The sequence below is a fragment of the Neopsephotus bourkii genome, unplaced genomic scaffold, assembly GCF_033783945.1.
Source record: "Neopsephotus bourkii isolate Nb327-2 ecotype Australia unplaced genomic scaffold, CSIRO-AGI_Nbou_v1 NB_234, whole genome shotgun sequence".
Classification (NCBI taxonomy): Eukaryota; Metazoa; Chordata; class Aves; order Psittaciformes; family Psittacidae; genus Neopsephotus; species Neopsephotus bourkii.
The window spans coordinates 1,810,785-2,099,142 of NW_026900744.1; the positions used below are offsets into that span (position 1 = coordinate 1,810,785).

A 288,358-nucleotide genomic window follows, 5' to 3' on the forward strand; every position below is an offset into this window, starting at 1 on the left:
CCCAACAGCTGCAACTGCTCTGAGTTCTGTAGAACATAAGGAAGCCATTTGAGAAGAGAACAAATGCCATTTTATTTCCTTTTCCCACTTTGCAAATGGGCTGGTGCTTTCATTCTGCATTTCTTGTCCTATCAGGTCACTGTGTCAACCACTGACAACACAATCATTATAATTAAGAAATGATCTTTTAACCTCATGATGGATGATTCTTTTTCTGCTTGTTGGGAGGAAGTAATATCTTTTATTTGTACCTTCAGTAAAAAATTCCCTCCATTTTATTTTCTTTTTTTTTTACAGGTAACAAATGCACTAATAAATTGCAGTCAAGTAGAAGATGAAGCCCTCTCTGTCAGCTTCAGTCTCATGCTACTGTCCTTTAAAGGTATTTCCTAGTCCCTCTAATGCATATACTGACTTTACTAAGAACAGGAACAATGTTTATAGCTCCATGAAACACTGTCATTCTTTAATCTTGGTAGGTCTCCGCAAACTGGGCTTCCACAAAGGTGATCCCCTGGCAGTGTTCAAGGCCAGGTTGGATGGAGTTTTGGGTGACATGGTTTAGTGTGAGGTGTCCCTACCCATGGCAGAGGGTTGGAACTAGATGATCTTAAGGTCCTTTCCAATCCTAATTATTCTATGATTCTATAATGTCAGAGCCTAAACATTTTATTTCTTCAGAATTATGTTTGGTTTAGGGGTTACAGAATGGAAGATAGGAGAGAATCACATTTACCCTACAAGCAGTTGCTCTTAGAAGAGGATAATTAAGTATCCCAGTAAGTGCCATGGTAAGTAGATTTTTTTAATAGATATATTATATATATATATATATATTGCTGGTTTTAATAAAAATGTTGATGAAAAAAATCAGCAATATAGTGGAATGAAGACAGTAGTTGATTCTCCGTCATTCTGAGGCAAACAATTATATCTTGGGCCTTTCGAAACTTTCCCGATCCTGTCCATTTTTATCTATTTTTTCTCTGATTTTAATCAATTTTCATAGTCTTCCAGGTCAGGGGATGAGGAACTTTGTGGAGAGGCAGAGACCTTTCTGAGTCTTCTAAATGACTCCATATTAGCACATACCAGAAAAAAATCAAATTAGCACAGGTGGTGTGGAATTCAAGTCCTCAGGCCTCAGAGTCCCTGTTCTGTTTCTACGTACAGCTTATGGTTGTGTTTGGAAAAGGTTTCACTAGATTCTTTCATGGAATGTTTAGAGCTGTATTGAAAGCATTACAATATTGGAGCCATTTCCCAAAAACATATGGATTGTGTTCAGGCAAAATGTGTTACCATTTAAGAAAGGGCTGAAGAATCTCTCTTGCTTTTGAAAGATAGAGATCATCCCCAAACTAAGATTTATTATGTCTATAGTTATTTATTCCTCTCTAGTATTGCTGTATGTCTGGGGGATGATGCAGCAAAGAGGCAGCTGACTCACTGAACTGGCACCGATACATTACAGGACTTGGAAAAGTTCGTCAGATGTTGCAGTGTGTGTTAAAAACAGGGTGTGATAGTATTCAGTTATGCAATTAAAGTGACTCACTCACTGACCAAATCCCGTGACAAGGTCTACAGAGAAACACATTTTAAGGACATTATAGGTTTGAGTAGCCTTGTGACAATATTCTAACTTGTATTTTGGTATGGTCTCGTAAAAGAGGTTACAATTTTGCAGGACCGTTTGACATAATGACATTATGTGGGAGTTGCAAGAGATCTGAAGTGACCTTTTAAGACTCCGCATCTTCAAAAGAAATACGTGTCTGAACTTATCTACATTTCGTAATGGCAAGTTAGTATCTTCTGTACTCCCTTTACACAGAGATCAGAGAATTCCTCCCACCTGAACTGGTCACATGTGAGATCTTTCAGTGTTCAGAGATGAAGGCATTAACAGCAATACAAATTTAATAGTGAAATCACCTTCTAACAGTATCTGTAACTTAAATATATATCTAGTCCAAAAGAATTTAAAGATTTGTCTAGCCTTTATACTGAAGAAACAATTATATGAACGATTTGCCATTTGCACATAGATTGAGCTCTGGTAATCTGGAAATCAATCTAGCAACTATAAAAATGCTGGAATGCATTTTGCAGGGTAAATGATTCACTATAACCTTAGTACTATTTTATTATAAACCTGACAGCATCATAATTCAGTCTTGAGAACAGCAGCCCTGATGTCTTTGCTGAGTGCAAGAGTGAAAGGTTCATAGCACAGAATCATAGAATAGTTAGGAAAGGACCTTAAGATCATAAAGTTCCAACTAATGCATTGCTTAGATGGGTAACATCTCATCATTTGATTTAAGCATTTTATCATCCTGTGGGCAGAATTCATTTAATATTTAATGCAGAAGTCCCTGCTATTTTCTTAACCACAAATAAGTGATTTTTTTTCTACTTTAGTCTCCACAGAGACTTTGAAAAGACATAGAGGAATGTTGCTGAACTGGAATGTTTACTTCATTGCAGCCTTGATATACAGCCCACTAGTACAAAAAGGCAAATAAGCACAACCTCTTTTCCCAAAGGTTTCCAGACATTACCTCTTTTCATACTGCTTGGCCTATCAGTATGTTTCAAATAAGGTTACTTGCTCTTTGCAGTCAGTTTGTTTTGCAAGAATGCAATAGATATGCTGTCTTCTCACAAAATTTAGACTATTTACAGTAGAGTTTGATGTGTAGCAAATTTAGCAAAGGAAAAGGTAAGAACTGATTTAGTATTTTAAACAGTATTGTCTGTAATCATAAGGATTATGGGCTAGGTTTAATTTTTATTTGTACACCATATTTATCTTACTGATACAGCAATATCAAAGTTAGTATATATACACACACTAGTAGATTCCAAAATATATGCATATTATAAGGCTGTTATAAACAGTATCCTTGCTGTCTAGTACAAAGTCTGATTAAAATCTGTGTGTTGTTCCCTCCCCCCGCAGTAAGTAGGAAAAATAACATATTAGACTGACTACGGTAATTTTTAGGGTACTAGGTGGGAAATCTATGGAGACGAAAGGGAAGATAAAAGTGAAATCATGGAGACATAGACTTGAGCAATTAAGTATATAGAATGAGCACTATCCCACTGAGTGCTCCTATTACTCATTTTATTTGCATAGCTAGAAGTATTAAACGGGTATCTGTTAAAACTAAGTTTCAATTGTGTCAATTTAGAATCAGTTTCTGTCTCCTGCATTACATTCTGGGATTGGTATCTGTTAAAACTAAGTTTCAATTGTGTCAATTTAGAATCAGTTTCTGGCTCCTTCTGCATTTCATTCTGGGATTTCAGGTCAAATATTTTTTTCTTTAGACCTAGAATCACTCCCAGTGATTTGTGCATAGAAGAAGCCCTGTAGATAGCATAGTCACTCATCTAATACTGCCCTGATTTGGGGATGCCAAAAAGATCTTTCTTTAGTTACTGTTTCTTGTGTAAGGATGGGAGATAAAGATAGCAAAGTTTATCCTACCAAATTGGAGAAGTATTTTTCTTCTTATCTGAGAATTAAAATAATCTGGTTTTGTGCCTACTTTAAGCAGGATTTGCTTCCTCCTTGTTCTGATGGAAGTAGAAATGCCCAAATTATTTTTTCATCTTACTGATTCTCTCTTTTTCATGATAAATGATAAAGAAGCAGAGAATTGATTTAGTAGAAGAATAATAAGTAGCCACCAGAACTGGCAGAGTAAACTCAAATTGCTCCCCAAAATTCACAATCTGCACTTGGACCTCAATTTAGAGAGCAGATGGATGTTTTGCAACTTTGACAGCTCTCAGGAGCTGTCAGAAGTCTATTCTGGCTATGTGCGAGTTAGCAGATTCATGCAGAATGCAGCAACATCTGGTTTCCAGCTAAAGTGAGACTTCGGTTCACAGCAGCACTTCCTGCCACTTCATCAGTTTGCCTTCAGCAAGAAGAAAACCCAGGTTTAACAATCAGAAGAAAGCCACAGTCCACCCTGGTTAGGTTTGCAACCTTAGTAGTATGAAGACAAAAGCCTGGGATGTGTTGTAGGACACATTCATCAGCTGTCTAGGCTAAAGCAACCACTCGCACCAATTAAACAACTCCAGCTCAGGTGACTTCCGAGCTGTAAATTATTGGAGGTTTGGGAAGTATACCAGGCCTGTCTCTCTACGTGCTTATGTACTCCTACTGCCTTCCATAGCTACTAGCTATTGCTACTGCTGGAGACAGGACACTGGCCTATTTAGACCTTCCTTCTAATCCACTACCTCTAATATTATGTTCTCATTTCCACATTAGCTAAGGGACTCTATAGGTATCCTGTCCAGGAGGTTTCTGGGTTTTCTTTCCAAGTAAAAGAGTGGAATTTCTGCGAGATTTTTAATAATATTGTAGCCTAATTTTACATTTTTTAGTCAAACTTCATTTTGCCCCATTCTCTAACACAGGCAGTTTCACTTACACTTGCTGAAGCTAAAGTTGCTCGGAACTACTGAGATACGCCCAGATGTCATGGATGGAAACAAAGGGGATCCTACTCAGCTTGTAGGCAGCCGCACACACAGACCAGATCTGTTACTCAGTTTGTAAGCCAAGAACTTGATGAAAATAATCCAGGCTTTGTTGCGTGTTTGCTTCCAAGTTTCAAAAGTTCAGTCTGTTCTATTCCTATTTCCCAGTGCCCTGATAAACTATTTAATTTCAACAGTGACTGCAACGTAACTTCTAAGCAAATGCTACAACAACATTAATGGTAAAATCTGCCAATGCTACTGGAGTTAACCAAATCCTCTGCACAGCTGTTAAAATGGAGAGTTACATCACTTGATTTCTGTTGCCCTACAGAATTAATTTTTGACAATAAGCTTGTGAGGAATAACTAACAAGTCTGAGCATAAAAACGTTCTGCAGTGTACAGTGAGACTTTGATATCCATGGCATAAGCTGAAGTTGGTGATGTTTAGGATGCCATCTTTTCTTACAGTTGAGTATTTGAGGTATAGACAATAAATAGTTGTTTTAATTTACTGGCCAAATTTGCAGTATAGTTTGTAGACTAAGTCTTTGAAAATAAGATAACAAACAAAAATAGGAGTTTAGTCAAGTCCTTCAAGTTCAGGCCAAACAAGCCAAAAGTTGTTCATACTTGTGTGTTCCATTGATGTTGATGTGGTTATATGTACATAATGAGGAACAAAATTTATTGCATTGACTTAAAGATTAAAGCATGTTAATACCCAAGGGTAATCTCTGCTATTTATATTGTGTAAGAAAATAGGAGGATCTGAGCTTTTTATTAGTATTACACTCTTCAGTTTATGCTGACTAGTTCTAACTATGCTATTACGCCAACTGGAGAAAAAATGCAGCTCTTCTGAATACAGCAAAATCAGTAGCAATTGAACTGTTGTCTTACCAATCTTTTAGATTCTGGTTTATGTATCTGGCAATTTTAGACAAAACAATCTTACCCACAGTTTTCCCTGATCTAACTATCATTTACATAGATAACATTAACCCATTCTACCTGTAAGGTGTTATGTCTTCTTTACAGTTTTGGATGGGAATTTAATCTGTTAAACATCAGGGATGATGTCTCATACAGTTAATTGCTTCAGAGTGACTGTATTAAATTTACTCATTACACTGAGTTCCTAAAACACGTGGAGGATAACATTCTTATAGGTATCACAGTATCACAGTATGTTAGAGATTGGAAGGGACCTCAAAAGATCATCTAGTCCAATCCCCTGCCGGAGCAGGAACACCTAGATAAGGTTACACAGGAACGTGTCCAGGCGGGTTTTGAATGTCTCCAAAGAAGGAGATTCCACAACCTCCCTGGGCAGCCTGTTCCAGTGTTCCGTCACCCTCACTGAGAAGAAGTTTCTTCTCAGGTTTAAGTGGAACCTCTTGTGCTCCAATTTGTACCCATTACCCCTTGTCCTTTCATTGTTTGCCACTGAGAAGAGCCTGGCTCCATCCTCGTGACACTCCCCCTTTATATATTTATATACACTAATAAGGTCACCCCTCAATCTCCTCTTCTCCAAACTATAGAGACCCAGCTCCCTCAGTCTTTCCTCATAAGGGAGATGCTCCACTCCCTTAATCATCTTAGTTGCCCTGCGCTGGACTCTCTCCAGCAGGTCCCTGTCCTTCTTAAACTGAGGGGCCCAGAACTGGACACAATATTCCAGATGAGGTCTCACCAGGGAAGAGGACCAGTCTTGCATTGAGTATTTGTCTTTGCTGTAGAGTTAAGTCAACATACAATTTCTTTGTGGGTTTTTTTGCTGTATACCCACAAAACCTTCACTTAGCACTATAAAGATTTCTGGGGATAATCAGCGCATTGTCAACTGATGCGGTGACTGGGAAGCATAGGTAATATTCTGCACTGCAACTGATCTTAGTAGTGCTTGGCTGACTCAAGTGATTGCTGTCATTCCTGTTCCCACTAGCAACACGGGCATGTTCTGTACTGTGAATGCTCAGACAGTGTAGCTACTTCTTGGAAATATTTGATTTTTCTTCATGCACAGAGAAACTCGGCAGATGCCATCTGCCATTCTCTGTGTTTTTTGAATGTACTGTGTCAGGATTCCTGATGTTAAGACATTGAGACAACTAGATACAGAGTTTAGGAAGATGGACAGATAGATAAGTGCATAGATGTGTGTGTCCTCATGAAAAAAATGCAGATGGAAAAAAACATGGCATATTTGTGGAAACCAAGACATACAGTAGCTTTAAATCAGGTTTACTTTACAGTGAAGGCATTGCCTAAGGTATAACTGCCTCCACTTAGGCCAGCCATGAAGCAAGTATTTGGCAGGGAATCTTGTGGAAAGGCTAGGAGGTAGGATAAGCTGGGAAGAACTTTCTGGTAGCTGTTTCTCTATCAAATTGTTTAAATGGAAAATCAGTAGATTTCATATTACAGGCATTTTCAATTATTTATTTGTGCTTAAGCCCTGCCAACCAAAGCATAAGTTAAAAAGGAATTTTGGTCTCTGAATCTTCAGCGTTCACATTTTCTAGCTTTTCTTGGCAACCTTAAAGGTCAGTAAGGTCCTATATTTTTCTGCTTTCTTGTTGGCTTTTTTAATTAAAGCTCAAGTAACCCATGGATTTTCTTGGCTCCAGAGGCTGCAGCTTTATTGAAAAAAGAGACAGAAAATTGGAAAATAGATGATAAAATCTTGATAGCTGGTAAAACTGAATTTAAATGCCATATTTGGAAAGAATAAGTAGAAAGGCAGAAAAGGGGAGAAGAGCATCTTCCAAGCAGACAGGCCCTGTTTATCTAAAGTGGGACAAGGAGAACTTTTTATCCCACTTAACTTCTACTTTTGGATGGCATTTGAATTGGCCTTGTGTGTTTGGCAGCTCATCTTTTGAGCCATCTGTTTCAAGTTATGCATGCTCAGAGGGCACATCTCATCCAGGGATGCAGTTCCTCAAAACACAAGAAATTTGCATTGGATTTGCAATTTAGTGATCTGTAAACATGGATGTGCAATCATACATCTAAATAAACTCTGTTTATTTTGGAGAAATTGAAGCATTTATACAGCTGGAAAAAACTGAGGGCAGTTGTAAGTGGCCATATTCACTGTTCGGTATCCCTCATACAGTGCTCAGGCAGTGCAAAATAAGAGAAAATCACCTGATGTCCTCACTGGGAAATGTCTCTTTTAGACTGAAAAGTTCTTAATAGACTAAGATCTAAGGTAGTAACCAGTTTTACAGCCCATATAAACAGCATCTTAAAGGGATTGTAGGGTAAACTGCGGTTTGGCTCCCTCTGTAAATTAATCGTCTCCAGTCCCTTTGCAGTGCTACAGATGAATTGGGTAGTGGATCAGAAAGCTATAACCAACTTGCTAAGAGCCTTCAAGTACCTTTGTGGCTAGGAAAGAGGATTTGATCCATAAACTTTAATGGTGCATTAGGTAAATTTTGTATTATTTATGGCATACTAGTAGCACTTATCTTTTTCATATGTTATCTGCTTTGAGCATACGTTTTTTGGAAGAATATACTGCTTATTCCACTCCTCCCTATTCCTTCCTTTCCCCAGAATGCTGACTCAATTCCTTTACTCTTTCAGTCAGCTTGCAGTTTTAGGCATTTCCTTGTCTGGTTTTCAGTGGAACATATTACTTCCTGCTCATCAGCATTGTGCAGCTCTGTTGGAGCTCTTGAATAAAGTGTTGGTTGGAAGTGGAAGAGGTTTCTTTACAAGCATAGATACGGACATAAGGCCATTTTCTCTTCATGTAGTACACTGAAACTATAGATTTGTGTAGCAGCTGTGCAGTTGTGTATGGAAGAAGGAAATATGCTCACATAATGCAATGATGGAAGTGATGGTAAATCTAGAACCAGCCATGAGACTCGAAGGATAAATGTAATTTTGTCATAGATTCTCTTTCTAGATTATTATATTTCCTTTTTCTATGTTTTTACATTAGCCAGAATCACAGATTGTTTCCATTATCAACAAAGTTTGAGTCCTCTGGTGATGAGGATCGGACTGAAGTAATATAGTTTATAATAAATTGTGAACAGAGGTTGACCAAATGTATCTATCTATCAAATGTATCTACGTATCTAAGATATCTATTATATTGTTTGGGTAGATCTTATTCCATGTACACAAGGAGTCTAATTATGACATTAGGTTGAGTGAGGTGCTTGGAAATACTTCTTCCTACTGGAAGCAGGATACATTTCATCCCTTCCAGCCTCAACCATTCTGTGATTCTGTAATCAAATAATTGTATTTGCACATCTAAAATTTTAGGAATTTTACTTTTTTGTAACATTTAATCTGCTCATCTGATCAAAACTAGATCTTTATATTACATTGCTTACTCAAGTATTAAGTTGCATTCCTTTTCACATTAGCAGTCCCAAAAGAGCTACAGGAATTGATGAACTTTATTTCAGCAATTCTACAAAATTGAGGTACCTGAAAGAAAAAATTGAAGTCTAATTAAAATTATGCCTTTTTGAATATTGTTAGTAGAATAATGCTTTTCTCATATGAAGAATTTGTTATTACAGAGCTACAAGGGCAAGGACAGAACTGCAGATATATGAATAAGACAGCTGTATGATAATGGTAAATGGGAGAGAGAGAGATTCTCTGCTGGTTGTAGAGTCTGCCAAGGATGTGGGTGCTATGTTTTGGGCAAGAGAACTCTTTTAGATTAATACCATCTGGCTGTTTTTTTGCCTATGCCAGTTGTTATGTAGGCCAAGCCTACTGTCTTTCCTCTACCACATTTCTTGAAGTAGGAAGTAGATAAAAAATACAGTCATTCCAGTTACCTGACTGGAAACATACCTATTAAGTGATTTAGAAACCCAAAGAAGTGATCCAAGCTTCTGTGCTTCTATCAGAGACTTTGATCAAAAGTTTCCCATTCATATCCTGAGGCAATTTCTGGATACTTTTCCCCTTTCAAGCCTCATTGGCAGCAAAAAAAGCCTGGCTATAGGATCTGCTCCACTTTGCTGTCCAACGCACATGATAAATACAGTTAAAAAACCCTCAGAAACCTCCACTATCCCCAGATCTTCTATCTCGTTCTTTTAATTGGTACCTATACCTTCTGAGAGGTCATGAAGATCAGCTTTGTTTCCTGGGCTTTAGTTTTGCAAAAGACAGGGATGTATCACACCAAGGTTCTTCAAAGCCTCTGTGTAACAATACTGGTAACTCAATCTTTTAAATTACTCTGTAAACACAAGTCTCAATCCTATATTGAGGACAACCATAGATTTTAAAGATGTGATTGTAGGAGCTGCCCATACTGGAAGAAGGGATTTGAAATTATCAGAATTAGGTATTATGTTGACTTTCATTTGAATATAATAAATTTTGCAGTATCATCCAGGCGTGTCACAAACTTTTGTTGTTTAAAGTTAATGGACATCTTGCATACATGAGAATCCCAGCTACAAAAATAAGGGTACTTAAAAGCAAGAATAAACAGCAGATACTTGTATTTATAAACAGAAGACTACAGGTTTTCTTGACCTTGACCTCTACAAGGTACCTGTATGCTTTGTGTTTTGAGGCCTACAGCAGTGCTATCTAGCTAATGGATTTGTTGTGTAGTTCCATGTAGGAGACCCACAGCTAATTTTTAGCCTTGGATTTATTCCCTACTGAGGAGAATTGGAGTTAAATAAAGTAACTTATCAATATATTCATTACACTAAATAGCTCTGCTGATGATTTTGAAGTTGGGTTTTTTTTTGTTTTTTTCTCATGCTTATCTGAATATATGTAACTTAACATCACCTAATGCTATCACAGGGAAAGGAGACAGAAATTCACTAAATCATTGTTTTCCAAGTATTTCCCTAAGGAAAACCACTAGAGCTAACTTGTTTTGAACAGGAACAGATCCTATCTCTTCAGTAAACAGGAAGAGACTGACAATCGAGAATGTTTCAGTTTTGGATGTAATCTGAATGCCTTTTGAATCATGGAGAGTCTTTCAGGAAGAATACATCCTCTATTTCAGTGAAACTCATCTAGCTTAGCTAGCTTATATGGCTTCTTTCTCTGTCTTAGACCTAAAATCTTAATTCTTTTTTCCTTTGGACCTCAGTGTTCTTTGTCATTTTTATATATCATATCCATGTGTCCTGTGAGCACCTTGGGGGATTTGTCCTTCTAAAGAAAGACAGATTTGTCATGTTGCACAAATTAAACTGATATGGGAATCTGAAAAATCTGGCTGGTTTGATACTTCTGCATCATCATCAGTAATTTTGGTAATCTAATATAGGTACTTACATATAACTATACCAATACCTTCTGCAGTTGCTTCTGAGCTTTTCTGCATCTCATTTAAATGAATATCAATAACAGTAGGAGCTAGCTTGTCTTGCAGAGTTTGGGGTGCATTTTTAAGGCTGGAATAGAAATAAATATAATTTTATTTGTAAACTGAGCACATTTGGTTGAAAAGCTGTTGTGAAACTACTGAAATCCTTGATGTAGTTTTCAAGCCACAGTGATTATTTCACTGCTGCTTTAACTGCTACAAAAACTCAGTTAAAGAAACTTTTTCATATAAATGGTCAGTGGACTTTTCTAGCTACATCTGTTGAACACAACAGGTGAAGGTGATGAAATACCTTTTATTACAGATAATAGGGAAGAAATAGAAGGTGGCACAGAGGTAAGCAAGTTTTTGTCAGCTGATGGAGTTCAATTCATGCTCTTTTGCATCTGCTTAGTCATGTGTACCCTTTAAAAGTTCCATCAAGGCTGAATCACTGCTGCATTACTTCTGCAACTTAATCAGTCATTAAGCAAGTAATTTGGTGATCTTTGAGGATATTTCATGTTTCAGTTGCATTCTTCAGCCCAGTGAGAACATACATTAAATTGTGAACTATTCACTGCACCTCTACTTTACAGCAATAATGATTTAATCTTTGATATTTAGCCATGATATGGGATGTGTTTAAACATTTTTCATAAAGGCAGATATTTTAGGTTCTATCTCATCAGTCAAGTTATATCACTATTATTGATAGTGCTAAAGTGATTTAGAAGAATGAAAAAAAAAAATTACATGTCCATAATTCAGGAGTCCAGAAAACAGAGGTTTTAAGGCAGCATTCCTCAGTCTTACATGTTGGCATCAGTGGGATTACATGTTTTGCACTTAAAGGAACATCTTGCCTGCTGGTGTTGTGCAATAGTTGGCTGAGTAACAGAATGGATTTCCTGCTACAGAGCTGTAAATCAAAAACAATCCCACGTGGTGGGTTCTTATTTATGGACATACAACAGGGTTCTGAGAAGGGGGAGTGCAGTAGAGTAGCTGTAGAGATTCCTGCAGACTCACACCAGATTCCTTCTATCTGCAGAAAGGCGGCTGCAATATGGTACCTGGTAGCTTTCACGAAGTGCCAACAGTGCCAACTGCAGTCTCCCTTACAGCACACAGGACTGATACAAATGTAGGCAAGTAATGCTTTGTTCTTGCTTCTCACTACATTTATCAACGATTTGCAGTTTTTTCCATAGCAAGAAAGGCATTAAAACACTTAGTTTTAAATGTGGCTTAATTGTGGTTAACTAAAATGGTTGAATCATCTCTGTGCTTGTCTACTCTGGGGGCAAAATCATTAATACTTTCTCAAATATGACTGATTTAACACTATTGTTAAGACTTTTGACTCATCTCCCCACTATATCATAACCCAGCTGTGGTTATTGATGAAACCAAGTGGCAGATTATTTAAATTTAGGAACGTTTTTAACTACTAGAGTAGTAGTGTGTTTTAAGTGCTTTGCTGTGTTAGTGTCTTAATGCTTGCTCAGCTTGAAGACTTGGTTGTAGGCAGTAGGTTACTATGGCTTGGGAAAGTTAGGGGTTTTGTCTTATGACCAACATTATTGCTTCAGTGTTATTTTCATAACTTCCAAACCTTTTTGACATTGTTATTATTGTAATTAAGACTAGATGAAAATGAAAGAAAATGGAGAAGAAGGTTCAGTATAAGAAGATAAAAATAATTAGGACAAAAAATGAAAGTGTGAAGAAGAAACACTTGCTAGTATCAAGACTTAGAGTAATGTCATCAAAATGGCATCACGCCATAAATAGTTTTGAGTTTGTCTTAAAGCATTTCATGAGAAGAAAAAAATTTAAATGGTCAGTAACATGCTCTGTTACCTGATTAGTTTGTGTCTTACTTTCTGAAATGAGTTCATAGTGTTTCTGAAGTGCACAGTTAATAAGTTCTAGGTTAGGGGATTGCTTGGAATTAAGTGTGGAGATTTTACATATTTTACATTTACTTAAAACATAATAGAATTGCAGTTGTTTCAGAAATGCAAGCTGGCATTCACTGGATTTATAGTATAGACAACATTCTAAGGAAAAGGGGAACAGAAACTGTAGGTAGAAGGCTTTCTGCCAGCTACATTGGAAGCATAATGGTTTTCAACCCTCATTTTGGTCAAATGTACAACACACATTACAATAGTGATGTGTTTAATTTATAATGAAGACTGTTGCTGTTTCAGCAGTGGTATCACTGTACAAGTATCACTTGTTCCATTTCTGTCAGAGCATATATTAAGCTGTACAAGGAACAGCTAAATCTCCAGCTGCTGCATTAGCTGGACATTATGGCAAATTAATGTTTATTGATGATTTATCTGGGTTTCAAATATGATCTTGAATTAAAAATTAAATCCTATGTGAGCAATGTCACTTTGCTGCACGTCACCCGTCTAGTTTACAAAGAGGTCAAATTAGCCTCTGATATATATCTTACGTTTTTTCTAATTCTTTTTGGAGTTTGAGGTATAGCCCCATGAAATTGGATTATACAAATTAGTTGGGGAAAATATGCTTGCAGTCTACATGAAAAGATAAATTGTGTATGTTTTAAAATGGTATAGATGAGTCTACAGTGCTGCATTTTAAATTTGCCAACTGTTCCATCAAACAGAATTCTTTTGAAGAGATTCACTCAAGCCTTATTTAAGTTATTATCAACTGTAACATTCCAATCTCTTGATAAAAATTCAAGATTGTTCTTTCTAACTATCACAGTTCAAAAATAGCTTTGCCTTTTGGGATTCTGAATAGTTGCAATATAAATGACATCATTTTCCAAAGAGGTACAATTATTCCATGCTGTACTTTGTTTCTGTGAGACATAAGACTGCCAGATGAAGAAATTGAATTCAGATATATTCAAGTATTTCTGAACAGAAAACACTGTTCATCTGAAGAACTATGCAAAGATACTTTAATATCCTACTTTGTGCTTCTTTAATACTACTGTACTTTGTGTAAATTTGATTATTCCATGACCCACTTTAAAACACTTTCAAGGCAGCTATAACTTTGAAAAGCTGCAAGCCACCATGAGGAGCCAAGAGCACAGGACATGAGGAAGCAGCAGACTATTCCTATGTCGTTTTCATAATGATCAGTGTACACTTTAATAACTAGACATCCTCCTAAAAGATAACCTGTAAGACTTTCACAATACAGGTTTTATGCAAAAAATTAAGAGGTCTCTGTGGAAGATCTGATTAAGAAGGTCAGGCTAGATTATTGCAATGGTCTCTTGTGGCCTTAAAAGATACTAGTCTATCAGTAACCCTATATGTAGAAAACTTGCAGCTGCATAAAATGTAGAGAGCACATAAATCATATCCAGGGGTGTGTTTCTATTCAAAGGCATGCCTACAGTTGTGACTTCCTAAAACAACTGGTGTTGCTAGTCCTGGAAAGTACTCTCAGGAGGGATGTCTCAATAATGCAAGTCTTGAAAAAATGCTGTTTTAGATCATGAGTACAGCTGTTGCTTCGCTTTCTGAAACCTGTGTGAGGTAAGACAGTCTCTGTTTACCTGCAAGCCAGTTCCAGATCATACAACAGTATTTATATTTTTGCCAGGATTTTGTGTGCTCATGCATATAGAATCATGGAATTATAAACTGGTTTGGATTGGAAGGGACCTTAAAGCTCATCCAATTCCAAAGCATTGCTACGGGCAGGGGCACCTTCCACTACAGCAGGTTGCTCCAAGCCCTGTCCAACCTGGCCTTGAACACTGCCAGGGATAGGGCAGCCACAGCTTCTCTAGGCACCCTGTGCCAGCGCCTCAGCACCCTCAAAGGGAAGAATTTCTTCCTAATGTCTAAGTCTCCCCTCTTTCAATTTAAAGCCATTTCTCTTTGTCTTAACATTGCATGCCCTCGTAAAAAGTCCCTCTCCAGATTTCTTGTAGCCCCCTTCTGGTAATGGCAAGCTGCTCTAAAGTCTTCCCAGAGCCTTCTCTTCTGCTTTCTTTTGTTCTGTAATATGCTTTTCTGTGTTCTTTTTGTTCTGTAAAGCGCAAAATGATTTAGTCCTTCTGACATATAGCTCCTTAATTGTGTACATGTAATATTGGAGCTACTAATCTGCTTTGCACTCAAATTCCAGAAAGCTGAGTATGTCTTTTCATGTTCAGGTATGCGGGAGGCAGGAGTGAGTCATTCCTCTAGCAGCCTTCTGAGTGCTCACAGGTTGTTATAATACTTTTCCTAGAACGAGCAGAGCAAGTCACACTAAAAGCCTGTGTGTTGTTTTGGGAAAAAATAATGGGCTTCCTGTGGGCTGATCATAATGTAAACAAAGCTATAATAAAGAAGGGATGGACACTTAAGATGTTGTTTCCAGGAAGACCAGTGGATATGATTAAAATGTTATTGGCTTTACTAACAATGACATCTGGTAATCACAAGGTATTTATAAACCACAGAGGTCATTAGTGTCTGATTCTGACTCATGTGTGGCCTTTCTCTGCTATCTTGAATTTGAAACCTGTGCTGTAGCAAGTCAGCTGTACCAGAACAAGTCACTTTATATAAGAACAAATGTCTTACAATGTGGATTTGCACCAAAACGGTTCTGCCATTGCTATTGTGGCTACACTGGTTCAAGTCTCATTCCTCACAAGCCATTTAGCTGGTTCTGATTTATTAGTAGTCACTTGTTTGTCCAGTGTAGGCTTAACCTTGTGCGTTGTACTTTTAAAGAAGCAGTAAAGAACACTGAGATCTGGTACCCATTTTTCAAAATGTCAGTACTTGGAATCATAGAAAATTCCATTACACTTACAAATAATAGTATGCTAATACTGTTCTCCATGTTCTTTTGGTACCAGAAGTGTCCTGTACTAGAAGATCTTAGGACAAATAAATCAATATATATCAGTTATTACAGAGCAGATTACAGATTAACACATTTTCAGCAGGAGAATTCATGTTGAACATGAGAAGATACAAAATTAAACTCTTAAGTGTTTACCTAGTTCACTGACCTTTTGACTTTCTCATGTTTGTGACAAGCTTTCCCAAAAACCTAGCACACAATCCCACTACCCCTTCAACATCTGCACAATTCTCAGTGCAGGAGATACTGCAGAAACCCAAGATTGATGGAGTCAGCAAAGGCAGGCAGAAAAACAGTGTTTCTACTGAGAAGCAAAATAAGGGGAGTGGTACATTTAGTAAGCCCCCCAGTTGCATGCTAGCTAAGCCCTAGTGAGCTGTGCATGGCTAAGCCAAGAAAGGAATTAGAGGACATTGTTTTGCAAACCTGCCAGTGGTTTGGGGTAGATTTTAATAGCTCTGATTTTTCTCTTGACAGAGAATAAGTGTGAAGTCCAGTTTTATGACTCTATGTCAGGCAATGATAGTTTGACTCCAGTTTAGAAGCAGATAGCTATTTTCTTTTGGAAACTGTCATTCTGGATCCGTACAAATCTGCAGCACAACAGGTTGTTGTTAGCAGGCTGACAAGTGTGTTGTAATTACTACAGAGATGCCTGAGGCTGCGAGCTGGTTGGTTTAACTCAGGTGGTTAGAGGCATCCAGGACAATGTTTCTCTGTGTGAGGCACAACAACAGCCAAGTGACCACATCAATTCTATGTTGATTGAATAGAACTCATTTTAATTTGTAAAGGTCACAGTGGTTACCTTGAATGATTCTTGTGTTCTGTGGACAGAGTGGTCATGCACAGCAACCATGTGTTTTGACAGTCCATCCATCTTTCAGAGGAGTCAAGCGTGCTATGCACACAGCCAGGGTGTAAAGGTACACAACCAGCTACCTGATACTGCCAGTGAGTTCCTCAGCAGCAAGTACAGCTTGTAGTCTGCTGCTGCTGTAGCTTAGGAGAGCTCCACAGCAGTAGGAGAAGGCTCTCTGGATCACAGAGCACTGTACACTTTTTGAGGGTTTGTTGTGTTTATTTTCTAGCCCAGGGGGTTGAGGAGGGTCAGGTCCCCAGGGGCAGCAGCTGGCCGAAGCAGATACACCTCCTGGACAGCATCTGCTATTCAGAGACGACATGGGACATTTGGTTGTGCTCTAGGTGAGGCTGCCCTCCAGGAAGGGCTCTGCTGGGAGAGGTGAGTATCGGAACAAGTGCCTGGTGTTCCTTGACTCCGCACCATTATTTCAGTAGCCTCGCTGCAGCTGTGGGTCTAGTGCTGGCCCAGATGGGAAACACTTGATGCAATACCCAGCAGAGAGAAGTGGAACAGCAGCAAGAACACATCTGCTGAGATAGCTCGCTTGCCCACAAAATCCTGCTCACAGCAGTTCAACCTCAATCCTCTAGTTCAACATCAGCCCTCTAACTCCAGAGCCAGGTCCCATTACCCTTGTGTCACATTTTCCTTCTATTGGTAATGCGAAGACATCAGCCTGGGCGTTACCTCTCTCCTGAGGCCACCAGTGTGCTGCTGAGCTGTAGCTGTTCTTCTCAGGGAGAGGACACTGAGAGGAGGAGAAAACAATTGACAGAGCAAAGGGCATCCATGTGAGATCATGGCTGCTAATGGAAACCCAGACCCTTCAGATCCCTACAGAGGGAATGGGCTCAAATATTGCTGTCCTCAGGAGACCCAAGCTGTAGTTTTGCCATCTATTGGTTTAATTTCCAGGTATTAATTATCGTGGGATAGTATTCCAATTTTAATCAAGAAAAAAATCAACCTAGAAGTATAATAGTCTGTGCTATTTTCTAGGGATTTTACTTAAGAGGAAATGAGTGTGAGGTCGAGTGGAGGTGTACCAGTGAGTATGTGAATGGTGTGAATATTTCTATATCTGTTCTGTTTTATATTCTTCCCCTCCATATCGTCTTTTTCTTACTGAAACAGTAACTGAGAAACAGGTCTGTAAAACAGAGCTTCTATAAAACCTTTGTTACAGAATAGACATGAAGGAGGGAGCCAACACGTTTCATGGCAGAGATGAGGAAGAGCAGCACAGAATGACTGCCAGCTGCAGAATGACAGGATGCAGAGGTGGGGCATGAGTATCATCACAAGCATGAAACTGAACGGAAGAGGACAAAAATGCAGAGAGGTGGAGAAATAAAACAGAGCACATTGCAAAACATTTCCAATAATCAAGTATGACTCCAGGTGATTTTCTTTTATTGGTCTGAATATGTATTTCAGGCTTAAATTTGTGCTTAATCCATCTTGGGGTAAAAAAGTAGATGTGTTTTCCCTCCGTCCTCAGTGGCTGATGTGTGATGTGGTAGCGGAAAAAGCAGGTGGGATCACCAGTGAGGGGGACTGAGCAGGTACAGGTAGAGCAGCTCATGCCCTTGTGTTCCATGGCTCTGTGTGGCAGCAGGAGGTTTGCCAGTGTGAAGCTGGAGCCCTAAGTGGGAGGAGCGGGAGAATAGATGGTGGCACAAGTATGTCTTTCAGCCTTTCTGTACACAGTTGTTTCTCGTGGGTCAGGAGAATTGGGTGCTTCCCACTTCAGTTTGCTCCTCTTTTTCTTGCTGCCTGTGTTGTTTCATGGTTTCTCCTTGTTGCTTGTCCCTTTCTTCTGCTTTCCCCCTCTTGCAGCCCCACTACTCCACCCGGCACAGGCAGCCTGACATGGAGAAGGACACGTACAGCCAAGGGCTGCTTGGGCAGGCGCAACATTTCCTGTGAGGTCTGGGGGATTGAGGCAGGAGGCCAAGCCCGGGACTGCCCTGGGGTTGGATGTGTCGGGTCAGCACATCCCGCTGGGCTCACACACTGCTTCCTCTCAGGCGCTGTGCCCAATTCCATTGGAATCGAGCCCAGGCCCAAGGCATCTCCTGTTGTGGGGCTTACCCCACGTGGGTCACAGAATCGTAGAACGGTTTGGGTTGGAAAGGACCTTAAGATCATCCAGTTCCAACACCCCCTGCTATGGGCAGGGACACCTCACATTAAACCATGTCGCCCAAGGCTCTGTCCAGCCTGGCCTTGAACACTGCCAGAGATTGGGCATTTACAAGTTCCTTGAGCAACCCATTCCAGTGCCTCACCACTCTCACAGTAAAGAACTTCTTACATCCAATCTAAACTTCCCCTGTTTAAGTCATGACTAAACTGGGGACTGTGGCCGTTCAAAATGCTTAAAGCACCTCCAGAAGAAGCAGGACCCGCAGAGAAGGTATGGGAAAGGCTGGGAGCGGGATGTTGGCCACCGCATTAGGCCAAGAACTCCGGCTCCGGGTTTTTGCTGCAGCTGCCTCGGGAAGGCTCCGGCTCCGCTGAGCATACTCCGGCGCCCGGTTTTGCTCGCGTCCACCGCTGCCGTGTGCGGGCGGAGGAGGCTCCGGCTCCGTCCGTTGGACGGGCTGGGATCCGGTGCCGGGTTTTGGCCGGGCCGGCCGGGGAAGTTGCCGAAGTTGGCCCGCGAGTGCCGGGCCCGCGGCGCGTCCTTCCTGCGGGCGGGCCGGTGCATGATGGAAGCAGCATGGCTGCGCACCTCTCCCTGACACAGGTACCTCTAACGGGCTCCCTCCGCCGCCGCGCTCCGGGGCCTGGAGCTTCCCGTGTGCGGTATGGGGGGGTCCGGGGCAGGAGCGGGGCCTGGCGCTGACCGTCTCCCGCGCCGCTGAGGCGGGTGTCGGGGCCGTCTCGACGCCGCTGGGGAGTGGTTCGGCGCTCCCCGGAGGGCCCCGCGGAGGGGCGGCTTTGTGTGCCCGCCGCCGCCCCGCAGCCCTGCCCCGCCGCCGTAACGGCCGTGGGCGCTGTCAGGTGGCTGCTGAGGCGCGATGGGGGCTGCGGTGTGTCTGAGGGACGGGCGGCCGCGACCCTGCGGCGTGAAACCAGATCCCGCCCGGTGCAGGTGCCTGTGGCCGGGGCTGAGCGGGCAGCGCGGCCGGGGAGCGGCCTCCCGAGGGGGCAGCGCGCTGAGGTCTGTAGCCGCGGCCAGTCTTTTGTCTCATAAAGGTATAGGGCGACTGGTTTCAACAGCAGCAGAAAACCGAACGTGCCCCGTCAATTCCGGAGGCAGGTGGCGAGCCGGGAGGCGGGAGAGGGACTGCTGGCCGCGGGGCTGAAAGGCGATAGCTGTGGGTCAGGTAGCCGTGCCGCGGCCGGTGCCAGCGCGGCCTCCCGGAGCTCCGCAGCCGGCAGTAGGACTGAAGCGGGGTCCGGGGGCAGCGGTGTCAGCGCCGTAACGGGCGGTGTGCGAGAGGGGTAGCTTGGGAGAGCATAAATTCGTGTTTAAACTCCGAAGATACTGCTTGGAAGTAATTTTAGCTTGCGTTTGGTGGGCCCCACGGTGTGGGGACACCGGTTTTATACGCTGCCTATACAGGTGCCTAACAGAGAAGAGCTCTGCAGGTGATGGTCTCAAAACTCGGAGAATCTTTGTTTTATGCTGAGGTGATTTCATTTATGCTGGAATCTTTGTGTCTTTTTCGTGACAGTAGTAGAATCACTTCATGCAACTTACTCTAGTTAGAATGTTCTATTCTACACACTACTCTAGCGTAGTTAGGATTGCATCTTATTCCCTAGAGAGCCGATACCAGATAAACTGTGCTTTATGGTACTTTTTTGTTTCATTTAGCAGTGACATGAGAAGTTTGCATTCATAGCCTGAGGTGGGCCTGTTGGTGCACACGCTGCTGGCTTGGGATGCTTCAACCTGGCGCTCAGTTGTCATGTTTACTGAAAGCTGGTAAATACGTGTGAATCACTTAAGCACATAGAAGTAAACTTAAAAAGTTGGCTGCAAGGCTGCTCAGTTTGTGGTTACCCACTTATCTAGTTGACTTTTGAGGAAATCATCAATTATTTCAGGGAAAGAAATGACAGTTCAGTGAAACAGTGAACTTTAGGACCAGATGATCCTTGAGGTCCCTTCCAACCTCCTATTTTGTGGTTTTAGTGGAGAAAATAACTGTCTTTACAAGTCTAAAGATACATAGTTATGAAGTATAGTGCCTTCTATGAGAGCTTGCTTTGACATTAAAAAGCCTTAGCTTAGCCTTTTCTGTGCCTCTTTTTCAACAGTCTTCAAGCAAAAGACAAGTTTAAAACATCTCCTTACTGAAGAGAGAAAAGAAGTTTTTATAGACTAGCAGCCCGATTTGTGTTGGTCTAAAGGCATGGGCTGTTCTGGCTCTCTATTTGGAGAGAGGGGAGCAGTGTCTCCTCTGGTGTGTTCTATAGCAAGACATTATTGCTACAGGCTGTGCAATCCTTTCATTGTAGGATTTATTTACTTTTTTGGTCACGTGGCAGTGGGACCAAAGACAAATGTGATAATGTTGACAGAAGCAGAAAAATCGCCACAATCCTTAAAACCATTGTGACTGCAGTGTACATCAGTGCTTAAATTGAGGAAGCTGTTGTTGGCCATTTGTGTGGGGATCTCTTTTCTGTTTGGTTGGGGTTTTGTTTGTGTTTTTCTTCTTGCATTGCATAAAAACCATCTTGGTCAAGCAAGCATAAAGGTGATTACTGCAACATGGGTTCTAATTTCTGGAATTTCAGGCTTATGAAAAGTCACAACAAATTGTTAAGTGTTCTAAATGTGTGTAGATGAGCATGAGGAAGTGAAATTACCACTGTAGGGGGTGGGGGATACGGTTGTTGGCTGCAGTGAGATCAGTTACTAAAACAAGCAATTAAAAGCACACAGATCAGTACTTTCTGCTGCAGACCCTGTGCAGAGAATAAGAGGCATATTGACCTGCAGCAAAGCTCGTGACTGTGTCAGATTTCTTTTCCCCTTCCCATGTTTGGTTTGACTTTGGTGATTGAACGTGGCTGGGAAGTGGGGTGTTTCCACATGGGGCTGGGGTATTTTCAGATGACTTTGCAGCTGCAGTGTCTGAGGGCTGGACATCCTTTATTTGACCATCAAAGCTGTTTAAGTAATGGGAAACTTTTGGGTGTTTATTGTGTTCTGTTGGCTAAAGAGTAACAATATTTCAGGGCCATGTAGATGTAGTGAAATTTATGACAGCCAGGATGCTTGTTTGCAAACCAAAGGTGATTATCTCATCCTCCTCCCCCCAGTTTAGCCATGATCTGAAGTATATTTTATCTCCCCATTTTGAACCCATTCCACAACATCTTGTTGCCTCTTGCATTTGCTCAGTCAGTGTCATGGTCTGAGCATAGCTGTGAATTTAATATGGAGCTTCTGAGGAAACTTCTACCATGTGAATGTTTTGTTGTGGTTGCCTTTAGTTTGAAAACAAGCTAGCAACATCAGTGAGAAGGAAGGGCTCCTGTCTCACAGATAGTTGTTGGAAAACTGAAATTAAGCTATAGGCAATGTGAAGAGTTGTATTTTTGATCTTCCAAGGATGGTTGTTAATCTGCCGTATTTCATTTAGGGAATTTAGGGAGGGTGAAAAGCAAAGATGTGGAAAATCCATGTTGAAAGTGAGGAAGATGTGTTTGTTGAAAGCTGGTGTATTACTGGCACTCAAAAACGCCTTGAAAACTGAACATGTGGTTTATTCTGAAAACCCCCTGTGTGATGGGGGGGAAGGCCTGTAGAGAAATGTTCAGGGGGAACAGGAAGGTACCTTCTGGTGTTTGTCTTCCTGATGTTATAGAAGGCTTTTTGTGGAAAATGTGGTTGCTGTCTTGTTTACTATAGTCGGTCATAACTGCTTTAAGGCAAAGTCATGTAGTACTGGTTTGTATCCCGATTAGCTGCAAGTCTCAGCTTATAACTTAAGTGCTGTGTCACAGGGTCAGTTGTGTTGAAGGGAAGCATCAAAAAGTACTACTAGGCTAAGCTAGATAGATACCTAATGCATGTGTTGCCAGGGTTAATGTCTTGTTACTAGAATACGTAGGATTTGAGTATTTAGGATAGGAATGATGCTGTCATAGTAGTATGTATGTTATAGTGTAGAGCCAGAGTTTTTGAGGTCCCTAGACCAGTTCGCCAGATAAATGACAAACAAAATGGTAAAACCAAGATTTGAATTTGTCCTCTGTTGTTCCTCTTTCTGTCTTCCATGAAAGGGGAAGAAGGGTATGCAGGTGTGTGTGTTTAAACTCACGCATAGAGGCAGCTGACTGCTCCTAAACATAGAACTTCATCTTTTTTGACTGATAATTGCATCAACCATGTTAGAGAGTGGCTGCATCTAAAAGGGCAGTGGAGCTCCTCTTTCCTATTACACAGGCGTTGTTCAGTACTGATTAGAAGATGGTGGAGCTTTCCTGTAGTGATTTGAAAATTCAATCGAACCATTCTCAATTATGCAGTGACAGACATTTACGCAGAGGGGAAGTCAGCAGAGTTTTTGCGCATGCTTCAGCTGTCAGTGGGAATGAAAGTGCTGGATTTAGAAGTATGTGGTAATATTTGTGTCTAAATTTATAGTAAATATTTTCTTTACTTTCGTTACTGCTGCAGGAGATGTGCTTGGTTATATAGTGGAAACCTTTGCCATGAAACACTTCAGATAAGAGAGTAAAGCAATAGGGGAAAAAGAGACAAGCTGATTATTGTTTAGAAAGGGCATTGTAAGAAAACCAGCTACCCTTAAGCTTTCCTGATTTTTAGCTGGCTGACTGTGGGAAGAACATTTACAACCAGATGGTGTTGTTTAGCCTGGAAACTCAAAATTAATCCTGTATCTTTGCATCATGATAGGATACAGTACTTTGGATTTTCATCAAGATAGACTTGCTTGTTTCTCCTGTTTCTCATTTGGGTTGGAGGGGAATACTACTTTGTTTTTCTCAATGGACAGCTTGTTTGTTTGTTTGTTTGTTTGTTTGTTTTTAAACCTTTTTGTGGGCAGGAAGCCTGTGGGTGGATGGGGTGGACAGACTGGTAGTGGTATCTTACTACACCTAAATGCAAGTGTGCCAGAGGGGTGAAAACACAGGGATATAAAGACTTGACTGACAACAGAAGATGAAAAAGAAGCGTGTCCCTGAAGGTGTTTTTTATTTGCTAGGTTAATATTCTAATGTTGATAGGTTTTTAACAAAGGTGGTAATTACTGGGTCGGATGTTGCTCTCATGAAGCGATACATTATGATGATTCCATTTAAAAGTTTATTTCTATTTTTGTACACTGTGGAATCTGACCTTTTCTCCTTCCCTCCTTTTTGCATTGAAAACGAGTTGAATTTCCTCTCAGCAATTAGTTGTTAGAAATCCCATAAAAAGGATTCTGCCAGGTAGATTCTACCCCGGCACTTTGAAAGATGTTGAGCAGTACTTTTCTTCTGATCCTAGAAGAATATTTGTGTGTGTTTTTTACTGTGGGGTATCCTTGAGGGAAAAACAGGTCTGTTACTAGTAAGATAGCCTACAAAACATTTTTACTACTATTATTCTGTCTGGCGTCACAGGAAATTCCAGTTACTGCAGTGATACTGGTGTTAAAATGAATATTGGAAACACCAGTGAAATAAATAAGAATTATTGGCTTGTTCTCTAGGTACTGAATGAAAAGGTTGTTTTGCACTTAGTGTTTTCATTGCAGGACTTCAACACAGTGTTTCCTGTCCAGGAGTGACAATGATCAGTTTGGCTGTAATAATGAAACATTTGGCTGAACAAAGAGTGATATTGGGCAAGAGGGATGATGTGTGAGGACTGATACTTCCAGTGCTGGCCAACTCTGTTCTCGTCTTCTGCTTATGGCTTAAGTTTGATTCTGTGCCTGTACTTTTACATCATATTGAGCTAATACTTAGTAGAATATTTGAATGTTTAGGAGAACTGGCCCTTTAGGTTGGATTTCGAAGTGTAGCTGAGTTGGTAGGTACAGCACTAGAAGTTTGTTTAAGAAAATACAGTATGCTTTGGAGCATGCTGGAAAGTGATGGGAAATGTTCTATTGGTTTTATGGTAGTCAGAGGTCTGACAAAACTTTGACTATGTTTCATCAGGCTATTTTAAGTGATGTGTAAAAGCCTGCATAGTTGATGGCTGAGATACTGAAAGTCCTTGGGTACCAGAGCAAGGTTAAGCTATATAAATGGAGGTATTGGTTTGAATACCAGTGATAGTTTGCCAGCATATGTAATTTTTAATGTCTGGCTATGTGAGAAGTATTTCCTACCCACCTCCCAACAAAGAAACAAGTCTGCTCCCCCAAGAACCACGCCTCCCAATACAGCTAGAGAACCAGTAATGCCATGTGGCTCTTAGAGGAAACCGGGTGTCTCTGTGGCAGCGTACTTGCTGAATAAGCAGATGTCAAGGTCTCAGTGAAAGTTCTCCTGTCGTTTCTAGCTGTGCTCTGTAATTTATCCTTCAGGATGTTCTGGTGATCCTGCACTCTTCTGTGGTTAAAAGGATCACACTAAACCCCTGATTTCTACCAACCAACCATTCCCTCTTAGTATTCTTTGATAATTAACACCTGTGAACATGTAAGTGCTTAGCCAAAAGAGCAACTGTGTTAGCTGTTTGCTATAGAAAAATGTATGTGGTCTTATTTAAGCTGCCACCATTTATGTGCACTGTAAAAAGTGTTTTCTACAACTAGAATGCTGTTGGTTTCCGTATTTCAATACAAACTTCTAAATTTTAAAGCTGAAGAAGCTAACTTGTTGGATTCAGGTTATACAAAGGTCTGTAAATCCTGGGGTTTAGGATCATATTCCTTTTAAGGGGGAGAATTCTCGTTTTGAGTGATACTCAAAGTTAGGTTTAGGGTTTTTTCCAGTGTTCTGTGGTGTTGTATTATGCTCAGCTGTTCCAGCTGGGTTTGTGAGGGCAACACATTGTGATAATCTAGTGTTAACCTCTGCATAAATGGACGGGGTCATGCACACACTCTTAGATTCAGGCACCATGCACTTCTTCAAAACAGTGGTGCTATGAATACATTCGTTGGTAATCTCTTGGGCAAGCCAAGATCATAAGTTTTGCATGGTTTCAGGCCTTGGGCCTTTTAAGAATGGTTTAAAAATAAATTGATAAAGGGACCAAGAAGCTGTTTTATCTTTGTCCACCTAAGTTTAGGTGAGCACTGAATGTCTGGTAGGTGGCAGTGGATTAAGGCAGAAGCTATCTCTGGCAAGGATTCAAGTTACAAAAGCCTAAGTTTAAATATTACTCCCTCCTAATTTGGTACCATTGCTGTGGATTTAGTTGTGAATCCAGGAGCTAACGTGGATATCAGGAAATTTTATAGACTGGTTTCATAGGGCACTAAATTCTAAAGAATGATGCAGGGATAGTAAAATAAAATGATATTGCTTTGCACTCATCAGGGAGCACTTCCTAGCCTGTGTCGTTTCAGGTTTCTTTTTTTTGCCTATAGATGATCTTGCTTAACTCATTTCACGCTGCCTAACCTGGTGACCTGATAGTAATCTGATAGTGGTTAGTATCACTGGCTTCAAAACAAGAAGTTAGTCTTCTGAAGGTTACAGCATGAAGAGCTCTCGTAGTCCTCTTCCTTTACAGAATAGATAGAATTATATGAATGCTTAATGTTTCTTTGAAGAGCAGTAAAGTGTTTTAGATGTTTATTTATCCAGAGAGGAACAATTGAAATATGGATTATTGTTAATTATGGTTAATTTTCTCTCTTTCGTTCTCTTTTACAGCTATCAAGTGCAAATCCTCTGTATGAGAAATTCTATCGACAGGTATGAATGTTCTTGAGAGAACAAACTTTATTTTGTGTTTAAAACAAAGAATATTCTTTACCTGTGGACTTCAGCATGGCCAACAGTAAACAGTAAAAGTTCAAGGAAAATGATTCAGCTTTAAAATACATTTGTCTACTAACTAACACTTGGGTCTGAGCTATATCAGTATGAGTTTTACGTTGATTGTAAGATGACTTATTTAATTTGCTAGGGAACTGCCAGGTATGTATGACATACATCACTTTATGGCTAGACTGTTAGCTCTTTGAATGGAGTAAATCATTTCATAATACTGTATTGATGTGCCCTTTGATCCTTTTTACAAGCAAAGCTGAATTTCTTATGTTTGTAGTGCAGTTAGAGTCACGTAAGACTAGCATCTCTCTGAGTATACCCAGAAATTCTTACAGGTTACTGTAAGCAGTGAGATTTGGGTGGAAGGTCCCTGAATGCCAAAAGAACGCATGTAGTTCTTGCAGCTTCACTCAACAGATACAAGTCTTTTGACTTTATAATATAAAAATGAAAGTATGTATAAATAATACAAGGTTTATGCATCACCTGTCTTACCTTTAGGCCCTGCAAAAATAAGGTATATTCATTGCTATAAATACAGCTTTTTTGAAAACTAGCCATTTCATCTATAATAGCAATTCCATAATAGGAATATTTTGTATCATGTGCATAACATTTGTATTGTACAAACACAGATAATATGAAAACTTCCAGGGAATGTAAACTGAATGCATGACTGTATAAAACAATTAAAAAGATTATTTTTGTTGATAAAAAGACTGGATGAGTCTGTAAAAAAAACAACTTTATATGAGTGTGTTTTTCTTTGTGCAGCTGTAATGTTCCTGTCTGTCTGTCCTAAGACAGGGTGTACTGTATATGACACCTTTGTTTAGGAACTTCTGGGCATCAACATTGGAATGTGAGCTTTTCTGCTGGGGGAGAGAAGACCATAACTTCTATCCAGCTCTATTTTTGAATTGTGCTTAGAGGGCTAGTCCCATTGTCAAGTGCCTAAACCAGCAGTTTTATTAAAGTTACTCAAAGTGTATAAACCTATGATGCCTAAGAAGTAAGAGCTTTCTATTTTACTTTGAGAGGGGGTTTTCTGCACTATAGGAGAGCAGCAGATTTGAAATTGCTAGATGAGAAGAGAGTTTTCCTTGATCTAAACTTGGATTGCTCCTGAAGGCTAAAGGAGATAGTAACGCCCTCCAAAGCTTTTCTTCAGTGATGCACAAACCCACTGTCTATATCTGGGCATTAAAAAGGGATTAAAAGCCTTAGGGAATCCCATATTATGGGAATCATTATAAGATGACAAGAAAAAGCAGGGAACTGATTTTTTTGTACCTTAGGTTTCCTAGCTCAGTACTACTGACTATCACTGTCATGTGTGATCTTTGGCACGTGCTTGTCTCTTCCTCCTGACTACAAGTGTTAAACCACTGAAGTGTGAAGCAGAAAGCCGGATAAACTGAATTTAAGCTCAAATGTGATACTGGTTCCTAAGTCACTTAGCATCTTGCATTCATTAGAATATATAGCCTAGTGAAACTGGACCACTATTTGTTATCCAGAAGTCTCAGCTGTATATATGAACATGATGTTACTGTTCATGAAGTTGTGCCAATGAATTTGCTTTCAGAGGATTAGTTTTCTGACTTGCTCAGCCAAAGTCTTTTCTGCAAGCATTTGTCCCAAAGAATAACTTTCAAATGTACTGTGTCTCAAGTCTTTCAGTTGCACTGGATAACTTTTTCCTTCCCTCTGTTAGATAAGAAGATGTCAACTTTAAGAACAGAAATGTTAGAAAGACATTTCCCACTTTGTCCTGTGGTGCTGGAAGAGCATGTTTTTATTCTTTTATACCAGAAGCACTTCAGAACATTCCATGCAATTTGAGAATAAATCCATCACCTGAAATAACTCCGATGCTTAGAACGCTTCCAGTTCTATCACAAAGTAATTCATCCAGCATAATGTGTCGTGAAATTGATATAAATCCTGGGCTTTATACTTAGAATGTGGTTGAAATCAACCTTTCTACAGAGGCACTTTTCTTTCAAATGAAAGTTTTTCTGTGTAACCTTCTCTAGAGTGACTCTCAAAACAGGGTCAGTTTAAAGGACAAGTATGTGTGATAAAGTAGTAGGAAATCACTTCATTGTATGATGCCCCGTAGCAGGTAAGCAGCATGCCTGAGCTGCTGCTGAATTCTTGATGAATCCCAGGTACTTCTCGCTGTTACCTTGTTGACTTAGTGACTTCAGATGGACATTCATAACTTGTAGTCATTTCTGGCCCTTACAAAAGACAGCATGCAACAAGGGGGTTGCTGGCCAGCACAGCTATGGAAACTGCTTTCTGCACATCAGAGAAGAAGCTCTACCAGGCTGGTGTGTAACTGACAAAAAACAGTGATCTTCTCAGTGCAGTAGTCAAATGTAAGCCAATTTCTGCAGTGTTTTAATGCTTAGTAAGTACTGGTAGCTTCCTTGAGCTATGCAAGTGTGCAAGAGGCTGTAATTTGTAAAGAAATTGAAATGAACCTGTTAAAAAAATATAGTTACTGAATTTTAGCTACTTGGTTGCACAGGAAGAAACTGTCCATATTGGGTTGAGTAATAGTCAAAGAATAGTTAGGGTTGGAAAGGGCCTTAAGATCACCCAGTTCTTACCCTCCTGCCATGGGCAGGGACACCTCACACTACACCATGTCACCCAAGGCTCTGTCCAACCTGGCCTTGAACACTGCCAGGGATAGGGCATTTACCACCTCTGTGGGCAACCTGCTCCAGTGCCCCACCATCCTCACAGTGAAGAGCTTCTTCCTTATATCTAACCTGAACTTCCCCCGTTGAAGTTTAAACCCGTTATTCCTTGTCCTACCACTACAGTCCTTAATGAAGAGTTCCTCCCCCGCGTCCCTATAGCCCCCCTTCAGATACTGGAAGGCTGCTATGAGGTCTCCCTGCAGCCTTCTCTTCTCCAGGCTGAACAGCCCCAACTTTCTCAGCCTATCTTCATATGGGAGGTGCTCCAGTCCCCTGATCATCCTCGTGGCCTCCTCTGGACTTGTTCCAACAGTTCCATGTCCTTTTTATGTTGAGGACACCAGAACTGCACACAATGCTCCAGGTGAGGCCTTACGAGAATAAAGGGGCAGGATCACCTCCTTCGACCTGCTGGTCACACTCCTTTTGATGCAGCCCAGGATACGGTTGCTTTCTGGGCTGCAAGTGCACACTGAAGCCGGCTCATGTTCATTTTCTCATCGACCAGCACCCCCAAGTCCTTCTCCTTGGGCTACTCTGAATCTCTTCTCTGCCCAGCCTGTAGCTGTGCCTGGGATTGCTCCGACCCAGGTGTAGGACCTTGCACTTGTCATGGTTAAACTTCATGAGGTTGGCATCAGCCCACCTCACAAGCGTGTCAAGGTCCCTCTGGATGGCATTCCTTCCCTCCAGTGGATCAACTGAACCACACAGCTTGGTGTCATCAGCAAACTTGCTGAGGGCGCACTCAATCCCACTGTCCACGTCAGCAACAAAGATGTTAAGCAAGACCAGTCCCAACATCGATCCCTGAGGGACACCACTTGTTACTGGTTTCCAGTTGGACATTGAGCCATTGACCACAATGGGCTACATCAAAAGGAGCATGACCCGCAGGTCGAAGGAGGTGATCCTGCCCCTCTACTCTGCTCTTGTGAGACCTCACCTGGAGTATTGTGTGCAGTTCTGGTGTCCTCAACATAAAAAGGACATGGAACTGTTGGAACAAGTCCAGAGGAGGCCACGAGGATGATCAGGGGAGTGGAGCACCTCCCATATGAAGACAGGCTGAGAAAGTTGAGGCTTTTCAGCCTGGAGAAGAGAAGGCTGCATGGAGACCTCATAGCAGCCTTCCAGTATCTGAAGGGGGCATATAGGGATGCTGGGGAGGGACGCTTCATTAGGGACTGTAGTGATAGGACAAGGGGTAATGGGTTAAAACTTAAACAGGGGAAGTTTAGATTTGATATAAGGAGGAAATTCTTTCCTGTTAGGGTGGTGAGGCGCTGGAATGGGTTGTCCAGGGAGGTTGGGTGAGATGGTTTAGTGTGAGGTGTCCCTGCCCATGGCAGGCGGGTTGGAACTCGATGGTCTTAAGGTCCTTTCCAACCCTAACTATTCTGTGATTCTAATGTGAATAAGCTTCCCTGTCTGCTGTGTAAGTTGAGAAGTTCTTGGGGCTTTGTCTATACTTGGAATGTACTACTCGAGACTTTGAAATCCAGGCATAATCAATGCTTACAACCTTACAAAAGTGGGCACTTGATTGTTTGCTTATGTATTGGTGGGTTTTACTGAATTTTCAAGTGGAATTAATCTAAATCTTCATTGCTGACCTACAAGATTGTCTTGTGCTGGAATGTCAGCTTGTGACTTGGGAGACCTGGGTTACCTTCCTTGCTTTCTGTCCCAAACTGGGTCATCTAGGCAAAATTCTTACCTAACGGGGTCTTAGTTGTGTACAGACAATGGGGATAATAGTGTATTTTTCTGGAACACTGTAAAACATAGGAGAGTGTGAAAGATGCTTAGATACATATGCATAATATATCTTAAATTTGTCAGTGTTAGCTTAAGCTATCAACTTCCAAAGCTTGTCTGTTGATATTTAATCTGAAGCAGCTGGCTCAAAATGTCTTCATTCTAATATAACATGTTTTTTGATTAAAGGGAGTTTTTATTGTAATATCTAACAAACATTTATTTAATATTTAAATTACTCTTCAGAAGTCTGCAGATTGGTCTGAAAGTGATGGTGTTAACTTGAGCACTTTTCTTTGCTATCTTTTTGAGAGCGTATGTAAAAGAGATGGCATCAATTCAAAAGGCAGATTGTCATGTGAGAGGTTTTTTTTCTCCCCGCAGGTTGATTCTGCTAATGCTGGAAGAGTGTTGGCTTCAGATGCGGCTGTTTTCTTGAAGAAGTCAGGATTGACAGATTTGGTACTTGGAAAGGTATTTAATGACAATCATGTAATTATCTTGTCTCTTGCTTCAGTTAGTAACCTGCGTAGTTTAAAACGCTTAGTGCTACTAAAAGGATATGTGATTTTTCCCTACTGTGTTTTCAGTTGTGCTGTCTAATAGTCTCCAACTTCATTATCTTTGCTTGTTCTACTATGTATGTAAGTGGTGGTGGAAAGTAAAACTACTTAAATGTGTCACAACAAGTAAGTGCTATCATGAAAGTCGAGACCTGAACTTTGATCCAAGAATGTATTGTTGAATGGACTGGGAAATCGCCAGTGCTGTGGAACACTTTGTGTTTATTGTTTTTATGTTTTAGATTTGGGACCTAGCTGATACTGATGGCAAAGGTATCCTGAACAAACAGGTATGATTATTTATATGATGCATGAGGTTTCTCTAACCATTAGCAAGCCTTGAAAGAAGATAAAACAGGTTTTCTAACTGATTTTTTTCAGATTTTTCTAATTGTATCTAGACATGTTTGTCCTATTTCAATGTCAGCTACAAGAAGTTAAGCAGCCTTCAGCTGCCTCATCAGTTTTTCTTCAAGTCATAAAATGAATTTCTGTGTAGCTGTGCAGTACAATATGCTAAGAAGTTATTTAAGGGTTAATGTGCTGCATTTATTGCAAAGGTGACTTCCTTCTTAACCTCGGAAGAAATTTAATGCAGTTTCAGAACTCTTGATTGTCTAATTTTGGTGGACTTGACATCAGTATGTTCTGTTTGGAGTTGTTCTTCCAAAGCTGTAATGATGAACGGCATGGCAGTCACATCAGTGCTAATGTACGCTGATGTTTGGTTTGAAGTATAGTTACTTTAATAACAGCTGTGGAGAGTGAGCTGCTTCATCCCATGGTGGGAAAAGGAGGAGAGGAGCTGGAAACAGAACTGCTGAGTTCTAAGAACTGACTGCACTAGCCAGGAAGTTACTAAATCCTTGGAGCTAGGAAGTACAAACTTTGCCTCACTGGACGAATTCAGTAGTTGCTGACTGCTGCTTTCTGTCACTTTCTGATCTCCTTTGAACCCATTTGCAACACTTTGTATATATAGCAATACGAGAAAAACTCTTTTAATTCTTCTGAAATTTGAGTATTTTCATATAATAAATCCTTTCAAATTTCATTTCTCCTGTAGGAATTTTTTGTGGCTTTACGACTTGTAGCATGTGCACAGAATGGATTGGATGTTTCCCTGAGTAGTCTTAGTTTGCCTGTTCCTCCACCAAGATTTGTAAGATTTCTTTTTTAATTGAACATATCAACTCATTAATAAATGAACAATTGGGAAGGTTTGATATAAATACCAAGCACTTTTGCCAGTGGTGTTGTAGGGCAATATGGCCCTACAACAGGGGACAATTAAGCCAATCAGAATAAGGTGCTATATATTCTAGTGGGGATTTGGATACAAAGTTGTGCATAATTTGAATATATATATGGCATTTGTCCTATTAGTGTTGTTCTTAATGGAAGAAACATGTTAAATTTCTTACTCTGAATTTTGGTATCCTTAATTAAGGTATGAATGATTAAAATGCAGTTCTGTGAAGGAGCACCTTCTCAAATATGGGATTGGTTTTCCAAGGTCAGAACCATGTCTTTTTTAATGTGTTTGGTTTTTTTCCTGTTTTTTGTTAGACTGATACCAGTAGTCCTTTGCTACTCAGTGGAACAACACCAAGTGATGTACCATGGGCTGTTAAGGTAAACTGCAGATTGGACTATTACCTAGAACTATGATGTGGTTTGAGAGAAAACATAAGTCTGAGAAAGATATAATGCTGCTTGTAGCTATAATTGGTAAAGTATGATGAATTACCATTCATGTCAAATCTGTAATTAGGCTAGTGGACCTAATTTGATAAAAACACTTGACTGGGGGGAAACCTCTTCATGTTTAGAAATTTTGCTTGAAAAAAGGGAATACTTATTTGAAGCCATGCAAATAATAGAAGAATAAATCTCACTGGGTTTTAGATGAGTCTCTAGCTGATTCAGAAATAATACCTTTTTCATATTGTCTTTTAGGCATCAGGAAGTGCAATGTATGTGTGTTTCCAACCAGCTAAAGCAAAAAGTTAATAGTTTTGAATGAACAGCTGCTTCTTAGGCTATGAGTGTGACTATTACCACGAGTAACATTTTTCTTCTGCCCCTCAGCTGGAAGACAAAGCCAAGTATGATGCTATTTTTGACAGCCTAAATCCTGTGAATGGACTGTTGTCAGGTGACAAAGTGAAGCCTGTACTCCTTAACTCAAAACTGCCTGTGGATATTTTGGGACGAGTAAGACCACCTTCCTATTAATTGTTATTTCACAAATAGTAACTGTACCGCATTCAGCAATATCGATTTTTCAAATGGAAGATTTGTAGTAATGAGCCTAACTATTAAATACTCTCTTGTGGAGTGGCCACACATGTGTAACTACTAAACTGTAAAAAGTATATAAAATACTCTTTTGATACGTTGATAAATTGCCTCTTACTACAGTTTATCAGTTATATGTACTCTTTAACACTTGGTTTAGGGCAGCATGCCCTTAGCACGCTCTGTCTCCAGCTTAGGTATCTATCTTCTTTTACGTGGTCTATGTGAATGTATGTTGCTCAGTGAAAACTTACGCTGTTAATCTTAATAGAATTTAGGATATTGTGGAGGGAGACTGTCCACATTTGGTTTTAATGAGGTTCTAAAAAGGAAACTGCTGCAGTTCAGACAATCATCCCTATATTGTGCTTTTTCTTGGTAGGTGTGGGAGTTGAGTGATATTGACCGTGATGGAATGTTGGATCGAGATGAGTTTGCAGTTGTAAGTATCTTTTTCCTGTTGGGGTTTTGAAAGCCTAATGACAGTGGTTTAAAAGAGATGTGTTGTATATTAATTTTTGACTGTTTGTGTGGTTCATTTATTGTCTTTATTCAGAGACCTTAATCAAGTTTTAGTACTATTTAATGTTTCTGTCAGTTCAAATGTCTGTCAATACACAGCAATAATTTCCTCTGTGGGCTAAATGAGCCATTAAGAACCTGTGATCTGCGTCCCATGTGAGACTGTTTTCACTGAGGAGGTTTTACCTTCACCTTCAGTGTTCATGTAAAAAGAAAATTAATACCTGTTTAATTGCCAAGAATTGATGTTACGGGCAACATCAAAACTTTGCTTTGTTTCTTCATAATATAAACGTGATTAATTTAGCTTTTCCTGCTGTCATGTATATTCTTGAGAAAGGATAAAAGCATAAAAATTGTCTTACTTGAATATTGTTCTAGTCATCTTCAGGCTTCTTTATGCTCCAGCTTCTTTTGAAGCCAAGTCCTTGAAGATCCTAGTAGTTAATTGTCACTATATTTGATTTTCTGTGTTTATGTTGTAATTCTGCAGATTTCTAGCTTTGAGATCAGAGGTTTGATATGCTCTAGGGAAGCTTTTGAGATACAATAAAGGTTATTGATTTAATTTATAATATCTTTAAAACTCAGTTCTAAATCTTGAACAACAGTCATAATACCATCATATAGTGTATATATATATATATATATATATGTAGTACTACGTAGTACTACTATATATACAAAATGTACCACTACAATAAAAGAATAGACGCTAAGTAGAGTGATTCCTGGAGAAATGGTGAATGCATTAAAATTAAGTGTATGAGGTGTTTTGTCAAATAAAATTCCACAAGTGGTGGTACAAGCTTGGTAATATTTAGGTAAACTTTAGTGTTCTAAAATATGTTGAGCTGCATTTGCTAAGCACTGAGCCTCAAAAGAAAGGAGTAATGAAAAACACAGGTCAGAAGGCAAGAAGCTGCAATTCAGTTGAGGGGGCTTTTAAAGGAGAAACATAATGGAAAAAATGCTACAGAGTTATTTCTTAACTTTTTTTTAATTTATATACATATATATATATGTTTCTTATATATTTACATACACACACCTTGTTTTCTGCTTAGGCCATGTTTTTGGTGTACTGTGCTTTGGAGAAAGAGCCAGTGCCAATGTCCTTGCCTGCAGCTTTGGTGCCACCATCAAAGAGAAAACCTATTAGTGTTCCAGGAACAATGCCATTAATTCCATCTTCAACATCTACCAAAGAGTCTCATCAGTCGTTGCCACCTGTAGGCATTTTGGCTGCTAAAACACCGTTAACACAGGTATAGTCTGAAGTTAGGTGGGGTTAGGTGACTTCTGCTCTTATACTGTATGAAGAGTCTTGACACAGGTTTTTAGTTTCCTTCTTGCCTGGTTGATGAATTTTAAGAGGCAGATGGGAAGACCAGGTGGTATGAAATTTATCTTGTTCTGCATTTTCTGGATGTCTTCAGATATAAACAGTTGGGTAAAAGAACATTATTTAGTAAAGAATTTAAAGATACATTCCAAATAAATTATTTCAAGGTGTCAAGCTCAACCCCAAGTTATAATATTAAGAAAATGTTTAAAAAATGTAATATTGGTACATATATGCAGAACACAAATCTTTGGCTGAAAACTATTTGAATATGGACAAGGTTTTAAAACCAGTTGTGGCAGGCACCTATGTGCAGTTGTGTGTGCATGCATGCATGCAGTTTGAAGAGGACATTATTGAAAGAGGGAAAGATAAGTACAAGCAGTGGGAAAAAGAAACAAAAGGTCTGGCATATACACCTAAACACATGAGATTTGGTATTTGTTCTGAATGTGATTATTAATAAGGTTGATGCCTCCCACCCTGCTGAGCATCTTATTTAATCCTAGTTGGTTTAGAGTCCAGAATTTGGAAAGATGCCTTTCCAGGTAGATTGTAACTTGTTATATTCAGTATAAGAAAAACTTGAGAAGGTGATCTAAGTTAAGAACTGCGGTACATAATGCATAAGGTGCTGCTTGGATATTTGGGTAATCGATAACAAACTGGAGGTGCCAATCTGGCAATTTACTTGACTGATGGTTAGTCTTTCTGCATGTATTACAAAATGGTGCCATTCTGGGTGAGTGTCTCAATGTGTGTTTTGTATACAGCACCATTTGGGATTCATCTGTTGAATGTCCTTGTATGCTGAAACTAAGTAGCATTCATAAGCATGCACTTGAAGCCACTTTCACTCAAAACCAAGCCAAACATCTTTATGATAGCTTGGTGTTTGGAAAATTGCTGAAGTAAGGGAAGTGGTTTTGATTTCCATCTTTACCTTGATTGGAGGTAAATTCTACAGTTTAGAATGTGCCAACTATGAAAAGTCTGGGCTTGAGCAGCCCAGCTGTCTAAAGCTGTCTAGCTGTATTAAGAGAAATAAAATTGATAGAGCCAGACAGTAAGCAGGACTGTGACTGAGCACAGTGATGAGGGCACAGCCCCATGCTCGGAGGAGATCTGGTCTTCGGGGAATGCTTTTCATGCACAGGCAAAGAGGCAGAGCAGTACCAGCCAGACTTGGTGCTTCACTCATGTAAATACTTTGCTTCTGCTTTTGGACTTGATTGTGGATCTCTGATTCGGAGGATAAAGCTGAACTAGGCACCGATATCACTTTCTAAATCTGTGTTGTAGTCATTGACTTATATAACCCTGAAAGGAACTATCTGAAAAGAGACCTGCCTATATCTCAGGATTGTGGGTTTGATTTCTTTTTTTCCCCTCATATCCCCATCCCCTTCAGTGGGTTGTGTCGCCTGCAGACAAAATTAAGTATGATGAGATCTTTCTGAAAACTGACAAGGACATGGATGGGTTTGTGTCAGGTGTGGAAGCCAAAGAACTATTCTTGAAGACAGGACTGCCTTCTGCTCTTCTTGCACAGATCTGGTAGGTTTTTTTCCCCATGACAGCTGTTTAGATGATGGCATGGTTCTCGCTCCTTCCTAGCACTTAAAGAAAAGTGCTATGTTGACATTTCTGGGAAGTGTAAGTTGGGGTTTTTTATATAATAGCATGGTTTCTGTATAAACAGTGGTGACTTACTTGCTTCTACTTTAGGACAGAAATGGGGGGAAACGAGTTTATGCTATTCATCGTGTCTTAGAGGAGGAGGTAAAGCGCCTGAACACAGATTGTTACAAACAAATACTGCAGTTGAGCTAAACTTGTGTATTTAAGGCATCGTAGTGTTGCTGTGTATCTAAACTTTGATACTGTCCATATATTGGTAAAGAGTATTACCTGTATAAAATTCTTAGCATGTGAAACTTACTGCCCATCTCAGCCTGTAACTTACTCATCTGTCATTGCAGATAGCAGTGACACACTGCTGTTTTAATTCTTGCCCTGCTATAAGCTATTGTGGGACACTCTGTTAGGAAAAGCTTTTTTTTTCTCTTTCCGAGGTAGGGTTAACACAGCCTCTACTTTAGGAGAATTTAGGTAGACTTGTATTGGCTGTGGAAAGTTTGTAGTTCTTTAATTTAGAAGGCACCTCAGTTACAGGTACTCGGGTGGTGTTAGTGACTTATGGCTCTGATTCTGCCTTTCACCAGATCAGAACGTACTGTAACAGAGCTGTGGACCTTAGCATGCAAAGAGAAAGTGGCTGTGTAGAGTAATGTTTCCTATTTCTTACCATGCCTTACTTCTATATTGCATTATTTTAGAAGTGATACACACCAGTAATTTTGACATTTTTAAATGACAAGTACAATAAACAAAGTTGTACCTGCAGAAATGAGGGTTTGATTTATTTAATGTGCATCTCTGTACAGGGATCTCTGTGACATGAAGGACTGCGGCAAGCTGTCAAAGGAACAGTTTGCTTTGGCTTTCTATTTAATTAATCAGAAGTTAACAAAGGGCATTGATCCACCTCAGGCTCTGACTCCAGAGATGATCCCGCCTTCAGACAGGGGTGTCACTTTACAGAAGGTAAGGATGGGTTTGGCATTTTTAGTGTCCATCTCAAACAAAGAATGTTAATTTAAAGGGCCGCACAAAAAGCACCTCAAATACTGGCTTATCTTAAATTTATCATAATATCAGGAACAAAACAAGTCTTGGGTGCAAAGACTTGGCAAAAGCCTGTTCCATCCATGTTTCAAATTGGAGCTGTCATTTATTATGCCTGCCAACCAAGCGGAGAGATCTTATGTTGGGAAAGCATTAATTTCTTTTTTGAAAGAATATTCCTTCTACTGCCAATCTAAAGAAATTTTAGGTTGCATCTGAAATAACACTCCCAAGTTCAGTGTTTTTCTCCTAATGTGTTCATGGTTACTTCTTTTCATATTGACCTTTTTGAAGAAGCCTGGAGACAATGTGAACTAAATCAAGTTTAGAACTATGTAGTTAAAGTTTAAAAGGTAAATGCTCCTCTATTTTATACTTCACACTTTAAATGTCCTCATAGTCTGTTGACTGCCATCTACCTTAATCCAACAGTAGATTGTACCTCAAGCAGTTCAAGCTGTATCAGAATGGTAGAGCTCATCACAAATTCTGACCTGTTTTTACACATCATAAAGTCTGATGTGAGTTACCTTTTCTTGGTTGTGCAAAACATTGCCCTAATTCTACGGCTTTCTTAAACAGAATGAAAAATTCGTACCTGGGAAAAAGATGAAACTCAAAATTTGGCACTACTTTTGAGTTTCTGTGGCTGGTTTCTAATTCCTTTTTACATTCTGTTTTTAAAAAGTAATCGCTTTATTTGCAACTCTACTAATCTTTTTTGTATGTTTGCTTTCCTTTCTATGTCTCTTTTCTAGTTTGGACTGTTTTTTCCATTCTGCACCACTCTGCTTTTCATCCTTATTATTCTGTCAGTTTGTTAACTCTGCTTTCTCAAGGTTAGAGAATCTTTGCTTTTCTAATATTTACTGTCTGTTGGTTTAATGATGAACATCCTTCTAAGACTCTTTACATATTCACTGCAATAGAACAGCACTTCTCCGAAGTGTCACAGTACCTTGCAATCTCAAATTATTGCTGATTTCCAGTGTTGTTCATGTGGCAGAACTCCCAGGGTTCTTCCTTGGACCCAGACCTCTGTGTCTGTTACCTTTTGGTAATGCTGCTTATCCTAATGCTGCATCTTACCCTGTTGAAATGACTGAGGAAGTGGTGACAGAGGAGTAGGCCAATGTGACAGTTTGCAGTTGTGATTGTATTACAGAAAATTTAGCGATTAGAACATTTTAGATGAGGTCAGTGTTGGTTACTGCTCTTCTATGTGTGTGAATTGTTTTAATAGAACTCTCAAAGATACTAGTATGCTGTTTTGGGTTTTTTTTTGCATTGCTAATATAAATGATAAGAGTATGAATATTGTGAAAGAAGGTAAGTTAGCTTTTAGTTAGCTTTGTAAATCCTCACTAAGAGTTTATTTTACTAGATGGAGTTGAACCTTCAGCTTAGTTAGAGCTTTTCAAAAGAGATGTCTTGTTAATAAGAAATAACTTGTTTGTCCAAGATTATTGTTTGAGAATTGAACTCAAAGGATAAAAGCAATAGACAGAAGTAGGCTTTTTGCTGGTTTTCTTGAAGTGGCATGGCTTACACTTGAGGGGACAAGACCCAGACTTACCCTCAAAACCCCACCTTAGGCTTCATCTTCTGAATTGACCAATATACAGGTAGTAGCAGATGTATCAGTAAGTATAATGGCAAACCATTATGTTTTTAAAATAGGGAAAATTAACTTGTGACCTTTCTTGCTAGATATTCAGAATGTATATGTATGTATATTGCTGTTACCTAATGTTTGGTTTCCTCAGGGAATTTTATGACCATGGTAGTGTAACGTGTATTTCAAGTTTGAGGCCTGAATGCGATGCAGCAGCAGTCTAGTACTTGTTGCTGTGTTTCTTTACTTAGAACTCTTTGAAGTTGCTAAATTGCACTTGCATTACCAGCCATAAAAAACCTAAACTTACATGCAGGTTCCCGTTAAAGAATTTTGTCAGGGATTCACTTTTATTGCTGTTTTAAGACTCAAACCATTGTTTGCATGCATGTTGCAGTGTAGTAGATGGCAGCAAATAGCTGTAACTTATGTCTTTGTTAACTTGTATATTGAAGCTAAAAATGGCTTTTATGTTCCTCCCTCACATCAGTTCTCCTGAAAAATCGCAAATAAGACTGAACTACATCTTGTTCAAGCTTGACACTGGTGCCAGTGTGCAGAACAACTGATGAGAGGAGGAGGCCTGGAAAGAATCTGAACTTGTAACTAATAGCTCCATGTTCTCCTTCTATCTCTTTGCTAGGAGAAGTAAAGTCTTTCTCACTAGAACACCGTGAGCAGCTCCACAAACCTCTTGTGTAATTCCTTTAGAACAGGACTGAACGTCATAGTCATTTGAGAAGCTGTATGCTAACCAGTTTAAGAATAGCTGTATGGCTTTTTTTATTCTCAGTTCATGATGTTTGTTCTAGTAAAATATGCATGAATAACCTGTAGTTCTGCTGAATAATACTTTCTGCCAGTGTGCTCAGATTTACTGTTTAGGTCTTTTCATGGCTTGTGTTTGCTTTTTGTTTGGTTTTTCTCCAGAGTGTAAGCTTGAATAAATACATAGTTAATAATACCTTGATTTATCCTTAGAGAAACTTTGGCATTTAAAACCTTTGGTGTTATTTTGGGGGTATCACTGCCTTTTTTTAATTATGTGTATATACTTTTCCTCTGAACTTTGTGTTTGTCCTGGAAGGCTTTATTCCACTTCCACTTGAAGGAAGTGATGTATTTATAGAAGGCAGTTACAGTGACTATGGCTTCCTAAGCACGTTCTTGTTGTGATAAGGCATAGTAGAATAATTACAGTATTTGTTAATTTGTGTCTTTAGCCGTTGTTCTCTAGTCTATTTTTGAACCAAATAATTTGTATTATAGTAATTGTCTTATAAAGACACTAAGTAAATGGGAACTCGTGGGCATAACTTGACTTTGTTTTACCAAAGTTGCATTCAGTACACTGAAGGTTCACATTAAACTAGCTCTATCACTTAAAGCATTACAAAGTATCTATACTCTGGAACAGGAGGATCACTAGGGTGAAGAAATATGAAAGTACTAAACAAACCAAACAACTCTTAAATGAATGCTAGGAAGCCAGCTAAACATTAATTTTAGAATTCATTTAGTTGTTAATTTTAGAACTAGATTTATTTGCTTGTATGATCAGGTGGTCCTGTGCTGTGTGGAAGATGACTTCAAGAGATTACAGGAGAGAAACTCTGTTTGAATTACTAGATATCTTGGATGTATGTTGTGTTCTGTTAATATAGCATCTGGACTGATTGTGCTTTTGTTTGAATCAAGTGTGAAGATTTGAGGTACAATGCTACCAACCATTGTTATAAGAGGATAGCTCATACTGTCACAAAAAGTGAATTTAATATAGTTGTTGGACAGCATAAACTATAAACTAACAGTATGTATTTTTTATCTTTCAGAGTACTCAAGTAACAAATTTGGTAGCAGATTTTTCTGCAATTAAAGAACTTGACACGTTAAACAATGAAATAGTAGACCTGCAGAGGTAGGTAAAGAAGGAACAGTCATCGTTGCCTTAGGTTCAGTTGTGCTACTTACTGGGTTTGTTGTTTTGTTTGGGTTTGTTGTTTTGTGTTTTCTTTTCAAAACCAGTTCAATGCATAAGAGAAACCCAGGTGGCAATAGTCTGCGTTGCTAAAAATAAATAGTTAGCATGTCTGTAATACTGTTTTAACACTTCTACTTCTTGTTCACTCAGATGAGTGCATATAATAACAGCAAGACTGTGAAAGGTCTATCCATGGTGCCTTCTGGGTATCTTTCCTATCCAGAGATGGAAATAGATTTTTTCCCATCCTGAGATAGAAATGTTCTTTCTTGCTCAGCTTTACTGGCAGATGAGAATGTATCTTTAGGATGCTGGAATCATGATATGAATTGGTATTAGTTGTCTTTGATTTGTAGAGAGAATTCTGAGGACTCTTTTCTAGTGTCAGTAAGAAAATGAGATGGGAAAGATTAAGTATGTAGGGTAGAGAGTTGGAAGGTGACAGTTTGTATATGGGCCTCTGTAGGGGTTTGGTGGTGGTAAAGATGGACATGCGTCTCTTCTGTTCAGTAAATTCAACTGATACACTGAGAAGAACTGTTTTACTTTGAGGTCTTCAGACCCTTGGGTTCCAATAATTATTTCTAATCAAGATAATCGTAGAATCATAGAATCGTAGAACAGTTTGGGTTGGAAAGGACCTTAAGATCATCAAGTTCCAAGCCCCCTGACATGGGCAGGGACACCTCACTCTAAACCATATCACCCAAGGCCTCGTCCAACCTAGCCTTGAACACTGCCAGGGATGGAGCATTCACAACCTCCCTGGGCAACCCATTCCAGTGCCTCAGCACCCTAACAGGAAAGAATTTCCTCCTTATATCCAATCTAAACTTCCCCTGTTGGAGTTTTAACCCATTACCCCTTGTCCTATCACTACAGTCCCTAATGAAGAGTCCCTCCCCAGCATCCCTATAGGTCCCCTTCAGATACTGGAAGGCTGCTATGAGGTCTCCACGCAGCCTTCTCTTCTCCAGGCTGAACAGCCCCAACTTTCTCAGCCTGTCTTCATATGGGAGGTGCTCCAGCCCCTGATCATCCTCGTGGCCTCCTCTGGACTTGTTCCAACAGTTCCATGTCCTTTTTATGTTGAGGACACCAGAACTGCACACAATACTCCAGGTGAGGTCTCACGAGAGCAGAATAAAGGGGCAGGATGACTTCAGGTGACTATGAAAATCAAATTTGTATATATATGTATAGTCTCCAGACTTTGCAGATATTTTTCTTTCATTTTGGGTGGCTTTTTTTTGTTTTTGGTACTATCATGAATCTACCGAAAATTCTACTAATAACAGTTAATTCTACTATTTTGTAAGTGAGGGTGCTTTGTGTTGATGGAATCTGCCTGTCGTCTTCATGTCCCTTGCAGGAATGATTTAATTTGGCAGTGTGTCAAAGCACAGTCTGTTTCCTAAATACATAAATGTTTTTTCACTTCAGCTGCTTGTTCTCCCTCTTATTACTCCCACTGCCTCCTCACTTCTCCCTGCTATGCTTTCCTCGGCTTTTCTTTAGGTTATATTAATTCCAGTTTTGGATTTTGACATTTATTAGCATGAAATGTGAGTTGCAATCATGTATGTTTGCTGTTGGCATCTCAGAGGGAAACAAATTGTTCACCAGCATGAATTTGTAGATGAAGTTGGTTTTCAGTAGGTGAACTTGCAGCCTAACGTGGAAGCTGTTCTGTTTGTCTTGTTTTCTTTTACTACTGTGAGGTGTGAAGGATACATTGCCTTTGGAAAGTTATTGCTTCCATTTCTTCAGTGGCAAATACACTTGGGCAATTATTTAAGACATGTTTGAATGATATTAGATTGTTGAAGATTCGTTGGGGGCATCTGTGTATTAGTTGTGTTTAGAGAGTAGAAAATTACTTTCATATGATTTTTGATGTTCAGAACAGAACTGGATTAATGATCAGAGGCTTAGGCCTATTTCATCAAGCTGAGGTATAATTGAGGGGTGTATGGTTTCACTGAGAACAGCTATCAAACTCTCAGTGTTCTAAAGTACTTTGTGGGTCATGTGAAACTTTTTCATCTTTATTTTTTTTAAGGAAAATTGAGGGGTTTTATGACTTGAAAATCGTTTATCCACTGTAGAGGAGTTATTTTCTGTAGCAGAGGAACCGTTGCCTTCCTGTACCTTTCCTCAGCACAGGTGGCTGAGGCAACAGATGAATCTTTGGTAAACATAGGAAACCTTTTCATCTTTGGCAGTTCTACATTTCTGTTACAACTGCTGACATTTTCAGTCTTGATAGTTACCATATAAAAATGAAATTTAGACTTAAGTTAGTTTTGTTCATTATTAAACAAGGCGTATCGTTCAGCTGTTGGACTCAATATGCAATAATCCTAGACCATGATTCCATTGAGTATCCATGAGAGCTGCATTTCTGAGACCCAGTAATAGACATTGAATCTGTTTTTGAAATGCACTCCAATAAAAGCAGCAGAGGAAATGCCCAAAAGAATGACAATGTATGGAAAACATAGAATGTTGAAAGACTGAGCAAAAAACACAGAGGTGATATATTTGTAGCTCAACAGTTTGTGTGGGAAAGATATCTGGTACCCGAAAGCTTTTTGATTTAATTCAGTAATTCAGGATGGTGGAGGCTGAGGATCAGATGAAGAATAAAATACAGCACACTTATTAGTGAAGATAATTCCTCTCTGGTAGGGGGATGATTTGCCTAGGGACGTTGAATCTGCATGAGATGTGGAATGTGCATCATTTTGAGCCTCTCAGCACTGCTGCCTACAAGTTCTGTTTCAGATGCACTATATTTTTAGAAAGCTATTTGGAGCTTTTTCTGATCAGCATTGTGGGAGGGTAGACCAGATGTTCTTAATATTCCTTTTTTGTGCCATAAAACCTTTTCCTTCCCCAACAAACCCTGCTTTGCTTTCGTGTGTTCAGAGCCATCTACGGCCCACAGATTCGTGGGATTTCTTTGCGCTTTGACAATATGACGTTCCTCTCTAAGCATGATAAGTAGTTGAGCTTAACTTAGGATACCTCAACAGAGGTGCCATCCTTCACATATATTGGACAGAAACAGTTATACTGATTGAATATAAATCAGGTTAAAAGGACCATAAAGCTGGTAAGTTGGTCTCTTAAAAGCAGGAAAACAGCAAAATATTCCCAGAAGACCAGGGCAACCTCTCCCTGCCCTGCACTGGCATCAAGTCTTAGTTTCAGAGGTCTACAGCTTCTTAGCAAAGAAATGTGAAGAGTTTTAACATGGGCTAGATTACTTCTTCTAACCTCTGTCTTGGAAGTACCTGAGCTATTGCAGGTGAAGAGGTTGGAGGAACAAAGGGGAAAAGAAACAAGGCAAACCCTCAGCATTTTTTCTAGCACTGCCAGACCGAAGTGCTACTGCACTAGGAATTGCCAACATTACAAATGTTAGTGGAAATAAGGGATGTCGGGCAACTGTGAGTGTAGATAGAGCTACCAGCCCTGTGTGTAGGCATCTGTCACTTATGATGGAAAATGGAACTATGATTTTTTCCCTTTTGTAGGTAAAGTGGTTCTAAGTGGCCATTGAAAAGCCTGGCCAGGGTTGTTTCATGCTTGGCTTGAATGCCTCTACTGACATAGGAACTGCGGTTGTCAGCTGTAACGAGTATCTGCAGTGTGCTGGCTCCCATTTATAAAGTACTCCATTCACAAATTAATATAAAGCTTACGGATTTACTAAGATTGTGTGATTGTAAATCATGAAGTATCTGCACTGGAGAAACCATCTATTAGTTAAGGGCTTTTTTTAAATCATTGCTTCTAGTTTCTTTGATGAGAGGTTCCCCTGACCTGACTGCTGTTAAAATGCATAGGGAAATAGTATTGCTTTCATAAATCCACTTGAATTGGTTACAAGTGTCCTTTATTGGCAAGACTGCAGTTCTTTGTTGGGTTGGTTTTTGGTTTGGCTTTGGGTTTTTTCCCAAGTACTGATGTGGTAAGAGCCTTTATGATCCAGGAAATCTGTCATATCCAATAAATCAATTTTGTTACTTGTTTTTGGTTCTTTCAGTTGCTGAGCATTTCTACAGGGGCATACCAGATAGTTTGTAAAAGAAATGGAGGCATTCAGAAGAATTAGTGAATTAAGTAGGTCTGTGCTGTCTTGTTCTTTCTGGAACAAAGAGGCATTACTTGGGGGGGAGGAGGGGATGTGTGATGTGTAGGCTATATACACTCAGCTTGTTTTCCTTTGCCTGAGACTGCTGCCTAAGCTTTTCTTGTTCTGCCTGACAATACTTCTTTCACTTGGTTTTTTCCAGTTCCTTGTTTGTGTTGTGGTTTGGCCAGTGTAAGCTGCCTGTGGGTGGGTATTGTATCCTGTCACTTGCTTAGCGTAGTCCAGATTGCAAGGTTTAGGTGCCTGGCTTCTGTTGGAAAAAAAAAGGGAAGTGTTCTTCCTTCATCTCTGACAGCCTCTTTGGCATATCCATGACAGTAATGTGGAAAGGCTGTATATTAAAGCATATGTATCTGCTTGCCATTGGACTTCCTGTCTTCATTCCCAGTCAGGCAGAATAACAAGTATTTGTTTACCTAGTCAATTATTCTCTTTTATCTTCAATGAGGAATAATATGCCTCAGTGTTTGATGGGTGTCTCAGGGCTTCAGCCTGACTTGTAGTTAGATGTGTGGAATTAATTGCTTTACTGAGTTTGAGACCCTTTGTTCAGGGAAAGTTAAGGAAGGCAAAATCAACAGAGCTTCTTTCAACCTTGTGTTGCAGTGCTTTAAGTATCTAAGAGCAACTATGCTACAAATACTAATTTATTGAGCTAGAGGAGTGTGCTGTAGCTTTGATGTAAACGGTAAAGATTTGCTTAGAATTTCCATGATAGTTTTTTCTAATAAGTAGAAAATGAGAAATTTTATGAATCTTGAAGGTTCACACTTAACAGAATATCTGACCTTGTTCTTCAGAGTTCCTCTTTCCACATCTTTCCTCTTCCTTTCATTTAAACCTTCCCTTTGGGCACAATCAGCAAGTTGTTCTTCTGAGATAAATAATAGCAGAATATAACTTAATGTAATTGTTTCTCAGAGCAAATGTTCATTTAAGATCTGTGACTTTTGGGGGGGCGTTATTTGTATCTTTCACTGTACGTGGTTTAGCAGTAAACAGGAGTTCCTCAGCTTGAGTGAAGAGAACATAGAGTAAACCTGCTTTACTTTGGAGACAGAAATGCTTTCTTTTGTATTAGAAAAGAGTAAACAATAAGATTAATAGTTTTAGATTAATTACCCATCTGCTATATGAAGTTACCTTAATTTCAGTATGGACTAGGGATGTAATTTGGTTGCTTTTCACTATGGTGTTTCATTTAGAAATGTTACTCTTATCATTGTTCAAATTCCAACTTCTAATGTGTGTGCTGCTCTATTAACAAAATCGTTATGAAGGTAAATATCTGTATACAAAAGATAGTGTTAGAACTGTGAAGCTTAATGATTCATACACTACCTAGAGATAAACATGATCTTTTTTAAGACAGTAACACTTTCTGAGTGTATTTCTGAGCTATTGTTATGCCTGACTGCCAGGGATTTATTGATGTCATAAATAGTCACTTTTCAAGTTGAATAAATGTCTGTAGAGACAGACTTGATATGACACAGCAAATAACTACATGTGGAGTTTCTGAGCAGGGAGTGATTACAGCAAGCTAACCTTTCTTCTTCTGACTGAGATTACCAACAGCTACATCTACAATCAGATAGGCAAAGTTCATTTATCAGCTAGATTGGCCTGCTGGAAATGTTTTCTAGCTGCTGTTAGCATAGGAATTACTGCGTTTGCAGGGGTTAACAGATGGAATCTGATGCAATCCCTCCCACTTTTCCCAGCAGTTTTCATTAGACAAGTGCTCCATAGCAACAGTGAGATCACTGGAGACAGTATTTCATTGATTTCTCCCTCCCGCCCCCTTCCATTTTTGAGCCATTCTTATCACTGAAGTGCAGTTGGGGGAAAAGACGGGGTTTTTATGCAGAACACTTATGTGGGCTTCTGTCTTGTAAATAATTTGGAAAGCAGAAATCCCTTACATCTTTTGTGTTTAATGTTTCACTATGTATTTAAAGAGAGATACAGGGTTAGGGGGCTGGATAACTGTACCTGCTGTAGCTGATGTTCTGAAGTATTCTTGCATTGTTTGCTGGTCTTCTAGGGAAAAGAATAATGTAGAGCAAGACCTGAAGGAGAAAGAAGATTCCATCAAGCAGCGGACAAGTGAGGTCCAGGTAAGTAAGACACACAGTTATTGTTCGGACACTTGATACTGCACCACGGGGTGCTTTAATAGCACTGGGATTACTGAGTCAGTGCAAAGAATTAAAATTGGAGGCTAAGAAAAAGAAGATACTTTGAGGTGTATTTTCTGTATGCATGTGGGTTGGTGTTGGTGTGTATATTTATATAAATGTGTGAGCTCTTGAGGATATGTCGCCTGCATGGGAGTATCAAATGAAAAATATTAGAACAGAATAGATTTCTTCTGTGTTTTCCCTTGTTTTGCTTTTAGCAAGGCTTCCTAATGTATAATTAAAGCTGCAGAAGACACTGTAGCACTGCAAATTAATAAACTGAAGTGGCTGAATTAAAAGGGTTTGTATACGAGGCGGCTTCTTAAGAGTCGCAGTAATTACCAGCTTGGGTGGAACGTTGACTCAAGTTAATTTTGCCTAATATGAGTGAATTAAAAAAAATGATCTGTTTGATTTTTATTTAAAAGGCTGACATTGAATTTCCAGATTATTGGGAAATGTAAATTTTGCAAGTGGTTTACAAGGACTAAAAATCATCCAGTCAGCATCAGTGTGCAGGGTGTTAACAGTCTAGCCAAGCTCTGAACTAAATGCTGCAAAGCTATATTTCAATTGGATTTTAAGCTGTAAAAGCAGTTGGAGCTGCTGCATCAGATAAAAACTTCCATGTGTGATACCTGACCACTGACATCTATTTCTACATTTATTTTAGGAATCTTTAGATTAAATATTGGATTAAGAACAAATTATGCCAGATTTCTGCATTTTACTTTGTGTTGGGGCAGAGAAGGAGCTGATATGTTACAACTGTTGTGCATTTTGTGCTTGATTGTTTAATATCCTTAAAGCTTAGCTGATAATTAATAGTCTGACCTTTCAGAAGATAATCAGATGCTGGCCTGTTAGTCACGATGGCAGCCAGATAGAGCAGCTGCAGGAATGCATACAGAAGTTGCCCATGTCTGTGATTCTGTCCATGCATGCAGTGGTCACTGCCCCCACTCCCACTCTGCAGATTGCCTTTTCACAGTTAAAAATTCCTATGGGTATTCCTGGTTTTGTACCCAGGATGTTTTTGTTAGTGTGTTATGGAATCTGTGTGCGTGTTCACGTGAAGGTTGAGTTCTCTGGTGCCTTTGCACAAAAGGTGCAAAGCCTCAATAAAACCCTTACCTTTAATGTTATAGTAGTATTATCATCTGCATGTGTTTAGTGTTTTGAAGTCAGCAGCATTACAGAATCAATTAAAGCATCGTATCTAGAGCAGTAATGTTGGAAGCGACGGTCTCAGGTCTTTAACCTCTTTGTGATCACACAAGCTCTTTGTCCCTTGTTAAATATAGAGTTATAGAGTTATGTCAGGCTGCAGAGAAGGAACAGTCTATTACTGGCTTCTCAGAAAAATGGGAAACCATTGGGATCAAACAGGAAATGGCTGCAGCATTTATTGAAGCTGGTGGGCCCTTTATCTCTGGTCCCTTTCTCGCTCCTGAACGTGGGAGGACCTGCATGTTTCAGGAAACTTTCTAGAGCTTCAAAGAACAGATCTTTACATCATGCTGCATTTCATCTGTATTTATTCTACTGGTGACATTTCTAAAGGTGGTGTACAAAACCAGTGCATTCTCATCTGCCACCTTGGATCAAGCAAGTTTTGTGGCATCACGCTCCGTGGTTCTGATATCAGAATTACTTCCATGTGCACGAATTACGATCTCAAATATAGTCGGTGTCTGTGATGTGTTGAACTGATTTTTATAGGAGGAGGGAAGAATGGCATGGTTTTTTTTCTCTATAAAATAACTTCTATACTATGTGAATAGCTATTAAAAAAACAAGACAGAAAGAGTTAGAAGGAACCATTGATGGGTTTTAATGTGCTTATTAAAATATCAGCCCTTCAGTAGCAAAGAATAGGAGTGGTTTTACTTAAAAAATTATGGTCAGAATAAGAAAGATCAAGAAACTTCTAAGGCACAATTTCCTTATTCTGTGATTGGATTGGCCTTTTCTCATAAATACAGGAGTAATAAACCCAGATATTAAATGTTCCTCTTGGCAGTAGAGAACTTTGGTTTACAGCATTGGTGTGTCACTAAAACATTAGGTTTTGACCACATACCAAGTGACATCAGAAAATGCCTTTACCTGGCTGTCCCCTTGCACTCTCATCACCAGCCCTCTCTTCTAGACACAGATAATGGACTACAGTGGTTTTCAGCAGCTGGACACTGCCTCAAGCAGTGGGGCTTTGGACACATCCACAAGACTCTCGTCTTCTATCTAGTACTTCACATGTATGGGCATGGTTTGTCAGTCTACCTGCTAAGACTCTACTCCAGCCTTTACTTTTGGAATGGTTATGTGAACATGCTTGGGTTTTAGTTTTGATTGGGTTTTTTTTCTTCTTTTCTCTTCCGGGAGCCATCAGACTTAGGTCTCCTCAGTGATCCTCTACTCCTGTGCTTAGTTCCAACACTGGGATTCAAGGAACAATAGCAAGAGTGGAGGTGATCTATGTTTAGCTTGCGTGGATGTGAATTCTTGCTTCCTTTTAGAGAAAGGAGACTGCAATCTCTTCAAGCTGTTATTTTTTCCCCCGTTGCTTGCGTTGGGTATCAGCTGATACTTGCTTTTCAAAGCGACGTGAAAAACGAGTGAATCAGGAGTGTCCCAATTATCCAAGTCAGTAGCTGCTGTAAGAGCTTTTTGGATGTGTGCTGGCTTGTCTTTCATAGATTCAAAGCACCCAGTGATTCACCTAGTCTAACTGCTGTACATCAGTCACTCACTCTTTACTGACGTTCAAATATGATCTGGGGGCTTGTGTGGGTGTTTTAGGGGGTTGTGTTTTGCTTGGGTGTTTTGTGTAAAAGCATCTATGATGTTTCTTTAGGTAGTTTTCCAGCTGTCTCGAGGTTACTTATTCCCCTAGCATCTGACTGCTGCACCATATGCCTTTCTATTTCTGTCTGGCTTTTCTGTCCTGATTTTCTGGAGGTGTTGGCACATATGGATGCTCTCCCTCACCAAAAATACCCCCAAACAGAACATCCCTAAAAAAGGATGTCAGGATCTTAGCCTAGAGCAGCACATGAATATATGCTCTAATCAGAAATTCAAGTCTGCTTGTTTTCTTATCCTCCTCAATCTTTTCTCTATTCATTTTTTTTACTGTTCATGATTCTTCCTTCAGATACCATAATTTCTCGGAAAGGCCGCAATCTTCTCTTTTCATCTAATACTTTTCCTTTTGTATTAATCTTTTTTGATCTGCCTGCATTATCATTTCCTCTTGACTTTAACAGTTCTTTCTTCTTCCTAATTTCTTTTCTTGATGTTATATCAATGTCATCTGGGCAGTTTGTTGAAATATAACCATTCTTGTTGCTCAGGAATGAACTGGTTATCATATGGTGCTACTTAATGTACTGGGAACACAAGACATACTGCTGTTTCATAAATTAAAAGATGCCATATTGCTTTGTATGGAATGTGCACTTTTCACAGTACTGTTACATGGAAAATATGGTTTTGGTTGGTTTTCACAAAATGAAAAGCAGGGATGCTCTAGAAGGGGGTGCATTTGAGCTGTTAATGCACCAGTTTGGTCATTTAGCATGCTGCTAAAACAAGTTTCTATTTTCAGCCATGTGCTTTTGAAGGGGGAAGGAGCAGAATAAAGACTTTCTATTACTATGGAACTTGGTAAAACGTATTGTTAAAGCATAGAGACAGACAATGGAGTGGCCTGAATATAGACGACTTGTAAATTCAAAATGAAACCTTAGCCTCCCTGTGCGTGAAAGAGTTAATCTTGGTGTTGATGCACAATCTTCAGTATTTCAGTGAGATTCTTTCTTATAAAGAAAAGAAAAAGCAGTTTATTTATATGTCTCAGAATTAGAATTTGAGGACACTTGTGTATCTGATGTTATGAATGCTGGCTTCTGAAAGATAATTTGTTGATCCTTTGAAATCCAAGTTAGTACTGCAGTCTGTATTGGGGGATTTAGTGGTTAGGAGAGAGGGAACATGCAAAGCTAATCTGTTTCATTACAGGATCTACAAGATGAAGTAAAGCGGGAAAGCAGTAACCTGCAAAAGCTGCAAGCTCAGAAACAGGAAGCACAGGAAATCCTTAATGATCTTGATGAGCAGAAGGCTAAGTTGGAAGAGCAACTGAATGATATCAGGCAGAAATGTGCAGAGGAAGCCCATTTGGTAAGGTCTAGTGCCTAAGGCCCTTGAAAGAATAATTTTCTCATTATGAAGAACTCAGCCTTGCAGCATACCAGTTGTTGGGGCGGGGGGGGAACTTTAACAAATAAACAGCCTGAGTGTCAAGATTTTGTGACCAACGGAGAATAGTAAATACGTCACTCCAGTGACCTCCTAATTTAGTATCAGTGTGTGAACAAACATCCTGAGATGCACTTGCACATAAAGAAGATTAAGTGCAAGCAAATAGTGCAAAATTAGAATGGAATATAAGTGTAATTAGAAGCACTAATTAATGGGACTGAATTCTTAGCAGTTATCTTATGGTTATGTAGAGGTTTTTGCTAATATAAAGCTATGGTATTTCTTAAGGGTCTAAAATGGTAGAATCATGAAATGGTTTGCGTTGGAAAGGACCTTAAAGCTGTTCCAACCCCCTGCCATGGGCAGGGACGCCTTCCACTAGACCAGGTTGCTCCAAGCCCTGTCCATCCTGGCCTTGAACGCTGCCACAGCTTCTCTGGACAACCTGTGCCAGTACTTCACCAACTTCACAGTAAAGAGCTTCTTAACATCTAATCTAAATCTGCCTACTTCTAGTTTAAAGCCCCTGCAGTCAGGAAAACAGCTAGAATATTATGATCCTATTGAGACCAATTGGGAATTAACCTCTCATTCAGGTATGATCTATAATCTCTGCACTAGCTATGAGTGTTTGACTTTCTCTGGTGATAAATGTTGGTATTCAGATATATTTGGAAGCGTTACGATTTTTTTCGTTTATAATTTGGCTTTGAAATACTGTTCATGTTCTAGATTGCCATGCTGAAGGCTGAAATAACAAGCCAAGAATCAAAGATTTCAGCGTATGAAGATGAACTGACCAAAGCTCAAGAGGAACTGAGTCGCCTGCAGCAAGAAACTGCGGAGCTTGAGCATTGCATTGAGTCTGGGAAAGCACAGCTGGGACCTCTTCAGCAACATCTGCAGGATTCACAACAGGAAATTAATTCAGTAAGGCACTGTGAAATACCCCAAAAAAAGCTTTTTTTAGCTGACAACCTTTAGTGTGTTTTTTCTTAAGGGGAAGGAGTTGTTCTCTTTTTTCTCTTCACTGTTAGCTCATGTCTTCAGTTGCTTACATATGAGCTCTGCGCTTGTTAGGATTCTTGGAGGCTGGCTTAAGAATACCTCATGATTTTTATCCAAGTTTTGTTAATAAAAGGGATTAATTTATTGTACTTCATAAATAATTTGTCTAAGTGTAATGAATGAAAAATGGGTAATGCATGTGTGAATTCTCTATGTCCAGTAATTTAAGCTTTCTTCTTCTGCCATGGCTTGGGGCATGCTCTTTCTATTCTTTAATGGTTGTGAAATCAGTATAAAATTACCAATAACATTTACTTAGTGCATTGCTGAAGTGGGAAAAAAGGTGAATGTGAGAATAAATTTGACTGAGATTAGATACTGAGAAGCAGAGATATGTCTGCACTGGTTTTAAGCACTGTGCTTTGAAGTGTCTGCTTTTATGCTAAACGAACACTTAGCATCTCTCTGCGATCAGTGATTTATTTTTACTTCAGGGATGTGCAAGCTAGCACAGCCTTTCCTCATTATTCTTCACCTCCTCTGACTTGCCAGCTAAAATATATTAGCCAGACTCACATCATTCTCAAGTTAAAAACAAAATCAAGAGCCTTCCTATTAACTTTGAACCCTAGAAATGGCTGGCTTTTGGGTTGGTTTGTTTCATACAATTAGAGACATTTCATGTCTCTAACCTGTTAACACTTTCATTTTTTTTGTTCTTAAGACTTCCACTGTTCAGCAGAACACTTTCTTCTGCTGAAAAGCCTCATAACATATTTGTAACTTTGAGGTTTAGAAACTGATAAGAAAACAAATGGATTTTCCATTGTTGCCTCAGAGGTAGAGGGAAGATTGTGCTATTTCAATATGAATATGCTAGCAAGTGGTACTTTCAGTGAACAGATTTGAGCCCGATAATACAAGTGGTTATGCTTGACTGTACTGCAGACTTTTTTCATAGGTTTTATATTAGTACTCCTGATTTTATTGCTCTTGAACAATGCTTTGGTGCTTTAGGCAAGATTAGCTAATGCTTGGTCTCAGGTCTGTGTTTGAAAGATATCTAGTGTTGTCTTTGCCACCTGACTTGTGACATGTGCAAGTCCATGAAAGCTCTGTTAATGTGACTGACCTAGCAGAAGTCAGTGGGATTTAGACAGCTAAATATCTGAACTATATTCACTGTAGAATCATAGAATAGTTTGGGTTGGAAAGGACCTTCAGCTCATCTAGTTCTAACCTCCCTGCCATTGGCAGAGGTGCCTCACCATCGACTAGGTCACCCAAGGCTCTGTCCAACCTTCTATATAACCTACTAAATCCAGTAATTCCTTCATAACTGGCAAGTTGATTGTAAATGTTTGCTGTGAGGCACTGCATTCAGCCTATTGCTGAAATAATAACATGTGAATATAACTGTCTCCTTAGGAAGACAGACTGTGGATTTGGTAGACTTCAGAAGTCATGAGGGAGAAGATGAATTTGTAATTGTCCTTTTTGGAAGATGAGAATTGCAATAAAGCAGTATCTGTAATTTAGAGTTTAAGGCTAATGCATAATTTAAATGAAAAGAACCCCCATCCCCCCAGAAGCCCAGCAAACTAAATAAATAAAGTCCTGAAAGCTTTGCAATTCTTCTCATGAGTTTGAATAGGAAAAAACCATCAAGCCTTCATGTTGCTAGTGATGCAGTCTGCTTCCTTGGCAGGAGAAGGTTCTTAGGTCTGTCCTTCAACCACACTGCACCTCCTCCAAATCAGATTTGTGCTCGTCTACCAAATGTCACCCTTTGAAATAGCACAGTTTTGGTTATATTTGCTTTTGAAAATAAGAATTTCAGACATATATCTTCCATCTTGTATTAAAGAAGGCATGGTCATATACTGGATTCTGAGTCCTGTCTTACTGATGCATACACGTTTATTTCTGTTTACAGGTGCAGACAAAACTTCTTGAGCTGAAAGAATTGGAGAATAACCAGTTTAGTTGGCACTCTCAGCCACATACTGCACTTGTTAATGGAACTGTGGATCATTCTAGTCTTAGCAACAGCAGCAGTGAAACTGCTAACCTTAATGAGAATGCTGAAGGGGAAAGTATAGCAGAAGATGAGCAAACAAACAGTGTGTCTCCAGTGAGTAGTGTTTTGCCTGCTTGATCATCATGCAATGCAGCTGTGAAGTTGGAATAAGTTAAGAATGTATCAAGATTGATTATGTTGTTAAACACTTGCACAAGTGAAATTTCAGAGTGTTATTCTGAGGGACTGTGCTTCCACAATCCTAAAAGTTGATAAGCAGGGAAGGAGGCAATTTTAGTAGGGATGGGATATGGCAATAAAAATTTGTCTGTATTTGTTTCGAAAGCAAAATATCATAAATTGAATAGTAGAATTAACATTGTAGGAGAGCAGCTGTCTCCAGTTGGAGCAGCAAGAGTGGAATAAGGAATGGTACAGAACCTCTAAAGATGTCTTGCTTTAAATGCTCCACCTTATGTCCCAGTAGATTCTTGATATGTATTTTTAACTCTCTCAGGGTTTACAGAACACTTGAGTATGTTCTATAATAGGTATGAACCTTTGAAGTATCCTTTAGTATGTTCTTTTAGCTATTTAATACTTTATATTGTATAGTCTTCTATTATTTGTCGTGAATCGCTTTTATTTTTATATATAGATAAGGAATAGTCCTGAAACAACAGCCTCTGTTGTAGAAGAAGAGAAAGAGACCCCAGCTGCAACTGTTACCAAAAAAGTGAGTTTGTTCAATTTTGGGGGAGGAAAAGGCAAAATAAATCCTGGTTAAACTGTTTCAGCCTGGCGTGGTGTCACTTGCACCATGCTCATAGGACAACAGGGAAATCAAGTTGTTATTCCTTATTGTTTTCATTTAGAGCATGATGTCATAAAAACATTTAATCTCGTATAACAGGTTGTAGTTGAAAAATATTTTGGATCTCCATTGATGAATTATGTAGAATTCTAGCTCTCTTTCAGCTGTCTAGCTGATAGAAATCCTCAGCTTTAAAAAACTACTAAATGGTAACACAGGACAACATAGGTGTTTTCCATCCTGCGTGTCTTAATGTGATACCTTTCTCTACTTGTTTTGCATTGCCCAGGAAGACCCATTCGATGCTGAATCTCATTCATTGCCTGATATAGTTTCTGAAACCAGCTTAGAGTTCTTCCAGTCTGACCCTTTTGTTGGCAGTAAGTAAACTTTTCTCTCTAAGTACAGTTTTCCAGAAACAGGTCTGGTGTCCTCAACATAAAAAGGACATGGAACTGTTGGAACAAGTCCAGATGAGGGCCACGAGGATGATCAGGGGACTGGAGCACCTCCTGTATGAAGACAGGCTGAGAAAGTTGGGGCTGTTCAGCCTGGAGAAGAGAAGGCTGCGTGGAGACCTCATAGCAGCCTTCCAGTATCTGAAGGGGGCCTATAGGGATGCTGGGGAGGGACTCTTCATTAGGGACTGTAGTGACAGGACAAGGGGTAATGAGTTAAAACTTAAACAGGGGAAGTTTAGAATGGATATAAGGAGAAAATTCTTTCCTGTTAGGGTGGTGAGGCACCCTGGAATGGGTTTCCCAGGGAGGTTGTGAATGCTCCATCCTGGCAGTGTTCAAGGCCAGGTTGGACGAGGCCTTGGGTGACATGGTTTAGTGTGAGGTGTCCCTGCCCATGGCAGGGGGGTTAGAACTTGATGATCTTAAGGTCCTTTCCAACCCTAACTATTCTATGATTCTGTGAACACATCTCAGACTACTCTTAACCTTGGAAGTGCTCTATATACAACAAATGCAAACATATTTGAGTGACAGGAGTGTGCAGCCAATAGCATTATGAAAATAGAAATTACAGGGATGAGAGGTCCAGGGTGTTTCTCCTTCCTTCAGCTGGACCTCCTAAGTAGCTGTGACAATTGCACATTTCCCTCATTGCTCTTCCTGAGTACTTCTCTTACACCCCACCCACCCTTTGGTTGCTTTTTGGTCTTAAAGGTGTGGGCATGGTTGTGGTACATGCGGTGTCACCAATCTAATTTGCAGCACAGATCCACAAACAGGTCAGCTGAGGGTTCAGTGAACTGTGGCGTGGGGAGGGTGTGGGTGGTGGAGAATGAATGGCTGTGCCCTACATATGGTGAGTTTGGCACTCACAGGAAGGTAATGTGGAACTGCACCATCTGTTCGTCTTGTGGAAGTGCCATGCTTTATTTTAAGAACTTTGCCACTTTGAATGCTGCTGCTCTGCTTTTATGTTTCTTTTATTTTGGAAGAAATGATCTGTCTATATGGAGCCACTTGGAGAAGGGAAGTTAATTTGGATTAACTGCTCAAGTGGATGTTTTCAGCCACATTAATATGACTTTACATGCTTTCAGAGTCAGTGCGCTCTGATCAATTTAGCTGGTATTGCTTCAAAAGGAAAATAAGCTAAATTTGTTTCTCGTTGCTTGGCTTCTGAAAGAATGTCAGTGCAGATTTAATACTTTTGATTAGTAAATGAAACTGATTGAAAACAACTTGACTGGTTTCTGTGTGGATATTGCTTGAGTTTTGTTCATATTGAAGTGGTTCTGCTTAGAACACATGACAGAGCCTTTCTTTCAGAGGAGAAGGGCGTGTTAGCAGCCAGCCTTTTAGGCTTTGTATGCTCTATATGTTCACGGGTAGATACCTACAGCTAGGAGGCAGATGAGGGGTTAGAACTAATGCAGTTGGGACCATGCATCTGGTACAGAAATGAGCACTTAGGAGCTACCATCATGGTGCCTGTGAGAATTAAAAAGAACTGAGACTACACTCCTATCTGTGGCTAGCCTGGATTACTGTGGTTGTAGATACCGCATAATGTGGGTGTTTATGGACAACGGCCAACAAAAATCCATCTTTGAGATGGCTGCTTTTATGTGTTTCATGACAGTAATGAGCTATGTCTAATTAGCTTCATCTAATGCTAGTTCTTGTGGTTCCATTGAAAATAGTGCAACTATTCCTCTGAGTGAGAGCTGTTTAAATTCTAAATGTAGAAGTGAGTCTGTATCCAGAAGACTCCATCTGAGTACATGTAACTTTGTTTTTTTAACAGGTGATCCCTTCAAAGATGACCCTTTTGGGAAAATTGGTAAGTAACTTTGTACCCTCTAATGTGTTTGTTTGTCTAAATGGTTCCTACTAGAAGAGTATGTGAGGAAAAGTATTACCACTTCCAGCACACAAAAGGTGGAAATGACCCCAAAAGTCACCATAGGGTAGATAAATATATGGTGGTAGCAGGTGGCCACTTGTGTTACAGCTTTTCAGAGAAGCCCATTGCCAGTGAACTTCTCTCTTGTTGGAAGTATCTTTAGTTGGGATTTAAGCATGTGAAGGTGGTGAACAGAAGCCTTCAAACTTGTTGCCTGCTTTGTATTTAAACAAGTAGGATTGTGCTCTTTCAAAAGGCTCTTAATTCACCAATTTTCTTTAGACCCAAGTACTGAAAAAGGTGGGAAGTCTTTATTTAGACTGGCTGTAGAGGCAATGTCATTGCATTTTTTGTTTGGTCCTGACAAAGTTATAGCTAACAAAAAAGTAAAATGGCCAGTAGGAAGCCTATGGAAAAATAGCATTGAGCACCAAGTGCCAAATAAGAAACATCAATTCTGTCTGGTGGAGAGTGGAGGAGAGTTACGGAAAACATTAGATTTTGTAAAATGCTTCATTTTAGGGGGTCTGGTTAAAGGAACTGTATGCTCAGATAGATGGTTCTAGAACCAAAGCACTGGTACCATCCAAAGTTCCTATGATGTGCAGAAAATGTTGGCTTGTCTAATCCTGAATCACAGAACACAAATGATTTGCAGGTGAATTTCATACTCGGTCTTAAATACAGTATGGCTGCATTGCAGTATGCAAAAAAAGCAATATAATGTTAGTTCTTAAGATATCAAGCTAGGTAAAGCTGGCAGAAATGCTGATGAGCTGTTTATTTTTAGATCCCTTTGGTGGTGATCCCTTCAAAGGCTCAGATCCTTTTGCAAGTGACTGTTTTTTCAAACAGTCCTCCACTGATCCATTTGCAACTGCTGGCACTGATCCATTTAGCACTGCAGACAACAGTAATATCACAGTAAGTTTGGCAGCATACGTTTTATTTCCTTCTCTCTATAATTTGGACAAAATAACCTTTTTCGTATATTTAGACATGCCTTGAAAAGCTGATATTTGGAAATCATATAGGTAAATGGTTACCTCTTATCCCATGGCTCCGTTTTGTCCTTTTTTGTTTCCTATTTCCTAGAAATAGCCACAGATGAAATAGAAGTAAAAACCAAAACCCCCCTATTTTTAAGATGTTTCAGTGTGGAGCTTCATTGTTCCACAGGAGCAGACATTTAAGAATAACAAACTAACCTCTGTTGATAGCTGGTGGAACTTACAAACATTGAAAGAAACCCAAGGTTAATCTCACCAAGTTATGTTGAGACACTTTTGCCTCCAAAGCTTATAGGATCAATGAGGATGTTCTATATCTTATTTGAAAGATGGTATGCAGTTTCCCCTCTGAAGAGCCAAATTGTTCTATAGTTGTATGTTGCTTGGGTTTGGTTTATTTTCTTCAGTAAGAGTCATTGAAGCCCTCTCATAATGTGGAAATTCTTACTGAATGAATCCCTTTACCTCTTTCAGGAATACTTTGGTGTAAGTTTTAGCAGTTCACATTATAACTGAGCAGTTATTGATTAGTCTTGAGCCTATTAAAAGGTAGAGTTGGGTATCAGACATTCTCTGATGTTGGATAGAACTTGATGAAGATGATGGGGTAATATTTAGGGCTGATAGGCAAACAATCTAAGAAGCTGAAACTCTTGTCACGTTGTAAGTTTGCCTCCATCCTTTTGCCATCTTCTTTTCTCCTCAGTGCTGTTTCTGTTCGTGCCTCACTTCCAATTTTCTGTGCGTATAAAATATGCATATACATACATAAGAATTAAAGATAAGTGTGGATTAGTGGCTGTAGAGTGTGTCTGAGGCAAACCCAAAACAGACGAGAGTGAGACGTCACTGCACCTAACGGTGGTGGTGTCCTTCCATGTGGTGTGCATGTTGTGCCCCTCTCAGGGTCATATTGCACACCACAGCCTACAACTCCAACCTTCAGTCCTCCAGCTTTACAGTCTTCAATGCATAGCTATCCTTTTTGCAGTCTTGGTATTCTAATATAACCAGTTCTTGGCCATATTGCAGTCTGATAATAAGAGCTTTACCACAGCTTTGTGGTGGTACCGTAAAAGTCTGTCGGAGTTTGAAATGTAAGCCTGCAGTATTGATATCTTGTAGATACATCTTCATGAAGATGGCTCTGGTTGCAGAAATCCAGGACTAAAATAAGTAGCAGATACTGTTAAATTCTGTATTAGTGGTGACCAAGTATGTTGCACATATTGTACCTTTTTTTCTGTCCTTTGAGAGTATTCATCACTGTTTTGAGGAGGAGTTTCTGTTAACAGACTTGTTTACTGATGCTCGTAAAAGCTATTTCCAAAATATTTTATCTTAAAACCTCTAAACTAAAACAAATTATGGTCCTGCTCTTAGAATGAGGAGTCTTTCAAGCTGAAAAACAAATTTCCCTCAAGGACTTTTTTATTTTAGACAGAGATATCAAAGAAGAATGACCCTTTTGCTCCTGGTGGAACAACTGTTACTACATCGAATGATCCAGGTAAAAAATAGATTCTATACCTCAAACTGCTCTGAGTTTTATTTGCCTTTCTTATTATTATTACTTTTGTTTCTAGTCTTTTTGTGATGGAGCATTTTAGACATTTCCTGTGTTTTCTGGGTTTTCCTATAAAGTATGAAATAAGGTGCAAGTTTACAGGAGGGTATTTTTATAAACCAAAACTGCCTCATTATCTGTAGTGTGTATCCACAAGAACATTCCTCTGCCTTACCTAAAACTGGTTAAAGCTCCTAATCTAAGTGTTTGGACTATTTGAATATTTGTACCACTTCCCATTAGGGTTTTTTTTTGTAGAGATTCTATGTTACTTTGTAAATAACATACAAGATAATCTCCTCTTGGAGTAGATAGCTGTGGGATAGAGTAACTTCTTCATCAAGAATTTTTACTGCTAAAGCTTGCTCCTTTTCACATACTGCTAAAGCCATGACCTTTTCACATCTGAGGGCTAAAGATGTGTTAGGGAAGACCCTAATCTCCTGTTTTCCCAAGTTACACTGACAAGTGGTAATCCAAAACATGAATCCATGTGTGATTTCATATTTAAGCCTGTGTAATTTTAGGGAAAATATGCCATTTTCTGGAGATGCAGAAGTGAGTATTGGTAAAGACAGTGCAATTCTTACTTTACAGTAGAATAGGAGGTTTTGGATGTTGTTCAGGCACATAAGAATGACAGGGTACTGTTGAATTAGATTGAGATTATATGAGATTTAGATACTTCATTCCACAGTGGGCTTTTCATATTTACATATATACATATATATGTCTGTGGTTGTGTATTTATGGGTGTATGCACACAAAAATACCTCTGTAGACATATAGCTGAGCAGAACATCCAGTAGAATGGTTATTTGATACTTCCAGTGGTAAATTCCACTTTTTTTAGTGTAGGAAACCAGAATACCAGGATTTTTTTTAATTACTCCCTGTTTAGAAGAATTATTCTTAATTGTTAGTTGAAGTTTACAAGCTTTTGTAAACGCTACTTAAAGTGCCCACCTAAGAATATTTCACTTGAATTAGTCTATGCTGCAAAATATGCAATGGTTACTTGGTTGTTGAGGGGATTTTTCCAGTCTCTTTGATGGTTTACTTTTAATGTCATTCTATCTTCTTGATTTGTATGTATTTAGCTACAGACCCCTTTGCCTCTCTGTTTGGAAATGATTCCTTTGGAAGTGGCTTTGCTGACTTCAGCACGCTGTCAAAGGTAATATGAAGCTACTGCTACTCATACTGCACAGTGACAAGACACCGTTTACCCTCTCTGCTAACAGTTTCATTACAGTTTTGACACCACTAAAGATATATAATGGTTGACTTAGTTGAAAAAGAGGCCTTTTCAGTAAATTGCACTACCTGCAAAGAACACAATGTAATCTTTGTGGGTTTGTAAGTATTTTCACTATATTTGCAGTGGCATAATTTACTAATTCACTGAGTTTAACAGCATGAATACTACTTTTTCATGTTTGCACTCAACTTTATATTGCTGTACACACAAAACATTCCTGATTTTTCTTGATTTTTGCAATATCCCAGAGTGTGTGGAAGATATGTGTAAAACCAAACAAATGTGTTTTCTTTCTGCCTTAGTCCAAACTTTGAGTTCTAAATAAATACTGCATTACTGCCAAGAAAGAGGAAGTATAGAGGAATTGCACTGAAAATGTGTGTATTGCTGTTTTCTCTGTTAAAGGCCAACAACGAGGATCCCTTTAGCTCTTCCACATCAGGTTCTGCCAACAGTGTGACCATAACTAAAAACTTATTTGATGAACCACCAGCTAAAAGTGAGGATGTTCCTCCTGCACTGCCCCCTAAAACTGGAACTCCCACAAGGCCCTGTCCACCACCCCCTGGTAAGAGCCAACGCTGAGATGTTGTTAGCAATTAGCTGCTTCAGTATTGGAGTGGGGCAGTAGGAGGGAATGGTGAAGTGCCTGATTGAGACTGAATAAACAGGATGTGAAACTAGTTTGTTCCTCATCTTCCATGTTTCCCTTGGAGTTAAATGTTGCATGGTGCTTGGGATCAGTGAGAGAGGATTTAGAAAGCAGGAAAAAATCAGGCTATTACAAGGATCTGTAAGAACATAGGATGGCTGCAAATCAAATTGTTACTGATGTGATACATTGTGAAACTTGCATTAAATTGTGCATAAAGTGAGAATTCGGTGCGTTTTATTCCATTGCAAATCTCTGGGTTTAATGCAAAATGAATTAAACTGGGTTAAATGACTGCCTCAGGTTTTTAGATTAACTTCTTCCAGGTGGCTTTGCCAGAGGCCTGTGGCAGTCAACCTAGCCAGTGTAATGGTAATACATGCAAGTTTCCTATGCTATTTTCTCTTCAGTGGTAGCTGAGTCCTCTGGTATTCTCCATGGCAAGGACAGTTTTACAAGTGTATGTAGGGATAGGACAAAGGGGGAATGGCTTTAAACTGAAAAGAGGGGAGATTCAGATAAGGCATAAAGTGTTTTTTTACTGTGAAGGCAGTGAGGCACTGGCACAGGGTGCCCAGAGAAGCTGTGGCTGCCCCATCCCTGGCAGTGTTCAAGGCCAGTTTGGACACAGGGGCTTGGAGCAACTTGGTCTAGTGGAAGATGTCCCTGCCTTCCAGTATCTGAAGGGGGCATATAGGGATGCTGGGGATGAACTCTTCATTAGGGACTGTAGTGATAGGACAAGGGATAATGGGTTAAAACTTAAACAGGGGAAGTTTAGATTGGATATAAGGAGGAAATTCTTTCCTGTTAGGGTGGTGAGGCACTGGAATAGGTTGCCCAAGGAGGTTGTGAATGCTCCATCCCTGGCAGTGTTCAAGGCCAGGTTGGACGAGGCCTTGGGTGAGATGGTTTAGTGGGAGGTGTCCCTGCCCATAGCAGGGGGTTGGAACTTGATGATCTTAAGGTCCTTTCCAACCCTAACTATTCTATGATTCTATGATTATCAAAGATAACACCACCTTCTTGTGGTTGCAAGAAGCCCATGTTACAGCAGACTTCTCCTTCTCAATTTTTTTGCATAGATTGGAAAATATATCACTAATATTTCTGAAGCTTCTGTCCTTTGTTTCACTTTCTTCCAAAACTCTACTGCATCACTTTTTCACTATTACACTATGGATTAATCTGAAGGTGTTTTGGAAAACTGTAGAATGAAACTTAACACGTATTCATGATTTTCCTCAAAAGAAGGGGAACACAGTAAATGTAGGTGTATTAATACTAAAATTTAAACTCAGCTGTTTAATGTTGATGTGAGATTCGGTGCATGCTTGCGCCTTGCAAGTAATCAGTTTCATTGTGAATAACATTAAAACAGCTGATAGGAACAATGATAATTTGAATGCTTAATAGTGGTTCATCTGAATGGTGATCCTTATCTAAACCAAAAAAGGATTAGTGACTTCACTGTGTGGGAGTGGCTGTGATGTGGTGCACAGATCTGCTTTTAGAATGCAGGCTTCATGTTGGTGAAACAGCAGCATCCTTATCAATAGGTGACTAGTAAAAAGTAGCCTGCTTTGTTTTTCACCTATTAAAAAATGGTGCTGTGGTTATCTTCATAACCATTCCCAATAGATCATTTTCTTAAGAGAAATAATAAATGGGGATACTTAAGTGTGTTTGGTTTTAATGACTCCCTTGGTCTGATCCAAAACAAGGGAATACTCGTTCAAATAAATGCCCCAAATCCTTTAATTCTTCACACTACTGGCAAGCATGCAGAAGGGCTGTTTGCTTGCCTCTGAAACCCACTGCTTTTCTAGATACTGATAAGCACCCCCATTACATGACTTTTGGGGCAGATTGGAGATTGTATATTTCATGTTTATGCCTTGCATAAGCGTGGTATTACATGGGAATGTAATGGGAAGTGGGAAGTCTTAAAATTACTAACCCTTCCCATGCAGAAATACAATTTTCTGGATGTCATTTGAAGGTGCTTCTCCCACATTAGTCAAGCAATAGGCACTCATTGTTTGCCAGTAGATCAGCATCAGTGGGGGAGAGCTGTCATGGCAAGCTTACCTCGCAAGTGTCTAAATCATATATTTCCAAGAGGGCATTTTCTAATTCATTGACAAATTAGAATCTCTGTTGGTCTGTGAAAGAGTTTTTAGGCTGATTTACAGAATAATAAGTACTCTGGTTCAATTCTGCAGTTTTAAGCTAAAATGACAACAGAAGCAAGTTTTAAAATGCAACCGTTGTTAAGTGTTGAGCCACTTGCAGAACCCACTAGTTGAATTCAGGAAGCTGCAACCTTTTCTGTAAGCAGTAACATATGGAGAGAATGGTGGGATGGAATTCAGCTCACCTGTTCAGAAAATACTTGGGCTAATGTCCTCAAAGGTGTTGAAAGCTGACTAGAATTAAGCTAAAAAAGAACAAGATGAGTGGGGGCTTGTGCCTGATTCTGTTATGTCTGCAGCTACCAAGGCAAGGATTAACAAAAGAGTTAAACCTGTGATTGCTTGTTATCATACTCGTTCATTTTGTTAGTTTAAAAACTCCAGAAATTGCTGGTGTTAGCATAGTGAGAGGACATGGTGTTTTGCCTAGTCTCTGAAAAATAAATGTGCTAGCTTGTTCCAAACAGATAATAAAAGAGCCTTGTTGAAATGCTCATGGACAGTTGAGCAGCAGAAGATAAAACTAATGTGTTGATAGAGGCTCAAAACTGTTAGAAATACTGTTCTCAAAATAGTTAATTAGTACATAAGTTGGGGCTGTTCAGCCTGGAGAAGAGAAGGAAGGCTGTGTGGACACTTCATAGCAGCCTTCCAGTATCTGAAGGGGGCCTACAGGGATGCCAGAGAGGGACTCTTCATCAGGGACTGTAGCGATAGGACAAGGGGTAACGTGTTCAAACTGAAACAGGGGCAGTTCAGGTTAGATAGAAGGAAGAAGTTCTTTACTGTGAGGGTGGTGAGGCACTGGAATGGGTTGCCCAAAGAAGCTGTGAATGCTTCATCCCTGGCAGTGTTAAGAGCCAAGTTGGACAGAGCCTTGGGCGACATGCTCTGCTGTGAGGCGTCCCTGCCCATGGTCCATCTTAAAGTTCTTTCCAAGCCTAACTGTTCTATGGTTCTATAACTGTGTTCTTGAATCATTAACATATATGTGCTCCCTTTTACCTGATTACCCTTTAAGAAACTATGGACTGTACCTTCATTTTTTAAATTGGCAATCCCTCCTCTGAAGTCTCTGCAACTCCACTAGTTTACTACAAGAGGCTGCATTCCAAGTAGCTTTTGAATTTGCTCTTATTTTTTTTACTATTTTTAGCATGTTATTACCTGCTATCTTAAATTCATTTTAAATTCATTTTAATCTAAGGGAAAAGACCTATCAATCAAATAGACTCTTCAGATTCCTTTAAACCGAGCGATCCATTTCAGCCTTTCCCCACCCCAGACATTCCCAAAGAACAAGAAGCAGATCTATTCAGTGATCCATTTGCTCCCACCAGCATCAGTAAAGAGGCTGACCCCAACAATTTTGCAAACTTCAGTACTGTGAGTAAACCCTTTTTACATTTGTTTCAGTATAATGACAGCTTTGAATTGTTCCTACTGAAGTCTTCAGTCTAATTTAAGACATTAAAACATATCCCCTGTACAAAAGGGATATCACTTCCAGTTGTAACAGTATTTACATTTAATTTACAGCTGAGGCTGTCTTAATATAAAATACTGCAAAATGTTATAGTTATTGTTTAAATTGCATTGGGTTTGTGATTTTTTTTTTCTTTTTATGGAAGCCTCCTAGCTATTAGAAAATAGGATTTTTAAAATCTTTCTGTTCTGGGGAGTATCCATTTTATCAGGGCATGTAGCAGATTTAAATTACATGTGTGTAACAGGCACACTGTTAGCTGTCCAGTTAAAAGATGTGTTTTTAATTTAGCTGTCACTGAACTGTTTGGTCATGATTTCAATGTCCAGAAATACTGATAAACAGCCTCATCACAGTGTATGTTAATGTCAACTGTTTGGTGAGTTTGGAATGGCTGGTAAATTCCAGTCATATGTACAATGAAATATAAAGTAGTAAGTGTCTCTTTATAACCAGAATCCATTTCATAGAAGTCGTGGTGTCCAAGCAGTAGAAGCAAATCTAAAGGTTTGTGCATGCTTACATAGTTTGGGTTTTTTTCCTTTTGAGCTTTTGCACATAGGAGTTTTGAAAGGCATCATCTCTCCTGCAGGCTTGATACTTGTCAAATGCAGTTTGCATTTACAGTATCTTGATCATACTGCTTTTTTTATTTTCAGACCTAATAAACTATGTGCTTGATTGAAGTAAACTGAGTTTTGACAGGCTCTTAAAATTGACTTGCACTGGTTGATGTGTCTTGTAGCATGATCATTTCTGAAATGCTTTTAGTGATCACAGTTATTAGTTAGAGAGACTGAGAAGCCACTTTGGAGGAGAGAATGTGAAATGTGGAGGAGAATGCAAAAATCTTCATTATCTTTATGAAGGGAAAACAGTATTCTTTACCAGCTACAATTACTGAAAATACTGAGTGAATTATGGAGAAAAATCGAGCTTTTCTATATTTATTTCCCAAAGAGGCAGCCCAAAGCAGAAACTAGCTGGAGTATATTATGATAATCCTTTCAGACTTAACATTGGGACATTCATGAAGACATGAGCTTCACCTACCTCTTTGTTTTTCTGCATGCTGACTAGAAACAAACTTTAGCATAACCTTTTGTATTTTATTTGCGATAATACCCTTAACTGTCTCTGATTTATAATCATTGTACCACGGAAATTTAGTTCACATTCTGTTCGCATCAATATATGTGGAGAGAATATGCTCTTTTTTTATCTCTTGTATCACACTGACCTTTCTTTGTATTACTACTCAGCTTCTAACTGTATGGTTACCTTATTATTTTGCTGCTTCTTGGCAGAAGTATTTCTCATCTGCACAATTAAACAGTCATTCTACACCTAATTGTTGCAGTTATTGTCACCTGGGGAAAATCATCTTGAATGCAAATAGGGTAAATCCGGATGTCCCCAGTGTGGATTGGGGTGCATTATGCAAAATGTTCTCCTTATTTATTCACAATTTTTCTTGGCTAGACTTTTGTCCAAAATACAATTTGATTTTGAATGATGGCACTTTCTGCTCATAATTTTTTTTTAAGCTTAATGCTGAACTTTGAAACACTGCTTAAAACAACATCAATTAGATAGCTTTGATACAGTTCTTCATAGTTAAACCTTAGACTAAGCTAATCTTGAGTGTATTAAAAAGCAAGTAATATTTGAAGACTAGAATACATATATTTTTTAAAAAACCTAATTGTGACTTAAAGCAAGGACTTGGGCAGTTGCAGTTATCCTTGTATTATTAATCTGGTTCATTTTGTCTTTTGAAAATGCAGTATTCTACTGAGGAAGACATGATTGAATGGGCTAAGAGGGAAAGTGAGAGAGAAGAGAAAGAAAGATTGGCAAGACTAAAACAGCAAGAGCAAGAAGACTTGGAACTGGCTATTGCACTCAGTAAATCTGAAATATCAGAAGCATGAAGTTTAGAATAAGATGCTGTCTTACGTCAACTGTTTTTGTCCCTTTTCCTGAATACCTAATCTATTTAAATGTTAATCAGAAAGTACATATATACAAGAAACCACTAAAGGTTTTAAATTTCTGAAAGTGATGTGAATGTTTCTGCTAAATTCAATCCTTTTGGTTACTGTTTGAATAACTGTTAAGTTTAACATTCAATTTCTCTCAAGTTTTCAGGAGAACAAAGTACTTTTCCCAGCTGTAACCGAATCAGTTTAAAATGAAGATAGTGAGATTGTAGTTTGGCTGCAATCTGTCAGCAGTTGGTAATTGAGCATAAAGTGATCACAGCAATTATTCTGTCATGGCTGACTGTCTCCCATCAAGCTGTTAGTCATTCAAAACGTTTTATCCTTCTAAAGAGATTTTAGTAATGCCAGAATTGTGAAGTGCTTTATTTTGTATGTATGCATATAGATTTTCACTTCATTGAGGATTCTATGTTTGGATTTGAAATAGCAATCTTCATGGAGTGTAAGTCAGAAAGAGTATGTCTTTCTGAAACCTTTAATGCTTTTCTTGCATGGTCATAGGTTTTAAGACAGACTTGTTATTTTGTTTTATAAAGCAGTTGAGTTGTTGATTCATGTGTGTTTGCTGTTGGCCAAGACGACTGTCAGACTGGGAGAGACCCCACTGCTATTTGAGCCACTTTTGCCTGTGAAATATGCAGCTGAACTGGCAACTTATGAAGTTCAATTTGAAATAGGATTGAGAATAGGAAATAAAACAGGTAGTCTGATTTTTATTTTATTTTTACCACAGTTGTTTTCTGTATATGTAATTTATTGAATGCCAACTGATAGTTGCACCTTAAACTGAATGATTTCTGAATGGTCACTGAGTCAAGAGTAGGATTGATAGAATGTTAATGAAAATAACTTAAAGAAAATAACTTATTGTTCATTTTGAAAGAACTCTATTGAAAGAATTGTTTCATTAAAGTAATTCCCCCCCAAAAAATAATCTTTTGCCCCAGAAAAAATGGATGACAGCAGCATAAACATCAAGAAGTTTATGGGTTTTTTTCCTTGCACTTTCAGCCTGTAGTATTTCTGTTGAGGAAGTTGAAGCATTTCCACACACAACACTGGGCGAAGGGGGAGAACTCGGCCATGCTTCAGTATATTTAAGTTCTTCCCATTAGCTGTCAATGCTGCTGTTGCTTGAATTTGAGGGTAATTTTCAATTTTTCAGGAAAAATGGGTAACATGACTGGGATTTTTTTTTTTCTTTTTGCACTGGGAAATGAGCATTTAAACACCTGCTCAGAAAAATAACTTAAATTTTTGCAAGTATTAAATAGCTATAACTTATCTATACATCTTTGTAATGAGTGTACACTAATCTTGCAAATCATATGCTTAACTGGATTACCTAGTTTCTTATCTTTTGTTAAAAAATGTATACTCAGTGGACCAACACAATATTATATGTATATATTATATATATATTCCTGCTTTCCTTTACGGAATTTAAAGTTTTGAGTCATTTGATGTTACATTTCATGTTACTGACTCTGACTATAGTACTTTTACTCAGACTACCAACAAACCACTGCTGTGAGCTAAATGGCATTACTTTATGAAGTTTTAACTGTTGTTTTTTTAAAGGAAAACCTTGTTCAGGTGGGATTAGCCTCTATTTATAGACTTCCCTTTTGGTTAAAAATTCTAACAATAGCCTGTAATTACGAAGAAATAAAGTTTAAGTACACAAGTGTGAACTGTTTGCCTGTTTTGTCAAAAGGGTGCTGTTAGCTGTGAAACAACATATAAATGTCATGCAAACAATATAAAGTGTTCTGATTGTAGTCTGATGGGAGTGAGTAAATTTGCAGAGGAAAGAGTTGCCTGAATGTTGAGGTTAGCTGAAGTGCACACTGATCCCAGCTGACACTTCCTCCTTTAGGAGTTGTGGCAGCTTCAAAGAAAACTCAGGCTACTTTTGTCCAGGGATTTTTGCCTGCACAAGAGTTGCAGAGCCCAAATGTTTAGGTACTTAAGATTTATCTATGAAGATACGCAGTCACCTCTACTGGCTGCTGTGAACATACAGGGCTTAAGAGAACTTTAGTTTAACCCAGCATATATGATTCTTCTTAAATATGTCTCCTTTATGTCATGGAGTGCTTAGTCAGAGGTTTAGGGGTTCCAGCAACATTTTTCATGTGTCTTTTGATCATAGAATCATAGAATAGTTAGGGTTGGAAAGCACCTTAAGATCATCTAGTCCAAATCCTCTGCCATGATCCTTTTGTTACAGTAGTTCTAGGTTTTAATACACTCACCTAAGTGAACCCAAATCTTTTTTGCCTATTTTCTTTTAATGAGAGATCAATTGGTTTAGGTGGTATAGCATCTGTATTAATTTTATCAGGTTCACACACACTCTTGAAGCTATCTGAAGCCTTCTGTGAGCTGCCCAATTTTAATTATTTCCTTTTAAGTCTTCTGTCACGCTTCCATCTTGGGTGCACTTTGCCCCTCTGACTGTGCTGCTTTCAACCCTCTTTCCCCTCAAACTGTCCCCTCTCAACCCTCTCAAATTGTGTGCAGCCTATTTAACTCTTTATCATGAAGCTGAAGATGGTTAGGTGGTTGCTAGTTGTCTTGAATAATTTGATACCCTCTTCACTGTATTTCTCTTGTTTTCCTGTACATTGAAGTTCTGTCATGTAAAAATTCCTATTGCATTCACTGAATACCACTGCACTCAAGATTAAAGAGTCTAATGTCTGGCAGATGAATTAGCCACTCGACAGTTACATTTCTAGTGCAAGTTATCTAAAGTAACTTAACTAGAAACTGTATTGGAAGCTGATTGGAAATTATACTGGGGATTAATGTTAAGGCTGTTATATCATTGTGAAGTACTGACAGGGAATAAAGTGGCAATAAAAGTGCTTAATGAAGAAACTGACATACTGGGTTGAAAGCTGCTTGGTTCAGTACAGCAGACTTAAAGCCATACTAACCCCTCTGCTTTTAGTACCTAAAAGCGGTTGTGGTAGACCGCAGTATTAGACTTTGGTTTACGACTTCCTTGCCATCCTCTGCCATCTGATGCACCTGCTGTGTATCACCTCTTAACAGAAGTAGCATCGAGCTGTCAGAATCACGTTGCCTAGTGCTGTTTCCCCACTTACTTCTCAAGAACTTAATTTAGCTACTTAAATTCAACTGTTTGAGTTTGGAAAAGTAACTTATCTGTTCAGAACATTGGCAGCTAAAGTCGTATGTCTTCTCTTTATGGAACTCCATATCATGTCAGTGAATACTCTTAATTCCATTCTTGGAGTGAACATGATGGTTGGCTGTCAGATGCATCCATTCTTTTTATCATAAGAAGAAAGAATTTGTTTGCCGTGTGCCATTACAAAACACAAGATAATGTCGAATTAAAAGCAAAGAGTCAACAGTTTATACTGAAAGTAGTAACTTTCCCAAACTGAAGATCTTTTTTGCCTTCAAAAAAATCTTGCTTGAAGATCTTCAAGCAACTTTGAAGCTTACTCTTTTGGTAGGTAGAGTGGAGCTTTGGTTTGGCCTTTGTCTCTTACTTTAGAAAAGATGGGAAGGCACTTCTAATTTGTCAGGTGACAAGCTATCAAGTCTAGGTGAGTAATATCCTGAAAGAGATTTTTATCTGAGATCTGCTTGAAGAAAAATGATAGTAAAAAAATGCATAAATAATGCCAGCTGCATTGCCATTCCTTGCTCAGAATACTTAAGAATTCCTGTTGTGCTAAAATTGGGAGATCCAGAGCTCGTGGGACCTTAGATTTTAAACTGAAACCAAAAAGCATTAGTTTTTGAAGTGGGTGAAGAGGTAGCTAGCTGATAGAGGGGAAGAATGCTGCATTGTCTGGCTGTGTATTCAAGAGGTCAGGATGTTGTTTCTAGTTATCTCTTGCTGATTGATTAAATTACTTTGGACAAACCACTTCTTAATGCTAATCTGTTTCCTGTTTTCTAAGTGACAGTGGGTCTGATAGCATGTTACTTAAGCGCTGTAATTTGGAAAGGCAATCTTGTGCAGAGTAAAAGGAATTTTATCCCATTTTACTTGTCTGTATCCTATAGGTAGAAGAGATGTTTTAAGGTGTTTTTTTATATAGGCAGCCAGTTGCACTCCACAATAACTGGAAATAGATTAGGAATTTAGGGGAAGTGCTACTTTGAACAAGGTATTTGCTTGAGAATTTAGTTTGCTGATCAATACAGGATGAAGTCCTTACCTTTGACTTGAGAGGTCTGTCCCAGATGGCACTGGCCTGCAAGAGAACCTGTCAGGTGCCTTGGTTTTGTTTCTGATAGTGCCCAAGTCAATAAAAGGATTTATCCTGAGCTACTCACTGATTTTAATGTGTACACCGATTCATTACTTACTCTGTGAAGCCTATGTAACATTGAACTTGTTGTATTCAAAGTGGTAGAGCCTTTAGGATTGTTCTCCACAAACTGCAGTTTCACTTGGAGATGACATGAACAGCTGTGGTCACTTGCACAGAAAAAACCTAATTTTGAAAGGCTCAATGGATTTTTAGGTAAAATGCTTCTTGTAGAATTCCATTTTTAAAATGCTTGTCTCAACCTCTCTTAATTCCTCCTTATTCTTAAATGCTCTTCAGTAATATAGATCAGAGTCTTTTGAGTTCCGAACAGTTCTGAGGAGTTTGGGCCTACATCGAGTAATATCTTTTACTGAATAAATGAGATGAGGTTCAACCCAGTGACCCAGAATCCTGAAAACTGTACATAAAAGTGCCAGTTGAATGTTGCAGTCAGAAATTCTCTGATTTTCCTTAACGTGCTATCAATTTCTTTATTTTACTGTCAGATACTAAAAGCACAACTGTTCCTGAATTTCATACGTCATACATGTGATACGTATGTCCTACATATTCATGGCATGTCATACAGGGACATGCTCAGGAGAATAACTAATCTGAATTGCAATTAAGCTAATGATGCACATTTGCCCCTCTATTTTAGCTTTTTTTAGTCCCTACAACACAGAATTCCTAAAAGTTGTAGCAATCGATCTCTAGTATATTCTGTAGGGTATATATTTATTAATACAAATGTTCTTTAGGTGAAATGTGACTGGCTGTTGAGAATGGGCTGTGTCTGAAGTGCAGAACTACACAGGAAGTCTTTTCCTTTTGAAAGCTGTGAGCTGAGATGTACAAGCTTCACAGTGCAAAGGCAGAAATGGATGAAAACGGGTACTTCATGCTGCAAAATGCGGGTTTACACCTGTACCAGAGTAACAGCTCTGTGAAGGTGCTTGTCATTGACATCCCTCACTGATCTAAAACATTTGATTGAGCCCAGGGCAGTCATGAGTTTTGCCTACTGTCAGACTAAAGAATCCCAATTGTCCTCTGTTGCCTCCGGTTCTGTCTCTCACAGCAGCACCTGAGCACTGGAGCGTGAGGCAGCCCTGCTGCCTACCTCTCACTGCACACACCAAGAACCGCATTGTCCGTGTTCAGCTAATAAAGTCTTTCTTTAACCTCATACACGCACTGTTCTCATTAATGTGCCCATTGTTCTCTTATGTCAACCAAGGCCTTCTGTTTGTCCTGCCACTCCCTAGGCCCTGTATACCTCTGCCTTCTTTCTCCTGTGCGTTTCCTTCTACAAACTCCTTTCTTCTGTTAATCTCTTCTGTTATAATCCGAACCTCCATGGTTGACATGATTAATTTGACTATTATATATATTAGAAAATAATCTTTTATTACATGTATTATAAAACTTTTGGTTTTGGTATTGCATCTCTACTGTAGTTTCAACTGGTTTAACTGTGTATTTCAAACAATGAGTACTTCAGCCGATAAATGTGAAATGTAAGCACTGTTGGTCGTTAACTCCTTTTGTACCATTACCTCTCCATGGTGTTTTGGGGCAGAGGCTCCACACAGGCAAACACTGTATTGGAAGCAGGCTTGTAGAGAGTTCAGGCATTTAGAACTTGGGTAACAGAAGTTACCTTTTCCACCCGTGTTTTCTCAAGAGGAATTAATTCCAGTACTTAATGCACGTTTCCCTGTGGCGGGCTCACCGCAGGCCTCCCTTCACCTCAGTTCCAGGGCGGGCTGGACCCTTCCCCGTACACAGCGCAGCCACCGACCGCGCACCGCTGCGGACCAGCCCTCGTCCCGTTGTTACCGTGCTCGGGGCAGCCGCAGGGGCCGGGGCAGCCGCTGCCGCTCACCTGTGGGGGCGGCCCCTCGGCTCGGCCCGGCCCGGCCCGGCCCTGCCCGAACATGCGCCGAGGCTCGCTGCTGCCGCTGCCGCTCCACACCATGCGAGGTGGCTGCGGCTGCCGCCCGCGCTGGGGAGCAGCAGCACCGCCCGCCCGCTCCGGCCTCTCTCCCTCCCTCCGGCTCCCGGGGACGCCCTTCGCGACGCCTCCATGGACCCCCGCGCGGCCAGCGGCGGCGACGGCCGGTACGGGGTTGCGGCGGGCCCTGGGGGGGGGGGCCGCGGCTGTTACCTCAGGCCGCGGGGGGCAGCGGGGGCTCTGCCGCCACAGGCAGTGCCTGCAGCGGGGCCGGCTCGGGGGTCCCTGTGGGCTGCGCTGCCTCCCCCCGGCCTTGCGGAGCGCTCTGTCCTGAACGGGAGCGCCCGGCTGGAGCTGGGGGTCCGGTCTCCTGAGACGCCGGTGTGGAGGGGGGGTGAGGGCGGCTCGTCGCACGGGTTAAGCCGCCCGTCTGGGTCTGGAGCCTGTAGATCGAGTTCGGTGCCTGTCTGAAGGACTCCTCCTGACTGCGGGCAGGCAGCTCCAGCCCCGTCTGTCCGGAGGGACCGGGGATACCCAGGTGCATTAGGAACCGAGCCGCGCTTGGCCCGGTTCTGCCCGCAGACCGCCCACGGGTGCAGGTGAACGCGGCTGTCCGCCCGCTTGACCGAGCGACCTGAGCGCGGCCACTGGAGGGGCACAGACTGCTTTATGCGCTTTGAGAGCTTTATCTATCTACTCACTCATTTTCTCTTGGACAAAAGCATTAGCTTAAGCTAATTACATGCCTGTACAGCAGTCCTTCACAGAGCTACGTGCACATTAACTTCAGTACTCAAAGTGTTGTTTAAGAGCAGTGGCTGTCTCTGAAGTCTGTGGAAGAGCACGGAAGACCTTGTCCTTGAGCTGCTGTTTGCACAGCTTGTAGCACACCTTGACAGTGGAACGCTGATGGTGACTGCTCTGTAACTCAACACCTCCTTGCTCACCCTGGTGTAGGTGGATAGCTTTCCTTTCACCTTTCCACGTGTGCGCTCCCACAGCCCCTAAAACACACAGACTTCCCTTGCGTGCGTGTGAGGGAGCTGTTTCTTCCAGCTGAATCAGTGTGCAAATAGCATTCCTTCCTGGTGATGATGGCGTGTTGCGTTTTAGATGTGGCTGCGTTAAAGGCCTGTTTGTGGGTTTCCTATTTGACATAAGGCTTTTGAAATAACCTGCTTTATAATCTATGAGGGGTTAGAAACTTTTGAGAGCACGGTTTGAGAGGTCAGCAGACTGATTCTGTACTTGGAAGGAGGTGGTAAAGATGCTGTTCATGACTTCATGAAGCATTGGGAGAGGTGTTTTGCTCTGGTTTGGGCTGCTTTCCTTATATCTTATAGTTGAAACCAGCAAACATCAGCCCAAGACTTTAATTCATCCCCAGAAACCATGGTGAAAAGGTTTCCTGAACTTCAGATTCTAAGAACAATAGAGCTCATTTTTTAGTGGCATATATATTAACATTAGAGTTATTACAGAGTGGAGGTAGGTGGGCTAGTGGAATTTAAAGCAGCAAAGTCCTGTAGGATTTTATACCGAGTGTTAGACCTGCTAATGATCCAGAATGACTTGTGTTAGTATTTGTAATAGTTTTATACAGTTTTGTTGCCGTGTTCTGTCTTGATAATCCCTTAAGGGTGAGCAATCCTTATTTTTTTAAAGCTTTTCTTCGGTTTTACTCTCCAGGGTGGGAAGGTAGCCCATATGTTTGCAATAGCGATTTTAAATCGCAGCATTAAATGACTTCCAGGCCTTGAGTTTGCACTGACAATTGCAGCTGCAGAGGCTGAGAGACCACGACTGTGTTGTGCTTCACAAGTTCTGAATGTGCAGAAACGTTCAGGAGCAGGAAAGGGCCTGGTGAATTCTCCTGGATTGGGCAGGTTGTCCCAGGCTCAGGCTGTGTTGCTGCAGCTGCTGGAGATGCTGGTGCTGGGTCCTCATCACCTTTCTGCAGCTCCATCTACTGGAACCAGTTTCCAGTTTAACTGCACTGGGATGTGAAGTGCTTCAGACGTTTCAGTTACTGCCCTGCAAAAAATTGGAAACACAAATACCAGAATTTTGCCTTTTTTCTTTTTGAAAAACTATTGCTATTTTATTGTCGTTCATATTTTACTTCAAATGCTCCTTTTAAACCCTGATGAAGCTCCTAGACTCTTTTCACAGGCCTGAGCTTGTGGTTTCTTAGGTTTCAGATATGCTTTGGGAATAGATGGAAATTATTAGCCCATAGCTGGAGACATGATGGTCTAGTGTACTAAAAGCCAGATTTTCTGAGTAGGGGGGTGAAAAGTGACCTCCCATTTTGTAGGTTTTCAGCTTTCACCTTCACTTTGACAGTAGAACTTTTGGTCAGCTCCTGTGTAAAGAGTTGGCAGAAGAGAGCCTGAATTCTCAGATGTATTTGCTTTAATGGCTTAAATCTCAAATGCAAATCAAACAGGCTGCAGTACTGAGCTCACAGGTAATTTTACGTTTCTCTTTGGCTCTAACTAAAATTGCCACCCTGAGCTGCTGATATCTTTTCCCTGTTCCTGCATAAAAGGTTTTAATTTTGACCAATCCACGTTTCCTGTCAGAAAGGGAAGAAATGCTAGAAAGATTTCACTGTTCTGATTCCGAGTTCAAAATCAGCCTTGCTTTTTTTCCCCTTCTTTTATCCTCAGGTAGCTTTCTTGGGTTTGCACTCCGTAATGGAGAGAATAATAACCGTCTGCTTCCTGAAGCTGTTGTGCCTAAGAATAACTTCAAAATGGCTTTAGAAATACAAAGTGGCAGGAAAAGGACATTTTTTCTGTTCCCGAGTATTGATTCAGTAGGCAGGTTCAGGAGAGTTATAAAGGTGTATTGAAGTGCTATGCTTTAATTTTTACTCAACTGCAGAGAAAGTGGTGTTGTTATTGGTCAAGGTACTGTGAAATATGCTTTGCAGATGACTGCTGAGATATAAAGTGAGTTTGTTGGAAGCTCTTGGGGAAATGAAATCTGAAATTTCATGTAAAGCAATGATGAAAGGCAAAACAACAATCCTGTTCAAGTACTTTGTGTGTCGTTCCGATGTATTTTTTATGAGAGCCTCAAGTAGTGTTCACCAATGGAATTGAAACAAAAGCATGTTTTATTATTTTTTTTAAGTCACAATAAAAGATATTACATATTAATTTATTTTGAAAAGCTTTGCATAGATTTCATGCAAAAAAGACCCCAAACCAAACAAAACCAAAACCCAAACCAAGAAGTGTATCAGCCCAGATTAAATATTGCAAGAAGATGCCTTTTAAGTCAAAATGCGTATTTCATTCCTTCCATGTTCATCAGCACACTGAAATCTGACAGAAGTGAACTCAGTGTAAGAAAGTACAAACCAGGCTTGCGAAAAAGCTGGAGTAAGATCATAGAATCACATAATGGTTTGTGTTGGAGGGACCTTAACGCTCATCCAGTTCCAACCCCCTGCCACAGGCAGGGACACCTTCCACTAGAGCAGCTTGTTCCAAGCCCCTGTTGTCCAGCCTGGCCTTGAACACTGCCAGGGATGGGGCAGCCACAGCTTCTCTGGGCACCCTGTGCCAGTGCCAGCGCCAGCACCCTCACAGGGAAGAAGAACTTCTGCCTAAGATCTGATCTAAAGCTAGATAACTGTTTTGTTACCTACCAGTCAGTGTTTATTACTGCTAGGTAATGCAGAATCCAACAGAAAGGGAAAACTCAATAAATACTCCCTAAACCCCCCTTGAATCTTATTTCAGAAATAATGCAGACTCTACCCTGGTCTTGAAGTCCTTATACAACCAAATCTCACAGATTTTGTCTGGCTTTTTACCATGAATGTGGCAGAGCTGAGTTTGCCTCATGCTTACTGCTTTGTTTGTTTGTTTCTTGGGTACCTGAATGTGCTCAGCAGCATTGCAAGACAATGGACTAGTGCAGCCCTTGTTATTTCTCATTAGTCTTAATAGAGCGAGTGGGTATTGTAAGTGGGTCTAAAGATCTTGAGGTGCTTAAAAAAACCCAAAAAGGTGTGATAAGAATCACATCTATCCTCCAAAGTGACAAAGATTGTAATGTGTTTGAATTGAGAAAGAAGAGCTGACCAAACTTGCTGTTATGATTTGTGATGAAAATTTACTCTCAGTTGCAGCAATCTTGTAATTCTGACCCTGTGTCAGCTAATTTTCTTCGTACATTCCAGTTTGTTAATGCAGTTCCAGGATGCTTGGGTTGGTAATTTGTAATTTGCTAGACTATAGTGTGTGTGTATATATATAGAGTGTGATGCAGTCAGTTCTAGCTGGGAATAATCACCCACAGTGGTGTATTTAGCCCTCTGTGAGCAGCTGGAGCAGTACAACACGGAAAGGGAACTGCAAAAATGACACCAATACTTTTTATTTATCTGAACAAACCTATCTTAATGAATTTATTGTGTTGTTTGCCTATTCAAATACAGGATGAGGACAGTGAACGTAATGCAGCCCACATCCTGCTTGGTGCAGTTTAAACAGCAGTGGGGCCAAGGGCAGAACACCACTGATTACCTGGTCTTTGTTCTGCTGGCTCACTGCTTTGCCACACATCCCTTTGTTCTGTGAGCCTTCCCTGGAACAGGAGTGCTGAAAGCTTGAGTACCTTTTTAACAAAAGACCTTTGACATGAAGTTCTTTACTGTGAGGGTGGTGTGGCACTGGAATGGGTTGCCCAGGGAAGCTGTGAATGCTCCATCCCTGGCAGTGTTCAAGGCCAGGTTGGACAGAGCCTTGGGTCACCTGGTTTAGTGTGAGGTGTCCCTGCCCATGACAGGGGGTTTGGAACTGGATGATCTTAAGGTCCTTTCCAACCCTAACTATTCTATGATTCTGTGACATTGCTGAAGCCTCAGCAACTTGAGCTGAGAGCTGTGTTAACCTCAAAAATTAACTGTGTCATAGTCCATGTGCAACTTGAAATAGCAAGGTATCCTGAATTCCAGATTTGCATCACTGTTCTGTCTCTTTATGCAGGATATTTGGAGAATATTGAATCCTATCCAACTTCTTTGTTGTTAGAAGTAATGGCATTTCTGCAGCACCAAGGAGTCTTAGTCACCGGTCAGAAACATGTTTAAGAACACAAGAAAGTAAATGCTGAGGTATTACTAGCTTGGCACATAGAACAGAAAGGGATATGGTAGAACTAATTCTCTTGCATTAACTTATTTGGTTTTGAATTATGAAGAAATTTCTGCATTGTCTGAAAACTGAATAGTAACAAATTATTGTGAGAAGGGCTTACTGTGATTCTCCTTTTCATGGTAATGAGAGAGAGCTGCTCATCCGAGATTATTTCTGATCTCTTGTGGTTTTGGAAATGTTTGCAAAAGACGAAAAGAATTCCTCCCAAGTGATGTGCTTTTTGTTTGCCTTGATTGTAAAGATTTCTTCAGGCTCAGAACATTGTAACATGGTGTTGCTCAAAGCAGTCATCTATTTACAAAAGTCAGTAGCCATGGATTTAGGGTGATAAACTTGAAAAGGCTAATGAAAGTAACTCCAGGCATATCCTGATATCTCTTAATGTCCACGTGGTTATCCGGCATGATGAGAACAGAAAGTAGTGCCATGACAAGAATTTCTGTGTTCAGTGGTGATATTTTTGGGAGCATGCACCAGGACACCCTGGTGTCTGTTGAAGGTACCTGACCACACATGGTGACCTGTGTATCAGCAAGCCGGGTAGTGTTCGTATGTTGGAAGTGCCTTTAGATGTTTTTTGTGTTAAGAACTGAAATTCAGACCTTTGAAATGTGCTTTGGGATGCTCCTCACGTGTGTAAATGGTTGAAGTGTTAGCACAGATGAAGCTTTGGTAGCCTGAGTGGCACAGTGGCAATACTCCCTCCTCTCTGGGGAAAAATGAAGCCATTTTGGGCATTTGAGACTAATCTCTTCAGTTCCATTTCATACTCTGTGAAGAGGTTGTTTAAGTATTTATTACTTTGTCTCTGACTATGTGGCTAGACGCAACACTCTCTAAAGTTCTTTGTAAAGACAAACTGTAGTGCTGGTTGTTGTTTCGCTGTATGTGCTAAGCTCTCCACCATCATGATACCGAGGTGTGCTGCTTCAGTATATTCACTACGGATTCAGGTAGTTTAAGAGGCCTGTGTTGTCTGTGCATCTTAGTCCTTTGTACCAGTCTTATGAGTGTTTGTGATGCCTTTTTAATAGCATAAGATTAGCATTATCATGCAAAAATTGAAACTGTATGTTGCAGAGCCCTTGATATAAAGAGAGTAAAGGAGGCCAAAACACAGTATTGTCCAGATTGTTAAATACAAAATGAAATCAAGAGCAAATACTCCAGAGTCACTTAACAGGAAACTTCAGAGCTGAAACTCTAACCCTTCAGATAAAGAGCTGTGTTCCCCTTGCCTTCCATGTAGCAGGGCTGGGTGCTGAATGGTTCATTTCGTGTTGCAGGAGCGGGAGGGCAGGAGCAGAAGATAGCTGAGCAGTACAGGTAGAGCTGTTGCAGAAATCAACCCAGAGCCTGGGTTGGTATTCACTACAATAGCTTTGTTGATGGTTTTGAATAAGATGAAATCAGCATCAGTTGTTACTGAGCCCAATTATACTGATGTTGTTCAAGACCCTGAAAGAGGTCTCTAGAGATAAATCTCATAGAGATAATCTCAGAGATTTTGCTGTGAATCATAGCATCAACTAGGTTGGAAAAGACCTTTAAGATCATCAAGTCCAACTTTGGGTGGGAATATGTTCTTTCCATTAGATGTTTTTCTCTGATCTTGCATCTCACTTGCTTTTGCGTGTTTGGAGCTAGCCTATATTTGGGAAAACAGGGTGCTTCCACTGCTCCCCACTACAAGGGTCTTCTGGTAATGGAGAGCAGAGGGTCAACTACTGAATCACCAGCACTTGGTCTTCTCTGTCATAGGTTCCCAGCAAGTACTGTTTTAGCTGAATTGTGTTTGGCTCTTTGTGTTTTATTCTCTTCCTCCCAGTGAAGTTACCCATGTACACTACCTCAGCTGACTTAGGCACATAGCATAGATTTGGCAGAGAAATGCATACATATTTTAGGATGTGATTAATTTAAATTGCTTTCACTGTTTCATGGTACTGAAAGAGCTCTTGAATTGCTGTTAAAAGCTTTACTATAAAGGCACAAACTTTCTTTGCAAAGTTCTGATAATTACTGGGGTCAAAGGAGTCAGTAATTTAGCACTTTTCAGGATACATGGTTCAAGATCCCTTTATTGAAGAAATCCATAAAATTCAGTGACAAATCATAAAGCATATGTGCTGCAACCTTATAGTAAGAAACCAGGCATCATGCATGCAGTGAAATACAGTTATGCAGAAATACGGTAACTCCCACGCTCAAAAAAGCCTTTCCTCCCTTTCACTTTGACCATGGAAAACATCATGATTCCTTCCATGTGAAAATGTTTTACTTTTCATTAATATTAAGAAACTTAATTTTGCTTAGTTCTGCTTATTCATTTTGTTTGATATTGCTGTTGGCATAAAAAGGATGTGATGTTTAAGGGGAAAAAAGCATTGCCTAGGATGTCCTGAGTAATTGTGCTTCTAACTAGAGACAATGGGGATGCAGGGGAGTAAGAAGATCAGGTCATATCATAAGTCACAGGGTAGACTGTAATTATGATTTGTGGAGCACCCCCAGTTGTGGTCCCTGGGGCAGAGAATGATGATTTCATAAATAATAAAGCCACAATGAGAACCATATGACTGTCCTTGCAAGGCCTGCTGCCAGAATGTAAAAACATGAAAAGAAGCTTCTAAAACAAAGCGGGGAATGGCCTAAATTTGGAAATATTGGAGATCTTTTTAGATTGTTCTCTTTTGGATACACATGGGGAAAGAGAGGTTGCATGCTGAAGGTTGTTTGAGCATGTAAGAGTTTCCACAGAAGTGGTACTTGAAAACCTGCCAGCTCAAGTCCTGAAGAACTTGGTGGAACAGCCAGAGCCGTCACCGAGTACAGTTTTAATGACCATTTAGAGCAGTACGGTATCAGTTAGAAACTGTATGAATAGCTGGTGAAAATCAAGAATAATCTTTCAGGAGGAGCTCATGATCCTGCTTTGGAAGCACCCTGGTTGGTTTTAAGTTATAACCAGTAGTTATTCCCGACTGGGGGAAAAGGAAAATGGTAATATCTCTATCTCCTGCTGTGGCCCAGTTGCATAGTGCTGTTATAGACATGTAATGGAGTCATTAATGGGGCAAGCTGTGGATCAATTACAATAATTTATATACCAAATGCAGCACAGGCTTTTCCTGTACAGGATGTCATAAAGCTAGCATTTAAGAGATTTAATCAGGTATGCTAATGTCTTCTGAGTATCTTCCTGAAATTATCCTTCACTTTTTTATCATTTTGGGGCCTTCCTTCTGCAATTGGTATCTTCATTATTGGCACTGCTTTCTGTAATCTAACAAATAAGTCCATGTATAAGAGAAGGGACATGTATAATTTTTAACATTAGATAGTCTTTGAGAAATGAACTTAGATAAGTGTGACATAGCTGATCAACTTCTACAGTCCAGGTGTTGTAATGAGGGAGATTAGTAGTATAGTACAAACTACTACTTAGTAGTAATAGAGTACAAGCTTTAGCTGCTTGTAGCTGAACTTCTTATGTATAAGACCAGTACTGGTGATGTGCCAGCAAAGCAGCTTGGGAACATACACTTACTTTATTTTGGGCAAAATCAGCCAAATGAGCTTATTCCACTAATTGAATTATTTATGCCAACTCGCCTCAATTTGCATGGCATTAAAGAGAGACATGTAAAGTCTTATAAGTCGTACAAGTCTTCCAGACTTATAGGAGGCAGCAAAAAGCAACAGCTTGGGTGGTGGAATGAAGCCTGTTCTGCAGAGAATCAGTGCTGGGAAGGAAGTACTTTCTCCCCTCTCTGGCCTGTCTGTTCCTCACATTTGCAGCAGTTAATGCCTCAATTCTCTTGCAGGTCAGCTGGCCTCATTTGACTCTGTTCTGATTCATAGGTTTCTGATGTGGCCCATTGCTACATGCAGTAATTTTTATTGTTTCAGATCTGTAATTACAGGCATACCTGACTTCTGCCCAGTTTGTACCGAATGAAAGATAGCTGATGCTGCCACTAATTTCAGACAGGTCTGCAGATCAAAGATATACCAGCACCTTCTCCATTAGTAGCATCCAGTGATAGATGAACTTCATGTGTCATTGACTGGCTTCCAAATCACTCATTTGTAGTATGTTATAAGTGAAGTAATGATGCTCATACCTCTTCTTGTGTTATCCCTAATGGCCAATCAGAGTACAGTGTGGCAGGCAGTGGGCACTGCCCTACCCTCTGCTCACACTGTGACTGTCACTCAGAGCTGGGTAAGTAGCACCGAGTGCTGCTGCTGCCGCTCGATGCTTGTGCCTGGCTGCTGAGTGAGCATCATACAAATCGTACAGCATCATACAAATGACTATGTCAGAAAACACAAGACATTTAGCAAAAAGGTAAGTAGCAGTGCGCAGCATTTTCCATTTGGCTTAGAGGCAGTTCTGATCTTGCTGTTGAAAGCAGGAGGGAATCTGCAGCCCTCTGAAGCATGACTAATCAGTTTGCTGAAATGCTTAGCACTCTCTAGTTTAAAGTATTTCTTCCCTGTTGTTAACAGCAACAAATGATGATTTGTAGCATTTATGTGAGGTGTGTGTTCAGGTCTTAAACTCTTTGCTTGGGAGCTGCATCAAATGTCAGGATTCCATGGAACAGGATGGAAGGGTGCTGCTGGGGGTGGCACTGTGTTAACTTTTATTCCAGAAAAGATGCCAAGTAATTAATATATCTTATTTGTGCTTTGAGAATCAAGTGATTTTTTTTCTTTGTTATCTTTCTATTTCAAAGGGATATTTTGGAAAGGTTTATTTGTCTTCAGTGGAGTAATTCTGCATTGACAAGAAACAAATAAAGATAAAAATATGTAAAATGTTACTAGTCTAAATATGTTAAACCAGACAAGAATGTTTTATATAGTCTTAAATATGCTGATTGCTTCAGGGGCACAGGTTTTAAAAAGGGCAGATAAAAAAATCGTAATTCATATAAACAATAATTGGCAGAGTTTTAGTTATTATAGTAAGGCTCCGAATAGTTATGGGGACACTATATTGCATATTGTACAAGATGAATGCCAAGACTTGGTTAATCAATGTTTGCAGAGCACTTGATGGAAGTATTGGGCACAGAAGGATTCACAGTGTATCTGAAGTGTGATGACAACAGCCACTGTGAACAATGTCTTATAATGTTTCCCTTGAATTTATAATCCTGTTTTTCATATCTATAATTATGCTCTCTTTTTCTTTGCAGTCATTATTAAAACCAAACCCAAGCTGCTGCTGCAGTCAGTGGTTATTGCTGATGCTATCTGTTTGTTCTGTGCACCTCTGTCTTTTCCGTAAGGTGATACCAGGACTTTGCTTTCTGTTTTTCCTTTCAGCAGGCAGTGTACTGTGCCATTTTTAAAGGAACTAGTATAGTTTCTAAGTCACAAGACAGATCACTTTAGTTATTGCTGTTTGGAGTCAGGAGCATGGTGAGGATTTGTTTGTGTTATGTTGGGGGAGTTTTCTTTGTACAGACTTGTATACAACATGTTAGTGGAGTATAGCTCTTTGATTGTTAGATGCAGATGTTTCAGTGTCCTAACATTGGCCAGGTGACCTTAACTTTGTTAGTGCAAGGCTTTATTGTTTCATCTGTGATTTTTTTTGTCCAGCAATTCTGATGGTGATGAACTTGGGCCAAAACTATTCAGCTGGTCTGTATTATCTTGCTGCCAGTAACCCAAAGACCAGCTGAGAACCCTTGTGATGGGTCAGGCTGACATCTGAATGTTGTAAGGGAGAAAAGTACAGCCAGAGTAAGCTGCTGAGAATCTTCTGACTTTGAGATGCAGCAGCAGGAGGGGTTTTTATGAGTGCAGTAGCATTTCATAGCAGTAGGCACAACGTGGATTTCAACCCACCTGCATGTGTTCAGTAGTCTACTGGTCAGAAACCACGCTGAACATGAACTGAACTAAAGCAGGTGTTCCAGCAGCAGTCAATAGAATAATCTGATGCAGTTTGGGAATGTCTCATCCTTAAAGTGACAGCGTGATCATAATGTCACTAGCCTATAGTCTCTTGTCAGCTCTAGATACACTCAGATGTGCGTTGTCACCCAGTGCTTCTGTGTTCCTGATACCTGAGCTCATCAGATTGCCATGCTCCCACACGGTAACTTCTGCATGTCCAGGTTCTTATTTACATTACATGCAGTTTATTTTGTTTTCAGGAAATACAGGACTTGAAGAGCTTTCCACATGTCACAGGGCAAGAGCATAGTTAAAGAAAACCACCTACCAACATAATGGAAGTCACTTTCATCTTTTGCAATTATTGGAAATGGAATAGCAGGTTATACATGACAATAAGGCTAGAACTGCAGAAAGGAGGTTCAAGTGTAGCAGCAATGCACCAGTAGATGTGCTGAGTTTATTCTGTCTTCTTCTGGCAGGTCATCTACATCAGACCTCAATGTGGCATTGCGTGAGTGTATGGCAGCTCTGGATTTGTTTCTTAACAACAAGTTCTCGGATGCTTTGGCTTCTTTACAAGCAAAGTAAGTTGATTACTTTTACTAGTTTTCCTCCATTCAGTTCACCGTCTCTGAGGAGAATTGACTAGACAGCTAGTTCTGTGTTAATAGTTAATGAGACTGCATGGTTTTGTTCTAGAAGCAAGTTAATATGTTAAGTTTTGGGGAAGACGGAAGTGCTTTACACTTGGGTAAGTAAAGAGATTGATCAAAGGTAACTACAGAAAGCACAGAATTGTTGTCCAAAGAAGTAGCTCCTCAGCTGTAGCACAGTATGTGGGTTTCTTGCTCCTGGAAGAATAAAAACCACGGTTTAACACTTTATTTTTGTTTCCCTCCTCTTTTACCCATATTTTTCTGCATACTGTGAAGAATTTGAGAACCTACAGTTTTGTGTCTAAATGAGCAATTGTCCAGGAATTGCCAGGTTTCAGACACATTACTTTAGGTACGAATTCTTGGTTTATTGTCTGTTTAATAACCACTTGCAGAAACTTTCTCACAGCTTATTTGCAATTCAGTATTGTGGTCATGCACTGTCTCCTAATTACATTGCAGCCCAACATGTAATGAGTGGCCCAGCTGCAAGCAGTGAGCGAGGTAATAAAATAGCTTCTAAAAAGTTGTTGCATCTTTACGATGTCTGAATTTTCCTAGCCTGTCCTGAAGTTACCTGTGCTCTTGGCTTGGTGAAGTCTGTGGTTAAATCACATTCTTTCCCTTCAGTTTGCTCCATTTATTTTTGAGCCATCAGCATTTTTGAGCCATTAGCCTTTTTTCAGGCCACTGGAATGTGAAATAAGTAAAATTCATAGGTAACGCAGTAGTGTGTGTTTGATATGCATCTGCAGTAACTATAGTAAATGCTACATACCTGCTTTGTTGCGGTATCAGCCTCAGTCTTTGATGCCAGGATCTACAGCTTAACCATGAAAGTATGCTCTGTGAAAGACATTCATGACAAATTGTAGGCTCAGATGTATGGTTTTATTCACAGCAGTGTTGTTTTGTGTTTATATATCATCAGAAGTTATAATAAAAATGGTAACAAGAATAACTGTGTGTTTATTAAATTCTGACAGTAAAGCCCCTGTGCCCATCTGGAAATGCTTACTCAGTGCTTAGCATAAAATAAGGAGATATTTTATTGAAGGGGGTTTTCAGAACACTGCAAAAGCTAGCAAGGCTGTAGGGTTCTTTTTCTGTAAATCCATTTTTCTTCTGTTGCATATGGGTTTTATTCAGCTTTTATTGGGCTCTGCGGAACATATTTCATGAGCTGATCCTCTGGTTTTGTACCTGATCGTATTCTGCAGTGCAAAACCATTTTGAAACTGATTTTTCATGTTATTCCTGTTGCCTTTGGCAGTGAGGAAAATAGACTCGAGATCTTTGCAAGTGTAATGCAGAAACGGGATGCTAAATTTCCCCACAGATGATATCCATTATGGTCGTACTCCATCTCATTAGGGAATGACAAGAGCTGTAGAGTGGGCACATGTGGTAATACTGAGGATTTTCTTTAGGAGTCATCAGTTCCTCACTGTTGCCTTTTAGCATGCTGAGATTTGAAATTGGTTTTCACAGTCCATAAACATACTATCTTTGTTTAAAGAAATACTTTTCAGTTTGTACATGCCTGTAAAGAATTTCATATCACAGATTTTGCAGCTTTGCCACTTACGTTGTAGGACATACTCTGCTCTGTATTACATTATTGCAGATTCACTAAATTACTCACATTTGGCTTGCACAATAAGTGTATTTGCAACTGATTTGTACCATGTGTAACTGAGAGCAGATTTGGCAATGTATGAGAATTAAAATTGGAAGATCTTTCCTAGCCGCTTAGAAATAAATATCTGAGGATGATGTCTAGACTAGTGTTGAGGTAAAGCTCTTTTTCTCCTGTTAGAAAAGCAAATCCATCATAAAGAAGAGATCTAATTTCATAAAGAATTCATCTGGTCTTTTTGCTTCATGTTGCATAACTTTTCTTGTTTCCTCTTCTACCTTTCAGCTTTCAGAGTCAGGTTTCTTTATAATCATTAACAATCATTGTACAACATGATTAAATTATCTTGTGGTTTCTGCATCAAGTTTAATTCACCTTTCATATAGAGTAGTCATGCTACGTTGAAGAACTCTTAAGAGTTAAATTCAGTCACCAAACACAGCAGTGATTTTCAATATGTAACCTTTTAACTGTGACAATGAGTAGCACTGAAACTGTCTAGTCACTGGAGTGGGGAAAAAATATCATCTTCCTTCTCAACCCTGAGGTGCTTCCAGTAAATCGATTAAAAGCTGACTAGGTTTTAGCCCTCATGTAATTGCAAACAGATAATCATAAATCAAAGAGTTGGTCCTGGTGAGATGTCCCTTTCACTTCCCCAGGATAAATGTTTAATATTTATCCTGAAGGCAAGCAGGACATAATCACCTGATTTTGTCACACTTTGACATGCCAAGTGATCAGACATCAGCATCATAGTTTGCTGATGTCAATTCACTTGGGAGAATGGTATATAGTAAAGATAAATTCATTACATGGAGTGATCATTGAGGGAGCTGAGACACATCTGTATTGCTGCTTGCAATACTGTAAGAACAGTATGAGAGCAATTCTTTCCAAGCAGTTGGCTTTATTCTGAAAATAGTCTTCAAAAAGCATTTGCTGTTGTCTGGTGGTATGTTAATTCCAGAATGACTGTGTTTGAAAGGTAAATTCAGTGCTTTGATGTGGGAGTATCTCCAATGGGTCTGAAGAAATGATGTTATTACTCTGCTAGTTACTTGTGAAACTCTTACTGGAATAGTGTAATTCTGTGGTACCTATTTACTATCACTGGAATTTTTAATATAAGCCAAATTTACAGTATTAAATGTTATCTTGTATATTCTGATCTGTAAAAAGTTTAAAGAGGTTACTAAGGAATGGGAGCCTTTTGTAATGACTGTTTCCATGGTGTGGTGAAATGTTTTTGCCCTTGTAGAACAAAAGCAAACATGAGGGTGGAGGAGCTTTCTCTGAGAACTGATCTGGCAAAGATAGTGTGGGACTGTCAAACTGAGAGTAGTGAAAGAGCAAAGGGAATTACATGGAGGCAGAGTGAGGAACTAGATAGTGTTTGCATAAAGATCTTGCACAGCTCTGCAGAAAGGTTGAGTTAGCTATTTATTGTAAAGAATGTCAAGAACATGAAGAAGGTCATTATTTCTAGGGCTTTTTTCCTCTTTTTATGCCAGGTGTCTACAAGAAGACAACTTTTATAGCCACTGTAAAGAAATACATTACTGTCAGTACCTGACCTTGTTGCTCTCACCTCCTAGATCATAGAATCATAGAATAGTTTGGGTTGGAAAGGACCTTGAGATCATCCAGTTCCAACCCCCCTGCCATGGGCAGGGACACCTCACACTAAACCATGTCACCCAAGGCTTCATCCAACCTGGCCTTGAACACTGCCAGGGATGGAGCATTCACAACTTCCTTGGGCAGCCCATTCCAGTGCCTCACCACCCTAACAGGAAAGAATCTTCTCCTTATATCCAATCTAAACTTCCCCTGTTTAAGTTTTAACCCATTGCCCCTTGTCCTATCACTACAGTCCCTAATGAAGAGTCCCTCCCCAGCATCCCTATAGGCCCCCTTCAGATACTGGAAGGCTGCTATGAGGTCTCCACGCAGCCTTCTCTTCTCCAGGCTGAACAGCCCCAACTTTCTCAGCCTAATGGAAGAACTTACTAGATTCCAGATCTTGGAGAATGGCTTAAATCAAAAAGGTTCAGGGGTTCTCTTGTTTTTCTTTCTGTGGAAGCCCATGTGGTCAGTCTAGCATGTTGTTTGGGCATTGGGTGGAACTTCTGATCAATGATGAGGAAAGCCTTCAGGCCTTGTGTGACCACATTCTCTTGGTGCAGTTTCAGCTTGGGCCTCTGTTTGTTACTCATGGGTGCACTGAACAGACTTGGCTGGCCTTGCAGGGCCTTGCTCACACTGTGCTGTTGGATTTGTTTTACTTGTTTGAGGCACCTTGATACTAAATCAGGGCGTGGATTTGAGCGTGGGGTTTCCGTAACCTGTCCTGCCTGCTGGATTCCTGTGAAAGCATCCACAAAAAGGTTTTGGGCACCATGTTTTCACAAAAAATACCAGCCCCTAGGTTAATCCTGAGGTCAACCCAAGCCAAGCTTTTTGGTTTCCGTACTTCAGCTGGAGGGGATTGCTGTCACTCTCCTTGCTTTTTCAAGCAGGAATAAAAGTGTTCTCCAGCAGCTCTCAAGAAGGGATAGTACTACAAGATCATGACTGCACATAGTTGGAGAACAGGCATGTGGCATAACTCCCCAAGTGCCTAAAGATATTAGTTATAATCCTCTTACTCAGCCATGTGATACCAACTACTGGGATAAGTCATTAATCACAATATTAGTTTTATTTATGTCATAAAGACTTGTTAACTCCAGCAATGTCCTGGGAAAAGTGCTGCTGAGGAATCAAAGAAGAAATAAAAAAGGTATCAAGTTTCCTTCTATATCCATCTGTATGAAATGCAGGCCTTAAAACTCGGGGCAGTATGCCAGGATGGAACTGGCAATTTTAATTGTATAGGTAGTATAAATAGCATAGAGAACTCTTATTTGGTTGTATTACTACTCACATCCCAGCCCCTGATAAAAATAAAGAGTAAATTTGAGTGTTGATAAATACCAGTTGACTAATGATAAACATTATTATTATCCTCTTTAAATACTAGAGACAAAATAGATGAAACCATTGATTAGAGCAGGGGTGATTTGGTATCAAAAGCAAAGTATTGGAGAGGGAAATCCTTCTTCACCCCGTGTATGTGAAAAGCATCAATTTTCCTTTTAGTGCCGTGAATTTAATACTTACCTGCTTTGATTTTGAAAGCAAATTTCCACCATTTTGAAAGAGAACTATTTTAATGCCTTCCCTGTGCTTTGAGTTTGAACCTTGGGAAGAGTTTTATTTTAATAAGTATGAGATGAAGTGTGTTTCTCTGCACCCTCTGAGGCTGATGAGTAATCAAATGAATGGGAGCACTTCATCAGGCTGGCATTTTATAGTATGTTCATTTTTTGGTCTGCTTTACATTATCATTCTGCTGAAAGGATCATGGTCTAGAAGGCCAGGACAGAGCTGTTCTGACTCCACTGGATTTTTCTTCTTGAAAGAAAAAGGTAATGAAGTGTCTCAGTACTAGAAACAAACACCAGAAGTATACCTATTGAGAATAGGTGTGCTGAGGGGCGAGATGCTGTTGAAAGGATATCCTTGTGTGACTGCAAGTATTTTGGAATGTTTCCTGATATATAAATGGGGATCTACCTGGTCCATTCTAAAATGATTGAAATGGCAATTGTTGCTCTTCAGCAGTATTTGTCTAAGTCGTGCTATTTGTCAGGGGTGGATTAGCAAGGTCTACAGAGAGTTTCTGAGGCAGGAATTCATCTGAACTCGCCCTTCAACATATTTCCCAAGTTGTCTTTATTGGACCTCTTCACCTGAAGGTATTTTGATTCATTGGCAGAGGATTAGACTAAACGTAGGTACTGTCTGAATGCTGTAAATGTGTGCAATATATAACCCTTCTTCCTGCCAGAGGAAGGAAGACAGCATCTTCCTGCCTGTAGGAGTTAATTGTTTTTCTTGCACTAATGCCAGAGTTTTTGGCTTTCTGCAGAAGAGGCACCATCTGAAATCCCACAGGATAATATTTCAGTTGAACGGATTGGGGTGGAAGGTTGGCGGAAGGGGAGCAGAGAAAAAAAGCTGTAACATCTGACATGGGTTGGAATGCTTCTGGTGGGAAGAGCTGTTTGAAGAAGATTCTATTATGGCCGTGGTTATAGTATTGTGTTACTTATCTCCTTTAGTCTGTCCTGGGTAAACATCCCAAATTAGAAGAAGAATATCTGGATTTCTGCCACATGTTCTCATATTGATTAGATACTCCATTAAAAAACCAAACCCCACATAATTCTGTCGTCCCTGAATGGCTCAGCCATGTGGTTAATTCCTGTGCTTTTGTATATTAAATACCTATCCTCTGGTCGGAACTGGATCATTTTAGCATAGTTATTGAAACTGGAGCTGTAGGCATGGTTTCCTGGACAAATCTTGATCTCCTTGATTATTTTGCATGTCCTCTGTATTTGATTTCTAGTTTATTTAAACCTCGTTCCCATGAGGCTGATACATTTCTGGAATTGGATTTATATTTCTTTTTTACAAGTAATAATATAATCAAATCAGCTGTGCTTTGCATCTTGTGTTTTCTTTCAGAACTAAAGAGAGTATGTATCATGCACTGACTTATGCCACCATATTGGAAATGCAAGCAATGATGACATTTGATCCTCAGGACATACTGAATGCAGGAAACACAATGAAGGAAGCTCAAGCTACTTGCCAAAAGTAAGTCAATAAATGCGCCCTTCATGGGAAAGTTTTGAAAGAGATAGAGGTGAAAAAAGGACATCTGAGCTACAGAAATCATAGGAAAACTGAAGTCCTGATGTCAAGAATACCTCTAGTCCAGGTGCCTGTTCAAAGGAGGGTCAGTTGTGAGGTCACACCACGTAACTTTGGGTTTTCAGCAGTCTGGTCTTGAAAACTTCAGTTTACTGCAATATTTCGTGTCAATTAGGTTTTTGTTCTGTCAGGAGCCCTGATTCTCCAGTGTCTGGAAGTTATTTACCGTTTACAGACACTGCAAAGTCTTCCTAATTGGTGATAGCACTGTGGCTAGCTGTGTGTGAGTCAGCTGTGCTCCCACTTCTGTACACACATGCACACATACAAAAGAAATCCAGAAGTCCCCTTTTCCCCTTCCTTCATCGAGACAGATTTCCACACACGAAGGGTTAAAGACAGATCCCAGGACCATGTTGGCTATGCTCTGTGTGGAATGTGATGAAGTTTGTGTATATGGTAAGATGGCAGAGGGTTGGTGAGCACTACAGGTATGTTAGTGACTCTGTGGGTGGCCAGCTGAAAGATGCTGTACTCTGTTGTTGATGCTTTGTGTTCACAATGACCAAATTGCCTTTTCCTCAGATTTAGGAAGAAATCTACAGTAGCTGATTCTATCAACAACCTTGTGCATAGACAAAGCCTTGAACACTTCACTGAAGGTAACATTAACATGTTACTCCTTTTACTTCTTACTCCTTCCCCCGCCCCCTTCTCTTTTTCTCTTTTCTTTCTTTAATTTGAATTGTGTAGCATTGTTCACCCAATGTGGTGAACATTGTGTGAACAATGTTCACCCAAATGGCTGATTTGGCAGCTGCTGTGTCGCCATATCCAAAATCACTAACTGATTTTGTTGATTGCTTCCTTGGCATTTGCAAAAATTGCTGGGTAAAGAGTTACGTAGAAAGAACTCATGAAATGACTAGAAAGGTTCTAGACCCAGGAATTCCTGGAAAACACCAGAGGAATTCCTGCAAAGGTTCTGTAAGTGTGTGTTGTTTCTGTTTGGAAACTACTGTTCCAGTAGTCTAGCACCGAAAAACACTGCAGCAAATTTGGAAAGGCTTTTTCTCAGTTTGAGCTTTGTGATGTTCTTCCTCTATTAATGGGCTAAGTGGTTTTTCATGACTTTTTATGGGATTGATTTGTTTTCTTTCCCCCTCCGTGTGACACTAGAGGAAATCCATGCAGAAATTTGCTATGCTGAATGTTTACTTCAGAGAGCAGCACTCACATTCCTCCAGGTATGGATTCCTGCATGGCTCTTTTTGGGGGGGAAAAACACCATACACATTTCTTAAAATGAAGGAAATGGTAGAAGATCATAGTTTGACCTAATGGTGTAAGACCCTCTTAACAGGATTAAATCTGGTGATGAGATAGTGGAATGCTTCTGTTAAACAGTGCTGCCTGTCTTTGAAAGAAGGGGAGCTCTACCTCTTCTTTGAATTTTATCTATCTAAACAAATGAAGCTTGGTTTGTTTGCTGGTTCAACATTAGCAGTACTTACTTGGGCTCGAGTTTGCAACTGAAATTGTTAATCATAGTTGAAGTAACTGATTTTTCTTCTTGATGTGACTGTATTTGCTATATGACAGTGGGATCTCTTCATCTGTGCAGAAGGGACAATAAAAGTCACATTCACAAAGGGCTTCTGCTTCTTGGCTCGAACATACTGATAGAGAATGAAATCTAGGTGGTGATTTTATAGTGTTTGGGAACTGCCAGATGGGCTCTGACTAAGGTCGCTTATAAACCATGTAACCTTTTTCAGCGACCTGTCATGCCCCTTCTCCAGAAATTATTGCTTCATAGCAAAACCAGTAATTAGAGTAGCTTCTCCTGAAGATTTTTAGGGTGTTGATGATGGTGACTTCATGGTAGGATGCAGGACTTTGAAATGGCCACAGTGTAGCTCCCTATTTCCATATTCCTTTGGTTTGAGTAGCCTTTAGCACTGGGGACAGTTTGGGACAGCTGTGAAAGCAAGGTTTTTCAGAACTCAGTTGTGTCTGTAAGAAAGGAGTGTTTTACTTCAGTGTCTCTTGGTTTTAAGCGCTATTTTCGCAGGTATCTGCTTTTAAAAGTGTTTATAGATACATGAGAGATTTGAGAGTAAGAAAATAATTTCTTGTCCTCTTCTGCACAAAGAATGTCTCTCTATTCGCTTCCTCTTCTGTTCTGTGCTTAATGTTTCATGAAGGGGTTTTAAAAATTAAACAAAGGCACCTGCTTCCAACAGCTGTTGCAGTGGGTTAGACGTGATGCTTAACAAAAATGACCAAATCCAGTTGAAAACACAGAAAAATTAGTCTCAGGTTTTTTCAAGGGCTGGACTATTCTCACATCAGTTATCTCTGTTGTTGGTATAATGAGTATTTTGAATTTAAGCATTTGAAAGCCATCTTGATTCCTCTTTCAGTTTTCCATTCAAAGGAAAAGATAACTGAATCTTTAATTATGGTTAGGTATGCAGTATGCCCCCCACCCCACAACCCCCTCCCCAGTTGCTAATTAAAAATTGATTTTTGCTTGTGATTGGGATTCGTGTGTCTGGGGATGTATCCTCAGGAATTATATGTTCATTTATGGTGCATAGTTTCTGTCCTCAACAATCACAATAACGTTGCTTAAGGATGACTTTAAAGGACACAGGTCTTGTTGCAGACTGTGGGAGTAAGCCCCTGCCCTTCAGTTCAGTCCATCAGGCTTCCTATTGTAGTTCATATAAAGCAAAGTCTGGAAGAAGCTCAGCTGTGACTTTGGTTGGATTGAGTTATTTTCCTTACAGGCAGATGGAAAGCACTTTGGGGCAGGTTCTGTCTCTTTGTTTACATGTCAGTGAGCACAATTGGGCCCTGTTTCTTTAACAATAACAGCAAAACTACCAAATGTTCATCTAATCTATGCTATATTCTCCACAATGCTTCATACAGCCTCTTAAAATACCATCACAAAACCCATCTGCTAAAACACATGTAGTCTTCCTATCCTAAAGTAATAGCAGATACCAAAACAAACCAGAATGACAGATTATATTTGATGAGCGAGGCAAGAAACTGCCACCAAAAGTTACAAGGCTAAAGAGTTCTCTCTTTGGAGTATAGCTGTAAACTTATGGTCCCCCAGACACACTTTGCTACAAGTTCTCAGTTTGTTATAGTTTGTAATGTAGCATATTGCTATGCTAGTATGGATCTCATAGATATCTGAGTATTCAGACCAGAGAGAGCATATCCAGCATAACTCTACTTACCCTGCTTCCTTTTCAGGGTGTAAAACCATATTCTTTAGACTCCAGAGGACAGGCTGTTATTTGTATCTGGTGCTGAGCCAGGAAACGTTCAGATGTGAACTGTGCTGAAGGACAAATGAGAGACAGCTATTTTTTGAAAGCCACAAATTCATGGTTCCTTAGGTACTGTTCATTAGCTTAGTCCCTGCGTCCATTAATCCAAACTCAGATGGTCCAAAGGTTACAGGGGGCTAAACTAATCACAGAAGGCATCAAAATGAATTGCATATGTCTGAACAGAATAAATAATATTTTAATATAGAAAGGAAATCCTAGATCCCTGTATTGTTTCTCAGAGACTAGCATGGTCTGTGTCATGATGGTTATGTTTAAGGCATGTGCTCATATGAAGAAGACAAAAGCCCTTTATAATGCTTACAAATTCATGTTGCTAATGTGTTTCCATTCTAACAGGATGAGAATATGGTTAGTTTCATTAAAGGAGGCATCAAAGTCCGAAACAGTTACCAAACATACAGGTAAGTCGGAGTGATGATGTGATGAAGTGTACTCTTTCACTATAAAGGGTTGCTGGGCAAATTGTCCAGTTCACAAATAATTACTGTGATATGGCAGCCTTTATTATGGGCCCCATGTCCATAGAGTTTCTCAGCCCAAATTCCTCCTTTTCATAACAAAGGACATTGATACTATGGTTGATTTGTATTGTAAAGATAGTGGACCCTAACCCTGTTAACTCCCAAGTTTTGCCTACTTAAGTACTGTATACTTGAAATTATGTCAAAAAATGACTGTTCTAAATGATGTAGTGGTGTGTGTCAGCATAGTGCAATTTTGATGTCTCGTAGTCATTGGGCATATGAAATGGCATTTCTTTATAGTTCTAGCTACAGCTTTTTGGAACATTCAAAAGCAGTATCTGAAGCAGAAGTAATTCCATAATAAATGCATGAAACTAAAACAAAATGAAGAGACAACAAATTGAAGTATAAAGGGCTTCAAACAAAGATTAAACGAATTTACAGGAAATAGGCTTATGGGGGCTAGTTACCATAGTAAAACAGATGCAGTTTCTCTGGGTCATGAAGTCCCTGAACAGTCAATTCCTAGATGATGTTTTTCCAAACATATGCCATTGAGTGAATTATTTGCTTAGCTGGACTTTTAATCTGGTTAAGTATGACAGTTGTTCTACTCTGAAGGTGCATGCTATTGAAAACGATAAGCAGGGCTGCTTATCTGAACTCACAACATGCCTATTACTCAGTGTCTACAAGCAAAAAACACGTACTTAAGCAGATTTCTTTTCATCCAGGGGGCTGGAGAGAGCTACTTTCAACATGTGCAAAAGGTTTTGAAGTACAGTAGTAAATCCTAAAAATGACATTAAACTGGGCAGCACACTCAGTTATCCCTCAGTAAATTAAGACCAGCTCTAGTATATTTAAAAACAAAGCATTATAAATTTAGTAGTTCTTAGGTGGTCTTCTTCAAAAGAATGCTAATAGCAACTTGCTTTGTACTAAAACATGTATGTTAACAAAGAAGTTTGTGAGTTACAATTGTTGGACTGTACCTTTGATGTGGGAAGAAAGAATTGTTTGCAGCATTGGCGAGAGTGTGTGCAACAGGTTACAGAGAAAACACTGGAATATGGAAATGAGACTTTATTTGCTTGGATTGATCAGTGTTGTTTACAACATAGCTTTCATATAAGAAGCCATCTTTCGTTTTGCCACTGTTAGCAGTTGCTGTTTGGTAATCTGCAGCAAGAACCGTGAAAAGACAGGAGGAATAAAGGTTGCAAAAATACAAGTTTTACCAATTTATAACTCCTTTTCAGGAAGGAAACTTTACCATACACTATAAAAAAGATGGAATGAGCTAAAACGGTCATTCAGATTAAAACATTTGCTTACTGTCACTGAATACAGAGTATAAGAAAACTTCCACAGTAATACAGACTTACATGAATAAATTGAAGAAATGAAAGCTAAATGTGCATCATATTTTGTTGCATTGTAGGACTTGAAATTTGGACTTGGCCACAAAAAGTCACATCTAGCAGATACAAAAGAGCATCCAGTCCAGGTTCTCCATAAGTATACTGAAAGGGAGAGAGATGACAGTGTCCATATTTGTGTGGGTTGAAGGCAACTCTAAATGCAGGTCCACTGTAAAAGTTCCATTACAACAAATAGTGCTTTATCTGCTGGCAACAAGCAGTAGATAAAAACATGACAGCCTGAATGCAGATATGTAGCTGCCATTAAAAAAGGTTTTTTTTTCCTTCTCTCAGTAATTAACAAAATGAACTAAAACGATAGTGTGAAAAACACATAGCTAAAGAAAACTTGGAGACAAAACAGGTTCAAATCCAGCTGGATTGCACAGGGAAGTAAAGGGATACTACAAAGTTGAGATCTAGAAAAGGTAGAAAAATAAGCAAAAAGTAATTTCCAATATACCTGCCCTTCTAAATATTTCTTTCTGTTTTCCTATATATAATAAAATGTTCTTTTCAGTGAACATGAGGAGGAAGGGAATACCTTCAGGGATTAGTGAAACTCAGATCCAATTTGCTGATTTAAATTTAACTCTCCTGCACTGCCCCATCATCTCTTTTCATATTAGTAGAGGTTTATGTTGCTCCCAGCAGCCATTCTTGACACATTTTCAGGCAGAAATGTGTTTGCAAATTGACTACGTCCGTTTGACAGAAATTAATGTCCAGGACTCCATATTTTTGAATTGGTGGTAACGTGACAGAAATGATTTGTGGATAGAGCCAACAAAATGTTTGTTCACGTGGGTGAGATGACGAACTGACCTTTTTTGAACTCCTGTGCAGTTCAAGGTGATTGGGTTACTTCTTTCTGAATTGTAATCCATCATTTTATTTACTGACAGTGTAACAGATTCCTGTGCATTTGCAGGGAGCTGGACAGTCTCATACAGTCTCCACATTATGTCAAAGGAGAGAACCATCTTCATTTTGAGGGAGGTGTAAAACTTGGAGTTGGAGCATTTAATCTGGTACGTACCAAGAGTTCTTCTCTTGAAGTCCTGCAGCCTCCTGAAAATGATTCTTAACACCTAAGAAGTTCCATGAACATCACTGTTACTAATTGTATGGTTATATTATGTGCTCTGAGACAGGGTCCTCATCTCTGGTCTCAGAATGTCGGACAGTAGTACACTTTAGAAATAGACTGCTACTTGCAGCATGGGCAGCGCTGCTTTGTGTGTGCAGACCCACTTGTGCATCCTCATGGGGAGATTATCAACTGAGAAGTTATTTCATCTGATATGGGCTTAAGGACATGTTCTTTGAGAATATAGCTGAGTGCCTGAGCTCAGCTTCCAGTAAAGGTGATCATTAGTCAAGGGGCCAATGACTGGGAGGTGCTTGAAGGGGAAGGTTATTATAGTCTCATGAGAAGGAACAAACTGGGATGGGGGCCAGGAGAAGCCTTGCTCAGAAACAGCAGTTGCCTGTTCTTACTGACTTCCATGTACTGTTTAACTGGCACTTGGGAAGCAACCAGGGACTACTTGGCTGTTAGCGGGCCAGTATTTCTGAAACATCCAAGAAGTACTGGAGTTACTGAGTGCTCTGTAAACATATTTCTGTGCAAGCAATCTTGGAGACAAAGGTTCCCTATATTAAACAGGTACTTTTGTTTAAGTTGCATGTAAAATATAGCAGGTGTGCACATTTAGCCAGAAAATTGTCAGACATAAAGATGTTTTTAGTAATGTCAGTGTTTGGAGAAGTTGTAGGAGGCAGCTGGTAGCTGAGAGGCAGAAAGTGCATTACTGCATAACTATTGCATTTCTTTCCATAGACATTGTCCATGTTTCCCGCACGGATACTGAGATTGCTGGAGTTTGTTGGGTTTTCTGGGAACAAGGTAAATGTGAACTAAGTATTGGTACATTCCTCTCACTCTTAAATTAGAAACTGAGACAAGGAGCTTCTCTCTTCTTCCTCCTATTAGCTCAGTAGAGGCAAAAATCAAATAGTCCTATATGTCAGTTACGACAACAAGCCAACTAAAGCAAAATACTCTCCTAGAAATGTAAGAGCAGTTCATGTACCAGCAGGGTTCTGAGAATACTTTGCTGAACACTCATCTTATTACTGCAGATGAAAATTGTCCCTCTAATTGAATTTGTGATGTTTTCTTTTGGCCCCGGGATTTCTTGTATGGGTACGAGTGGGCTGATATTTGTGTTGATGAGTCAGCTCCTATTCCAGTCTTTTTAATAACTCACTGAAGCATGACCTATGTTATCATAAATCTAAGTGAAACCCTGCTGTCTGCACACCATAAAAAAGGAGTATTTTAAACACGTTGATCAAAGTTCATTGATGGGCATTTACTTTAACATCCTAAAAAAGGTTTTTCTGCATTTACCACGGGTGAGTCAGATGTCTAAAGCCAAAAGCAGAATTGCAATTGCATTTTCAATCATTTCCAGTGGTGATTTTCCAGAGCTTGCAAGAAGCTGTCCCCTGCAGTGCAGGCAGGAGTCTGGAAGGTGAAAGAAACAGTGAGAGGAGGAGAGGGAAAGTTTTCATATAATGTGCTGCACCCCATCCAGTAGAAAGAAGTTTAGAATATGTCTGTATTTGATCTTTAAATCTTTTCCATTAAATGCTCATGGTGAGCATCAGATTGTGCAAGAGACAAAAGAGCCATGGTTAGTGCCTTGAGCTGTTTACAGTTTATCTGAGAGAGGTGCAGAGCACTGGAAGGCTGCTTGCTTTTGGTGTGGGTCATGTGTTTATCAGAGCTGGATTTAAAATTGCATTGTGATATCTTCCACAATACCAGTCTGCCTTGGAGCCAGCAGATTCGCCCGTAGGGACTCTCCTTGTCTCTCAGACATGTCGTGTCTGATAGTAAATGAGGACATGCCCAAAGCTTCATTACTCCCAAAGCCATTTGTAGGCACTGTGGACAACATGATCAACTTAACAGCAGTCTGGAGTCTCAAAATAGTAGGCAGGGATAAGATCAAGAAAGTATAAAAGTAGCTTGAGGCCATGATTGTTCCCTTCCAGTCCAACAGGTGCCAGTTGTGCTTGTCTCTCTGTTTAAGCTACTTTCCCCTGTATCATTAGTCAAAATATGGGCTTATTTGTATTTAATAGCATAGGACCTGTGTTTGGGCATTTAGATTCAATGCAGTTTTGCCCAGTTTTGTAAGAAGTTTTCTGTGGGCAGAGGTTTGTGTTGCACCCCATCAGGTACACTGTGCTGGGGAGGCTGGCCTTCCTCACTGGGCAGTAAGTGGGGCACATGTTCCATCTGGACTTTTTGTGTTTAATAATAGCTAACTTCTGATATGAGATCAGAAGAGTCCTTGCACTATCTCCCATGTAAGCACTGAACTGTGCTTACTGACTCCTCTGCCGGGTCTCAGGCTAAATATTTACTCTTGTTCTTATTTTATAGGCAGTTAACAAATAGTGTGCTGCTGAACTGTGAAGAAGTTTGACATGAGCAATTCGTCAGGGGGTCGATGACAGCATGATTTCAGGGCAGGAAAGCTTTCAGATAGAACCACTTTCTTTCAAACTGTACTGTTTGATGTGGGAGGACACTTTCCCCAAAGCAGCTGAGCTGAAGAATATTTTTGATATGTCAGTTTATAATACATGGGTTCCAGTTCCCACTAAAGCATCTTTTTGAACTGTGTTTTGGTCTCTTCTCCACATTTTAAATGAAGACTAAATCTAAAATGATACACTCAAATGTGCTGTCTACCAGTTTAATTAGTATCCATCTTCCTTGCTAAGCCTGCAGTAAAATGATCAGGTCGTGGGACATGAGCTTGCTTTGCTTTCCTTGTCAGGATCCATAATTAAAAGGGAGTGATCTCAAAATATCATTAAAGAGGATTCACTTCAGAAAAGTAGATGGATTTTAGTCAGTGACAGCTAAAATAAGTATGAATCAGTATCAGCATTGTCTGATAATGATTTTGAGCATTTTCCTTGTTCATCCTGCATTCACTGTGGGGAATCCCCACTGCTCATATGGGGTGTCCTGAATGACAGAGCACTGGATGTCTTGGGACAAGGATCAAATCAGTAAGATACCAATGTAATATAGTGTAGTGACAATCTTGGGAATTAAGAGATTGTGGGATGTTATGAGCAACTTGCAAAGGAAGGTGAGAGTGTACTGGATCACATTAATCACAGAATCGTAGAATAGTTAGGGTTGGAAAGGACCTTAAGACCATCAAGTTCCACCCCCCCTGCCATGGGCAGGGACACCTCCCACTAAACCATATCACCCAAGGCTGTGTCCAACCTTACCTTGAACACCACCAGGGATGGAGCATTCACAACCTCCCTGGGTAACCCATTCCAGTGCCTCACCACCCTCACGGTAAAGAACTTCCTCCTTATATCCAATCTAAACTTCCCCTGTTTAAGTTTTAACCCATTACCCCTTATACCTTAATTCCCTTCAGAGTTACTTACGTTTTCTGTGAAAACAAAACTTAAATGTGTTAATGTCATTTAAATATTTTGGAGAAATTATGAGAACTTACTGCCTTGACATCTGTTTTATATTGCAGCAATATGCCCTGTAATAGACTTTGTTTGGAAGCTCCTTCCTGGTGTTCTGGGATTGCTCATATCACCTGTGGCATAGGTGTGGGAGATATTTATGGGTTATTTATGATTAGAAGGTGTGTCCTAACAATTAAATACAATATACTCACTTAGTGACTGGCACCAAGGAGTGTAGTTTGCATACAGAATTCCTCCTTAGGCTCAAGTAGTAGCTGCCTGTGATTTGTTTCTGAGATACTAATTTGATCCCCAGTGAGTATTACATGGAGGTATTGCCCAACTCATGACACCTCTCTTAGCTGATTAGGTTTGCTGGCTAATCTCCTTAGGCTCCCCATGGAGAAAGAGTAGGTGCTCGAAAAGGTGATTCATGCCTCACCTTAGGCTTCTGTGCTGAATTGTTCCTTGGAGGAATACCTCTGAGTCCACAGCCACAGAGGGAGGCTGGCTGGCTGAGCATGGTATCTAAAACATTTTAATCAGCAACACCATCATCTTGCTTCTCTGGGGTTCTCAACAGAACCAGTTTACAAGGTTTTTTTTTGAGGAAAAGCAGCTTTGTTGCAGCCTTTTCTATACACAGATGTGTAGTACTGATAGCAACACCTTCCAGATTTCTCTTTTACAGGCTGATTATATTGTTACTGTAATATAGCAAGTTTTAGGTATTCAAGTGGCAGAGTGAAAAGTAAGCATTCTTTAATACCTGTACTGGACAAAACAGGATTATGGACATACCACAGAGGGAACTAACTTGCTTGGTGAGTTTCCCATACCTGTGCAACTACTCAGCTTAAGAATTTAGGGTAAAGTGTGCCAGGTTTGCATCCTTCTTCTGATGAATAGGCAATGTTCTTAATCCGGTTACTTCACAGTTACTGCTTTCCAGGATGAAGTCCCACACAAGGAGGGTGTGGGTTGCGTTCCTTGTTCATACAGGTGATAACTTTGTGTTTGCCTGTATTAAAATACATTTTTGAGACTAAAATACATGAGATCAACTCAACAAATTATCACGTTATTCCGTATGAGTAATAAAAATTGTTTCTGTATCATTCTTAGTGCTGTTCACAGATGTGATCAGCATTCTTTTTATGTGTTTTTCTATTCTATGGAAGTTAATGACTGTAAACACTGTAAGGGCTAGTACTGATGTCAGTAAAGGCTCAGTGGAATATCCAGCCTGAAGATTTTTCACTTCAGAAAAATGTACTTTGGAAATCTACTTTAGGATTTTTTTGCCAAAATTCATTCCGCAGAATGTTTTGTCTTCTGCCTTGCAGTGCTCTAGTGCTGGGTTTTAAAATCCACATTTTTGTGGGTTTCATCAGGGCAGTTTAAAGAAGCTGAATGCATCGTATTTTATTACTTACCTGTATCAATCAAACTTTTGCTCTTTGCAGCAATTGCAGTTGGCTTTATTTTGCTGAGTGCTTGATGTCCATTATTGCCTCTGATTTTCAGTAGTGATTTTGCTAGCTTTTAATTTCTTCTGAAGTGACATGCAAGTCAGTATTATCATTATTTTGCCTTGACTAAATGTTACACTAATTGACCTGCAAATATGTTTAATTACCTTTCCCTGTAATTAATGTAATAAACTGAGATTTACGGAAAACCCCACCAAGCAACTGGATGTGTGTGAAAACACTGAGCCACACTTATTAAGTGAAGGAGTGCATGTATGATGAAAATTAGAATAAATGTGAGGTAATGTAACACTCTTCTGTTGTCAAGGACAGACAAAAGATGAAAATCTGTGTTGAGATGATGCTCTGAGTGCTGTTCTGATACCTCCCGCAGCGTCTCCAATAGGCATCCCTCAGGGTCCTTATTTATAGTGTAGCTGGTTTGAAAGGATGTCCATATAGACACATACATCGTGTTCCAGTAACTTTCCATTGCAGTCAGAGTGTAAATTTGAAACAGAATTTTCCCCAGCACTCAGGGGATCTCTCACTGTGCGTAGTTACTAGTAGGCAGATCTAATGCTTAATACATTGCATATTTATATTATAGAATCATGATAGAATAGTTTGGGTTGGAAAGGACCTTAAGATCATCCAGTTCCAACCCCCCTGCCATGGGCAGGGACACCTCACACTAAACCATGCTACCCAAGGCTCTGTCCAACCTGGCCTTTAACACTGACAGGGATGGAGCACTCACAACTTCCTTGGGCAACCCATTCCAGTGCCTCACCATCTTTACAGTAAAGAACTTCTTCCTTATATATATTCTTGCTGTTGATATAATGGAACCAGTTCTAGAATGGGCTGCTGAATGTTGTGGCCTCAGGAGCTGGTTATCCATCATGCTCTCACTGAATATAAATACACTGTATACTTGATTGCTTTAGTTCTTCCCAAAGGGAACAGAATATTCTTTTCATCGTATTTTTCCACTTGTAGTAGTGGGCCAGAATCATTGCAAAGCTCCTTTTGTTCTTGGCATACTTAAAAACCTCCTTTTGCTCTGACATCTTTTGTCCTGCTAGTTGCAGATTTTATTTCTTTTCTTGATATCTATAACTTGCTTCTGCAGTGAATAACAGCAAACCTGGATAGGCTGCACAATGGCAATATGAGTTATTGGCCTTGCATTTCAAAACTCTGTGGGTTTTTGTTTCTGGAATGGTGTTTAGCAGGACTTGGATGGTGGTGATAAGTTGTCTCGCATTCTCTTACATTAACCATGCAGTACATCCCAAGTTGCTGCTCTGTCATGAGATGTTTTTCAGGCTAACTTTGTAGAATCCTGTTGGATACGTGTATTTTTGTCTTTGGTCACTGTGTAAGCAATGTATGTCAGTGCATTTGGGGATTTTGGTGAGTGAGCAATTTCTAGTTGATATTGCAGAAGTTAAGCTAGCAAAACACAGCTTTGGTTCTTGTCCAACGCTTTGTTCTACTCACCTCTGTTTTCACAGGAGCGTGGTCTGCTGCAGCTTCAAGAAGGAGCATCATCATACAGCTTTAGGTCGGTGCTGTGTACCATGCTGTTGCTTTGCTATCATACTTTCATGACCTTTGTGTTAGGTAAGATTGTTTATAATAACTCTTGCATTTGATTAGTTCTTGTGGGACACAGGCGAAAAAAATGATTCCATCACCTCTTTGGTGGTGAATTGTTCATGACCAGATTAAATATAATTCATTTGTGGGTAATTTTACAATAGTGATTATTATAGATCACAATATATAACTCACAGTATATAATTCACTTTATATATTATAATTCACAATAGTAAATTGAAGAGAGTGTCTTAATCTTCAAGATGGAGGTTTGTTTCACATATAAGAAGGGAGACAATGGGGGTAGCAAAAGAAGTTGAGAGCATTAAATCTGTCTTCAGTACTCAGGTGCTTTATTGGGGAGGTTAAAATAATGGTTGTGAGTGATAACTTCCCAAATACTTTCTTCATGTTTATGTTGTCCCTAACTTTTTTGGAGGTGAATAGCTTCCCACTGAGATGTATCTCCCTGTTATCCCCTGCTAAAGCATTCTACAAAATGTGTTTGTCTATACATAAGTGAGCTTTCAAGTCATTAAGCGCAGTGTTGTTGAGGTCTTTCTGCTTGTTGGCTTTAGTCAACACCAACCTGTATTTGTGCCTTACTGATTGAGATAGGACTCACATGTTGGCCAGATGAGGATGGATAATCAGTACCTTGCATTCTTGTTTTGTTGTTGTTCTCCTTACTATTTTTTATCACTTGCGTTTTTATGCATTCTAGGGACAGGAAAAGGAAACGTAGAGGAGGCAGAAAGGCTACTTAAGCCTTACTTGGCACGCTATCCAAAGGTAAAATGAATCATTATTTAATTTGGTGTGACTGTTCAATGTTTTTTTGCCAACCAACAAAGATCTAGACTGTGTGGTCAGATTGAAAACTGTTGTAGAATACTTGTATTTTTATTATTATTTATTACAGGGAGCCATATTCCTGTTTTTTGCAGGCAGGATAGAAACGCTAAAGGGTAATATTGATGCGGTAAGTAATCCTTTTGCTCTTGGGAAAGCAAGTTTCAAAAGCTTTAGAAAAAATCCTCCAGGAACAGTGTTTCCTTTTTGGCTAATGCTTCCTGTGGCTTTTGCCTATGGGTAGTTTATAGACTATGAATTACAGCTATTTTGACTGCCTTGTTTGACCAGCTGGTTTTGCTACCCTTCTCAGTTTCAAGTGATAATCTCGTCCACCAGTATTAATGGCACAGCTTTCTCACTGTCTTTCCTATTCTGAATCGAGTTGTGCCTTTAATAGCATCCAGTGGTAATCATTTGCCTTCAGTCTGATTTAGAGTCATGCAAGACTTGAAAGAATTAAGGAGATGAAGAAAGCATCCAGAAAATGCTGAGAGTATCAGCTGGTGTATGCAGTGTGGTAGCTCCCTTGAAATCTTTGGAGCTGCAGCAATAAATGTCAGCTGAGAATCTGTCCTCTGCCTTTAGTTTCCTAATTTCCCTAGACACAAACATTCATTTTGCCTGCGCTTAAAACTTAATACAACTTACAGGAAAGGGGAGCTTTGTGCCAGGGACAGACTTGCTAACACCAGAACGGCTGTAGATGCATGAATCTATTGTGTGAACCCAACAGATGTGATTTTGGGGAATACTGGACTTTTATAATTTGGAACTTGCAAGAGCCATGCTGGCAGATCATGGTGCCCCAGTGTCTATTACAGCATTGGTGTATGTGCATTTACACGTGATTAAAGCAGCGTTTGGAAATCTCTGTGTTCAGGCAGTTAACAGGTATGAAGAATGTTGTGAGGCTCAGCAATACTGGAAGCAGTTTCATCACATGTGTTACTGGGAGCTCATGTGGTGCTTCACCTACAAGCGCCAGTGGAAGATGGCTTTCTTCTATGCAGACCTGCTGAGCAAAGAAAACACTTGGTCAAAGGTAAGTTAAGCAAAACAGGAGAATGGAAGGCCCTGTGGTATCTATTAACTTTCAATCAGATGGAGTTTCTGTAGCTTTGAAGCTTTTATAGCCTTGAAGGTAAAGATTGTAAAACAAAACCTGATCTGCTGTGGCTTTACTGAACAATGTGAATTGCAGCCATTCAAATCTGACCAGATTGTGGGCAGACAGAAATCTTTTGGGTGTGACTTGTAGATGAAGAACAGCTTGTTAAAGGTGTTCTGCTGTGTACTGACTGTGTCATCAACACATTGCAATTAGTGGCACAAGTTGCCATTTCTTTCAGTGCATTATGGAAATAAGCTCTTTCGGTTATGAGCGAGACTAGCCATGATGGTGCCTCCAGGATAATAAATGTAATTAGAAGAGGCGCCTTGCCTTGTGTGTCTGAAAGAGAGAAGCTCTTCCATCCAGAACCTTCCATCCTCCTTTTGTCTTCCCCTGAGCCCCAGGGAAATCTGTCAGAAGGGATTAAGTCTGGCTGGGGGTGTAGGTGGTTCATTGGCTGTTTGTTTCTTCTTAATGTGGTCGGACTATGTGTGTAGGGAGGGTATCTCTACTTCTCTACTAGGCATTGTATGTATTGGTCAAGTGGAAACAAAGCCAACATAAGGTCCAAGTAGACAGGTGAGATCGACTCTCTTAGTACTCCCACTTGGGTGAAAACTGCAGTATGGACTCCCTGTGCCCCTGGGGACTCCAACAGCACATTCAGCTGGGTGTATTACTCTGAATAGCTCCCACAGAACTCCCACAGCCAGAGGTGCACCACCTGGCTTAAAAGTATTAACATCCTGTGGGATTAATATTAGCATGTGTCCTTTTAAACTGGGTGTTAAGTTTTATATTGCATTGCAAGGGCTTTAGAGAAGATGCTTTCATATGTAGTCTGCAGTGCAATGTGATAGTAGCACTAGTAACTACGTGAGCTAAATGAAAGATGGTCTTGTATATGCACTGTTAGACTCCAGTGTAAATAGTCGCATCTTAGAATATTCGAGAAAACTCCTGAATTTTGTGGTTATTGTATACTCCTTAAACAATAATCAGGATCTCACCAACTATTCTCTACTGTTGTGAGAGTTGTAACATTCTCTGCTGCTTTGTTTTCCTTCAGTGTTTCCTTTGCTGCTGAATGTATGAGTGTTCAGGAATCCCTATGAAGTCTTTTCATAAGTAATGAAATCATGAAACCCCTCGTAGAATCATTCTATGAACGTTGCACTTGACATCCCTGGCCAGATTGAATTCTCTCAAGGCTTTAGCTTTCCTAACCTGATCCCTGGCTGCTTAGACAGTTTCTCTGTATTCATCCCAAATTACAGGTCCTTGCTTCCACTCTCTTCAGGCTTCCTTTTTGTGCTGGGGTTTGCTCAGGAGCTCCTTGTTCACCCACTCCTTGCATTTTGCCTAACTTCTTTGTTGGGATGCATCATTCCTGAGCTTGAAGGAGGTGATCGTTGAGTATTATCAGCTTTCATGGGCCTCTCTTACCTTTTCACAAGCATGATATTTGTTCTTGGAATGTGGACATAAACTGTAAGCTGGTACAAAGTAAACAGAGATGTCCATGATAAAAACCAACAACCCTAGTACTGTACTCCACTTCCGAAAATATTTACCTCCTGCTTAAAATTTGGTGAGATCCCATCTGTGAGCAGAAGCAGCAACTTCTTCCTCTTTGTTGCTGTTTTATGTTTTATATCAACAATGGTGATGCTGTAAATTCATATTTCTGTATATTCTTGGTTACATTTACAGGCTACTTATATTTACATGAAAGCTGCTTATCTCAGTATGTTTGGACCAGATGACTGCAGCCCTTTTGGAGACAGCGAAGTTGAATTGTTTAGGTAAAACTTGCTAACTCCCAGTTATGAAAGTTTCCTATCCCTTCATGTCACAGTGTTGGAGCAAGAGAGGCAAGATTATTCATTGTGTAGTCTGGAAGGTCTGCCAAATAGCATTGGATTGTTAAGAAATTGCAACATTAAACATTCCCTTAGACTGAAGTGGACCCTGAGCTTTCTCCTCGCCTGGAAATGCTTTAGTGATATCAATTAGGTCTGTCAGCCATACAGTGGCTGCTGCTGTTGCAAGTAATATTCACATTCTTTCTCAGTTGTCTCCTTTAATCAAAGTTACATGTAAGATACGAAAGCTTTCAATGGATTATTCTACAAGTTGTGTGCCTTCTTAATGGAGACAGCAGTAGAACTTGGTTCTTGGGGTTTTGAGTCTGAGAAGAATATGAAGTAGTGAAATGCACAAGTAAACATAAGCATTATTAACACAGTGAGTTAACCTGATTGTAATTTAAGATCAAAATTGCCTAAATCTTGCTGGGGCAAAGAAAATTGATTATTCTGGGGTTTGCAATTTTTCTATATAAATATTACCTTTTTTTGTGCCGGTAATGATATTTCTTTCAGGTTTTCCATATATATTCATTACAAGCAGATCTCATTGGATTCTGGAACCATTACAAAGTGAATAGGTGTGATATTTGGGAGTCTGAGAGGAACACTGACAAAAGCTAGCTTGTCTTTTCCTTAGTCTGTGAGGAGAGATGGGCCCTTTATTAGTTAGGTGGACCATCTAATGTATTCTTTAGGTGGGGAAGCGTCCCTCTCCCTCCTGCTTGATTAAAGAGGAAGCCTAGAGGTATTCGTGCCCTGCATAAAGGCAGCTTTTGTGAATATGTATTGCTCAGCTTCCCCAGAGGTAGCAGTACTTCTGTCTGCAGGAGCTTTTTTACTGTCTTTTAATTCGATTTTTTTGTTTAAGTTTGAATATTTTTTTCCCCCCAAAGATTCTCAGGAAAAATTCCTTACATTTTCCTTCAAACTTTTAGGATTGTTCCCAGCTTGAAACTGAAAATTGCAGGGAAATCTCTGCCTACAGAAAAGTTTGCCATTCGGAAAGCTCGACGCTATCTGTCTCCAAACCCCATTCCTCTGCCCGTTCCACCTTTGGTAAGTTACAACTATATCCCCCACCCCAGCCTTATTAACATCTTTTTAATTTATGGAAATAAACCCAAGATAATTAGAATAGTATCTTTCCATGTTTCTAAGGTAAAACCTCTGCAGGAGACTGGAATGTTCCCAAAGCAAAGCCAAATGAATGCGAGGAATGCTGTAAAACTGGGGCATGCACCAGCCACAGGGAACTAAGCCAGTTGTTTGTGACACGTAAATGTGTTGCATGTGTAACTCATTATTCCAGCCATAGACTAGCATGCTCCTAGCAGCTTTCTTTTGATTCCCTTTTGAGGAACTTTGCCCTGGGTCTCTTCTGTCACGTGTCATTTACTGAGGCTTGCTAAAAGAAGACTTTAAGGTACAAGTTACAGGGGGAGGAGGGGGAATCAAGGAAACAATGCATGAATTGGGCACTGCATATAAGCATCTATTTAATGTGCCCCTGAATGTTTGCAGTTTGGTGCTTTCCAGAGCAACTCACGGGTGCCAGGATGAAACAACCAGATCCTTTAGCCACTTCAACAGTACGCAATGGTATTCTGCCTTTCTTCTTTCCCTGTTTTTGGTCTATAATGCTGGCCACATACCTGTGACCGGGTGAGAACAGCTGCATTAAGGCACCCATTGCTTCACATATAATGACTTAAAAAGTCTGCCTGCAAAGAGCACGTAAAAGAACACAAAAGGAGGTTTGCCAAGTGCAGTGGTGTTAACATTGCAGTGCTTTGAGCTGTTGTGTTTGAGAAACAGATGGGTGATTAGTAAATACTCCTAAAGAAAACGCCTGAACAAGAAGAATCTCTTGGAGACATCAGTGAGTAGTCATTTCTCAGCCCACCAGCTGGGAATGTGACAGGGTGCTGCTTGAAGAAATAGAGTTGTTACTGCATAGCATGGGTATTCACTAGGGGCCAGTTCTCACCAAGTTTTGAGACTGCAAGGAGAGAAATAATTAGGTTACCTTGATTTGTCTTTCAGGTTTCAGAGTCAAAAGTACACACCAGGGGTTTGGCTGGGCTATTCCAATGGGATTTTAGAACAGGTGCCTGTATTAAGCTCTCATTGGAGCAGCTGGGCACTGCGTCCTTTGCTTCTGCTGCAGTTGCATTTCTGAGGCAGCAGATGCCGCAGCTGAACAGTTAAAAGCGCTCTGAAGAAGTGGCATTGGGTGCAGAATCTCCTCTCTAGCGTTTTTCTTTTCACTGTGAAAGGACTCGCTGAGAGGAGCAAGTCCTCAAGCAAGTCTTAGTTTAGCCTGCAGTAAATGTAGTTTGAATACTTCCATTTCAAAACCATGTTAACAAGTCTGCACTAGATAAAGTAGGTTTAGCACAGGTTTTCCAATTGATAGAAACCAGATGGTGAAAGCAGCAGTGACTGGGGTTAACATGCTGTTTCATTCTGTTCTAGTCTGTCAGCTATTGGTACTGTAGTTCCAGAGCTCAGTTATTCGGTGCAGAAATTTTATTGGAAGGCTTTAAATGATCAAATACAGATGAGGTGGTATAAATAAATAGAATAAATAACTTGTCCTGAGGACCAGTCTGTTTCCATCTTTAACTCTGTGATTGCTAGTGGCAATGAGCACCTTTGGTCTGGTGATGTAATCTAAGAGAGAACCCCAGTAACAAACAGGAATTAAGCCTATCTGTTAAAACCTAAGTTTTTAATACCATTTACCCTAAGAACAGATGAATAAGAATTGAGTTACTTTCTGTGGGAACATCAAACAAATCTGAGGAATTTAAGGGATTTACAGTTCAGCTCTAGAATTCTGTTGGTTTCTTTGGAGCTCAGCTTAAAGGTTGGGGGGGGTTGGTTTTCTTTTTGTTCTGTTTTGCTTTGTTATCCTGAGGTTTCAGGTATTTTCTATGGAAGCAATACATTGTAGTTAGTTATTACTGCTCTGGTTAGGATGGAACTGAAATCCAGGAGGAGACCTTTATCAAGGGACAGTTAGCCGTGTGCCATGAATGTTTTAAGTCTGTCTTGTTGGTACTTGTCTTCATTTGTAAGTGACATTGTGTTTGTAGTCTGTTCAAGCAATCCTTCTTGCATTGTGTGTAGGAAATTGTGCTGTAGTGTCTTCCAGGGCTAATTTGTTCTGAAAGCCAATGTAACAAGTTTTCAATTGCAATGAAAATGTGTTTTGACAAACTAACCCTTTATTTAACCCTGTAACTTTTTCTTCATACAGGGATAAAGTAAAGGATTTGATAACTGCATTTATCCAGTACTGTAACTAATGATGCTGTCATTTCTCTCTGTCCCTAGGAGATGATGTATATCTGGAATGGCTATGCTGTAATTGGAAAATGTCCCAACTTAACAGAAGGCATGTTAGGGACTTTAATTGAAGCAGAAGAAGCATTGGCAAGAAGTTCAGGTAATCAGTGGTAGGGTTTAAGCAGGTATTTCAGAATGCAATAGCTAAAGATGTTATCTGTAAATAGAGACACACTCATTAGTAGTTAATGTGGTTGTAGGAGGAACATAGGTAATGAAACCATAAACTGTTTATGCAGATAGTAATAATTTTCCTTTTCAATGCAACAATAACTTACAATAGTAGCAAGTGATTTTCCATCCACAGATGTGCATTAGGAATAGTTTGACATGTGTAAAAGGGCTGTTTATTTTGCTAGATCAAAACAGCGTATGCGTCAGTGTGATTACAATCATGAAGCTTTGTTATCCTTAGATACTGTATTATTATTATACAGTTATTAAGGATAAATGGGAGATCAGTTGGTCTTCTGTTTTAAAAGTGCTGTTGATTTATGATGTGACCTTGGGCTGAGTGGTATTTGTGTATCAACAGTATGCTATAGAAACCTGGCACATCAGGGTTGAGCTTCCTTTGCGCTGTGAATGAGTGTAAGATGGTATTGAACTGGAACAGGCTCTGCTACCACATCTTCTGTCAGCCTGTTAATTAGGCTTCCATGAGAAAGTTGAATTGATGCTTGTTTCTTGCCAGTCTTTCCCAACTCCTGTGGGAAAGCAAGCAGTCTGCACAGCTTTCCTCACAAAGTTTTCCCTTACTAAATATTTGATCTTATTATTCTATACTACCTTCCTGCAAAAGGATCAAGCCCCTGTTGACAAAGGAGTATGGGCTAAATTGCAGTCCTTTTCTAGGACCTTTGTCTTCCTGTGCACATTGTGTTACACAGCATTTTAAAGAGTCGCTGGAAAGACCAGCTAAAGCTATCTCCTTGTTAATTAACTGAAGAAGAGTATTTTCAGTGGGAGGTGGCATCTTAGAAGAAGGCTTTTTGACCCTTTCACCTTCTTTGTCGCCCACTTTTTTTACAGTATTTTGAGTAAGTGTATTATTTCTCAGTTCCCTTTTTTCCATAGTTGATACATTGTGGATAAGGCTGGCTTTTTGCAGGGGTTTGCAGAAGCTGATTCATGTTTTTGAAACTCTGTGTAATCAAAGTGGGATTGTTTTTAAACATGCCAACAGTTTAAAGTATTACCTCTTCCAAATTGTGACTTGCAGTTTCCTTGAGCGTTCTTGACAGTGTTTGGGGCTAAACTGTTGCATTTTCAAGTATTATGAATCTGAGGATGTGCTCCTAGCAGTGTTATATCATATAAGATGTAAAGGAAGCCTGTTCATGGAATTAATCTCTAGAAATACAATTATGCATATCAGATTTGCATCTAGGATAGGTCCCTAAATGTTTACATAAACAACCCAGGGCAGTTTATGTTGTAAGTAAAATAAACACATGCATGTGAATGTGTTCTTGAGACAGATATCCAGAAGAGACAACTGATCTGCTTCTATTTTATTCGTATGAAATAACTCTTCTGTGGCCCTGAGTCTGTCACTGTGCACATAATGTATGTCAGCTTTTGCCCTTTTCCTTGTTCCTTCTAAGTTAGTTTGCTGCATAGTCTTTGGGCATCTTCCCTTGGATTTTGTTTGGTTACATATGTATGTAGAGGCCTTGGGAACAGAAGTGACTCCAATTGTATGACCGAGGCCTCCAACTGCTTAGTCTAAAGGAAAACAGCTGCTTCATACAGTGTGTCAGCATTTAATCAGCTGCAGTAATAGAGAAAGAACCAGGTAAGGTTTAAAGCAGTGAGAACAGGATGACACTCACTTGCACGAGATGCAGCATCACACATTTTGCAGAAATTCTTTTCAGTTTGTGTTTCATGACTTGGAAATGAGCAAGCAAGCTGGAGAGTTTGCTTGTAAGCTTTACAGCTGCCTGTATGGAACAGCTACAGAAAAGCCAGCTGTGTTCTTTGAAAAGCACTATGCAGGAATTTTCTGCTGGAGAAAAGGCATTGATAGTAATGACTTTGAACGAGGCACTGGTAAGGCTGGTAAGAATGACACTAAAAGTATAAACTCAAAAAGAGGTGAATGTTTCTGTTTAGCCATAAAAAGGCAGAGAATTGATAAAACACTTCCATATGAATAAGCCATGTGACTAGAAATCAAGGAAACAGAAGAGTCATAGATACTAAAGGGCAATAGAGGCATAAGGTTAAGAGGTTATAAATTGGACCTCAATATTTACAAAATGGCCACCTTAAATTAGTTTTTAGGTGTCAGAACAATAAGACTGTGGAAAAAGAGTGGGATTCAGTGGGGTCAGGGAGGGGAAAACAGCCCAAGAATTTTTAGACAAAGTTTGCTCTATGTATGAAAAGCTTGATGCATGCTTGTATCTGCATTAAATGATCTAAATTGACCAGTTATTTCTTTCTGTCCTGTGTTCCAATAAATGGATTGTGCTCACACCTTCCTATGTAAAGCTTCTATACAGGTAGAAAAGTCTTTGCTGCTCTAGAGTGTTCTAAAATGTACCATTTAATTCATGTTGCAGCTACAGAATTATTGGCAGATGACCAGTGTGTGATAAAACTGTTAAAGGGCTTGTGCTTCAAGCATTTGGGCAAGATCTCGGAAGCAGAAGACCATTTTAATTACATCTATTTAAAGTAAGTTCTCATACCTGGCATGTGGGAGGGCTCTTGAATTTCTCAGTAATGATTCATTTCAAATAAGAGGAGATGCAACTGTGAGAGAACTAGAAAAGGAAGGACTGCAGCATCTTTCATATTCATTTTAGTTGTTTGGATATCAAGGAATCACAATTTTAATTGCCAGCGTTTTTAGCCAAGTATGGAAGAAGGATTGCAAATCTGCTCTCTTTACTAAGATATTTTCTCCTCTATTGGGAGACTGTAGGTGCATTAAATACATGAAATAACACTTCCCTTTTTTACCCCCTTCCCCTTAGTAGTCATGAAGAAGCTGTATCCAGAAAGCCAAATGAAGTCTGCAGAGACAGTGGCAGCATGATTATACTTGAAACCTCTATCCATCAATAGCATCTCTTTTTGTCAGTTCACATGGACATTGTCATCCTTCCTAATAGTTCCCTGATAATGAAGGCAATATTATGTGACCCTGAGAAATAACGTACTGTGTAGGATGGTTACGCAAAATACATATTTAATCACCTGGAAGGTATCTCTGGATGGAAAACATGGCAAGTGTTGTAATAGAGATTGATTGCTGTTTCTGATCTTAGCTAATCTCTATGTATTTGTGTCTGGAGCTGTTAAATGAGGGAAGCAATTTATCATTTCCAAATCATGAGGCTATTTCTTTTCCAATGCAGTGAGAAGAAGATAAAATATGACCATTATCTAATTCCAAATGCCTTGCTGGAGCTGGCAATACTGTATCTAGACCAGGATAGAAGAGAAGAAGCGATAAAACTACTGGAAAGAGCAAAGTAAGCAAGTGAAAAGCCTGTGCTGATGTCTGATGGGTCAGTATGGTGTTCTACTGGTTAGTGGAAGGAGAAACATTTCATTAGTGTCATGTAAAACTCATTGTTTCATTTTTCAGTGGAAGCATGCATGCCTTCGGTTTGCTTTGGACCTTTCTAGCGGTAGGCAGCATCTGATCACTCAGTCTGTGACTTAGTTGTCCATTTTGATAAGAGTAAAAAAACTCATAAAGATGTTACTAGGAACGACAAAGGCTTCCCTGAGAAATAATCCATGCATAACAAAATGTAATAATCTTTGTAGTCTATTTATTTATTCATAAAAGATGTATTAAATTATATCAAAGCTCTGTGTTATGGCTAAAACAGCATTACTCAAATTGATGGCTGGCATTGCTGTTTTCTTTCCTTGATGAAATGTATTTAAGATAATGCTTCAGGTTGCATTTAGTGTCTTTGTATTCTTTCATCTGCATCTGAAAGGCAACTGAAGCAGCTGCTTTCCTGGTTTGTGTGATTGATTTTTCTATCAGAGTGGGTTTATCAGGAGTGGTTGGACTTGATCGTGTATGTTCTTTATTAGAAACTTAACAAAATATGGGGTTTGCCCTTTCTGGGCCTCTACTTCTCTGCCGAGCCAAAAATTTTGAGAGGGAAAGAGGAAGAAGAGGAGGGAATCCAAAGCAAACAAACCCTCTTCAATCATTCTGCACCAGGGCAGTTCACCTCTGCCTGGGGCCTGAATGAGTCCAGATGTCTGCATCTTCCCAAGTGCAGAGTCACAGCAGTCACTGCCGGAGGTGTGAGCAGCTGCAAAACTGATGTCTGGCCCTGGGTTTCAGGGAGGTCACATTGAGTTTTTGTGTTGAGCTGTTGTCCAAGTCAATCCACTGTGCAGAACAGAGTGGGGGAATCGGCCTAACAAGGACTATGCCAAAAGCCTGTCAGCACAGAAATTAAAATACTACAATTCTTAATCTGCCATGCTTGTGAGCCTGCTTCCTTGTAGACTCCTGGAAGATATTGAGAAGAGCAAAAATTGCATTAGCAAAACACAATGGAAAGTGTTTCAGTTGGTTTTACATTCCTCAAAGCCTGCATCTCCTCCCATCCTCACTTCCTGTGTTTGAATCTCTCTTATGAAGAGATCTAGAAACTAATGATTCAGAGCTTCTCATTCCATCTGGGGCTTGTGTCGCTTGCTGCTCATCCGTTGCACTTCCCATATGAAGACAGGCTGAGAAAGTTGGGGCTGTTCAGCCTGGAGAAGAGAAGGCTGCGTGGAGACCTCATAGCAGCCTTCCAGTATCTGAAGGGGGCCTATAGGGATGCTGGGGAGGGACTCTGCATTAGAGACTGTAGTGATAGGACAAGGGGCAATGGGTTAAAACTTAAACAGGGGAAGTTTAGATTGGATATAAGGAGGAAATTCTTTCCTGTTAGAGTGGTGAGGCACTGGAATGGGTTGCCCAAGGAGGTTGTGAATGCTCCATCGCTGACAGTGTTCAAGGCCAGGTTGGACGAGGCCTTGGGTGATATGGTTTAGTGTGAGGTGTCCCTGCCCATGGCAGGGGGGTTGGAACTGGATGATCTTAGGGTCCTTTCCAACCCAAACTATTCTACGAGTCTGATTCTCCCCTGACAGCTCTGTGGCTCAAGCCGCAGGCCCCTCACGGGAAGGTGTTTGGCTTAAAGAAAGCACGAGTAGACAACAGCTCTTAAAACATTTGTTACCCAGCATATGAAAAGCAAACACTCAGACTTGCTGTGCTCAAAGAACTCCTGGAAACTGTAATGATCCGCAGATAAAGAAATAAACCAAACCACCACGAACACCATCCCTGTTTCAGTCAGTCAGAAACAACAGTGCAGCCCTCACATCTCCTCCTGTACCTGTTACACTGCCTCGAAATGCTGAGGTTTTAAGAGCTTTCAGCTACAGATGCTCAGTGTGTTGGAAGCCACTAGAGGGAGAACGCGTTGTCTGTGGTGGGTTTCAGGGCTGCAGAATTAGGTTTGCCATTGGCAGGAGTGCAGGCGAGCACTTGGCTTGTGTATGACGCTCGATTTGCTTGACCTAAATCCATGTTCTGCTCCTGGCTTGAATGTTTCAGCTCTGGGAGAAGGAGTGGAATGAGGTGATAAACAGTTTTGGCTTGGTCGTGTATGGAAGTATTTCTGTTTGTATAAGTGGAAGCTACAAGGAGGAATATCAGCCTCCTGGTGAGAAATACAGCATCTGAGTGACAAATTCTGCTTGATTTAAAGAACAAACTCCAGAGGGTTTCTGTCAGCATACAGCAGAGCCCAGTCACCTCCTTCTGTCAGTCAGCCTCTTGGGTATTGCATACATGAAATTATAAGCTGGTGTAGGATGGGTGTGGAATTCCTTGTTTTCACAAAGAGGCTGCTGTAGTGACAGATACCATGCTTCCATGCTTGATTTGAATTACAAATCCTGAACTGAAATGCTTTTAAGGTATGCAGACTGTTCAATACTTCATGTGATGTTTCTGGGAAGATGACAAATACCTTCTAAAAGAAAGATAGCGTGGTCTAATCCTCTTTGGCATTTGGATTCTGTATCCATCCTGCAGGAGCTGACATGTTAATTCCTATTAAGGAGGATCTTCACTTTCTATGTGGTCCTAGGGGCAAGTTTTATTTCTTTACATAAGCTTTTCCATGGAAATACAGAGTCTTTTAATGCTTCTGTAACTTCAGATCATGACATAGCTACTGGAGGCTGTGGGCAGGTGACAGTGCTGAGTCAGCCACTAGATGTTTGTGGGGGAAGTCCTGCCAGTCCTTCCCTGGGCTGGTGAATTGCTCCTTGGAAGCTGATACGGCGTCTTGTGTGTGCCCACTTTCTCTTTCCAAGCTTCTAGGGCAGCAAATTGGCATTATTTCCTGCACACATTGTTGATAACCATAGGATGGAGATAGGGTTTTGCCCTGTTCTGGTTCAGGACAGCTTCTTTCTCTCTTTCTTTCTATTCCCCCCACTTCCCTTCTCTATTTCCTTGCAATGTGTGTGCTGAATTAAGATGAATCTTATTAATATGATCTTTAAAACCCTGAAAATGTTTGTATTTAAATTTGCCAGTTACACTTTGGGGGGGGGGGTAAGAAATCTAATTTCTGACTGTAAACTAAACGGATGTTACAGATATTTGCTAAGGACTCAGTATTTTGATTGAGTGGACCAGATTCAATTTCTTATTAAGCTATATTTCCCTGGTAATTGCCAGACAGTGGAACTACAAATAAAGAACAAAGAGCTGCATTGTTTGGCTAGGAACACATGCCTGGTATTTTAGAGTAGGCAACAAAGGAGCCTGTGAAGAGCAGCTTTTCTGCTGTCTGCACTTGCTTTCCTTCGAACAATAATAGACAGATAACTTGAAAATGTTGTAAAAATATATATTCATGAGAGTGGATCTGCTTTTGTTTCAGACAAAACTACAAGAATTACTCCATGGAAACAAGAACACACTTCAGGATTCAAGCTGCCCTGCACCAAGCCAAATCCGCCCCGGAAAATGGAATGCACTCGGGAGCCTCGGCAGTGTCGTAACTTCTTCTTCTTTGATGTCCTGTTTGTTGCAAACGTTGGTGCAGAAAATTCCTGACACTTTAGAGTAATTCTTTTCCTTCTCTTTCAAGTCAGTGAGAAAGCAAATCATTGAAAATCTTCAAGGTGATGCATAGAACATTAATCGAGTGTAATAACGTGGCGAAAAACCTTTCCAAACCAACCATAACCCTGAAAAAGGGTGGGTTTCCAACAGCAGCTTTTTGAATGCTTACATCTGTGTAATTCATTTTTCAGTCATGTGTGCCTTTTTCTTGCATTCACGGCATTAACTAAGCAAGCTACCGTGTAAAGGGGAACGATCGGTCAAAAGCGAGCAACCAAACGTTAAAATTCACTGATTTAATCTGTTCTCTATAAAGGTTGGTTTGAATTTGCACTTCTCACTGTTGAGAAGGAAGCATCACGTTTTCCAAGTACCTGCTTAGTTGAAATGGTCTAAGAAGATCTCAGTGCACAAGGAACACAGCTCTGAATCCAGAGCATTTCTGTCTGTGCGTGGAAAGCTCCTCTTTACCAGCTTTCACCAGTCACGTTTGTGCTTCTGTAGGAAACTCGTGAGTGAAACAACGGTCTCCCTTTTGCAAGTGTCTTGACTTCCTCTTTAATTTGATTTTCATGTCAAGTCTGCTTCTTGTGGCGGCTGAATGGTTTACTGAGGATCCAGGGGGGAAAGGTGACGGCAGCATAAAACTGCATCGCTTCTTTGACAAGGTAAAAAATGGGAGGTCCTTAGGAAGCCGTTTCGTCAGCAGAAAGGGCATGATGTGGGGTTTATATCGAGTTTAAAGCACAAGTCTTTGAAGGTCATTTAGGAAACGGTGATGTTGCCCTGGCTGTACAGCAACAGGAGTTACTGTGACAGCCAATTCCTTCGGAAAACGATTGTTCTGAGGTTTGCCCAACTTGAGCAGTTTGTGCTTGAAGAGATTGCATGGCCTTGTTTCCTGTAATAAGACGCTGGGCTTGCAGCAGGCTCCCTTGGCACAGTGCTCTGCCTTTCTTAAAGGAGAGCCCTTTATCTCTTTGCTTGTTACTGGTCTTTTGGGGGAATTTCTGTGTTAAGGGGCTTTGGGAATAGAGCAGTAAGCTGGGTCTGCTTCCCAGTGCTGACTGCTGGAGAGCTGCTGCTTTTCTGCTAAACTGGTGAAGTCAGATGGAAGAGGTAACATTTGACTCACATTTACTGTTCTCCAGGCTAGCTCCGTGTTTGTATGCCTGCGGGTTTTGGGGGCTCACTTCTACCTCCCTCTTGAAAGAGCTTCTTCCCCATGACCCATTGTGATATGTGGAGATGGGAGGTCTTCTGACAGCCCTTTTTCTCCAATGGAGATGTTTGTCAGGAAGATTCCTGTCTATGTACCTCACAGTGAATATTCTTTCTAAAGTGATTGTCCCCAGCAGCAAACTGACAGTTTATAGCTCTGATTTTACCTCCTCTGGGGAAATGATATTGTTTTATAATTGCAAATTAATATGCAAGGAGAGAGAACCACCTATTCCTCAGCATGGAGAACTTGCATTGTCTTAAAAATAGACACCCTTTATAAAAGTCTTCCCAAGCTAAAAATCGTAGGTGAAGAATGCGTTTTTTAAAGTGACTTCTCGGAGAAATTCAGTTCAAATAGATTTCTCAATGCAGATAAAACTCAGTAGAAAGTGACGCTATTTACATACTGCACATCCACACTCGAGTGTGAAAATCCAGGCATTCTTTGTATAGAATAAAGAAGATTCTTGTTCTATTTCGTGCATATAATGCCTCTTCTTCCAGTTGTGTCCCTTTTAACTGTTTGGGCAGTCTTAGCATCTTTTAAGCAAGCAGTGCCATAAAAATCAGCATAAATTGTGCTTTGCAGAAAGTGAACAATCCCTCTGACTGTAGATTCATCTCCCAAGGCCACTCAAACGCCCTTTGAAATGTCACCCACAACCAAGTTTCGCCTGATGTTCAATACACTGCACAAAGGCCGTGCTGTGCAATGTGCAGTCAACTTCCCTGGTGCTTTGCAGCAATGAAAATAACTAAGGCTTTCATGGTCATCTTTGGTCAAGCACAAACATCACTCGTGTCATGGAGCTGGTCTCCAGCTTCAGCTGAGGAGTTTGTGATCAGCCATGATCATGTAGTCGTGCTTTTGCTCTTTTTGAGTTCCCAAAGGATAGGAAATAGCCACCTACCTCATGCAACAACAAAGATTTATGGACTGTACTGTTCTGAAGTCATGAATGGAAAATGCTAAAGGATGAATGGGAGGTCTGGTACATTGTTGCTGCGTCTGTATTTCTATATTACATTTTGAATTGCCTACCATTACTCTTTGTTCATCAGCATACTTTATACTGATGTTCTTCCATGGCAGGGATCAAAACCTCAGTGGTGTCAGTCTGGGCTTGTTTTTCCATTCTGGGCTTGCTTTTCCATAGCTTCTCCTGAAGCTTCAGCATTCTGCCTGAAACAGCTCTCCAACATGGTAAATTGCTTCATCAGCCTCAGTCCCAACACAGTCAATCAAGGGAAGCCCTACTGGTGCATGTTCTCAAGCAACTTCAGCATTTCAGTATATTCACCTACCCAGAGGATAGAAGATACTCGGATGGAATCACAAGTCAAGGACTTTCAGCATGGCCTAAGATTCAGGAAGCGTAAGTACTGCTTCAGATGGCTGTAGTCAACACCTCATCTGCAGAAGGAGCACTTCCTTCTGCTTTCAAACATTGAATTCTCTGACTAATGCTAGAGAAACCCACTGTGTGCATGAAGCACTGGCCAGTGATTGCTGGTATCAACTCTTCTCAGTCCTCAGCAAAGCCAGAGAAGTTAACCAAAGACAAACTACTAACTCATACAGCAGACAATAGGTGTCTGCACTTGGTAGGACCTTTACTGTAAAACTTGTAAACTGTAAATCTTCATCCCTGTTTCCTGTATGTCTGCAGCAATTGCCATCGTGCCCCATGTGGTATCACATCATCTGGAAGGGGTAATGGCCAGGAAGGGAAAAGCACTAAAATGAGCATCGCTTTTATCATCAGATCTGATACATGGAATGCATGTATGTATGGTGTCTCATTAAACTTGGAGGGAGGAGATGAGCTGGAAAGCCAGTGGCTTATGCTGGGGTCTAACAAGGTGTAATTACATCAGCACCTAGCTCCTGTAAATAACACTAGATGAGATGCTGGGTGAAGAACAGTGGGCTGAAGCTGAACCTGGTCACAAGTCTTCATGATCAGAGGAGATTTTAATGAACTCACAAATATAATGGAAACAAGTAAGTGGGAAACACCCACTTCTGATTCCTCAACTAAAGAGCATGCTTTGATTTGTTACTGATAGGCAGTTCTGTTGCGATCTGTAATTAATGCCTTGTCTTGGATGGTTAGTCTAAAGACTGTCCCGTTCTGATAGTGCCTCAGGTTATTTACACTGCAGTGAGACAGCATGCAAAACTTGGCTTAGGAAGCTTTGCTTTTATAAAATACAGTAGCACTGAACAGGATCATGTCAATCATTTGCTCCCATTTCACACTGGTTTTGGCATTAAATTCTATATCGAGTGCCTCAGTATTTGCAGTTGATCTGTGTCCTGCGTCCAAGACCGCGGGGGTGACAGCTTTGACAGCTTGCATGTCTCCAGCCCAGCAGAAGCATCAGGTCATGCTCCTCTGTGTGAAACAAAGCTTTCCTAGAGGTCAGCCCCAGAATGCAGGGGTTCAAACACAACACCCTCAGCCTTCAGTTCCACCTGCGAGATGCATTTCTTCTCAAGCACAAGAACACAGCAGCAAAGCCAACCTATATGAAATGACCAAAACAACGCGTCCCACGTGGTTCCTCCTTTGGGAGGAAGACAAAAGAGGTGAGTCATGCTGTTTACTGCTGTGCAGGAAGATGGTTAATGGTTGGAAACGTCACTGGCGAAGGAGATTGGAAAACCTGAACAGCCTGGAACCGAACTTGCTGCTTTTCTCATTATGTTCTGCAAGTACCTTTTTGTGATGGATCCCATGCAAAGCGTGTAGTGGCAAGTATCTTAATGGAATGATTTATCATCAGTATTTTTTGCAGATGCTATCTAGGCTTGCTTTGGGTGTCTGGAAAACGAGTACAAATACTTCATTTCAAAAACATGCCCAGTCAATGCCTGTCTCCAGGATTTATGAACAGCAAGGGAGCTCATAAATACCTGCATTGCACTGTGGCAGAATTCTGCATGGTGTTTGCTCCAAATTCAGCAATGTTTTTGTAGGACCGGGCTGTGTTCCATTATTTTGGGGTGGTTTTTTAATCTCTGGACCTACTTTTATTGCTGGCTAAACATAGGCAAAATTGTGCATTTTGGAATCGTGTATTGCATTGAATCCTACTTGCTTTACCTCTTCTTGACTGTTTTACAGAAAGAATACAAAACAGCAGTAACACACACCCCATGGGCTGCTTTATATCATAAAATTAAGCAAGGTTTCTCTCATGTTAGTCAGGTACAGGTCTGGCTGAAAAGCAGTGTAGCAATGTGGTGAGATCAGTAGAAGCCATGGTACCCTGAACGGTTTTCATCTCTCACTATTGCTTTCACCCTGCAGCACACAGGGCATGGAGGTAAGGAACAGCTTCCTCAGCGCTGGAGCTGTGTTGGATGCTTGCAAAGCTGGACTCACAGGGGCCGTGCTTGCTGTTGGTAGTGTCACAGATGCGGTTCCAGGATGAGCTGATGGTGTTTGTGACTGTGGTGCTTTTCTGGGTGTTTTGTAAAGGTGGTGGTGTGAGATGGCTGAAGACGGCCTCTGCTATCCATAGGTGCAGCTGTAGGAACTTCACCTCCAGCAGTTGGCAGACTTCAGTAGATCATCCTAAAGAGGTGGAGCAATGTTAACTCTAGAAGCGATGGGTCATGTCCAAGGTCATCTTCACTTGGGTACAGTACCCACTGCTGCTGTCATCACTATCAAGGTCACACAGCCTCCGGTGGGCAGCTTCAAGGTGTTTTCAGAAGCAGGCAGCAGGGCCAGTTAGCTTTGGTATGTGTTAGCACCACGGAATTCCAGGTTGGATGGAGCCCCCAAGGACCAGCGGGTCCAACCCCTCTTGGCAAAAGCACAGTCTAGACAAGATGGTCCAGCCCTCTCCAGCTGAGTCTTTAAAGTATCCAACGTTGGGGAATCCACCACTTCCCTGGGGAGAGTACTCCAATGGCTGATGGTTGGCATTGTGAGAAACTTGTTTTGGCTTTCATTCCTGCGGCTGTGGATTCCGGGCTCCGGGTCAGGTTTCCCAGGTTCTGCGATGCTGGGCTCAGCACTGATGCAAGTAATTCTTTGTATTACTAGGGAACAGCAGAAGTCTCAACACATACATGTCTACTGACAGCAAGTGACCTGTCACACACACACATGTATAGGAGTACATACACACAAAGAGCCTAAGTATGTCTACTCACCCACACCAGTAGCAGCCTCCGTAGCCAAAGCTTTTTGACGAGTTCCCAGACCTGTTTGAACCATTCAGTTCAACACTTTAAGGAAAAAAAAGTGAGATATGTTTCTTAAAATAACCCAAAGCTTTGACACCTTTTCAGCTGCTGGCTGAGGGAACTGCAGGGAGCTGGAGGGCCTTCACGGCTGGTTTGCTGTGGGATCCTAAAGGAAACTGTGCAGGACATAGCCTTCTGCAAGATGAAATCCCAAAACAGGCAATGGAGCAGAGCCCTTCGGCAAGGGGAGCTCACCGAAAAGCAGGCTGAGGCTGGAGAACTCGGGGAGCATTGGGCAGCTTTTACTCTGGAGTAGCCAAGCTGTGGCTCAGAGGCGCGGTGCCCGGGATGGCTCCATCCTGCTTGGGGGGGGGAGCACAGGTTTGGATTGAGTCATTTTTCCCCCTTTATTTTTTGCCTTGTCTGTCTCCCTCAGTGTGAATTCCCGATTAGACAAGCAGCTGCCACTCATGTGCCAGAAGGGTAGGGAAAAGATGCTCAAAAGGTGGAGGTCTGGCTGTCCTTCAGCAGTGAGAACCGTAGCAGGAGTGCCACTAGGGAGCAAAAGCAGGGCCTGTGCCTCCGGGAAGGATACAGCCAGGGTGTGTGTAATACTGCAGTGAAGTTGACATTTACTGTTGTGTGCAGAGTTGTGGAAATGCCCTATTTGAAACAAAGACAAGTGTTTTCTAGGGGTCTGGTGCTGCAAAGAGTAAGTTCACGAAGTTACTGCTACTCCAGGTGGTTGTAGTGGGGCTGGATCCCTCTTGCTGAGTAAGGGCTGTGCATTTCCACACAGCCTTGTTTCATTCTGGATTCCCCTCCGCATCTTCTGCTTAGCAAGAGTGTCAATGCAGAGTGGACGTTGTAAGAAATCAGTTGCATGCAACTGAAGTAATTTCTTCTGCTTGAATCAAAAAGCTCCTTCCGCACAGTACACTTAGGCCTTTCTTTTTATCAAAAGGCATTAACTTTGCATTTCATACCAGGAACCCTAAAGCCCCTCTTATCCAGAACAGGTTTAAGTGCAAGATAATCTGCAAAGGGTAGTTAGCATAAATTACATTCTTCAAAGCTAAATGCTATATAAAAGGAAAACTTAATCCTTGAAGCTAATTTTTCTTCTAGGTATTAAGGCAAGAAGGGCTCTTCTGAACAGATCTGAACTCATGTTTTCTATAGGTTTACCAACTAGTATGTATGTTTTTAGTGAAAACAGTGTCTGTAATAAACCGCATCTGTAATCAACCAGCATCCCCTTCGTTTCTAAATCCATTTTAATCCAGGATTTAACCGAGGAGAGGCCATGCATGTTTGCTTTCAGCCATCTCACTATTGATTTAACTGGCAGTCTGACTCAGAAGAACGTTCATCTTTACCACGGCTGCACAAGGACAGGAAATGTCAAAGTCTTGAAGCTGTGGCAGCTTCAGTTCAGGTATTTCATAACCCTTCAACTTAGAAACATTTGCTTCTACCACCGCACTGCCAGGCCTGTCAGCCTTCCAAACACAGCATTGCTTTCAGCCCCGGGAAGCTGCACAACAGCAGGGACTTTTAAACCTGCAGTGTTTCAAGCGCTTCTACACCACAGCTCCGCACAGAGAGATTCTCTGGGCTTTTCTTCTTGTTTATACAGATTTGATGATTCCCCCCAGATTTACATAATGAGCTGGCAACAAGCAGTCAGGATTATCAGCCTCAGACGTAGAATGATTGAAGTGGTAATTCCAGGAGCCTGCGAGAAATGTCTAAGCATAAAGGTCTTTATAAAATTGAGTATTCATTACTTGCCATTGCATCTCTGCTGCTTCAGACTGTGGGAACTCTGCTTCCCTGTTGTATGAGACAAAATCCATTTCCTACTCTAACCTGCAGTTGTAACCTAACAGTTTCTCTCCTGTGCAAACATCTCAGGTGTTGGTGATGCCCGTGGTCCCTACCTGCTCTGCTTTTTGCCTTTAAATGGCAGAGCAGGTTGCTATGAGAAGCTGCAGTGTCTGGCAGTGACTGAGGAGGGTGCATGGACTTTCACACTCCATCTCTCCTGCATCCTTGCCTGAAGTTGCAGAGGACTGACCCTATTGCTGGGGCTGGGCCAGGGTTGTTTTGCCAGTTACAGGTCTAAAGCACAAACAGTGTTGTTGCATTTTCATCATCCTGCACAGCCCTTATGAAATACTTTAAAGCAACTTTTGATGACTTCTGATGCACAGACAACCTTGGTTATTTACAGTAGCTGTAAGGGGGTTTTTGCTTGTTTCCTTCAAATTGATGTGCAGATCCTTTACTGTGGGCCTGCCCACCCTGGCACACACGGCACTGAGTTAAGAAGGGCTATGGCTGAACAGGGCCAGATGAGTCAGAGCCAGCTCCTTCCACTGCCTGAGCTGCAGTAGGCTCTGGTTCAGAGACAGCTGTGCTGTAAATGGACTGTCTAATGTGGTTGAAGTGTAAGTAATTTATTAGACACCTCTGAGACTAGAGGCAAATATTATCTTCATCTTACAGATGGAGGGGTTAGTTAATACACAAGATCCGGTTTCACAACTGGACCTAAAATTCAGGTTACACATTATTTTTGCATTAAATTCAGATCAATTGCACTTTTTTTTGTGTTAGAAACCATCCAGAAGAGCATTCACCTGAAAACTGGAAAAAAAAGGGTTTATTTGTTGTATTTACACATTTGCTTTAAGCTCAAATTTGAACCTTTTGGAATGCTTTTGTGTAATCATCTTGAGTTTTGGCCCTTCACCCCTTTCTGCTATTTAACAAGTATCTTAACAGAAGTAATATTTCCCTTGGCCCACTGAGTAGATCAGTGTTGAAAGTCCAACTTTACAAAGTGCCTAGGGAAGCATTCAGCTCAGTAACGGGTCACTTCATATTTCTTCCCAATCTTTCTTAACCAAGTCTTGTAATAAATAAAGACTAATACCAACATGCCAAGGCTGTTTTTTCAAGTTCTTCATTTGCCAGTTTTGACAAGAGAAAGAAATGAATACTTTATGTGGACATTATTTTACCAAAAAAAAAGAAACCAAACCCCCAAAAACAGACAAAAAGGAGGACACAAAGGAACACACATGGAATGATGAAAAGGAACAATGATATTGCACAACTTCAGGTCTCTCTTCCCAGATTTTGATCCATGTAATTAGGTACGTATAGATCCAGCAGAAAAACTTGTGTCCAGATACATGTGTAGCAATGTGAGTGAATCTACAACTGTAGACTGCTTTCAGTTCCTTCTGACTGCTACTTGGAGTTCTTCTCTAAGAGCAGGCTGCTGCAGGAGTAATAAATAAACCAAGATGTTGACTCTGCATGGTGCTGACCAACCCTTCAAAAGTCATCCACAATGGGCACAGTTCTTCTCTGTTGAAAATACACTAAGTCTTCAAAGGATTTGAGCCTTTAAACACAACTTGGTTGTCGTATATAGCTTGAGTATTTGATTTGTTGTGGTTAACTTGAAATTGCATTTCATTTTGCAAGGCCAGGACTTCTCAATGCATCAGCGTTGTGGTGAATGTGTAAGAGTCACAGTAAAGTATGTTAAGGGGGGAAATAAAAGCAAAAACCCAAACCATGCTAAGTGGAGAAAAGCTCTTTACAGCTACAATCTTTGCTAGACCATCTCTTAGCAAGCACATACTGTTTGCTACAGAAGTTAGCTAATGGTGTCGTCGTGGCCATAGCAGCACTGGCTTCCCCCTCAACTGCTTGTAGACTGTCTGTGTTCATAGAAACTGTGCATTTACATGCAGAACAAACTGTATTTTTCTCATACCTGATTTCATACCTGGTTGGTGGATTGATGTGTCAGCCAGCAGGGCTCAACAGATACATTTAATACAGGAGACTGAGATACAGTATGTTTATTCTTAACTTCTGATAACCTAAGAACTACAAGAACGAGAGATGCAGTATCCATTTGCTGTGATCCAAGACAACCATTTTTAGGAAGAAAAAAAGTAGAGTAAGTAATCCCTGCTAACACTACATTAGTTCCAATTTTATTTCTCTTTTTCTCTCAGTCACGGTAACTATTTATTGCCCTCCTGGCCCACTTTTAATCTGAGCAAGTTAAAGGTGACATTAGACTTTAACGCCTGTTGTTTCATCAGAACCAAAGCAAGTGATAAAACCCATGAAACCATAATTTCACTGTAGGACTTGTTTCATACCTTCACATTCCGCCTCACTTGTAGAAAAGGGATAATGCATCTCAGTTTGCTTACAAGCTAGGAGATCACTTTGAAGTCTGCATATTCCTAACTGCAAACAAAATATAGCACTTTTAACAGGTTATAAATAAACTGGTTTTCAAGCATAGAGCCAGCCCAACAATAACAATACACTATTAAAAAGACCTAAGGCAATGAATTCCATCTCCAATGGAGTCAAAAAAAAGGGGGGTGGAAAAAAAAGGGGGGGGGAAAAGAAAAAGAACTGTGCAAACAAGCTTAAACCTATTTCTTTGTGCCAGTGTTATAAAATGTAGATTTCAATAAAGCCTTGACCCAAATGCCAGGACTTGTGAAAAGAATCAGAACAAAACTGGTTACTTTATTTAGGAAAAAAATACTCTTATCTCGCTGCTAATAAAATTGGATACACGGAGTTTAAACATTTACAGTTGCTGTAACACTTTACACAATTCCTATATGTGGGTGTAAGAACAAACATTAAAAGACAATGGTGGGTCAAGGCTTTACATTAAAAATAACAACCTACTTCTCTATAGTCTCTAAAATACTATGTTTTTTTCCAATATTTGCAGCCATTCAGGAATATTTTTTATTTCTTTATTAGGAAATGTATACTTTGTGCATGATCTTAATTCCTAATTCCTTCCTCTTTGGGCTGAATGACAAAAGGATCAAACCCCTTAAAGTGGATGGTCTCCTTGAAGGTTCTGTGGAGAAACCCTGGCTCAGTTAGTCTCGTATGATGAAAGCAGTGCTGCATCCACTGGCTCCATGCAGGATGGACAGGTAAAGGATCTCATCAACCAGTCATCTATACAGTCCAGGTGGTAAATGTGCATGCACGGCAGAAATCGGATAGGGTCCCCATAAACAAAGTCCATCATACAAATGACACATCTGGGGGGAAAGAAAGATGATAACAATATTTAAACTGCTGTTACCACACTGGAAATGAAGAGTAGTGTGATACTGACTGCCACATACATTTGAGTCAAACAAACCTTTAGCACCTGTAGGTACTGGGAGGAGTTCTTAGCTCTTGTCAGTGCTGGCCCCACCAAGCACTAGAGGGGGTTTTGGCATTCATTTGAGTATACATGCCCCTGGTTACAACGTTAGTGAGTGCAAGATGCCTTCTATAGGCATGGGGGGGGGCAGCTCAGAAGAGTGCATAAGATCAGAAGTGGTAAAAGGTAGCCACAGAGGTGAGGAAGTAACATAATTATTAATTTCATTGAGAGTGGATAAAGAGGGAAAAACACCTTATAGGGGCATGAATTACATTTGGGAAAGTTTAACCTGTAACAGGAAAACAAGGGAGGGTAAAGGAAGGAACTGTCTACATGGTCATTTTTTCCCCAGAAAGCTACATTAAACTGCAGTCTCTTAAAATAAGGCAAACCAAGAGGACAAGGTCAGGTTCCCCAGGGCAGTATCATCACCCAGTGCACCAGGCACATGAGTTCAGTTCCTGTAACTTACTCTCTGATCTTCTTCTCGGAGCCATCTCTTCCAGGATCATAGACTCCTTTAGGTAGATGCTGAATAAGGCCTATCCTCTGCGCTATTCTGATTTGTTCCTCTTCTGTCAGCTGTGTTGCTAGCCGAGTCTGGCTGGGGGTTGGGTGATAAACAGGAACGGGGACCTGCTCCTAAAAGGAAAAGACTTCTGTTAAACAAACCACAGAGGCTTTTCTAGCAGTTCATAGCACAGCACAGGCACCATATTGAACTCTTCCACTTGGTCCTACAAACGTCTGTAGGATCTCCCACTCCAACTGGGCACTCCTGGGGGCTATAATGACATTGAGAATGGGGTGAAAAACTGAGGCCAGTGTGTTGAGCAAGGAGCTGTTTGGGGCTGTTCTCTGCAAAAGCTCTTTATCTCCAGGAATTAAAACAGATGTACAACAAACTCCACATGGCAGAGGGCACATAAACCTTCCAAGCACCCGGTGAACTGCTGAGATACTGAGCAACATCATGGCTGAGGAAGAGCCACCGGTGTTTGCAACACAAAGCAGACTTTCCATTGTGGAACAGTGACTTGCAAAGAGGAGGACAGGGCCTATTCTTAAGAGTCTTGGAGAGAAAGGTTTCATTGGTTCTGTAACAACTGCAGTTTATGTGACCTGTTCTGGGCCACAGAAGCTCCAAACCAGAACCACGGGTTTAATCCTTTTGTGTCTGTGTCACCTGGACAATAAAAAGGAAAGCTTAAGTACTCCAAGTTTTACATTTGTTCTCAATACAAGCCTACAGGTTCTCCCAAGCTGAACTTCAACCACTGTTATGTTTCAAGCCCGTTCTTCCCAAACTAGAAATAGGCAACATGTAGGTATTATGTAGTCCTTCCTCTGCCATGTTCTCAAGCTTTTGCTATTAACAAGCTTTAGATTAGACATTTTCACTGACAGTTACATTAACGTGGTATTTATTTTACTTGCTTTTAAAGCAAACTTTTTTGGACATAACTACCAGTTTTGAACAGGAGGCACTATTAGGACAGTACTGGCCAGTACCCATACATCTATTTTTATAGGGAGACAATTTCTTGCAAGAGGCCTATTTTAACCATAGTTCTTAAAGAAGCAGGCAAAATCCAACTTATTGCTGCGTTCTGAAAATAACCCTGGTGCACTGGAGACACAACGGCATTGATTCCACCATCTGAAAAATGCAGAGGTAGGTGTTTCAGAGGACACTGCTGCAAAACAAGAGTGCAGGGGTGCGTGCAGCTGCGCTGCAGGAATCGCCAATGCAGCACACATCACCTCCAACAAAGTTCCCTTTGCCACACTCCTGCTTGCTCATCACAGACGCGGGGAAGACACAGGCATTTGTTGTCTGGAACAGAGCATCCACCTTTGTGCATGTCCTTACAGAGAGCATGGGCTGCTGTTGGCATCGCTGGGTACTTCTAGCTGCAGGAACACAGCTGTGTTCCCCTCTCCTGTTCCCTTTTTGCCTCCTCTGGCAACGGTCTAATGCAGCATTCAGTGTTCAACTGACACCAGCACCTGGCAAAGCCCAGATACGGGGTTTAACATGTGCAAACTGCGCTTGTAAAGCCTGATAAAGCCATTCCCCTTTCCACTTGCCACACTGCTTAGCAGCAAAAGACAGACTGCCCCCGGAAGGCCAAGAGAAAACAGCCTCTCACCAGCCAGCGCCAGGGGTGCCCAGCAGCAAAAGGCCTTGCTTATGAGAAATGCCAGTCAAAGCCACCAGCCTGCCTGGCAGCTCTTTTCACATACTGCCCACTGCTTGCTGTCGGGTAAAATTCAGTCTTCCTTTAGCTACTCCAGGATTTCCCCCTCTGACTTCCTAGCAGAGCTCTGAGGAATGATGAGGTTCAAAAGACAAAACGCCAGCGGTGCTGTAAGGTTGATTAATTGCCTGACTACGCCAAACTGTATCTCACAGAAGCACAATTTCTTCTAGATCAGCCGCATTTTAATGGTTTAAATTATCTAAAGCATCCTCTAATCTGCGTTTGGATAGGGAAAAACACCAGCTGAAGCTAGAGATGACCTGTCAGATACATCTAGCTATTCTTAAAGTGGCTCTGCAACCTCTGGTGCCAGTGAAATAAAGCACTTTTGCCCCTGCCAAATGTGGCAGAACCTCTGCACTGAAGGTGTCAGCTCAAGGCAGAGCCTGGTCCTGGTTTTATGTTTCAAGAACTTAACACTACGAACTGTCGGTAACTTTTAACTCCAAGGCTTTGCTATACTAATTTGGATAGATTATTAAATCAATAGTAAAGACATTACTGCTAACTCCTTACAGAGATGTAAAGAACACTTAGGATCTGGAGAGAGATGCACCCTCCTTCCAGCCTTAGGAAATACAAGAGGAGTAGCAGAACTGTATGTGCACGGCCCAGGTTGATGCTAGGATGGGCACATGAAGGGGAGTCTACTGTACTTAATACAGATCCCCTTGGCAAATCCATGACTGCAAGTGATAACACAGAAATACGAGGAAAGGGGAAAAGAGGAGGAGGAAAAAAAGATCCAAGAAACTCTCAAAATGTCTGAAAGCAGAAGAGACAGCTGTCAGTGAATGCCTATGGCAGAGCAACAGCAGTGATCATCTCAGCAGGAATCATACAGGGAAAGACTACGGTTAAGTAGGAACCTGTTGTGCGTTAAACCCATCACTGTTGGACAACTCTGAAATGAGAAATCACTCATGCTCTCCATCCAGTGACTGCTTCAGCTATGTTTTGGACAGTGAATTAACACAACTTGCTAGCCTGTAATAGGTCAAACCAAAATGAACCCTTGTTCTAGTCTTTCACAGGCGCTCGCCGCAAGCAACCACCAAGGGCCAATGTACTTGGGGAACCCATTTCTGCATTACTGCAGTGCCCCTCTCCTGGGGGTCTCACATTCCCTGTGGTGACCCGCAGAAGAGGAGCAGGATGGACCCCCCAGACCTCCCTCCCAGGCCAAACACACAAATGCTTTCCTGACCACCAGTGCTGTATGGAAACATTCCTCCTTTTGGCATCCCATCTCAGGTTCCCTCCCCGCAGAGCCACCCACCCGCGCTACATGTCCAGCATAACCAGTTACAGCGGGAATTTATAGTTGCCAGCTGTGGGCTTCTAGAATTTCACAGCGTGGACAAGAATCTCTTGTCAGATGAGTAACTCTGGGTGAAAACCGCTGCTTTCACCACGACATCCTCATGGTTGTGAACATAAAACACCGGGGTTGGCGCGGCTGCCAAGCTGGTGTGCAAAATGCGCAAGTGAAAAAGAGTGATCGCTTACTAGGGGTGATGGGGTGTGCTCCCTCAGCACGCTGTCTGGTGGCACTTCTATTCTCGCTGCCTCCCAGTTGCTATTAAAAGCCTGCCCAAACTGAGCCAGCAGTGCCCTGGATACAAACACACCAGTAAAACTGGAGAACACAGTGTGCATGTTGCAGAGACTCAAATTATAGGGTACCCGGTCAACCACCTTTTCAAACCAGTCCCTTCCCCTTCAAAGAGGTGTGTTTATACCCATATGATTCTAAGCATATATTAAACTATTTATTCATGAGACTATGAGAGACCAGATTTCTCCGAGTCTGCTGAGCTGACTTTCATTATCCCCAGAGGGGTCAAAGTAAGAGATGGAGCAGAAAGTGTTCAAGGCCAGGTTGGATGGAGCACTCTGCTCTAGTGGAGGGTGTCCCTGCCCATGACAGGGGGTTGGAACTGGGTGAGCTTTAAGGTTCCTTCAACCTAAACCAGTCTGGGATTCCCTCACCCCTGCTCACCAGCCATCAGCCACGCTGGGCACCCCCAGCATGCACCCAGGCTGCCTGCTCACAGCCACCACCGCATCAGCACCCCGGCGGCTGCATCCTCTGGTGTCTCCACCACCAAATCTCTGGACCATTTTTGGAAGTTAAGCTCATGGGACAGTAATTTCAAGCCTCCTGCAGGGACAGAGTGCAGCCCTGCCTACATGGGTTTATCACCCCTCTGCTAATCTTTCACAGTTTATAATGGCTGCTGTTATCAACCCACGTTAAGGCAAGGTCCCGCTCACTCCAGCATGGATACTCAAGGGTAACAAGAGGATTTGAGACTTCAGCAAACTTACATTTGTAGTTAGAGGCCCCTGACATGTATATATATATATATATATAGATAGATAGATAGATACACATATACATATACATACACACAAGACTGTATTACCCAAGTAATTATTACCTTACTCCAAAGACAAGCATGCATTTACTGCTCTCACTTCTCCCTTATCTCCCTTGGGAAATGTTTTTGCAGACAAAATTAGGAAATACTGAACTCCCAGCCAAAGTCCACGTTATTTATCATTTGATAAAGATGTCAGGCATTTCAAACCAAGATGAAATTTCATGTTAACTCTATTCCTCGATGCAAAAAGGCCAAAACACAGAATCAAAACCACATTATCAGTGTCAGGCAATGAAATAAAAATCACTTTCTGGCACTTAATTTGCTTTAATCAATTATTTTTTTACCCCATATGAATTTGGTGATGATGAAACATCTGGAGATACACATTTTTCTTGTTCACAAAGTAGGTGGTGTCAGCACAAGATTCCTTGGCTTTCTGTGCACAGAAATCATTGGTCCCTCATGTTTATTCAGCCCTTAAGTAACAGCATCAATTTAAACTCAAGGACTAGGGCAGGGTTTGTGTCTCTACCTCACCCTGGCCCCTCATCCTCTGGGGGGAAGACAAGAGGGGGGAAAAATCAGAGGGCATCTGGAGGTTGCATTTTTCACTTGCAATGGAAATAAACATTTTCACACAGGCTTAAAAGGCCCAGACACTGTTTCTGCCTGCACATTCCCAAGCACGCTTTGGGAGGAGGTTTCAACAAGCACGATTTTTAGTTTGATGTTTTCTCCTCAATGCAACTTAGAGCAGCGTAAGTACCCAAGGTAAACCTGCCTTTCTCTTGTTCTACAGCAGTTTCATGCTGGTTTTGCAAGCACAATGAATTTGCAATGCTCTGAAAACAGGTCAGTGGTAGATCAGAAACTCTTAATCTCTGGATAAAGATTATTTTAAGATCCCTCTACGCCACATATGAGCAGTACGTTATCAGGGCTTTTGTTTGTTTGTTGTTGTTAATAATTGCACCAACATGCACAAGTTATCCTTTCAGGAAGGCCAAAGGTGAGATGAATAATTCATAACATCTAATGGTTCCAGAGGTTAAAGCTTCACTGCTGTCCCGGAGATCCTGCCTACAGCCACCTGCTTTCTGCTGCCAACTGCTCCGCTCGGTTTCCATCTCTGAATTTTCCTCCCCATCTAATCCAGTGCTCTCTGTGTCTCTCACCCTGGGATATTTACTTGCATTTTAACACCAGATCAACAGCATCTCTGTTAAATTCAGCCTGACAAAGGAGACGAACGTCTTCCTAGCTATGTTCATCCCAAGTCTCTTTTACATAGTTTAGATCCCAGTACCAAGCACTTATGCTCCTTGCGGCTGCTGCCTAATTAGTTAATGCAAATGGAACAGTTCCATTTGAATTTCCCCAGCCATTCCCACAGCTCTTTTTCTGAGATCCCTTCACTATGTAAATGTCTTTCGTGCAAGTGCAGTCTGAAAGCAGCTGCGCTGGTTCACATACAGCTGCAACAGGGCCGCAGAGCTTACTGCTCACCAGCCCTCAAACAGGCATCTGAAGAGTGGCCTGGCCTTTCCATTAATTACCCTGACAGCCATGCAACATTCTGCCTATTACAAGTGCTTATCCTCGCTATACACACCTTCCTGCCTTGCTGCTTCCCAGTTTTCTCACCTCCGAGGTGAGATGTTAGCAGGAAGCCGAAATAACTAATCTAGGCGCGAACAACTCTGGTTTATAGACGTAAAGTCAGGAGGTGAGAAAAAGATTGTGCTTTTGGGGGCTTTTTTTTTGCCAAACCCCTGCTGAATTTCATGAGATTTTCTCTTTAGCTACTTTATTACTCATAAGGAACTCGCTGGGATGTCGGTCCAGGGGCCTTTTCTGTGAATGCCATCCTGATCCCAGTAACAAGACTCAAACTCCATCTGTATGTGAATACACATTCTGAAATAATATCCTCCCCCAAGACATATTAATGTAAAACCACTCGCCATTATAACGTGCATTATATGGCAACTACAGCTTACTTTAATAACTCGTAGACTATTACAAGCAGCCTGCCAACTATAAAAACCTTTTTCTGCCATACAGAACAGTTCATTTATAAAGCTGAATAGCAGTTGCTATAAAACATCATGTAATGAAATTGTTACCCGGTCTTTTATATTCCTGCTTCCAGGTAGCCAGTCAGTGTAAATAACTGCAATAGCTGAACACTGCAGCTGGTAAGATACCATCCTCTCACCTCTTCCATTTGGAAGGGACGCCTGGGAAGGAACCAGTGCAGACACACACACGTGTGCACAAGAGGAGCCATTCTGGCACAGGCTGGAGCCTCAAGTGTGGGCTTTTCTAGCAGATCCCATTCACTGAACAGCAATACAGTCGGAAAAGAGATTAAACATTAATCCTGCATTAAGCAAAATTATAACCGATCCTTTATCAAATTTCCAAGCATGCCAAAGACCGATTCCCTTTGTTTGTGTAAGGAGTGTGAAGATCCAAGCAGTTCTCTCCCCAAAAAAATAACACATTCCAAGATGGATTCACTGCATGGCTCTACTAAACACATGCTCACCTTTAAGATACAGTTCAAATCCCTGCATTTCCCAGGAGTGCCACATTCCTCCCTAAGGAGACTAATCACACCATTTAAATGCTGAATGTATATTTGATTCATCCACAGCTTTAAGGCCAAGACATTTATATTTCATTTTTAAGGTTTATGAAGGGATTGCTCTGCAGGTACTGCTTGCCACAGACAGCTCGCTTTAACTGTTTGTGACCATTTTCAGTAAAATCACTTTATTTTTACTTCCCTTTGTTTGATATATTCCTTGATACGTTTCACAGCACAGAAGGACCAAAAAAAACCAAATCCACAACATCCAAAATCACAATTATCATTTAAATATTAAACAGAGAACTTTCATGCAGAAATAAACCTGTGCTTTAGCATCTTCCTGGTCCATAGCCAGTAGGAGAGCAACACTTCAAACCCTAGCAAGGGTCCCCTGCACCTCGGACGGAGTCACGTTCCTACCATACACACATGAATGCATTGTAGATATGGTCAGTAATTAAAATGAGACTAAGGAAACAGTCTGCAAAGGAGCAGAGGAACCTGCAGGATCTGCAGGGCACTTCTCCAGCAGCAGCACCTGGTTTGAGTCACGTATCAGATGGGTTTGGTGAAAGCCACAGTGGTTCTGCAGCACGTAGCCTCTTTTAAGCTCTTGCTAAAACGGTAAAATTGCCCTTTGCACTTCCTACAATTATTGAAGTTACCGAGAAATAAATGTATCTGGAGAGCTGGAAAAGACAAGGAACCATGAAAGAGCGAGTCCTGGCTGCTGCCTCTTAAAATGTCACCTGTCCCCTGAGCTTAGCTTCGCTACCAGCACTAGGGCTGGGACAGAGAGAAAAGTACAAACTAGATGCATTTTGCCTGCTGCTCTCCTAGACAGCAACAAGGGTTATTAGAGAAAGGGAGTCTGTTTCCAAGCTTCTTACCCCTGCTGTCACAACAAACCAAAAAGGCTACCAACACAAATAGGTGAGAGTGCCCCTTGCAGCTTGGCCTTACCTGGGAGATGGAAATCACCTCACCCGCTCTGAAACTTGATTAACCATCAATGCAAACCTAAATAGAAAAGATTAGCAAGAAGGAGTTGTAGGGGAAAAGCAGTAATTAAGAAGCAGTAATTAATCCCTGGAAGCACAATCTCTCCTGACACAACCAGACAGATTTTACATTTCCAGGCTGCACAGCTGGTTTCTCTGACTCCAGGGCCATATCCTTGGGTATGGTTCCACCAACTGAATTTTTATACACAAGCTTTGTGTCAGTTTTAGCTGCCTTTGTTCCTTTCTCCGGTGATCCCATCAAATACCAGGATTTGAATTCCTTCAGGAGAGTGGATAACAGACACCAACACATCCCTGACATCAAACTGCTCATCAGAGAGCTGACTCCATCTCTCCAGACAGCTCCATTTACAGCATCAGGCCACAACTCCCAAGAGATAACAAAGTCCTCTTATTACAGCTCCTAGCATGTTTATTTTAATAGTTTGGGGGGAGGGAGGTTGTACAGGGAGGGAAAAGATCCAATAACCATCTACAAAACCCCATGCTTTTCAAGTTGCTGCAGTGAGCAAAGCCAGGGAAGAACACTTGCACCTGTACATTAAATTAAGGGCACTCAGGCACAAAACGCAGCCTCCTGAGATGTGCACACCCCAGGGACTACGAAGCAAAGCAGCTGGGTAAGGAGAACATCTAGCAGAAGGGCCATCAGTTTTTACTGCAGCTGGTGGCAGAAGGAGAGCACGTGTATGTGGATCATCCAACCCCATTAGCAAACCACAACACCTGCATTATTGGTGCATGTTCTCTCCTATTTACACCAAGTGGTTATCTTTGCAGAAACCCCTTCTTAGGCCTGGCAAGCCCAGACAGTCATTACAGTGCTATGGCTATGTTAAACGCAGCACTTACAGTTCAAGCAAGGCAGCTGCTGGAGGGATAAGGGGTAGATTTAACAACAAATAAAAACCTGAAGTTTTGAGAAGAAAATGGTCCTGTAGCAGAAGAGGCTCAAAGAGATCTCTCAGACAGTCTCTGCTGAGAGGTGTAGAGTGAACCTGTACTGTGTCCCATTCACTTACTGCTGTGGAGCTGCTGGCTAGCAGGAAGTAAAGAACACCTCAAACAAACCAACCCAGTTAACACATTTTTCACTCAAGCACAAGAGAGGGGGAAGCACTCTGGAGCTACCACAAAGAAGGTGACAGAACACAAACAGCCAACACAGAAACAGAGGAATCGTTCACACTCCCTTCAGACACATATTTACTTTCTGGAAAGAGTAAACATCAATCAGAGCAGCTGGTTTATAGTGTAAACCAAAGGGACAGCAGCTAAAAATGCTAGTATTGATCATCCTGGGTAACACATGAAGCCTGCATGCAGCCCGGTCCCATACCCAGTGCAGCAAACAGGGTTGCTCACAGCCTGCCCTGCTCCTCCCTGTGAGATTTGTCTCAGACACCGTCCCGCATCCACAGCCACCCAAACCACTCAGTCAGAGGCTCTGACTCACCTCAGTACAGCAGACAAAAAAAAACCCTTAAGCTCACACATGCTTCTGCCTCCTGAGACATGAGCTTGGAGCAAGTCTATCATCCTACAGCACCCAAAGCACCGCATCACTCAGACGAGTCCATGCAAGTCCCTTACATGAAGGGCTTGACACTGGTTACTGAACGGGTGGGCACCCAACCAAGAGTACAGGCACAGAGGTGACTTCAGGTGGGTGATGTAACACCCTAACAGCACACATTATGCCCTGAATTGCTTACTGAGCCCACAGACTCAACACAGCCAAGCTTAGTGCACACACAGCCCCTGCTTACCTCTTGGTGCCACTGCAGGGAATTTGGGGATTAGGGTGCAGCTGACTCCAGCTGGTGCAAAGGAGCACTGCCCCTGGACCATGGGTCCTGCTGCCACCTCCCTTCCACTGGGACCAAGGACATTGCTCCAACTGACTCTTCACCTCATGAAAAGCAATAGGCCGTTACCATCAACTCTGCGACTGCTACAGCTACTGAGTAAGTTAGGAACAGGCAGCCAAGAGGAAAACGGGAGGAATGCCCCTGTCAGGACTTCAGCCAGTTGACTCCAAACACTTAAAACAGCAGAAGCGCTAAAATGTATCTTTTGGCAAAAATAAGGTCAGCTTGACGCAGTTCTAAGAACAAAACAGCCCCTTCCAAGTACTTCAGGAACAAGGTAGCAAAAACACAGGAATTGGCCCTAATTAGCTAGAACAGGCTGGGCACAAAGGGCCAAAGCAGGGAGTAAAGTGGAAATGCACCTAAGCCAAAGATAGGAGCAACACATCAGGGAGGGACTCATGGGGTATGAATACAGGCTGTACTGCCGTATGTAAATGGAAGATGTGTACATGTATATTTAAATGTGCTAGTTTGAGCTAATAAGAACAACACAGAGTAGGTCCAGAGGAGGGCCACAAAAATGACCCCAGGGATGGAGCACATCTCCTATGAGGGAAGGCTGAGCGAGTTGACATTGATCAGCGCTAAGAAGAAAAGGCTCAGGGGAGACCTTATTGCAGGCTTTCAGTACTTAAAATGGGCTTGAATGAAAGAAAGATGGGGAGAGACTTTTTAGCAGGGTAAGTGGTGACAGTTTTAAACTAAAAGAGGGGATATTCAGGCTCAATGTGAGGAAGAAAATCCTGGCATAGGTTGCCCAGAGAGCTGGTGGATGCACCATCCCTGGAGACATTCAAGGCCAGGCTGGATGTAGTCCTGGGCAACCTTATCTAGTTCAAGATGTCCCTGACTGCTGCAGAGATGTTGGATTAGATGAGTTTTGTAGGTCCCTTCCAGCACAAACTGTTCTATGATTATGTTCTATGATTATCAGGGAGTTGGAACTAGATATCTTAAGGTCCTTTCCAACCCTAACTATTCTATGGTTCTATTCTACGTAGAACTAGGAATGTATTGTGTAAGTACAGTGTGAGTAGGCTATCAGAGGATCACTGAAATCAAGTGACAAATTATCTCATCTCGAGGCTCACTGTATGGTGCTGCCTCGACCTTATTGTGCAACGATATGGCAGGCATCCTCCTTGGGCAAAGCTCCTATCCAGAGCGCCATTTAACAGCCTTGCCTAAAGCAAGTTTCACTACACATCCAAACCCATCATATCAAATGCAAGTCCTCACATACCAATTTCCTAAAACAGGACTTAAATAGACACAACAGCCGCAGTTGGAAGGAGAACATCACCCATGGACAGTCATCCAGGAGGTGTCAATCTGGCTTCAGACAAGAGGCAGCACATAATGAAAACAGGCAGATCAACAGCAGCTATCTCAGATCATCTACCCTTCATGTACCACCCTATGCAACAACAGAAAATACTTGTCTGTAGCCATCCAGTTGTAAGCAAGGACCAAAAAAAGAAGTTTAAATGAGGACATAGTAGTTCTTTTTATAGAGATACAGTCTGCTACCCAACCAAAACACACAGAAGAGGTAACATAAGGAGAGGGCTTCTCCAGACCTTGACAGGGGCCTTCCCAGTGATAAGGGAGCAGGTAAAGAACAGCTGATGATTCAAAGCAGCACAGCCCAAGTGGGCTAGCAAGAGGCTCCCCCCAGCAAGGTAAGCCAAGCACAAACCTAATGAAGCATTTTCCACCAGTCCTTGCAGCAAACAGGGACTCAGCAGAGTGGGACTCACACAGTACAAACCTCAGCCAAACCATAGAGAAAGCAGAGGAACCAAACTGCTCTACTGAGGATAAATGACCTGGAGGAGAAAAGTAGTAACAGTCCATGTCCTACTGCAGAAAGGCTTCCAAAGTAGGCAGGGCTGGTGACGAGCAAGGAACCCTGAAGCAGAGAGACTGCTGGTGTGGGACACCTGCTTTGAGACCATGCTAGCAGGGTTTGTTTCAAGTCTCAGGAATCTGTGCTGTACTTCACTTGATCATTACTTTGTACTCCATTTGGAAGATTTTAATTGCCTTTTTAATGAAGCCATCCTCAATTACAAGCGCTTGCTCAAGCAGGAAGCTGCCACACCTTAGCAGTTTGATGGTACACTCAGATACACTGGCCTTTTCATTATTTTCCTAGCAGTGAATTTCTAACACAGAGTGGATGCCCCCAAGACCCAGGTATGTGACTGACAACCTCAGCCCTGGCAGTGCAGCACGGGACTGGGCTGCTCCTCGGTGGCAGCCAGGAGGCTTCCTGAGGCCAATTAAAGGCTATCATCAATGTTGCATTGTGCAACAGTACAGCCACAGCTTTTTTAAGCATGTTACTATGAGGGTGGAGAGGCAGGTGGAGAGGGTGGAACAGGTTGCCCAAGAAGTGGTAAATGCTCTGTCCCTGGCAGTGTTCAAGGCCAGGCTGGACAGAGCCTTGGGCAACACGGGTCTAGTGTGAAGCATCCCTGTCCACGATGGGCAAGTTGGAACTGGATGATCTTAAGGTCCTTTCCAACCCACACTATTCTATGATTCTGCATTAGCCTGCCAGAAAGCCATAGACAGATGAAGCCTCACATATACTAGGGCACATTAAATGCAGTATGACTCCCTGTGTGCAGCTTTCCTGGGTGTCACCAGCAGTGGAATGCCAGCTTGGCCAGGACACCCCAACCATGCACCCAGGAAATGGCTCCTCCCTTACACCAGATCCTAGACAACCAGTGGAGGGATTTCAGCTAATTTTTTCCACCTCTTGAAGCTGGATACGGGGTTTGAATCAACACCCTGAGCTGCTGGGCTGCACACAAGGGGTCACCTCTCCCAGGCACATACTTGCTGCTATCTCCTCCTTTGGCACGATGAACGCACACCAAAAAATGCAATCTGGCCATTTGTTTAGCATCACTTGATAATAACATTCATTATTTCAACTCTGAGCTAATGAGCAGCAGATGTAAACAGCCAGAGGCTCTGATTCAGGCTGTTGGCTCATCTCAGCCTGTCATTTATTAATCTTTGAGGAATGTCTCGGGCATTAAACAATTATTACTAAATCTGTTGGTTTGGGTTTTGCTGGGTTTTTTAAAGCAGTGCTCTATCTAAAAAGGAACAACTGCATGAACATTAAGGCACACGAAAACTTGACGAAGCTCCCCTTTTCGATGCAGTATTAGCAGTGTACACAAGGGCAATGTTTCTATTTTTTCCAGCAAAGTCTTGTCCTCACAAGCAGTGACTCTGCATTTTTAGCTCGCAGGGCACAAATCCAAGTGTGATCTCATGCAACTGTCAAACCTCTTCTAACAGAAAAAAAGCCTGTGCCAAGAACAGGTACAAAAATCCTAACTAGCTCTCTCAGGAGCTGGTTCTACCAGCAGAATATTTCCAGAATGTGTTTTTCCCCCCTTATTTTAAAGTTTCCAATAAACAGAGACAGTTCAATGAGCATCTGGCTCTTTAATCTGCCACCAGAAAACACATGCTCATTTTACTGCTATGTTTGAAACACACAGCCAGTTGCTGGTGCAACCAAGACAAGCCACAAACGTTCAGCTCCCACAGATAAGGTACCACATCCATCACTAAATATAAGCAACCACCTGTCTGAACACCATTTCAGTCTTTTGTTGGGTTTTCTTTTTAAACACTTATCTTTGGGTCTTGCCTGTGCTGGTTTTACACCAAAAATACTCATGTTCTGTTCAGCACAGGTGCTTTCAGAGTAGGTGGTTTGAAGGGGGGAATGAAGCAGATCCAGGGCTCTGCAAAGTTAAGGAGGGCGAAGAGGAGCACAAAGCCTAGCCCTTCCACCACAGCCACTGCATCTCCTATCTCACCTTATTCAGACCTGATGGGATAAAGAAAAACCTCTACTTCATCATGCCATCCCCCTGATTATATCTACTCTAATGGAAAGTGGCAAGAGCTTTGCACTGAAACTGGCTTTCTGAAGGAAAACTTGAGGTCTCCACAATGGGTCCAACCTGCTGACTGCAAACATCATATAGTAAGATCTACAAATATCCCCACTACTAATCCCAGTAACACAGTAAGGATTCCAAACACTACCAGGGCTGCAGCACTTGAGCACCAATTAAGTACTTGCCTGAATTACGGCTCAGGCTGCTACAAAATCTCAGAAGAACAGAAAACTGTTTGAGAGCAGGGACATGAAAACAGAGAGGTCATTCTTCTGAATATGGACTGACTGGATGGAAAACAAAGCCCCATTTCTCCCCAACACACTTGTAGGAGAGCAGCTGCAAAGCCCGGAGATCTCCAGCCTTAGCTCATCCATACGTAACGACGCATCTTTCATGTTGTGTCGAGTACCCCAGAAACGCTCAACACCTAACACAGTGGCAGACAGGATGCAGTTTTAGGGCTGGGGTTGAGAAGATCACACGGAAATACAAAGGTTATCAGCACAAATTTAGAAGTGCCAACTTCCCAAAAGCATTACCTGTGACTTTCAAATACTCTTGAGACACACGGGTACAAGGCGACAGCTCAGACACTGCACTGACATGTAAGTGTGACCATAGGTGAGGTAAGTGCTGCTTTTGATACCCCTCAGAGTCAGAACTGAAAGCCTGATGTCATTAATATTATTCTACTGATCCTCATTATGAGGACATAAAGACATACTTCTACTTATCACATTCTCCTGCGTTAATGTTTAGGGTGGAATAACCATATCTTGCTACAAACCACACTAGCACTAAAATAAGTTTTGCCAGTTTATACATACACACACAAACTACAGTCACAGTAAAACACCGTAATAGAGTAACACTGAGCTTTGAGGCAGCAGGTCTGGAGGTATTCAGTGTGTCATCGTGTCCAAAAAGAAATAACAATACACACAGCCACAGGTAAACAGCTGGGAGTTTCTTAGGTTTAATTTATGACATTTAGTCTAGAACACACCTTAGGAGTCATTAGGGTGTAACTACAGAGGTAACTGCAATAACTAGATAGGCTCAAAGGGAACTGAAGAAGCAGCTTCTTGCTTGCATCTCAACCCCCACTTAGAAATATCATCATGCAATTACTAGAGAAGTATTTTAGTTATCTTTCTAGACATTCTATCTCACTGTACAGTTCCCAAAATGACACCTCTCAAATGCATTTCTGAGAGGTATGGGTGCAGCAGAATAGCCTGGGAAGCAGTGGCATTTAGTGACACTCCTCCAAGTCCAAGGACCTGCAGAACTAAAACTCACTTTGTCTCCTTACAGACTGCTGTAGTTAAGTGAAGCTGGGGAAGGCGCTTCCCTGGGGACACTAAAAGATTTGCTGAGTAATCTCTGAATCAGATAGCCATGGTAACAAGACAAGTCTGAATTCCTGTCTTTACTTGGGATACCTCCTTTCCTACAGAGGGATTTCCACTGCAGTAAAGACACAAACAGAAATTACTGCAAACATTTCTTTTGTTCTTTAGTTTGTTGGTTTGAATCAGACAGTAGAAGCAGAAATAAACCAACGTTTTCTGAGATGAGCAGTTCTAGATGTGTCTTTGGGGGCAGAAAAGGGCTGGGCATACCTCTCTCCATGAACTTAGGTAAAAATGAGTCCCATGTTCATCAAATGAAATCTGCTGAAAACCATATAGCAAGTACCCTATGGAGCAATTTCAGACTGGCAGGTCAGGTTAAAGAAGCTCTGTACAGAAATTAGCCTTGAAATAACTTACAGGCCTGATCCCGATTTATTTTTATCACTTCATGAAATGCTGCATTCCTGGTAAGCTCTTCAGTATGTTATGGAATGGTTCACCCCAACGAGAGAAGGTAATGGCTAGCAGAGCATGAAAAGGTACTTGCTCCTTGGACTTCTGAGCTGCATGTTCTGCAGATTTAAAGTATTGCCTTTGACTCCCATTATCAGTCACCATGACAAAATTCACTGCAAGATGTTCAACAGTCAGTGATCCCTCAATCACGTAAAATACGCCCTACTTTAATATTCTATTTTTGTTGTTTTGTTTTAGTTTCACTGACTATGGGTGAGACAGATTCTGTTTCTCAGGAAAACCAAGTTGTTTGAATATCACATCCACTAAAAAAGTAAAAATAGAAGCATTAGCCTAGAAAAGAAAACAAAGGCTGAAAGGGATACAGGACTGATGTCTAAATAAATCAGAGAAATAAACATCAGAGAAACAACTAAAGATCTGCTTGGTAAAAGAATAACAGGGCCAAGTTTGCCATAAACATCTAGAACTATGAAATAGCTTCTTGAGCCTTAGTTCTCAGTTCATCAAAAGACATTCCCTGGAGGAGTTGTAAGGGAAAAACTTGACCAGCGCTTTGCTAAATCATACATTCTGTATAACTTCACTGAGCGTATGTGTAGCTATCCATACATCTCTTTGTTCACAGGCACCAGGAAACAGTCCAATTCACACACTTGCTAATATGCAATTCCCAACACTGTGCTGAAAAGGGCTGTTATCCAAATTAATATAATCTATGAGGCAGCGTAACAACTAGCAATACTGCTTGTCGTATTTAACTCAAAGCTAATTCAAATATGGATGATAACACTCATTAAATCTGAGCCTCGTTTTGTTGATGCCATTATAAACGTCTGCAGACACTGTCACATCCACATTGAAAATTTAAAACACTAACATAAAATTGAAAACACTAACATAAGAAAACTTTAAAAGCAAAAGAACTTCTTTTTGGATAAAAATCATTCTTTCTGGATAAAATGATTTTCCATTAGCAATTCTGGTTTGATCTCTGCTGAGTTTTCAACTGGCGGAAGAAACCTATGGCAGAAGCACAAAGGTTCTTGGCCAAACTGTGTTTCCTGCAGCACAACCTACAGGTAGAAGCAGCAGTGAAGGCAGAGATGAAAATAAAGAACCTTTAAAAGGCTTATCCTGCTGACAGTATGCTAACCGTAAGTTTTGGCATGCTCTGAAGTCTCCAGCTTTATAAACCCATTTGTGTTGCTTGAGTAGCACCAGGCAGCTGCACCACTGGTGAGGATTCGGCCTGTGGCAAGCAAAACACAAGGTCATCAGTGAGCAAGTGTATGTGGGATTACTGCACTCCATGTTGATATACAGGCATTTTATTGCTGGAACATGGTAACCATTCTGCATCAAGGCCTTAAAAACGTGTCTTACTTCAGTTGGACATGTTACTTAAGTCTTTTTAAAGGAGGAAGGGCAATAGCTATTGGTCTAATTTAAACAACTATGTTCTGTCCAGCTGAAGTGCATTACTGTATTCAAACTGAAAGCTGGCCTGCATATCTTGTGAAATAAACCAAGGAGACATTAGCAACAGCAAGCAAGCTCATGCAGAAAACAGCTTTGCAGTGCCACACAGCCCCAGTTAACGTGCTGGGCCACTTGCTCACCCATCAGTGACTGACGAGGAAGGGTGTCCCTCCCTATCCCAGCAGACCCACCTCCTGTGGCTTTTGGGGGTTTTTTGTAGGTCTCCAAACCAAAAATTAAGCCTGGCATAACTTAGCTTATGAGATGCAAAAAAAAAAAAGCTGTAAAGATTGTTTTTACTGCTCGTGTTCACCATTACTACTTCTGAATCCATCAAACTAAATAGAAAGGTACTGAGCAAGAAGGTTCAAGTTACATAAATGCATGGCATTACCACAGAAATTACAGGTGCTGGTAATGCTGCATGAACAAGCACATGAAGAAGTGGTAAAACTTGCTTCCCAAATTCATTTCTTGAAACAGGGTTTTGTCCCTCAATTTGCTTTAAATAAAACTGGCTTCAATAGGAAACTAATGGCCTCTTCTGAGGGACGCCAGATTAGAATAAGGAGTCACAACATATTAAACAGGACAGTCAACTTGAGGTGTCCAGCTTAATGTCTGCTCTTCCATTTGCATACTTGTATGATTTCTTAATTCTAGGCATTACAGACAACGGAGAAATTGTTTTATTAAAAGCCACATACACTGTCAGTCCTCACATACATATGCACAAAGGTAATCAAACTCCTAACAGCAGTGACAAAGCTTGCCAAGTTACGTTCAGACTTTGGAAACTATCCATACAGTCATAACTGGAAGGCTTGTGTGAGGAAAGAGGCAGAGCAGCACCCCACAATGCAGATGAATGACATTACTGTAGTCAGTTGTGTCCCAAGAGATGCCACAGTCTGCTGTGCAACAGGAACAGGCTGTGAAAGTCTTCATCCAGTCCTGTACTTAACCAAATATACTCATGAACTGTTAGATATCACTTATGAAGCTTCTCTAAAAAAGAAAATAGAGAAGAAAAGCATCCAAGCATCTTAAAAGGTGGTTGTGGCAGATGGATTTATATTCTTTTATTCTGTTTTGTTGGGGCTTTGTTTTGTTTTTTAACAACAGGTATCACATTAAACAGAATTAAGGCTTTGTCTACATCAGAGATTTGCTCTGAAGCAACAAAATCCCTCCAACTGAAATCGCCATCCCACAGAGGTTCAAAATAGCACTTTTGCACTGCATCTCATGTACAGACCATTCCCAATGCATTCACTACCCAAACCAGTATCAGATATAGGGATGCTGGGGATGGACTCTTCATTAGGGACTGTAGTGATAGGACAAGGGGTAATGGGTTAAAACTTAAACAGGGGAAGTTTAGATTGGATATAAGGAGGAAATTCTTTCCTGTTAGGATGCTGAGGCACTGGAATGGGTTGCCCAGGGAGGTTGTGAATGCTCCATCCCTGGCAGTGTTCAAGGCCAGGCTGGACAAGGCCTTGGGTAATATGGTTTAGAGCAAAGTGTCCCTGCCCATGGCAGGGGTCTGGAACTTGATGATCTTAAGGTCCTTTCCAACCCTAACTATTCTATGATTCTATATTCAACTGCAAACCAGAGCATGCATGGACTAAGTCCAAGTAGACCCTCAACTGCAATATGGAGAAGTCAAAAATCCTTTAGTATTTGGTGGTGACAGCACACATCTTATACCTGACACTTCCAGACCTTCCCTGAGATGTCACAAAATAAAGCACAATAGATAGATGGCAGAGTGCAGGTAAGTTTTTCACCACCAGGAAGTCATTTTGGTTCACTAATCTGACAGGAGGAACATAAGAGCAAGAGCACCCATTTCAGACACTGGAAGAGTATAAGCTGACTCACTGAGGGATGAGATAAGCACCAAAGCCACCATGTCACAACTGCAGAGCACATGGCTGCAAGTGGAAAGCAGGAGGGAAAAGCAGAGCAATCCTTTTTGGCAGCAGCAGATGGTTAGATCAGACCTCCTTGAGCCAGAAACATGGAAACACGCACCGCTGATCACGAGGCACGCCACATTTTTGCCTGGTTTCAGCTTGTGGTCTGCTGCAGAGATAGCCCCCAAGCCTCTCCTTTGGCCTTGGCTGCATTCACTCCCGAGCAGCGTCTGTCAAAGCCATTATTTTTAAGTGCTGGAGCAGAATCCTGCCTCAAATCAAGTTAAGCAAACACAGATGATAGTTTTGCCATGTGCCAGAGATGTGCACACCCCAGCATAGGAGCACTGGTGGCTTCCACTGGCACCAATCCCTGGTATAGTAAAGGCCCCAGGAGTGGATTCACTCCTGTACAGCAGCACTTTCTTTAGGGACACAGAAAGTACCCTCCTCTCCCCAGAAAGGCTGCAGAAACCCAAACAGCTTAAGTTGCCGATGCACTGACTCAGATAAACTCCCCTGTATTTACAAAAAATGCCTTACACTAACAAAGGGACAGACAAATTTCCCTCAACCTACAGTACTCTTCACCATTTGACTTGTTACCCTGAGATGGAAACACTTGTCTGATCCCTCAACACCACCAGCCTGTTTGGTAGCATCTGCTACGTAGTTGTTACTACCATTTTCCCAGCTTTTGCTTTCCAATAAAAATACCACTGTGCCAGCAGCACTGCTTGGAGGAATCTCCATCTGCGCAATCCAACCAGAGCAAAGAACACACCGACCCCAGGATATCACGTTCAGAGTCCACTGCAGAAAACTCCTGCCAGCACAAAGGCATGATCCAATTCACTCGTTAACCAAGAAGTAATTGGTCATTACTCAGCCACAGCACATCCAGGAGACACAGAGACATGAAGTTCTGCATGTTGCAGGTGGGAGCTTGGAAGTCTGGCCTTCACCATGCTGGAATTCAGCGGGTGGCATACCTGCAAGATGGATTTAATAGACCCCCAAAAAAGACAAAGGATTAACACGCCCTCCTTTCCTACTTCAGCCTAAAACTATAGTTCTTTTCCCCTAAGTTTATCAGCTAAGAGTAGGTGGCAGCTACATAAAGACACTTCAGAAGCTATATATAGGGGGAAGTGAACTTCTCTCCAGGAAGCTCTAGATCTAGGTCATCTTGCTTCTTCTGGGAAGTATGAAGAAACAGGTTACTCACTGAACAAGAATATGGTTTGCAGAGGAAAACAAAGATTACTTGAAACATAACATTTTGTGTGAATAGTATTTTTAAAAATAAAACTAGTTAGTCATTAAACACTACCTCCAAATGCTTTGACTCCATCTATTGTAAATCAAGAAACCCACTGTATTTACAAAAAGAATGAGCACTCTTTGGTAAACTTACTCTTGGTAGCTTAGCCACACAGTAAAACAAATAAAACTTCAATTCTTTGAAATTCCAGAGAGTTTGTCTAAATTCAGACATCGAGTAAAATCCCTCCTTCCACCTCATTTTTGCTTCTTACAGATGACTGGCTGGAAGGATTATATACAACCCAGCAGATTTCCAGGCGAGTCATCATATGAATCCACTCTGATGGATTAACTACCACGTTACCACTTCCAGTTGAGAGTGGAGTGGGAGAGCAACCAAGCATCTCACTCAGGTTTGGGTCAAAGGCCGACATGTAACTCAACCCAGGGTACCTGGCCATCATAGCCACTGCAGCATCATGTGGATGCCATTAGCTAAAAAGGTGAGCTTCTATCAGGGCAGGCAGAGGACTCTCCTTAGGCAGGGACAGACCTTAGAGTAATACTACCTAAGCAGCGCTTCTTACTAGTTTCTGATTTGCAGATCCCCCAAAATTGTCCAGTAGAGGTGTGAACCTGTGCTGTCAGTTGAGTGACTACAAGGATTGTATCAGCTCTCATGAGCACTGCAAAAATAGCCCATAGAGCCCCAGAGACGCAGGAACTAAGAGGTGAAAAAAGCACTAACCTAGAAAACAATTAACAATTTGAGTATTTTTGCCTGAATTTTAAAAGTGATACTGTTTTCCAGTATACTTTCAAGTATGACACTCTCCACTAGACAATTCACAACTGCCTCAAGGTCTCCAGGTATATAGATTCAAAATTACAGAACTCTGTGACACTACAGCAATGACTTGGTCATATTTCATAAGCTAAACTGAAGATAAATGGATGCAACTGCAATATAAATCATAATACCTAAACAGAAAACAACCAAGGGAAATCCCCAAACATCAGAAACTGGCAACAGTAATTAAGCAACTACTATTACAGAGCATAAAGTCTTCTGGTGTTAAAATATTAATTTCAGTGTCTTCACTAAACCTGAATTTAGAGCATTAGTTTGCTGATCTGAGCCTTTTATATAGTTTCCACCAAATACAGTAGGTAACTGCTTTCTGTTAAGCAACAGTACAGACCAAACCAGTCTAGCAGTTTGGTACTTCTGCATTCAAGCAATGCTTGCACCTGTGCTCAAAACCTGAGAGCAATTAACTTCTCTTTCTGAATTTTAAATACTATTACTTTATTCAGGCAAAAATAACTACTGGTCTCAATCTACACTGCAAAATTATGCTATGTCTGAACCACAGATTTCGACAACCATATTAATAAAATGCTGTGATAAAGGTTCAGCACACAGAACAAACTCTGTATCTGGCTTTAATTACAGTGATGAATGAAAGTCAGACACGGGCATCATCCCAGAGCAGTCATGCATTATACTGTCCCATAGATACTGGAATAATAGAATCTGATGTACTTTGATCTCTTAGATAAGTCTCCCACAGCTCTGAAACAGAAAGGGCAAGAGCACCCAGCCTCATCCAATTCTGCAACGTTTGCACACTGACTCATGAGAGATTTGTATCCCCCACTACCAAGATGCATTTTAGGGGAATAAATCAAGTCAGATAAATATTGTTCCATTTCCTTCTGGCTAGAGCTTGTATACAAATCATCAGGAGAGCCATGCAGAGTGTTAGTGGTGAGGACTACAGGGAAACCTTACAGTCTCTACAGAACTACTGTCCAAGTGTATATAGCTGTATTACAAATATATTTCTGGGTTATAGTCTAGTCTGTCTTTTTCAAGCAGTTTTGCCCTGACAAAGATTAGAAACTGGCAGTATCTGGTAAATTTAATGGTTTTAATCATGGCTGGAGGATAGCAGATTCCTTGCTTTTGTCCAAACCAGCACTGACTGAATGATTTTTGCTTACCACTGGATATTCACACAGCTTCATTAAATTTTATTAGTCATAAACCAGGCGTTTCCTTGATGCTTCTGGGACCTTTCTCAGCAGTCCAAACTCTAATGGCACATGGACTAGCTATAATCCCAAGCACTGGAAAACTCAGCATTGTCAGCCAGCTGAGATTTGTCTTTGATTGAGGATGAGGCTGTGCCTTACTCATGTTCAAAGGCATTTTGGCCTTGGAGTTCAGTGAACTACAAAGAAGGACGGCTTCTGAGCGATTCCTCTAGAAATGCCCTGAGTGGGGAAAAAGCAGATGAGAGGACACAGAGGACTCTCCAGTGTCCAAAAAACATGATCAAGGGAAACAGGTTTCAGTATTGCAGGGATAATAGTCTGCACATTCATCACTGCGTGCTGGGGCTAAGAGAAGAACTGAATTTCCTGAGTCACAGTTTCTCTATTCCTCTAACAGTTTCAGTCCCCCGGGCACCTCGGGTCTACATCATCCCTAAACTTAAACCAGTGGCTAAAAACAGAGGCAGGATGAGAACGCACAAAAACCAGCCCAGCCTTTGATACAATGCTATGCATGCACACACGTGTGTGAAGCATTCTGGTGGATCAGCAGAAATGCCCGATGCAACAAACCAGCTGGTTGTGATTTGGCTGACGCAACTGCGGTTGGAAGGACGGTTCTTTTATCTCCTTCCTCCAGTTGCTGCCCGCATCTGCTGTTCGTCCGTGTCACTGCAAGTGGATCGTGGCCCAGCCGCTTTTATGCCACCGGCATTCTGACTTTCTTCTTGACTGATGAGAAACAGAGCAGCTGGCAGATTCCTGGGGAGGACTGGTAAATAAAACAACCGCTCTCTAGAACCGTTTGGCCTCTTGGAAATTGTTTCGTTAGTTCATAGGAAAGTCATGGTTGATTTGCTTTAGTCCATTCCACAGATCATTATCTCTTCAAAACATAAAACTACTTTGTTCTCCATGGGTCAGAAACTGAAGTCCAGATGTACGCCCAGCAACAGCTGCACATCCCAGAAATGAGCCAGTGGTACATACGGGAAGCACAAGAGCTTCCTAAACACATGGTGGTCCTAGATTTTTGGGGAGGGAGGTATTGCTTGTTTGGGTTGGCTTGCCTAAAAGAACACACAATCTCACAGCGTAATGAAGATTCATCATCCTGATTAAGCAAGATTTCTTATTACCATCTCCACGGCCTCTTCATTCCTACTAATTGAGCATCTGGAACATGGGCTGCCAAATAAGTGCTGAACTATCAGATTCCAAAACAGATTTTTGGAGACTTATCTGCTCCCTTAAACAGATCTCCTGATAAAACTCCCTCTTTACATCAGCAGGTTTGTTGCAAACTCCTGCAGAGGTTCACTTTGTAATGGAGGAATACTATTTTATCACAATCGAATTACCATGAAACACTTTACAAACATGAATTAAATTACCAAGCATGCCTGCACTAAAGATAAACTTTATTACTCTTTTACTCCTCATATTACAGTGAGGAAACTGAAGCACAGACCAGTCATCTGCAAAAAGCTGCAAACTGAAGACTGAACTACAACTGACAATAGCTTAAGCTAGAGCTGCTAGAGTGATTTTTTTGGTGGATTTTGTTTAGTTTAGTTTTGGGAGTGGGAGGTTTTTTTGGTTGGAGTCCACAGTGCAGTTTTACCCAGCAAGAAGCTACACATGACTCTAGCTCTGCTGGGAAAGGTCACTGCTGCAGCTGCCCCCTCAAGAGGCTGGCAGGACAACAAGAAAGACAGCATCTTCTACAAAAGTATATCCTACCTTCAGGAAGCAGGACACATCTTCACTTCTGAAACCTTTACAATGTCAGGGCAAGTATCTCTCATAGCCTAATCAGGACTGAAGCTTGCTTTGCCTTTTGAAGTCGGAGAACGGTGACTCTTCAGCTTTTTCCCCTGAAGAGGTTTTATTCTAACTCAGCCATGACATCCCTAAAAACCTACTCATTTTGTAATTCTTTGGTCTCTTAGGAACTGTTTCATTAGCTCATACAAGTGTCACGGCTGATTTGCTTTAGTCTATTCCACAGACCATTACCTCTTCAAAATATAAATACGTTTCTCTCTGTGTGCCCACGGGGAGGCAATAACAAGGACAAGCACAAAGACTGGAAGACAAGTCTGTCACTTGCAAGTGGTGTTATTTTTAGGTTCTTGACCTTACATTCGGCAACCAGTTTGACTACAACCATTACCAGAGTCCTCAGAAGTGCTCATTAAACCAAGCTTCTTTTCTTTGCTGATGTGATGAACAGGGACACAGGAAAACAAGGATGGACCTCAAGTAGCATCTTGATCCAACTGGCAACATTTCTTGCCGAAATCCATGTAGAACAGCAAGCAGTACTGAAGCACAAACGTGATTATAAACATTCTCTTCTTTATTCCTTTGGAATAAAAGTCTCCTGGACAGAACGGTTAGGAACAGAGCTTTACCACCTGCCAACTCAACAACAGTCAGTCTAGAAACTGTTCAAATTTTCATAATAGAAAGATTAAGAGAAAAACATCAGCATACACTTCCCCTTTCCCACTTTGACCAACTGCAGTCAAAAATCTATTCTAAGCAGGCAAAGAATTACAATAGTCATTAAAAACTGTTTATGAATGGGTATTTTCAAGATTAAAGTTATCTAACTCTGATATCATCTGATACCTTTTATCTTCAGGTTTGCCTGCCTTCCTCTCTTCTCCCCTTGCCCTCCCCAGGCACCAATCAGCCAGCCTGGCAGGTTATGCTGAAACCAGCATGCATTAAGACAGGAAATACAGGTGCACATTTTTCTCTAACTGTTATCAAGAAAGGAAGTCAGACTTAGCACCCTCAGGAAGCTTTCCACATAGCACTGACTATGAGAAATACAATTCTCCAGACTACTTGCAAAGCTCTTCAGACATGGAAGGAGTAAGAAGTGTCATGATATATTGTTTACTAGCCAAATAATCTTGAATGCTATCACAGTGAAGTTCATTGTATTATGTATATTTCATTACTGTCTGAATAAAGGAACTGTATATCCCTGTATAGATGTTAATAAATTACTGCTTTGCATATACAAGTAATTTATCAGAACTGCACCATAAGACATGGGGGACTTACACACTTTCTGAATGCAGTCGTCTAAATTGTATCATACCTGTTTATCAGGAATTACTTTATCATTTGGTGCTTTATCTTTTCACAGTGAGAGATATTATTCCAGAATTCCACTCAAACACTTGTTCATTTCTGAGAATGAGTTACATAAGTAGCTTAAGCAATCTTATTCTTGAAAATATGTAAACAAAATGTCTCACTCCACCATTCCTTATCAATGCAGAAAACTCAATGTCAGCTCCTCCATCACCCTCTCTTCTCACTGAAGCTGATCTCCACCTAAGGCACTGCTGCCAGAAGGCACCAGCCAGCAACACGCCAACAAAGACACACACTTTTCTGAAGCCCTTTGAAGTTTTCCACCAGACTGATGAATTGTGGACTGGAGCAGTACTTCAGTTCACATCCACAAACGTAACTGTAATTTATGCACGTCATCACCGAAATGTGGAGAACAACCAGAGAAAAGAGCAAGAGCTGCCTAGGCAATTTTAAAATAGACTCATTTCTCTTAAATGAAAGTAAACTTACTCGTTGGTTTGCTTTTGTTCATGGATACCTGTCTGTATGTAATGTTTTCCCACTGCAGCTTTCCTCCTCTTATGCTGTTCCAACATACAGCAACAATTCTGGTTCTAGCTTTTCACAACCACTTAACGTTAAATTATAATACATTATACTACCGTAGATTTCCTTCTTGTACAATACGTGCAATAATAGATCATAAATCATTTCATTTACGGCACAAGAGAATTTTGTATGGATGTTTCTATAAATGGGTGCAACTCCTATATCAGAATTAATTTGGTTTGCAATTTTTAATGACACTAATTACCATGCATTTGAAAAGACAGCATCAGAACACTGATGTAATAGATTATTTGATTCATGATGAGCATAATAAAAGGGTTTTTTCCTCTGTTGAGCAAAATACATCCAACACATGCATCCCCAGGGGCACACTGCACACAGAAATGCAGCAGACTATTTCAAGAACATTTTCTGACTGTTCAAACTGGGGATTTCTTCAGTGTCTCAGATAAGCTCACAACTGTGCTCAGCCTGAGAGGATCCCAGAGTGTGACTCAGTAGGGACGCAGCGCACCGTCATCACAGGCTGCTGTGCCACCTCCCTGAACTGGGGACGACTGGAACAAAGCACAACAAGACAGACAGATGGGGATGAGCATACAATATGTATAGGTTACACTCAGTTAACAGAGGAACCCCAAGGAGGCTATTGAAGCAATCTCAGTTTAGGAGAGGCCATGAGACATCCTAAATCATGCTTTCAAAACCTGCGGGCCCCAACAGCTTCTGGACCGTTACGGGAGCATGACACTGGGTTAAGCTCGTGTCTGTGCCATCCCTTCTCATTTTGTGCCTACAGCTTCATCAAAGAAATATCCAGATCAAAAGGTTTCAAATTAATCCCCCCACAAAAAAATCCACTAGATCCACGGAAACATTTTAGCTGCATGTATAAGACAATACAGGGTGGTACTGAGCACTGGAGCACACTTTGGATCTCTTCAGGTAAAGAGGTAAAGTATTTTCTTAGCCTATCTGCACATCAACATATCAAACATGCTTTTATGAGTTCAGTATCAATACCAATACCAAGAACATGCACCTATGTCTCACACTTCTAGCTTATTAATTTAGCAAGTGGTATACATCTTTTTCAGAAGACTGCAGTGTACTTTGTCCACAGAAGTACCTTGTAGAAACTTAGGGTGAAAAGATGTAAAGTGTTCTGTACTTAAATTCCAAAGTCTCATAAATTGGCAAACCATTTCCTGCAACTATTACAGAACTATTTAAGAACAGAAATAGGAAACAAGGACTAAGAAAAGGGGCACATCTGTTCTGCAAAATAAAGTCTAAGAAGTACTACTAGAAGTAAGATAAACTGGAAAAAAACAGTGAACTTTTATGGAAAAACAGCAGAAGGCATATTGCCAACAGATGGCAAAGAAGTCATACACAGAAAAAGAAAACAAACTTGAAAGCAAACTCAATTCTGAGGGCTTGAGAAAAACAAAACCAAGGCTAACTCTTTCTTCATCACAGATTCACTGGTTAAAAATGGAGTTGCATGTGCTTAGCACTTAAAAAAAACAGTTGTAATTTCTGGGTTCTAAAATGGAGGCATCCAAAATTAGCATCTGCCTATGAAAATGTTGGTCTACTTTTGAAATCACTTCCTTTCTTCCCACCACATACACACTTTTTTTTTTCTTTGGTGTGTTTTAATTATTTCCCATGTTAGCCGTTAAGCTCCATGCACTGGAAAATGTCTGCTGCTTTAATGGACCACTTTCTCATTAACTCAGACACCCGTTTAAAAAGATGCTTCCTCTGAAGCCTTTCTGCTGCAGCTTGCAACATGTAGTGCCACAGAAACTGAGAGCAGAGACAGGTATACGCAGAGCCTCTGAAGGGAAATTATATTCCCTGCTGCTCCATGTGCCCACATTGCCAATCCAATTTTCAATCTCTCTTTTGGAAGCAGGAATTTCACACACGCAGTTCAATAGCACTCACTGATAAAAGAAATTTGACATGCAATACTGAAATGATTATTGGGGGCGCATTTTGCGGTTAGAAATCAATAGCTAAATAAAAATTACAGCTTAATAAAATTCCCATATGGATACCCATGGCACAACCCTGTCACACAAGATGAACAAGCATTTTAAATGTCAAGATTATACAGAAGTAATTTTCTACAACTGTGTATCTTCACCTAACAAGATTCCTTCTCCTAGTTCTCATACCTTGCAAGATCTACCCAGGAAGTTGACACATCACTGCTGCAAACCCAAGCAAAGCAAATATACCAGATTTTATTCTCTTCTAAAATACATCCACTTTAACAGCTGAAATTTCAGTAGCTCAAATTGTTCAGCTCCCAGTTTCACACACACACTGCTAAATGCCACAAATTTTCAAATGTATTTTATCCTTTTCTTTCCTTCCTAATGCCTATATAACCACTTTAGTTCCGGTTAAGACACTGTAAAAGAAGAAATTATCACAAACGAGGACAAAACTCCTAAATTCCCTTTCATAACACTGAATCCAAGCTGCCACTTTAAAGTTAAAACAAGAGAGTGACCTGTTGCTAGCACAACAGCAATAATAGAACGTAAGTAATTCTTTGGAGTTTGGCTTGTGCATCTTGTACACTCCTCAGATTTGAAATTATACATCCCCTCAGCCTCAAAGTGCATGAAATGCTGCATAATATTGTAGGTAAGGCCCTTTTTTTGCCCCCAATCACAAACCATTGTGTTTAAAAATCTGTGCAAAAAATAGCTTTGAATTTTGACTGAGACAGACACAAACGCTACCTTACAGTGAAACATTAGGAATTGCTAGGATCAACAAAAGGTTTTCAGGACAGACGTGGAGATGTTCGAGACAGCCAAGTGCCTGTGGGCACATCAGATGCTACACAGCTCTATTCAAGCATGAGAAGTTTTGCTATGAATACACTCACTCGATAATAGACACCTGTAGGTTCATTTATTTTACTGTCTGCTATGTTCTCAGTCAACTATCCACACTTATGAACAAGAAGTTTTTCATCAAGAAAAAAAAGCAGTAATTAAACAAAAACTTAAGGAAGAATACTTATTTACACCGAAATCCACATGCGAAGGCAGAAGGCATATACTTAATTTGTATCTCTTATCAGAGGTAACAGGTTGTTTTCAAAGGGGGGAAGGGGAAATAAACCAAATCCACACGGCTGCCTAGAATCACAGATGTGAATGCAATAAATAGAACAGTCAAACTTTATATGTCAATTTGGCAAAAATAGGATGCATTCCTGAACTGCATGGACAATTCAGGCTTCATTTAGAACACCACAACCATTAAAAGTACTTAATCTGCCACCAAGCACTTTCTATTCACTGGAGTTCAGCAGACTTAGTTCAGAATTCGGGGGGGTGGAAATCCCCACATCATGAAATCTATTCTAATGCTACGCTTTTGCACCCAAACAAAACCAACAGCCACACACTGCCACACAATACCAGTGCAGCTTCACTACCCCAGCCAGGGCTGCTATGTGTGAGGCTTCTCTTCAACCCTTATGGGGCTTCCTATCAAGGCTGTAATTCTTGAACTTGTCAAAGCATTTGTAGATTACACGTCTGCCCGACTAAACGCTTCCTGCAATTTTGTTAATTACATGTCAAGGTCTACAACTACTGAATGACTCCCATCCTAGAAAACAGAGAGCTCTCCGGTCACCCTCCATAATTCAAGTCTCAACTGATACTCCTATAGATTTCTCTGGAACATATCCCACTGTCATGGATTGGAAAATACTGTTAAAATGTGCAGTTACACCGCTAGATTATTATTTTCCTCTTCATTTTTAGTGCTGTACAACCATTTACTGTAAATGGCTTGTTCAGGCCATATGATTCTATGATATACATTTCTATATATGGGAACAGAAATCATGGAATCATAGAACGGTTTGGAAAGAACCTTAAATCTCATCCAGTTCCAACCCCCTGCCTTGAACACTGCCAGGGACGGGGCAGCCACAGCTTCTCTGGGCAGCCTGTTCCAACGTCCCAGCATCGAACCACAAAACAGCAGGCAAGTGTAGCCCCAAGTTCATCTTCCCCTTTCCATGGCCATCCCTCCGAGAAGCGGCCAAGATCATCACCACTCCACACCAGCGTTACCCTCCACTGTGAGGAAAGCGATATAAGGAAACACCCGGCTTTTTTTTTGTGCGGTTGGTATTTTTCCCCCGTCTGATTCGTCATAAAGATGTGGATTAACAGATTCTCTCAGCGACGGGGAAAAACCCGAACAATGGGACACACTTCCCTGCGGGTGCCCCACACGGCCGACGGAAACAGGATCCGCTGCGCTGGGATAGTTACTTACTGGGGGATCAGATGCTGCTAAAAATACGGGAGCGGAGCCCGGGCTGCGGCGAACGCGCCGGGACAAAGCTCGGGCGGTGCAGGCGCCCTCAGTCCCCGTCCCGGAGCGTCACCGAGCAGCGCACCGCCAGACAGTGATGTCACCGCGGGCAGGCGACAAAAGACGCGGCACCGGACGGACGGGCCTGTTCCCCCCTTCCATCCTCCTCCTCCGGAACCCCGCGGCCGCCTCCCCCCCGGCAACGGACCCGGCCCGCCTGGCGCTCCCCGCCGGAACCTCGCGTCCCGCCTGCCGGGAGGCCCAAGCTGCCAGACTGGAGCAGACAAAGCGGCTTCCCCCCTCTACGTGTGAGCGGAAAGGGAGAGGTTCGGGCGGCCGCCCAGCGCAGGAGCGGCGGCGGCCTCGGCCCGGCTCTCAGGGCGAGCGGCCTGGCGGCTGCCCCGTTCCCCTCTCCTCAGCGCCCTACCCAGGTCCCCGCCGCCTCCCGCTGTCCCCCCGGAGGCCACCGGCCTCCGCTCGCCGCCGCGGCGCTCCCCGCCCCCTCCCCTACCTGATATGGCGGCGGCGGCTCCTGATCCGGCTCAGCCCCGTCCCCGTAGCTGGCCCTGTCCGACTGGGACTCGTGAAGCAGCGAGATGTCATCCGAAGTGGGGGACTTGAGGCAGTTCCCCATCTTACCCCCGGGGCACGGGGCTCCCCCTTCGCCGTCTCCTCCTCCTCCTCCTCAGGAACAGTCCGCCAGCCCCCGCCGGCGGCGGCTCCGCGCCCTCAGCCTCCCCGCCGCAGCGCGCAGCCCGCAGCCGCCCCGCCGGGGAGGCTCATGCCAGCCCCGGCCCTAAGCGGCTTAGCAGCAGCAGCAGCAACACTAGCCCAGCCGCCTCCCGCTTCGCTCCACAGCCGCCCCGACCCCCGAGCCGGGGGGGGCGGCAGGACTGGCCTCCCACCCCCCGGAGGGGCGGCGTGAGGCAGCGGGCTCCGGTGGGGTCCGCCCGCCCCACAGCAGCCCGGCGCTGTTCTGCTTCCTGGTCACCAGCTCCCTGCGCACTGGGCTTTGTCGCACAGGCCGCCCTGGCTCCTCCTCTCACTCCTCCCTACCGGGCCAGGTTAGCAGCCGCGAAGCCCCGCTACGCCGTGCCCAGCCCCACGGAGGGGAAGCCCTGCCCGTCTGTGGCGGGGCGAGGGGAAGCGGATCGGCAGCCCCGGCCGCCTGCCGTCTCCTGTGGGGCGGCGGAGCTTCCCCCCGGCCGCAAAATGGTGGTGCCGCTTGGCTCCACCCCCGGAGCGCTGTGTTTGTGTTTGTTTTCCGGGCATGGTGGCACGGCCGGGGCGGGCAGGCCGCCTCGTACCGGCGGAGGGCGGGCGGCGGCTGCAGGGACATCCCTGTCCTCGGTACTCCGCACCAGCCCGGGTCGGCTTGTGGTGTGTGTAAGGCCAAGGGGCCTTCCCCGGTGGGTGGTACGCCGCTGGGTTGTCGCTCAGGGAGGAAAGGAGGTTTCCCTGGTGCTTACTGCTGGCATTACTCGAGTGGGCTCGTTTGTAGTTGTAGGGGCAAGGCATTGACCTCCGAGTGTGGAGCAGAAAAAAGCAACAGGCACGTCTTGTCAATCACTTTCATGCTTCTGAAGGATTTTTATGCAATAAGCGGATCATAGAATCACAGGATGGTTTGGGTTGGAAGGGACCTTAAAGCTCATCCAGTTCCACCCCCCTGCCACGGGCAGGGACACCTTCCACTAGAGCAGGTTGCTCCAAGCCCCTGTGTCCAACCTGGCCTTGAACACTGCCAGGGATGGGGCAGGCACAGCTTCTCTGGGCACCCTGTGCCAGCGCCAGCACCCTCACAGGGAAGAACTTCTGCCTAAAATGTGATCTCAATCTCCCCTCTGAGATAAACCATGTATTGGGCTCCTTTTTTTCTTCATGAAAAGTTTACTTATGCCTGCTTATAGATAGTGATAAATGCAAATATCATGAGAATGAATGGCCCTTTCACTGCATGAGCATGACCGGCACAGAGGGGAAGGACTTATTTTCATTTACGGGCTGATACTTTTAAGTTTTCTCTCCACCTTTGTCGTCTGGGACGCTTCCTCAAAATCCTTCCCCTGCTTTCAGAGTCACACTGGGACAAATATTTCCAAACCCATTTTTTTACAGGATGTTTTGAAGTGAAGTTATTTCAGTGTGAAAGAGAACAAATGGACAGTACGGTCGGTAAAGCAGTACAGCAAAGTGACTTTTTATCATCAAGTTTTCTGCTGATCCATGTCAGCCCTGGTTTGCACAAAAGCTTCCATCTTAGGTCAAGTATTTATAAACCAGTTGTTCAGAGGGCCGTATTTATGACCTTTCCTTAAGCATTTGGGAAGGCCTGTGGGGGACCTCAGTCTGGGAACAGGCTTTTCGCTGATTATCCATATGAGATTTTTCCTGAAGATTTAATTTTATTGCTGTTTAGAAGTTTTGTTTTGCTGCTTATTGTGGATCACCTGAGCAGCCCCAGTGTAAAATGGGTAGCACTAGAAATCTCATTGTGGCACTTACGGTGTTCAAACACAGGTTTGGGCTTTTCTAGGAAACTGAGAATAAAAACGGTGTGTGAATTGTGAACATTGCTCATGCTGGAGAGGTTTTGCAATGGATTACTGTAAATAATAATGAGTGTGGTACATGACTTGGTCGTTTGGGTGTTTATGCTATGAGTATGTTGACTCAGTTTAATAGAATTAGGCAAGCAATCGTTGGAGAGGATCCAGCGAACCACTGCCTCACCCAGTCATGATTTCAAGGTTAAGGCAATGCCAAGCTGTCTGCTGTGGGAGCCTGGTGGTGAGACTCCAGCTGTGTCACTGGTATTTTCAGTTGTGCAGTGGCAACATCAGAAACAGGATTATAGGAAACTAGAAAGACTTCTTTATTCAGCTGTCATTTCATGGTTTATTCTCCCTGTGGAGCTTCAGCCTGTGTCACTGGTATAGCTCAGTGTAGATCACAAGCGTGTTTTGCACTGTGCCTTGCAGTCCTGATTGTGTACAGCGTGGAAGTCCCATGGGAGCATGTGGTGCCTCTCTGCTGACTGGCATCCCAAGATTTCTTTTCTCTGGAAACCAGTGTGCAAACATGGGTCTCTGGTCTCATCCTGATATCTGCTGGGATATACTCTGGGATCCCATAGTATAGATGTTGTATTTATTTATCTTGTGGGATGTCTTCAAGAGGAATAACTGCTACGCCCAGTTAAAATTTACCCATTAGTAGGTAAAGGATGCTCCAAATCTGAGCTCCATTCAAAAGATAGAGACTTATCAAATGCTGGAAGAGATCTGCTTGTCATGGCGAACTCACCAAGACCTAAGAGGAAGCAGCAGTTCATGTTGGGCTTTGCAATATGACAGACTTAATTCTGTGAGAAAAACCTGTGAGAGCTCCAAGCCTGTGAGAAAACCTGTGAAAGCTCCAAATGAGCAAGAGTTATTACCAATCATTACTGGGTTCTTTGAAATAAGGACCATTTAAATCACTTGTTTTCTAGGCTGTTCACTTCCGTCGTGTCAGGTAGGCCATTAATAATGGTTTTGCACCACCAGCTCAAAGTTGTACAACAGTCCAGGAGATGGAGAATGGAAAAATTCCTGTGTTCACAAATGCACAAATGTTGTCTTTTAATATCCCTGCATATGCTCTGGTGTGGCTGTGAGGCTACTCCTTTTGCTGCCACTTTGAGACAAGAAAAGCAGCCTGGGGACAACAAAGCAGCTGAAGAGCTTTTCAAGGGAGACTGAATGTTCTAGAGCCTTAAAATAATCCTGTTGATGAGAGAAAGAGCCATGTACTGGTTTAGGGCTGCATAGGTACTACTGGTAGAAAGGATGAATGCAGATAGAAAAAAATTGTATCAGATGAACACCAATACAGAACTGGCAACCTAAGTCAATGAAACTTTTTCTTACCAGTACACATGTAAACAATTGACTAAAATCTGTTGTCAGAATGGAAATAGGGAAGTCTGAAATTTGACAGTGCACAGGATTAATGTACCAGTATGTCTCAATACAACAATGTGATATACAGGTGTGTTCTAACCACTTCTCAGCAGCTAGAGTCTGCTAAATGAAATGTGTTCTTAAAAAATAAAACAGATTCATTAAAAATGTTTTTAAAGGGTGCAGACAGTGGAATGTTGATATTTTAGAGAGGTTTGATCTGAGGGGAAACAAGTTCTATAGTGGTGTATTCTTATGGCTCCTATGAAGTAGCTGGAGATGAGGGATTTTACCAAAAAATCCCTTTATTTTTGAGTTTAAAATCTTAAAACCACAGAGGATCTGAAAAGTCTTTCTTGTTAATAGTTTCTCTGCAAAGGTGACATCATAAATTGCCTAATTTATAGATAAAAGACCCTTTGGTGACTTCATTTTACATGATCCATGGTCACCTTCTTGTTGGGCAACATTTTGGGTGTGCTTAATGTGTCATGCTCAACAAAAGTTTTTGAAAGACCTTTTCTGTCCTCAGCATGGAAAAGTTTTTTCACTTCCTTTTCTTCCATCAGGCTGATTTTCCCAGCATTTACCATCTCTTATTATGTCTTATCTTTCTTCTGGATAAGATTGTTTTCTCAATCCATATACAGAAGCCCAGTTAAGTTCTGAGTGCAATCCTTCCATGCCATGGTACCACTAGGTTCAGAGATAGCATTGTTTGCTAAGGTAATGTTGGTGAGTAAGATGCATTACAATTTTAAAACCTTTTTCTGGGGAAAAAAAAAGATCTTGTATTCCTCTAGAGAATGGAAGTTAATTACATTCTTCTATTATATGTGTGAATCTGATTATGGGAATGACTGAGTTAATTTATATGGTTGTAAGGAGCATAGCATCTTCTAAAATGGATGTGATTATTTTTAGTTTTGTTGATTTTAGCTGAACCATAGACATTTCTCAGTATGTGTTACAATTGTATATTGTTTTCAAGAGAGAGAGAACGCAGCACTAGAAGGCAATTATGGAGCTAATACATTTCCCTGAAATGCACTTTGTGATGCAGCATTTTCCTCATGTTTCTAAAAATTGCTTAAATTTCTGCTTAAATTATCTCAGTATCATAAATACCACTTATATCAATTTATTCCAAAGATACCATCTTGTTAAGGATATGTTTTCCATAAATAAGTTGCCTTCCATGATAACAGTTTTCCTCAGATCCAAAATGCTTTATCACCAAGGAGCCTACCTCCTGAGGCACCTACACTATATGTCACAAAGAAGAACAAGGAGATGTATTTTGGCATTTAAAAATGCAAACAACAAAGCAGACAGTCATCATACAGAAGTAACCTCTTCAAACAAACCCTCTGTCACCCAGCTTCATGATGACTTTTGTGTAGGAGTCAAGTTTTCTTTCTCCCAGCATACCACGTAATACCACAGTCTCAACTTCAGGAATGATCAGAGACCGGTAAACATGATCCAAGAGGAAAGACTGAAAGAATTGGGGTTGTTTAGTCTAAAGAAAAGTAACATGTTGGGAAACATGGTAATGATCTTCAAAAATGTGAAAGGTTTCTCGGCAGTGAGAAGGAGTGTGTTTTTCTTTGTGGGTCTAGGGCAAGAGGTGATGGACTTGGAGATTTAAGGTAGACATTAAGGAATCATTTCAAACTGCAGAAGTAGTTTAGCACTGGAAATGATTAGCTGAGAATCTTGCTTACTGGAGGCTTTGAAGGGCGGATTAGGTCAAACGTCTCAGGAATGGTTTTAATTGCGGTAGATAATACACAGATAACCTCAGAAGGTTCCAGACTGGTTTATATTGTTTTGTTTCTCTTGAGTGACTTACAACTGATGCATTACTGCTGTGTTACTTTAATTCTGCAACAAAAAGATAATACCCAAAATGCTTGTTCCTCTTTGAAACAGAATTGGGGCATTTGTCATTTGTCCAATGTGAATATGCTTTCTGCTGCACAGCTTAAAACACCTCTTGTTTACCTTCTCCTAAGTCTTCCTGGTTTTCTGCTTTTCACCATTTGTCCTGTAGCATAAAATCTGTTTTCTTCCTGTAGGTAGCTATAGGTCTTCTGCAATGAAGAGTGATAAAATGATGCATGGAAAGATTCATGGGAACCTATGGAGTGTGATCCTCTGACATACAGCCCTGTCCCAGTCCAAGATTACCTATGTCTTTGTAATTCCTTGACAGGAAACTGTTGAAACTGTTTCTGGATGCTGAGTGATGTCTGTAGGTACTGTGTTCTGATTTCAAAACTTTTTCTATTATCTGAGATTGCTACAAGTCGAACTCTTCATTACGTGTCCTGCCTTTGTTGTTGCAGTTATTTTAGATACCTGAAGACACTTATGCTGCTTTGTTTCAGTCTTTCCATACAAGTCATGATTTGTAAATGTGCCACGTATTTCACTGTCCTGAAAACTATTCGTGTGGTCCGATTCCTCAGTGGACATCCAAAGCTGGATGGAGTACTGTAGTTAAAACCTCAGCGTTGAGTAAAAATGTTATTTAGTATGTGCAAAAAAATCATTTATCAAAATTAGTGTCTTTTCTGTTTCATAATACAACAGCGTTGATTTCAGTTTATAGTGCACTGTCACTCCATATCCTTCTCCATGTAATTCCTGCCTATTCAGATTTTCTTACTTTGTGCTTCTCCAGATGATTATTCTGAAGGGTACTATTTTGCACTTCCTGTTAAAACTCTGGTCTGTGACAGCTTAGCTAGCTGAATTGCAGAAGACAGGTTATTGGAGATTGAACAGAAGGAATGTGAGGAGGAACTACTGAAGAGTTTGTGTGAAAAGTATTAGGTGACTGCCTCTGGCACTGGGGAGGAATTAGTCTTTGGGAAATTAACTTTACCATCTGGCCAGAAGTGTTTCCTCTTAGGATTCAGTTTTACTTTGTGAATAGTCCATCTGTGTGCACCCTCCTCTTGGAGGGATAGCAGGCTGGAAGTTCATCCCAGTACTTGCTTTTTCATGCTCAACTTCTGTTGTCTGATAGAATACTGTGCTTTCTGGGAAAAAGTTACAGAAAACAGCTACATCATGCAGAAAGCAGAAATGTCTTAAATTAAGTTTTCTTGATTTCTCTAGTGCTGTGAGAAGGGATACAAGAAGGTAGCTGTACAGTGCCCAGTTGGTCTGTCCTGGTTTTGTTGTGTGGAGATTCCTATAACATGTGAAAATCTTGATTGTTTAAGCTTGCTTATATGATGAAAGAAGAGGAAGGCCATTTTTTTCTCAGCAGAAGAAATCACATACTGTTTAAACAAACACTTCCCACACACTGAAACAAGACATCTAAAGGTATTGTAAGTCTATTCCTGTATTTTTTTAATGTTTCAAAATTATTGTGTCTAAGAATAAATTATTTCTCTTTTAATTTATTTTGAAGTGCATACCTGCAGTTAGTTTTTGTAAGGGCAGACTTTTCCCTCTTTCTGTTAAGTTTATGGAAACTACATGCTGTGGAGATACTTCCTTTCACTGTTTTTTTGGAGGTGTTACCATCTTAACAGGAGCATCCTAACAGTGGACATTCAGGCTGCTTTTAAAACTTATATATTAAGCTACATATTCATTTAGGGATGTCTAAACCAACATACACTTCAGTTGTGTTCTGGACTGCATGCTTTTCCACAAAAGCTCATGTAGAAGACATTACAGAACCTCTGTAAGTCACAAGGTGATTGTAATGGTGTGTATTGCTTCTGACTCATGAGCTGTACACCAACACAGTGCAAGGGTTAAGGACAAGATAAAATCACTTGCTGCTGTTTTTGTTTCCTGAGGGATTATTGTTTTTATGCAAGAAACAGAGAGTGGAGTTCCTTTTGTGAGGACTGTGCCAGAGTTTGAAAGTATGGGCTAAAAGTGTTTCTGACAACTGTGATGCCATTCGTAGCTTTTGTATCAAAATTTAGGTACAGAGATCTCTGTTGTAGAAGCCCCATCTTGTGGACAAGCAATCAATGACTACTTCAGCACAACTGAGATTTAAAATATTTAGAAAATCTGAAGGTATTTTGGTATTTGGTAGCAATGAACTGGAAAGTCTTCATATTGCTGGACAATATGGAAACTTCATTCATGTGTAGAAATCAGCATATGCTTTTTGAAGACTATTATCACAGGTGAGAAACAGTGAATTACAAAGAGGTGGTAAACAGGGATGGAAACAAAAAAGTTGTCCCTAGAACTCTGCTTTTAGTCTAAGCCAGCTAAAACACTAACAAGTCTTGAACTGGGCATCCTGGCACATCCCTGGTGGTGTTCAAGGCTAGGTTGGACGAGGCCTTGGGTAATATGGTTTAGAGCAAGGTGTCCCTGGCCATGGCAGGGGGGTTGGAACTTGATGATCTTAAGGTCCTTTCCAACCCTAACTATTCTATGATTCTATGAATTCTCAGAATAATTTCCTTTAGCATTTCTAGAGTATAGTATAAATTTGCCTTTAGGTGGCAAAATCCTATAAAGGCTGAAGTATATTCTTTGAAAAAATTAAGACAGAATAGTAAAGTATGCATGATAACTGAATCTGGAAACTTGAGAAAATCTTTAAGGATATACTTGGTTTCAGCACAAAGTAATGGAAAAGGGCAACAACTCCAGACTCACTGAGATGACATACTTGACAGGAAATCATTAGGTAGGTAAAAAAGAGTGTGAAACAAGCCTGTGATAAAAGCTATTTTCAGATTTCAGTATGACATTAGTAGAATAAAATATATATTCTATTATATAATATGCACTTTCTGTTACATAATATACACATAGGAATTCTTTCTGTCACTCTGAAGCAATTGGGTTATTATATGATAGTTTTCTGTTTCTTCTATATGAAGAAATAGGAAAATATGATAGTTTTCCATTTAATAATAAAGGCTATAATGAAGTAGCCAGAAAGTGTAGCGACATCTAGGGAAAGCTTGGCAGAAGTACCTCCATGCTAAAACATCTAACTCCATTTTTTCCTTTATGGGTTGGCATTTGACAGCTATACTCCGTGCAAAAAGAATAATGTCTTGAGCAACATAACCTCTTTAGAATCAACCATAATGAATATGAGACTATGATCTTTATTTTAAGGTTTTAGAATGATCCACGTAGGAGTTTTGAGGGGTGATAGTCTTGAAAAGCTGCTCTTGACTAAATTTGCAAGGTAGATCTGTGTGAATTTTAATCAGGAGATGGGTTCATGCTTAAATCCAATCTGCTCTTCAAAAGCCAATCAACATCTCTAACTGAAAGCATAACCATTTTTTTTCCTGTGAAGGTAATGTCCCCAGTGAAAGTTTGTTTGGCGTGACTTGCTTGGAAGGAATGGCAAGAGTAAAAAGGAATATGGCATGTGAGTAGGGTGCTGTACCAGCCCCTGTGTTGGGAGGGGAACAGAGGTTGCTATTCCTCCAGGCAGATGTCTGACTAATAACAGTGTTTAAAAAAGAGACAGAAGTTCATGATCTGGACATTACAAAGTCAGGAAAGAATGTCCTAGTTCTTATCAGGAGGAGCCTGGATGAAATCTTCACTTTAAAGCTGTATCAGGTACAATATATTTTAATACTTAAAATTACCTCTAAAAGTAAGTGTGTATCTGCCATTTTACAGTTTAGTTTAAAGTAACAGTGTACTTCATATAGATTTTCATCCTTCAGTAATCTGGGAATTTCATAGCCACAACTTGTTCATAGCATAAATAGATGTAAAAAAGTCATTGTTTTTAATCAATTGACAGATAAAGCTGTAAATGCACATTACCAGCATATTATTAAAATAGTCTCAGAAAAACCTGCAGATGCTTAGTAGTTCCTCACTGACTCCTTTTGTTTCTCATAGCAATCCAAAGAAATAGAATTCTATATTTTGGTCAAGGGCATCTTTAAGGAATTGCCCGAGCCAGGGCAAAACCTTTGAGAAAGATGCATGTTCTCAATTGTGGCCTTGGTCTGTTCCTTAAGGACGGGAATATTAAGCCTTTAGCAATATACAGGACTAAATCTTTTACCTGAGAGTAAATTCTGCTGGAACCAGCATATGCAATAAAAATACAAATCTTTCTTAGTGTGAAATGAAGTCATGAAAGGAGCTTTGTTGCTCCTTTCTGTAGAAGGTGTTTCTTCCTCAAGAGACAGGGAACAGCAGATGCTAGTTTGACCCTCAAGGGAGGAGCATATGAAGTGTGAACAGCTACTTAAAATTCCCTGCACTTAAGTAATAAAGCATGAGCAATTCAACAAGAGGAGTACAGACACATTAGTGTGGTGTGAAATCTAGAGAAGAAGCTGTAGCCTAGGAAAAAAAAAATGAGTATGTAAAGCCTGTAATAAAAGGGTGTTGGAAAACAAGAATTTGTTCCAGAGATGTCCAGGGAGGGAATAATGACTGTTCCACCAGGTACATTCATTGTAGTACAGAGAAAAGGCAACCTGTGGTATAAAAGACAGCCTGTGTCCTTACTCTGAGCAGAAGGCTCTAGAAAAAGGTGGTATGAGTGAAAGCAAAAGTCTGTGAAGGAGTATGAGACACAGGCAAGCATTCAGTGGTACTTTTCATACTGGATTGTATTAGAAACTAAAGTTGCTTTTGTATGCCCATATAGGAGGAAGGAAGCTGATGGCGTCAAGACACTGAAGAGTAATCTGTTGTACATTCCCTTGCTAGTATGCATGATAAAACATTCAGTTGCAGTGTATCATAAACAGAGGGTTAATTGCTAAAGTTGCAGAGTAATATGCATCTCTTGTACTAATAGATTTTTATCAAGAAGATACAGCAGGACTGGGAGCTCAGAGTTTTAAGTGTAAACTTGCAGTAATCCACTGCAGAAGAGCTGTGTGGGTGTATAAAATTGATTTGAAAGGGAATGAAGAGGTGTGAATTGCTACTTTTTAAAGATAAAAACTTAGTGCACAGGTAGGTCGTGTGTACTAAGCACATGAAAACAAGTCTTCATCCTTCTCTCTTTATTATGCGTATTTTTGTAAAGGTTTTCTTTGGTCACTTCTAGCCTTTCTACTATTAAATCTTTGCATATTAAATTTTTATTGATATAAAAATGTTAAGAGATGTAATAATACAGATATATAAAGCAATTTAGCATTAAAAAAGATAGATTTTCAATGGACATTTGAAAGCTAGGCTTGATGTGTTACATTGCTACAAAATTTAATATATGCAGTTGAACTCTGAGCACTTGCATTTATAATGTATGAAAGGGTTTTCTTAAAACCGTGTCTTCATTATGTCATTTGAATTCCAACTCTGGTATGTAATTTTAGCATAGTACTTTCTGTCTGATTTTCAGCAGTGTAGGTTTTTGCAGCTAGGTGGGTTATGCTTTGAGCAGGTTCTTCTTCTTAATCAAAAGGAAGAAAGCTTTGCTTTACCTCTTCATAAACTCACCAGAGCCAATCCTTCATACCAGAGTTCATGTTTTATTGACCAGACAGTGTTTTGTCTTGCAGTTAACTTCTGCAAAGATACAGTGCTGTAGAAACTGTTCAAGAACAATACTGTTGTTACTGTAATATTTACCAGAATAATTATTTAAAGTATACAGTTCATTACTTACATTTTCATGTCTGTGTGGTACATGTATCAGACTGTTCCATTACTTTGCACCTGTACTGTGCCTTCTGCTCACTCCTCTTCTAGCCCTGTACCTTTCTCCAGAGCTGTGTTGGTGCCACATTCCTATGACCCACTGCTGCTTCCATTAGTCACCACCATAGGAACCATGTTCCCAGAGACAGATCCTGGTCCCTGTGTGAAAACAGATCAGCAAGATAAGAAGGAAAAGCCCCTGCCATCACCAACCAGCTTGAAATTCTTCCAAGCCTTGTCCAAAAGGTTCAATAATTCTTGTAGTAAGACACTTTTTCTGTTATTAATGTCATGAACATTTTAAAATGGCATCAGCCATTAATTACTATCACAACTTTTAACTCTATGATCTGTTTCATATTTTCCCCAGTTCAATCAGAACCAAAAGTTAATGCCCGTTGGCTAATTTCCAGTGCATGCCTCCACAGAACAACTGTTGCCTTTAACTGGTGGAGAGATCAAGGCTTGAACTGACAAAAGACATCTGTATCTTGGAAAACAAATTAATGTTTATGTTTTAATTTATAAGTTCCTGGCTCTTTTACGGTTCCTGTTTTTCAAGTAACGTCTCTTTGGATTCCTAGCTGATGGAGAGTCAAAATGGAAAAGGCCCATGAGAGAATTATCACAGTACAACATCTGGTCTGCATTGGAAAGAGCAGAGAAAGATATTCAACATCTTTGAGACCAAGAGGCAGCTGTGAGGCACTTTCAAAGCCTGTGAAAAATCGTGCAGGTTGTGGCCACCTGGGCCAATCTAGTATTGTTTTGGAATGAACTACTCTGCTTTCTAGAATCTGGATTTTAATCTCACTTCAGTACAGATACATGAGAGCTGGGAGTGGTATGAAAGGTGTTTGCTTTTCATAATGTTAATCTGAATCCCAGCATTGTCCTAATTATATTGTGGGGTTTTTTGCCAGTCTCCCAATTTTCTTTCCAGCATGTTAGCTAGGAGTCAAAAAGCTTTCTCAGGGCTTTTGGCATAGCTTTATAGGAAAAAAGGATGGAAAGGACTTCGTGTATTTTTGGAAGAATATTTTGCATCCTGCTTTAAACTATTCCAGAAGGTTAAAGGACATTAGCTACACTGCATATTGGCTCGGGTACTAGTATGTCATTAATGGCAAGTTTTGCTTTGTCTAATTGTTCAGGTTTCTTCAGTCACAGACTATGAGAAATGCAAGGAAATCATGGACCAGCCCAGGCTGTAAGGTTACCACTGGATTCAGAGGGAACAAAGTCCTTCCACCACATGAAACTTTGGTCCTTTAAGTCATCATAGTTCATGCAGAACATAAACAATTTGACATGTATAACAAGAAACACTGCAAATTGTTTTCCAAACAGGCATATACTGCAGATGGAAGAACTGATGAAAATTGTTTATAAATGAGAAACTAAATGTAGATTTTTTGAGAACAAGGTTGCTCTCTTCCTTGCCAAGACAAACAAATCTGATAGAACATCTCATTGCTTTAGGCTGCCTGAGGACCCACTGGAAAGTCTATGGACCTTTCTCCACAGTAAATTTGTGTGTTGTCAGTACATAAGCGTATTGTCCACAGTTGCAATGTGGCAGCTGCAGAGGAAGTGGAAGGTTCTCAGGAATACATGAGGGAGAGCTAGATTTTTGGCTCTTAACACTGTATGGAGTGCTTTTGGAAACTGTGGAAGTTTATGAGCTGAATGTTACTGCTACAAAAGGTTATCTGTGAGTTAAACATAATGGTAATTAATCTGCTATCTGTAGATCTTGACACTAACAACATGATGAAATTGAGAATTCCTTTTCTTTAGAATTGCAGTTTTCCAAAATGCCTTCATTCCTATAAAGACAGGCTTGTTAGAGGTTTTCAGTGCACAGATGTTTTTACTAGGCAGTATATAGTAATCCCAAACAACTGTTTTTAATGGGACAGTTATTTAAAAAAGCATGTAACGAGCATAAATACAGTCCCTGATACTGACATAAAACATGTATTAGCAAAATAATATAGTTTTATTTCTCTCATACATAGTAGGCCCTGGAAATATAAAACTAATCATGTCCTTAAAATACTGTTATAGCTGTAAACATCTGAAAAAGAGGAGCAGCAGCATCCTCAGCTGCATTAGGAAAAGCATTGCCAGCAGGTCAAAGGAGGTGAATATTCTCCTTTACTCAGCACTTGTGAGACTTCAGCAGGAGTAATGTGCCCAGTTTTGGGCTCCCCACAGCAAGGAGGACATGGGCATACTGAAGTGACTGCAGGTAAGGGCCATGGAGGTGATTAAGAGACAAGAGCATCTGTGATATGGTTGCCCAAAGAGGCTGTGGAGCTGGCATCCTTAAAGATACTCAAAACTCAATTGGGCAAGCTCCTAAGCAGCCTTATTTGGGTGATTCTGCTTTGAGCTCGGGGTTGAACTGGATGGTCTCCAGACATGCTTCCAACCTCAGTGGTACTGTGAATATTTGAAGCAGTTTGCTTATGTCTGGTCAGCATTTTAGCTGGAACTTGACTGCATAGGAATCCTAAAGAAAGCAAAGTCTGTAACCCTAGAAATACATCCAGATGGCTGAGGCCCAGAAAAGGCATAATGGGAGCTGCTAAGTATTTTGAATGTCTCATCAGAGTGATATTTCACTTAAAAATACAAATATAGAAGTGACTTGGGTCTTCTTATCAATGACATTGAATACCCAGTGATCACTGGTATGATCTCTTGTTTCAGCTGGGCTGTAAAGGGTAACAGCTTCTCTCTGAACACCTATTTTAGTTTAATCTTGCTCTGGAAAATCTTACCATATACTTTATACTATAGATGAATAGTTGATGCTTTATGGTGCAGAATTAATTTGTTGGTTTGTTACATGCTTTCTTTCCTTATTAGTACTGATATTAAAATATTGCAATGTATTTTGACACATTACTCCAGTAATGGGCACATACTATGTGTCAAGGACTTGAGAATGTCATCATTTGATCAAGGTAAAATCAAAATATATAATTACATTGCGTATTCTATGGCACTTAGTGTCTAACTATTCTTACAGCACCTTCAGAGAACAAAGATTAAATTCAGAAATGGCTTTCATGTTTTCATGACACAAATTCCATATAGAAAGGTAAAATAATGTAATTTTTTAGGTCAGCTGAATAGTGATAGGAAGATTTACCTTTGGTTTTCATCATGAAAACGCCAAGGAACTAACTTGCAGTGTTGATAGTTCCCAGATTCCCCTTTTGAAAACTCTTCGTCTTTTGTGTGCCTCTAAAAAAAAAGGGAAAACATTCTGGAAAACAAGAAATTAAGGAACATTGTACAAGGAATTAAGAAAGAAATAGATTATAAAGCACTTGATTCTAGTTTTCTGCACTCCAGAAAATGAAACACTAAGAAATAACCTGTTTCTTTATTATCAATATATGGAGTCACAATGGGTTTGACAGACAAGGACAGAAGCATATGAATAACACCTGTGATAATTATTAGAAGACTATAAATTTTGCAGTGGTTGAACTCATCCTAAAATCACAAAATTAAGTCTTCAGACGTAAGTAACATCGAAGGTCAAATACACTTAGCCATAAGTTGCTATCATCTGCCATCACTTTTCCATGACTTAGTGCTTTTACAGCAAATCTCCTCTGATTGCTGTAGACCCTGCGTGGGATGGGGGTTTTGGTGAGGAGAGTGTTACTTTAAATTGACACCTCTAGCAGCAGTTCCTATTTCTAATGTTTTCCTTTTATACATTTATAGCCTATTATATCTATCCAAGCCTGGCATAGCTCCAAGTCACCCATTTCTCAGTAATAGAGGAAATCAAATCTAATGTCTAATAAGCACAGAGGCTTATGCAACCTTAATTCGCTGAAAAAAAGTATTAAGTAACTTAATAATATTACCTTGTCTTTTGATGGCTAGAGAGTTGTGCACTTTGTTTCTCTGTAGACCAGATAGGTTCTACATTTGGACTACAGGAGGCTGGGTTGATCCACCATTTTCTGCAAGCTTTCTGAGTGTCACCTCAATATTACTCTCTTGTTGAAGGACTCCCTGAAACTTTCATGTCTGCAGTTTGGTGCCCTTCTTCCACTTCTCACTGTGGTAGGAACCCAATCTGTTCCCTAGTGCAAGGCCTGTGTACCCTGTATTCTTATCCCAGGGGTGCTGAGTGCTCTCACTCATTCTTCCCCCCAGGATTTTCTCCAGCCTGACCAGATTTTTGCCTCTTCCATCCCATTTTCTATTAATACCCCCTGTGGTTCTGTGTTGGTGGGTGCAGCATTGAGAAGTGCAGAAATCTGTCTTGAGACCACACAGATTAGGACCATAATTTCAGGGTGCTGTCTCCTGCATGTGTCCATTTATTAAGTGGATTTATACTGAATTTAAGCTGTTTAATACTGATTTAAACTGTTGCAGCCTTCTGAAACTGTTTCTGTAACACACAGAGTGACATAAGGTCACCGGTGCTGTGGAAATTGGTTTTGCAGCTGATATGTTAATTCAGTAAGAGATGAGTTCTTGCAGAATGCAAAGAAAATGATTTTAATATAGTGCCGTGCTACTTCATTGGCTTGCAGGAAAGAGATAATTAAAACATTCAAGGGAGATTCAGGTCTCTGGAGAAAGTACCATTATGGAAATACAAGGTTATTTTTACTGCACAGCTTATTAGCTTCTTTTCTAAAAGCAAATCAACTGAACGTGATGGACTCAAAATAACATTTTCACCTGCTCAGGAAGATGAGAGATAAGGTATTTCTATAAACTGAGTTCAATATAAGACTTGGCACAGTCTCTCCTGTGTCACTCACCCCAGGTTTACAGTAACCACTGCTGCAGTTTTCTGGTTGACAGCTTTCATTCAGATACATCCAGGGCCCTTAATATGGCTCTACTAGTGCAACTAATTGCAATGGGGAACAGAATTACATTCATGATGCCTAAGGAGAAGGAGAATCTCTGCACTCGGTATGAATAAGGGGTAGCAAAGGCCTAATTTTTCAGAAATAATTAAATTAAATTGAAAATAATTTTAATAGTCAATCCCAAAGAAAAATCACTAGGAATTTAAAAGCCCTGTATTTTTTCCAAACTGTGCTTATACTAGGGAATTACTGAGCACCAAAAGTGAAATAACTGTAATATTTACTGAATGAAGATACTAAAGGAAAACAATTTTACCAGCAGAAACTGCTTCATCTTTTTTAGATGAAGAATAAACAAAATAAAACTGAGTTTCTAAGAAACAATTCTAAAAAATCTCTATTATAAAAATTGTATTAGATTTTACAAGATATTTTGAGATAATAAAGGAGAAAATGGCATTTTACTCTATGTTCTTTCATAAAACAGGTACGATAGTGCTATTCCCAGAAAAAAAGACAACAGTTCCAACAAGAGTAGTGTCTGTTCTAGAATTAAGGATAACTTGTCAAAATATCTACATAAACAAGAAGGTTAAAAAGCTTAATGTGAAAATAACAGTCTCTTCTTGAACAGCACCCACTGTGTCCAGCCTATTCTGTTCCAGATGGCCCAGGAGCACAAACAGGTATGACATCATATCATTTTACATCATTAATGGAGATGTTTCCTTTCCAAACTACATTGTTATTTTCTGCCCAAGCTTTCTTTCATTAATTCCAAAGTTATTTTGACCCAACCATCTCTGTGTATGTTTAGCTATGTTACCTGAACATGATTTTCCAGTATTTTCTAGTGTAGACTTTATACAGAACAATTTGCTTAATTGCATTACAGGACATTTTAATAAACTAATTTTCAAAAAATCTATATTGATGTATATTCTTATATTTCCTGATAATCTGCTTCAGGGTGGCATTATTATGGAACAGACTACCTTGGAGATTGCTTTAGCTATTTTAACTCCATTCCTGTAATCCACCACAGTCTTAATTTTTCAGCTGCTAACTTCTCTGACAATGAACATTGTTATGAAACCAGTTATTTAAGAGAGAGTAAATTTGACTCAGAATTTCATTGTCACCAAGGTTTCTTTGTTGGTGCAATACCTGGAGATGGGGTTATTTTCAGCAGAGTTCAGAGGCTCTGCCAGTGTCTTAGCAGTACTGCTCAAACCCCTTCTGCTGAGACTATGCCGCAGTGGGTGGCAGTAATGATGATTTAACTCCTTTACTACAGATGGATAACTGCAAGAATAGAGAGGGATCTAAGATGTGGAATCCATGTGAGTAACATGTCACCAAAATCCAGTAAACCACAGCTCCTGTGTATGATCTGCAAACTCCATTGAGAATGAGTTTGCTTTCCTGGCTGACAGAGCTCAGTGTATCATTTTAGCTTGTCTGAGATCTTCTGTGCACGGTTTCTTCCCAAAGTGGTTTGGTTTTCTCAAATGCTAGACCACTTCTACTAAGAGTTACCTTAGATGTCAAGCAAGCTTCCCTGGAGAAGTTTGTTAACTATTTATTCATTTGGTTCAGTTTAGGGAACTCTGGTGTTTGCTGTAACACTCCATTTCAGTTCAGAATGGCTCGAGGGCAGTGGGCAGTTGTGGAGCAAGCTCTGAGGCTGCCAGCCAAAAACTTGATTTACTGGTTATTCCTGTCACTATAATGATTAATTGGGAAGAGTTTGCAGAAGAAGTGAGAAGAACAAAACTTGTGCAAACTTCATTTAAAAAGAGATACTAACAAAGAGAAAAAATCATCAACTGAGACAGCTACTTAAAAGATTTTTTCTCAATTGAAGGTTTTAAAGTTTCTGTGCCTTGCTTTTAATAGATATATATTTGTCAAACTAGAAATGGAAATGCTCCACTGAGTAAACTTTCATGTACTGCTAAGGAGAGTTTGGCGAAGGATTGTGGTATGGTCAGTATTAGTTGAAGGGCATGTAGTGTTTGGGCTACAGAGGTCCATTTGAAGAAGAGACATAAAATGAGGGGTTTGTGCCCCGATACTATGCCAGAGACATGGAAGCTGTTCATCCCCAACAGAGTTTATGCATGTGAGAACCCCGGGCAGGATATAGCACAGCCCATTGACAATCCAAGAGGGGAGTTCAAGTCTTTTCATCCACCTTCACTTTATGCAAGTGTAAATAACAAGTTGCATGCAGTAACTTTTTGAAGAGATAGAAATAGAAAATGCAATTCAGTGTTTAAGATTGCATTCTCAAGCTTACTCGCATAGGCACACATAGGATGGATATATTGCTGCACACAACTTTGAGAGCTGGCTCCTGTGCTTTACTGACTCGACTGTATAGTAGATAGAGTACTCATAACAGTAATACCCTGTTACCTCAACTGTGAAAGGTTTTTCTGGGAATCTAATGTAATGGCCAACAGAATGGAATTCATTGTTTTGTTTTGTTTTCCAGCAAGCATTTAAAAGATTCACCAGTTCATCTCTATCACAGCTTATTTTTCTTGTGGCTTAGCTTGGACACTAATCTGCCTGTTGAGTTTACATTTATGGAGTGCGACCTAATATTTTCTCCACACGTTCGGTATTATGGTTTTGATTTTGCAAGTCTTGTTGCTTGGGATACTTGCACAAGTCATGTCTGTTTGCACAGCAACGACAGAACTGGGGTTCAGATGCTGCTAATTAATCAGTCAAGAGGGAACAAAAATAGTTTTGAAGGCTACTACTCTTGGCTGATGCTCAGAAGGGTTGGTAAAAACTGTAGAGACAACAGTACACTGCTGGCAGTATTTGTTATACATTTTATTTCATAAGTGGATTTTTAGGATATTTTTTTAATTTAGTTATTTTACTCTGCTTTAGCAGTTCTTGTCTGAATACACTTGTTGTTTTCCCAAAATGCCTGCTCTGGTTTAGGTGCTTTTGTTGGCACTAGTCAGCTTTTCATCCATGTAGTAATGTCCACAAGGTGGTGCCACAGCTAAAAAGTTAGCAATAAATAACACAAGTATAATTTGATAATTCTATCACGTCTTTATAACTGACTGAAGTATCTGCATCATCAAATAATTAATAACCGGTTTATAAGCACATTGTCTGCATTTCTAATGATATCACAGCCTGTTTTTTAAATCACTCATGTAAGCAGAGCTCTGTCTGTTTGCTGTCTGAGTGAGAGCAACACACATACGTGTAACAGTCCAAAATCATATACAAAAGTAAGTAGACAGGCTGATGATGAATGTAGAACTGTGTCTGTAGAGACTTAAGACCAGCAGAGCTGTGTATGTCTTACCAGGGTTACCAGTGCAAACATCATGTCCACCAAAGTGTCTTCTCATGGACAGCACAAGGAAATGTATGTATAGATTGCTTCAGCAGTAGCACAGGAGTCAGCCTGAATCTGGACAAGCAGAATAGTTCATCCTTCAGCTTCAACTAAGTCAGCTTCCATGTAGTCATCCTAGCGTGGCCATGGCACGTGGTAGCCTCAGGGTTTTTTCTGCAGCCAGTAATAGCCAGAATCCTTATTTCCCTGTTGTACAATAATGTACAGTTGACTGTTAATTCCAAAGTGCTTACAGAGGGACATGCTATGAGAACAGTTGGGGTGGTATATGCAGGTAAGATTTGGTAGTAGTCTTTTTTTCTTCAATCATAGTTTAAAAGACAGCCACCCCAAACTGCATTTAGTGGAGGTGATCAAGTGTATGAGCCCCTTTCTACACAAGATCAGACTCGAGAAAGTAAAAGGCAATGTAAAATGCAAGTGTAAAATGAGGGAATGTAAAATGAGTGCACAAATTCACCACTCACTACAGAAAAAACAACAAAAATTTAACAAAACAACAAAACCAACAAAATTTACTGGATAAAGTTCTTTGTACGGATCTGAATGGCTATACTGTTTTATAGCAGATTTGCATGTCCCAGAAGAGCTCAAGTGCAGAGGTGCTTGGTCATTCCTCCCAGCACATTTGTTCCAGTCTTCAGCTGCCCTTGGCCACATGGCCGTGGTTGCTTCTTGCTCCTCTCAAATGACCTCTCCAATGCAGGTATGCATGCTAACCCAGTAAATAGTCTCCATAACATTCTGCAATGGATAGATAATTTGAGTCATTATTCATCACATTATTTTGTACCAAAAGCAGCAAGAAAAAAGGGTAATTTAAGGTACCTTTCAAGCAAACATTGCATTTGTTGTTGCTTCCTGCTAGAATCTCTTTTTAGTATGATAGACCTGTACCAGAAAGATAAAAATAACAGGTGTTGCTTAATGTATTTTCCCTAAATTGCTATATTATTATTATAAAGCACACTAAAATTCTGGTGGCCTGTAAGGAATTCAGTGGAAATTATATATATTTATGAAAGATGGTCTGACCCCCAACTATAAAGCAGAATGAGAGTAGAGGTTTATTGGGTCCAATTCTAAAAGTTGTCAAATAACACAACTGCCCCCTCTTTTTTCTTTTTTTTTAAGGATCATATTTTTAAATTGTATTTTGAAGTGGTTTATGGTTTGGTTGTTTTTTTTATTTGTATTGATTTTAGCATCTGTTTAGAAAGTCAGAATCCCAGAACGAGCTAAAAAGTCACTGAACAGGTCAGCTAGATTTAATTTGCAGTCAGTCACTCTGCTCAGTTAGTTTGGACTGAATCACGACAGTGACGTTTGATCAGAGTACTCTCGTAAGATTGTTCTGAGTCTATGGCTGCAATGTGTATTGCAATTAAAATGACGTATTTCTGGTTTAGTTTGAATTTTGCTTTTTCTCTGACTTCATAAAATGACTTTCAAAAATGTGTATTTTTCAGATGTTTTACACAGAGAAGAAAGAGTGCTCTATTCTAAAAGGAATTGTAGAGCATCGGAGACCATACCTTTAAGTCTTCACTGTATGTAAAACCCAGGTATTATCTTTGTAATTTAACAACCAAGATGAAATCCTGAACATTTGCCCTTGCAATATTTGCATGCTTTTAGGTTTTGCTGGAAATCCCTTAAGTGCTTTTAAAACATCAAAACTATTTTTCCCCTAGGTCTGGTTTTCTGGTTTCCCATTTAGGCAGTCATGAACAAAACACGCTTTCACCCTATGCCTATACCTAAATCTACATTTAGATCCCTTTAAATATTAGAAGGAGGTAATTTTCAGTGTTCTAAGTTTGGCATCAGCCTGAGCACGGCTCAGAAATCATCCTGCAGATGCACAGTGTTAACCGGAAACAATTTAGAATGGCAGTGGTATCCTGCAGGATGTGTGCAACTCGTTCGGCAATGTGTTGATTTACACAGGACTACATTATAGATTATACATTCTGGTAATTGTGGTATTGTTATTGCTAGGCTATATCTAAGCACAGGAAATACATATAAGCACATTTGAAGTGATAACATCCACTTCTGTTTAAAAAGCAGTATTTTATTCTTGTCGAAAAACTCACATAATACAGCATTTTCAAGAGAAAATAGACAATTTCCAAATTAGGACTTAGCAAGACTTCTAGGGAAAAAGCTGCTTCATTATGGGAGGCCCATAACCAGCATTTGCAAATAAATCCACAAACTTTTATTCTTAATTGCTTTTAAAAAATGTGGGGTTTTTGTATGGACTCTAATCCAAGATCAGAAGGAGACAATGCATTTCCATCTGAAAACACAAGAAAGATCAAAATAAATGCTTAGTGTGTCACCAAAACCACAGTACAAGTTTCTGTTAAAGAGAATGAGTAATACCATTCTAGCTATTAGAATGCTGTGAGTAGATAATAATTCCATCTGACTGGTAGGGCAGATTATGTATTCTGCAAGAAAATTATCCCATCTAAAGTCTTTCCCTATTTCATCAGCTCAGTAGGAAAGCCTACCCACCATACCCATTTACCTGAGGTCCCTCTATGCTTGCTTGTCTAATATTAGGATTCAGGAACATCCAACATCCCCAAACCTTTCCTGAAGTTCAGGAACAGTTTGACTCAGACCTTGACTTGAAAATGGGCACAGATTCCTGCTACTGCTCCCAGGATGTAGGATTTGGGTTCATCCTCAGCTCTGCAGCCAGAGATAGCATATAGTGAGGCCCCTCTTAGAGCCCTCCTCACCATTTCTCTGTAGAAAGTATAGGCTTCAAACCTATCTATGCACATAGGAAAATGACTGGTCAAGTCAAAGCTCTCCCCAGTTTCCCCCCTGGAAGGGGGTATGGATCTCTCCAGAATGACAAAATATCCATCAGGGATTGTAGGACAACCTCTTTTCCATAGACAACACTAACTGACAAAACGTAGTGAACTATTATATATGGTATGCCTCCTTCTTAGTTTGTTTCACCAGGGAAAATATGTTAAAATTGGTATAAAGTTTCCCTCTTGTTCCTCCCAACAATAGAAAATTACCAGGGAGAGAAAATAAGACAAAGATTTAACTTTATGGAATAATTAGAGGAGAGCATATGGTGCTCTCTCGAAAGGCCTTCCAGCTAAACTTCTTGTTTTTTCTTTAACATTGTGAAACATTCTTGTCTGTATTAATACATGAGAAAACTAACAGTAGAACTGTGAAACTGATTAATATATCCAAGAAATACAACTCCCTGGGCCATAGCTAAATCTGTATCCATACTGCAGCATGATGGCAATTGTATCACAGGGTATAAAATCAGAATTGGAGTTGGTGCTGGTGCATACTTTCCCTATTTGTAATCCTGGAGCTTGTAATACTGTTGCAGATCAATAACATCATGCTATACTGTGTAACTGACTTGTTGAAATGACAGGTAAGAGTGGGGTTCTAAATGGACACTGCAACATACAATAAAGGATTGGCCTACAAATGGGTCTAATGGTGTTGTGATAAACACAGACAGAAAATAGCCCAAAGGCAAATGATTTGCTTCACGATTTCATTAAAAACTTTTTATTGGGTTTCAGGGTTTTTTATCTTTATTATTTAACATCAAGAATACATTTTTAATTATGAATTCATAAATGCTACTGGTGTGACATTTTTGTGCTGACAGTCAAACTAACATTGAACAGAATTTCAGTTTTGTCAGATCTCAGCCAAACTTTGTAGTACTAAGGTGGCTCTAAGTTAATAGTAATGGCTCTAAGTTAATATTAATATGCCTTTTCTTGGGAAGGGCTTATTATGATATTCTTTTGGAAGTGTCATTTGCTTAGGTAAGCTTTCGTTTAAAAGATAATATGAAAATGTGTTTAATTTTAAATACAATCTACAGTATTTTCCTGACTGGGAATCTCTGTGCCTAAACTTGTCATATCCTGTTTAACAAAGGAGCAGCTTCAATAGTACTTACAGTACTTAATGATATGCAGATTTTCAGTTTGTTGCTGAGATCAGGGCTTTAAAAGCAAAGGTCAGGTAAAGATCCCTTCTTGGAGCACACTAGGATATGAGCCCAAATGTTTATTTTTCGTCATAAGTCTACTTATTTAATAGACCATTTATGACTTTACTTTTAATATAATTAAATATATTTGTATTTGTGTGAGTATCAGGAAGAAAACAAATACATATTCTCTGTTGAACATTCCTAACATGGCTGCAGCATGTGTGGCTCTTTCTGCAGTACATTCACATGGTGGCTTTCGTTAAGAGATGTTGCCTGCAAAAATCTCTCACGATTTCAAAAAGGGATTCTAATGCCTGTCTATTTCACATGGGAAAATTCATTTCATCACTCTTTTACATGACATCAAAATAATTGTGTCTGTCCTTAATTGTGACTATAGAGGATCAATTACAATGGAAATTAAAATACCAGACTCTGCATGCCATACAATTTGTAATTAGCTCGAGATATCCAAAGGAAATTCTGTAAGTTACTTTAGTCTTTTCATTTTGTCTCAAACATCTCAGATCTGTCTGATTTTGTTTGAGTTTATAAGAGCAGCTTGTCACTGAATTTTTGGTGGAAATGTGTATGTTTGAATTGAATGCTCTAACGAGTCCTCATCATTAAAATCTTCTGAGTTCTGTTGCTTGCAAGGAACCATGTGGAGCCCTGGAGCCCTTGTGACTTGGAATAACTCAGAAGTTTCATCACCTTGCTTGAGCAGTATGACATAACCCTTAAACACCTGAAATACCTTTAGGGCTTAAATATTTGGTGTAGATACCTGAAAGATAAGAGTTTCTTAAGCATTAGAAAACACAGAGTTTGAAGATCAGATTGAGCCATGTCTCTTGCATTTACTTCTCTAATAAAGCTGTCAAGATGCTGACCAGCTAGCCTGATAGATGCACTCTTCTGTATTTTGGGTAAGTAATTGACTGGGCCTGGGCTCTACTGCGTAAGTTATATCTGAACCCATTGCAGTTATTTTAGGTGACACAATAAAGCAGTCAGCATAAACTGAGAAAACTTTGTCAGTGCTTTGTCAGCATGCCAGAAAAAAATTCCTTGAGATTCAGAACCGAAGGTGTAATTTCAATTAATTGTCTGGATGCTGAATATTGTTAATTCACACTAGGGCTCATATTAACCCAAAACACTGTCATCTAGCATCCATGCAGGCAAAATTGTATTTCTTGCTATATAGAAGCCCATCTAGATACGATCCAGTTTGCTGTTCTGTCTCTGATTTCAGTCTGCAAGGACAACAGGAACAGAGGCTGCAGATGGCCTGGGATTCCCTTGCATTTGATTGTGTGTCAGCAGCCTGATCTAATTAGGCAAGTCTGTTTTTCCAGAAAATAAAATTATTATAGACAACAATATGATGAATTGAAAACTTCTCAAAGTTGTTAAATTATCTGGTTTTGAAAAGGAACTGTATCAAGCAGATACTGAGCAAGGCAATGAAGCCCAGTGGGCAGAGTGCTGGACAGGGATTGAGAAATCTGGGTTCTTTTCCAAACTCTCCTGACTTTTAAATGACCTTGAGCTGTCACTTCACTGTGCTTCAGTTTCACTGTGTGAGGAGGATAATAATCGTCCATAATGATTTTACATTTACTGAAGAAAGGATCTGTGTCAACCCTAGGCATTCTAAATGCAGCTCTGGATAAAGATGGACAGGATTTGGTCAATACCTCATGTATTCCAGAATATCAGGGAAACTTTGGTTGTTAGACTCCCTTCTTTCAATTGTCTCTCAAAACACATTTCCATGCTAAAGGTCTTTCTTATCTTTCAAACCATTACAAAATATCTCCAGAACATTTCATATTAATTGCTGCATTAATAGTCACAATTCTTACTAATGTTACTGGGAATTGCAAAGTGCCTTTTAAGATCACAGAAATGATAACGTAGATAATGTATTTTTAACCCCCCCAAAAAAGGTGTTTTGCAATATTATACTTAACCTATGTGGGTGACTTTTTTTATCAGTTAGTTTATGTTATAACATATTTTAATTGGACTTCTGGTTGGAAACAATCAGTTTTAAACTAAAAAAATCTGTGTTTTTTTTTAAATTGTATCTTGATTTTACACATTTTGTATTAATATACAGCTACAAGCTCTGTGCACAAAAAGAACAGTCTACTTTCAAAACTGTTGAATGCTTTGACCTCAAGGGCATAGAAACTGTTGACTCATTGTTTTTACTGCATATAATATTAGTCCTTTGTCACATCCAGGGAATGACATCATCTTCTTCATTGTTAGCAGCAGGTTTGAATAATACAAAAAGTGCAGCATTAGTTGTCTCTTGTATTTGCTCTTAATAAATGAATGGATATCTGGTACCAAGATTCAGATTAGGATTTTTGAGTAACATTTAGAACAAGTTTGTGCTCGTTCCCTGCAAGGAGCTTTGCTCCTGCCCATGGTCTGCAGGGCAGGCAGGCTGGCAGGAGCACAGAGCCTGCAGAGTGCATGTCACTGATGGTACTGCCTTCTCTAAAGCGATAAGGGGAGACAGGAAAGGAAGAGACTAGGCACAGAATGAAACAGATCTTTTCTCCAAGGTCACTTTAGTAAAAGGAATCCCTGAGCTTATGGGAATCATATTTCTCTGGAATCTAAAATTTTGCAAGGTAATTCTCTGAAAACCAGTCATGTCTAGGATGTGCTAACAAAATAGGAACTTACTAGCTTTAAAATGCACTGAGATAAGTATTTTATCCACTCTAAATTTGTACTAGTGTCTATTAGTCTTCTGCTGTCTATTACTAAAATGTCTATGCCCTATTCTTAAAGAGTAATTCCCCATTTGAACTATTTGCTGAGGCCTGCCTGCTTCATGAAGGAAGGATACACCGTTTTAGACATAGCAGTCAGAGTAGTGAAAGATTTCTTTGGGGTGATATGCCACCTTCTTGTATAGGATTCTGCAGAATTCTTTCCTGGCAAGGAAAATTTTAAGTGTTGCTTCCTGAAAAATAACTATTCCCAATGAAACAGAGTTTACTCAGAGAGATGCCTTGAGAGTCTGATAAAATGCCAAATCCTAAACTGTCTTCATTATCCACTGCCTTTAAGTTTTCCCAGAGAACACAAGATGGATTTAGCCATAAAATTACACTTTTGTGGTCCCAAAAAGGTTTTCTGATGAATAGAAGTTCCTGTGTGGACAGACTGAATCAAACTGGATTTTGAACAGTTATGAGAGAAGAACCAAGGCAGCAAGCTGGGAAAGTTGGAGGCAATGGGTTAAGGATCCAGGATTGCTTAATCGTGGAGGCCCGCATACCAAGAGTGGACTCAGGCAAAGGGGTACACACATGGAAATACTTCCTAGAATGCCAGAGCTAAAAAAGAGAAAACAAACCACGCTGTAAAGGATCAAATTCAGACCCACTGACTTAGAAGCAACAAGGACCTAATGGAGGGGCCTTTCTGCAACAAGCTTACCTGTGCTCATGCAGGTAGAGACAGGTTTGAGCAGGTGCATCCATCCCAATTCCTATCCCAAAATATATTCCAGATTTCATGCTTATCTCTTATGAGAAGACAAAAAAAGTTATGCTTTTTTCTTTCTATTTCATATGCTTTTGCCATGTGAAGCCTGACTTCTTTCCTGCTCCAGTCTACAGTTCCTCTTCAGTCAACATTTCCAAAAGATCTCAAGTAGCAGGAATTTTGCTAAGGCTAAATCACTCCATTTTCCCCTACCCTGTTTATGCTTTACTTGGACAAAAGCAGTAAGGCCAGCCATTTCCTTTCATCCCTTAAAAATTACTGACCACCTTTAAAGAATTTGGTCTCTCTTTTACGTCACCTTCCAGCAGCTCATCTGATTTAAACAGGCTGCCATGGCCAAGTTAAATGCTTGGGAAATAGACCATACAATTAATCTGCAGGGGTAACTTGTCTCAGCATCATTTCTCTTCCTTTCGAGGGGAATGCTGGCTCAAGCAAAAGAAAAGGTTAACGTAATCATAATACTCCAAAGACATCTTGTTAAGTGTCTCGAGCTCAGACGGGTTTTTTTCTGTTCTTCTGTTGTACATAGCCAGCAAACAGTGTAAAATTCAGACCATGACAAAAATACAGCCTTCCGTGCTGCAGAAAGTCTCTGCCTTTCTGTAAAGTGCATGAAAATGGGGTGTGACAGAGCTTTGCTTTTGTTTTCATAGGTGAGCTCAAATTTGTCTCATTTATGAATATAATAATAAGACTTATTTAGGCACATCAGCAACTTAAATGCAGAAAAAAAATGGTATGTGAACAAAAGGAAAAATAGAAGCAAAATAACTGAAAATTTGGGGAAAAGAAGGGAATGGGTTTTTTTCTCTGAATATTCAAATAAGGTTTTCCATGTTGGTTCAGGGACAAAAAAGACTTAAGGTTTTAAATTCAGCCAAAATAGCTTTCATTTACAGCTACACTTGCAATGTTGACCTTGAATATCACATTCAGTGTCAGCAAATCTCATACACGAAGTGAATGTATGCAGTAAAACTCAGAAATATTCCCAAATGGCTGAGTGAAGCACAGCTTACAGAGAAGTTAGATGTAACAGGAGTCTGTAATTCTCTATCTGCTCTAAAATGTCCTTCCCTCAAAATGGACAGTCTTGATTTAAGGCATTTTTGCTTCTATGAAAATAGACATGAAATGCATAAGAAAACAGAGGATGTTATTTGCTTCAGTTCATGTAAACTGATCAGGCTGAATGATGAGAGAGTCTTCCTGTAATTCGGAGCACTACTGAATACTATGCATGAAGCAGTTCCTCCCCACATAAACAACTCGAGCTTTGCATATGTACCAATGTAGAAAAATAAGTATTGACTTATTCACAAATTACTTTTTAGGCACTAGATTCCCAGAAGTGTATTTGTAGAACAGCATCTAGAAGCAAATGAATGTGTTGATAACTTCATTGGTTTTTCTTTCAGTTTATGACCTTAAAGGCACCTTGATCTTAAAAATAATATGTTTGTCATTTTGAAAAGCAGAACTTTCATCTCAGCTCTGATACTCACTTTCTTCTTCTAATACAGATTTTGGACATGGATTCCATGTGCCCTACCTAATTTTCTTTTGCCTATTAAGATGTTTCTTATACAGATTGCCTATTAAGATGTTTCTTGCTATTCTACCAAACAAACAGGTTCCCTCCCAGAGGCTCATTTGTGCTCCTGCTTTTACTATTTATGTATCTTCCCAAATGCAATATTTTGAATGTGGTACAGTTTTTTTCCACACATCAAATATGGATTTTTTACTTCTGCCATTCTGCAGAACAAGAAGGAGTGAAAATAAATACGATGTTTTCTCTGATTGGACCTCAGTCAGTTTCTCTGTGTTCTCACAAAGAACAGTGTGGAGCTTTACTTGCTCCACAAAAAGCAGTTTTGGCTTTGAAAATATTTTAAAGACATCTCAGGAGAGCCAGACCCAACATTAAGAGTGGAGTTCTACTCATCTGAAGAAAAGCCCTCATATTGCTTTACCATAGTCATTGCTGACCATTTAGGAGATCCTGGTATCTAATTTCCATTAAATGAGCTGGGAAAACCTTATTAGTAGGAGCCAAAATGCGAGCAGAATCTCACCCACCATACTGCTTCCTCTCACTCTCCATCACTGACAGGAGTGGATGATGAAAACTGCTTTTGGATACACCTTGGTACATGGCAACCTAGGAAATACTGACACTGCGTGAGTTAGGTACTACCCAGGGTGAGAGGGACCTGTGAGCCTTCACTCTGGGGGGTTCTGCTGTGTTTGAAGTATAAACTGAAATCAATGTTAGAAATAACTTCATGGTGGCTGTGGAAGTCTAAAGGTTGTGGTAGGGCTTGTGCCTTTTAATAGACATTAGAAAAGGCAGACCAGACTTTGGGCAGACAAGGAAGTATGTTTCTCGCCTTGTATGGTGCTCTTGCTACAGGTAGAGGATGCTAGGGCTTTGTTATGAGCATTAAGTAATCCAAGAAGACAATAGGACACTGAAAATCCAAAAGTGATGCTTTAATTATTTTCCATTTCCTTTATTAGCTTCTCAAATTATACTTTCAGGATCCAGAGCCTAGACCTCTGGGAAAGCTCCTCAGTCTCTGGGGAAAAGCCTGAGGAATCATTTCCAATTTAGTTCACAATAATTCACCATTTAGTTTCCTCAATACAGTAGAAGCTAGGTACAGCTCTTATGGCTCCTGCCAGTCCTCCACAGATGCCTCCCACTTATCAAAGGCACCTAAAAACAAGTAACCCTTTTTGAAACACGTGAAATACTTAGTGCTCCAAGATAGCTGGTGTTCTCATTGCTTGAGATATGGACCCAAACTCATTTATCCCTTTTGGTGGCTCCAGTGCAAAGTTATTACATTGTCAGAAAAAAATCAAGTCTAACTTGGGGGGGGGGGGGAATTGGCTTCCATCATGTGTTTCATATTGTACTATTATGAAAACACTACATTAAATTCAAATACTCCAATTGTACCATTAGATGGTGTCATTATGTGGCTTGCTAATTGATAGGTTATTCAAATGGACATTGTAATTTCAGACTTCTTAGAAGCATCCATATGAAGAGTTTCCAAGCTTCAGAGGGGTAAAACTGGGTGTTAGGAAGGAGAAGCTTTTACTGGGAATATTTCCTAATGCATGTCACTGAAAAATCGTTATATAACTGCCGTGTGCATTCCAGGACTTGGGGCAGTCTATTTTTAATACCTGGTATGAAAGAACTTCCTGCTACTTTTTCTCTTTGAAGGCAGTGTGTGGTTCATTAGCTCATGTTGTCAGGACAATTCTCCTGCTATCCTTAAACCTCGTTTTTTTCCAGCTAAAAAGACAAAAAAGTGAAACCCTATCAAATGGAAGAAGGTGCTGAGCATAAAATACCATGAAGAGTAAGGTATGTTGTGTAAATGTTACAGTGGTCCCAGAACTAAGCACTGCCAACTCAGGTTTAATATTAAACCTGCAAAGAAATCTGAACACGTTAAACACATGCACTTCTAAGAAGAGCAAAAGAAGCTGTATGCCAAGCAGCAGCACATAGAATGAGTTTTAAGCTTGGTGCTTATGAACACAGATGCTGGGTTTCTGTTAATTAAAGTAGTCTTAATTCCATTTTTTTCTCCATGCAGTGTTATCGCAGGCCACCATTTTGACTGTAATTTATACAGTCATGGTCAATAACATAAAATATTTTGCTTAAATGTGACCAAACTTCTTCAAACATGGGCTGTGCTGGATGTTTCAGAATGTTTTAACTGCATTAGTTACAAGTTCACAGCATTAGTGCAGTTTTGCTCTTAAAATCCTAGACAAGCAGAGACTGATAAAGTGGCCAGAGGGACCACCATTTTCACCTCATCTGACTTCCTGCAAAACAAAGGCCACAGGACTTCCTGAATTAAGCTCTTTTCAAGCAAGAGCATGTCTTCTAGGCAAACAAGAGACAGAGAATCCATTAGTTCTGCTAAAAGAATTTAAAAGTGTTAATTTTATAGACAAAAAAAGGGTGATGAATGTACTAGCAAATTAACCGGCAGTTCATTGTGTATTAGAATGGACCTGTGTGACTCTCTTACTTTCATCCATAGCAGAGAAACGGAATGGCAATTTCAAATGCAGAGTAGCATTCAGTGGTAATAGCTGCAACTGCTGCTGGGAACCTACTCTTGAAATCTCTAGCAGGGAGGCAGCGGAGCGTTGAAGTCAGATGACTGAACCAGGTAATACCCTCAGCTGTCCAACCTGCCCTGACATCCATCACCGTTGCGGGGAGGCTTCGATGTACAGAGCAGCACCCAAACACCCACAGTTTTCAGTTTGGTGTATGAAGGTAAGCAGCCAACTCTAGGAGATGGGGAGCACCTTTAAGGACTTAGATTGTGCTTTCCCTGGGCTTGTGATGGTAAACTGCACTAAAGAGGGTGTGGGGCAAGGGTACCTTTTCTACTCTGTGGGCAAAATCCATTGGCACATGCAGAACAGAGCTGGGGTATTTAAGAACCCCAGAGCTAACTAAATATCTGGGCTTCCCTTTCTTTTGCTCTGGTGTTTTCAACGCAAAATTGATCAAAATTCTGTTGATCAGAAGCAATTCCTTCCCCCCCCCCCCTTCTCTCTGCTGTCTCCATAAAGCTTCATCTCTGTAGAATATCTTTTCATAACTTATTTCTACACTTCTGTAGGTCTTTCAATTTGGTTTTGTTGCCAAAGAAACTGCTCCAGCCTTCAGTCCCAGTGTTCCCAGTCTCAGTCCCAGTGCACTCCTTCCTCTCCCTGTTCACATCAGAGCTCTCTGGATCATAACCTTTATTTTCAGAGGAAATGTCTTCACCCCAGAATGTGAACTCTGACTGGATTCTGCTTATTTCAGCAAAGTTGTTACCAAGAAATTCATTGCAGGTCACTTAAAAATCTTCCACGTTTAGGCCAAAGTCACGGAACTGCTCTGCTTAGCCTTGTTCAGTGTGTCTTAATAACATCTTACTTGTCACCGTTTGGGCTGGTATTTTCCAAGCCAAGCATCTGCCCCAGGTTTGGGGTTTGGCAGCTCCCAGCTAAACCACTGCAGTCATTTTCAAGAACAAGGTTAAAACAATATTTTGCCCATATTAAAAAATAACAACCCAGTTGCCTCATTCAGAACTATCAGCATCCCCATTTCTCAACAGAAGGAATTTGAAATGGAACACCATCACTGGCCTGGTTTCATCCATGTACCTCTTCAGTGGCAACTTGGAATTTGGCGGCGCCATTGCTGTGGTTTCACAGATGCGCATCCGAACATGACAAAGTCGGAAGGCTCCGCAGCATCTCGGTTTGCACGTGATGGGTTAAGAATTGTTAGCTTTTGGCAGCTAAATTTTCCAAAGATGAGCCTGTGCTGACAGAGCCATTCCGTGTTCGGCATCTGCCTGGCGTGCAGGCACCATGTGCAGCTCTTTCACAGAGCAACCCAGTATGCTCTTTGCCTGAGGCACTGGGAACCAAGCAGCCTTTCTTTGCTATATCTCCTCCTGCATTCCTAAGAGATTAATGTTTGTGACATCTGGGTACTCCTGTGCACATCATCTCCCCTGTGTGCATCATCTCCCCTGTGTGCACCATCTCCCTTTCTTCTGTTGCTGCTGAGGCAGTGAGGAAAGAAGGCTGGGTCACCAAGACGAAAGGGTTTGGGAGGAGGCTGGTAACTGGCAGAGCACAGGAGGGAGAGGAAAGTGAGAAGCAGGAGCAGATGAAAGAGATAGATGCCAAGGAGACAACTATTATTGACCAGTGCTAGGACTTCTGCTAGGACATCATAGACAGAAATCAGTTGTGGAAGCAGTTCTTCATGACTAGGGGTTAAAAAAAGACTATATGTATCTACATAATGAGATTCTGCTATGCAGCAGGGAAAGGGTATGATACATAAGGTAAGGAGGTTAATAAGCATGATGGAGATAAAGATAAGATGCCAGGGGAAGTAATTAAGCAAAAAAACAGAGACTGGATATGCATTTGAAGGAAAGGAAACTAGGAGGTGAAAACAGAGCATAAAGAGTGGAAAAAGGCAAGAGCTATGGAATGGATATATAAACGAATCATGAAAGAGCAAGAGCTGGGAGTAATCTGACAAAACCACAGAGGAGAAAGAGAAGGCAGGAGCCAGGCAGAAGGGAGATTAGTTAGGAGCATCAAGGGAGAGGAGGAGTGTGGCTGCAGGCTGAACTCCTAAAGAATAGGCTGGGGTTTTGAGTCTGACATCAGTGCAAATCGTGATTTCTCTGTAATGGTGTAGGAGCAGGAGCTGGGTATGGCTATCTATAGCCACACTTCTTTTTCTTGTTAGAGAACTTCTTTATCAAATATTCTGGATCTCTTGAGCCAGAGCTCCAGAGTTAAGGTGACCGCGTGTCACTGTCTGTTTACTTTTCAGACTTCCTCTGACTTTATTAACAAACATTTCAAGTGCCTAAAGTGCAATCTGCTGCCTTTTTAGCCACAGTGAAAAACATCTCTGTAAAATACATTTGAAAACAAGTAATTCTGGACTTCTACATGGGGCTGCCACCAATGCCTCTCCCTGGCAGGGCAGAGCAAAGCCCTGTGATCAGCTCCGTGGCCTTCCACTGTGGTTGTTTATCACCTAAGGGGGCTTGCACCACCACCACAGTAATTAGGCACACTTCATCACAGTGTGATGCCATTGTAGTGTCATCTCCCACCAGCTAAGAGCAACACTGCCTGGAGACATGGGAAGAGAGAGGTGGAAAGGGCTGGGTGGCCTCAGCATGCCCACAGGCAGAGCAGAAATGGAGGCCCCTGGAGCAGGGGCCAGGGTGCTCAGCAGCTGGAGGTGTCCTGCTCGTGGTGCTGCTGCAGCTGCAGAGACACCAGAGTTACGCTCCTCCAGTGATAAATGTAGGGGGGAATGGTGATATTTGGCTCTAAGATGATGATTCAGCTTGAAAGCTGGAATTTCTTTAACATACATGGCAAATGCTTCCCCACAATCAGCATGTCTGGTCTGTTGTGTTCTCTGTCAGCTGGGAGGCAAGCTTTGCAGAGCTGAGCTGCTTTACTTTCCTTTTGAGAATGAAAGTAGCACTGCTGTCAGAAGATTAAGCTGTTGGTGTGTATCAGGTGATAGGAAAAATGACCCTGAAACTGCAAAAGGTCCATGTTTTGTATACTTGGGAGCTGCAAGTGTTGCTTTGCTGTCTATCTGTTTGCCATACTGATAGCTTAAAAACACATATTACACTCCAAGTAACAACTCCAAGGGGTAAGGCTGCTGTTACTACTTGGTTCCTCCTAAAGATTAAACAGAGCTAGGAGCTGATGCATTGACCTATTGCTTCTCGAAGCAGATCTCTGTTCGAATTCTGACCTACGTCCCAGCTAAAAATGTGCTCAATCTTTCCTTAATTTGTAATAGATACTTGTGTGCATTTCAAAACCATCTCGCAATTTGGCAAATTAAGTTGTCTGTGGTTAGCTCTGGAATTGCAGAGATATTGCAGTGCACTGCAGCATTGCATAACGAGCTTCCCCAGACTTTGCCTTACTCGAGCGAGTAACAGTAATCCTTATCTCGAGCGAGCATCAGATTCATCCCATTTTTGAGAAAAGAATTAGTATCAAATATACGATGGGCATGTTATGCCTTGTGGCTGCAATGTTTTTTCAATTAACTTCTCTGAATATACCACAATGAAAAGTGTCAGCTTTTTGCCTCAGAGGCCTATAATTAGATTAAATGAATACAGTTAATTATCTACTACCTTCTTTACACAAAACAATATGTTTCCATAAATTAAAATGCTGGTACACGAAGGAAATTGTTGTTCACTCCAATATAGGCATGCAGTGCTTGGATTGTGAATGCTGTGAATATATGACAGGGTAGCACAGCTTTTTTGTCTGCAGCCCTTATTTTACAAGAGCTAAACCAAATCACATCTGAAAAGTCCACAGGCATCACACTATTTCGAGCATATCTGTTGGAGCAAGGAGGTGATATTGAAAGTTACAGCGCTCATGAAACAAATACACTTTTCTCTTTCACTGATGTTCTCTATAAAATTCCCTGTCAGAGATTAAATACAGCTTTATTTGCACACCTACAGTCACACCCTCGAGAGCTATGGTGTGTCCAGATATAAAGCTGCTTTTTCTAGCAGAGTGTACTTCTCCTTTCAGAAATTCATAAGAAATACTCCATGTTGTAGGAGGTATTCACAGTTAACAGCTCGGTTCCCAGGCCTGCTGCTATTCCAGCCAGCATGGACTGAAAATCCCCTCTGCCTGCTCTCCAGCATTATTAAATAGAAGCAAAAGTTCATGGCTAATCAATATGCTCCTGTCCTGGCATGCCTGATTTGGAAGTGCAGCTATTCAAGCGGTGGCACATCATCTCGGTGAAAACATACCTAAAGCAGAAAGCACTCTCTAGGGTTTCACAAAGTGTATCCAAATGGCCCTATTTCCATCAGAATAGATGTTAATAACTTAAGGCCTAAACTTGTAATCCTCCCTCACCAGAAAATTACAGTTAACTTTAGCAGAAGCCCTCATTTCAGCCTGCGCTATGCTCTGTGTATAAATGTGATGTGTACCCAGGATCAAACCCTAAAAGCTTCCGAATACTCAGTGTTTCTATAGGGGATCGCATTTTACTGTGGTCTGGGCTGGGTGAGTATCTTTTCCTTTAAAGATTCCTTAGCTCCGTGGATGAAAGTGTTCATTAAAATATCACTGTGTTAATCATAATATTGAGGAGTGACAGGGCTGCTTTGCCATATAAATGCTGCCCCGTTTCCTTCTCTCAGGGTGTAACAGGAGAAAGAAAGACCATCTTGATAGGCACTATCTGCTGAAGGAAAACTTTTCACCAGGAGCTCTGCCTTGATTTTAACCTTTTAGTGGCCGCACTGCGAAGCAGAAGGGTTCATGCTTCCCACACAGAATGAAGCTGGTTTGTTTAAAATACTCATAAATGCCAGCAGCCCTCCTAATTCCTTCTGCAAATATCAGAAAGCAGTTATGGAGGCATAAAGAAATGCAACTGGAAACATGGTTCAGTGGTCTTGTACTTCCCTGAGAAGCTGATTTTGGCTGATTCAGTTGCTTTCAGAGGGAATTTACCCTTTTTGGCAGTTTGAGTTTCAGCAGTGCTGATTGGACTGGCGGCCGAAAATGCATCTGGGGCTGAGGAAATGAACCCGGGGTCTTTGTGTGTGTCTCAGGCTGAATTTTGCCTGCGAGATCTGGGGTTTGTCTTTTAGCCCCTCAGTGTCCCTGGTTGTGTGGGATTCAGAAGCCATTTTAACACTCCTTTCAACCCCGAGACGTTTCATTTATGCTTTTGCAGGTGCCTTGCCCAATTCCCTGCTTTCCCTGTCTGATTTATCTTTCAGGATAAGCACTAATGAAAGGTCAAGGTTATTCCGAAGTATCCAGCCCAGGAGAGTTCTCTCCCCCATCATTCCTCAAGATGAACTTCGCACAACTACCACTGATACCGTGCTGAAAGGTAATTCAGACGTTCTGGGAAGAAGCACAGGGTGACAAAGTGACCTTTAGCACTGGGAAACGTCCCTGGTGATTTGCACTTGGTGCTTCTTCAAAACGCAAGGAGCCATCTTACCACTCAGGGCCGTGGCAGAAGTTAGTTCTGTTTCGAGTGGAGCTCTGTAAATCAGGTCTGCAGAGGCAGGCTTGGCACATGTGGCTCTCAGAAACGTGCCGTGGGGTTCACATCGCAAGGTAATTTCCTCGCCTCTGTGATATAGAAACCAAGAAGGGTGGCTGCTTATTCATTTTGTTTCCCTGCTCTTTCTGCTCTCTGTCATTTCCAACAGAAGGCGCTCAGGCTGGGAGATCCACCTTGCTTCCCATTTTGTTAAGGAAACCTGGAGATAAACCTGCTGCTGTTTGTCTTCTATGGAGGAAGAGATGCTTCTGCATCCCTGAAACCTCGGGGCTGGGGGAAGCCCGGGAGCGCCGCAGCCCAGGCAGCAGCCACAGATACGTGCCATAACCATCCCCCCGGCGAGACGTGGGTCCCTTTCTGCGCTGTACTCACTGCGGCGGAGGGGCTGCGGAGGCATCGGGGTTATGCAGAGGAGGCTCCAGTCCGGGCTGCGGGGAGCGGGAGGGAAAAGAACAGAAGCAGGAGAAGGGAAGGGGAGGGGTGGAAGAAAAAAGGGGCTCAAAGTCACCACGAAACGCGGATGCCCCAAGCAGTTGGGGTGGGGATGGGGGGGGGGTACAGGGTGCGGGGTGCCCGGTGCGGCGGAGCGGGGACGCGGAGCGGCGGCTGCCCCCGGGGGCCGGGGCGAGGCGGTGGCGGAGGAGACAAAATAAATAAGATCAGACTGTTGGGGAAGGCGCGTAAATTTAAAACTGTTTGGACAGGAAGAGCGAGGGCAGGGGAACCGCAGCGCTGAAATAACGGTTTCGGGGCCGGCCGCGCCACCCCCTGCCCCGCTCCCCCCCGTTCCCCCGGGGCCGACCGACCTGCCCCGACCCTGCGGCCCCGTCCCATCCCCGTCCCTGTACCCCCCCCCGGGGGAGCCCTCCGGGAGCTGCACCGACATTTTGAATGCGTGTGTATTGGAGGCTCTCCCTTTCGCTCTTTCCTTCTTGCTCCCTTCATTCCCCCCCCCCCCCCCCGTTTTTATGCCGTGCCACGGTATAACAGTCCTCACAAATAAACGCCGCAGCTTCTTCCCTCCCCTCGCTCGCTGTTTCCCCCCCGCCCCGAGGGCATTTCAGCGCTGTAGGAAGTCCATGATAATACGTGGCTGCTTCTGGCTGCCCAGTGAGCTGCCAGGTACGTTCGTGGAGGAGAGCCTTTGCTTTCTTCGCAAAGCTAAAACGCGATGGGCTTCCACCGGTTTAACTCCTTCTTCACGCCAGCAACGCAGCGGCGTTTCCTGCGAAGCTAATTCCACCTCCCACCGTTGAATAGAGCACTGATTCCTCTCCTCTCCCCACACTGAAAACTGGAAGGGAAGTCTTCCCGTGTCCCTAAATGTGCAGTTATTTCCTGAGCTGGGTGCCCCCTCCGAAGTCCCTGAGCCCTCCGGGGCTTTCCCCCTCTCTCCCCCCCCACCCCGGTCCCAGACCGGCCCTTTCCACCCTCTCAGCAAGCTGCTGCCACACATTAAATACAGTTTTTTTCCCCTGTAGGATCCCTTTGCAGGATCTGGCCCTTTCCCAAAGGAATTCCACAGCCCCCGCCGTTGTTCCGAGGGTAATTTAGAAACAAAGGTCAAGTGCAACAGCTTTGCTCATCCGTGGAACAGAAATAGGGGAGAAGGCTCTTTCCCCACAGCTCTGTGCTCTCGCAGCCCGCTCAGGGTGAATCCTGGTACAGCGACAGCTCCTACTCCATTTCTTCCCATGTTTTTGTGCTTGCTGCATTTATTTCTATGTAACCACCTCACCTCGATCCTATATTGGTTACTGCCTCTCCCGGGGCTAGTGCAGGACAATTTCTGCTCCTGCCTGACAAACTCGCTCTTTACTTGGCTTATGTCTCAATAAAAGCCTTCGGGAAGATTTCGTTCCACCCCACACGCTGCAGGTTTGCATCCTATTATCTTCCCGAAGAGGCGAGTTTGTGAACCTGGACCCCCTGATGTCGCCAGGCTACTTGGCAAAAATCACACCAGTGACTTCTGCAACCACATCCGACACCAGAATCCTTGTGCGGTCTCAGGATTCCCTGTCAATGACACTCGCTTCACGTTACTTTCCCCTCGCTCAGGAAATGTAAAGACTTCTCCCTGGTTTTACTGACCTTCTCCCTGGTTTTAGCTGACCCAGCCCCAGCAACAAGGCGCCTTTTACAACCTACAGACCCCATAAGGTGCATGGAACCCACCACCCGATTCCTCCCTTGGTTTCCCAGAGGCTTCCTGTAGTAACCATGAACTTCTTGGGACAATTTTGGCTTTTCAAAATATCTCAGTAGGAATTTCAATTTACAATATTCTTTCCGAGAAATGGGCTAGTTTACAGAGAAAACGCAGCAAAGAAAAGAAATAAACCCTACCTTTAAACCGGGCTTAATATCAGACGTGACTCACCCCTAACGCCATAGGCGGGACCGGGGTGTAACACGTCCTGGCTGTAAACGTGAACTTCTGGCACTCAATAAACGCCGCTATTCCTGGCGAGGCGGGGCATTTTACTCGGAAAAGCAGTTGTTTTATTCAGCCACTGCTTAAACTTTGGCTTAGCCTGAATTAAACGCTGATGGAGCTCAAAAAGGGGTTGGTAGGAAGGGTTTTCTAGCAGCACAGGTGACAAATAAGAGAGAAATCCGTATTACCTTTCGGATGGGAGAAATCCTGGTGGAAGAGCGGATTTCTGCGCCATGGGAGGAGTGCGGGGCACTGGCTGGAGGAAGAGAAAGCTTGGAGCATCCTCCAGGACGCGAGGAAAGGAAGACGGAGAGCAACAGCGTTTGGGTCACTCCACCTCGGGGACCTGCTGATTACGTTGCCCGGGTTTTAACGCTTCGGATGGGTTTAGTGCTCTTTACAGAGGGTATATTGCGGGTTATTGCCCCTGTGCCAGCCGCCGGGGTTAATGATCCCTCGTCAACAAAAAGCGGTAACAAAAGCGCGCAAAACTCCGTATTTCACAGAGGTTTTTAATCAGAAAACACAGCAGCGTGACAGAGCGGATGGTAAACGTGACAGGCAGCTTCAGCAGAGCACTTCTTACTTGATAAACGGTAGTAATTGAACTGGGGGGGGGGGGTAAAAATCTCCGGTATTTTTAAGAGTTAAAATCTAAACTAAAGTACACCCCCTCCTGTTTTTAAGCGCTGTTTTCAGTACAGTTCATTCCACATCGATTTAAAACCTCCTATTTTGCGCAACTGAAATTTAGGCAATTCAGAATAAAGCACTTGAAACTGCCCAGCTGTCCCAACAACTGGAACCTGTACAAACGTTATAAGTTGCATACTAAACTCCTTCCAATACGGTGCTAAGTGTCCTTAGCTCCTAACGTTGTAGCTGGAGAAGAAAATGAGTCTGGGGAATCCTCTCAGCTGTATTGCAATGGGAAAAATTCAGTGGTTAAATTGGGTTTTAGGTGCAAGCAATAACATCATCTCCTGAATACCAAAGTGCTGCTTCCTAAATGTCACTGTATCCCGATATTCCTGCTTTGGGAGATGCAGCCCCCATTGAGATAGTTTATTTCCAGGCAGAACGGAACAGCTGGTGAAAGCAAATAGTCCTTAAACAGCATCTAAACTGCACCCAGCTTATGGAGCGAGCAGAAAACGTGTTGCATCGCATCCCCCGCATCCTCCTGCCTCCCACAAAGGTTCTCTGCTGCTTGTTTTGAAAGTAGAAAAATCATCTCGTTCAGTGCACAGTAAACACGAACCACTCAACTGGGCTGTTTGAAACCTCTGGCCATCAGAACACCACCACTTACACTCTTTCTGGTAACTAAATTCAAAACCAGTTTGGTGAGAGTTTAAATACAGAAAGGGGAAAAGTGACATCTACGTTTGGAAAGCGAGTGACCTACTGCTACAAGCTGTTGCTAGTGTCAAAATGCAGCTATTCCCCAAAGCCTCTAAGCGCCGTCCTCTGTCCTCAGGCCAAGCAGCCTTTGACTTCAAGCTCTGCCCAAGCAGGGAGATGCAGGTTACCCCTCGAAAAGCTGTTTTAAGCCAAAAGCAGGTTTTCAAACCCTTAAGCCTGACTAATAAGGGGTGGCAAAAGGAGGGGGGGGGGAGAGGCGTTGAGGGGTGGGAGAAATCACAGTAGGCTCTTTTCTTTCCTTAAAAGCCCAGCAACATTAAGCATGTGAATATGTATTAATGACTTAATACAAATGACCTACAATAAATCCTAAAACTTGATACTTGGAAAACTAGGTATGAGCGACCGGCAGGTACACGGCTGAGTCTGTGAGTAGGCTGTAAATGGCAGGCATAAGAAATCACTGGGAGTGCGGGTTTAAAGTGTTTCTGTTACCTGTAAACCCACCTCTAGAATTTCTTGAGACTTACACTATCAGCTGTTCAGGAGGGGGGGGAGAAAAAATAATATATATATATATATATAATAATAGAAGTAAGGTTGCAACGAATGTTATTAAAAAGGAGGAGGAGAACAAAAAAAATACTGAGGAGGGTGAAGGCTCAGTGTCCGAGTGGGGCTTAATCCATGGCTGCGGGGGAGAAGCTGCTGCCCTCCAAGAGCTTCACCACGGCGGATCTCTTGTAGAGCTTGGCCAGGTCGTAGGCAGTGGCCCCCCGCTTGTTCTGGTGGCCCACCTTGCACTCCGCACGGGCCAGCAGGACCTCCACCACCCGGACGTGCCCCTCCCGGGCCGCCAAGTGCAAGGGCAGGTTCCCCTCATCATCCTCGATGTTCACATCAGCCTTGAACTCCAGCAGAGTCTGCAAAGTGTCCAGAAACCCCTCTCTGGCTACATCATGAATTACAGCAAAGCCAGTACTGTCCTTCAGATTGGGGTTCGCACCGCTAATTAGCAACCTCCGGGCAATTTCGGGGTTCCCCAGCTTCATCACCTAGGAGAGATGAAGAAGAGTTGAATACCGAGGGATGGGGTGGGGGGGGATTGCTCCAGCACAGGGCTTAGATGCTCAGTGCTTATCCCTGGGTTCTGCTTCGGCTCAAATCCTCATGTCAAGCAGAGAGGGGAGCCCCCCTAGAAAGCTAACGGCACAGCAGAACATCTGGTTTTTCATGTATTTTTCACTAAACCCGGTTAAAGATGTTATCACTTCGGTGGTAATGGCTTTCTGTCTCAGGGAGATTAATGACTGGAGGAGGTGACATAGAATGGAGATTTTTATACCATTATTATTATTATTATTACTATTATTATTATTATTTGATGTGGGTTATCTCAGTTTCTCAGCACACAAACATCAAGCACTGTTTGGTTTCATTTGCCTGATCACTGAGACACCTTCGCATTACTCCTCAGTCTCCTTAAACACCCAGCCCAGGGTCTCTGAGGAGCAGCTATTTCACCTCAGCAACAGCAAATGTGCCGTGTGTTTTTATAAGCTCTCAGGTGTTTACATTGTCTGTGCATTATCATAAAACAAATATTTGCACTGTACCATAGCTCTGTCTGCTAAGACAAATAAATGCTACAAGAAATTTTTCCTCCCTTATATTTGTGCTGCGTTAGGTCACCCAAAAAGGAGAAGTTACAAGGAATGGCTCAAAGTCCCAGAAGTTTCCTTCTCAACCCAGTACATTACATTCTACTTTCATCATTCCAATCTGAGCAAACCGTGGCTATATTCTGCTGTTAAAAACTGCCCTTTTTGAAAAACAACAACAACAATAATTGAATTTTCTGTTTCTCTCAGAGAGGGGAAAAAAAAAAAAAGCTTATTTGAATTTTTTCAGTTGCGTCATAAAACGATCAGAATTCGAACGCAAATCTCTCTTATTTGGGGCTTCACAGCTTGCACCGATTCCCCCTAAATTCCTATTTTTTTTTATCAGCACAAAGGGGGTTTTTACATGAACGCAGTAATGTATAATCTCCAGCCTATGGGCAGCATTTTCCTGTCCTTGCCATTAGTCCCAGTGCAAGTGTCAAAATCGAGTCAAAATAACAATAAAAACCTTTCTTATTTCCTGAGAAGCGCCAAAAGTGATTTGAAAATCTTGGTAAAAAAAATTATGTGCATAAAGGAGCATGGCAGTGCCTTGGGTTTAGCAAAAGGTACGATTTCTACAGGGGGTTTTGCTGTAAAACTCTCCTGGTGAGAAATCTCGGTTAGGCTATTTAAGAAAAGCAAGCTCTAATAAATACAATTAGTGCAGCGTTTGGGCTGTAAAGCAGCCCGGTATATTCTATCTACAGATCAGAGAAAAAGTGCAGATAAGACAGGCTGGGATTCAGGGAAAAAGATCTGGGATTCAGGGAAAGGGATCTCTCTGTGCCCCAAGGCTTCCAGCTGCCTGTGTGCCACTTCTTTCACTTCTGACCAGAGATGGAAGAGATGTAAAAGAAAACAAGGGCATTGCGATCTCTTTTTCTTTAGTAAAATCCGGACATTTTGGTCTCTTTTGGAGAGCCCAGGCTCTGCATTATTTGGGAATTCAAAACATGTATTTGGGAGTTTTCTGTGTTCGGCTCAGAGGACCAGAGGCTTCAGCTACAGATGCAGGGGGGGGGGGGGGGGGAAGAAAATAATCTAAAAGGTGATGCTCGTGGGTTGTGGGCTACAACTGCACAGCAAATGCCCTTTATTTTGCAAAGTTTCACTCGAGGGGAGGGAGGCAAAGCAGGAGAAAGCATTAATAGAATAAGGCTGACAAAAAGCATTAGGGCAGGAGATGTATTTGAGGCCTGCATAGGTACACTTCACCAGGAATAAAAAGGACAGAGCAAGACAAGCTGAGCAGTTGTTTAATTCAACATAAATGCAGGAGGAAAATATAAATTCATTGGTATTAATCCAGGAGCATTCACCCCGTTTTATCTGAGGGGGAGATTACAGAGAGATTATCCCCGTTTGGGAGAGGGCACTGACAGAGAGCTCTTTCGAGTGTGGTCGATGATACATATTGAAAATAAGTCGACAGATTCCCCTGTTTTGATTTTTGCCGTGGTTCATTAACTCAGATATAATTAGGCAGCGATAAGAAGCATTGTTAGGACACAGATGTGTGTTTAAATAGAGCTGGGTGCTGGATCATTGTGTAAAATATGCCTTAATTCGGGATACGGACAGTTAGCTGCTTTTAAGGGGAGAAAAATAAATACACCACTGTGGGACACATCGGTTTTCAGCCCCTGTCCCAAGGATAAACCAGCTTGATGAATGTTTCCTGCTTTCTTAAAGAAGTTAGTTTGTCTAAGTTGTTAATTTAAACCCTTTCACTCTCTTAAAAGTTGCTGCAAGTGCCTGCGCTGCCCTGCGATGCCCTATTTAGGTGCTAACAGGGCAGAGAGGAGCTCACAGAGCCCCAGCTCCAGCGAAATGGTCAAAAAAGGGTCAGTGCTGCTTTTTTAGCAAGAGGGGCTCATTTTCCAGCTCTAGCGTTTTGATGGTGAGCCAAAAAGTTGTAAATATCTCGGGTACATTCGCAAGCTCTCTGCTGTGTAAAACCCCATTTTTCAAGCAATTATTGTTGTGGTTGGGGGGGGGGGGAAAGAGGAGTTAACAAACGATTTTTCTAACATTGAGAAATTAAGATCTATAGCTGCACTTCCACGTTTCATTACTTATACCTTAAGTATACAAATAACCAGACATCACTATTATTATTGTTATTATTATTCCCTCCAGATTTATAAATCACATCCTTAGCTTTTTGGTAGATATTTTAACCTTTTTTTTGCCATCATTATCTGATATTATTAAAAGCAAAATCTTTCATCAGCTCCAGCAGTTGGACGAGTTCCAACTCCTGCCTTGCACAGCCACACACTTAAAAATTAGGACATAGCACCCTATACGATCAGAAAGGAAATAGCTGGAAGCGGTGCCCCTGCTAGCCGAGCTGAAAAAAAGCACATTTTAAAGCCTTAATTATGAATGGAAAATAAAAGGAAGAAGAAGCAAAAAGCAGCAAGTGATCCGGCTGGATCCCTGACTCGTAGGGCTAAGCCTGAGTGTGCATCGGAGGTCCTCGGTGCGGAGCAGCATGCTTCCCGATGAGAAAGGTCATTCCTCACAAACAGCGTAGAAAGGAAAAGTACCATCTACAGCAGCCCCAGACCCGAGACGAGCCAAGCTTTAAAAGCAGATCGCAGGCAAAAAAAAAAGCAAGGAGAAAAAAAAAACACAGAGGAAAAAAAAATAGAGAAATCCTAAGCTCAGAGAACAGCACATTGGTGTTTACAGACCTGCTCACCTAAGCTGATTTCTTTTCATCTCAGCTCTTTCATTCCTTGCCTCCTCCCCACGAAGTTACAAAATATCAGCAAACTCGCAGCCCGTTTGACATTGAGGGTGATTCCCCGGTTGAAATCACGGTTTTGACCAGTTTTTATTTCAAGTACGTCATTTTAGGGAGCTGGAGCCACTAAAGTTATAAAATATGGCATCCAACGAGTTTGAAAAACCGCTCGAATTTCATCCACCAGCCTGCTCTCACAACCAAAATCAGAAAGTACGCTGTCTCTTTTGGCACCCCGGCTCACGGAGGTACCAGTGATGAACCATTTGGTTTGTTTTTCTTTTTGTCCTCCCTCTCTGGATACCAACCTGCAGCGCAGTCCTCCCAAATCCATTTTGTGCATTGACGTTTACATTCTTTTGCAACAAATTAGTAAGTTGCACTAGGTCCCCCTTGGCAGCCGCGGACGCCAGCTCGTTCCCAGAAGGCTCGGCCATTCTTTAGGGTGACTGACGATCGGAAAAAAGAGGAGATTTTTTTTTTTTCTCTCTTTTTTTTTTTTTTTTCCTCTCTCCTTTTTTTTTTTTTTTTTTTTTTTCACCCAGGCATGGCATCGGAGGCTGACAGAAGGATTGGGATGGTTAATCTTCTGGAGTAGACCTTGTAGTAAATACTCGTAAAAAACCTCCTTGCCAAGAGCCCGCCCCTAACTCACACGTGATTATTCGGCAAAAAGTGCAGCTCCACTTGAAAGAAGATTTCTTTGCTTCCACATATAGAGTAAACTCCTAGGAGAGACTTTGGCCTCTTTTCGGGGAGGTTGGGGGGAGGGTAGGTTAAGAGCTATGCGATATATGATGTATGTCATAGGTAACATATATACACGTACACCGGAGACTCACTCAGACCTGAGATCTCGGAAGAAGAAGACAACCCACCCTTGCTCACAGTCGGGATCTGAGACTTAGCAGCAACAGCTCCGAGGAAAAGTCTTCCGTAGCAGTGTGCATCCAACTCCCGCTCGGGATCCCGGTCCCCCCCTTGGCATCCCACGCCGCCGCCTCTCTAGTCCGGGCCGAGCACGGCAGGGTCGGACGGGCCGCGCCCGCGGCGCTCAGCCGCCGAGCTGGCTCCCTCGGTGCTCCCGTTCCCCGCAGCAGCTTCACTCCCGCGGCCCCGCGCAGCCTCCGCGCTGCGGGCGGGCGCGATCCCGGCCGGCGGCCGCCCCCGGCGGCGGCGGCTCCGGAGCATCCAGGAGAGCGGCGGGTCCTGGCGGTACCGGCGGCGGGGCGGAGGGTGCCGCTGTTACCGCTGCCCGCCGCCAGCCGCGCCTCTCGCCCCGGCGGGGAGCGGAGGGTGAGCTCCGGGCAGGGGCAGGGGCCGCTCCGTGCCCGGTCCGACGCGCAGTGACAGCCGCCGCTCGCCTCTTCTTTCAACTTCGCGAAATAAAGCTGCACTTGCCGGTCCCGCGGTCGCTGCCTCCGCCCGCGGCTTTGCGCTCCCCCTTTTTTAAGCACAAACAATTGCTACTTCTGTTTCCTACGGACACGAAGCCGGTTTCTCTCTCTCTTTTTTTTTTTTCCTCCTTCTCTTCCCCCCCCCCTCCCTTTTTTTTTTTTTTTTTTTTTAACCTCATCAGCTTTTTTTGAAAAGAAAAAAAATTTGAGCGCTTTTTGAGTTGAAACACCCGCCCACATTTTAACGGCAGAGATTTAAGGAGGCGCGGCGGAGTTGCGGCGCGGCCGGGCAGGAAGGCCTGCAGCGGCCCCGGCCCGCGGCTCCTTGTGTCGTTCCCCGGCCTTGCAGAGCCCGGGCACGGCGCTGCCCCGCCACGGGCATAGCAGTCAGGGTGCTTTTAAGAGGAGCGCTGCTGAGGCCTAGGAGGGAGAAGAACGGGAGACAGGGGGGGGAAATGAAAGGAAAAGGAGGTTTTAGCAGCGGGAGCCGCCGCGCCCCGGCGGGAGGACCGGGGATCGGGGAAGCGCGGGCGGAGGGAGGGCGGCTTCCAGCCGCGGCTCTATCCGCAGCTTCCCCCCGGGCTGTCTCCACCTGCCCGAGGGGGGAGCGGACCCGGACTCGCGCCCAGACTCGGTCTCGGCCCCGCCGCCCTCGCTCGGCACCCCGCGGGACAGCGGCTCCGGGGCCGGGGTTTACCCCGGCAGCGACGCGGGCTCCTGTCCCCAAGGACAAGGTCAAGGATGAAGGGTCAATGTCAAGTTGTCTTAACAGTGGAAAGCGACCGTCCACGGCAGCACTCCTTGCTTTCCGCGTTCCTGGCATCCTTGATTGATTTGAAAGTGCCATTTTGAGGGAGAAACGCACCCAGCCACCGAGAGGACGTGAGGGCTTCGCTTTTCCTTCGAAGAGCGGCGAAGTGAGGATGGTACAAACAGCACGGGGATGTCAACGCCATTCTGCCTAACAGCTTTTAATGTCTGCTTTAACGGCCGGATTGCTCTAAGTTTCAGGGACCCTCGGGACACTGGCAAAGGCAACCTCCGAGAGGTAAGATGCAATGTCACGGCTCCCTGATAAGCACACGTATCCTCTCGGTCCCGATTTACAGCACCAGAACCAGCCTGTAAGGGGTGACCCTGCACCCCGGGTACGGGGGTCTGCTGGAGGAACCCGGTGTGGCTCTCTCCTCCCAGCTTCGGCTACTTCTTGCTCCGCGGTCACCTTTTCCTGTCCTGATTTCCCCCCCCCCCCCCCCACCTTGTTTTCCACCCCGCGCTTGTCTGTGAAAACACGAAGGTGACAACGAATTGTCTGCATGCGGAGCAGGGAAAAACGGCTTTGCTCAGGTTATCCAGTGACTCCCGCTCCCACTAAAAGGCGCATTTTTATGGGCCTCATTATGATAATTCTCGGCCAGAAGTAACAGTGCTAATAGTTCTTTTAACAAAAAAATGGGAACGATAATTTCCCTCAAAGTTAACTCGAGAAATATATATTTATAAATTGCATCCTTGTATTCAATTACAGTTATTTTTTCTGTATAAAGAGGAAATTTATGTGCAAAACTTCGATTATTCAGTCAGACGGCTTATAAATAACTTATTTAATGCCTAAAAATCCACAGGCTTCGGTGGTGTTACCTGTTGCTAACTCACTGCAGAAGTAGAACTGCCGGTCTTGTAACAGTCTCCCCATTTTTTTTTGGTCTGTTTTAGAGCTCAGAATAAAGCCCCATTTTCTGTTAATCACACCACATCACAAAAATAGTGAAGTGAAGCTCGGCCGGGGTGCTGCAGGCCTCCTGCGAGTACAGCTGCCCGGCTGGAACATGCCGTCAAACCGCCTTCGCCTTGTGGAGCTGTCAAAACACCTCGCAGAGAGCAGCTGGTTAATCCTGATCGTTTCCTCTCCGCAACGATCAAGATACTTCTCCTGAACGAGAAAGATTTGCCCCGATCAGCTCTAAAACCAGCGTCAGAAACAGCTTCTTAGGGGAAACAAACATTATCACCGGGCATTGGGAGGAGTTAAATGAGCGAGTGGTCCCCCGGCTCCCCGGTTTGTCTGACTGGTTGGAGGACGAGAAGCACTTCGAGTGGCTCCGGGCGAGGGGATGGGAGGAGGAGAGCACAAACTTTCACCGTGACTCTATCGTGAACTTCCTGCGGTGCGGGGCACACGTGCAGCTTTTCACCTTTTCTTCACGTTCTGGACCAAATCCTTCCTGTTTTGATCTAATATAGATATCATTATTTAAAATATGGCTGTAATAGACGTGAACGCCGGGTAACTAACCTTGACAACATACCTATAGTTTCAGTTCCTGCCAGGAACTAATTGGCTTTAATCCAACTGTTAAAACTCGCTTTTCAGCCTTTATTATAGTTACTCTCTAGTAATGTGTGGGTGGATTTGTTTGTAGTTTAGCATAGGCTGTCCCTGGCATTGCACCATACCTTGTACAGAACTGTCTGTAACACCAAACTGGAGGGGGGGGGGGAAGGAAGGTAAATAAGATTAGGTGCGAGGGCAATTACTTTATCATCCCGGTGGTAGGGAGCTCGAATTGTGAAGCTAATGTCAGTGGGCAATAAAAACCTCTTTGGCAAACCCTGCTAACACAAATTAGAGCAGGAACACGATAAAATATAAACCCCAACGTCTCTGACACTTGGTTTTACATCGCAAGTGGTGTTTCGGTGTGGCCTCAGCCCGCCTGGAGACCCCGAACGGCCCCGGCGCCTTGCAGCTTCCCAGCTGCGCTCGCAAACAGGCTTTAAACAATCCCAGGAGTATTTTCCTTGGGAACACGGGCTCTCCTGCGGGTACAGGCTGTCTTTTCCTACTTCCCCATCCGCAGGCAGTGTTCGGTCTGTCCCACCGCCGAACGGTGCGGGAGCGCCGGGCTCTACCCGGTGCCAGTGCGGCCGGCAGCAAGGAGCTCGCAGAGTCCGGGAGACCCGTCCATAACCCTTACGGAGAGAGATGAAACAGATAAAGAACAGTGTTTCCTAAAAACGACAAAACAACTTGGTTCAAGGCACCATCGTGTGGCTTTATTAGGGAACAGGAAAGGTGCTGGATGCGTCTGGGACCTCAGGTAGCTGCGGCGCCCATACGAAGAGCACAGCAAGGCACGTCGGGCTAATTAGCAAGCTGGCTTCCAAATGCATGCTAAAGGAGTAGGTGAACGGCATCAGGTTGTAGCAAGCAGACTTAAAAAGCATTAATTAGTTAGATTTGCATTACTTAAAAGGAAACATGTATCTTGGGTATACAATGCAAGTGCTTCTTACAGTGCTGAAGTGCTAAGCTGGAGCGAGGGCCGCTGTGCAGATCACGGTCTGTTGGCTCAGAAACCCGTGGAAAACGCACGTCCTCCTTTCGAGAGAAGTACAAAACCGGGGGGCAAACCACCGCCTGCCCGCGGCCGCCGGTCGGTGCGTGCCCGCGGGCCCGGGGGTTGGATGTCAGGTCACTCAGCGAGCACCAGTATCCGGGCTGTCAGAGCAGCCACAAGCCGCGCTGCGGACCGGGTCACTGCCCTCACTGCTGCGGCCGCCATCCTGCCGCTCCTGTGCCGCGGCGGCACAGACGGCGCTCCGCTGCGCACTGGGGACACAGCCGCCCTCCTCCTGCATCGGCCCTTGTTCCCCCCCCCCCCCCCTCCCCGGGACGGCGGGCCGGGCCCAGGCTCGCTGCAGCCGCGCCCTCCCCTCGCCGTTAGGCCGCAGCCGGTAGCAGAACCCAGCCGGGCCCGGGCAGCCGCCGCCAACCGCTAGGAGAGGGGGGGCGTTGTCAGAGCCAGCGCTGCCGCCGGCCGAGCAGAAGGCCGGAGCTGCCCCGCCCGCTCGGAGGAGCCGCTGACCCCGCTCTGAGGCCAGGCCGCGGCTCCTCGGTGCTGAGGCGGCCCGTCCCCGCACTAAAGGCCTACGCTTGGGCCGCGGGGCTTGCTCTGCACCGCGGTGCCGCCACCGCTACGAGAAGCCGAGGGGGGGGGACGGCAGAGGGGGGAGGGGGCAACACACGCTCGCCTCGGCCCCGCCTTCCCCGGCTTCGCGAGCGGTTGACAGGAGGGTGGTCACGTGCCGGCCGCAAAGCGCCTCTTTGCGACCTCAATGACAGGCAAAATGTGCGACAGGCGCTGTGGAGGCAGGGAGGGAGCGGCGCTGCCTCCTCCTCCTCCTGCTGCCGCCCGGGCCAGCGGCTGAGGTAGCGCTGCCCGCTCCCGGTCCCGGCCTTCTCCCGCAGCCCCGCTCGCCTCTCTCCTCCCTTCTCCCCTCGTTCTTCTCCGCACGCCGCCGTCCGCGCCGAGTTGCTGAGTTGGGGCAGCCCCCAGAGCGCCGCGGGAGCCCGTGAGGAACCGGGCGCCTCGATGAGCTCGTAGCTCCCAACCTGCCCCGTCCTCGCCGGCAGCAGCTCCAGGTGCGCGGGTCAGAGCAGAGCCGGGGACGCAGCTGGCTGCAATGGCGTCCAACATGGACCGAGAAATGATATTGGCTGATTTCCAGGTAAATTTCAAGCCGCCGCCACACAACCGTGGCCTCTCGCTGCTTTTCTCTTTCTCCTCGTTGCTGTGCTGCTGGTTCTTTGTGGGAAGGTCTAGGGTGGTGGGGGTGAAGCCCACCCTCCACAGCCTCTTGCTCTTTCTTTCTTTCTTTTTTTTTTTTGTTTTGTCAGAAATGGGGAACGTGTGCCCTCTCCTCTCAAGGTGCGTGATCAAAATGTCTTAACTTAAAGAGTTTCGGGTTTTAATGAAAACAGAAAAGCTTTTTCCGTCCATTTTTGCTTGTTCCAACCCTCTGCAACCACCCCAGGCCCTGGGACAGCTGTGAGCCAGCTCACTTGGAAGAGGCAAATGCCAGGGAGGATACCAAACTCATCACTCCTCATGATTTGTCACAGTGTTTGTAATGAATCACTTACTGGTACTACAGATTAGAGCTGGGCAGAGGTGTTTCCATTATAACATCAACACTAGCTTCACGGTTGCCTCAGCTTATGACTGTTGTAATGACGGTAAAAGTCTTCCCGCCCCATTCCAAACAACAACATGTTTGTGTAGAAAGGAGCAATATGCCTTTAAAAGCTGTTTGTTATGTTCCTTCCTCCCTGCAAAAGGGTTATAATTTAACTTCGAACTCTTAAATCTCATTCCCAGAATAAAGTTTTTCTCTGAATAAAAGTGATGTGTTCAGAAACTTGGTTAATCTGTTCAGTATATTGCTTCCTAATATTGCTTGCTCTTACATGGTTTTTCTAAGAACAAATATGTGGAAGTTGCCTCCATTTGTAATAGTGGGGAGGGCCCAAAACAGAGTGGAAGGGTATCAGATTATCTTTCAATATATCTTTTAAATATTTACTTTTTAATCTTTTTGGGTTTTTTTTTGGAAGCTTTTTCCATTTCCAGTGATTATTCTTACATGGATAAGCTGTCGAATAATCTTGGATTCAGTTGTAGAACTGCTGTCTCTGTGTCCGACTTCTTAAAAGACTGTTTCTCAGCTGCTATCTTAAAATAATCCCTTTGTTCACTCTGTGTGTGTTTAACAGGACTGTTTCTTTGGAATTACAGGTAGGGTGACTGTCATGTACATTATGTAATTCCCCTTTACAAAAGGTATCTGATATCTCACTGATGTAACACATGGAGTTCCCAGCTGATAACAGGGGAGTCTTTTCCCTTTTTGTACCCGAGTGCCTTACACCCATACTTATTAAAATGTTTAACAAAGATTTCTATAAGGATCTTTTATTTTGTTCTGCTTGAAGGTGCTTTTGTGTGTGCAAGGAGGGACATCTCAATTGTAAGGCTGGGGTTTCATAAGGGAGTTCTTCCAGTAACAGTACACTGTGTATGAGAAAACCGGGGACCCTGATTCTGTGCTCATGCTAGTGGAGACAATCTTTTATGGAATCCCACTTTTATGAAATTCCCTGAAATAGTTTTAAATTCAGGAATTCCAAGTTAGTGGCTTGTGAATGTAAGATTATTTTTGTTGTAAGAGAGGTTTCAATCTGTATCCACTTCCCAAGTTTTTAGTGTCAATGCTGTTTTGCAATATTTTTGTGCTTGAGTTTTGAAACCAGTTAATAAAGGCATAAGAGCAACTGCAGTGTTGGTACCACGAAGACAAGTAAGTATTATTGAAAGCTTGCAGAAGGGCGGTGGAGTCACAGAAACCAGTTGTAGATCAAGGATGACATAATGTGTTTGAACCTAGACCCAGGAAGTATTTTATCCTATAACAGTACTTACTTAAAAAGAACCCAAACCTTTTCTTCTTGTATTTCAGCAGACAACTTTGCGTTTGTTTTTTTTTTCTTTTTATTTCACTCTCCCTTTCTTTTCCTTTCTAAAAATCCAGTCAAGCTTCTGCCTGATTCTGAAACACTGACCTGGTAATTGTCATGCTGCTAAAGCTTCAGATTAGCAAAGGACAATGTCAGGCATTATTAGGCCTTGTATCTTGCAGAGTGGTAAAGGATTTGGGGTATTTTAAGCACTTGATGGAATTTGCAACTCCTTCACTAAGAATTTAAAATGGAAAATAAAACATTATGTGCAAAGTAATTCTGCATGGTTTTCCCTTCTGTATTTTCTGTACCTTTTAATTAATAAATGTTTTTCTCAGAGTTCTGCTGCTATCTTCTATATTTGTATGAAGTATCTTGTTGAAGAATGTTGTGCACACTGAAAAACCTAAGAGCTATTCTTTGCAGTTTTGTTCATCTCATCGTTGCTGAATTGAGCTGGGAGGGAAACTTCTATTTCACTCTTGCCTTTCCCAGTTACATTTAAGAAGGGTAGAGCAATGTCTGAACTTTTAAAATCTGAAAGTATTTTCCCCCATTATAAAACTTGTGCCTTCAGTGAAGTCATGATTATACTGATATCTGATGCTTTTATGGAGCTCTCATGGGCTTATTTGATACCTTTCAAAGCCATTGATTTCAGCTAGAGCAGGATTTTGTACTGTGTTTGGTTTTCCCTTTTAGCTCTCATTGTTGTAACAGATTGCTTCTCTGAGGTAACTAGAAGGGAATGCTTTCCAAAATATTTTGTATATATACACATGTATGCATACAAGCACTGCATAATTTTATTAAAGATTTAAACTATAGAGCAAACCACAGTAAGTGATCTACCAAAATGTTTTTTTCGTAATGTCTCAAAACAATTTCAGCCTGTTCTGTGTGGTTTGTAATTATTTTCTTTCCTTTTTTAATGAGGTTACTGTGTGCTACCCAGGGAGTACAAAGTAGGTATTCATACATGTGGGCTGTGTAAGCAACCTGTCTAACTTTTCCTTCTTAGGCTCTCACTTAGGAAAGATTATGCAGAAGCTTAACTTTATACATGAGTAGTCTGATTGTTTTCAGTGGAAGTAGCTAAAGTAGTGGAGTTGAGCACACAAACAAGTTTTAGCTGTTTCACTAAATGCAATTCAGAATTTCTCCACAAAGTGTCATTGGCATATAGGAAAAACACCCAACAATTTCTGCTTCTGTTTGTAGCAGAAATTCTTTGAAAGGTAACTGCCTGTGAGCTGGTAAAAGGGTGATGCTGCAATATGCTGGGGAAAATAAGGGCATAAAATTCCTACCAGTTCTTGTCAACATCACTGTTCTCCTTTTGTTTGTTGTGTTTAACTGTAAAATGGTATCCCACTGGAGATGGAAGAACCAGGTACTTGCAAGATACAATTAATGATCTATGCAGCCTGGGGTCCATTTTTCATTATAAAGAAAATAGATGTTTTTCTTTTTTTTTTTTCCTTTTTAAACTATAAATTTCAGTTGCACTGAACTTGGTTAAATTGGCATAGTTTGGCTGTTAAGAAATGAAGAACAGTCTTTCTTTACACATTGGCAGAAATGTCGGATGTTGACATTTTTGTATGCGAGCACTTCTGTGAAACAGCTTCACCTAGGATAGGGACTAAAATTATCAAGAATATCTTTTTGTCACTACAAGTTATACCCATCTACAGGACCACTTTATTCATGCTATGTGGTTGTCCTTCCAACAATTTTAAATGTAGAGCCTAAGTGTTGGAGTACTGTGGGAATTTCCAGCTCCTGGGTGCCCACTTATTACAAGAATATCTGGCGTGTGGAGCTTCAGGAGGAGGTTTTTCATAGAACTCACATTTTCCATTGACAAAATAAACAAGCAGCTCAGTCTTCTGAGCTAAGTCTTCCCACCCAGTAGCTCAAGTCTGGGTGGAAAGACTTTGGAGTAGAGTGGCAGAACTAGGAAATCCTTGTTTTTATTGAAACAACAGATACCTGATAGTTTTCTTCCTTCTGTCTTTCATCTGTATTCATTGTGAAAAAGTTACATGAGTATTTTTCCTTTTTGCAGTTTTTTTTACCCCTTATACTGGGTATCAGACTGCTTTGGTATGATTCACCAGCATGTATGTAAAAATATCTTTCTTAAGACTTCACCTTTGTGTCAATCTGTTTCTTAAAACCAGAGGTTTGTGGGAGGAGCAAGGGGGAGTTGGGAATGAAGAACCTCACTGCCATCAGTTACAGAAAGGTGAGAAAGCATGCCACATAATTGTGTTTTTAGTAATAAAATCAATCATGGCATTGATACATCAGCTTAGTATTTCTTTCGTTTTTGTTTTAAAGGTTTAACCATAATTCAGACTACTCTTTTTTCTTCTGGAACACCTAAAATTAAAGAAACTGGAGAGTCTGTTACACTTGGAAGTTAATACAGTGCTGTTAAATAACTGATATGTTTTTAAAGACTTTTTTGTTTTGGTTATGAAAAACATCTGTCTGTTTCAGCCCTGTTCAAGATTATCTCTGTTATGCCACTGTGCATATATTCACTCTCTAATCATATATGTACAGAATTTACATGTTTATTATTTTTTGGAGGGACTGCTGAGGGAGCCTTACTTTCTTCTGTGTGTGCTGCCTTAGGTTTTCTGTCACTTAAGGTACTGTCAGTATGTAAATTTGGTGGGTGAAAAAGATACAGCAATAGCTTTGAGTCAGTACTCCTGCTTGATTCTTGCCCTGGACTATGTCTTATGCTAGGGGCTGGAAAGAGTCTTTCAACCATTTTCTGTAAGGGTAAACTGTCCATGAAGGGGTTTTGAACAAATAGCAAAGTTGATGTCCTTAATGTTGACTTCTGAAAGAAAAGGTGGTGGTTTGTCATGAAAGCATTGGAGCACAAAGGGCTGGTTTTGATTTCTTTGCAGACTTTCTGTGAAGCGGGTGGCAATTCACCTGGGACAAGATCCTCAACCTATCTTTATAGGTGCTGAAGAGACTTCCAATTGAAGTTTAATTTTTGGAAAGTGTCCTCCAATTTATGTTTAACATTCTTGAAGGCCTGCATTTTCATCAAAGGGTCTGCTAGACATCTAAAACTCTGGTTCTGTATGTGTTAAGATCTGTCCGAGTTTAAAGCTCAGTCTTGCTCATACCAAACTGTTTTCTGTGTGCCCTCTCTGTAGGATAATAATGCAGCTGGTGCCCCTAGAGCACACAGCTAAACTGAGCTCTGCAGCTCTCACCATAGTAATTGGAAGGATCCAGTGCTCTATAGATTAGACATCAGGGTTTGGGATAGACACGTTTGTTTCTTCATGCCCTCATATTGTGTATCTTTAGGTAGAAGTGGACTCTGCTAGGTTTCTAGTTGTTAGGTGCCAGGATGCTCAGCACTGTTTCACCTGTTTTTATGGATATAGGTTACCATATTCTTACCTAATTTTTAAATTATTAACAGCAGGTTTTCAGTGTAAAAAAGAGGACTTTAAGACACTGTAAGGTGTTGAAGTTCATACCTATGAGACCTCTTAATTTGCATTTTGATTAGGATTCCTTTTAATCCTTCTTGCTGTTTATCACATTATAGTTTTGCCCATTGCACAGTCAGTAGCAGCGTTGGAACTGGTAGTTGGACTTCTTTGCAACGCAATTGGTTTTGTTTGCTGTAAATGGCCTTAGGGTCAAGAGACACGATAAAAGCATACTGTGTGCTTAGTGTGTTTTAGTTTGGTTAGGTTGATTGCTGTTGTCTGCTTCCAAGACCATTGCTTCTATGCATTTGTTCGGTGTGTGTTTCTGAAAAATTAATAGTGTAATTTCTTAAGATGCTTTTAGGGTTGGCTGTAAACCCAAAGCTCTTGTTCATCAGAGCAAAGCTAGTTTGATTTACTAGCCAACTTTCTGGTCTATAAACTGAAGCTCAAGTGGATTCGAGAGTCACACACAGAATCATAGAATAGTATGGGTTGGAAAGGACCTTAAGTTCATCTAGTTCCAAACTCCCTGCTATGGGCAGGGACACCTCATACTAGACCATGTCACCCAAGGCTCCATCCAGCCTGGCCTTGAACACTGCCAGGGGTGGAGCATTCACAGCTTCCTTGGGCAACCCATTCCAGTGCCTCACCACCCTCACAGTAAAGAACTTCTTCCTTATATCCAATCTGAACTTCCCCTGTTTAAGTTTTAACCTGTTACCCCTTGTTCTGTCACTACAGAAAGAAATAGAAGTAAGTGATGGCCATTTAGAAACATTATAATGGATATTTCCACTGATAGCTGTTCATGGAAAAGCCAGCTAATTTCTCCTATATAAGGACAGATAGTTAATTAGAAATAGTATCTGATGTTTATAGAGAAGAAAGAGGATACTATGATTTGTGTGCATTTCAGCCGTGCTGCAAGAACCTAAATAATTTACCACTGGAGCACCAATTCATCTTTAGAAAGAGGTTTATGCTGTTCCTTTAGTTCAATTACCTTGAAAAGACTCTTCACGTCATAGTAATCATGTCACCGTTTCCATCAACCCATTCATGTAGGTATTTGGGTTAGTAGGTCACTGAAACAGATTGAGAGGTGGTAGATGTAGGATCCTTTTTCAAATGCCATGACAACTGATGCTAATTATAACATTGAAGTTATTAATTGTATATACTCCCAGAGGCTAGGAGCATGCTTTCACTGGAAGTTACCGTGAAAGTGATTTGGCACATTAAAAATAAAATGTGGCTAATTCTTGGTAAGCAAGGATAATTTGCAGTAAACATACAAAGTTAATGTTTTTGTGTGGAAGGAGGTGTGAGAGAGGAGAGGACGAGGATTTGAGTGATTTGATACGTGTCTTACGGGATCCTGAGAATCTCCCATCTTGGGATTATTGCACTGGCGTTGGGAAGTCTGAAAGGGTAGAATGTCCTTCTCTCTTTGGGCGGTTGTTATGGTTCAGTTACCATTGCAAGCCTACTTTTCATGTGTTTCCCTATCTGAAGCAAGAGTTAATAGCCTATTAAAAGAAATACATGGCATGTCTTTGATAGATTTCATGTTTGTCTAGTCAGTGGTTAAGTCAGTGTGCTGCATATATGGGGCAGCCATGAGGGGAGTCTTTCTTTTATTCTACTTTTAAGAAGTAGAATAAAAAGCCTGGGGAAGCGCCTAACATTTTACTTGCTCCTCATCATTTGGATGAAAGGAAATGACATGCTTTCTGGCTGCATAGATGCCTACTAATTAAGCCAATTTTTTGGAGTTGACTAGATAATGTGCAACTGTAAAACCAAACTGCTCAAAGAGGAAACCAAAGCCCTAATGTATGCATTACATGTTGTTTGGTCTATCAAAGAAGTCATCTACTGGTCTTGTGTGTCTAACTGGTTGTGCAGGTCTTTGTTGTGCAGGAGTAGTTATACTTTCAAAAGATAATTCATTAAAGCTCAAGTTCTTGGAAAGGTTTTGAAACTAGAACAGAGTACGTTAGCCCTTGAGTTATTTTATACAGGTTTCACATTTTACGTGTAGCAGGAAACGATTTGTAAAGACAAGAACTCTAAAACTGAGTCACCTCTATTATTCTTATTTTTAAAGGTCAGGTTGTTTGTGTGAGCAAATATCAAAGGTGCCGTATCAGCTCAGATCAAGGAGCCAGCTGGCCTGATGTCTCCTCTGCAGCAGTCGTTAGTCCTTAGGAAAGAACCAAAAGAAACAGAATTTGAATGGGTTTGCCTCATCCTAGTTTCTACAAGTCAGCACTTTAAGAGCTTGATGATGGGGTTGTTATAACATGGGGTTATATATAAATTTGTCTGTAGAAATCTTAACCCTTTCTGACTTGCACCCCAATATATTTCACCAAAAAGCTAGTGTCAGCAATATAGGAGTGTGAGGTTGATGTCAAGAGCAGTCTGCTCTGAAAAATTCGTATTTAAATTCCTTCAAGATTTGGGGGCAATCATCTGGGCCTGGTGTTTTTTTTTTCTGTATGTCTCTACTTACACTTTAGGATGAGAGAGCTCTCTGCAAAGAGCGGCTTTGTTATAGGATGGTCCCTAAGTTCCTCTGTAGTGAATATGAGTGCACAGAATTCATTTGCCTTTTGCAATATGCCCAGACTGTCTTTGAATACTTCTTCAATATCTTCTTGCTTTGGTCCCACTGACTCTCTGGCAGACTTTCTTGTCCTCGTGCATTTAGGAGCTTGAATAATTTTTATCTTTAGACAAATGGTTTTTTTTTTTCAATCCAGTTTTGTTGGCCTGCATTATGGTATGACCTGTGCTCTGCTGGGTTTGAGTGTTCTTCTCTTTCCCTGTTTTGGATACCATTCTCAGGCTTTTAAGAGCATGTCCATTCTTTGTGGTCCTGTTCTTTACCAAAAAAAACTGAGGGTTTGTGGAATGGGGAGTAAAATATCTTTTTGTATGGATTAATACTCTTCCTTGTGTGCTTATCTGGAAAGTGGCCTTTATTTATTCTTTAGTTGTTTTTAAGGTTCTGCTTTTGAGGCAAAGAGGAGGAAGGAGATGACTGCAGATATCCAGTAAGCAAAAGCATTTGTCTGAATTGAGCAGTTTTTTTTTGGTTTTCATTAGTTTTTCTTATGTGATAATGTGAGAGCTAAATAACTGTGATTCAGGATGTCTTGGGTTTTTTACCTTCACTGAGATACTTTTAATTAAAGTATTACACAAACACAGAAACTTTGGGACAATCTTAACTGAAGCTTTTTGTAGTTGCTGGGTAAAGGCTGTCTTCAGTCCTCAGGAAAGACAGGTTAGTAATCCAGGGTACTAATTAATGGGTACTGACTTTTGGTTTGGTTTGGTTTGGTTTTTAATTCAGTTGGAGCACTGCTCTTTGTGTGTAGTGCATGTGGCTTAAACACTAGGGTTCATGTCTTGGCTCAGCTCATGGGCTTCCTAGGGATGTGCCTTCGTGGTATTCTGGAAACAGAATTTGCTCCAGAGTCTTGAGAGTGTTCAAAGTCTGCTGGAAACCATTTGAAAGTGGTTAGTGTGGTGCCAAGTTAGCTAGTTCTGCTAAGAAGTGGTTAGAGCTTCATGCTACCAGTTTAAACTTTGTAGCCTGCTTGCTTTGCTCAGAAGGCTTGCAGTCATCTCAGACTGCAGGCAAAGGTCACGCTTGTCTGTTTGGTAACTAATAGGTAGAAATGTCTTCTGTGACCTTCAGAAATGCTGTTTCTTCCTTTATTCCCCCATTCCTTATGTAGGAAAGGACTCCTGCTTCCTTACTTCAGTGTTTTGCCTAAGGTGGTGCTTAAATAGTAGAACGATGAAGCTTGTAAATAGTTGGGGGTGGGAGTTCAAATGCATTGAGCAAAGTTTGAGCCTGGCATATTTGCCTAAACCTTTTATCGATTTCTGATACTGGTAAGTGTATTAGCTTGTTTTTGTTAAGCCAACAGCTGGTGAATCTGCTTGAGTTTTACCAGATGGTCTCCTGAGTTATGTAAAAACAGAGGAACATTCTTATCTTCCTTTGGATGCTTGCAGTAGGTGACCTTTCAGTTTATGTCTCAGTTTATATGCCTGGATGTTTGTTTAAAGTGTTTGTCTGAAACAGAGAGAAGTAAAAGTTAAATTAATAACCACGGATGACTCATAATAAGAACAGTCTCATCATATCAGTAGGGTTGTTGCATGGTGAGAATGAGAGTGGATGCCACAGAAGGGCATGTATGTAGCTGGTGTTGCAGTCTGCGGAGGTGCTCCTGTGTCAGGCAGGACTGTGGGAATGCAAGAGCTGAGGTACCAGCAATCTCAGTTGTGAGCGTCCAAATGTGCTGAATGTCTTGATAGCCCAGAGGGGAGTTACATGTGGATCTTAAATCTGATAATATGGTTCTAAAACCTTGCGTGGCTGAGCCTATTGGTTTAACTTTACCTGGTTTTGAGGAAAAAAGTGTTATGCTTTGTTTCAGTTGCCTTGAAGTATTTATCATTGCAACATTATATGTGGGGAATTTTCAAGAACATTTTCTCGCTTGAGAGGTGTCCCTGCCCATGGCAGTGGGGTTAGAACTTGATGATCTTAAGATCCTTTTCAACCCTAATTATTCTGTGATTCTATGAATTAGTGGCCCAGAGCTTTCTGGGTTTGAGTAGACTTCTAGCAGATACAATTTGGAGCTGCCTTTGGCTGCTTTATAGACATTACCAAGCTGTTCTCCTCATAAGGGGCGGGAGAGGAAAGCAAGGTACTATGTTTCACTCTAGAAACAGGGAACGCAGGGTTGGGTTATTTAAAATCCCGCATGCAGAAACCTGATTTTTATTAGGAATGCTTAGAAAGCAAATTAAAGATTCTTCTAGTAGAAGTGGTAGCAACATAGTGGGTTGCACTAGTGTGCTGGGAAACTGAGGGAATCCGTTCTTATCCTGGTGAGACCACTGCTACCAGGAGTACTGTGTCTGGTATCAGTCCCTCCATTGACAAAGTGAAGCAAGTCCAGTGGATGCCTGCCTAGGAGGGGAGGTGGCTGGAGCACACCTGCAATCTGATCTGCCTGGTTGTAATTCAAGGACATAAGTAATATCTTTTCCTATGTCTCATATGCTGTTAGGAACAGCTCTGTGTGCTTTTCTTTTTGGTTTTAAGCTGCTGACCTGGAGAATTACAGACTCATAGAATAATTCAGCCATCCTTTCAAGCAGGTTAGTGGCCAGGACTTGAACAGTGTTTTCCATGCTCCTCATCTGTCTTGTCTTTTTTGAAGAGTAAGTTACTAAAGGGATAGTCAATTGATTTTAACAATATTTCTTCTTTGCCAGCGTTTTTGATTTATCTTTAAAACCTCATCTTTATGGACTAGAGGTAGCTGTAGTTGCACTGCTATGTCGAGTGATAAAAATTTATTGGGTGCTTTCAAAAGTAAGCATTTCCTAGGGTGCTGTGTGTGCAGTTGCAGTGGATGGAGGTGTATTAATGCCGGCTTCCTGGGGCTTTGTGGGAGATCCCAAGAGCTGAATGCTTTTCTTTCTAGGTGATTGCACCTGTCACATCTGTTGGTGCCTTAATGTTCTTGTTTCTTTGGGCGTTGCAGCTCTGTATAAGTATTAAAAAGATGGACTGAGCTACAGTTGCAACAAAATGCTGATGCCAGAAAGTTCTTTTCTCCTTTTTTATCCGACACAGGAGAGTCTGTGTCTGCTGTTTCAATGGCTGAGTAATAGGCATCAGACTGAATCACGGTAGCTTAGTCTTGTTCTGAAACAGATGAGATATTAGCAAGAGGGGAAAAAGTCTGTGGTTGACAAGTGGTGTGACTCTGCCCTGAAGATCAGTTGTCAGAGTTTGTTGCTGTTCTGGGTACTTGGAGCTATTGCTCCAGTTTTATCCTGTTGGTTGTATGAACTGAGCATTGCACCTGTGTTTGCATCTAGTCTATATTACTGCAGGAGGCTGCAGCAGAGGATGTTAACTGCAGAGTGCATGTGGAGGTTAGGCATAAAGTGAGGGTGTTTTTTTTTATCCAGCTGACTTTTACAGGAGAGACTGATGCACAGGGTAATCCACAGCCATCTGTCTGATTTTAATGGGCCTGAACCTGTTGTGTGAAACATTCTAGGCTAAAGCCTACTTTAGGCTAGCTTAGAGATGGTCTCTTTCTGAGGAAAACATAGCTACTGTTGGTAGTCAAAGGAAATACAGTTTTGCTCAACAAAAATGTTGAGAGGCAGACTTCTAAGTCCTCCATATCCAGCTACTGGCAGCTAGGCTGAATGTGGTCGTCTGGAGGCTTTTGACTGCTGCATTTTGCCTTGGCCAGAAGGGGGAATGGTGCCACAGGTGAGAGAAATTCTGCCTTGCTGCCAAATACCGTTTGCTCCCAGCTTCTGTGCAACAACTGCCACCCACTGTCTGTCGGGGCAACAGTAGCTTGACTCTGTATTTGAGTCAGCAACAGCTGTTTGTTGCTGTCCCAGCTTTTGCAGCAGTTAACAGCCCAGCTCTCTGTGTTGGGAGCAGCAGTTGTCCTTCCAGCTTTGCTGTGCAACAACTGCCTGGATCACTGCAGCAGGTGCCGGAGGAATGTTTTCAGCAGCAGCTGCTGCCAGATGGGGAGGACAGCTGCTTTCCTGAGATGCGGAGGTAGGCTGAAGCCTATGCTGTTGAAGTGGGGGGTCATTGAGGGTCTCAAAACCCAGATCCAGCTGTTACGGCTGCCTGCCGGGGTCAGACCACCCTGCAAGGGATTTAGAAGAGCAAGTCTGTCATCCTGCATTACGACTCTCTGGAAGTGCCTTCTGGGTTTGTCTTGAATGCCTTAAGTCTGTCTGCCCTCTGACTTTTCTCCTACTGAATTGTGTGGCTACTTTGCTTGCTTTATGTAGCAGTAATTAAGGTTACTGTGCCAGTTAAATAGGACCCCTAATGGTTAGCTGTGAGTCTTCCTCCAAGGGTAAACTCTCCATCACTTAGATGATGGTTAATCCGTAAAGCTACCTGAAAAAATATTTGGAGAAATGCACTGAAATTTTATTCTATGCAAAATCTAAATCTGCCTGGTGGAAACACCTGGCCTGGAAGAGCAGGATGCTAAGAAAGTTTTACCATTTGGGATCTGATTTTATGCATTCAGTGCAAAGCAGTAGTTTTCTCAGCTTTATAGTCATTTTCCTCTTGTGTGGTCTGAAAAAATACAGAAGGGACTGTACAGTCTCTGGAGCTGCAGTGAAGTGTGAAAATGCTATCCTAGATTTAGAGGAAATGCGGAGTGGAGGAGTTGGAGGAGGAACCTATTCTGTCTTATCTTCCCCTTCAGAAAAATGTTTTGCTTTCTTTTTGATGTGTAAAGGTTTACAAATCGGTGAGCCTTGAAGGTTTTACCTTTACTGTGGTGGCTCGTTTCTTTCAGTTTGATGACTTAGAGGATGTGTTGGTTGTTGATTGAATCAAGAGTTTGTAGTATTCTGATAGGAATTTTCTTTTAAAATATTGAATGCATTTCATTAAGTAGGTCTCATGAAAATAAAGCTGGGTAATATCTGTGAATCAAAGATAATTTCTCCTCAACGAGCATCACTTTGCTTAGTAGCAAAGATGTGGTTTTGTGCCTTTGGAGCTCATCTACTTTGCTATATTTTGAAGGCATTTTTTTTCCTTCTGTTGCTGCAAAAATCTACCATGATTTTGGTTTTTTTTAAATCTTTTTGCTTCTTGTTTGAGTGGAATGGGAAGCATAAAAATGAGCAAAAACCAAAGTAATGTAAATAAGTAAACCTTGTGACTTTGTCTACCTTTCCTAGGTAAGTGAGGCACACAGCCTTATGGTGCCCAGGTGTCCAATGAAATGACTCAAAATTTCATGAAAATATAGCCAGGTAACATCTAAAGAATTCCATCAAAAGAAGCTCTTATAAATATTCTAGCCATAGGAAAAGCTTAAATCATCCCTTACAATTAGGGGTGAGAGACAAACCCACACAGAACCAGACTTTTAAATTCTGTTGCTCACAGAACCTGCTGGTTTCCTGTGTGTGTTTCCCTAAAGAAAACAAAGGCAGAAGCATACCAGGCTGGTCTCTGCTGCTACACAGTCCTTGATGTCATGTCATACCTGCCAGCAAAGGACTGCCTGTTCTGTGTGCTTAATTTCTTGGGGAGAATCAAAGACATGCAAAGAAGATAATTTTCTCGAATTGATCTTGCATGACACGATGCAGTAAAAAGGAAGTGAACTTGAAATGTAGTTGGGGTTTTTTTTTGGTCTTACTGGTGGGTTATGACTTGAGGCAGAGATTTGTATGTGGTGGTGTGTAGTGTCTGAATGTTGAAATGTTATTCTGAAGAATCTGAGTTTGCTGGAACTGTGATGTTAACGGTGTTGAGGAAGATCTTGGAATGTCTGTTTCATGATTACATTAATAAAGAGCACTCATTCCTTCACTGTTGTCATTCAGAAATGTTTGTTTTCTGTTTTATTGACAACTAGCAAACCCACTCCATCTGGAAAGTGAAATCTTTGTTTTAGAACTCCTTGAAATCAAGTATTAAAAATGATTGTAAAACTGGTCCAAGGCTTTTCAACAAAACTGTCTTTCTTGGGTATTAAGAATTCTTCTCCTTTTCGTTTTCAGTTAGTGTTTACACCTGTCCATTCCCATTACCCACTGATTCTGCTTCGCAAAGGGAATGAGAGTTGGGTTCTATTTTAGATAGTAAATCAGCAAGATGATTTAGGAAGGATGTGAACATACAAGTGAATTAGTTGCTTGATACCTCATCACAGCAGAGTGAACTGCACTGTGTGCTTCGGCAGAAGGATAAGCTAGTTTTGTTTAGTTTATCTCAAAATAAAAGTACGCCAAAGTGAGCTGAATTGATTTGCAGTTAGTATGGGCTAATAGTGTGGCATATGGGCACTTGTAAGTCACCTGAGCTCCAGGGATGGTATGAAGAGGGGTCCACTAAATCCAGTATTCGAAGCCTGAATTCTAGGTACCCTCAACTTCATCTTCACAACCCAGAGTTGGAAGCAACACACTGTTGGTCAGGTTCTTACTGTAGGCTGGAACACAACTTGATTCTTAAAAAGGTCATGCAGGGTTTGCAATGCTGATAAATGAGGAATAGTAACTCTTTGTTTCTGCAGTGACCAGATTTTTCAGTGTATTTCACTTAACTGTAAATAAAACTTCAGGCTGTCATTTCTGTAAAGCTTTATTCTCAAAGTAAAACTACTTCACAGCAGAGCTGTCAACAGTTTGTGACAGGTTTATGGTAGTGAACCCACCTGGGATTTCAGAAATGACAAGCTCAAGCCCTGCACTCCTCAAACGTACCTGGTGTAGGTGTATATAACCTTCACACTTGCTAGGGAATGTATTGAAGTGTTGTCTCATTTTTAGCTTCAGAAGTAACTGTAAGAAGTAATGGAAAAGTAGGCAAAATGTTGCTTCTGAAAGCAAAACTGTATATTTTTTATATTATTATGTTTTTTTAGCATCCCTAGTGCGAAGTGGATGAAATTCAGTATTAATTTAATAATTTAATAAAATGAATGTAATACTAATTTCACAAAATGCTGTGAGCAGTGGAAGTTTTCTCTTGTTCCAGAGGGAATCAGTCTGATGAGGAAATTATTGTGGATCAGTAGAAGTTGCTGCCTCCCCTCTGTAGGCAAAAAGAAGAAATCCCCAAAATGTCATCTGTGATGATGCTTGTGGTCTTCCAGACTGGTCCATTTTGTGTAGATATACTGCATGGAATACAGGATATCTGTATTATTATATCTTCATATGTGTGGAATTCTTCCACATTGAATTTGGGAAGAGAGAACTGGACTTGAATTTCCCTGCGACTTCTTTTCTACTTTTTATTTCTTAATTTTTGTAAATAGGGAGAGGAGTCAGAGCATGGAAAATATGACCTGATGGCTTTTTATTCTTGGGATGAAAAAGTATCTGTTTTTATGCCTAGGGCCCTTTTTCTCTTACTGTGTAAAGGAAAAACAGTATTATATATCATTGGAATCAGGAGAACTGATCTGTTTGTTGCCACTATTTAACTGTTAAAAGGTTGGATTTTTTTCAATGTTGTTTTATATAAACTTTATATAAACTTTTTATATAACTGTGTAGTAGAGCAGAAGGAGCACGATCTTTTGATTTTGTAAAAGTTTTGTGTGCTTGAACACAGAGCATAGTTTTGATCGGGATAAAAGATAAATTCCAGAAAGAAAGTTGACTGTTTCCATTTTTCCTTTCTGGTGAAACATATCTGATCTCATTCAGTATGAATGGTAGCAAATATATGTCAGAGCATATATGGAACAAATAGCAATGGTCTGTCTGCTGAAGTTGGATAGCTGAAAATCTATGGGTATCAAAAAAGAAAGCAGGATGCTGCATTAAGGTTTTTGCTAAGTAGTGCTCCCTTGTAGTTGGAGTTAAGCACAGTTTGCAATACCATGTTGTGGGATGTTATCACTACTTTAAAAATGGTACTGTACTAATGAGCTACATAAAAGAGAGTGCAGGGCTGGAATAACATGCAAGTGTTTCGTCTGAAAGGAAAACGTAAATGTTTCATTATATAGTCTCAATTTTAAGTAGTTTCACAAGGGGTGCTCATTTGTACATGTGGTAGTAAGTTGACATTTTGTTAAGGAAAAGCTCATGCTTGCCACCTTCTTAACCTTACAGTGTAACATCCAGGGTGAGCAGGGGTATAAGATGATGGTAATGAAAGCAGTAGGGTTTATAATACGTGTTCCTGGCTTTAGACAAAATATTTCAGCCATCTCAAATATAATTTTAAATATGAAGTATTTACATGGTCCCTTATAAGTTGGTGTGAGTGTTTCATACTTTTTAATGTAGAATTCTTAATATACCTTTATGGGACAGAACTATTGCCCTAGTTTTACAAATAACTGCTTTATCTTACTTCCCTAGGTGGCTTGCTCGAGATTGCACAAGAATCCTCTGGTGGAACTGGGAATTATATCCCAATGCTTGATGTTTAAATCTTGAAATCTGATTTCTGGATTACTCTCTTTGAACAGGAACAAAAGACCTATATCTTTCCTGTTGTTCTGCTGAAATTAATTAAATTATAAGTATTAATACTCTTGGTTTTGATCAATGCTTTTAATCCTGTTTACTGCTTCTGTTTCTTTGTAGGCATGTACTGGTATTGAAAATATTGATGAAGCTATAACGTTGCTTGAACAAAATAACTGGGATTTAGTGGTAAGTATTCTAAGAAAATGACTTCATAGATCAACTTCATGTAACAGTGATGTGCCACCTTACTGAGACAGCTGTTTTCTTTCTTTCAAATTTGGGGGTGTCTTATGTCTGGGGCTAGCAGGTTATTTGCAGACTGGTTTTGGTCTGTTAAAGCCTCATTGCCAAGTTAACACAATACTGAGTTATATCATGTTATACCCTGGTATACTCTGTCTTCAAGCCTCTTGGATTTGTTACTTTTCCTTTGAATTAGTGTTTCTTATTGGGTTTAGTTTTCTTTTTGATCAATTGTGTGCATAATTTTGTAAGTAGTATTATAAGGATAGCAGTTATAGAAGACAACTTATGTACACACACAGGACTTTTGAGGATTTAGATGCCTGTAGAAGAAATGCAAGGTAAACCAACTTCAATCTTTCATATCCTATTTTTAGTTATAAAACAACATAGTCACTCTTCTATTGTTAGTTGTTATGGAGAATTGAATCACAGATTAAGGCGAGCCCTTAATCAGTTTTGGAGTTATCCAGACACAGTCAAACACAAACAGAACCCCAACAAACTCATCCTAAGAAAACCTTATAATCTCTTTTGTAGCAAGGTTCAATGTGCAGACAAATAGGAGGAAACCAATAAAACAAGCAACTCTGCATGGGGTTATTAGGGTAAATAATGGAACTATTAATGCCTTTTCTTAAGGTTTGAAAGTGTAAAATAGAACAAACTTAATTAAAAAGCAAGTGATCTTCCTTTAAACTGTAATACCTTTGACTTCCTTCTTCTTTGTCTTTTCCAAATGAGTGATCTTTGGACCAGTCCAAATTATCAGAAAATTATTAAAAAAAAAAAAAAAGAAAAAAGAATTCCAAAATTGTTTCTGCTTACAGTTTCAACTGCCTGCTGTGTTGTGTTCCTAGCATATTGTTTAGGGTGTTCTCTGTGTTTTAATAATTTCAAACAAAGTATCACAGAGGTTTAGAGTGGGGTTTTAAACTGAGTTTGTTAGAATGAATATTGTGCTTCTTTTAAGGCGTAGCAATTAAAATGATGTTGTGATCTTGTAACCTATGGTAAGCAAACACTATGTTCTCCAAACACTTGAAACTAAATGTTTAAAATGAATGTTAGCCGAAGTATACGGAGTCTTTATGTTGTAGCATGTCATGGTGTAAGCAAGAACGAGCCACCAGTGAGTAAAAGGGAGTGCCTATCCTCTGTGTCTTCAAACAGAAAACCCCAAATGTATATTGACAGAGTGGTATAACTAAAACCATCTTTTGTCCTAGTAGTTTGTTGTGACTTAACATGGGCTGTTTTGAAAATTGAAGTGTTTATGGGAAGGCAAGGAATAGCCTTCTGCATTCTGTTCGAGTTGTAGAGTTCTCAGTGCATTAAATCAGTTGGATATGGTTTTGGGGATTTGTAAATTGTAAAGTATATGCTTTACAATAAATGCTTACAGATGGTGTTGAATGAGGGAATTGTAATGAAAAATGGTACGAACAACTAAGGGAATTTGGTTTATTTTCTTTTGAGACTCCAGTATGAGCAGAAGGGGAGAGTGAAGTATTTAAAGCTATGAGAAGAGCTATGAGAATAGCTTTAAATATTCTATTCTATAATCAATATATTCTATTGATTTTTATTAGTGATGATTGAACAATCTAGAAGTAGAATATAGTGGGAAAAGAAGTAATGACTCAAAACATGTAAGCTTTAAAAAGGCATAGGAAAAGTAAGAAAGGAAAGAAAATTAGGGATGTAAGAGGTGCTTCAGGAATGTACATAGTTCTTGAAACTAAACAGATGAATGGAGTGTCTGAAAAGAAAATGATAAGTTGTGGAATTAAAAAGATTGAGGAGGCTAGAAGTGATGAAGATGCCTGAAGTCTGTCATTAGCAGGACACTGGCTCCTTTTTTGTTAAAAGCAACTGCCTTGTAAAAAGGGGACTGAAAACCAAATTGTGCCAATCTAACAATGAGTTAGAAGCAGAAGAGCGAAGAAAGAACAGACAGAAGAAACATGAATGTAAGAAGAAAAGGAGTTGTTAGCTGGAGAGGGAATCAAACATCTGTTTAGTCAAGTGATTTTGGCATATCAAAAGTCAAAATAATACATGAAAAAAGTCTCATGACTGATGAGAAATGTAACATTTTCTATATTTAAATTCAAAGTGCATGGTCCATGTGTGGTGGGTATTTTGTTGTTTAGTGGTTTTTGTTTTGGTTTGAGTTCTTTTTTAGTACCTTTGGTTCAGTATTCAGGTACAGATTGAGTGCCCCATAGCTGGGGAGAGCAGAAGGTTTTGCTTTGTTTGAACCATAAAGTTGTGGAGTTAAAAATTAATATCCTTTTGCTTGGCATTAAATATTTCATTCAGTGCAGAACGAAACTCTTTTTTTGGATTTGTAAGGAAAACAAGGTTTATAGGACTTTGGTTCACAAATCATAAAGACAGTAGTGAAGTAGTGATTATTTTGGTTAGGGGTTCCTTTGTCACCCTTTGACCACCTGTCTGTCAGGTAAATGGGGAGAACATCATCACTGTCTTCTCTTAATTTCACTTTGTTTTGTGCATCTTATACAGAGGCTTATTTCAAGTTCAAGTTTTTGATAATCATGACCTGTAGTAGTCAAATGTTATCATACAGGTGTCATACAGGAGTTCAGGGTGGGTTTTTTTGGGTGTGTCTGTTATTGTTTTTAATGTATTCCTTTACTTCTATGACTTTGGAAGTTTAAATCTGAGCTCTGTATTTGATTGGGAAAGCTCCTGTGGGGCACCCAGGGTAATAAGAAGTAGAAAGGCAAGCAGGTCCTGTTATGATGTGACCAACCTAAGGTCAGGGCACTTCTGCAGCTTAGGGGAAAAACCAAAACCAGAAGTTAGGGAAGTTCTTGTCTTGAACAGATTGCTTTCTCGCTCTTTGCTCTGGCTTCTCGATCTCAGTTCTATTTTCCTGTTTTGGGGAAAGGGTTGGGAACTGAGAGACCAGGTTGAAAATTGCATGGAGCACCTGTTGCTTCTTGAACTCTATGAGACTCAACTCAAGGACATTATGATTCCTCATGGACTTCAGACAGAACAACCAAGAACAAGTAGTCCTGGTGAGCTGGAAGGTAGAAGGATCCCAAAACAGAAAGGGAATTACTTACAGACATAGGCTGACAGAGAAGCACATCAGCACACACACAAACAGCAGAGGTTGTATAGTTCACATGCTTCTGATCTCATGCTTATAAGGACTTAAGCTAATTTCAAGGGTTTCTTTGTGCTGATGCAATATTCCTGCTGCTTATTTTCTGCATACTTCCTTTTCCTTTTTTTTTGTCTTGGTATTGCCAGTAGATTTTAGTGTGAAGAGTTAAAATACCACCTATGTCTTTCCTGTTACTTTAGTGACTTTCGCTGTGTTTTGTATCTTTTGGACATTTGGTCTTGCCTTTAAACAAAGCCAGTCCTGAGTGAAATATAAGGACCTCCTTTCTTGTTTATTTTTTCTATTAGCCACTTTTGTTTTTTATTAAGAATTCATCTGAAATCTCTTTTCAGTTTAGAACTGAAACATCAGCTTCCTAATTTTGAATGTTTAAAGATTACCCACTCCCAATTGGAAGTCTTCATGTCTATTCCTCTGTATAGGATACTTCAAGACGATATGAGGTGCCATTAATTTATCTTTGACTTGGAACTGGGTAGATCAGATTTAAACATCTCAGAGTCGTATACGCTTTATAGTGTTTAAATCATGTTTGTAGCTGCTTGAAGTGATACAGGAAACTGTCTTTCATAAATGTTCGGTTGCTAGACCTTGTTCACCCACTTCAAATCAAATTGATCACAAGAGTGCCGCAGAGGAATTCATATGCAGTAACAGTGTATGAATTGCTTGATGGGATCATGAAGTCTAACCTTGCCAATAATTAGTTCCCCACTGTTGCATGTGGCTTGGCCTTTGTGGTGGTCTGCTGCATATATAGCAGCTGAGATTTTTTCTGCATTAGAACACTGTAGCCTAATTACTAGGCTTATTATAGGCTGGGCAATGAAGTATTTTGTGTGTCACAGAAGATCTGAAACATCAACATAGATAATATAATGATCTCTTCAGGCCTTCATCTTTATGAAACTGTGAATAAATGAATCCAGCCCTCTTAAGCTTGCCAGGATTGCTGATACGTTATTTCCTGGTATCATTTCTTTGAGCTCTATTAATTTACAATCATTTTTACATTTGAAGAAACAGAAGTTAGGAATTTGTCCATTGTAAAGTCTGGTTTCATAGCTTGCCCATGAAAATTATGACCTTCTGCTTTGACATGTGAAGGTAAGAATGACAATGTAAATATATCTTAAAATGTGTAAAAGCAATAAAATAAAAAGATGAAAAATCCCAACTGTGTGGCTGTTGAAATGTCTCTGATGATGGTACATATTTAAAGGAAATGACCCATTAATGCCAGATTCTGTAATCTACATGAATTTATGCAGTATGATCCTTCATATATATGAAGTTATTACATAGGTGATAGCTCTTTGCTCACCTGAAATCAATTAATTGCATCTGCACATGAAACCTGGTCTTCTGTGCCCTTCATAGATTTAATGAAAAACTGAAATCCTTCATATATAGCATGACTTTATATTCTGTACTGGTAATCAGAACAGGTTTTTTGAATGAAAATCAGGATTCACCATGCTTAATTTTCTGCTTTTTCCAATATGACCATTTCAATTTATTTCATGTCTTTTCCAATAGACATAATGTAGGTACTGCTTAAACATCACTTTGAGAAGAAAACAGATTTCATGAAAATAAAGGGGAGGGGGGTTAATCCCTTATTAATTTCACTGTGAACATGTGTATAATGATTACAAAATAAATAACTGCTTTTTGTTTTCAAAAGATATTCTTAAAATTACCTTAGTGCCTTCCTCCTATACTTGTCTTCATTACTCTGTATCCTGGTAGAAGCACAGTGTAACTTCAGTAAACCCAGCAATTTAATGCACCTGGAAATGTGATGATTTGCAGTTCCTGTTGTGCACAGCTTCCAAGAGTCAGCTAACAAAAACCATTTCTGTACCTTGGAATGAGATATTGTGTATTTTAAACATCTGTTTTTATAAGGCTTCAGCTCTCAACTACAGTTTTTCTTTCAAATGCGTAACTTACACAGAAGTTAAGGGTTTTTTGCATCTCTATGTTTAAAACCTCTTTAAAATAATTATATGTCAAACAGGTTTTTTGATAAGTCCCCATTTTGTGGTTTTTTTTGTGTATATATATATTCTATATAATGTTATCTTTTTGGAAAGAAAGAAGTTAAAAAACAAACCAAAAAAATCAAACTGCAATTTTTCTTTACTTCTGTTGGAGATGCCAGTTTAGATGGGATTTGTAGGCAGAAAGTGGGCCATTGGCTCTTGACGGGTATCAATAATCTGTTATTTGTATCTTTTATTGCTTTCTAACCGTTAACTTAGTTCTTTTGTTATAATGTGTATTACATCTCAGTAGAAGTTGGTAAAAACTTGTACACTAATGATGTCTTTTGTCTGTTTTCTAACTGGTTTGCTCTGCAAAAACTTTGATGTGGTATCTCTTTGTATATGTTTTTTGGTTGATTTGAATTAGTCTGCCTCCAGAAACTAGGTGATTAATCTAAGTTTGGCACATGGCCATTTCTTTTCCTTAAATGTGGGACAGTTTGACATATGTTTAGCAGCTCTGTTGTTTCATTCCAAGCAGGCTGTATTTCAGTGGCTGGAGAACCAGAACTACACATTATGGTGTTAGTCTTCATCACATTGGCCCCTTTTATCTTGTATTGTTGACCTGCTGTTTTCATTACGTCAGAATTGCATACTGAATATGGCACACATTTGAGAGTGCTCGCTATGGGATTGGTGAGGAGTTCATGGTGTGCTTCTCATTAGGACTAGATCTGAGGGGTTTTCACTTTTGGGAACACTGGTTTATCTGTGTATTAACAACATTCTCCCTATGGTCAAATAAATAGTCACATCTGCCTGTGGAAACCAGAGGTTTGTATTCCAGACTTTTTTTTTAAGGAGCTTTTCAAGTTTTGATTTAGACAGGTGTTTTCTTCTGGATCGTGGTGTCCTGTCAAACATGTTATTGTCAGCTCAGTTAGTTTATGCTCAGTGTTACTGCACTGAGTTGCCTGACTATATTCAGAGTCCTGCTGCCAGCAGAGCTAAGGAAGAAGGAAATTCTGAGCTAGGTAATGGTGATTAGTGTTGGTGGACGGACATCCCACTGGTGCAAGTGTCCTGTGGGCATGGTGCCTTGTTCTCAGGAAATCCAGGAGTTGCAGGTTTCTTATGTGTCCAGCTGCAGCATTAATCTCTTCTAGTAGGGCACAGTTAAATTGTATGTTAACTTTTCTTTTACAAAGGGCTATGGAAAGCACTTTTGGAAGTTTTTAATGTACTTTCTGTTAAATTAGCAATCCCTGCTTGCAGAAATAATTGATTTCTCATTCTTTGTATTTCCAGCTTTTTGCAGGTCCCAAAGTGACGTTTCTGTGTATTTGCATAAGCTCAGATGCATGCTGTGTATTTTATGCAGCTGGGTGGTAGCAGGGAAGACTAATTCTTAAACCCCTTATGATTACTAAATTAATTGTTTTTATTTACTTTTGAATGCGTGCATCTCAAGTGAAACATACTTCCTTTTTTGTATATTTTTAACATTGAAGACTGTATGAAATGTGCAGGTCCATAGGCAGCTATAACCTTGGTATGGCTTTCCACACAGCTGTATGCACATCCATCTACTAAACAAAACACCACCACTGATACATGTGGAGGAAATTAAGACTCTTTACTTGCAGAGTGCATAATACCGGTGCTACTTTGTCACCTCAGTAATGTGGTTCAATGAGGGAAGATTATCTCTGATAGCAGCAAGGTAGGCCAGTCTTGGTGGTCCTACCAAAACCAAGCTGCTTCCGAGACTAATGGCAGTAGTTGATACCTCAGGCAATGTAGGAAAGTGTTTAATACATTGCCACTGTGATAGTCATTTCACATGAACTTGAGAGCACAGGTTGCAGTCGATCCCATTGTTTGTCTGCACCCGTCCTGGGTCGGTTGCCTGCAAGTTGTCTGTTAGACATCAGAAAGTGGTCAACAGAGCAACTACAGTTTTAAAATAAAATGGAGCCAAACCCAATAAAAACATCACATACACGTTCTGACGCATGCAAGCAAAGAAACAAGCTTACAAAAGGGAGAATAAAAGCAGCAAGTGTCTACCTTGTGTGTTCTAAACTTCTGGTTGTTTTGAATAAAACTGCTATTTTATTACAGAGGTTGGTTCCTTGGATTTTTTCTCCCCCCCGCCCAAAACTGAGGTGGTCTTTGGATTTGTTTTCCTGTTTGGATGACCCTTTGCTCTTTCAAAGGAGGTTGAGAAACTGCTTGGATCATGTTAACATTGCCACATCTTGTGATTTTCATAAGGAAACCCATGAAAGCTGTAATCAAAGCTGTAGCTGCTGATATTGTGTAAATATCCAAGAATCTTAATTTCACAGTGTTCCCCTGTAAAAAGCGAGCCTGGGAAGGAAGAGAGCAGACTCTGGCTTGTCTGTAGAGAAAGATTTGACAACTGAAATGAATTGTTTTCTTCAGCTGTAGTCTGCTATTCCAAAACTTCTAGATTGCCATGGATGTGGTTTGGGACTATGTAGGTAAAAGAAGAACTCTCAAAATGCCCCAACAAATAACAGCTAAATTGGGTATTAGACCCAGGGGGATGTTTGGTTTCTTCAATTGATTTCTGTCTTTTTTCTGGTTTTGGTCCTTAAGGCAGGGGAATACAAACTCTTCTTCCCCCACCCTTGAGGAAATTGCTGTGTCTCAGCTTTGAAAAAGGTTATTGGGAATTTGGTGAGAACAGTTCTAGCTTCTTTCAACTGCACCTTTGCTGAAATGCGGTGCTTATTTCACAGAAGGAGTCTTGACAGCCTCGGAGCTTGGGAAGACTGGAGCTTTCATTGTGGAAAACTGGTGCTGTGCAATGTCATTCTTGTCTCCTATGTTCAGGCGCTGCTAAAATATTAACATTGTAAAATCATTTGTTTGGTAGGTGGCTAACTGTATTTAGGGCTCATTTTGGTCTACCATGTTTAAATGGATTGAGGCCAAAGGATGTGTTCGCAACTTGATGGAAACCATGAATTAGGCTTAAATACATGAATTATTTTGTCCTTCAATTCGAAGGCAGTCGTTTGGGAGGATGAAAAAACTGATGGCTCTCAAGGAGGTAGGGATTTCTTTTTTTTGGGTTTAAGGCAGTTAAGAGTCATGGCTTTAAACATGTGTTTTCTTTAGTGCTGTTTCACATATGCTTTGCAGTTTTGTTGATTCATCAGAAGGGGCTAATTCTTATGTTGCTGATTGAAGGAAGATGTAATGGGGTATATATATCTTACCCATGGGGGAAAATGTGTACCTTGGGCAAAGTGTCTTGTAGATGAACACCCTTTTGTTCCTGTTATACTGGAATAATTCTTCAATATCTGAAGAAATCTGCATTTTTCATCCCTTCACAATTTTAGCTAATGTAATAGTTATTTTACAGTCTACTAGATGATTTTTCTAGACATTAAAGGGATAGTGTTAATCTGAAGTAGTTTATTTTGTTTAATAACTATGGATTTTAGTTTTTCTAATAGAAAAAGCCTGCTGTGATGATGCATATGAAATGTTAATGTCTGCCCAGAAAGATTGCGGAGGAGATTTTTAGGTAAAACTTTGCTGCCAACAATACAAAGTAAACTGTGTCTCTCCTTTCCAAATAACAGATGGGATTTAGTTACTTCAGAAATAAGCTCCTTAAGTTTTTCTTGCATAGTGATCAAACAAGCAATGGGAATAATAAACTTAAATTTCTGCTCCTGCAAAAAGACTCATTTCTTGTAATGGAGTTTTGTGTTCTGAGAATAACTAAAAAGCAGCACCTGGGATCACAGTAGTGCCTGATAGTATTGCTGTAACCATATGGATGCATTACCCACCTTGTCGTATGTTTTATATATATTTGTTATCAGAGGTTGTTACCTCTGTATTGGCAATTTCTGTGAAGATTGCTTACCATTAATTTGTCCTGAGGCATTTGAATTTAAAAGCAAGTTTCTAGAATATATTAATAGTGAAATGAGTGGTAATGAGGTATCTGTGAGGAGTTTGTAGTATATTACTCTGTGACTAGTTGGACTGAGAATTGCATACATCTTACAAATGCGTGTTTGAGTCATGCTGGGAATGTATGAGTAGGAATGAAGTAAATGATTTAAGAACCAGCACCTGTGCCAATGCTGTGACTATTTTCCAAGTGACCCTTAATTGTGAAAGGTTTCACCACAGAAACCAGGAGTCATCCAGATCCAACAGGTTTTCAAAGCTGAGTATTTTAAAAATGGATCTACTTAAAATACTGTTGAATATCTTAAGAGTTCTGTCCTAGTTTCATTTAAAGAAACTCTCTTTAGCTGGTCCTGGCAGACCTGGCTTGCTGCAGTACCAGCAGGGTAGCATAAGGAGAAACAAGTTGCAGGCTACCTATTTTGGCTTGCAGTTTTTCTGGTTTCCAAATTTTTAAGCTTAATCTTGCATAATTATTCTTTTATTATTCATTAGCGATTGGGTAGTCTGTTGACTAAAGCTGGGGTGATTTGAAAACTGTTGTATAAGGCGTTTGATGTTATTGAAGCATTTCAATGAAGTCTGTGGGCAGTACTTGTAGGAGTTCTTGATTTGTCTCGTGTCCTGAGATTTTACCCCTAGTAGTACTTGCTAAGAACTATCATGTTATACAACAAATGATTTAAGAAAAACCCCAAACTCTTCATTTTAGTGTTGTCATTCAGAGTTAAATAATTAAAATAAGGAGAGAGGTAGAAATGTGGGAATTCAGTACATGGGTATTTTTTCAGGCATAGCCTTTGTTTTATCCGACTCTCTTGCTGTCTAGCTTAACATATTAAGTAAAAAAAAAATGTTTTGACATCATACATAAGCATTACTTTCTGTTACTATAGAAGGTCAAGCAGTATTAATATAAAAAGTGATGTTACTGAGTAGCACCACCATACATATATGTGTATCGAAGTACTAGGCACATCATGAACTCCTCTCCCTTTCTATGTGAAAAAGCGGGTAGTTCAGAGTAGGTTATTTTCCTTTATTCCTGCTGAAATAGTTTCAGCTTGGATAGATACTGATCAATAAGCTTCTTAAAAATCTGTTCATGTTCTTTATTTTCATTACTCTAGGAAAAACCGTCAAGTTACGAATTTATTATAGAGATTGTGCTTTGTTTGGGGAATTAGGCAGTGACAATATAAAATTAAAGAACTGTGCAAGATGTGTATTTTTTCCCCAGGATTATACAAGTATATGTAACTGTTGAAAGGCTTCCTAGTGCATTTCGGCACGTTGTAGGAACTACAGGACAAAGTTTGCTGAAGCCACCAAAGAAGTGGGGAGAAATGGGAAACCACATCTAGAGTGCTAATTGTAAACTATTTCAACGCGTGCTCTCTTGCTGATGAAGTGAATCATCTGTATGAATATATTCATGTGGCATTTTTTGATGAAATGTTAATTTTTTGCTTTATTAGCGATTCTATTGTTTTGCAGCTTTTCATGAAGTACATTAGCTGTAAAGAAAGCAAGCTGAAATAAAGCAGAATGCATAGAAGACATTTCATTGTAGTTCAATTACAGTTTTTGGTTAAATTTTAACCACGATGGGGACAAATGTTGGCATTCTATAAAAACCTTGTGGGTGTAACTTCACGTCTAGCACTTGGAAATACTTTGGGACTTGCAAAGCTGGGGAAACGCCATCAAGTATAACACAAGCTACAGGAAAAAGCTGACTCATTTCTTTGCATTGCAAAGCCTGCCAGAGATAACAAAGGTAGAGGTTGCTTCTGCAACTACTGGGGCACAATTAGTAATTTTTTTAATTTAAATATGATTGCATTCATTTAAAAAACCAAGCTGAAAAAAATCTCTTAGAACTTACAGCAGTCATTACTTGTTGAAGTAATGGTTTCGAAGTAGCTGTGTATGTAGGAAAGTGATAATGTATCTTGTTTGTAAAAAGCTTCTGGTCTAAAGTAATTGGTATTTCTGCAGGTTTTATGGAATTTCTTGTTTAGAATAATGCTTCACAGACTTGACTGTAATAGGCAAGAGCTGATGGTTGCATAAAGCTGTGCAGAAGTTACCTTCCTCTGCTTGGGAATCTCATAATACAATCTCAAGGCCTTGGGGCATAAAGAAGGGATTGGATTGTAGCTGATTCCAGCAAACCTTTATTATTAATCCAGATAGACTGCAGTAATTGACTGATATTTGCAGTCTGTTTTTGTCAGCATCAGTTAGTGAAGCTTCTACTGTTTATTCCTAGGTTTTTTTACCTCGTTGCAAACTGAGCAAGAAAAGTCTATGCATAGTCTTCCTTGCTTTTTATCCAGTTTCTTGTAACCACAGTATCAGCAGGGCAGATGAAATGTTTTGACACGTCTGCATCTGGCATAACCTGTTATTATCAGTTCTTTTGAAAATACAAGCCCAAATTAGTATTTATCAAAAAGAAATGTATTAGGGGAGCATCATTTCAAAACATTTACTATATGTATCTATCCATATATGTGTGTGTGTGTATATATGTATATATATATATATATATATATATATATACACAGCAGAACCACTGCAAGTTAGTTTCATTGTAAGAAATACTTCTGTGCTCAAAAGGAACTAATAAATCTTTGCTCTTCTCCTGTTTTGCTTTACTGTTGTATATAAAAGTATGTTCCTTTGTCATGTAGACTTATAGTTTGGAAGCAATTTTGAATGCACTTTTGCATTTTTGGTCCTTTCATGCGTGTTTTATCTTACTAATGCTTTTCTTTATCCCTTATCATTTAATTATTTGGTTTTCCTCTCTGGATAACATTTGTTCAGTTTTGGGTTTTGTTTCGTTTTTTAAAGCTCCCCATTGTACAAAGCATTTGGAGTCTTATCATCCTTTTTTTTTTTTTTTATTTGAACACCAAATAATGGATTTAAAATCTTTAGGATAAACAATTTATCGTGTGAAAGCAACGAAATTAGAGTAAGAATATTGTATTTCAGGGGCAATAGCACATTTAGCCCAAATTAGAAGTAGAATTAATTGCAATGGAATTAGAATTGTAAGCAGAATAGTGGAAATGACCCTTTTGATGATGTGGAAATATATAATAAAATACAAAAGATAAGTATTTTTTCCTAGTGTATTATAGATCATTTAATGCAGGCCTTTTAGTATATTTCATTACACTTTTAGCTTTTGAAAAAGCAGGTTTAATTTGCTTGAATTTAAGCAGGATAGATTGATAGCACAGAGGAATATTGGCTGGTATTTCCAACATACAAGAGTTCTGTAGCGAGATTGCGTATGCAGGATTTGGTGTTACAGTCACTTGTGTAATCAGACTGAGAAATCAATCCAAGATTAGATGCTGAAAGGGTCAGTCAAATATTAAAATAGGTTTCTGTTTGCTTAGTGTGGAACAACAAAACAACCACATTTTGGTTATATTTCAAAACATAGTCCTGCTGCTAACACGCCTTTCTCCAAGACAGGGAGCTGCCTTTATTTCTTTAATGGAGAAAACAGCATGAGCTAAACTTTGAATTTGTGATTTGAGGTAAATTGTTTTTATATCAAGGAAACTTTCAATATATAGTGGAAAGAAAAGGCAAAATGATCAGGAAAGACACGAAATACAGAACTTTGGTGTTTTGTTTTGGTTTTTGAGATTACCAAATTTTTTTAAACCAGAAGTAAAATCTAGGAGTTGTAGCACTTGGGGAAGAATATAGATTCTTGAAAGTCATAAGAAACAAATCCTTTCATCCAAGACAGCACTTAGTGTTTCATATAAATAATTAAATATCTGAATTATGACGCTATTACAGTACATTGAATACAACAAACATTATAATTACTGGAAATCTGGAAATGTCAGACCTACAGAAAATGAGGGTGTTGGAAGAAAATGCTTTATGAGCAAATTACTCCATTATATTTCCTCGTTACTTTCTGAAGCAGTTGTTACAATTTGATTGGACATCTTTGGAGTTTGGCTTAATCGATCTGCTATCGCAATTCCTATTACTCTGTGTCTCATTTGTGTATTGTGTTTGTTTAATGTAAACCACCTCAAATTTTAGCTAAACAGATGTAAAGTCTGCGTGGCCTTTATTAAGTAGACTAAAATGGTCTTGCTTGCTGAATTCAGTCAAACCTAAATAAGGCTTTTGAATTCTGTGTGAGCTGATTGATACATAAACTTGTACTGGTTGTGTTAAGCCGATATGGTTATTTATCTCAATGAAACTCATGCAGCTTCCACATGTGCATGGCATTTACGTCTCCTTAGCCTTTTCTTCTGAAAGGGTTGATCTGCCAGCATCATACCGCTTGAACTTGCTTTCTTCTTTTGCTTAGAGATGTGTTTTCTAATGCCCTATTTTGTAAGGTTGATCTTATGTCGTGCTTTGTAAAAGCTCTTGCTCTTCTTTGTGATAGGGGTTGGAATGGGGAAGGTTTCAAAGGACAATATCTAGGGTATGGTTGTATCTGATGGCCAAAACCATTGTGTGGTGTGGAGATGGGAAAGGAGAGGGAACAAAGGTGGCCACAGAGGAGGATCTTTGCCCACCTTATTCATTGCAAAAGCCTTTGATTGCACTTTTTGCCTGGGGCTGCGTTGAATTCTGAAGGTAATTCATGTAAACATCACTTTCAAATTCTGCAAATCTAAAAACTATCTCCTGTCTGTAGTTCATGAAAAGAAAGGGATTCCCCACCTTGCTTGAATATACAGTCAGTATATGTAGACATCTGCTTGTAAATAATATGATTGGCAAATCCAGTCCATCTTTGTGATGACCACTGAGAATTTTAAACTCGGAAGTTTAATGTTTGTGCTATCTAAAAGACTATGTTTTGTCCGTAATTACTCATAGGACCTTCACTACCCTAAGAGGAGAGTCACTGTAAGACATGCTTAATTACTTTGAAATGGTTAGTACTATAATTGTATTTTGAGAGAAGACATCAACATTGTTGCTTCAGCTTATTAAGAAATGGTGGTTCTTGGTTTTGCTAACGCTGTTTTGTTCTCATAAAAGATAGTCACATTTAGTCAGAACTAACCTATTTACATTAATACTTCCTTAAGGAAAAGCTTTAAATTTCAGAGTCCGCTTCACAGCGTTCTTTAGGCACTTAAATAATTTCAGTCTGTAGAATACTGCAGAGTTTCTGCGTTGCCCAAACTCTTAATGAATTTGGTAACCTTTCATTAACCTTATTGCTTTATTCTTTCCTATATTTCCAGGAAACAAAAAGTTGGATTAATATATTTTGATACTGTAATTTGGAAGCTTGCTGTTGAAACAAACACTAAGGAAAGTGTTATTACTTTGAACCGTTGTAATTGGTGCTCAGTCCAGTATTCTGTCATGTTCCAGTTTTCCCATTCATTTAAATGAACAAGATTGTCAGTAATGTTTATCAGTATATCCTCTACTGCTGGATGGTGGAGTCAGAGCACTTAGGATTGGAAGTTACTTCTGGATGTCAGTCTGGTCCAAAGCAGGTCCAAATGTTTGACCATTTCAATTCCTGGGTATGACTGAGGACACTAAACAAAATGTATAAATCAAGAATAACTAAATTTGGCTTAATGATTTCCTAAAATAAATTGTAGTTGTTTTGAATGTTGTAACCGAACCAATAATGACATCCCCCTTTCTATCCCTCTGTACCAAGTTTGAAGTGTTCTGCTAGAGTTTGTGTATGGATAGCACTGAGACACACCTGAGATTCTTAGCTTTGGGAAAAATTCTAGAACCTGTTAAAGATACTGTGGTACCAGTATCTACCATTGACTTGTGGATATACAGTGTGAGAACAGTGTGAGCACAGAGTGCTGCTTCCCTGATAGCACTCTCAGCAACAGGTTATTGGAAGCTGGAGAAATTTTCTGAATCAGGTATGGTATATTTAATAACCCATGAGTAGATTTAATGTGCTAGTTATTAACATTGTTTCTAGGGTAATACATCTTTTAAATCACTGTATAGCAGTCACACAGGCTGCTTTGGATGGGCAAATGATCCCCGTTTGGAAAGACAAAAAAATGTAATATCTGTGAATGTTTGCTTAACCGTAAGAGACCTGATCCTCTCTCAGAGGGGACTGACACTGGGGAAGAACAGCCTGGAACAAATCCTGCCGTAATAACTTGTTCTTTTTAAAAGTTGGTTTTAATCTTTTTTTTTTTTTTTTTATAGTCACAACCTCCCTCCTGTGAAATTCTAAAGCAGATGGTTTTTCCTTTTTCTTATTTTCTTTGCAGGGTCTACTTATAGATGTCTTGTAAGAACATGGATAGTTAATATTTATGCAATATCTACATGTGCACTGCTACCATTTGCTGTCTACATAATTTTAGTCTTCTATCTTGCTTAACAAACAGTGTCCAGAGTCTTTATTTTTACAGTGTGGTTAATAGAGGTCTTTCCATCAAAAAAGTACATAATGCTGCTGCTGTTTTTTTTCTCACTACTGCGCCCCTTAAATGTCATCAAGTTTACAAAACTGGGGATGTGAACAAATGAGTTATTCAAGTTTTAAAGAAAATAGCTTGGAGCCTCTGTCATGTTTAACCCCTCTAACTAGGCTTAGAAGAAGTTTGAGCTGATTTAATCCTCTTAAGACTGAGACCTGAGCTTTGACAGGAGAAGTGTGGAAATGCCATGCTGTTATATTTCTTCATAGCTGAAGTACTTCTTTTTTCCTGAGTAAAGAGAATTCTGTTGCACCAGTAGATCATTATTAGTGCGGGTCTTGTGGTATAAAAACCTGTATTTGCTCTCTATCCTACAGATGCAAAATAAAGGATATTTCTGTCTTTTAACCGATTTACCTGTTTATTGACAGAAATGAAATGAATGTTCCTGAAGAGTATGAGGGGGGAGAAAATCCAGAAAAACACAAACAAACCAAAACCTCCCACTCTTTCCTGGAGGTTTATTAGATGAGCATGATCAAGAGCTCTGTATGACTGCAAAAACCACAATGATGATAAATGAGACATATTGTTAAATAGAAACCACTGATTCTTGCTATGCATGGTGGATAAGCTGATTTAAAACTGATCTAGTAGGAAGCTTTGTTTTCACTGTAATTTGATACAGCCTCATGGGTAGTTGCTGTATTTTATAGATACGTGTGTCCTTTTTCCTTGTCTGCTTTTTTGCTATTATTTATGCAATGTTTGTTTCTAGATACATGATAAATCTTATTACAATATCACAGTTACTTAGCTGAGTTCAGCAGTTGTACTTTCTGATGTTATGTAGCCTTAACTATTAATTGAAATTGTAAAAAATCATGTTTATGTATTCAGAGATAAAGAAACTATAGCATTTAAATACTGATTTAATGTAGTTTTTTGTGTTTATTAAGCACTTAAGCATCAAATTTTTTCAATGTCAATTTGTAAAAATAATAGATGATGGGTGTCCATAGTTCAGTTGTGCAGTATATGACTTTGGTCTCCTGGAATACCAGGGAATCTCTGAGCTTCTAAACATCAGTGTTGTCCTGGGTTCAGCAGTAGCAGTCATTTTTCTCTTTCTTACTAGCTGGTGCAGTGCTGTGATTTTGACTTTCAGCCTGGGAACAGCGCTGATAACACCGATGTCTTCAGTTGCTGCTCAGTAATGTTTAGTCTGACCAAGGACTTTCTAAGTCTCATGCTCTGCCAGGGAGGAGAGGAAGCTGGGAGGAAGCACAGACAGGACACCTGACCCAAACTAGACGAAGAGTTATTCCATGCCACAGCACACCATGCCCAGGATGTAAAACTGGGGGCAGTTACCCAGAAGGGCTAGTTCACTGCTCAGTCAGGCAGGGTATTGGTCAGCGGGTGGTGAGCGGTTGTAGTCGCTTCCCTTGTTATTTCCCTTAGCATCATTATTATTGGTGGCAGCAGTAGTGATTTCTGTTATACCTTAGTTACTGGACTGTTCTTACCTCAACCCATGGGAGTTACATTCTTTGGTTCTCCTCCCCATCCCTCTGGGAGTTGGGGGGGAGGGGGTGGAGGGAGGGAGTGAGAGAGAGACTGCGTGGTTCTGATTTATGGCTGGGCTTAAACCATGACAAGTGTTGTCTTCATCAGACACCATTCACCAGATACACCTGGCCAAACAGGTCACATATATCTGACATGACAGTGGATGAGTTGTGATAGTAAAATGCATTAATTGCTGCTGTTACAGCAGCAAATGGAGATCAGCAGGATGCTATAAGCTCTCTTTAATCTCACTGTTAAGCTTAACAAATATATACCTGTGAACACAATAGTGATTATAAAGTTCATCAAAGAGCAGAAATAGAATTAGTCTTTTGAAGTCTGTTTTTCTTCTCTTCAGAGTTTCTTTTGAATTCTTTCTCATTCCTTGTGAAATTCCCTCCTGTGTTATTCCACCTTATCTGCCCACTGCTGGGCTAAGGTTGAAAGTCTGAAGTTAGATAGGGTTCTGATGTCTTTACTCCCATATTTTCTAGCAAGAATCAGAACAAACTTTAATCGGCTAAGGAGTAAAACATGTGAGTCCCCTTCACCAGCTCACATGGTATCACTTTTCCTGCTGCTCAAACCTGAGAAGTCCTAGCAATGAGATAATTTTAAAACACGTTTTTGGTGGTATAAAGCAGTCTGAAATACAAGTTGTCCTCTAAATACTTGAAGAAAGTCTTATTTGCTTTCCAGGATTTTCCTTCATCCCGACTTACATATAAATTCAAAGTTTATATTAACTTCTATAGCGTCAGGTGTGCTGGAAATGCATCAAAACTTTCTGCAATGTAGACTGGATCAATGCTGTAACAGGCTGAGAAGACAGTTTTACCAGAAGTGGGGTTTTGAGCTTGAAACTGGTGTACATTGTAGCTCTTTTAAAAATTATGTATTTTAATATGAGATAGAATTCCTTAGGATATTTTCATAGATAGTAACTCTGCAATGTCAGATAAGACCAAATCTGAATGCAGCTTGTTAGGTTTGTACTTGCATACCTTTAAGTTATATTTTGTGTATTCTGATGATCTGGTCAACCTGGGATATTAAACTGCATAAATCTGACTTTAAAAATACTTCAGTTCTACCTGAAGATTGTTTGAATTTTGAATTCCCTGCCACATGAGGACTTTAGGAAGCTGCATGGTATTTGTACATGTGAGCTAGAAGGAGGCTGTCTGGAAGTCATAGGTGTGATCAAGGCATGTGTGCTGTTGAGTAGCTATTTCTGCTGACCTCAGCAATTCGTGAGCACATCAGGCCTGCAGCATGCAGTGTATGTGCAGCTGTGCAGGTTTAAAGGTTCGTGCAGGTCTGATACTTCTGGGAGACATTAGATTTTCTATGTATGTGCTGTCTGGCAGCCTTGTCTGCACAGTTAGCTCGATGTATTGAAAGCCGTATGTTCACTGTATGTATATACCAAGTGTACAAAGTGTTAGCTTTACTGAGCGTGGGCTGTGCAGTTTATTCCTATGCATTCCACCTGGACAATCCATCACAAGCCCACAGGACCCTGAGCTTCAGTTTTGTTCGTTTTCACTTAAATACAATTTTTTTTGATGCAGGAATTTTAATGACAATATCGTTTACCAAATTTATTCACTGAATGGAGAACATTTTATGGCATATTTTAAAGCAGGCTAATGACTCTAAAACATTATAGAAGTTCTGATTTTGTTGCTCTGCATGCTTGACTCAAGACTTGTTTTCTCTTTCCAGGCAGCTATAAATGGTGTAATACCACAAGAAAATGGCATTCTACAGAGGTAAGTACAGAAGACTGGAGCAGTACACACAGGGAATGATGCTAGGTAACAGTTATGGTTTTTGTTCCCAAATCCTGATAAGATGTTGTAATTCTCTTTTTAAAGTACTTTATGGAGCCGCAGATTCTATTCCTGGCAAAGTGGATTTAACGTTCAGTTTTTCCCATAGTGATGGAGGACCAGCTCAAACACCTATTCAGATTAGTTAGGGTTTATTTTGGATTTGTTGGTTGTTGGGTCATTCTCCACAGGGTGTTACTGTAAAGTCTGGATTTTGGTGTGCTTTCTTAGGTGTCAGGACTTGACACACAGTGTCCAACCCCAGTATCTAAAAATCTGCAAGGTAAATCCACAGATGTTCTTGGCTAAGTATTTTCTTTTCCCTTATTTTTAAAGGTATTGCTATATTGAAAGGCATTTTTAAAGGTATTGCTATTCCATGCTTCCCTATCCCTGGACTAAAGTGTTTGTATTTTTGCAGGGATTTTCTGGGGTGTGTGTGTTGTATTTATTTATTTATTTTAAAATGAATTCGAGGTAGCAGATACTGTGTTAGACAAAGTGAGGTTGCTTCCTTCTAAAAGCAGCTTTACTGATTTTCTGTCAGCTTCTGAATGAAATTTATGCTTGTATACTGACGCTTGGCTATCTTGAAGTCTCTGAAGCACCAGCTCCTAAATGCTGATGAGGCAGCTGGAAACAGCAGAACAAGAACTGAGCTATTTTAGAGAGACAGTAAAACAATGTTTAAAATTTTGTTCAGAAAAATACTCAATGTACTATTTTAAAAAAGTTTAGTGAGGAAAAAAAAGATCCATAATGTAGGTAAGGTGGTGTTTTGGCATCTCTGTCAGCACTTACTAAAGCTGTCATTAAATAGTCAGTTTTTGATTCAGGAAAAACCTCGTTTGCTCAGAAAAGTTACTAGATGCTTAGTTACTGTAAGACCTACCTAGACAAATTGAGATCAAGTCTTAGTTGTGTTGATCACTCTTTCTACCTGCATTAGTAAGTCCTGACCTCAAAGCGTTTGTATTCAAAGTACCAACAGTTTTGGACCCATTTGGTCAGGAGGAAGGAGCTGGGGAGTAGTTACACCTGACTTGGGTGAAAAGCTGGTCCAGTGTCCACTTCCAGCTCTACTCCACACTAATTCCTTAATGTTTAGAAATCAGACAGTCAAATGTGTCTCAAATAATCTTCTTTTTCCTTCCAGTGGAAGTGCTTTAAAAGGGGGCTCAGAAAATTTAGCAGCCTTGTTTCCAGTGGTTTCCAGATGAGGCTTATTTTACTGCTGTGAGGCTTTTTATATTCCATTAGAGGTTGCCACTCAGATATGTAGGATGCTTTTTGTGATGGAATCAGATAGAATTAATGCAATTGGTCTTGAAGTAAATTAATTTTTTGGTGGGGAAAAAGTATATTTTGTTTTATAATTCAGTTGTGTTGCTTTAAAAAAGTAAACAACAAAATCTAGTCCTGAAAATAAGGATATACATTGCTTCTTGGGTCTGTTAACAAAATGGTTATAGTATTCAGTTTGTAGCTGGCGATCAGATTAGCCATCAGATTTCAAACAGTAACGTATCACTCCATAATTATGTTTTTTTTTTTAATCCTGAAAATAAGGCTGTTTCCTGTGCTCATTGGACCTCTGAAGTGGGTCTTTGACCTTTGAGCAGAGGTCTTTGAGCATGGGTCTTGGTAGCTGGGAATTCATCCTTCTGCGCCTGTTGATGTCAGAAGTGAAGGAGCCCCTTGTAAAACAAGGGGCTTCATAATTTACAAGCGTAATACATCATTCTTTTTCAAATGTGGAAGGCACAGTGATGGGGTTTGCAGTAGCTGTATATAATTTCTGTACTTCTGTGACATGCCTGCCATCCACATTGATGCTTTTTAAAGTTCAGGCTTCCTCTAGATGACAGATTTGACTTGCTTTAAGGATAATTTCTATAGGGAGATCTTGAGGTATTTCAAGGGCAGAATACATGTTTAAGAATGGAAATGAGACAACTTGCATCTCAGCATCTCTAAATCCTTCTTTGCTTGGCTTCCATTCTCTTAGTGCTTACATTTCTAGTTTGCATCCTCTGTCATGATACCCTGTAGCTACCCAGTCTTCCTGATAAGAACATCCTCAAGGTAAAGCGCTAGGCTTAGCCTGTGAAGTTTCTTACCTTCCAAATTTGATTTCTGTACATCATAGATTTCTTGCCCTGGGGTAAAGTTCCTGAAATTTCATGTTTTGTTACCTTTGTTTCTAGTCCCGATTATATGCTGCTTGTGGAGAGATTCACTGGGGAAGATGAAGTGCTTCTGGGTAGTGAGGGTTTCCCAGATTATTCTGACTTGTAATGTTGAATTGAATGTATGGGGATATTCTTATATGAATGTCCAGGAGGCTTGAAGGATTTTGAACTTAAAGGCAAGCTAGAATTCAGCGTTGCATTACTCTTGTACTTTTAGGTATTTTTTTTTTTGCCATATATACCTCATTATCTTGATTTATTTACCTGAAGTACTATCTTCACATCTGACTTGTTTTCCACTAATTTGGTATTGGAAGGTACCAATCCATATGCAGTATTTTAAGCTTTATTTCTTATTCTCACTCCCATTTGATACTAGCCCAATGATGTAGAAGGCTGGTTGTTGCTATGGTGCCAATTCTTACATGGTGACAGCACTCCCAGAACAGGAAATAATCTTCATCAAGATACTTCTGATATTAATTGCATAGTGAACTGTAGACTGAAATAATGGATTAAATGCTTGTCAGCTAAGCTGTTCTCCTATATCGCTTCTGAGTTATTGAAGTGACAGTATTGATGATATGAAAGTTATGTTCTAATTATTAATAAACCAGTATTTTCAGATATGACTGTAGTTTATTCAAGAGGTATGTGCTGTAGACCGTAGTAAGTGACTAATACTGTTCATTTTGCTTTGCTGACTTTTATTTAAACATATCAAGCTGTTCTATTTCACCTTTCTTATCTGCATATCTTTCAGTGAATATGGTGGAGAGACTTTACATGGACCAGCATATGGCCCCACAAGTCATTCTACAGCAGCTTCTTCAACTCCTTCCTCATCCTCAGCATTTCGCCATGTAGTGCCATCTAGACAAATAGTGGAAAGACAGCCTCGAATGCTTGACTTCAGGGTTGAGTACAGAGACAGAAATGTGGATGTAGTACTTGAAGACAGCTCCACAGTTGGTAAGGATTTGTAAAGATGAAATGAAAATTACTGTGGTAAAACTGTTAAAAACAAACAAAAAAGACCCAACCCCAAAAGTCTAAATCCAAAAAAAAGAAAAGGCAAACTCAACCAAAAACCTTTCCAAAAAGAAGACTCCCACGAAATGCAGCCGTCACAGCTGCAAACCATTTTCAGGTCTTTTTGCAGCTTTTAAGAAAGCAAGATTTCACTAATCCATTGTAAAGGTTAGTGATCCCTCAAATATTCATTTTGAGATCTAGTTTTCTTACAAACTTGCTTCAGAAACAAAACTGAGGTTACTGATGAAGTTGAGGCATGAAGATGTAATTTGGAGTTAGGATTATTGTAGACACAACCTACTAATAAGCGGATGACCTTGGCATTTCCTTTTTGAATCTGTATGGCATCTCTTTCTGTGCAGGATTTGTGGCAAGATTAAAGGAGCTCTTTTCAGTGTGAAAAACATCATTGCATTCTTCAAAAATAACTGGTTTTGTGCAAATTAAGGTTTCTTTTATCATTTCTATTGTCTTTATCCTAAAACTGATGCAGTATGTTAGAAATACTCTATCGTTAGTATTGCAGAGTGTTACTTTTTACATCCCCCAAGCTGGGAGTTAGTTTGCTTCGCTAAGAAGAGTACTTTTAATTTTACATTTTTAGTGCAGACTCTATGCAGATCAAAATAAGGAACTATATGAAGAAATAGTTGATCAAAACAGTTTTCAGTGCAGCAGCCTTATGTCTGTGATGAAATTTTGAAATTGAAACTTTTGATCCTTATTTGCCTTTTTAGCATTCGATTTGGTATTAGCTAGTGCCACCTTGTGGTGATTATTTCGAATTCTTGCTTAGTGTTGCATGTTTTCCACTGCGCTCAGTTGCATCCATGCAAAGCAGATATAAAAGTCTGATAAAACAGAGTTCTGCAGCCGTAGTACTTAATTTTTGCTTATTAAATTCTTTCAGGTATAAATGATTGAGCTATAGGGCAGTAGTCAGTGTAAAACTTTTGTCTTTGTCTTGGCATGTAAAGACGCAGCCTTGTGTTAAAAGTCCTGAAAGGAGCAAGGCAAATAGTAACATTTCAGCTGTGATCTTCAGGAAAGAAATTTCTTAACTCTTTCAGGGATCTGCTTGGCAGGATCCCATGAGAGACTGTTCGGGAGGGCAAAAAGGCTCAAGAGAGCTGGTTGATCTTCAAGGACAACCTCTTCAAAGCACAAGAACAGTTCCTTCCAACATGCAGAAATTGGAGGAAGCATGGCAGAAGGCCAGCACAGAAGTACAAAGAATTTCTGACCAAGCTAAATGCAAAAAGAAAGTACAGAGAAGGTGGAAAGTAGTGATGGGCTACTACCCAGGAGGAATATGGAGATGTTGGAATATGGTTTAGAGCGAGGTGTCCCTGCCTATGGCAGGCGGGCTGGAACTTGATGATCTTAAGGTCCTTTCCAACCCAAACTATTCTATGATTCTATGTTGCCAGAGTGTGCAGGTTTGGAATTAGGAAGACCAAAGTTCAGGTGGATCTGAAACCACTGAGGGATTAGAAGGGCTTCTCTGTGTCCATCAGCATGAAAGGAAAGGCTAAGGGAAACGTGAGCTTGCTGTTCAATAGTAATTGCTGAAATTGGTCAGTGGGAAGATTATGGAGAAAATCTTTCTGGAAGCCCTTTTTGAGCAGAGGAAAGAAAAAAAAAGTGATTTGAAACACCAAGCATGCATTTGTTAAGGGCAGATTGTGCTTAATTAATATTATTTGCTTTATATGATTGGCTCTGTGGACAAGGGGAGAGCAGTGGATGTCACTTTGACTTTAGTAAGGCCTTTGACATTCTCTGCTGTAGTGTTCTTATAGTCATATTGCTAAGATAAGGACTGGATAAATGGGCTGCAAAGGGAGGGAGATTGTCTGGGCTGCTGGGCTCAAAGTCTGACTGGTAAGCAGTTACTAGTTTAGGGATGTCCCTCAAGGGTTGATCCAGGAGCCAGTATTGCTTATTGTCTTTATTAAAACCCTCGTCATTAAGGTGAGTGCTTGTGGCAAGTTCACAGTGAATACCAGATCAGAGAAAGTGAAGTGCAGGAATCCTGGACCTGGACAATCTGCAGGAGTGGAGACCTGGACAGCCTGAGGAAATGGGCTGACAGGACCCTCATGAAGTTCAAAGACAGCAAAGTTGAAGTCCTGCATGTACGATAGGATAGCTCTGTGATACCCTGTCTGATAACTGGCTCAGGGCTGACAGGCTACAGAGCAGCTTATAAAGAAAAGAAATAGGGGTGCATTAGCAGTGCACCCTTGCAGTGAAGGTGGCCAGCCAGGTACTAGGCTGTGTTAGCAAGAGTGTAGCCAGTGGATCCAGAGAAACAATTATTCCCTTCTATTCAGCAGTTGTAAGACTGCATTTGGAGCACTGCATCTGGTTTTGATGTCTCCAGTACAAGAAAGATGTTGAAATTCTGAAGTGAGTCCAGCAGGATAGTCAGGGGCCTGGAGTGCATGGCAACACAAGAGAGGCACAGGAAACTGGATTATTTGAGCCAGGGAAAGAGAATGGGAGAGGTAAGAGACCTTACCTCTGTCTATAAGTAGCTGTTGGGAAGACACAGAAAAGATGGAGCCATATCCTTGGAGGTGCACAATATTAAGATGCGAGGCAATGGATGCAGTTTGTAATATGAAGATTTCCCATTAAAGGGTTTTTATTTCTTTTTTCAGCTGAGAGTGGTGAAGTACTGGAACAGATTGGCCAGAGAAGTTGTCAGACTTCACCCTTAGAAGTGCTTAAGAGTCAGCTGGACAAATCTTTCACTAAACTGGTTGAATTAGACCTTTGAGCTGGCCTCGGGCTAGATGAGCTTCTGATGTACCTTGCAGCCTGAATTATTTTACAACTATAGTAGCTACAGGAAAACATGTTTTGCATCGAAATGTGCAAAACATTGAAGAAGTTGTCAGAGAGGGTAAATTGTGTGAACACTCCAGTTCTTCAGGTCAGGATGAACCATAATGGAATTAGGTATCAAAAATATGCACACTCCTTATTGCTGGCAAAGGCCATTGCTCCAGGTAGCATGCATCTGCAAATACATGCGTCTAGCATACACAGTGTAGAGCTACTCAAGTATGTGCCCAAAACATCAGATCCTCATGTGATTTTCCAGTCATTTGTGCTTTATGTGATTTCTTTTGCCTTCATTTGTCTTTTCTGTTTGAAGTGCATGTTGCAAGGGTAACTATGCTAAAAGCGGTTTTCATAGTAAATTATACCTTAGTCTTGTTTTTTTTTTTACCTGTAACTCAGTACTGTTTGAAATAAAGCAGTAAGTATCTATATTTTATATATTTTCTTTGTTTTCTCTTTAGGAGATATCAAACATATTCTAGAAAATGAACTTCAGATTCCTGCATCTAAAATGCTGTTAAAAGGGTGGAAGACCGGAGATGTAGATGATAGTGTAAGTTCTCAGCTGTGTTTTCAGTTAACTGAATTCAGAGTTTCAAATTCAACATACGTGGGTGGGAATTACAATGCACGAATTGTGAGTGTCAAACAGTGTTAGGTGTCTTGGGTGGCATACAAGGGGCTGTTAAGCACTGCAAAAAAATTCGGGGCAAATGACTTTAGTTTGTGTGGTCTATATGTTTAACATGGCCTACCTACAAAAAGGATGGTACAAAGTTAACAGCAAGTGTATCTTGAAGCAAAATATTTGGTGGTATTGTAAATAAGTATCAATAATTAAAAGAAACAAAATGAAACATCAGTTCTGACATGTTATTTATAATGATTTTTCTCCTTTCAGACTGTTTTAAAAACTCTACACTTGCCAAAAAATAATAGTCTTTATGTTCTAACACCTGACCTGCCTCCTCCTTCTTCAAGTCATTCTGGGTAAGTCTTTTAGCCATAAATTCTGCTTGTGTGATTTGATTTTGCATGGTTTTTATGAAGCCACATGTATCCTCGCAGGAATCTGCATTCAGTAAATACAAAGCATTTTCACTGCTCTAGGAAGTGTTGGGATGAAGTATCTCAGCATATCATTGTTGAAAAGGTGTGGTACAGGTACCACCACTTAGGTACACGCAGAATTTTACACCTCCCAGATGTGATGACTTTAATTTAACAAAAGTGTAGTGTGGAAACAAGAAAGTAGGATAAAAATATTTATAAATAAATCTTAAATTATTAAAAAAAGTCATTTGTAATCTTATAATCAGTTTAATGGAGCAGGCTATCTTACTTGAATAGTCAAAAAGTTAACGGTGAGTGTTCACGTGTCGGTGACTTATTACTAAGGTTTGCGAATGAAATGTTATTTTATAGAAGATGGAATCTTTACTTTTACAAAGTAATTTGCAATTTGATTACTTTAGCTTGTTTTCTTTCCTGCCCTTTCTCAAAGGCAGACCTGTACGGGCTCTCTAATCAGCAAAATACGGATTTTATTCAGTAGCCGCTAGAGGGTGCCCGCTAATTGAGCCTGGGATTGCGGCTCTGGACCGTGCTTGGAGCTGCTGAAATTGCTTTATCGTTAGACTGGAGAGTGCCTTCAGGCTGAGGAAGGAGTTGATTTTCTACCCTCTAGTCGATAGGAGGATATTCAACAAATACTGTCATATTGCTGGTGACGGAAATCTTGACAATCGATGGAAATAACTGGTTTCCTAATGACTAAAAGTATTTCTTATATTACTGAAAGGTACTAGTATGCATAACTGCACAAGTGTAACTGTCTGTGGAGGAAGGAAGAACGCTGATATGAATTATAATACTAAAGAAAAGAAGCATTAAAAGCAAGAATAGTGGCACGGGCGCAGAGAGGGGGTGAGCTGTAAGCGCCCTGTATGTGCAAACAGGAGCTGTAGTTGTGTGTAAGGACAATAAGCCATTGTACTTAAGCAGCTAAGTGAAAGACAGTGAAAATACTGCAGAATAACACTGCAGACACTGTTTTTAAAACAATCCATTTCCAATGTCAAAGTTTTCCACCCAGGTATCCCTGAATATTGTGGTTTGAGTATCTGATTCTGGAAAGCAAACTGGGGTCTGAAGAATGTTGTTTATTGCACCTGCAATAAACTATATAACTGAGTGTTTAAAAACAGTTTTTAGGCTTTTTTTAGTGGATGCATAGTTTCAAAGAACTTGCTAGTAAAATCAAAGTGGTTGTTACCTTTACAGTTTATACTTGTTTCATAGTGGAGATTAGTTCTGGATATTTTGAAGATAAAGTTGGTAGCTTTGGGATAGCAAACGATGATTAATTAGTGGCTACTTAAACAAGGATAATTTGAAGGCTAGATCATCTCCCTGAAGTCATAAATTCTAGATGAAAGGGGAGGCTTGCCTCCAATTAAAGCATCAATGCAGATCAAAACACATCTAATTGAAGCAATGTACCAAACGCAGTTACACTGTTTACTGCCTACTGTTAGGTCAGTTATTATTCAGATTAGTTTGTTACCCACAATTTTTAAAAGCGTCATGCTCACGTCTATTATTAATGGATGATAAGGAACTTTGCCTCTTACTTTGTGAGTTTATCTGTTGTTGTCTTCAAATGCTTTCTATTTTGAACTCAAGATAAATAGTCGTGATTTGGATAGCTCCTGAAAGTGATATATGAAAAGCTGGAGATTTCAGTGCATGGTATTTTATGTATATGCCCTTCTTAGAAGGAACAATCTGGTCACAGCTCTATAAACTGCAGTTTGTGCCTGTTCTTGACACTGAGGGGGAACAGTGTCTAAAACATCCTTTTCCAACATATTGGTGTGTAGGCGTTGAAGTTTATTGTGACAGACTGAATGGGCATAACCCACAACTAACTTAAAAGTAGCACCTAAATGTAATGGCAAAGTGATCCTGCAATTTAAACAAGCAAAAATCTCCTAGGGTGTCTACGTTCGTCAGTGACATACCTAAAGCTCTTACAGGTAATAGAAACCCAGTGAATTATTACCACATGCTGGTAAATTGAGGAGTAAAGATTAAATTTAAATGCCAAATACCACCTGTACAGTTACATGCCCTGCTTCTCCCATTTGACAAAGCCATACTTATCCATGCCTGATCTGAAGAAGAATAAGAACATGTTCTATGAACTGTGGGCAGAATGAAACCTGATTTCTGCTGAATTTGGGCCTCATCCCAGTGGCTGCAGTAACTCAGCTCCATCCCTCCATGGTTTCCACATCTCACCTACCTTTGACACTGTCTCCAGTTCTTCCCATGTATTTTGTATCACCAGTTTAACCTTTTTAACCCTGTATAGACAGTCAGCCCTGCCTCTCTTCTCCAGGTGGTAGTCAGGTAATATCAAAGGAAAAAAATCATATGCTGTGGGTAGTTGTGAGATCATTGGCTGGAAGTCAGCTGGATGGAGTATAAAATACTACACTTGCAATGCAGCCTTTAACTAAGGTGGGTAGTAAATTGGGTCCCTTTCCTCTGCCTGGCTGTTGAATTAGACCCAGTCTTTGAGACCTTACTAACACTGTCAGACCTCCTTGAAACTAGTGAATACGTTTAAAAGTTCCCGGGTAGGACAGGTGAGTGGAGAACATGATTTCCTTTGGAAAGCGGTCTTGAAAGGTGCTAAAGAATGTCCATCGTTTAATTGTCAAAGGGGAGAGATCCCTTGCACCAGCTTCATCAGATTTAGATTCTTTGCTTCCTTGGAGTGCAGTTATTTCCATTTGTTGCCTTGGGTGCTGCTTGGAAACTGGCCAGTTTAGGAAAAGGATTTGGGAGAATACAAAAAGGGAGCATCAAAAGCATAGGCATGTGGGTCTGGCCGTGGAGCTTGGTCATCAGGATCTTCTTTCTGTCTTGTACGTTCCGGGAGATGCTTTATATCAATTTTTTTCTTTGGTTGTAATTTTAATGAATATAATGTATTTTATATTTATACTTTTTTTTTGTGAACAGCTGAAAATCTTAGATACTTTACTATACTTGATGAATCATTGGAAAGTTCAAACCAGTTAAAAGCAGTTTGACCAGTCGCATTACTTGGTGGTTATTAGAAATGATGTATTTCTGCTAAGCAACTGTAACTCGCTTAAGAAATGTTATCTGTGTGGATAGGAAAAAACCCCTCACAACCCCCATCTTCCAAGTAATGGCTCCATGTATTGCTGAGTGCCTGTGTTTTAGATTGTTGTGGAGCAGTGGTGATTGTGGCATGGTGTCTTGTTGTATGTTATCAACTGTAGCAGAGTGTTAATTACAAACGATGTAACCTGCAACTCCAATTATTAGTATTGTCTGTTTAGCTGGACAGGAGCAGTGCCTTGCTTTAGTTACTTTGAAAGCTTCAATAAGAATGGTAAGATTAATGTTTTATTTTCACATCTGCTCATGAGACAGTTTAAAAATCCTGAAGTTTAAAATGCAATAGAATGTAAACAAAAGGGCTTCTGCTCATTTACATGTTAGCCAGATTTGCTAACTGATTGCTGTTTGAACCTAATCTACCACCTCCTGCTGCATTAGCTACAACAAACATTACATTTACATACTGATTTCTTATTTTGTTTTAATGTAAATAATCTGTAATTACAGTAAATTTGGACTTCTGTTGACATGAGCTTGTATAAATCTGGAAGTTTAAAATGGAAATGTTAATTACCTTGTGTCATACCTGTTTATGTAAAATTCAGAGATTCTGGGAAAAACCTCCATGTAAGTGAGAAAGATACTGCCTAGTGAGAAATACTGAATGTGTTCCTTAAAAACATACAGGACTGAAATGGAAAGGAACATTTGAACATTGATTAAGGATATACTTTCGGTTTCGAAGCTTAAAATATTACTAAAATGTCAAAGAAAAATGCTGTTAAAAAGCAAAGTTTACATAAAAAAAATCAGAGCATCAAGGCAATCACTTAACAATAGATACAACCAGTCTATTTTATATATTAAGTGTTACAGAAAAATAGAAAAGCAGTAAAACTGGGAGCTTAAAATATAATAAATATCAATACTAATACTGTCCTGCTTCAGACTGATTGATCAGTTGCTGTCTCTTAAGATTAGTTAGACATTTTTTGGCTAAATATTGTTTCTATTCTTTATTTATTAGACTTGTGGTTCATAAATTGTACTGAGTTCTGATGGAGTGAATAAATCTGTGCCAGACTCATAATTGAGTTCTGATATTTTGAGTTTAGTGGGAAAAAAAAAAAAAAAGAAAAATGCTTGCAACTTCCCTTCCTTGAAATTCAGGCCTCAGAAAGGAACATTTTTGTGTATTGTAGAGTTTTAACCCCAGCTGAATCCTGGTCTGCCACTGAGGTTTCTGTGCTGCATTGTGATAATGCTGGTAATAGTTCTATGTAGGCAATCCATATGAAATCCTAAACTGGTCCAAGCCTCTCTTGCTAGAACTGGTCAGATTGATGGCTCTGTTCGGGTCTATTTTCTGTTGTCTGGTTTTGGACTTCTTTTTTTGGGTGTAGGCAGAGTTCCTCTAATGGTAGATTAGTGCCCCAAAATACCATCAAGTTTCCTTGTCTCCTGTGCTGCATAGTGGAAGTATAATCATTCAGCTGAGGAGAAAAAAATGTAATGGCAATATATAACCTGTCAGCAAATGCTTTTTAAAGGTAGGGTTTGCAGGAGTGTAGAAATGGTGCTGATAAGAGCGGTCTGTTTCCAGCATTTAGTTTTCCCACTAATTAATTCTCAGATAAATTACATAGTGGGTGGGGGAAGGCAGAAATCTGTCTTGACTTTAATGGGACCTGGGGTTTTGCCCTGACTCCCCTTTCCTTTCATGCTGATGTTTCATTTGGAAGGCTATAGTCAGCTGTTAACATTTGCAAGAAAATGAAACTGCTTAATGCTCTTATTTTGTACATTTGTGGATAGCCTTAATGGCTGAAAATACAATTTTAATATGTTTTGGAAGCAAACAAATAATCTGGGGTAATCTATACCTGTAGTTGCTGGAGGAAATTAATCTGGGAGGGGATTGACATTGCTGGCTGTCCAGCTGGGTGCTCAAATCGACCCAGTCCCTCAGAGGAGTGTTCCTACACACAGGAAGTCATTGGCACAAATGGCTCATCAGAAGTGCCATCAACTCCTTCTCCCAGCATATATAGGCCAGGTCTTGTGGGTGTCAGGCCATATGAAATTCTGATGTGGGAGCTCAATGAATTGGATCAGTTGACCCCTGAATTTCTGTGCAAGCACAAGTAATACTTATATTATTATTTTTTTCTGAAGAAAAAGTGAATAATTAACCATGCACTTTTAATTGCTAACGCTTCAAAACCAAATTTATCCTCAAGTTTTTTTTTCATTTGTTTTTTTCAGACAGCTTAATTTTCAGCCTTTTCTTTGACTATATTCATCTATGAATGTGTACTGAGAATTTGCTTGTTAACAGCATTCAGCCTGTGTTGTTTAGAAATCCAGAAAGTAGAGGTGTCAAAATTGCTAGTAACTTCAAAAATTGAGGCTTTTAATTTTAAGCACTTCATTTAAATTAACTGTGTTTGAAGAATATATTTTTCCTTTTCTAAGTACTCTCTGCTATCACATCCAGGTGAAATAGAGAAGTGGAAAACCTTTTCTATGGACAGATGCTTTTTATCAGCATGCCGTATTTTGGATAGTGCTGAAGTGTGTGTATCACACATACCTTGAGAGGTAGAGGGTTTGATTGAACTAGCCTGTTTCATTCTGTGTTTGCATCAATTACAGAATGAAAATGTGAATCGTTATCAGTTAGCATCTACAGATACTCAGATAAGAGTCAAAAATAGTTATGAAAGCCTTGTGTGGTTCTGTATGGAGTCCAGAGCCATTCACATACGCTGTAATTAATGTTTTCTGAGCAATTAGTATGTGATTTGCCTCCAGTATTTGCTGAAAACAAATAAAATATCAGAATCTGGAAAAGCACAGCAGGCTATTGCTACTGAACGTTTGCCAAAAGAAAATATGGCTGTGGTGATGCAAAACCTATTCTTAATAATCAAATTAGAATTACCTTTAAAAATGGGCATGCAACTTCCCCCCTTTAAGTATTCTTTAGGACTTTTCTTACAAGATTTTCTGCCAAGTGCAGAAAACTTCATGTTCATCATAGATGACATCAGTTACATTTGGAGTGTCTCTGATACGCTTGATCAAACTTGGCATTGACAATGAGTTATATTTATCTTCCGTACCACAAAACTGTAAAAGATGAGAAATAGCACTTCATAACTTGCTTTGTAGTATGTGATTATTATGTTTAAGATGTCACAGAATCCAAATTAAGTTGCTGAGTGAAGATATTTTAGTAAGGTAATTTTTCTTGAGATGTTAAAGCAAATCATGCATCTCTTGCTAAAGCCTCCAGTGAGTATTGCATGGGTTTCTTACCATCTGAGCAGCAAAGCCACACATCAGTAATTGCAGTAGAAGTTAAAACTAACAAATCAGGTCTCAAATAATCTAGTAGTCTTTCTTGTCTTGTATCTTGAGGTACAGCTGTGCTCATGCTCATCTACATACCGAATTTGTCCTTTATTATCAAGAGGAATGGCATGTAGAAGTGCCATGGAATAGTGATGATGTGCAGGAAAAAGCCCCCAGTCTGTCATTCTTTTAAGAATATGTGATAAGAAAAAACTAGGATTGAATAAGCCCATTTTAATTCCATATGCCAGCAAACAGATCTAGTCTGCCTAAGTATTGTTTAGAAATCTAAGTTTATGTTACAGTGTTGCTGCAGTTTTGTAGCCTATATGAGACTTTGGTGGGCTGTAATTGCCATTCCTATAACAGAAGTCCTGCCTTCTATTTTGGAAAGTAGATAGCTGCATAATATTGTACCTAATGAAGCAAACAGGAGGCCTTTTTAACATCCAGATGTTTTGTTACCAGGGAAAAATACAGATAAGAACCCAGGTTTGTGACAACATGAATATATAGTTGGCCTGCTTAATCTATATTTTAAGAGTATTGTTATAATTCATATGATTAAAGAAGTTTTAATGCACATTTAAAGCAGCTTGGGCAGAACTAACTTTTCTAAATGCTCAGTACCCACATGAGAAATTTTGCTGTGGTTAGTTCTCCAGTTCTAATTAGCTGGGTTTATGTGCTTCGAATGAAACTAAGCGGAAGAATGTCCGTTTGGTTTATGCTTCAGGTAACCTAGAGAAGCGAGAGCATGCTTTGCCTTGTTCTACTTACCATCAGTTTTTAATGTGCATCGTAGCTTGATATTTTGTCTGGTCATCAATATGCTTACAAGTCTGATGTTAATGGCTTTATGAGTGCTAAATATACCCGATGTTTGTGAAGATAATGTGAGTCTCTCGATTTTGAGAATACTTAACATTAGAAGAGCTTTAAAGGCTGCAGTCACCTTATTAAGGAAGGAGTTCAGGAATGGCCTTTGGTCATTCTCAGCATGCTTCCTTGCATTTAAGAGTGAAAAGAGAGATGATAATGTTGTGCCTGGACTTGTCCATGTAGAGTTTAGGGTACCCTGGGGTTTTTGCATCCAACTGTAAAACAAGCTATAACATGCTTATCCCTGATTTTCTTGTTTTTCTTTCAACCATTTCAGGGCCCTGCAGGAGTCATTAAATCAAAACTTCATGCTGATTGTCACCCATAGAGAAGTCCAGCGGGAGTACAACCTCAACTTCTCAGGAAGCAGTACCATTCAGGAGGTGAGTGCTGTTTCACAGCTGAAGAATAAATGTAGCTCATTATAGCTAATGCCAGCTCTCTTAAAGAGAGTTTACATAGTCTTGATGGCTATTCCTTCATTTTATTCGACTCTTTTTTTTAGTTTAATCAATAGGATCATCAAGATTGCTGTAATTTTATTAAAGAACTTGGCCTAAAAAAAATAGTTTTCTATTAATTTATACAGAAAAGATGTTTCTTTTTGTTTGGTAGTAGCAAAATATGCAGTCAGTGTTATTGAATTACTCTAAAATAATAAGGAAAACAATTATTCAAATCACATTTTATCTTTAAGCCCCTTGAAGCTTCCCTCTGTCTTCCCTTCTTTCAACTAGCTCCATCTCCATTTTGTAGGCACCTCTACTGTTACTGGTTGCTACTGTAATGCTGTAATTCTTACTAGCCAAATGGTTTTGTGGATAATGGATGTCACTGCCGTTCTGTAGAATGGCCAGCAAGGGGTGATATTGTAGAGAACTTCATCAGAATTAAGTCCTATGGGAACAAGTATCTCCAATATGACTCTGGACTCTGAATTTAGAACAAGCAGTCTGGCATAACTTAAAAACTGCTTTCTAAAGCCAAAGGTGCTCTAAAGCCTTGTGCTCCATGGTATGTCTAATGCCAGATGTTTTGGATGTTATTTTCTATATAGCCTACTAACTTGTGGAAACATGATGAACAGTCTATAAATGTGAATCTTCAGAATTCACATTACAAAATATTAAGATTAAATGTTTGCTTTTCAAATTAAATGTATGTTTGCTGTTGGACTGATCTTTTAGGGTTGAACAGATTTACTGAAGTTTTTCATGCCACATGCTGATGTTGTAGACAGAATTATTTCAAGTTCCATAATATTAGCTAAAGGAACAGTATGTCATACAACAGTGAAAAACCATCATTGTTTTCATTGTGAATCTTACTGTTCTTAAGATCTAAATTCTGATCTCTCCCCTGCATAAAAGTCTGTTTTCTACTTACCTTTTTAAACCTATTATAGTAAGTTCTGTTTTATTTTGCTTTATTTTTAAATACAAACAAACCTTGCATCAGTTTGTTTTTTGAGGGGCTGAGCGCTGACTCTTTACAATTAATAACAATTTGAATATTTATGGCAATAAATTATCAGAATATTTGTTTTTAATTTTAAAGTGGTGAGATTCTAAAAGAAAACACACGTATTGTGTGTTTGATTTTTATGTATGCTGTATCAATTAGTACTTTGCTCATGAGTCTTTCCCAGCTTAGAGGAACCAGAAAGCTGTGACAATGCATGGGAATCTAGGCTGCTTCTACATGCACTGAAGTTTTCTTTCTTGTTGATAATGGCAGACTATAGTCAATGTGTTACCAGATAAAGTTGACGTAATTTAAAAGTCAGTTATGATTTTCTCCATTAAGCAACCAAAATGATAAACCCCATAACCAGCGTGAGCATCAAACCTTTCTTTGCCTTTATGTCTTCTATCTAAGTATTACATCTAATACTATAAAATTATGAAGACCGTGTCACAGGCTAAAATGAAAAGAGAATTCCGGACTTTCTTGTGCAGCTGATGCTGAGCAGGTGAATATGTCTGTCTGTGCAGAGTCTTGTGGAAATCACTGGGGATTTGGCTGAGGTAAAAGGGTTGGCGACCATTTGTCTAATTATAGAAAACAAGCACTGTTTAGGATGTTAAGTCCCTAATGGCTTTTTAATTTATTATTTTTTTTCCCTTTTAGCATAGAAAGAGCATTGTTAACAAATGATTGATGAATCCGGTTGGTCTGTGTGATTCGAAGGAATCTTTCCTTCTCTTCTCTTCCTTGTCTGTCTCCTCTCCAGGGACTGTTAGATGGTTTGATAATTTTTTTCCCCTTCCCTCTCTTGTTCACACTTTAACAAATTAATAGTTTACTTTTCTTTCTGGTATATTTTTGTCACCGTGGAAAAGCTCTCTGGGAGTTGCATTTGCCAACCACAAGAGGGCAGGAAGGACTATTCAATTATTACCTAAAAATGCAGTTCAGTGTTTTCAAATTAGCTTCTGGTATATTAACAAAAAGGAGTATAATGGCCAAGTTATTGTTTGATTTACAGATAATTGGCATATTGCAGGGAGGAGACTTAATTTCACCCTTTTAAATTAAACAGGGAGATTTAAAAAGACATAAAATATTCATTAATGTTCAGTGATTATAAAGCAGTGGCATATATTTATTCTACCTTTATTACTGTTTCGATGGGAAAATACTGCAAATATTTCAGAAATCGACTTGGCCATACTGACAAGTTGAAATGTTTAAGCAGTGTTAATGCAATCTACTCACACGTTATATCCTATGCAGAAAGATTCAAAATGACTGCATCAATTATTAAAAGAAATACTTAAAATTCTATAAGTGTTCGACTGCTTGCCACAGTTGGGTGCAACTGTCTCTCCGGGGCTGGCTGTTTAATTTGTTGTTATTATTAACACTGTGAATTTCAAGGAATAAAAGGAAAATTCAAGGAATGTCTGAAAAAAGCCCCCCAAAAAGACACAACCAAGAACCCCAGCATCCTTTCAAAACTGACATAAATATTTTGCAGTTTATTAAATGAAATAGCCACAGCTCTCAGTAGTGCTTTCCTAAACTACTGTTGCTTCAGTTCTGTGTTGTCTTTTTTTTTAGTGTTTAAAATGCATGTTTAATAGTAAATGATATTTGGATGAATTGTTATTCCAAAGAAATCTTAGTGTTTAATGGGGCAGGAATCTGACAGAAAATGCTTTGAGAGAAGCCAGAAGCTGTAGTGCTCATGTCTGCTTCCACAATTTCTTGCGTATTAATTCAGTTGTTGGATATTTGATGGCACTTGAAAATGCAGCTTTTTTGCCCTTTTTTTTACATGCTTTATCTATATCTTTAACTGCTTATGTATTTATTTAATTCTCACCTTAAAAGATATGTTGCATTCAGTAATATTGGTGGAGGATTATGAGCCTATGGGGAATCTTTAGAAATGAAATAAAAAATTAAAATTAACTAAAATTCTGGACATCGGATTTTTTTTGTGAGTTGGGCAGGGGAGTCGTTATCTGCAAAAGTTAGAGATAACATGGGTCTAAATTGCAAATTAATCTGTGTCACAGGTTTCTGACATCTGTTCTTGTAAAATTACAGAATTAAATCTGGGCAGATACTGTTCTGGGAAATATCACGGTTACTTTCATCCCTGATCTGCATTTTAAAGTGGAAATCAGTGGGTTTGGTGCTAGTTTGGAGACTGTAAATAAGTACATTTTCAGTGTATCATATAGTTAAAGAAGGACAATTCTAACAAATTGAACTCTTAATACTTACAAGGCTAAAATGAGTTTTCTGTCTGAATGCTTGCTCTTTATTCTGCTAACTTAATTTGTAGAGGCTAGAAATAATTGCAGTGAGAGAATTTTTAACATTTGATTTGAGAAGCTACGTGCTAAATTATTTCCAGGCATTTCCACCTTCAACATAATTTGTTTTCTGTCTGTTCTTACTAACTTGTTCTCATTTAGGAACAATGTTTCAGTGACTTTAATTTTCACAAGTTGTAGTTATCGTATTTGATGGAAATGAAGAACAGACTTTTCAGGGGGAGGAAATATTAAAATGTTTCATGAAAGCAAGTATGTGTTCTTATCCTGGAGCAAACAAACTGATTTGTAAAAAAACTTTGATTTTTGAGCTCTTGTCACAATAGTGTGCTCCACACTTCTTGTTTTAGTTAGTGACATAGGGGAAAAAAACCCCCAAACTGGATAACTCTTTTAAAAACAAGAGTTTTCATTTGCCTGTTCTACTCTTGGTATAGACTTTGAAGCCTTTTTGTGATTGCTGTGTGCAGGATTACAGTATCCAATGTACACAAGCTGTGGCTGCTAAAGAGTGGATGGGTTAAATACGCAGAAACCTCAGGCTTCTTGCAGATTGGTAATTTTGTGTTGTAACTGCTGGAGATTCCAGTTGAAAATATTAGGTGAAGCATGTACCGGGCATTATAATTCCTGGTAAAACATAAAATCTGTGCAAACAATGAAAGGAGATGGATCCCTAAATAGCGGCTGCCTCTGCATAGCTGCATCTGCTCTTTATTCCGTTCCTTTAGCCAATAACCTAATCAGAGGGTAGCTGCTTAGCATCCCTGTCACCTGTGCTAGGTAATATATTTGTTCTTTGTTCCCTATAGACTTACTGGCTAAGGTGGAATACGAAAAGCAGTGTATCCAATAGCACTCCAGGCAGGAGGAGGAACTATTAGTGCATACAACTGCCTGGGCTGAGACAAACTATAAGTTCTGTGTTGACAGACCCTGGTGACAGTCTGAAGTCTTTTGTGCTGAGTTTCTAGAAACTTATTTGATAAATAGATGAATGTGAAACAAGCTATGAACCCACCGTTTATAAACATGCAGACAGAAACCTTATTTAAAAAGCCTAAATAAACATAATAGACAAATATAAGTAAGCAGATCAATTACCTTTAGCATGCAGAAAAATAATTCAGCTGAAGGTCTTGTACCTTTTTCAGATCTGATTTTTGGTGTCTGTACAAAATCTCTTCAAGGCAGTTGTTGTTGAGTGAGATCATCCGCAGTGAAGGTCTATCATTGGCATGGGGACACAAAGTGTATATCTAAATAATGTTCTTTTTTAATGTTGTAGCTAAGTAGCTTGAATAAAATGTTTGCTAGAAATGAGAATAGATGTATCCAAATGCGGTACACACATGAACAGTTTCACAGATGTGTTATGTTTTGAGCCTTTTAAATTTGATTTAAAATTGTTGAAAACTATTTTTATGTTAATAAAACCCAGTAACTAATGTTTTTCAATATTTTGATAGGAGCTGCACAAGCGTTCTACACTATTGTTCAATTATTTTCTTAGTACCAGAGAAGCTATTAAACCGTGCTGCTGCTATACGGATTGCACTTCAGGCATACACTTTTTTTGGTGTGAAATTTGAACATTTTGTTTGCTTTTTAAAGAAATCTATAGTGTAAAAATTATATTAAATTTATAGGGAGTCATAACAGCAGTATACATAATTTAAACGTCTGTGGCTGTGATAAGCCTCGGTGTTTTACAGTGGTAAATGAGTACCAGGTAGCAAGTTAGGTTTTGACTTTTTAAGCGAGAGAAAAATCTATTTTTATGAAGCTAAATTGACTTTTTTATTCGTTTATTTTTATGCCTTTCTTCTAAAGAAAAAATAGTGCATTGCTAATCTAAAATGTATTGGCTGAAAGCAATCCTTGATAAACTTTTTGTAAATGGTCATGTGTTAGGAATTATATGAAAAGGAAGCTCCTTGGGAAATAAAGAGAAAATACCTTTTTATGTACCTGTTCAAAAGTGATAGCTTTATTAGGCGCTTGAAATATCTTAATATCTGACTGTAGAGATCTGTTTTGAGGAGATCCTACCCATAAAGGTATATAACTCTTTTTCTTTTTATGCAACAGAAGCAGCACTAAGAGATAAAGGAAGGGCACTCTTCTACTTCTCTATTAATTATGAAGCTTAATATATTCCTCACAGAATATGTTTCATAACCTGTAATTTGGTTTTGGTGGGTTTGGACGTGCATATCATTAAAGGAACGATCTTCAGTTATCAAAAACTAGTAAACATGGACATTTTTATATGCAAGAAAAGGCAGAGAGTAAATAATTGCACTGGTGACCAATACTGTAATAATCCTGTTTTACAATATGCACTTGACAGGTTGTAATAGTGCTAATTGAAGAGACTAATTCACACTTGCTTCATTCTATTCAAAGGCAAAATCAGCAGCTTGTTTTGCTTTTGACCAGATGGTCCTGATGAACACCTACTGTGCACTTTAAGTGCTTTACTAGAATTACAAAGGCTGGGGGCTGCATCCGACTCAAAATGATTTGAGAAGAGAAAAAAACCTCACTGCTCAATGGATTTGGTGCAACTAAATTAATTCTAGTGGACCCATTACACATTGAGCCCCCTTTTCAAAGTGCTGAGCCTCCTCGTTTGTTCTGTAGCAATGAGAAAGTGAAAGGCAGATTACTGCAAACAGAAATAAAAAAAAAGTGCTGTGAAAAGGAGAAAAGAGGCCTTGAAGCCTTTTCATATCATTTGGGTTTTTCAAGTGCGTTATTTTTGGGGAGGGTGGATGTATGAAAAGCCAATTGGAGTTTTTTTTGTTTTAAAGTGCGCTATTTAAGTACTATGAATATAAAAGCAAGAGCAACAGTTGACTGAGTTTACTGTGGTAAAGCTTTGTGTCCAAGGATGAATCAAATTCATTATAGTCAATGCTTTGTATTTTCATATGAATGTAGGGTTAGTTTCACAAGACTGTGTCTGTTTAGGATAATTATAATTTAATATTTTCCTTTCATAAAGTTATCACTGTAGATATCTAAAATTTGCTGAAAGCAAGGTTTTCTCTTGAATAAATTTAGAAGCGCCTAGAGAGTTTAAAACTCCAAAGGAAGCTGTTTGATTTCCAAGGGAAGGCAAGGCATGTTCCAATAGCGTCGAAGCACTGATTATTATAACTAATTAGAAGTCACACATCTGTTAGCTTTCGATTTGTCAACGCTTGTAGTTTGCTGTGTATGTTTCTATCTCCCTTCTTCTTTGCTCTCGTTCTCTGTCTCTATTACACTTCATCCATAAGTGTAGATGGATTTGAGAGAAACTCTCAAAGGATAAGGAGTAATTTAGTTGAATTTGAAAGTAATGAGGAGTCATTGTTATAATTTTGGTTATAGGTTCGGCTCCCTAAATGCTCAGTCATGTGAGTTGTCCTTATTTTAGAAGTAATCGTGTTGAATTGAATGGCTTTGCTCATGTAATTTAAGGATGCTGAGGATTTTGGGGATCAAGACCTAATTTAAAACCCTGAATTTTTAAAAACTGCAATTAAAACCATTGCTTACTATTCTGATTTTGAATATTTGCTATGTTTTACTTTCAGGATGGAGAATTTTTATGCAAGGCTTCTACCATAATGCTAGCTATTAAAAAGGTGTTAGCATGAAATGACAAGAAAACCTAAGCAGCTTTATGAACATATTAAACAGCTATGTCCTTAGTTCCTGTGCTGTTTAAAGTGGAAAGCAGTATTCTGTAGCTAAATAGCACAGCACTGCTATTTGTGTAATGGTAAATGAAAAGTTAAAGTTAGCATTTTTTGCAATTAAAAAAAATTAATTTGCAGCTTGTAAATTAAAGTGTACGAGAGGACGGTTTAACCTTTCTATCCTGTGTTAACTATAATATGATCGCTTCTATTATTGCATGATATACACTTATATTAAAAAAACCAACAATCGTTGAATTGCTGATTTGTTTTCAAACAATGAAATTTGTATTTGTGCAAATTATAGTAGGCACAGTGTTCTCTCATGTTTTCTCATCAAACAACCCAATTATACTTATAAATAGTGAGGTGCTAATGAACTGTTGTTCTGGAAAAGTTGTTTGCTTTTTTTTTTTTAACTTGAGTACGAAAGGAAACACTTCACAATTTTAGAGTGCTTGCTTGGTGAGAAAATGCTTGAAAATATTGTACTTATGTAAATCATGTTGGTGCTATCACTTTTAAATACACAACAGAAGCTAATCTAAAAACCCCGTCAGTTCATATGGAGCACAACTAGATTCTTGACATTGTAAATTGCTCACTTAATTGGGAACTGGTGATTTTTTACTTTTATTTATTAAGTTGTAGACTTTTTTTTTCCACTACAAATTTATATTTTAGTTTAAAGTTTCTTAGTGCCTTCATTTAACAGAAAAAGAATTTTTTTGATAGTTGAGGTAGTGGGGATATTTAACATAGCTGTGCAGATATGACACTGAAATGGTCAACAGTATCTTAACAGCAGTGTAATAATGATAGTGCTGCACTACATGGCTTTGTAATTGCTATGCAAAGAAAACACTCAGTTGCTGTTTCAAATGTGAATAAATAATGTTTGTCTCTGGCACTTAGCATCTCAGTGAAACAGTGAGCTGTCTCCTTAATAAGCCTGTTTCTTACGATTTTTCAGTTATGTTCCTCTGTCTGTGTAAAAACATGAACTTGAAAAGTTATTCTTTTGTTTTTGTACGAAGAACCAGGGGCATAAATTGAAGAGCCTTGCACTCATTTAAGGATAAAATGGCCTCATAATCACCCTCAAGAAATCCCTGTTACTGTTTATAAAAAGGGTTATAGAAGCTCTCAGCAAACATTTGCAATAAGTGGCAAAATTTATGCCCTGCTTTGTGGTAGTTGCGTGACCAGACAGTGGGGTATAGGATTGTTTTAAGGTTTTTACAGCTGCAGGCAAAAAGCATCTGTTCCTAGAAAAGCCTTCATTGTTTAATTTTGACACTGACTTTTCCATGCTGCTTGTACCAGTCTCTGGATTAGGTGCCACTAATATTAGGAGCCACTAAGTTGCTCCCAAATGCAGCTGTCACTATACATGGCCTTGTAGCTTAGGCAAAGTAGATGTAATCAAAACAAGCGGTTTTGTACAAGGTCATTTCAGAAGACTGAAAAAGGAATTTCGACAGTATTGCATCTTGTGAGTAGCTGGGCTTTTTGCTTTTGTGTTGGTTTACTAATTCTTCTGGTGACCACTAATGTATATGACTGCCTCGGAAACAGTGAAAGAAGGATTTTGAAACTGCACTGTTGTTTTTTTTTATAGGCACTTAATATTATATTTATTTTGATTGAGCAGTTACTGTGGCATTTAATTACATACACTCCATGTATGTGTGTTTGTATCTCTCTACAGTGAAATGGCATGATTTACAAAACTCTGGGAAATGTGACTTTTTTTGACAAGCTTCCATTTCTTTCCTTCAAAGTTTCCAGTGAATTAAAAATGAAAGAGCACTTCATTTTATGTATCCCAGACTTGTGTTAATTTCTACCCAGCTGGTCTAAAATGATTGATACAAAGCCAAATTTGTGACTGCCTGCATTACAAAGTCTGTAATTTGCTAATGAATTATGATAATAATCTTTCATCATACATGAAAGATTTAGACAAACAATTTACTAACTATATAGTTTGATCACAATTTTTGGGTTTGTACCAAGCCTTGAATCTACTTTATTTTTCCCTGCCTAGATTAGCAGACCAAAGTGAACTTATTCTTACCTTGTTTTGAAAGCAATAATGTTGGTAGGTATGTGGGGATGATGGTGGACAGCAGAAATATAAGCTTGTAGTGTAAACCTCCATATTTAATGTATGTACAAATCAAACCACCCAGTTTCCAACTAGAGAAGCATCACAGCAGGCATGGCACAGGAAGTTGTTTGAGACTGCATCTATTGTTGTGGGGACATAGAACCAAGTGAAAACAGGGTAGAGATGTTTTTCATGTTAAGCTTCCTTTGGGTATGGTAAAAGCAAACTATTTAACATATAGGTAGACAAGGGCATAGGAACAAACTAGGCTTAAAAAGAAAAGAAAACCAGATGCTCCAGAAGAGGGGCAACTGCCACAGTGGCCTGTGAACCTGAGTGAAGTTTGTGGTTGCCTGCATAGGGTATCAGGAAACAGTTGATCTTGAGCACTCTAAGGACCTCCTGAGGACAGTGTTCACGGTAGGATTCAAGCACAGTGTAAGCAGATGTCTTCCTATACAAAATCTGCTCTTTTTCTTGTCATCTCAGGGAGCAGATCATCCACCTTCAATCCAAAGGTTACTTCCAGGGTCTGCAGAACTTGCTTTGTGTTGAATATTATACTTTTCCAATAGTGAGCAACACAGGAGAAACGAGAGCTTTCTGTTCAGTGACCTCTGACTTTTCTGTTTTGCAAATAGCCTCCATAATTTTTTCAGCTCCTTTTGAGCTCAGTTTAGTGGATTTAAGTAGACATGGTTTTGATGTCCACCCTAGAAAAACAATCAATGAATCAGAAAAACCCCACAAGACCTAACACATGTATCCAGCACTGCCATTATTGTTGCTCGGATGGAACTGTTGACTTCAGTGGTTTCTGGCTTTAGGTACTTTTCTTCAGAAAATGAGTTACCTGGAAAAGCTGGTTTCTCACCCCAGGACTACACATGTGACTGCCAGAAACAAAATCACATTATGATTGTTGGGGCTACTGTTAAGTGAGCATGGTTTCAATGTTAAAAAGGTAGAAGAAAGTAGAGAGACTGAGAGTAAAAGCAAGGAAGTAGGATAACTGGCAGCATTGAGAAAATGCCATCCAGAGCAGAGCTGGTAATGTGCCCTTGTGAAAGATATGGAAATGAGCACTGGGATAGGTGCTGACTGGAAAGGCTTAGCTCTTATGACTTCCTCCCCAGGAAGGTGCTTCTGTCTAGTAGCTGTTAGCTGGTATATCTAATATCTAGTAACTCTCTTGGAAATTGATGTTATTGTCATTTAAAAGGGTTTCTCAAGACCTTCACAATATTGGGAACAGATAAGCAATAAAAGACAAAAGGAGGAGTACAAAAACCAAGGACGTCTTATTTTTTTCTACAATTAGTCTGTAAGGAAGAGAGAGACTCTTGGTACAAATCTGTACATATGAAATGGCAGGAAGTCTGACTGCCTGGTCTCAATGGAATAGCTGTACATAACTTACTTCAACCCTAGGAAAGAGAAATGGAGAAAGGAATAATGAGTCTTAAGAACTGACATGATTTCAGTCATTTCATTCCACAGCATCAGGGCAAAACGCAGCACCCCAGGTATCTCTTCAGTTTTTTTCCAGGAGAAACAGAAAGACAAAGGTTTTACATGGTTCTCAAATATATTTTGCTCATTTTTGATGACAGGCTACTATTTACTGAACTTGGAAACTCTGTACCAGGTACTGTTACTTAAGAAACATTGTGAGCTATATTTGTGTCCCATTATAAGTTTCTCTGTAACCGTAAGATGAATTTCAGATCAACATCTCCTCTTTGTGTCTTGCATAAACTCCTGTTTGCACTTACCCATGCAAAGTTCCTCATTTAAGACAAGACAGGGCTTACTCCTGAATAATTCAAAAGTGGGGAGTCTAAAAAATGCTTACATTGATCAGGGGAATGTTTTGTATTTTGACTGTTTCACCTATCAGAGTCTTTCACCCACTCTGCTTAAAAGGTCTTGACTCTATTTTATTCTATGTATTGACATTGGGCTGGCAGGGAAAAGACTACACTGCTGCTTAGAACTATGACCACAGGGCAGCCTGGGCCAGCACTGAGACAGACAAAATAGAGAAGCTCTGATGTTCATAAAAAGCAGCAACAGAACAGTGGAAGAGGGTATGTTTTTGTCATATGAAATAGTAAAGTTAAACTTCTCTCCCTGGTACAAAAGATAAACTGTCAAATCAGACAGGTCCATGTTACTATTTCAAGGTTGGGACTTACGAGGCCAGTAAAGAATATGGAAGGTCTCTTGAGCATTTTGTGAGGTATGGGCAGGGTGAGAGCTTCCTTTCTGATGAACTAAGAGATAGAGATATATCTTGAATTGCCATGGAGATTATTTTCCTCCTTAAAGCTTCCCAACAGAACACGAGATTGTAGTTAACAGCTATGTCTACATTAGCCTGCAGGATGGTGCAGGAGAAGGTCTGCGTAGAAAACCACTTGGTGGTGAGGATCTAAGGTCTGTGCTGTTTGTTTCTGGTGTTTTACTGGCAACAGTTCCTAGTCTGGTTCTGTGGAATAAATGCTTCTTAGTAGTTGAAATTTAAAAATTGTGCATCTTCTGTTTTAGTTTGATCCTAATGGTATTTGGTTTGCATGTTCTGAGACTGCTCCATCATGCAAGCTGAAGTTGGACACATGGGCGACTAAAGATCAGGAGTGTGGTTTTGAGATGAAACACTAATGCAACTCCATCATACAAGGACTGGATCTGCATCGGTCCTTTGGTGCAAAACAGTATTTTCGAATGTTACACCATTGGGAAACCTTCTCATTGTAGCAGAAACACTGTCATTTCTTAGTAATTCTGTAAACAGAAGTGGTCAAATTCTTCTTGAGTGGAAACAAGTAAATGAAAGATAAGGTGAAATGTGCACCTCCTGTGTGTTTTGAGCTCACTGCAGAGTAGCCATGCAAAGAATCAACATGAGCAGCAAGACAAGCCTTTTGAATACCCCAAATTCATTCAAGTTTTTGTCTTATGATCAGTTTGAAGTGAGGAACAATAAAAATCAGTGGTTAATTTTTTTTTTTCGAAACATAAATGCAAATTGTTTGAAGCAGAAGATAATTTTAGCATGCAGCATCTGTTTTCTCAAGACACTGGTATCGGAAGAGAGCTGCAAACCCAATTTCAGTTCTCATTTTTTGTCTTTCGCCTTGTTTTGGTTTATAGGTCAGAGTGAAGATCATTAAGTTTTGACTTGCAAAATCTGATGGGCACCCATGTATGTTTCCTCCTGTAGGTCATTTTGCTTGTTTAGTGAACCATGTCTCTTTCTTTTTTTTCTCTTCTTTTTAAGAATTTGTCTTTCTCTTCCTTTTATTTTGTTAGTCCACATACACATTTTCTTTTTCACTGCTTTCTCATTCTTGCTTTTTATCTTCTGATGTACTGACTCTTAAAGGTTATAATGAAAATCTTTGTATCAATTTCTTTTTTGCTGCTTGGCTTATCAGGTTTAACTTCTAAATACTGTTTTCTCTTTATAATGCCCAAAACCATACAGTAAATCAGAAACTTTTCAATTATTATGCTCTTCATGCTTATTTTCTGCAATGTGGAGTGCTAAGTATTATGCCTGAAAGCTGTTCCTGTGTGGAGGGAGTTACTGAGTACAATGCTTGCACATCAGCTTTTCAAACAGAGACCGAATTTCCACTGATTATTGTATGAGGATCAGATGGAAATTGTTGACTTCCATAGTTCAATAAAATTACACTTAGAATTTAGAAAAGACGTATTTTTCCATTTTGGGGGCCTTTTTGTTGGTATATATTCTATACACTGAATTTGCTTAACTATGAGTATTCTTGCGGTTCAGAGGAGGAGCTGTTAAACAGTTGTTTTATTAACATCTCAGGGAAAAACCAGGCAGAATAGCTGAACATGTAAATGAGCAGCTTGTGATGCTATAACTTGTCAAATAACCATTGATGTGGTATAGCTGAGCAAACTGTTTCAGTGTGTGCATATACAGTAGGTATTTCTCTCCAAATTAATATTTGCATTTGAAATATGTGTGTAGTGCAAATACATGAGAAGTATATAACAATTAATAATATTGTGTGTTTGATGTTTACATGTTATGTGCTCTGCATTTTAATTCTTAACATTATCGGCTGCTTTAATCATCTTGAATTAGTGTTCCCAATGTATTGATTTAAAGGGATTTATTACTTAATTATTAATGTTTGATAGGCGTTTATAGCCTTGAAACAGGTTGGGTTTGGTCAGTAGTTAGGTGGCATTTTTTGAGGTTGTCATTTTGTTCTTTGAAATCTCAGGCCATTTTAAAACTCCTATGCCACCTTTCTGAGTGTTTGAATTGTGATGAGAGAAACTTCCAGAATAGGACAGCACTTTAATAGTGTTTTACATCTTAGAACTGCATCTTAGCACTTTTACATCTTAGAGCTCTGTGTTGGAGCAGTATGTAGTATTAAAATAAAGATGTACCTCTAATCTGCTTTAGTTAAACCAATGTGAACTGTTGTGTGAATGTTCTTATTTTAAGGGCAGCTTGTTCTACTTTAACATAAACTCAAGAGGAATTAGATGAAGTGAAAGCCAAGTAAGGCTTGTCCTTGGTTGAGGTAACCTGCATTAGTTAATATATTGCAAATAAATACTAGGAAACAAAAAGTTTGGTCTCTTGAGAGAGTCCCATCTTCACTATGCAAGCAAGTAGAAGCTACAGGCTATACTAAAACTAGATGTACCAGTTGTTAAGTAGTAAAGTAACTCCAAATACTGTAATGCCAAATGTGGAACATGAAACAAATGTCATAAGCCTGCTCTCCTGTTAGTGCTCCTATTGTCTTAGTGTAATGAGCTTAAAGTTTTCCCTCTGAAATGGCACATATTCAAGTGTATAAATAAGGATTTTGATTTGAGGACCTTTTACAGTCTCTCTCAATTACGATGTAACAAAAAATTATTAACTTTATAATAATATGGAGTAAAGGAAAAAGTGGCATGTTCTTCAAGGTATTTAGGGTCCACTCCTGAATTTCTTTCCATGATGATTTTCTTGTTCAGCCAAAAGGATTCCTTTGACTTTGGTTGGTTTCACAGACAAAAATATGCTTCTCAGACTTTTCTTTAAAGCTTTCTTTTTCAGTTCCTTTCATTCTTTTGTTCTTCCATTTGTGAATTATGGCTAACTTTAATGCAGGTGGAATAAGGAGAAAAAGTCAGTTTTGTGGTCTCTTCTGTCATTGCTTGGCAATTCAAAGGTAATGTTACATTTGAAATTGTTTAATGTTACATTTGAAATTGTTATCCATCCTAGATAAACACTTGTTTACTTCTAATTTCTGTAAACCTGCTACCCAAGTTCCAACACTGTTAAAATGATGACTTGTTGGACAATGTTTTTAGTTCATTTTCCAGTTTAGGGATATGTGTCACTGTTATAGAATAAATCTGAAAATATGGTATCATGAGGTTCATGGTGTTCTGGAGGAGTTGTGTTGCAGCAATTCTGTGATCTTAGGCAATGGAGTCAGAGAGACGGAGCAGTGTTTATGCAAAACAAAATTAGCTCTCTTTCCAAAATGCACCTTAAGATAGCTTCTTTTTCTAGTTATTTTATCAAACAATGAAGACCTTGTAGCACCAGGAATATAAGGCAAATCCTGCCTTTCTGTCTGCTTGCACTAATAGGATATAGCTCCCACAAAGTTGGTGTTCATTTGGAGTCGTGTCCTGTTGCCCTCCTTGTACACATGTCCCTAGAGCTTGAGGGTGGGAGGGGGAGGAGAAGAGGATGAGCTGTTCTCAGCAGCCGTTTGCCCTTAGACTTCTGTTTTGGATCCTAGCAGGGAGTCAATGTCATTTTATAGCTGTATTTAACTCCCTGTCATCCTTCTCCCCTCTTCCTCCCCATGTGCTGCTTTGAAGGCAGCCCTTGGGGTCAGCAGCAGCCTGGCTTCTGCAGGAGCTGAGCCACTGCATGGAAAGGGAGCCCAAGGTGGTGCAGAAGCAGGAGCTAGGCAGACCTGTCAATGGCTTTTTTCCCCCCCGAGTGTTAATTGTGGTCACAAAAGTTAAGTGTTTCTGTAAAATTAACATCTTGGTATTATGTATTTATTTTCCACCATGTAGCTTCAGTGTCAAGTTTACCCAGCAGACAAGTCAAAACAAGAATATTATATTCTAACTGCTGCTACAGCAAGTTTCAGCCTGGGATCTCAGAAAATCACAGTGTTCATTCTGGTTAGCAGCTAATAGGAAACAATAAAGATTTAGGGTTCAGAATTTAATTGGCACTGATGTTGATGCAGGAAGAACAACTGCACACAGTTTATTCTTGTGAAGCTTTATTGATTCTTTTTAAAAGGAAAGCTCTGATGAAAGTAAAAAGAGGCGTTTAATTTGCAAGTATTTCTACACAGTTTTCATTCTGTAATGTGCTTTTCTATCTTTCTCTATCCCTGCACAGTAAACAGGCCTTAAGATCTTCTGATTCAGAGACAGACACTGAAAAACAGAAGCATAAGGTTGTAATTTCTACTGTTCAACGTCTTTATTTACATGATGCATCAAAAAATGCATCATTTACACTGCATCAGAAGGAGTGTGACCAGCAGGTCGAAGGAGGTGATCCTGCCCCTTTATTCTGCTCTTGTGAGACCTCACTTGGAGTACTGTGTGCAGTTCTGGTGTCCTCAACATAAAAAGGACATGGAACTGTTGGAACAAGTCCAGAGGAGGCCACGAGAATGATCAGGGGACTGGAGCACCTCCCATATGAAGATAGGCTGAGAAAGTTGGGACTGTTCAGCCTGGAGAAGAGAAGGCTGCATGGAGACCTCATAGCAGCCTTCCAGTATCTGAAGGGGGCCTACAGGGATGCTGAGCATGGGCTCTTATTAGGGACTGTAGTTGTAGGACAAGGGGTAATGGGTTAAAATTTAAACAGGGGAAGTTTAGATTGGATATAAGGAGGAAATTCTTTCCTGTTAGAGTGGTGAGGCACTGGAATAGGTTGCCCAGGGAGGTTGTGAATGCTCCATCCCTGGCAGTGTTCAAGGCCAAGTTGGATGAGGCCTTGGCTGATATGGTTTAGAGCAAGGTGTCCCTGCCCATGGCATGGGGGTTGGAACTTGATGATGTTAAGGTCCTTTCCAACCCTAACCCATTCTATGATTCTATGATTCATTCTATGCTGGAGCTTTCTTAGAGGTTACATTTACACCTTTCCCAAGGCTAATGTCTGATGTGCATTTATAAGTTTGTTTTAAGATTATGTGACATTGGCGTATCCTCAAAACCTCCATCATGGATTCTAATCTTTTAGTGACCTATTTCCAAGGATCAGATCTGGAATATTGCTCTTGATGAGTTTGTGATACGAACAGAAGTCTTCCCATTTTTCTAACATTACCTGTATACCAAAGTCTAGAAGAAGGATCTCTTTTTTTGTCACTTACACAAATGATCTTTTGAATTGCAGTGAGTAACTGAATTGCAGTGAGTAACTTCTTCAAGTATAGGCTGATTCTATGTTTTCAGATCCTGCAGCAAGGTTGAAAATACGTAACAGAATGAACTGCAGATGATTCTGAATGCCTTCCTGCTTTGTTGCAAGCCATGATAGAGTCCTCAGGGTATCATCAGTGGCAAAGCCTCCATAGGTGGACCTGTATTCTGTAGCTGTTATCTTTCTTTCTGTCTCTACTTTCAAAACAGTTTTGAAGATTTTGGAAAGGGCATCTCCCATATGAAGATAGGTTGAGAAAGTTGGGGCTGTTCAGCCTGGAGAAGAGAAGGCTGCTTGGAGACCTCATAGCAGCCTTCCAGTAGCTGAAGGGGGCCTATAGGGATGCTGTGGATGGACTCTTCATTAGGGACTGTAGTGATAGGACAAGGGGTAATGGGTTCAAACTTAAACAGGGGAAGTTTAGGTTGGATCTAAGGAAGAAATTCTTTCCTGTTAGGGTGGTGAGGCACTGGAATGGGCTGCCCAGGGAGGTTGTGAATGCTCCATCCCTGGCAGTGTTCAAGGCCAGGTTGGACGAGGCCTTGGGTGATATGGTTTAGTGCAAGGTGTCCCTGCCCATGGCATGGGGGTTGGAACTTGATGATCTTAATGTCCTTTCCAACCCAAACTATTCTATGATTCTATTTCCCCTGCAGTGTGATCTGTCCATTTTCTCCATAGCTTTGGTGACAGATTGCACACATTTCTTCTGGTCTAAAATTACATTTTCAAATGCCTGTCTCTGTGACTTCATTACCTGCAGCTCTTGGCTTTTTGTTGGCTTTCTGCCATCCCAGCAACCTTTTTTTCCTGATGTTTTTCAGGAATTCGTTTTCATAAGACATTTGCAGGCAAGCCTTTTCCAGGTCTTCTGATCCACTGGGCTTTAATAACGGCCTCTTATTTCAAGGGAGGAGGATTTTACAGAAACTATTCCAAATATCTAAAATGAATAAAAGATGAAAATACTTATTTTTAAAATAGGGTGCCCGAATGCCTTTATTTTCACATTCATGTAGAGAGTTTTGATGTTACTGAACTTGAGTTGTGTCACTGCTTGAGGAGGTCAGTCTGGGCCTGATTCCTGTCTGTACAGTACAGCTCATTTCATGCCCAAGAACTATTTCTGACTCTGAATATGTCAGGAACACAAACCTACAACATACATTTAACAGATTTATTGTCAGCAGTCACCCCATCCATGTGATGGGGTGATTGCTACATGGCTTTCTGTCCTTTTTCTGTTGATTGGTGGTGACAGCTCACTCACCCAAGCAGAACCACAAGCTCTTTATAGAATGTTTTTCAGCTGTTGATAGCGTGCTGAAGCCTCACTACCCCAGTGTCATGGTGATAATCACATGTTAACAAGAATGTTCAGAGACTTGACTTCTCTCTTAGAAAGCATTTGGTCTTTCAGAAAGGCCCATTCTTTTCTGGTCCACCTGTTTGAGTGCTCAAAGGTCATTTTCCCAATTGATTTGGAACATTTCTGACAAATGAGACCTGGGAAGATATCTTCAAAACTTTACAGGTTGTGCTTACTCAAGACTGATCTCTAAGCTCCAGAAACAGCAAAAGTGCTACTAAATGTGTTCCAGACCTTATATCCTGTCTGTAATATCCATTCATGTTCTCTTGGATGTGCCTCTAATTAATTTTCTTCTAAGTGTTCTCACATGGATCATGAAAGAGGTGATTACAGGTTCACTTCTTTTTTCACAATTGAAACAATTTTAGATCCAGGACCTATTTTCTCTGCGGGTGAATGACCAGCAAAATCTCCTAAATTCTTCAAATTTCAGTGTTGTTCTTGATGGACTGTTACAGGTTTGTCTTCTCCATCTGAGGTCCATGACCTCGTGATGTATGTGGATGCTTTTAGGGTTAGAGGGTGCTTGCTTGTCTCTAGTAATGGATGTTCGTCACAGTAGGTAGAAGTAGTCCAGGAGCTGAATGGCCTGGGTGTTGGTAGAAGTCTAGATCCTTGTCTGTCATGACAACTTACTCCTAAGAGATACTGGACTATTTCCTAGATCTTAGTGTGCAGAGCTCTTAGATATCTCTTAGCTACCCAATAAGTCTTTGTCATCTCAGCCCATTACCCATTAGTAGAAGCAAGAAGATTAACTGCTTAAAGAAGATCATCTTGGTTGCTATTAAATAACTGTCCTTTCTGGGCAGAGGTTTCCTTTGCCATTGTTGCAGTGAGAAAAAACATCTTGCAGGATGTGAAAAATAAAGACTCGGTGTAACTCTCTTATTGTTATAACAGAATAATAAACAAGACTGCACAGGAGCAATTCATTACTCTTTTCCTTTCAAGTGCATAAAAGAAAAACAGAGCTGAAAATATTTCTTTGGGAGATACTGAAATACCTCATTAGATCTTTCTTTTTATTGGTTATTGAGGTGATAATTCTGTAACAGGAATGAAAGTGAGGATAAATTTTGCTTTGATTTGTAGAAATGTGTTAATTTGAGCTGAATAGATCTTTCCTGATCTGAAGATTTGTTATCTGTGAGTATTGTTTTGTAATACATAGTTTCAAGTTTTATTTTAGAGAAAAAGTAGATCTGGTAGGGACTTTGTTAATTCTGTGCAGCACTGGATGTATTTTGGGGGAAATGAGTAGCTGAGGTTTTAATAACCTGCAACTTAAACAATGTTTTCATTAAATGGGGTAGTGTTCACTGCCTGTTTAATAGTTACAGAGCTGCATTTTGAGCTAAGACTGAAAAACACAAAGGAAATAATATGTATGTTTAATTGAGTTAACCTTTTTTCAGATCTTTCTGTTTCAGTAAAATGACAAGTTTGCACAGTAGAATAGTGAAAATGGCCAGAATAGCTTCATATTAGCTCTTTTTCTGAAGTGTTCATTGAATTTTGTTGTTCTGCGGCATATGAAAGGAATCTACAGAAGAAGTAACTCCCTGTAGTGTTTTGGTCAAACATTAATGAAATTGCTCTTAGTTATATAGTCAAGAAATATTGACCCCTGCCTTCATGAAACAGCTTTGTTTTCAGAGCAGCATATGGTTTCTGGGTTACTCAAGCTAGACAATTCTCTAAGGTGGCCATCACTGAAGATGCAGCGAATAAATTCTTGTTGCATCAAGACTCAGTTGTTCACTCCTCTTAGATGAACAAGGTCATGTAGTTTCCTTTAAAAACCAAAAGTTCCAAAAGAAAATTGTGATTTTGGTGTTGTGGACTATTTATATTTTTAATTTAACTGGTCCAATTTTGGAAGCCCGTCCAGTTCAGGAGGAGCATCTGAACTTGCAGAACTAGGGCCTTAGTTGTTTTACTTGTCCAACTAGTACTTGGATGGGAGACAGCCTCGGAGTCCCAGGTGCTGTAGAATGAGGTATGGCATGCCCATGTTATCAGTTCAGGCTGAGAGTTGAAAACACAGCAGTGCAGCAGCTGCTAAGAAGGAGAAAAGTGACTGCTACTGCTGAACCCAGGACAGTATGTAACTTTTGGTGTCTCACACAGGTCCCGAGAGCTTTGTAGGTAATCTTCCTAATCAAAACATGTTTCCTAATAGCAGTTTCATTTGAATAACCTGAAATCAGCAGGGGGTAAGAATGAGCAAACTTATCCCCCATCTTGAAAAAATTAAGGTTGAGAACTTTTTTCATAAGGTTTCATCCTATGAAGAATGCTCTTGTTTAGACAGCTTCTGAGACTTTATTTTTTGGTCAGTTTTTCTGTTGTAAATGCAGTTCAGGCATGTGAAACAGCTTTTGGCAGGGGGGTACACCAGTATGCCTTTGATAAAAAGGTTAGGTTCAGCAAACCAGGACTTCTCTTCTCCATAAAAGGTTTGATGCTTTTAAATAAAACTTCCTCACTGGGGAGGCTTCCAGATAATTTTTATCCCCAAAGTGTTTCATGTACCAGTTTTATGGAGTTCACAGTTACTGTTTTTTCTCATTCTCTAGTAGTGTTTTCCGTTCATCTTCCTGTGTCCGTACTTGCGTGGAACTCAGACATCAGGTTTTCCATTGTTGCTCTCAGCTTAACGTGTTATTTTTCACTGTTCATAATATTTTCCTGTCATTTGATAACTTCTAATAGAGAGCAAGAGTTGGAAATATCCCTTTATATCCTGCACATCAAATAATGTAATTTTTGACAACTTAAAACTTACTAGTTTGTTTTCCCCATCATCTTTTTATACCCTACAAATACCTACAACTAATGTACACCTACTACTAGTTCAAGTGCTGACTTGTTTGGGGAAAGACTTAAAGAAGTAAAAACCAGGGAGATTGGAGATTGGGGTTTTTAGTCAGGTTGCAGCTCTTCTTTTTGTGGCTCATCTTCCTTTTTAGATACATCTTGTTGGATGGCACAGGGAATAAAAAATCCATTTTTTGAGGAAGTATGCTTAAAAATATTTAAATATGCTACAAATAGTGTTATACGTGAAACAAAAAAAAATTGTGTGGCTGGTTTTGGTAAAGATAAAAATTATATTTGGATTGCACCTTAGCCTGATTAATTTTGTTAACAGAATTTCATCTCTTTTTCACTCCCGGTCTTACTGTGACTGAAACTTTTGAAAATCCTGATGAAGATCAATTTTCACCTTATCATGGAAGAGGAAGACAGGGGTATAGTTGACAAATACGTACAGATGTTAATGCTAATTATTCTTGTCCCTCATTCGGGAAACTCTAAATATATTTTCACCTGCACTGCCACTACTGTTAAAGTGCAAACTGTGTCAACAAAAGGAAATGAAAAAGATAGAGGTCTTTGTATGTTTTACGTATTTTTAGTTCCTAAGTTTAAAAACCAGAAGCAAATCAAAGACCTGACTTTTTTGTCATCTTCTTGTTTTCTTGATTTTTTTTGTTTATTTATTAGAAACCTATTTCATATTGACTTTGAATGCAAATAAAGATCTAGCTCTTAGGAGCTGTGATGATAAACTTCTGAAAGCTTTAAAACTGTTTCCAATGAAATTGTGTTTTGAACTCAAGTGCAGGGAAGCAATGCTTTAAAATAATCTTTGTAACTTTCATTCTATATCATATAGAGGGAAATACATAATTTTTGTATATGTTAAATATTTTCTAAAAGAAGGATTTTTCTCTAGCTTATTAAGTAAATGAGGGAGTTTTTTTGGTGGAAGATTCCATCGTTAAAGATGTAAACCAGCAATTTCTTGCTTCTATAGCACAACATAGTTCAGAGCTGAGATTAGAGAAACCCTGTAGAGTGGCTAATACTTGAGGGCATCCCCAACTAGAAAAGTATGTGAATTTAGGCATGGGAGGAAGGAAGGATCTGCTTTAAATTTAGTGTAGGGTCACTGAGTCTTAATGATAGATTAAACAAGGGAGGTGGAATAATGAATAGGGGTATGCAATGTGTAGCACTAATACCAGAAGTCCATGGTTTTCACTGGTTATTTAATGTCTTTTCCCATATGTTTCTGAATAGAGCAGGTTATGGCAGGGATGAGCTAAGGAATAGCTTTGTTAGTGAATTGTTAAATAGACTGAATTCTCTTAAAAAAATGTATATGTATATAGGAGAGCTTCTTGTTAATACTATAATCAGGCACCTTATATACGTATTCCTTAAATTTAGCAACATTAGTAACTATATTTGTAATTGATGTGTGGATGTTGACACTGTGCAGATTGTCTACATAGTTCTCTTTTCATTGTGAATCCAACAGCCATTCCTTGGTTAAAGCAGAAGTGAATTTCAGATTCTTTCTGAATACTCTTGATGTAAAGAAAAAAACCCAAAAGAAGTGGTGATTTGGTTGACATGAAAATGAAATGGAGGAAGTACCAAGAAATGCTTTTGTTAGTAGTAAGTTGACTAACAGCTCAGTAAACCTTGTTTCATAATTTATTTCAACTTGAATTCAAAATGTCATTAATATACTATCTAATCAAACTCAACTGCATAAAATAATGTAGTAAATTTATACAATGACTCAGAAGGACATCACGGTTTACTTCAATGTTGAGTCCATACTGAGTTCTCACACGGAAGAGTCTGTCAACTACCTGATACCAAGAAGCTAGGGGAACGAACCAGGTCAACAGTTACTGGGTTTCTGGGTAACTCATATAACACATAAGATCTTTCAGATTTGTGGCTCATCTTCCTTTTTAGATACATCTTGTTGGCTGACACAGTGAATAAAAAGTGCTGCAGAGAGAGTCTACCCATCTCTCTTCACTAAGCAGCAGGCTTACTGTGAGCTTTAAGTGTAAAAATAGTGGAAAAAGTAAAACATTGAGGTTAGAGGTATTGGAGGATTTCTCTACAGGAAGGTTCTGCACACCTGGGATACTCTGCTTCACCAAATTCATGGATTGAACTCATTATTCGTAAAACGTCTAAATTTGGAAATATTTCCTAATTATTGACATTTACAAAAATGTGAATAGATTGTGTTGTCACTAGTAGCAGTGCTCTCTCAGAAGAGAGTACTTTGTTGATTTAGAGACAAGTGAAAAACAAATGACAAAATACTGATTTTTGTGATGTTCTATCCAGAACTGGCAGGTTAAACCAAGGATTGTTCCTGAAGCGTATATGTGGTTTGTGCATTTTCTTAAGATTGAAACTGATAAAAATATTGGGGATAAAAATTATCTGGAAGCCTCTCCAATGAGGAATATTTTATTCTGGAATGTTTTTGGGTAGGGGTAGAGAAAGATACTGTTAGTCAATGAGTTTTGTTAAGGAGAATATGGCTTGGTATCATAATCTGAGTTGGGGAGGGAGTTAGCGTCTCTTTGGACCAAAGTGGAAATAAATTTGGAAGAGGGAAAGTTAGTTGTTTGGGTTTTTTTTTTTAATGGTTTGTGTTTTTTTCCTCTCAATTTTTGTGTGATTCCATTTTTTCCCATTGGATACAAATGGTGCTCTTTAATTAAATGCAGCAACAATTGGACATCTGACTTTCATTCACATTATTAGTTCCTAAAATGACCATTTATTTTATCATTCATTGATAGGACTGATTGCTTCTGAAATCCATGAAAATGCTCAAATAGGGAAGTGATGGAAGACCAGTATATGTTTTTGTCATGCTTATGGCTGTTACAAATCAGTTTCCTTTCAAATGAAGATGAGGGTGGTTTTCTTCAAATAAATTTGTCTAAATTTTTCTTTTGTTGAGAACGTGACAGCCATGAAAATGTAATGGATCTACTTCCCACTGCAAGAGTCACATCAACTCTCTCTCTTACATGATAATTCAAACCCTAGAAATAATCTTCAAGGTCCTTATGATTGAGAACCTGACTATATCCAAAATATTCACTATGCTATAACTCCTTAAGACAACTAGCTCCTTAAAAAGGAAACAAAACAGCCAACACAACCTCCAGGAAAGCATGATACAGACTTGGTATGAAGTCTTGGTGAGGAGTTCACGCAGTGATTCCTGACAAAGGAAGTAGAAGAGATTGTAAGATGGGAACTGTAAAATTACTCTTGCTTGTGCAGTGATCTGAATATATGCATGTGATAAAAACAAAGTGGAATCAAACCTGTGTAACTGGCATGTAGGTTTTTTTTCTTGCTTCCCAAACATTGTTCATATATTACCAGTATTGACAGCAGCTTCTGAAAAGTCTGAGAGATGTTGGGAAGCACAGACTGTATTTAGTAGTTGTGTTTTCATACCAATTTCAAATAGCTTGGATCAAAGTTACTGCTCTCGGTCATTCCTTAACTTCATGATCAGTAAAAGTCAATGTATATTTTTCTTCAAGTTACTGATTTAATCACTGAGATGAATGCGTTAGGATTGCCTGTTAAGTCTGCTAAGTAGCAATACATATGAAATTGTTCCTTGACTCCTGATGATCTCTCTCATCTGGTTAGCCCAGATACAAACTGTTAACCCTGGTGCAGTCTTCTGTTGGATTTCATAGACCAGCTGTTTCAGCTAGTGGTTTTCATATGGCTTTTTTTAGCTCCAAAGATCAGAGAACTGATCTTAACAGTTACGTTTTTCTAATATGCAGTGTTTTCTTACCAGTCTTTCATGGCTTCTTCCCAGAGATACCCTTATTCAGCTTGCATATTCCTTGTTATATCTA

At 40.4% G+C, this 288,358-nt stretch overlaps 5 protein-coding genes and 4 long non-coding RNA genes across 15 annotated transcripts in view; 4 read left to right on the forward strand and 5 right to left on the reverse strand.

Moving 5' to 3' along the window:
- The first annotated feature begins 295 nt into the window (after positions 1-295).
- On the forward strand, positions 296-70,698 carry EPS15 (epidermal growth factor receptor pathway substrate 15). Of its 4 annotated transcripts, none has more exons than XM_061344833.1 (25): positions 297-382; positions 26,405-26,446; positions 31,387-31,476; positions 31,808-31,855; positions 32,632-32,727; positions 33,135-33,200; positions 33,657-33,782; positions 34,249-34,308; positions 35,456-35,656; positions 37,145-37,290; positions 38,181-38,340; positions 41,869-41,954; positions 48,227-48,299; positions 52,386-52,547; positions 53,361-53,558; positions 55,573-55,770; positions 56,315-56,392; positions 56,760-56,850; positions 58,736-58,771; positions 59,625-59,758; positions 61,285-61,354; positions 62,512-62,588; positions 63,078-63,240; positions 66,727-66,905; positions 68,793-70,698. In XM_061344833.1, the coding sequence occupies exons 1-25, from the start codon at positions 335-337 to the stop codon at positions 68,937-68,939; spliced, it is 2,775 nt and encodes a 924-aa protein (XP_061200817.1). In that variant the 5' UTR covers positions 297-334; the 3' UTR covers positions 68,940-70,698. The 4 variants fall into 4 exon arrangements, with proteins under 4 accessions (XP_061200818.1, XP_061200817.1, XP_061200819.1 ...); XM_061344836.1 differs by lacking the exon at positions 297-382 and adding an exon at positions 19,053-19,343; XM_061344834.1 differs by lacking the exon at positions 31,808-31,855 and having other exon boundaries at positions 296-382.
- A 4,547-nt stretch (positions 70,699-75,245) lies between these two features.
- Positions 75,246-120,786, forward strand: TTC39A (tetratricopeptide repeat domain 39A). Of its 2 annotated transcripts, none has more exons than XM_061344823.1 (18): positions 75,246-75,439; positions 86,851-86,955; positions 93,245-93,376; positions 94,019-94,095; positions 94,613-94,680; positions 97,147-97,211; positions 99,630-99,729; positions 100,542-100,607; positions 106,221-106,329; positions 107,030-107,097; positions 107,228-107,287; positions 108,041-108,202; positions 109,985-110,076; positions 111,078-111,198; positions 113,482-113,593; positions 116,064-116,178; positions 116,865-116,981; positions 120,435-120,786. In XM_061344823.1, exons 1-18 carry the CDS (start codon positions 75,405-75,407, stop codon positions 120,553-120,555), a joined length of 1,725 nt encoding a protein of 574 aa, XP_061200807.1. In that variant the 5' UTR covers positions 75,246-75,404; the 3' UTR covers positions 120,556-120,786. The 2 variants fall into 2 exon arrangements, with proteins under 2 accessions (XP_061200807.1, XP_061200806.1); XM_061344822.1 differs by lacking the exon at positions 75,246-75,439 and adding an exon at positions 84,685-84,803.
- Positions 120,787-129,142: 8,356 nt separating this feature from the next.
- On the reverse strand, positions 129,143-163,110 carry RNF11 (ring finger protein 11). Its single transcript, XM_061344869.1, has 3 exons — positions 162,482-163,110; positions 131,747-131,916; positions 129,143-131,161 (listed from the first exon to the last, which is right to left on the reverse strand). The coding sequence occupies exons 1-3, from the start codon at positions 162,602-162,604 to the stop codon at positions 130,990-130,992; spliced, it is 465 nt and encodes a 154-aa protein (XP_061200853.1). The 5' UTR covers positions 162,605-163,110; the 3' UTR covers positions 129,143-130,989.
- A 10,468-nt stretch (positions 163,111-173,578) lies between these two features.
- Positions 173,579-182,445, reverse strand: LOC133207722 (uncharacterized). Of its 2 annotated transcripts, XR_009724138.1 has the most exons (3): positions 182,337-182,437; positions 176,719-176,835; positions 173,579-173,714 (listed from the first exon to the last, which is right to left on the reverse strand). It is a non-coding gene; the product is annotated as an uncharacterized LOC133207722 (long non-coding RNA). The 2 variants fall into 2 exon arrangements; XR_009724137.1 differs by lacking the exons at positions 173,579-173,714; positions 176,719-176,835 and adding an exon at positions 181,256-181,448 and having other exon boundaries at positions 182,337-182,445.
- Positions 182,446-182,453: 8 nt separating this feature from the next.
- On the reverse strand, positions 182,454-184,826 carry LOC133207723 (uncharacterized). Its single transcript, XR_009724139.1, has 3 exons — positions 184,357-184,826; positions 182,646-182,708; positions 182,454-182,561 (listed from the first exon to the last, which is right to left on the reverse strand). It is a non-coding gene; the product is annotated as an uncharacterized LOC133207723 (long non-coding RNA).
- A 13,139-nt stretch (positions 184,827-197,965) lies between these two features.
- On the forward strand, positions 197,966-201,414 carry LOC133207743 (uncharacterized). Its single transcript, XR_009724147.1, has 2 exons — positions 197,966-198,874; positions 200,536-201,414. It is a non-coding gene; the product is annotated as an uncharacterized LOC133207743 (long non-coding RNA).
- Positions 201,415-201,992: 578 nt separating this feature from the next.
- CDKN2C (cyclin dependent kinase inhibitor 2C) lies at positions 201,993-208,827 on the reverse strand. 2 transcript variants are annotated; one of them, XM_061344867.1, is made up of 3 exons: positions 208,157-208,827; positions 207,587-207,727; positions 201,993-203,914 (listed from the first exon to the last, which is right to left on the reverse strand). In XM_061344867.1, exons 2-3 carry the CDS (start codon positions 207,713-207,715, stop codon positions 203,540-203,542), a joined length of 504 nt encoding a protein of 167 aa, XP_061200851.1. In that variant the 5' UTR covers positions 207,716-207,727; positions 208,157-208,827; the 3' UTR covers positions 201,993-203,539. The 2 variants fall into 2 exon arrangements, with proteins under 2 accessions (XP_061200851.1, XP_061200852.1); XM_061344868.1 differs by lacking the exon at positions 208,157-208,827 and having other exon boundaries at positions 207,587-208,145.
- A 2,204-nt stretch (positions 208,828-211,031) lies between these two features.
- On the reverse strand, positions 211,032-212,111 carry LOC133207739 (uncharacterized). The gene is made up of 2 exons (XR_009724142.1): positions 211,973-212,111; positions 211,032-211,687 (listed from the first exon to the last, which is right to left on the reverse strand). It is a non-coding gene; the product is annotated as an uncharacterized LOC133207739 (long non-coding RNA).
- Positions 212,112-212,697: 586 nt separating this feature from the next.
- FAF1 (Fas associated factor 1) overlaps positions 212,698-288,358 on the forward strand; it is a 170,723-nt gene continuing 95,062 nt past the window's right edge. The window contains exons 1-7 of the mRNA XM_061344844.1: positions 212,698-213,187; positions 229,628-229,696; positions 248,614-248,660; positions 251,676-251,884; positions 255,262-255,353; positions 255,702-255,790; positions 263,478-263,583. Of these exons, the coding sequence (XP_061200828.1) occupies positions 213,143-213,187; positions 229,628-229,696; positions 248,614-248,660; positions 251,676-251,884; positions 255,262-255,353; positions 255,702-255,790; positions 263,478-263,583 (657 nt within the window). The 5' untranslated portion in view covers positions 212,698-213,142. The remainder of the gene's footprint in view (positions 213,188-229,627; positions 229,697-248,613; positions 248,661-251,675; positions 251,885-255,261; positions 255,354-255,701; positions 255,791-263,477; positions 263,584-288,358) is intronic.

What these genes read in the sequence shown, in the direction of transcription:
- EPS15 (XM_061344833.1), top strand. Translation starts at nt 335, where the DNA reads ATGAAGCCCTCTCTGTCAGCTTCAGTCTCATGCTACTGTCCTTTAAAG. An exon ending in ATCGAGATGAGTTTGCAGTT is followed by an intron (nt 34,309 to 35,455) that starts GTAAGTATCTTT and finishes TTTTCTGCTTAG; the next exon opens with GCCATGTTTTTGGTGTACTG. An exon ending in GTCTGACCCTTTTGTTGGCA is followed by an intron (nt 56,851 to 58,735) that starts GTAAGTAAACTT and finishes TTTTTTTAACAG; the next exon opens with GTGATCCCTTCAAAGATGAC.
- TTC39A (XM_061344822.1), top strand. Translation starts at nt 84,766, where the DNA reads ATGACTATGTCAGAAAACACAAGACATTTAGCAAAAAG. An exon ending in GAGTTGGAGCATTTAATCTG is followed by an intron (nt 99,730 to 100,541) that starts GTACGTACCAAG and finishes TTCTTTCCATAG; the next exon opens with ACATTGTCCATGTTTCCCGC. An exon ending in AAACTACTGGAAAGAGCAAA is followed by an intron (nt 116,982 to 120,434) that starts GTAAGCAAGTGA and finishes CTTTTGTTTCAG; the next exon opens with ACAAAACTACAAGAATTACT.
- RNF11 (XM_061344869.1), bottom strand. Translation starts at nt 162,604, where the DNA reads ATGGGGAACTGCCTCAAGTCCCCCACTTCGGATGACATCTCGCTGCTT. An exon ending in AGCCGCCGCCGCCATATCAG is followed by an intron (nt 131,917 to 162,481) that starts GTAGGGGAGGGG and finishes TTTTCCTTTTAG; the next exon opens with GAGCAGGTCCCCGTTCCTGT. An exon ending in TCCGAGAAGAAGATCAGAGA is followed by an intron (nt 131,162 to 131,746) that starts GTAAGTTACAGG and finishes CTTTCCCCCCAG; the next exon opens with ATGTGTCATTTGTATGATGG.
- CDKN2C (XM_061344867.1), bottom strand. Translation starts at nt 207,715, where the DNA reads ATGGCCGAGCCTTCTGGGAACGAGCTGGCGTCCGCGGCTGCCAAGGGG. An exon ending in TTGGGAGGACTGCGCTGCAG is followed by an intron (nt 203,915 to 207,586) that starts GTTGGTATCCAG and finishes CATCTCTCCTAG; the next exon opens with GTGATGAAGCTGGGGAACCC.